At 50.6% G+C, this 226,241-nt stretch overlaps 11 protein-coding genes across 29 annotated transcripts; 5 read left to right on the forward strand and 6 right to left on the reverse strand.

Moving 5' to 3' along the window:
* Positions 1-20,247: 20,247 nt before the first annotated feature.
* TADA1 (transcriptional adaptor 1) lies at positions 20,248-42,076 on the reverse strand. Of its 4 annotated transcripts, none has more exons than XR_007507109.1 (9): positions 41,910-42,076; positions 41,578-41,669; positions 40,364-40,429; positions 34,145-34,242; positions 30,956-31,165; positions 29,749-29,900; positions 28,565-28,727; positions 27,313-27,564; positions 20,248-21,798 (listed from the first exon to the last, which is right to left on the reverse strand). XR_007507109.1 is itself a non-coding variant. In XM_049809333.1 (8 exons), exons 2-8 carry the CDS (start codon positions 41,578-41,580, stop codon positions 27,412-27,414), a joined length of 840 nt encoding a protein of 279 aa, XP_049665290.1. In that variant the 5' UTR covers positions 41,581-41,669; positions 41,910-41,953; the 3' UTR covers positions 27,079-27,411. The 4 variants fall into 4 exon arrangements, 2 of the variants coding, with proteins under 2 accessions (XP_049665290.1, XP_049665289.1); XR_007507110.1 differs by lacking the exon at positions 20,248-21,798 and adding an exon at positions 21,819-22,951; XM_049809333.1 differs by lacking the exon at positions 20,248-21,798 and having other exon boundaries at positions 27,079-27,564; positions 30,956-31,160; positions 41,910-41,953.
* A 29-nt stretch (positions 42,077-42,105) lies between these two features.
* PRDX6 (peroxiredoxin 6) lies at positions 42,106-52,093 on the forward strand. The gene is made up of 5 exons (XM_049809341.1): positions 42,106-42,257; positions 44,243-44,399; positions 49,068-49,214; positions 49,817-49,963; positions 51,410-52,093. The coding sequence occupies exons 1-5, from the start codon at positions 42,166-42,168 to the stop codon at positions 51,539-51,541; spliced, it is 675 nt and encodes a 224-aa protein (XP_049665298.1). The 5' UTR covers positions 42,106-42,165; the 3' UTR covers positions 51,542-52,093.
* A 5,435-nt stretch (positions 52,094-57,528) lies between these two features.
* On the reverse strand, positions 57,529-60,308 carry FAM78B (family with sequence similarity 78 member B). Its single transcript, XM_049809412.1, has 2 exons — positions 59,976-60,308; positions 57,529-58,441 (listed from the first exon to the last, which is right to left on the reverse strand). The coding sequence occupies exons 1-2, from the start codon at positions 60,236-60,238 to the stop codon at positions 57,919-57,921; spliced, it is 786 nt and encodes a 261-aa protein (XP_049665369.1). The 5' UTR covers positions 60,239-60,308; the 3' UTR covers positions 57,529-57,918.
* A 343-nt stretch (positions 60,309-60,651) lies between these two features.
* On the forward strand, positions 60,652-64,154 carry PLPP6 (phospholipid phosphatase 6). Of its 2 annotated transcripts, none has more exons than XM_049809413.1 (3): positions 60,652-60,751; positions 60,936-61,358; positions 63,341-64,154. In XM_049809413.1, the coding sequence occupies exons 2-3, from the start codon at positions 60,953-60,955 to the stop codon at positions 63,709-63,711; spliced, it is 777 nt and encodes a 258-aa protein (XP_049665370.1). In that variant the 5' UTR covers positions 60,652-60,751; positions 60,936-60,952; the 3' UTR covers positions 63,712-64,154. The 2 variants fall into 2 exon arrangements, with proteins under 2 accessions (XP_049665370.1, XP_049665371.1); XM_049809414.1 differs by having other exon boundaries at positions 60,657-60,682.
* Positions 64,155-64,245: 91 nt separating this feature from the next.
* Positions 64,246-76,527, forward strand: LOC126042370 (flavin-containing monooxygenase 5-like). Of its 8 annotated transcripts, none has more exons than XM_049809398.1 (10): positions 64,246-66,430; positions 66,770-66,990; positions 67,204-67,392; positions 67,476-67,638; positions 67,882-68,024; positions 68,436-68,635; positions 69,010-69,359; positions 69,726-69,798; positions 70,045-70,114; positions 75,688-76,144. In XM_049809398.1, the coding sequence occupies exons 1-10, from the start codon at positions 66,139-66,141 to the stop codon at positions 75,973-75,975; spliced, it is 1,989 nt and encodes a 662-aa protein (XP_049665355.1). In that variant the 5' UTR covers positions 64,246-66,138; the 3' UTR covers positions 75,976-76,144. The 8 variants fall into 8 exon arrangements, with proteins under 8 accessions (XP_049665355.1, XP_049665357.1, XP_049665356.1 ...); XM_049809400.1 differs by having other exon boundaries at positions 66,833-66,990; XM_049809405.1 differs by having other exon boundaries at positions 66,331-66,430; positions 66,837-66,990.
* Positions 74,973-84,938, forward strand: PRKAB2 (protein kinase AMP-activated non-catalytic subunit beta 2). Of its 5 annotated transcripts, none has more exons than XM_049809411.1 (9): positions 76,636-76,681; positions 78,001-78,192; positions 79,467-79,644; positions 79,887-80,053; positions 80,950-81,043; positions 81,631-81,745; positions 82,978-83,111; positions 83,384-83,452; positions 83,945-84,938. In XM_049809411.1, the coding sequence occupies exons 3-9, from the start codon at positions 79,483-79,485 to the stop codon at positions 84,020-84,022; spliced, it is 819 nt and encodes a 272-aa protein (XP_049665368.1). In that variant the 5' UTR covers positions 76,636-76,681; positions 78,001-78,192; positions 79,467-79,482; the 3' UTR covers positions 84,023-84,938. The 5 variants fall into 5 exon arrangements, with proteins under 5 accessions (XP_049665366.1, XP_049665365.1, XP_049665364.1 ...); XM_049809406.1 differs by having other exon boundaries at positions 76,638-76,681; positions 81,631-81,751; positions 83,945-84,937; XM_049809409.1 differs by lacking the exons at positions 76,636-76,681; positions 78,001-78,192 and adding an exon at positions 74,973-75,052 and having other exon boundaries at positions 81,631-81,751.
* Positions 84,939-85,077: 139 nt separating this feature from the next.
* PDE4DIP (phosphodiesterase 4D interacting protein) lies at positions 85,078-120,145 on the reverse strand. Of its 3 annotated transcripts, XM_049809396.1 has the most exons (44): positions 120,023-120,145; positions 116,196-116,251; positions 115,809-115,987; positions 115,225-115,335; positions 114,664-114,740; positions 113,755-113,878; positions 113,524-113,678; positions 113,126-113,243; positions 107,141-107,260; positions 105,302-105,421; positions 104,966-105,058; positions 104,637-104,852; positions 103,930-104,088; positions 103,482-103,595; positions 103,112-103,249; positions 102,596-102,775; positions 102,127-102,321; positions 101,071-101,214; positions 99,933-100,011; positions 99,298-99,386; positions 98,998-99,114; positions 98,393-98,530; positions 97,942-98,054; positions 97,054-97,181; positions 92,888-92,979; positions 92,605-92,765; positions 92,188-92,503; positions 91,927-92,095; positions 91,675-91,791; positions 91,116-91,590; positions 90,647-90,882; positions 90,375-90,426; positions 89,867-90,084; positions 89,275-89,478; positions 88,491-88,712; positions 88,182-88,313; positions 87,946-88,065; positions 87,676-87,853; positions 87,467-87,591; positions 87,132-87,233; positions 86,378-86,949; positions 86,164-86,302; positions 86,009-86,055; positions 85,078-85,727 (listed from the first exon to the last, which is right to left on the reverse strand). In XM_049809396.1, exons 1-44 carry the CDS (start codon positions 120,040-120,042, stop codon positions 85,695-85,697), a joined length of 6,693 nt encoding a protein of 2,230 aa, XP_049665353.1. In that variant the 5' UTR covers positions 120,043-120,145; the 3' UTR covers positions 85,078-85,694. The 3 variants fall into 3 exon arrangements, with proteins under 3 accessions (XP_049665353.1, XP_049665351.1, XP_049665354.1); XM_049809394.1 differs by lacking the exons at positions 89,275-89,478; positions 113,126-113,243; positions 113,524-113,678; ... (4 more) ...; positions 116,196-116,251; positions 120,023-120,145 and adding an exon at positions 110,839-112,248; XM_049809397.1 differs by lacking the exons at positions 85,078-85,727; positions 86,009-86,055; positions 86,164-86,302; ... (23 more) ...; positions 116,196-116,251; positions 120,023-120,145 and adding an exon at positions 110,839-112,248 and having other exon boundaries at positions 96,663-97,181.
* A 3,103-nt stretch (positions 120,146-123,248) lies between these two features.
* On the forward strand, positions 123,249-127,037 carry PHGDH (phosphoglycerate dehydrogenase). Its single transcript, XM_049808996.1, has 12 exons — positions 123,249-123,483; positions 123,750-123,901; positions 124,079-124,144; positions 124,226-124,280; positions 124,368-124,466; positions 124,570-124,702; positions 124,782-124,930; positions 125,143-125,295; positions 125,424-125,556; positions 125,902-126,029; positions 126,223-126,451; positions 126,734-127,037. The coding sequence occupies exons 1-12, from the start codon at positions 123,346-123,348 to the stop codon at positions 126,886-126,888; spliced, it is 1,590 nt and encodes a 529-aa protein (XP_049664953.1). The 5' UTR covers positions 123,249-123,345; the 3' UTR covers positions 126,889-127,037.
* A 507-nt stretch (positions 127,038-127,544) lies between these two features.
* On the reverse strand, positions 127,545-130,952 carry HMGCS2 (3-hydroxy-3-methylglutaryl-CoA synthase 2). Its single transcript, XM_049807802.1, has 9 exons — positions 130,834-130,952; positions 130,141-130,580; positions 129,740-129,865; positions 129,301-129,465; positions 129,062-129,230; positions 128,806-128,976; positions 128,192-128,298; positions 127,971-128,096; positions 127,545-127,878 (listed from the first exon to the last, which is right to left on the reverse strand). The coding sequence occupies exons 1-9, from the start codon at positions 130,944-130,946 to the stop codon at positions 127,772-127,774; spliced, it is 1,524 nt and encodes a 507-aa protein (XP_049663759.1). The 5' UTR covers positions 130,947-130,952; the 3' UTR covers positions 127,545-127,771.
* Positions 130,953-132,108: 1,156 nt separating this feature from the next.
* Positions 132,109-133,039, reverse strand: REG4 (regenerating family member 4). The gene is made up of 5 exons (XM_049807540.1): positions 132,970-133,039; positions 132,753-132,850; positions 132,535-132,672; positions 132,352-132,457; positions 132,109-132,182 (listed from the first exon to the last, which is right to left on the reverse strand). Exons 1-5 carry the CDS (start codon positions 133,031-133,033, stop codon positions 132,109-132,111), a joined length of 480 nt encoding a protein of 159 aa, XP_049663497.1. The 5' UTR covers positions 133,034-133,039.
* Positions 133,040-136,589: 3,550 nt separating this feature from the next.
* Positions 136,590-225,128, reverse strand: NOTCH2 (notch receptor 2). 2 transcript variants are annotated; one of them, XM_049807832.1, is made up of 33 exons: positions 224,987-225,128; positions 214,827-214,908; positions 204,588-204,847; positions 203,566-203,901; positions 195,983-196,105; positions 180,934-181,167; positions 179,940-180,095; positions 178,630-178,818; positions 177,353-177,466; positions 176,062-176,175; positions 172,506-172,739; positions 171,878-171,988; positions 170,018-170,210; positions 168,311-168,456; positions 167,668-167,787; positions 167,405-167,557; positions 164,371-164,599; positions 161,731-161,932; positions 159,011-159,164; positions 157,848-158,032; positions 156,881-157,013; positions 154,558-154,803; positions 152,489-152,601; positions 151,376-151,905; positions 150,236-150,583; positions 149,851-149,993; positions 148,784-148,994; positions 148,067-148,163; positions 147,399-147,567; positions 142,331-142,632; positions 141,832-141,979; positions 141,223-141,320; positions 136,590-140,325 (listed from the first exon to the last, which is right to left on the reverse strand). In XM_049807832.1, exons 1-33 carry the CDS (start codon positions 225,066-225,068, stop codon positions 138,982-138,984), a joined length of 7,299 nt encoding a protein of 2,432 aa, XP_049663789.1. In that variant the 5' UTR covers positions 225,069-225,128; the 3' UTR covers positions 136,590-138,981. The 2 variants fall into 2 exon arrangements, 1 of the variants encoding a protein (XP_049663789.1); XR_007506984.1 differs by lacking the exons at positions 136,590-140,325; positions 141,223-141,320; positions 141,832-141,979; ... (17 more) ...; positions 170,018-170,210; positions 171,878-171,988 and adding an exon at positions 173,666-173,977 and having other exon boundaries at positions 172,626-172,739.
* Between the last annotated feature and the right edge of the window lie 1,113 nt (positions 225,129-226,241).

Raw genomic sequence — 226,241 nt, forward strand, 5'->3', positions numbered from 1 at the left:
GTTTTCACCAGTGGCCACTCGCCAGGGCATGCTGGAGCCCCCAGCTGAACTCCAGCCCGATGAGAGGCCCTGGGAACAACCCTAACCCTCCTTCCTCATCCAGAAATACGACTGGAGCCACAGCAAGGAGAGTTTGTGCTGCCTCTGAGCAGTTCCCTCTGACCTAGAGCGTGAGTTTGGAGGCAGGACTTTGATGCCTAGTGGTCACACAGCGCCTGGGAGCCCGGGTGGCCCCACACCAAGCTCAGCATCAGCTGTGACCAGGCTCAGGCTTGGCCAAGCACTGTAGAGGAGTGAAGTGATGCCTTGGGTTGCTGCGGAGGCCTGCTGAGGCTGGGGGATGTAGGGAAGGAGATTGTTTGCTCTCGTGGATCTGCAATATCTTGCCATGTCTAGGTGCTTGCTTAAAAGGTCCCCAGAAAAACATTCAGCCCTGGTGTCCATCCATAAGGGGCTTGGTGGTGTGTGGGAGCCCACGGAGACTCTGGAGACGAGGAAAGCTCAAATGTGGCTTCAGAGCAGCTTCCTGGTGGTGAACAAATCCAGCTCTGGGTCCTTCCCCCATGGGCAGGGGCTCCTGCATTCCTACCTGTAATGAGAGCCGCCAGCGAGTGACTGCAGAGGCAGCCAGCTGCAGGTCTTGCACAGCCTGCCAACGAACTTGTCAGTGTTTCAGTGGGGAATCACAGAACGAGAGTGCGCGATCATCACGCCACAGCTGCCTTCCTGGAAGAGCAGGCAGTGCTGTGTATCAGAGCAGCTCTGTTGAGCGCAGACAGCCTGGGCTGTTCAGCCCTGCACGCTTCCTCCCTTGCTCCCTCCAGGAAGGGAAAGTTGGTTTTGCCATTTGCTGCTTAGTTTCTGCAAAAATACCAGGACACTGAGCTAAGATGTTCCAAACTCATGTGATCCCAGAATTCTTACATTTTGAGTACATGCCTTTGAACCAGACACAAGCTCTCACCCATCTCCATCTCCTCCCTCTCCGACTCTGGATCTTGTGCTGGTTTTGTTTCTAAAACCCTAAAAAAAAATGTGGGTGGAAGTTGTGCATATGTATTTCTGAAATTGCTTCGTCATTTCTGTACTCCCCCAGTGCAAGTGTTGCTCAGCCTGGATTAACAACACTGGTAGCACTGAGGATCGAAAGCTACATTTCAAGTAATGTATCTGGCATTGTGTCCGAAACAGGAAAGAGGACAGCTCATTCAGAGGCATCATAAACACCTATGCACAGACCGTCTTTCGCAGTTTTAATTGCCTTCAGCTTGTCCTCCTGCCTTGCATATGAAAACCCAAGTGCACGCAAATTCATTGGCTTTAGACATGTGCTGTCTAAATTGGCTTTAGACATGTGCTGCTTTCCCTCCTAGAGGAAACCTTCCTGGCCTTCGGAACCCCGCCGCATCACAGGCTTGCTGCACACACCCAGCAGTTGCCAGAATTTGCTGCATTGATCAAAATTATTTTGGTCCCTCTTCCACAGGGACCCTAAAGCTGGAGTCCCTTGAGGCTTTTCTCAGCCCTTTGCAGTCATCCTGCCATTCTAGTGACGGGGCAAGCAGGCAGGCTGAGGTGGCTCTGTGAGCCTGTTGGCGCTCTGCAGCAGACCCTGATTACTTGGTCATCTCAGTATTTTTCCAAAAATGCCTCTTGGTGGCACATGCAGCAACATTATTCCAACAAGGGCTGAAGGAAACCAGAGTTAGTTGGCAGTATGTCTTGATGGTTTGTTTTGGGTTTTTTTTTTGACAACAGTATCTCTTACTTTAGGCTGTCATTTCTGGGCTTTCCCAGACTGGGGAGCCGAGTGTTTTAAAACCTTGGCTAAAGAGTGTCAGTCAAAGTCCAGGCTAAGTCCTGCAGTGTCATTGCTGTACCAGCTCGGACCCCCATCCTGCTGGTGCCCCTGTGCCACGAAGCTGCTGCGCTCCAGTTGGCAGGATGGGTCAAAGAGCATTCTCACCAGGGACAACAGCCGCTGGCCCACAGGGAGCACCCCGTGTGTGGGAGTCACAGGGCAGGGCCTCTTGCCTGAGGCCTGGCAGCCCTTGCTGGCACCCTCCTTGATTTAGTTCCCATTTCCTGGGAAAGTGTCCTCACCACCCCAAAAGGAGGAATTGGGGAATTATATAGGCGAGTTTAACTTTGCTTCTCAGAAAAACGGTAGAACAACTGATTGAACTGTTTGTAAACATCTAGAAGGAAAAAGGAAATGAGTAGCAACCAGTATGGGTTTCCAAGAATAAAACCTAACGTCTTGCAGGGCAAGGAAGCCTCTTGGGCAAAGGAGTAGTTGTGGGTATTCACTGTGCCTTCAGTAACAGCTTTGACTCTCTATTTCGTAGTATTCATGAAGCATGGTCTGTACAAAACCACTGCTCAGCAGAAGCAGAGCTAGTTAAGTGATTGTTGATGGTTTGTTGTCAAAATGGAAGGACATACCTTGTCCTCCTGGGGCCTGCCCTTCTGCAATGTACCCTTCACCTTGGGGATCCTCTGGACCCTCTGACCAGCCAAGAAGGAATGAGGACACTAAGGTGTGACTTCACAGGCTCCCCGCCACGGCTTTTGCCAGCGCTTTGGAATGCACAATGGGGACAGATGTTGCTTGCCCTGGTGGTGCCTTTGGTGGCCAATGCAGTAGAGCTTCTCCTGGGAGCTGGGGTTCGTGGCTGGCCCCTCACACCAGGGCATTACTTGGACAGGCAAACCCAGGCAGTAACACCGCACACCGCTGCTGCCCAAGATGGCTGCCGCTATCGGCAATGGGAGCTGGAGGGCAGCTGCGAGGGTCTGCGTACCCTCTCTCCACAACCACCACAGGCAATGTTGGAGCACAAGCGCCATGCTCACGGGCGAGATCTGGCCTCTCGGCTCTTGCCGGTAGTCTTTGCCTGTAATTTAAAGGTTTGGCCTCCATTTGGAATAAATTACTAGGAGAGCAGTGCTGTTGCTCTCATGGCTGCAGTCAAGTAATAAAACTTACACCTGGTATTGGGCTGTCTTCTTGTGTGTGGTTGCTTATTTTCCACATAGGCTGTCTTTGCCTCCAGAATAACTAGTCACACGGTTTGATTTAGTAAAACAGTGGGTAATAGCAAAGGAAGCCTTGCAGTTATGTAGGAGGGGGAAAAAAGCAAAGTGTTACAAAGGCAAGATTTTCATCCAGGTCCTGCTGCTCAGTGTGTGCTCCAGCTATTGCCATTTAATGTTTCTATCCATTCCAGAAATAAAATATTTGTAACTAAGCCAGATTTATTTATCACAGCTAATGAGCTGTGGACTCCTGCTCGCTCCAGTGTCTCTGAACCATGTGGACTATTTCTCACCCTTGATTTTAATTCCATGTGGCTTTTTCTTGCTCCTTGCTTACAGGCACTCTTTGGCTGATGTGCGCGTCGGATTTCTGCCAGCAGAGGCATAGAGCCAGTAGGAAGGAGTAACGTTAGTCAGGCTACTTTTGGCAGTGTAAAATATGGAAGGAAATTGTGAAAACGCTGTGAAATCACAAATAAAAATATTGACATTTACGTGGAGCCAGGATTTTGTGGGGCGATCCCAAAAGAGGAGTGTCAGCACCAAGTAAACCCCGCTGTGCCTCATCCCACAGTTGCTGCGCTGTGATTTTTCTGAGCAAGCTGCTTTATGGGAGCAGTGGGGTGAGTGGCAGATGTGTTCCCCGGGGCACACCTCCAGCAGCTGCTGGTTCCTCACTGCTGCGCACAGAGTCATTTTCCCTGGCTGTCACCATCCTCGGGCCAAGAGAAGCCTTTTTTCCAGGAGGGCCCAATGCTGCGCTCCAGCTGCCCTGGGCATGGCAAAGCCAGGCAGGATTAGGAACTGCCCCTCTGATAGTGGTGGCAGCTTTTCTTGGTGTGTAGGGACTGCGGCATGCCCAGCGCCCTGGGACAAGCTAGGTGGCATCTGTAAGCAGGTACAGCGACTGGCAAAGAGCTGCATGTTTAATGGCAGGTTTTAACAGCAGTGTCATGTTGTTCAGCACAGACCCCGATGGACAGCAGTTTTAGACCTCCGAGCAAGCTGAAGTTGGCATTCCCTCATCTGGCAGCCACTGCATTTCACACCAGAGTTGTTAGGTTTCTAAAGGTCAGCTGCTGCCCGCTTTTTGACGTAACAGATTTTCCATTGTTGGTGGTGACCTTTGCCCTCAGCGTTATCTCTTTTCAGTGAGCCCCTGTGGACTGTGCTGTTCTGTTCCTCAGAGCAGACTTCATTTACCACGGTATCAGCTGAGTGGGTAGGGGCTAAGCGTTTGCTGTGACACATTTAAAATGTCAAGGTGAACTTAGTCATACCAATCTCCCTTCCTTTTCCTCAGTAGCTGCTTCAGTCAGAAATCCTACCATACCATACTATCACAGCGTAAGATATCAGGACAGAAAATCAAATACATCTTTTGCCATCTTTCTGGTAAAGAAGAATAACAATCTATGAAAAAATTGAAATAATTCTACAGCTGACATTCAGAAATGCAGCTTATCTTGCAGAGCTCCCTGGCTCAGCCAGCTCCATTCCCAGTCACTCCTGTGGCATTAGAAACCCCCGGGAGGGACATGAAGCCAGTGATACTCCACATACACCTCCGCCGTGCATTAAGGAAGTGGTTTCTCTTGCCTATCTGGCACTGTCATCATTGACCTGTCTCCTTCCCCTCACAACCCCCGTGGGAGTTTTTTGGCCAACAAAGATGCTCCCAAAATCATCTCTCCTGAAAATGAGATTTTTATTGCAGCTCTTGATTATTCCTGTGGTTCTCCAGCCTGATCACTTTTTTTTTTAAACATGATGATAGGAATTGGGAGCAGGGTTTCGGGGAAGATTTGCAGGCAGAGATACTACCTCTTATTAGCTCCCTTAAATAGCTGCAGTGGAGCATGAGCAGATGGTCAGTGGGCAAACAGAGTCTGCAGTAAGAAGGGGAGGCATTAGAGCTGCTGACCTTTCTAGGACAGAGACAGGATAGAGATTGCAACAGCTCTGTCTACAAACCCCAGCCTCTACCATGTGTCCCTCTATCTTGGGGTGACTTGTGCTTTTTAAATCAGTGGTGATGGTCTTACATTTACTTCCAACTGTTGCATTAAAGAAGTGGAGAAGGGTTAGACATCATTCCTGCCGCAGCCAAGCCCAGCAAGAAAGACCCACATGCAGCACCATTTCCTACTTGATGAGTGAATTCATCCCTTTGCAGGTGTTTTATTGGGATGACATGCTCATCCTTTTCTAATCAGGATGATGCATGCAATACTGCTTCCCCTGCCTCTCACATCAGCTTCATCAGCAAAAATTTATCCATTAGTTATAGAGCTCCAGAGACTGAATGAAGATCTGTTGTCCACAAAAGCACATTGACCAGCATGATGCTTCATAGCATCTCCCTCATAGACAATATGAACTCTTTTGTTTTCTTGTTTTCTGAATATTGTTTTCTTATTTTTTAACAGCTATCAGGTTAAACTTCTGGCTAGATTGTTTCCTTCACTGTTTCTTAAACACTTCTTAAAGAGCTCTTTAACTTTCCATTCACAGTCATTTAGTTATTGTTTTTTCCACCTGGTCAGTTTTGCTCATAATTTCCCCTAATTTCTATTAGCCCTTTTGAAACATCTAGTAGCTGTATTACTGGCTGGGGCTGCCCTCTGTTTGCTCATACTGACTATAATCAGATTGTGGTCACTACTCCTTAAGCTCTGACCATTTCTTCAACAATTAAATCATATTTACTCACTGTAAAAGCACCAAATATAGCACTTGCATCTAGCTTAACAGTTTCTATATCAGGAAATATCCATCTGAAACCTTTGGAAACTCTCCTGGCACTCACCCTGGTCACGCACGAGCCCCGATAGAGATTTTCCCCACAGCATCACTGTTTCCTTCTTTGGACCCTGCTTGAGGGAGGTTGCTGGGACCCAGTGGCAATCTCTGCTTTAACGTGACAGACAGAAACAACCTGCTCTCAGTTTTCTCTTTTTATTCGTTATTCCTTTTGTTTGCAAAAGACTGAATTGTCTAGATGCAGCTTGAATGAATGATTGAAAAGTTCTTATTACAACAGGGTTTCCGTAGGTTTAAACTTTTACCTTTGGGTGAGATGAGAAAAGGCCCATATCTCCAAAATACAAGCAGTCCTTGGCCTGTTCTCCCAGGGTGCCCCAGCAGATAGCCCTTGAGGCTTTCAGGCTCATCTAATGCTGATTGCACTGTCTTTGTGACATAAGACAGTAACACAGCAGGGGCAGGAAATGTTTCCCAGCTGCTGTATAATTCTCCTACAACTAAAAGAAGCGGCCAGGCCCTGTTTACCCAAGGGCTGCACATCGTAGCAGGCAGGAGGCCATGTGCACTTGCAGGAGCAGCCAGCCCACGGGTGCCGTGGATGGGGGCACTCACAGCCATCACGTCGCGTATTTCGGTATGCGCAGGGGCTCTACAGATGAGTGCGTCCAGCCCCTCCACCGCGCCAGTTCAGAGGGCTGCGAGGCAGTATCGAGAGCCTCAAATGACTAACCCCGGCCGGAGGTTTTCTCTGTATTACACACAGCAGCACTCATGCTCCGTCAGGCTTTAAAGAGCGGGACAGCACAATGGCTGTGGATGCAGCCAGAGCCCCCAGAGACTCTGGCTCCCTGCCCTTCCCATGCAGCCATCACACTGCCAGCCCTGAGGGCCGCAGGCAGAAGTACAAGGGGTGCAGCGGTATGAAACCCAGGGGGCTGAGCAGTCAGCCCCTCAACACCAATATTTGCAGTTGACCTGTTTGTTTTCTTTTTCATCTACCACTTTCACTAGTCCCTAAATGAAATATAAACAGCCCTGCCTAGTTTCTCCCATAGACATGAACACGACTGGGCTTCAGGGGCATGTTCGGGGCTCCCTTGCCTGCAGCCAGCACCCCCCGGCCACCCTGGGGGGGGGGCTTGGGAGGGGACACTTCTCTGAAGGCAGGCAAGCAGGTATGGGTTCATATCAATGTCCCGCTGGAGAAGCCTGGTTTGTGTTAGGGTTTGCCAAATCTGGCAGCCCAACAGAGGTAAGGCTGCCGCAGCTCCGACTCCCTGGGTCCAGGCAGCAGCAAGGCTGAGTGTGCGTGCACACAGTACATACATACATACATATACACAGTCAGCCATGCAGATCAGCACAGGCAGAAAATGCATAGTCCTCGCACAAACAGCACCAGTGGCCTCATCCTGTTTCCCTCCCTGGCTAATCAGGATGAAAGCCCATTAGCAGAAAATATATACCTATATACACACAATATAGATTCCTTCAGCTGCTGGTCTCAGACATGCAGTGTCTCCAGTCTACCCTCCAGAGTCCTGAGCCTTTTATCCTAGTTTCCAGCTGGCCTGGCTTCCTGTTTGCTGGCGATCGCACACACCAACATACCCACCCTCACCACCATCTCTCTGGCTGCTGCCATCCCAGCACACTGGCTGCTGGGCCCCATGATGCCTCTGCCATCACTGGCACTCTGACATCCATAGACACTCGTGCACACCCAGCAGAGACCCTCACCAGGAAAACAGCTAAAGAGAGTTTAATAAGCAGACAGGACACACCACAGCAATCACAGCAGGCACAGGGCATGGCCAGACATCCAAGCAGTCCCTTTTGTCCCCTTTTCCCTCTGTTTTCCCACACTGGTTCCTCCCCAAACTGCTTTGATCTCTCCCTTTTCCCCGTTTGCTCCTTCTCCTAAACATCCCACAATAAATCCTGTACAGCCTCAGAAGGCTCTTCCCAGCGTCCCACAGTAAGCCCCACATACCTTTGGGCAATCACCCTCTTCGCTGGGCAGATGGGGAGAGTTTCCCAGTTCCTCACCAAGGCAGATGGAGTAACCCACAGGGTGTATGACTACCTGCCACCCCCAAGCAGCAGCATCTCCCCCTCATCAGTGCCACCAGAGCTCACATGTTATACAGATACTTGGAGCTTTTAGTTTTCTTTCAGACACCTACAACCCTCCGGACAGGCTCCTGCGCTGCTAAATATTTTCACTGCAAGACTGCAAAAACAGTAAGGTATAGCTCATGCATTTGGTGACATCTTTTTCTTGTTAAATCATCTCTTCCTCATCCAGTGTTTAAGGATTCTTTGCTTTTATAGTGTATGCAGTTTTTTTAGAACCTTAAAAGACTGATTTATTTTTTTTCAGTACATATCCAACAGATAACTCAGATCTGAGCAAGGAAGAAAGTTTATTCCCCTGAGACTACTTTTCCCTGCCAACATGCTCAGCTCACTTCAAGATGATAGGGGAAAGAGCCCAGATTACCTTGGTTTTTTACAGCATTTCTTCTTCTTTTGCGGAGTCTGTCCTGGGCATGGTGGGAGCTGTGGTGGCCGATCCACCAGCTCACATGGAAATACACAGCAGCATCGCAGCATGGCTGCTGGGACTCACCTGCAGCACCTCAACAGGTAAAGTCTCACTGTCCCAGCTCTGCCTTAGGCAAACCCCCAGGTAGAGAGGCCCCCAGCCCCGCTCCCTTTATAGCTGGAGACAGCCTCAGCTGGCCCCAGGGATGTTCCCCTGATGCATAACAAGCTGAGCCTGTCTCCAGCCTCTGCAGCCCTGCCCTGCAGGTCCAGCTCTTAATGCTGTTTTCCAGCCCACAACATGCCAAACCCGAGTCCCACTCTCCCATGTGCGGAGGTTTTTTCTTTTTGATCCTCTTCTCTGCAAAAAAAGGTCTGCACACAAATAAAAGACTTTTCAGGGAAAAAAAAAAAAGGTCTGCCAAATAAAGCCTGCCTCTGCCTTTCTGTCCCAATTCTGAGTAACCTTTAGTGCCAACAATAATAATAAATCTGTATTTTTCCCAAGGAAAGGCTTTCTGTGCCACAGCCTGCCTGGGGATGCAGAGAGGGTCACAGCTAGTGGCAGCACTGCCTGCTTCCCACTGCTCTGGGTTCAGCAGCCCTGGGAGGAGGGTCAAACGCATGTCCTCACCCCACGGGGCTCCCCAGGTCTGCCTGGGATGGGTCCCATGGAGGGGCAATGATCAGACAAGACACACCAACTCAAGCAAGAAAAGCACTTGGAAGCAGTGAACACATCTGAACGTGCTTAATGTGTCTGAACTGGCATTTAGCACCCAGCCAGGTCCCTTCAGGAGCTTACCCAGAGCCCGTCTCTTTTCCCCACCACCCAACCTGTGCCTTCAGCTTGTCCCATCTCTCCCACATATCAGCTGGGAGAGAGGCACCAGCAACGTCCCTTGCTCTGGCCAGAGGAAAAGAAATCAGCTTTTCCCTTTGGACTGCAGCATGGAGAAAAGGGCCGGGCTGGCATGACATGGGCCCTGCCTTGGGGCACTCACCTCTTGTCCCTGCTCCCCCTGCCTACGTGGGGCAGGGACCGACCCTCGGGAGAAGCACCTTTTTCTCCCCGGGCAGTGTCAGTGGCAACCACAGCGCAGGATGTCTCTCACTCACCATCTCCCCGTGACTCAACTAGGTCAACTGAAGGCAGGCAGCAAGCGAGCAGGGAGGCAGCCGTGGTGCAAGTGGGGTTTTCTCTTCTCTTCTCTTAATGCCACAGGCTCTCATCAATTTGGGACATTTTCCAGCCCCAATTTGAAGACAGAAGCGATGGGAAATCTGTCCACACTTAGGTCCACTCTTGCACATACCCTTGACAGCTCCCCACAGGCACCGAAACCCACATGAGCCCCAATGGGGGCAAGCCCACCAGCTTGCCAGGCTGGGGTGCTTGGCCAGGCAGGCTGGGACAGAGGGGAAGCTGGGCCACTGCCTCCAAGCTGGTGCCCCATCCTGCTTTGATGGTGGAGCATGGAGGTACCCATAAGAGACCTAGCTGTGAGGTACTATCAAATCTCAAATGGTTTGTGGTGTACTTTGCCAGGTTTCATGCCCACTTTCCCATCTTTCGGGCAAAGGTTCTTCCTGTCATTTTTCTACTTCCTCTGCTAATTTCTCTGTGGTTGTGTTACTTCTGGCAGGCTTAGCGCTATAATTGTGCAAATGGATAAGTAATATTTCTGGTTACGACTCATCAATTGCACCATTACCGTCTACAAAATTAGTGTAGATCTGGGTAAAGATGCTGGCTAGTGCTGGAAAATAAAGCCCCTATGGCTTTACATGGCACCCACACTTGTCTCAGAGTTGTGATGCACTAGCCCTGCCTGGTGGGCCCCCCTCTCCTGCAGTGACACTGGAGTGAAGGGGGGACTTTCTAAAGCCACTGTCCCTATGGCATTTCAACAGGCCAGCAGGAGCATTTGAAGAGATGCCTTTTGATCCACTTCACTTTCCATCATTTGCTTGATATGGGTTTGTTGCAGTTTAACTGCAAAGAAATCAGCATTTTTTCTGGAAAAAGATTTCTGGTATTTGGTGGCTGAAGAAAAAAAAAAAAAAAATCCCAGAGAAGTTCAGCTGATAACGTGGTGGAGTCATCTGCGTAGTGCTAGGAGCGAGTGCAGTCATGTCTCTCCACCTAGCGATATCATCAATACTGCTATGACTTGTGTAGAATATAGGATGGAAAAAACAAAAGTGCTCGAGTCAGCTGGAAATTTTCAGGTGGAGTGTGTGTCTGCAGGCAGTGCCACTGCCCACCAGGAGCCCACCATGACCGGCAGCCCCAGCTGCACAACGGCCCCCGTCTGAGAGCCACACTCATGTGCAAGAACTCCCCCAGCAGCCAGAGAGAGCCCCAGCCCCGACACAGTGACCCTGGCATCGAGAAAGCAGAGGTGGAGGGGCTGCTCCAGCCTCTGAAATGGAGATGGCTGGTTCTCCTTCAGCCGTGTGGCCTGCTGAAATGGGGGCTGGGGATTTGTGGGGCTGGCTGAGAGGCAGATGCAGGGCAGGAGCTTTGTCAACCTCCGGCTAACTCCAGTTGCAGGTAGCTAAATGAACACTCCTCTGCAGAGCTCCCTGTACTTTCTCACTGAAATTATTGACCCAGGCTGACTTAGACACATAGTTGGAGTCTGGGAGCCCCTACGCCTGATGTCCCAAGCCTGGGGCAGCGTTGGTCCCCTAATGCAGACACCCCAGAGCTAGTGAGTGCCAGCCGGTCCCTGTCATCTCGGCACAGGGTCCCTCAAGCTGAGCAGGGTTGTTTGATGCTGGGCATTGTGGACCGGTGGCTCTTCTTCACCCCACACAGAGCCCTGTGTAGGCTTTTAATAATACAGTATGTCTGTACTCAGACATGGGGTAAAAATGCACTACTTAAGACTGTGATTGTCCCAGGGTTAAAGCAATCCGACACTTGCATCCCCAAGACTTCTGTAACTCTTCTAAGATGAATAACCAACTCTTTAAAGATGAATAACCAAAACCCCAGCTATCAGAGGCTGACAGGCTCCTAGGGGGGAGTGTTGCTCTCAGTGCTGGACACCAGGTCCTTGAGAGGAGCACTGCCTGCAGAGCAGAGACACAGCCTTGTCCCCGGGATTCCATCCTCCATCCCACCCTCGCTGTAGGAGCTACTCGAGGGTAGCTTCACAGCCTGGCTAGAAACTCCAGCACTGCTCTGAGGCTGCAGGAAGGAGCCAAGCAGCTGAGACAGTTGTGTGTCTGTGCCTCAGAGGATCAGAGAGCCGAGAGCACCCGAGCTGCAGCTCTCTGGCACCATGGGCAACTGGTGTGCCACAAATCGCAAATTACTTGGGCAGATCTGCAGGGAATGACAGTCCCTCTGTCTCTGTGCTGGGTTTGTCAAGAGCTGTAGGGAGGAGAACAAGCTGGTTTCCTCGATGGGCAGTTTTGCCACGCTGATAGGAAGCAGGGAGGAATTTCTCTGGAGTCATCACCCGGTGTCATGGTTTAACCCCAGCCAGAAACTAACCACCATGCAGCAGCTTACTCACTCCCCCCTACCCAGTGGGATGGGGGAGAGCATTGGAAAAAAAAAAAAAGTCAGACTTGTGGGTTGAGATAAGAACAGTTTAATAGAACAGAAAGGAAGAAACTAATAATAATAATAATAAAAATATTACAATTACAATAATAATAATAAAAGGGTTGGAATATACAAGTGATGCACAATGCAGTTGCTCATCACCTGCCAACCGATGCCCATTTAGTATGCAAGCGGCAATCCGTCCCAGCCCCACTGCCCCCAGTGTCCCATGTCCCATGGTATGGAATACCCCTTTGGCTACTTTGGGTCAGCTGCCCTGGCTGTGTGCCCTCCCAAATTCTTGTGCCCCTCCAGCTTTCTTGCTGGCTGGGCACGAGAAGCTGAAGAATACTTGACTTGGTCTAAACATTGCTTAGCAACAACTGAAAACATCAGTGTGTTATCAACATTCTTCTCATACTGAACCCAAAACATAACACTATACCAGCTACTGGGAAGACAATTAACTCTATCCCAGCTGAAACCAGGACACCCAGCAATGCCCCTAAAAGCAAAACAGAGATCACTGTGACAGGGGAAACCACTGGAGTGAGCCCTGCAAGCTGTGTCCTGTCTGTCTCACCACAAGCTGGCAGTGCGGCAGTGTCAAGCCTCCTCCAACCCACCACCTGGCTTCCCCTCTCCTCCCCACCAGTACAGATTTTCAGGCGTCTTTTAAACCTCTTTCAAACTGACGCCTTCTGGGCTCAAAAAAATCTCTTGGCAATCTGCTGGCTGTCAGCTAATCCCGCGGATGATAAATTTAAGCAAACTTAATCACTGCTAAATGCTGCAAAGTATCACCCATCGTTGGGAAACCTTGGCCACGGGAAGGCTGGATTGCTTGCTGGGCTGCCTCCCTGCCTGCAGCTTTCCCCTGGCTCAAAATCAGCGCCACTGCAAACTGCTAAATATTGGGATCCTGTTCCCAGCTTAACTCGCTTTCTGGTGACTGCCTCGTCAACGAGGTGTGATTTGCTCCAAGAGGCCATGTGGGAGGAATGGAGGGAATAAAGTTAATAAATCAGTTTTCAGACTACTGGGAGCAGGGAAGCTAATGGATGGAAGCTACCATTTGGGAAGCCAGCTCACTTATAGTAGATCTCTGCAGTGAGTAATGATTTAAGCCCCTAAGCGAGCAGCATTTTACTGCTCTTTGATGCTTATGTATGCTATCACTCGGCGTTAGGCCACATGGCCCAGTTGGTGCCGACTCCAGGAGAAATAAGTTTGCATTTCTCAAGTTTCCTGTGGGTTCCTGCAACATTAATTCCTTTGAGTTACTGGATCTGAAGTTTCTCTCAGTCTTATGCTCTCATTTACAGCATGCAAGTTGTCCAAAAGAGGATAAACCACAGGAAATGCACGCGCAGAGAGGCTGCGGTGGGATGGCAACTGCCCTGTCATGCATCTGCCTGGTGAGATCTGCTACGGACCATATTCATGGAGGTCAGGACAGTGAGGATGCTCCGAGTGCAGCCTGGGGTAGATACTGCTTCCCACGCACTCCCCATGTTACTGGAAGCAGTGGCATGTTCCCATATTAGCGGTGACTATTTGCATGTGGTGCAAAGCCCTAACCAGCAGCGAGGGGCTGGGGACCACACTGTACTGTTGTGCTGAAATTGTGCCTCTCATCAGGCATTTACACGGGTTTCTTTTCTTTTCCTATTTGACAAAATCCTCCCCACCATAAAGTTCATCTTGCCATTGCAGCTGCCTTTGGGAGTCAAGAAAATGATCCATTAAGAGCCTTTATATTGTTTTTTAAAAAAAGAAAATTGTCTTCAACCATATCAGCTGCAGGGCACAGCATGTGCCTCAGGGCACGCAGTGGTCACAGGATGTGAGGTGGGGGCACGGGCTGGAGCTGGTCTCGCCATCATCCTCCCTCCTCAGCAGCGTGCTGCCCAGAGTAGTGCCAGCCCAGGGCTCCAGCCTCCTGGCTGGGTGCAGGGCACTTGGAGAAGCTTTCAGCTGCGTGTAGCATCCCCTTTTCAGCCCATTCCCCCTCGAGCATCCTCGCTGTCACTTCCAGCTCTCTGCCCACACACAGTTGCAGTGAGGTCCTGGTGAGCTGCATTTAACCTTGTGCTCCAGAGATGGGCCGCAAGAGTGGGCCAGAAGGAATCCCCCCATTATCGTGCTGGTATTTGCGTCATGGTTTCATCAGGCTTTGGAGGAGTGTTTCCTACTGCATGTGGCTGCCCAAGGGCTGCGTGGGCACCCATTGGGGGCTGGGAGCGTGGCCTCAGCCAGGCTGGCATGGGGCTGCAGTGATGGATCTCCTGTGCTCCGCTGTTCTCTGACTCACCAAGATGAGTCTGAACCAAAGTACTCACAAAAACTCTATAGGAGGAAGCACACAAAGATCGAGATCTTTACACCACTGAGTCCTCTCGGTTTTTCATGGACACATAATTCACTGGGCCCAACCCACAACAAGGGGGAAAAGCAGCAACCTCGTGCTGAATGAGACCCCCAGACCCCCTCTCCAGGCAAGCTCTTAGCCGGGGGGTGGTGGGACTGGGACATGCCAACGACATGCATCAGCCTTTGTGCTCGAAAAGCGGTGCGCTTCAGTCTGGTAATCCCAGGAAGGAATTAGACTTCAGATTATGTGCTTTAAATAGAAAACTCACTTCTGAAGTGAGCAGAAAACCACAGATAAGAATGGTGCAAAGATGTGGCTAAACTAACAAGGAATTCCCCCAACAGAGCGAGCCGTGGCAGCAGCCCCAGCCCTCCCCAATCTCCCTGCTATGCCCCAGCCTCAGCCAGCCCCACGCAGCCACCACAGATTAGCTGAGGCACCAGGGGCTTTCTGAAAACCTCCCGCAGCAGTGCACCATGGGCTGGTCCCACGCCTGGCCCATGGCACCACAGCCATTTGTTTGCACAGAGGCAGTGATGGTCCCGCAGCGCCCACCCAGTAAGCCACGCACAATGGGGAGCAGACACTGGTCCCTGGCTCCCAGCCATACGCCGGCATCTACAGGGGCTGAGAGGAGATGGAACGTGGTGTCGGCATCCTGTCAACTGCTTCTTGGCAGTCATGCTCAGCCTGTATAGTCCAGTATTTCCCCAGCTGTTCAGTGAAGGCAACAGGGCAGCTGCTGCGTGGTGCTCCCTCCCTTTCCCTTTGTGGCCAGCTGTGGTGTGTGCTTGGCTCGGACTGGGTTCCCTGCCGCTTCCCTGGCCCCTGCAGCTCTGGATTTGGTAGCGATGACAAATGGGGCTGCTATGGCCCTCCCCAGGCTTTTTTGGGTTGATGCAGCTGCGAAGCACTGCCCAGCTGCTGGGAGCCCCAGGGACCGCAGCTGCGAGCAAGGGCAGCATTGACCCAGCCGAGGCCTGTGGCTCTGGTAACCCACCTGCTCCACAGGGACAGGCTGAGCCCCATCTCCCAACGGGGCAACGCAGCAAAAGGGGGCTTTTGGACCTCCCCATCTGTGCCACAGGACGATGGCCACTGCTCCCCAGCCCCCCAGCTCTTTGTGAGCCCCCCCAAGAGGCATGGAGACTGGCCACAGCCTTTTCCTGCATGGCTGCAGTTCTTCCTGCTCACCTGGCCCCTTCCCGGCCATGCTATAACACTCAATTTCTCCAGACTTTAAACAAGCCAGAGAACTGCCACTGTAGTAGGCAGGCAGGCAGCACCATTACCCTGGCCTGAGGGAGCAAACGTGCCTCATACATGCATCAGACATGCCTCAGACATGCCCCAGACATGCCTCCACGGTCTGTTCTTTAAAATAAATCCTTAGTGCTTCTCTCCCTCCCCAGTTTCGATTTGAAAAGCAGCTACAGCTCCTCTCGCCTGCGACACTGACAGGAAACACGACCCATGGTCAGGGCATGCTCGTGCCACAGGGCACCAGGCTCACAAGCACGGGGCATGCGGTGCCCTTGCTGCCTGGCCATGCGGCGAGCCTGGCCCCGTGGCACAGACAATCACACAAGGGGAGCACAAGACTGAGGACAGGTTTCTGCAGGGACTGGAAATTTTCTTGCAAAAATCTGCGATTGCCAGAGTCATCCCCACCGCTTCAGCTCAGCCTCTGGCTAGGGACCACTTTTTTGCCTATGGTTGCCATTTTCAGAAAACATTAATGAATAAACCAGCAAAAGCCCAAAACAGAAGCCATGACTAATGGTCTTGGAGCTTCCCCCAGGTTTAATACCAGAATACCAATACAGGAATGGAAATGACACCAGGCAGCGAGTAAGCAGTCGCTGGGAGCACGAAGCTGCTCTTCCATCACCTGGACAATGTAGTATTTTGGCAGTCAGGCCCATGCTTTTATTTTTTTTACATATTCCCTTTTACTAGTAGCAAAAGCAATAGCCATTAAGTGCCTGGGGAGCATTAGTGTTAGGGGCACCAGGAGGGTACAGTGTGCCCTTGCTGTGATGCCAGCAAAGGTACCCATGGGAGCCATGCTCTGCCTGCTTCTCTCCTGGTCTCCAGCAATGCCTCAGGACCATGGAGGACATGCTTCCACAGTGCTGGGCCCATGCTTGACCTGACAACCCCTGCCCCCATGGTGGGGCCAAAGCCATGGGGTAGACCACAAGCACCTCTGAGCTGCTACAAGAAACTTCAGAAAGGAGAACCATCGGCTTATTCCCACAGCACATGCAAAAGCATAGCTGTGGTTAGGCACCAGCTCTGAGGTATTGCTCATTTGCATCGTGCACTTACCTCAGCCGCTTTGATGTCGCACATGAGGTTATGGTGCCCGGGGTGCCTGGAGCTCCCGTTTACCCCAGGAGGACATGTATGCCCACACTACTCTCTGGTGAACACAACTACCACCATCCAGGCAGCCTGGCTGGCTGCAGGCTCATCCCTGCTCTTGCTCTGTCCCCGCCATGGCCAGCTGAGCCAGCAGCAGCGTGGCACCCAGGAGACCTGCCCCGCTCGCACGTCACCACCTTCCAAGGAAGGAGCAAGGGCTTGCCAGGGTGAATGAGGGAGGACACAGGCCAGGAGGGTGCCTACACCTCCTTAGGAGACTGCTCTTGCCTTTGTGTCATTTCTGCAAGATGGGGCACGTCACTGTGTGCTACATGGTCAGTGCCACCACTCAGCAGCCCCTATACCATCAAAGCTGGCAAAGCTCAGAGTTCGCCCAGCGCAATGGCGAGGTGAGCTCAGGCTGCTTAAACCTGGCGGCACACAGGGTGAAGAAGCAGCCACCAGCTGAGGGACTCCTTGGGTGACCGCAGCACATAAGGGCAAGACAGGTGTAGGGGGGTGATGCCAGTGATGCTGATACCTCTCTGAGGTGAGAGAGACAGAGCTGACCTCGATGGGCCCCAAACAGGCCCCAGACTGGGGGTTTGTCCCTTGGCGTCACTGCAGATGCCATTAGGTATAAGCCAGCCCCACTGGCTGCTTAAAGGTGTGATCTCCAGATGGCTGTGGCTGCTCTGTATTAATGATGCTCTTCAGCCTTTGCTTGCTTGCTTCCTTGGGTTTTTTTTGGTTGCAGATACAGAAGTTTAGTTTTAATGGGATCAGCTGTGTGCAGGGGCCAGCACCTCCAATGCTCAAGCATTGTGGTGGAGGAAGCCAGTTTAGATGACCCAGAATATAGACTTGTTCTCTACAATGCCAAAGCCACAAATATATCCACTACTCGCACACTTGGGAACTGGTAATAGGTGACTGGGGTGAGCTGTAACACCCACCACGCAGCAGGGAATAGCCAGGCTGAGGAACAGGCTGCAAAAAGCAGCGCCTTCACAGTGGCAGCTCCCGGCATGAGCACGGTGGCCATTTGTCACCAACAGCCAGCGATTGTGGCTGGGCTGTGCTCAGGTGGTTATGTATCTGTGTGTGCACACTACTGGGTGTTTGTCTCTTTTGTTCTTTTTCCACCCGTGGGCGTCCTGAAGACTCAAATAATGCAAATCACCCCCGTCACTGTCCAAGTGGGGCAAGGGGAGCTGGAGCCCACAAAACCTCAGGGAGCACGCGAGGCCAGAGGGTGCAGCTGCCCCAACAGGCACCGACATGTCCCTCTGGCACCGGCTGCACCCGCTGCATGAGGATGGCCCAAGGGATCTCATCCAAAAGCTCATCTGAAAAAAACACCACCACCTAAATCAAGCCCTGCATGTTGTTTTTTACCAGAAAGTTCCAGGAAAAGGCAGGAGAGCTGTTCTGAGGCCAGGGGGGAGGTGTGTGAAGCCTTGGCAGTGGTGATGGGCTTCCTGGCTGTCCTGGTTTCAGCTGGGATAGAGTTAACTGCCTTCCTAGTAGCTGATAGGGAGCTATGTTTTGAGTTCAGTATGTGAAGAATGTTGATAACACTGATGGTTTCAGTTGTTGCTAAGTAGTGTTTAGTCTAAAGTCAAGGATTTTTCAGCTTCTCATGCCCAGCCAGCGAGAAAGCTGGAGGGGCATAATAAGTTGGGACAGGATACAGCCAGGGCACCTGACCCGAACTGGCCAACAGGGTATTCCATACCATGGGACATCACATCTAGTATATAAACTGGGAAGTGGGGGCAGGGCATCACCGCTCGGGGGCTAGCTGGGTGTCAGCCGGTGGGTGGTGAGCAATTGCACTGCGCATCATTTGTACACTCCAATCATTTTATTAGTGTTATTATTATCATTATTAGTTTCTTCTTTTCTGTTCTATTAAACTGTTCTTATCTCAACCCACGGGTTTTGCTTCTTTTCCCAATTTTCTCCCCCATCCCACTGGGGGGGGGCTGGGGGGACACGACTCTGTGAGCGGCTGCGTGGTGCTTAGTTGCTGGCTGGGGCTAAACCACGACACTGGCCATCCCCATATCCTTCAGGGGGAAGGGGCTCATGGTGCCAGGAAACCACAGGAGCTGCTGCACAACCACACACTGCTCCCTGCACCCAGCTGGCTGAACAAAGGGTGTCCCCAAAGCCTCTTGGGATTTGGAGACTGGGTTCTACCATTCCTTCCTGTTGGATTCCCAAATTGGCTTTTTTCTCATTTTAAAAAAAAAAGGGGGGGAATATTCCCACCCTCCTGTTGTCTCCCCTTCTGCCCTGCCTCTGAAGCTCTCCATGTTTTTCTCTTGGGAACAAGGATGCTGAAGACTACGGCATTGCACTGACTGTTTTGGAAACAGGATGCCTGTGCTCGGGTACAGTGCAAGCTCTGCTTGACTGCGTCAGCATCGCTGGCTTTTGCAGCCTGCAGGAGTGAAACTGAGAAAGCTGAAGTGGAGGGATAACACAGCCAGCGTACGAACAGCCCCAGGACGTACGGCTCAGCCGTGCACGGGGGTGTAGGGACAAGCGGTGGTACCCCCTTGCCATTCAAATGGGGGTCGGCAAAGGGAACTGTACCTTAGCAAGGCAGACAGCGAGGCGGGTACCGGCTGCCCCACGCGGGGCCTCGTACCCCAGCCATGCTGGCAAGGGTCCACAGCCACAGGCAGATATGAGGCAGGGGCAGCTGGCAAGCAGCAGCCAGCCAGCACAGACACAGCAGCAGGAGCACAGGGAGCAATGCCACGTGCAGCCAGCCCACGCTGCGGTATGCCACAAAGGGCCCTGCTGCCCTGGAGCAAGGACAGGGCTGTTTGCCTCGATGCCAACATGATTTATGACTCACTGCACCAGCATGTACAAGTTGGTTTTGGGCAGGAGAGTAAATACTTGATTTTTTTGCCCCAAGGGCTTTTTTCCCCCTTTTTTCAGCACCAAGAGTTTTCAATATCAAAAGTTTTCTGAACTGCAGCTGCTGACCCCCAGGATGACTCCCAGGGCTGTGTGCAGTGCCTGTTGCAGCTCCAGAAGGGTCGCCAAGCTCTGCTCCATGTCCCTGGCTTAGGGACAGACACACACCTTGCCTCCCTCCTCTCACGATGGATGGTCCTTGCAGACCAAGGGCCACCACACCGTGTGATGTCTGCTGCCTGTGATGGGAGTCCAGGCCCCGCTCTTGCACTTCCCTTGCTCAAAGGCATGAGGAAAAGCCAGGGAGTCCAGCTGAGACCTTTTGCAGGGCAGGAGGGATTCATACAGATGACCCTCCAACACATCAGAAAGGAGAAAAACCTGCTAACACCCCTGAAGCACCAAACCTCTGGTGCAAGCCATCAGCCACCTCCAAAACAGCAGGGCTATATCTCCACTGAGCACTCCCAGGGCACAGAAGCAAAGCCGATAGGCAGCCTTGCTCTTGCTTCCCCTCTTCCTATCTCTATGGAGCACAGTAGAGAGTGGATGAGGACAGAGGACAAGCTGGTAGATAAGCATTATTCTGAAGCCATTTATTATGGAGTTAATAAATAACTATTTATTAGAGAGTTAAAAACCAGATTTGACAACTTGGAACAATCTTCGGGTGAATATTTTGGAGAGGTTGGGGGCAGAGGCAAAAATAAAGTAGGCTGAGCTGCCTTGTGATTTCTTTCTGGTGGGAAAATAGTGCTTTAGTGAGAAATGAAAGTTTCAGTGGAAAAACGTCTGAAATCTTTGCTTTTCCCTAAAGCATCATAGAGTATCTGCTACCATCAGCATTTCATATAGTCTAATAACAAAATATTAATATCTGAAAATCAAGCCTACAGTTCACAGAAGGGCTTTGTGCGAACCTCCTACAGGACACAGACAAGCACCTGCTGATGGCTCTGCCAAACCCTCTCTGGAGTATCTGCTTCCAACATAGAAATAAAACCACCTGGGGAGACTGTTCCCTGCAGTGTCTTTACCACTGTAGTCCAACCCACACTGAGACAGAAAGACCTAAAGAAGGCTTGTCTGTAATTACCTGTGGCAGGATAACAACCTCAAGAACTGCTGGGGATGACTGCTCAGTCCCGGCCAGCCTCCAGGGATGGGAGAGCAAGCTGGCCAGCTGGGCATGTGGAAGGAGGAGTAAGGAAGGAAAAGAGAAACAGGCCTTTGCCCACATGCAGTACTGCCAGGGCTTGGACAGGAGCACTGCCTCCGCACTCCAAAACAAGGTCTAAAACCTTCAAAGGGTTTAAAGAGGTTACAGGCTGCTCCATGGCAAGGCCAGCAGCCCTTCCTGTGAGACAAAAGCAACCCAGCTCCTCTTTCTTCTTATCGAAGTGGAGTTTCAGAAGTGGCTGTCATTGCACAGAAGCAGATATCTGATTCTGGGAGCTTTTAAATTTAACAAAGACATAACAAAACCTACCACCGGGAAACTGGTTTCAGATATTCAAATGGAAACAATACTTTTTAATGATAACCAACAACACACCCCCAGCGAGGCAGTCACTAAGCCGGTGCCTGCCATCTTTCTGAGGGAGCTCTCTTCAGAGACAATTCCTCCAGGGCTTACCCAGGCATCAGATCCAGATGGAGCAGAGCAAGCTGCCAAGCACCCTCCCAGCTGGGCACCCAAGCCCTGCTCCCAGGCACAGCTCCCCAGCAGCTGGCCCCCCAAGGCGAGGGTAAGTGCTGGACACGTGGCAAAGGGTCTGCTCACAGGATGTGTGATGGGAACGGCTCTGCTAGGCACACCTGAGCTGGCAAGGGGGCCACAAAGACTCACTGCAGTGGCAGTTTCTTTTCCGTACACTGTACCCATTGCAGGGACGTCAAGGGTCCAAGCACAGCCCCGGGTGCTGCTTGTACACTCAAATGCAGAAACTTCTTGTCCTCACTTAAATGGCCCTCAGGCAGAACAAGAGCCCAAGTCCAGGCCTCCAATACTGCACCCGAGCATCCTCAGACTGAGGATGCTCCGCAGTCATAAAACCCCCATTGGCCAGATGTTATCTGGAGACAAACTCATTTCCTGGCAAGAAATGAATCAAAAAGGCTACAAAAAGCTTCACTTGGATGCAATTCTTGGTGAAAAATTATTCTTACACAAGTCTTCTGTCCAGTTACCTCTGCCTTTTGTGATCTAGGAAAAAAAAAAAAATCACCTAATCAGGACCTTGGACCATAATCATACTCAGGGCTGGAAGCGGGTTACAGCAGCAGCTCGGTGGTCACCAGCAGCCTGTGCTTGACCCAGAAGAAATCCGCACCATGTCCCTGTCATTGCTGCACAACCCCAGAGCTGGGTCTGCATGGGGATGCCCAGGACACTTAACAGGACTCCTCAGAAGATGCAACGTCTTGGAGGCAGCTGAGGTGCCCTGATCTCAGTGTGAACTATGGTCTCTATACACCTGAGGAAGGCACACAGTAGTGTTTGTGCCCTGACTTTGCACACTTTGTTAGCTGTTTGCTGCTGGACAAACAAGCCCGAGGAGTGCCAAGCCTCCAACAGTCCCTTCAGCCTGCAGTGTCTAGAGCACACAGAGCTGTGCTTGCCTCAAGGTTTGGCAAATACTGACCTCAAGGACACAAAGGGTGCACTTGCCTGACGCTGCCTGGTTTCCCTGCCTGCCCCAGGCTACAGCCACAGCTACACATAAAGATCTTTTCTGCAGTAACTGCAAGGCAGCCTGGTGAATTCGTCCTCTCCTCCTGCCAAACCAGATCACACCAGTAACCACGCTGGTGAAGAAAGGCAACGCCACAAGGAAACCTTTCGGCTCCGAGAAATTATTTACTACTTAGGAGCCTGTTGAAGTCACACTGCCAAAGCCCTCCTCTAGCAGCACGAGCTGTGCCTCTCGCTGGGAGAAGAGCTTGCTGGCATCATGCTACTGCTGCAGCACTGCTGCAAACCCTTCTGCACATGACTTCAGGCCAGCAAGACACATCCATTATCACCTACAAGTCCCTGACAGGGAACAGCCACTACCACCCCTCTCTGCAGCTGCATTCTCAGAACTGGGGAGGCAGCCCCTCTTCTGTGGAGACTTTCTTCTTTGATGACATCAGACTGCAGCAATAGGTCACACACTTCCTTCCACCCCAGGAGCACAGAAGGAGGTCTCCTTTCTTGGTATTGTTTTCGCTTGGCTGGACAGCAGATCATTTTTGCAAACCCAGTTTGGGGCTCTTGGGCATTCACGGTTAAGGACAGAAATGCAGTGCATGTGGTTTCTGCTTAAATGCAAGCAGTCTCATTTCCTCATTTTCCTCTCTTTGCCAGAAGTTTCCTAGAGGTCGAGTAGGAAGAAGGTGGTACAAAGTCACTAGTTTAGATTTTCCTCTATTGAGAAACCAGAATCTGTATTTTTAGGCACTGCTGGCACACAGTTTCTGGACCTCAAACAGAGGGCCCACTCTTTGCATCACATCCAATCCCAGCTTCCTACAACAGGGGGATTTTCTGCTAGGAAGGAAGAACTGGGACAACAACCAAAAAAGTCCACCTCAGCTGCAGAAGAGTGGGAAGGCTGGGAAGGGATATATGAGCAGCTAAGCTAAGAGAAAGGCAGTGCAGTCCATGTTTGATAGCAAGTGCTATGCTCCAGGATTCTGCTATGAACCAGCAATGAGAAAAATCTTTCCTGGTCACCAGTCTTGGCAGCAAGGGTTTGGCTATTTAGGGGTGTTGAGGAGGGCTACATTCACACCTCTATGATCCTTGGCACCCAGCTGTAAAGGCTTGGTCAGACTTAAGCCAGGTCTGACAGCTGGAACTGTCTGAAAAGTAAAAATAAGAGATTTTCTTTCTGCATCCAACACTCCCAGAGGCATTGACCACATCCTGAGATCAGATGGCCATCTTCACCCAAACTCAGCCCATGAAGTAAGCCTGGTGAAGCTCTCAAGCACTTTTTTCCCCTCTCCATGTGGTGGCTAATGGTTTTCCACTGCAAACCTAGAAATGGAAGCTAGAAGCACTAGAAGCTCCTGAGGGGCAACTTTCAGTACATTGCATAGTTCCTACTGGATTAAGAACATAAGATGCAATTCTCACTACTACGGATGTGACAGATGATCTCTCATTCCTTGCCTACTCTCTCCATACAATACTCTGGGGTGAATATGACAAGTTCTAGGCCTAAGCTGCTGCAAGAGGCACAGGACTGTGGAAAAAGCCTTCGGTGGTGAAGATTGCTAAACAGCACAACAGGTTGCCTAAGAAAACTCTGAAAGCTTCCATTGTAAGTTTTTCAGGCTAACATCTGTCAAGGAAGTTTTGGTCAAGCTCAGCTTGCCATAGACCTGACAGGTTCTTGGTGGATCTTGGGGCAGAAAACAGACCCTTCCAAACTAATTTCAGTGCTACTTTGAGCTGCTGCTTTGAAATTCAGTAATCTTACTCATTTTAGAGGGCTGATTATTGTAGTGAAGACAGACATATGTCATGTCACAGTGAAAACCACCAGCCTAACAGTGATAGGTATCAGTACCATAACCCTGCTTTCAGGGCAGGTCTCCAAGAGCACTGGTCAGCAATTCAGAGTCCAGCTGGCTGCTGGTTACTAGTGGCATTCAATACTGGGACCAACACATAGGAGCCTATACTGGGGCTTCTTAGGTTTTAATATCTTTGCTACCGACCTGGATGATAGGATGGAGCATAAGGGCAAGTCTGGAGATGACACCAAACTGGGAGGAGTGGTTCATACACCAAAGGGCTGAGCTGCTATTCAGAGGAACCTAGACAGGTTGGAGAAACAGGCTGAGAGGAACCTCAAGAAGTTCAATGGCAAATGTACAGCCCTGCCACTGGGATAGAGTAACCCCCTGCAGCAGAACAGGCTGGAGACAACAGGCAAGAAAGTAGCTTCACAGGAAGAGACCTGGAAGCGTGGGTGGACAAGCAACCCAGCAGTCAGGAGTACACCCATGCGGCAAAGGCCAAATGCTAGCAGGAGTACAGCCAGCAGGGCAAGGGGAGGGATCCTGCTCAGCACTCGTGAGACCATCCGGAGAGCTGGTTCCAGTTTGGGTTCCCCAGCACAAGGACAGTGACATACCAGAGCAAGTTCAGTGGAGGCCATCTTGATAATAATTTGGTATAAGGAGAAGCTGAGCAAGCTGCGTTTGTTCAGCCTGGAGAGAAGGCAAAAGGCAGATCTTACTGTTATCTGCTACTCTCTGATGGGGAACTACAGACACTCAGGAAAAGCTGAAAGGCAGCAGGCACAGGCACGACATGAGAAATTCTGACAGGATGCAAGGAAAACCTTCACTGTCAGCATGGTCACACACTGGAATAGAAGACGCCACCACTTCTCTGGTCTCATCTCTGGAGACAGACAACCTGCTCTAACTTTGAACTTAGCCCTTCTTTCAGCACAGGGTTGACAAAGCAGCCTTCGGACATCCCTTCCAGCTAAATTACCCCAGAAGAGACCTCAGACTGTGGGAAAGTGCATTGAGAACATGTGCCTTTCAGTTTTCCGATCTGTGAAATGGGGCTGACAGGATTTCCTTATTCAAGACTTTGTTGTCTAGCAGGTGTCCCAAATAACCCACTTTTTTCAGTGTGGAATAGATGACTCAGCTCTTCAGAATATGAGGCTCTGTCTGCAGAGCCTTCCCCCCAGCACATGCAAACAGAAGAGAGAGGCACTTCTTGTGCCATACTTAGTATTTTGTTTCAGAACTCACTTGTGATGCTGTCAGAGGCTGCGTGCTTTCTTCAGATCTGAAATCGTCAGAGCTGCCCCAAAGTTTCTAGCAAACAAACTTAATGCTTTCATTTTACACCAGAAGCATAACAATTGTCTGGGAAATCCCCCTCCCACACCCCAGAGTCCGTACTTTGGGTGACTTGATGATCTTACCACACAGTTACTCAGGTTCAATGCTGCTTTTAAAAATTGTCATGTAAAAGCCACTGGGGTCAACTTTAAAGCTAAGGCTTGCTCTGAACAGCTATGTATGCTTAAATACAGGAAAAATGGCAGTTGAGAGAAAGGGACCAAAAGAAATCTTGCATCTCCTCTCTCCCATTTCCCTCTTAACCACACACTGCCATACCCGAAGAGACATGACCTACCAAGTACAACTGCTCTCATCCTGCCAGGCCCTGCTGTAATTCTCTGCCGTTGCCTTTCCCAGCTTCTTCACAATCTTAAAATGGTCTTCTCATGACGTGAGCCACTGATATCTGCATGGGCACTGCCTCTTGCTATGCCTAACTCCACAACACATGCCACAAGGGCACACAGGACAGCCAGGAACACAGTGACAGCTGCACAGCCCCTTGCTACAACACTGATCCAATATGAACAGTCATGGGGGTCAAGAAAGGAAGTTATATAAAAAAAAAAATAACCAGGAGGAAACATCAGGGACCTGCATCCTCTTCAGTCCTGGGGGTGCAGTAGAGACGGAAACTGCACAGGAAAGGGGAAAGATGACAGCTCTTCTACCCAAATACTTCCCAAACAGAGGAAAACTAAAATGGAGGGGAACCATGAGCTTCCCCTTTCATATTGCCTCAGAGGAAGCTGTTTCAATTCCACTATCTGGAGGTACAATAAGCCAAGTCATCCTTCAGCAGGTACCTCCATAGGTGTGGTTAAAACCAGGTAATATAGTAATTAAGACACTTTAATAGAATTCTTGTGTTATAATAAGCCTGTTCCCTTCAGCATCTGAGGAGCACACAGGTGACTCGGGAAGACAGTAGAGTACCTGAAACACAGCAGGTGGAATTTCCCCTTTTACAGTGATCTGCACGCCTCCCCATGTGGAAAGGGGTGTGGCTGCATATTTTTTTTACAGTGAAGTAATACGAGACATCTTGTTCAAGCTGCAAATCCAAGGAGTCTGCAACACTAAAACAGTTGATTAGTATCTGTATTCAGGAGTTGCTGTCCCACCTCAAGTGATGGTCAAGCTGCCTGCTGGGATGGCTAAATCATTAGCTGTACTGACAGGCACAGAGGTTGCCTCTTGTCGTTGGTCCAACAACTCCTAGAACATCTGATCGTTACTACTACAAGACAGAGGTGAGTCAAGGACTAGGCTGATATGAAAACATTACTCACAACCCTGATTTTATTGCGCATTTTGGTAACTGGTGAGGCATTCCTATGACAGTGCACACCTTCATGTTTTGTGATGCAAAACAGTTCAAAAGACAGGCTAGAAAGGACTTTTCCCTTTTTACCTTGTTTTCTCAGAGTTTCTAAACAGAAGTTCCCCTGGTAGAAGAGGAACAATGTCAGCTTACAGAATTGCTTGTCTTCACTTCACAAGAGCCCACCCTGTTTCCAGTTAAAAGAATGGAAAAGGAACCCATCAACTGCAACAGAAGTTGGACAAGGCCCTTGGAGACTGAGCTCAGAAGGGAAACTACCGGAGGGGAGGGCGAGGAGACAGATTCCTCATGCTCACAAAAGAAAACACAAATACACCTTATTTAAAACCAGCGCTTTCCACCCTCACGTTTATTTTTCCTAAAAAACAGTCTTTGCAAACAAATCTTGTTTCTCGTTTCCAATTCAGTGGGATTGCTGCAAGCACTCCATGGCACATGACTCTGGGGAAGCAGAGAAAGCGTACCACAACTCAGTCATATTTCCATAGGAAAAGTTGACTCATAACTTACGTCATCCTTGAAATGCTGACAGGTTTGCAAGAAGCATCTGAATGTCAAGTCCAAGGAATAGCACCGTAGCCACCTGAGGCCTGACACGGCTGCCTAGCTCTAGCAGAGTAGAAGGCCCTCCTTTGCTGCCAGGCGCTGGCGATGGATTTTATCCTGCTGTAGCTCCTCGTGGTTTGGATGCCAAAGTTTCATGACAATTCTCTCAATATTTAGAGCATAGACAGTGTGCGCAGGAATAACTTCTTTGTGCACCTGGAAATACACGTTAGAAAACAAGTTTAATGCTTTCATACACATTTCCCCATATTGCCCATGGAAGAACCTCCCTCTACTACAGGATGATCAGAGCACCAGCCCTGCAGAGCAGGGATGCAGGCTGTCACATATGAGGAGAGCTGCAACTTGCCAGCACTGCCACAGCAGCCAGCACAGAACAACTGCCTGTTCTGCCATTTTGTAAGGAAATGGCACGGTAAGGAAATTGTAATTTTGCTCTTGCAATGCCATCAAAATCTTACAAACAAGCCTATCTGACTAAACACATGAGATGAATGCTTGCTTACAGCTCTTACAATGAATGGTCTGCCCCTGCAGCCTTGAGACAAAATCTCAAGGCCCGTTCACAATAGCAGTGATCAAGAGGCAATTTCTCACAGCTAATTTTAGACATTCTAAGTAGCCTGAACATCCCCAGAGCTGCCAGAGAGGGACGGAACCACAGGCATAGATCTCGACAGGAAGATTCATCCAGCCTACCTGAGACACCTCCCCAGGGTTAGGGTGATCCTAGCTAACCCACCGCAGCAGCCTGCATGCCAGGACCAAGTATTCCTCCAAGTACCCAGGTGGAACATGAGGAGTAAGAAGGGACATGCGAGGCAAGTAATTTTGCTGCATCACTGTCAAAATCTCAGTCTAGCTCAAGTTCCAATATAATTGCTGCAGCCTTGCTAGAGAGGAAGAGTTACACAGCCTTCTTACATAGCAAGAAGAGACAGGGATTTCCTCACCAACTCTCTGACCAAGGGGAGCAGAACAGGCATTAAATGACGAGCTGACCATATGTTAACCATTACCTAACAGTGGGAGCAAGTCAAAGCCAAAGAATTGTATATCTGAGAAGGAAAGAAGGAAACAGACTGTAGGAGGAGAAATCAAATCCCCCGCCATGCATGTAACCAAATCTGAGACTGGTAGCTGGTACTCAGGGCAGTGCTGCCTGTGACACAACAGTGTAACATGAACAGCTTACCTGTAATGCCTCAAAAAGGTCATACATGTTCACTGGCGGGAGGGACGCTGGCAAGGTGTCTCCAGAGCATGCTAGGAGTAGAGCTGCCTGCTGCTCAGCATCATCAGGCGGGGGCTGGGGAGTTAGACTCTGACCGGCAGAAGGTGTCGCACAGTTTGGAGGGCTATAGACAACAGAGCAGGCAGTAAAACCTTCCAGTCAAGAAAACAGCACCAGCTTTGGAAGTCACAGAGCAGGGGCTTAGCCCCAGAGTTTGCTTTTCTGTGTCAGCTGACTTATCCCTTCTGTGCATAATATTATTTCAGCTGTAATTAAAATATCTTTAAAATTCCAGTTTAATAAAAATAGTGCAAAGTGATCCTCAGCATGCTTCAAACCTGCTTAACTGATCTCGATTGGGCAACTTGTGTTATTTACAGCTGACAGTTTCTACCCAGCACAAAAATTAGGGCACCCACAACATTAAATTGAAAGACATTAGCCGTTAGGCAGAGTTGTTTGGAGTGGATTGCGTTTGTAGTATTTGTAGTGCTACAACCAAATCTCAGAACACCCACGACCTCCTGTCAACTTCTAGAAGCTGCCTTAGACAAACACAACTGCCTTCTCATACGCACATACTACCAGAGGCACAGCACAAGCTGTTTGACATTAAGACTTCGGAGAACAAGATGACCCTGAAGCTCTGCTAGCTGTAAAGGCATGCCAAGGAACCATAAATACATTTGGATGCAGGAAATGACAGGATGGCAGTGTCCTGCAGGTCCTCACTGACATTTCACTCCTGTGGCACAACAGCGGTGTCCCCACAAAAGAAGGGCTCTTCTGCCTTTCAGGCAGTTTCCCTGAGAGCAGCAAAATTCCCATGTCACTCCCTACAGCTTCCAAAAAACAATAATTACTGAGGACATTCAGAGGGCCAGGGGTAACCTTCATGAATTGATGGACAAGCACAGGCAAGGAAGAGAGACTTAACACTGTCATGAACTCCACTGCTGAGAAATCCCCATATTCTCCCTCTCTGTTTAGCCATACACTCCTCCGTATTGATACCTTCTTAGTGTGTGAAAGCTAAACACCATTATTAACAGATTCTACTAAGTAAAAAGAGAAACTGAACCATGGAGTGACTTCGGGACTAGCAAATTGCATTTGAAATGAGCAGTGTGCTGAGAGCTCCTTACCACTCAATTAAATTGTTGTAAGCCACAACACTGTTCTTCAGATATGGCTGCGGGTTAACATTGCTTCCAAAGGCATACTTGAAATGGCCATCTCTCAGACGATAGGCTTTCCGCCTGGATATCACAGATGTCAGAATATCCTTAAGATGGTTCTGCAATGAAAAACAGTCTTATTACACATGCCGATTTATTCACTCTACCAAGCCACGGCTGTGAGAAGTGCCTCACCTATTGGCAAGACAGAAGTAGTGCTGCTACAACCACAAGGACCTAAAGACGAAGGGAACTAAGATCTGGACAAGTTACAGTATGTGAAAACATACTGTATCTGATACAGTTGGATACAGAGAACATGGCACTGTGCAAGTACTTTTACGCATTAGCCTGTGAACTGTACTTTAATATGTGATGCGCTGCTTCAGATATCAGAAGAGGTTTCTTAAATGCTAGGAAGCTCCCAACCTCTGATCCCTTTGATAAAGAATTAAGAGATTTCATAACTGGCACTAGATGGTACACCTGTACTGAAATACTGGCCCTAAAACTACAGTGAAAAGCCACTCACTCCTCTTTTTCAGACTGTTCAGTTGCCTGGAAATTGCTGGAGAAGCAACTGCCTGAAAAAACAAGCAGACAACTGCTTCTTAATTTGGCCTCACCCCCAGATGGGGAGTTCAGGTTGGCCACCACATTCTCATTCCAAAAAGCCATCCACACATCAAGGCTGCAAGTCATGGCTGTATCATTCCTGGGATATGTCAGGTAATGCACCACTGATGGCCAAAACCAGCACCAGCATGCACTTCACCTGCAGGTATTACCTGATTCTGTCACCTCACTCCCATGCCAGATACTTGCGCCTATAATGGATTATTTTTCATGGAACTGTTTAAACTGGAGTTCCCGTTCTGTCCCTGCTTTTAAGTGACAAGAACAGCATTTTCCAAAACAGCTACTTAAGCATACCTGGAGTTCTTCATATGCAAGGACTTCAAAATTAACACTTGCAAGCAGAAATCCAAGACTTTACATCTATAACGCCACCAATCTGGAAGCCCTTTGGTTCTCATCTTATTCCTCCCAAGGCAAACGGGCAATTAGAGAAGCAGGTTTTCTCTCCCCACTGAGGGACGCTACCCCATACTGCACACAGAGCCTTTTGTTGCTGCTATAATGAGACGACCACTGCTGCCCAGCCCAGTCTCACCTCCACAGCATAAACAACTGCGGTCACTGCCTCCTCTGTGACATTGTCTAGGCCGTGCTCATACGCAGTTACAATCATCCTTCCTTCTAACTGGCCACGTGTAGGAAGCATCATGGTGTGAGAACACAGCTTCAAGTCATCATCCTCCTGAGGATCCTTTGCCACAAATTGCTGGGCTCCAGAGAGCGGATTCTGAGGCTGGAACCTGTGCTGTTATGAACACATTAGAGCATCAGCTGATAAATACTCGGTCAGACCCTTTGGTTCATCAAGCCAAACATCCCTTCTCCAGTCAGAAAGCAAACACCTATAAAAACATATCACAGTAGGACAAGCAGAGTGATATTCCTCCCCAGGATACTCTCCCAACCCCCAACAATTTGTGACTGAAGAAATTTCTGAGCCAGTGTTGGTGTCCTTTCATTAAACAGCCCATGAACTTGTCCAGTAGCACCCTGAACCACCTAAACCTTGGGTCTCCACAACATCCTGCAGCAAGAAACAACACACCACATGAAGAGTCACCTCCTCTGGTTTACTCTGTACTTCCCACCTGCTAGATTCATTTGATTCTCCTGTACGTCTCAAGTGTGGTCAGTCATTGTCCCTTTTATCTCTGTTCACGCTATCTGGGCCAGTGATGATTTTATGGACTTTCACATCTCTCATTCACCTCCTTCTACACTGAAGAGTCCTTGTCTATTTAGTCATTTCTTGTACAGAAGGGTGTATTTTTTAGTTACTAACTGTACTGTTTCCATCAAGATTAAAAAACATGATCCTAAGCTTGTGTGATGAAGTGCTTCTTACATTTCTTTAAAGCTTCAAATGCAACAACTTAGCCAAATTCCTGTTCTCAATTTCATACTGTAGTCTCCCCCATGCACTTTCAATACTCAAAGCAGAGCTGTGTTACTGAGCAGCCACTGATTCTGAGATAGATTATGGCTATTTTTCAGAACTGACTCAGTTATTTAGAAAAAAAAAAAACAAAAACATCACAGAACAGGAATTCATACCAGAAGGTGGCAACCCCCGTTTCCCAGACCACGGTTATTCCGGCACAATTCCCTTGCTGTGCTGGTGTCTCAAGCTCTAAGGGCTTGTGGTGGCTCCCGGAAAGCCTCAGTCCCCAGGTAAAGGGGGAGGAAAAAGCAGACAGGAATGAGTGATCCTTGAGCCCAGACATGTGCTTGGCCCAGCCCCAACCCACAAAGGAACAACATGACCCTGGTTCATCGAGTGCTCCCACAACTCCTGGACAGTCCCTTAACTCTCCAAGCCACAAATCCAGTGGCTCTGGAATGAAGATTGCTGCAAGGCTTTTATGGGGCATCAAGACAAACACATACTTTAAATGTAAACAATGAATATACAGCAAAGTGGATTTCTCACATCTTCGTTTCAGGAGAGGAAGGGGGGCTGCTTCGTTCAAAGGACAGTGTGGCATTTAACTCAGAGTGAAAAACCAATCCACCCACCAATGATGTGAAAACAGTTTTCCCTCCCCATAATTCTGAAGACTTATGTTTTCATTACAGGAAAGCTGGAAAAGACAACCTTCAAAATGTAAGCAACTCAAGAGGAATGTGGTTTGGGACAGCAGAAGCCAATTGGAATGAATCTGTGGTCATTCACAACTGTTACTCTGACCAGTGAGAGAAACATCAGGAAATATCAAGGCACTTCAAGTTCACACTACTCGGGAATTCCACAAATAATAGACAAGCTCGTTAATCATAACATACACTTCATACAGTACTTACTATCAAGCATTCCAGGAACACATGTATAAACACACACTAGAAATGTGGCGTAACACAGGGGTATCTGAATAAACCAAATTCCAAGACTTCCACTACATCAGAACTTCCTTCTCAAACTCTCCTCTACTTGCTACTGAAAAGTTATGGTTAAGTTTGAAAACAAAAAGATAACACAGACTGCCAGCAGAATTCGGGTTGCTGTGAACACTGCGAAGTATTTCAGCAGTTTCTAAATACAATGAGCCTTCAGCTGGACTTGCATCCCTTTGAAACACTGCTCTCTGAAGCACACACACAGTGCCTAATTATAGTCCCTAGGAGCGCGGTATGCTCTTCGGCTGAGCAAAGCTAACCTTTCACAGAGTAAGAGCAGGAGGTTTCACAGCCCCACCTTTCTCCCCTATCCCCAGCCCCTTCTTCCTTTGTGCTGGCTTTGGCATTCATCCAACCACAAAGAAAGCTGATCCAGCTGAATAAACCAGCAAGAAAAACTTGGGGTTTGGGGTCTTTTGTGATTGGTTAGTTTTCTGACTTGTCAGAGAACTGAACTGGATCACAGTGTGCTCAGACACCTGATAAATCTGGCTCAGTAAGAGACAGACACTCTCCCTTTCAACAAACTGTTACTTCAGTTTGAACAGTCTTATCAAACTCCATCCCTGGAAGACAGTGCCCCACCCCAATCCTCTTTCACACCAGGCCCCCTCCACACTGGTCTGGTGGCACAGAAACAACTGTAGAACAGATGCATGACAGTACCAGATCCACATACAGAGCCTTCGCTGTGAAGCGAACCGGATCTTGTGCATTTCTCTGCCACCTATGAGAAGACAGCATCTTTGCAAAGCGTGTTCAATTCTGAAACAACTTGACCCTCTAGAACATTCCAGCCAAGGAACATCTTACTTCTAACACTTCGGACTGCAGTCATGTGGAGGGGTTCATACAATCACGGAATTCTGCCTGACTGCCTGAATAAATAGGCAATCACTTTTGCTTCAAGAATGCAGCAGATGTGTGAAGTGAACAAGGTATTACAGAGAACTTGAAAGGTGAATGAGACTATGAAAGACCTGTCCAAGCGTTACTGCAGTGACCACAGAGCTAAAGGTACTCCTCGATGGTCCCAGGAACACAAGCTTTTGCAACTTTGACATTTAGGTGTTCTTCCATGTGTTCTCTGATGTCTAACAAAGCCAGGTCACACCGTAGCCTTTCTCCCAAGAGGCTTCCATGAGACAGGCAGCATCCACTAACCCTCAGCTCTTGCCCCAGTGCAGAATTCAAAACAAATATGATGTACATCATTGCATGTGTGGAACTTCCATCATCCCTGGTAGTAACAAAAACTACATGCTGTGCAGAGCTCTTCACCCCCAACAGAACATCAGAGAGCCATGACTATTTGACTGTGGAGACTTACATCAAACTTTTGTCGAACTGAAGAAATCTTTTTCTTTCCTTTGGGTTTTCCAGGTTTAGTTGCAGAGCCACCTGGCCACGGCAGAGATCCAGCACCTTCTACAAATTGAAAAGAAAAAAAACCACTTGATAGGTGTTGCTGATTTAGGGCCAGGATGAAACTGTCCACACAGAAAAACGCTTAACATTTGGCCTCCTGCTAAGCTTTAACCCAAAAATCAACAGCCACGGCCCAGAGGAAGGAATTCTCAGGGGAGAATGCTTTTGGCAGCCCTTCCCTTCGTCAGACCCCTGCTAGCTTGACTTACTTATGACCCATTACTTAAGTAGAACTTTCCGTCCACACACCACACAAAAACCCATGGCCGAAGGAGAGAGATAAGCACAGCCTCCAAGAAAAGCAACACGGAAGGAACAAGTCATTTGTTCCATCAGGAAGATGACAGCAGCTTGCCTGGAGGGGGATTCTCCTCCCACCAACTCCTGGATCAGATCAGACATTAACCAGCAGGATCAAGCAGTCTGACTCATTACATCTGCCTTTACAGTTCCTCATCAGCTTTAGCAAGCGTTGTCTCAGACCCTTGTTAAACATCATGACTGATTGTTCTCCTCACACTGAGGGGAAAGGCAAGGGGGGAAAAACTGCAAAGCTCCACTGAGCCCAGGAGCAGGACAACACCAACATGAGTAGTGAGTTTGTGACTGACCAGAACTGGCGAGCAGCTAAAAAAGAGATTACTGTGTAGTACCAAGAAATAATTACATTTGGCCACATCACCTTGAGGAGACTGCTCAGAAGTCCACTGTATGCTGTTTTGACAGCTACACCTACAGTAGGCCAAACCACATCCTGATAATCACACAGCTCTTGGCAAGGACAGCCTAGCAGATTTCCTGCCAACGGGTTTACAGGATCCTAATTCCTTTAGGCACACTAGGGCTTAAGATAACATTGCATTGGATGCATATGCACTTGCTGACAGTGAACAAGAAGTGCAACCCAAAGACTGGACAGCCCTCACACAGCTACAGAAGCAGCCTCTGCTTTGTGTCACCAGTATCCTCCTTCCTTGGTTTGGCACAGCAAACGAGTTGTACTACAGCCCTGTTTACAGGGAACGAGGCTGGCTGTAAATCCTTGGCTATGTGGAACTTGCCACACTCATAGCTGGAGCATGAGCGCAGTGTCCTCTGCCATGAAAAAAAAACTTCTAAAACATGACTTTATGGATCAAGCTAAACCAGAGGATTCAGGTGAAGTTTTTGAACGGTCAGCTGCTGAGAAGGGGTTAGAAACAACCTACATTCACACAGAAAGATGGCATATTCTCCTTATAAAAAAAGTTTACCAAAAGGTTTAGCTACATCCTGTTAGTGAGGCAAAAAAACAATAGTCTACAACAACCCCTGTTACCAAAATCCACTGGTCAATTATAGGAAATTAAGAGATAATAAAGCCTCTCCAGAAAATCATAAAGCTGGTGTCGCTACTCATCACTACAATATTGCAGTAGAGGCCCTAACAAGGGGGTGTGGGAAAGAACCATGAACAATCGTCTCAAGGACAACTCTTGCCCTTCATCGAGATCTCCAGACTTACATCTTAGATGTATCAAAATAATGCTACTTCTCCCACAAGATGTTTTGCTTTTTACAGACGAGTCCTTTCCTCCTCCTTTCTTCCATAGCAGGTCAGACCCCTTCTAGGCAGGAGGGGGATTAGGTGTGTTAAGGACAGACACAGAAATCACCTGGCCCATTTCAAACCTTTCAATAAAAGCACATCTCTCTAGTTTAGAATGTCACCCCACTCGAGGCCCTTCCTCCTTGTCAAAAGTGTCATACAGCTCCTTCGCAGCTTCCTTACAAACATATCCGTAGTTAACTGTGTGACCAGCTGGTGGAGACAGAGAAAGCGGAACAGATGGAGACAGAAATAGCAAACACTACCCTTTTATCCAACAATGTATTCAAGATGAATAGGTTATAGCACATGCTAAATTTTTAAAATGCCTTATTTTAAAATATAAGATAGTAACTTTTAAAGTAAATGGCAACTAAATTTGGAGGCTTTGACAGCAGATCTGAAAGATGCAACTTAATTGAATCTCAACCTGCACATTTAACAAACTTAGCCAGACTTGGCTTAGAACAAGGAAAAGATGAGACACTATCTCCTATTCCCCATTATAACGAGCCCAGAGCAGAATTTTTTTGGCTCCTTTTCTAGGTTTTCATATTAACAAGCCTGACTTGCACTACATGAAGAAAGCAAAATTTCCCTCTTGTATTCTAAGAAAACCAATACTTGCCTTCCTGGCCACAAATGACAAGGCTGGGTTGGCTCAGACATGAAACTTCAGAGACGTTAGCAGCTTTTATTTAATCTTGCTAGTAAGAGAATTAGATGTTAACAAGCCACAGCAATGGCTGCTGATAGGCCTTCAAAGATGAGGAACAGATAAGAATGTTTTTCTAAGAGCTGCCACATCTCTGCAGTGCTGGCACCAGCCAGTCCAGACAGTGTGTCAGGTTTTCCTGACGTGCTGCACCAGCACTGCACAGGAGGAAAGGACAAAGATACAAAGAAAGTCACGACAGAGAAAAGCAGCCAGGCACAGGAAACATGCATGTTCTCACCCTCATTTATTTGATCTTCAGTTGTTTTGGTTGGGTTTTTTTTAAATCTTCTTGCAGGGACAAGGGTTTAGTCAAATATATTCTGAAGACCCTCCTCTGTCAACAACTGACACTTCCATTTTCTTCCTTTTCCTCCCTTCCCAGCTCGCTGGAGAGAAGTGGAACACAAGCAACCTGAGCCCATCTCACAGCTGGCAGCCCTTCAAGCAAAGTCTGTGGGCAACCCTGATATAACAAAAAGCTCCTGCTATCCCAGCAAGAGTTCTAATTCGCTGAACCATCTCTTAGTTAGCTCCAGATTACTAGTAAATAAATTAAATCCTTACAGCACTAACTCAAGTGCTTGCAATTGTCTCAGTTTTGTTGTTAACATTTAGCTAAGGAGGGAAGTAACAGTTCAAGTGAGAAATGTATTAAGTCAAGAAACCTTGCTACCTTGACTGCTTGCAATTGTCCAACAAACAAGATAAGCTTAGCAAGCAAGTTCATGCAAGGTTAAGAAAGGCTTTAAACTGGAGTTTCTTTTGATGGAATTTTTGGGGGAAGAAAAACCAACCCCAGATGCAAAAATTCAGAAAAGCACTTCTGAAAATATTGGTAAAAAGAGAATACCAAGAGAAAGCCATTTTCTTGTAATGGGAAGCGTGCCACAGTGCTCAGGCCGGCACAGCCAACCTAAAATCACCATTAAGGCACTCTAGTATTTTGGGTAGCATGTTTCTGGGAGGTTCCTCTCTTCAGGCACTTTCACAACTTCCCAGCTACATTACAGCTGGGTGCCACTCGAGTATTTATGCGTGTCTTTACAAACATGGCTACCAGAAGGAACATCATCACCCATTTTTAAAAAGGGCAGAGAATTCAGATTTAGGATTACTCAGGATCCTGCTGTACCCTCAGTGGGAGCTCAGCAGGAATTAAAGCAACTGGTCATTCTTCACATTGGAACAGATATGAACTTCCCTCCCTCTCCACCACCAAGGCCTAAACATCCTGTGCCACACAGGCTGTTGAACCAGAATTTGAAGTTTGTGTGACCAACAGCCTGAGCAGATGAGAGGGGGAAATGGAAAGCCTTCTCACAAAGGGCCACATTCACCCTGTCTTCCCCTATAAGCCCAGGTGGAACCACTACTACCAGGGGCAGCAAAATTTGAGTCAGATGGGTTTGTTTGCATGGTTCAACAAATGTTATAATCACCCCTTAAAAATACCTTCCCCAAGGTCTCCTATTCCAAATCCCACAATATGAAGTACACTTTTAATACTGACCACACCTTGTGGGTTTTTAATACAAAATAGCATTTTAAAGATGGTTCTTTACCCCTTGTCTCTCTCACACAAAGGTGGAAAGTACATGCATGTACGCCCATGTGATGGCGTGACAAGTGCATGAAGCACACTTCTTTAAAGTTACTTGTTTCCATGAATCATGAAGTAAACACCTTCTACCCAGAAGACAGTGGTGGAGACAGAAGCCTGTTAGCTTTCCATTCTTACATGGGGAAAAAAGAAGAAAAAAAAAAAGAAAAAAACAACAGAAAACTAGCAGGTGTCAGACTGGCATCTGGGAAGAGAAAAAGAAATCTAGACATACAATCTAGTATTCCACCTTCCTGGACTTGCATGTACAATCCGCTATGCAAGTGGCATGGCAGTACTGGTAGTAAAATGCATGTGTAATACATCTACCAGTCAGTGGCCCAGAAAGACGTATCTCCTTACAGATTAGCTCCAAAATCATTGGGAGACTCTGCACTGATCTGAGGCGAGCAAAACAGACTCTAGAAGGGACTAGCAGTATGTACTGTTAGCTGCTAGAGCACTAAACCATGTCTTTAAGAACACACACACACAATTAAACTGATTTTTTTCAAGCTGGCATATGCAGATCTGTGGACATAGAGCCAACAAAAGCCTGCCTGAAAGCACTGAAGGTGACCAGCTGGTCAGCAAGCACTCTGTTACATGCTGTCACAGATCTGCTGAAGCACTACAAAGAAGGGTTCTTCAAAGGCTCTTAAAGAGAATAAGCTTCAATGGGACAAGAGGAAAAGTCCTTACAAGGACTTGAAATTAAAAAAGGTCAGGCAGGAAATAACGGGCATATGGAAAGCAGCTGTGGAGCACCACACTGCTTTGTGTTGGGGCTCATACTTTTAATACATTCCTAGACAGCCTTGAAAAAAGGGGGTACTGGGGAGCTGGTAGAGTTTGCTGACAAATCTGAGCTATTCAAGCTGGGAAGATGAAGCCTGACTGGACGGCTGCAGAAGAGCTGCACAATACTAAGTGACTGGATAAAGAGAAAAATGAAATTCAAGACAGTTAAGCACAGAGTGGTGCACATGGGAATAAACTCCAACTTTAGTCACACAGCAATGGGCTCTAACCTGACTACTGCTGCACAGAAGCAAGACCTCTGAGCTATGATCTCTGCTCCAACACGCACATCAGCTCAGTGCTGAGCTCAGAGAATGCAGGTACTCTCTCCCTCCCCCTCCTAATTTAGACTCTGCTACTTCAGGTAATACTCACAGAGGTATCTGTTCTTGTGCTCTTTTTATAATCCAGCTGTAAGTACTCCAAGTCAAAAGCAAGGAGCAGCAAGATTTAGACATAAGTCTTCCAAATTACATGAGTGTAGACCACTAAAGAGGACAAGTCTGGGACTCAAAAGGTATTTGTAAAGTTCAAGAGCAAACAAAGCAAGCTCAGAGGTGGGGGAGGTTAGCATTTAATTAGCGCAGCTGGTATAGTTAAGGACCTGCTACGACACAAAAAGCTATGGTTATCCATAAATTTTGCACCTTTTCCTTCCTCTAACTACATCAGGTACCCTAATAACAGGTATTCTCTCCTTGCAAAAAACTCATCTTTCCGGTCTCAGCCCTTCAGGGCAGTAACAGTTTTCTTTCCCTTACTACACAGCAGTTTCGTGTCTTGAATTGCAGCTCAGTTCTCCTTCCTATCAGATCTCTGGATTGAGAGTTGTTCTGAAGACCAAATAAAACATACCTCGCAACCCTGACGACAGCCTTTCTAAATGCTTACAAAGTCAAAAGGTTAACTATCTGCAGAAGGTTGGGTTAATTGGCCATAGCTCAATCAAGACTCACATAAGCATTCCCAGTAAGCATCTTTCTATGATATACATACTCGATTTCAAGATCGGTCAGGAATATCCAGCTCCTCAAAATTATATCCCCAGCAGAGAGAAGAACAAAGAGTATCACCAAGTTCAGGAGAGGCACAGCAGTAAGCAAAGCAGATCAAAGACAAAGCAGCATCTGCCTTTACACTTCAGCTCACAGCACACACCCAGTCCAGAAATCAAACCAGCTTATCATACACAGCAATCCAGCGTTAGCTTCTAACCAAGCACATGCAGCTTGTTGATAAAGGCATCTCTGCTGAAATCAGCTGAATCGCTACTTTGCTACCCTTTTGCCTGTGTGGCAAAAAGAACATGAATATTAAGGCCCAGAAAATTGGAGTGTTTTGTACAAAACCCACCAAACACACACACAGCAAAGCGTTACTACCCAAGTTTTTCATGAAGCTTCTCAGGACTTACCTGGTGCAGAAACCAAGATCTGGCATCGAGTAAGAATAGCCAGGAGGAAATCGTTGTGAGAGTGGACTGCATGAAGACAGACAGTTCATTAGCAACATGTCATGCCCAGCAGCACCCCCTCAAAGCAATCTTAAAGTAGCTCACTATGCCTTTCCACAGTTGTGTTTTCCCCACGTGCTTAGCTACATACAAACTTTCAATTTAAGTTTTTTTGAGAGTTTTCTTCTACTGGACCCAGAATCTGCTACTACCACACTAACAAAAAGGATACTACACCTGGCATGAAAACAAGTTAGGTCACTTCTCAGCATGCCACACACACAAACCCAGCCCTACAGCACACAATGTGAAACATCTGGTGTATTAGGCCAGTCCAAGGAGGATCAGTTGTCCCTCCTGCTATGCAGACTTCTGGTAGCAGGGCTTTTGGTTTTTCTAGAAAAGGACCAGTAAGACCCAGCCCCAGGAAGGTGAAGTTAACTCAAATAGGTTCTAGATAAAATGCAACTTCCTCACAGAAGGGTTACAGGAACACGGAGTGAGTAATTACACATTAGAAAGAGCAAAGACAAACTTCATAAGCAGGGTCTGAGGGTTACAGGATGCCCTTTGGCCTTTGAGTCCAAGCACCAACAAACTCCGTGCCCTTCCCTGCAGGGATCACAAATGTGGAAGTCGGGAACCTCCACAAAGCTCCCAGCAATGCTCGCCAATGTTTGCAGACCCATGCAGAGGTGAGACAAAGGAATCTCACCCTTCAGCGCTCCAGCCTGCCACCCCCAAAGGCCAGGAAGGGGATCTGCCGGCTGCACAATCACCTAGGTGAATTCGGGGGTCCTTCCCCCACTTCAGCCACACCACCAGTTCAGTCCCAACCAAAGGGAGAGCGCGATACAGATAGGACTGGGTCTCTACGGTGACATAAAAAATGGTTTTTTGGTTGCTGGGACAGCATATTTTACCTTTTTAGCGTATTTATACAGAGCCAAATCGTCTGTCAGTGCCGGAGCCACAACGGTACTTCCCCCTGCAGGCCAGGGCACCTCCCACCTTTTTAACTCTACTGCTACCGGAGCCCCGGCCATTCTTACTTCCCACACTGCAATTTCCCTGTTCGGGAAGCAACATGCAGCAGGGAGGAGCTCCCCCCAGGCCTGGCTGGGGCAAGCGAGCACTAGAACCGGCAGGAAAACAAACACAGGATGGTTTTTTACCATTGTCTTGCGTGAGAAGCCTACGTGCTTCCAGGTCAAACTCCTCCTTACTGATCTTTTGCTTGAACCAGAGCTTCAAGTTGGCCCAGTACCTAGGGAAGAGCGGGGAAGTGCAGACACCAAACGAAAAGCGTTGTTCCTAAACCCACTGCTTTCTCCCACCAGCGCAGAGGGGCCCGGGGCCAGGCCAGCGCTGAGGCTGCCTCACAGACACGACCCTTTGAAGGCCGGGAGGAGAGGAACGGGCCGCGCAGCAACCAGGCCCGGCCCGGCCCGGCGGGACACCCTCACCGCTGCTCGGCCTCGGCCACCCCCCCCCCCGTCGCACTCACTGCTTCACATTCTCGCCCAGCGCCTCGCTCAGGCTCTTCTTGGCCGCCTCCAGCTCGCTCACGTACGTCGCCATCACCGCTCCCTGTCAGAGAGACAACCGACACCCCCCACCCCCCCCCCCCCAAAGCCGCAAAGCGCGGCGGCAGCCGTAAAGCACGACGGGCCTCACCGCCGGAGGAAGGAGGGGGGGGGGGCGGTGGCCTCACGCATGCGCAGAGCCGGCGGCGGTCCTGGTAGCGAACGGGAGCGGGAGCCATGCCGGGTCTGCTGCTGGGCGACGAGGCGCCCAACTTTGAAGCGGAGACCACGCAGGGCCGCATCCGCTTCCACGACTTCCTGGGAGACTCGTGAGCACCGTAGGGGGGAGCCGGGGCGGGGGGAAGGGGCCGCTCACCGGGCAGCAGCGGTCCCCGAGGCCGGTTGTCCTCCCGCCGGGCCGGGCCGGGCCGGGCCGGGCCGCCGAGGGCGAAGGCTCTCCTTCCAGACGAGCACGGCGGTGAATTGCGTGTGGGAACCTTGTGGGCCGTGTCACTCCCACGGCGTGAGGAGGCAGAGTCGGGCCAGTCCGTGCCAGGGGCTTGTTCCAAAAATTGCTTTTTTTCTCCCCCCCCCCCCCCCCCCCTCCACTTCGAGGCGCAGCGGCAACCCCCCGGGGACACACACTGCTGTTTTCCAGGGGAGTGCGGTGGCGAGGTGGCCGCAGGTCCCTGCGAGCGGGCAGAGCCCCTCTCCTTATCCCCTCCCGGGGACAAGAGGGTGAGCCGAGCTGGCTGCGGGTCAGCCGAGCCGTGGAGGGGAGGGAAGAAGTGCTCTGGAAAGGGCAAAGCCAGGCTTGCCAGAGTCCAGGCCGGTCGCAGAGATCAGCCCGTGTGTCACGTACGTCCCTCGTGGGTGAGCCCAGGCGTGCAAAGGTGTGTAAGGGAGCGGTGGCAAAGGGGTCTGGTCCTGTTTGAGCCTGATGTGTTTTCCCCGAAAGCCCATCGCTCCGTTTCTGGTGCAAGCGGGAGGGTGCTGGCACAGCATGTTTGGGACTCGGCAGTGTTTGGCAGGCTTGAATCGGTGTTTGAGTCCACTTCTGTCAGCATTGTGAGCTTGGGCAAATGGGGAAAAAAGGATCCCTCTTAGTGAGAAAATAAGCTGCAGGGCTTCTTAAAACTGGCTGTTCCAGCCTGGTCACCCACATGGCAGCTTTCTTGGCCAGCTTCTACTCCGTGGTTTGCTGCCTTTTTATTCAAGTAGTATACTTATTGTATAAAGAGGCTTGTTAGCACCAATGGCTAGGTAGCAGCCCCATAACTTCATGGTGAGCCGTGGCAATCACGCGGCTCTGGCAGAGCTGCAGGGTGCCTCACTTGATCCCTCCAGCTCTGTTCCCAGATCTCTAAGACAGGACTTTCCCCAGCTGCTGTGGCATGTGGCTGTATTTACTGAGTGCTGGGGGCCAGGTGAAGAGTGGTGCAGCAAGACCGGTGAGCGTTGAGCTGAGAAAGGGTGCAACAAGTCCCTGGCAGGGAATTTTAAGGCTGTGCATTAGCTTCTGGAAACTCCTGAGAGCTGGGAGCCATTTTGCCATAAGCCCGTCTTGCTGCTGGGCTGCCTTTCTCTCTGCACCAGTTGCCTTACCTGTAAAGTGGGTTGACTAGTATTTGCCTGCTCTAAAGACTGCAGGATCCACTGATGGGAAGCGGTGGGCAAAAGCGAGGTGGCAGTATTGTTATAACTGTAGCCATAATGTGATGTTAACTTCTGGCCTCCCCTGGTAGTTGATTAATTCTTATTTTTTCATTATGTTTGGCAGCTCATGGCAGTGGTTGGGTTAAGGTTTGGTCCTATCCCATTCTTTTAAGTTGCATGATATACATGGGTGTTTCTCCTCAACGGTAGTTGATGAGGTGATGGCAGGATAGCGAATAGCCTTGTAAATCAGTAACGATCTCTGCAATAACATGGCTGGCAGGTTGACGTCTACATCCCCTCGCACCTGTGGTCTCTGGGGTACAGAGTGTACATGTGGCTCCCCCAAACTTCCTCACGTAGCATGGTGTCTACCTCCAGATCAAGAACCGTGGGCTATTCCAGCATCCCCTCTGGGATCCTGGAGGGAGAGGGGGAGTGAGGTGCAGGGAGTTTCTCAGAGCATGATGAACAGGGCTCGTCTTGTGAAGGCTTCTAGCGATAGCAAAGGAAGAGTTCCCAGGACAGGATTTCCACTTAGAGAGATGTGCCATTCCCACACTAGTCTCCATGCAGTGCAGTCTGTACAAGTTTTTGTCTGAAGTACAAACCGGAACGACATCTCACCCTAACGCCATCTCCTGCCCTCTTCTTTCAGATGGGGCATTCTCTTCTCCCACCCACGGGACTTCACACCCGTCTGCACCACAGAGCTTGGCCGGGCAGCAAAGCTGGCGCCTGAGTTCAGCAAGCGCAATGTGAAGATGATCGCGCTCTCCATTGACAGTGTCCAAGACCACCTCTCCTGGAGCAAGGTACGAGGCATGTGGAGGCGCAGGGGGAGCTTGCACTGCTGCCTTGCTCTGAAGGCCAGAGGAAAAGCCCAGACAGAACAGAGCATACACTTGGAGCTACATATCTCGAATCCCAAAGTGTGTAGGATAGGAGGTGCTAAAATTCAGAGCAGGAACAGGAAGGTCTGCTTCATCTTCATGGAGTGCTCCACAAAGTCCAGGGCACTCTATGCACTGACACTTTGACACAAGGAAAACAGTATTACTGCTCTCCTACCAACACCTGAAAGGGTAAAACGTGAAGGTGGTGCTAAAAGCTCAGAGGAAGGCAGTCTATCCACAGACGCTCAAAAAGTCCAGTAATAAAACAGGAAAGGAAAGGAGGCATTGAAGGGAACAGGCAGTCTTCAAAGGGTGCGATTCACGCCCAGGCAGGAAAAAGAGAGCAAACATATTAAACGTAAAACCACAAACAGGAGAATATTCAATATAAAACCATCATGAGGGAGTATAAAAAAAGATCAGAACAAAACAGCTTGCTGAACTAATATAAAAGGAACTAATGAAAAAGTTCAAATGCAGTCTCAGCAATGGTGTGCTGCCAGGGAGTGTGACTCCAGGGCTCATAGGTGGTAGGGGTGTAAAAGGAGCATTTCAGACAGATAGGGCCAGAGTGTAAAAATCCCTGGGCGAACATTCTTTGCTGGGCCTCTTTCTTTGCTGTTAAAATGAGGAATGTTCTCATGCATTTTCCAGGGGTGAGACATGCATGCATTAAGAAGTAGTAAAAGTGAGAAATTTCCACACTCAAACATTGTTTCATGGCTGACTGGCTTTAGAAATTACCTAATTGCCTTATTGCTTAAATTGACCTCTGTACCTGCCATGCACGGCCGATGTCCCACCAAGCCTCAGAAGGGCCTGGGAAAAACAGTATACAGATCCCACACCAGTAAATGTCATTTCTGTGCTGGTCAAACTGGCAGAAACTACCAGTCAAATTAGCAGATAACATCCCATTAAATATAACAGAAAGTCTGGGTTGTGCTTTTGTAAGGCAGTCTCATCTCCTGGTTGGCCAAAGCCCTCTAAATAACTATAGGGTATTGCTGACTTGTACAAAGTCCTTGAATTTCCAAGAAGCTTTTCAACAAAATCAGCTCTGTGAAGGGCAGGCTCTTTTCTGCAGGGAGACAGGAGGAAGCAATAACTTGTGTCAAGGGAGGGAAGCAGTGAGCTCCCTCGAGGGTCTGCAGGGATGTGTGGGGTTCAGCATACTCAGGTGATCTGGAAAAGAGGTAAACAACAAGCTGACTTTGCTGATGCTGTGGGATTATTCAGCGCAACCTCTCATAAAACCAGAAGCTGCAGAACAGCCTCTCAATGCTGACGGATGGGAGGCAGAGTAGCACTTTTGGAAAACCTTCCAGAACAAATGTGGAGAAAGGCAGAGGATAGCAGTCAAAACTGCAGTGAGCTTTCTGTCAGGCTGGAAGAGGACTCAGAGACAATGGTTTGGAAATGTCAGCTCAGCATCTGTCAAAAAACCCCACAAAACTGTGAAAGTCCTCCAGAGCAAAAGATCCAACTGGTGAGAACAAATCCATAGCAGACTGGAGTCTTTCATGCATCCTGTGTTTGAAATCTGCCCATCTCACACACTACAGGGGAACAAGAAGAGGTGCAGAGGAGGAGAGAGGTTTGCTTCAGTGCAGAGCAACTGGGGTTCTTCAGCCTGGGAATGGGAGGATGTGTCAGGCTGTGACACCATGAGTGGTATGGGGAGCATGGAGGAGCAATGAACACAGCATGCATGCATTGTGGAGGACATAAGAGAGGACAGGGATGCGATTGCTTGGCTCTTAGACCTTGCCTATACATGTGATCCTTTTCCTTTGTCCTTGGCAAAGCAGAGAAGAACTTCAGATAACGCAGAGAGCTAAAGAGCTGAATTGGGAAGGCAAGTGTTAGGGCCTGCCGCAAGTCTGAGACCGGGGCACCAAAGGTTCTCTTGCCCAGCCATGGGGGAAAAAAAGAGCTTAAACAGAGATACCAAGCCTTGGTAGAAGCTGCCTGTCTGGATAAAAGCAGTCTTCATTAAATGCTAGATTGAGATCTAGAAACTGCAGGTTCCCTTCACTAGATCTTAACTTGGAGAGAATTCCTAGAAGTGAGCAAAACTTTGGGCAGACCTCTCTCTGTAATGTTCTTTTACATACCTATGCTTTCTCTTTGGATGAAGCTCCTAGCAGTAGTGAGAGGATGAAGCTGTTTTTACCTGAAGCACAGCCTGTGAGGAAGCAAGTGGGCAGGAGGAATGGCTGAAATCCTGCATGAAACAACAAAGAACCTTCTGCTTGCTTTGCTGCCAAATTTCAGTGGGCAGATGGGGCCTGGAAAGGTGGGACCAGGTAGGACCAGAGTATAGCCAATAATTCTCATGTCACTTTGCTCAGCTCTGCTTTCCCAGCCAAAGATGTCACTGCTGTTCTTAGCCATCCCTAGCCAAGACCCAGAGGCTTGCTCCAGGACCCAGAGGAAGCCTGTAGCTCAGCCAGGGATTGATCTCGCTCTCCTACTTCCCAGTCTGTGCACTGCTTCTCCAAGGGTTGGATGAATGCATAAGCTCCTTAAGCAGGGATGACTGGGATGTGCTGTGCATGTCAGAGGAGGTTTCAATGCTCTCTTTGGCCACTGATGCCTTTGCCTTGGTGAGTCAGGGGTGAATAAATCACTCCAGTGATGTCTGGTTTCAGCTTGGGCTCTGGAAAGAGAAATAGTTCATAGGGAAGTGAGTGAGTCTTGGGTATCTTATTGCAAAATAGGGTGGGGCTTGTGAGGCTGTTTTGTACAGAGGACCCCAGGTCATGAAGTTGCATGCATTTTGGAACGAGTTACAGTCCACAGGATTTGGATATTGCGTCTCAGAAGCTCTCTTCATCCTCCAGCCCCCACTCTGAAGAGTGGTGGGGGAGTGTGTCACTGTCTGACCTTCATCTGCAGCCTCCTGTGACTCTGTGGGGCATTCAGAAGCATTTTGGTTGGGCTGGCCTCCTCAGCTCTGCTTTCCTTCTCTCTCTGCTTTGACAAGGCAGGTCTGCAGGGGAATAGAACCAATTCCTTCCTACCAAGGCAGGCCTGACCACAACGCAGCCAGATAAACAGCCCCTTTTTTTGCAGTGTAGTGCTGACTCAGAAAGCCCTGGGGAGAAAACAAGCAAAGAGAAAAGCTGGAAAGGAAACATCTTGCCACGTGTGCACCACTTGACCTGTTTGCAGCATCCTGAGCAGCCGGGGCAGGGTTACAGCCCCAGTCACCACTGTCAGCCTAGGAGGGCTGAGGAGTGGCGCAGGGCCTGCCTGCTCTTGCTGCCTCTGTCATGCTCTAAGCAGCAGTGGGTAGTGCCAAGGGGCAGCATTTCCAACCCTGCCCTCCCCGAGTTCCTTCTGAGCAGGACACAGCCTGTTCCCCCACATTCAAAGCCCAGGGAAGGCAGAGAGACTTTTACATTCAGATTATCAGCTCAGCTGATAACATACCACAGTGGTATGCGGGAGGCTTGTGTCAGCGCTGGAGGCAGTTTTGTCCCCTTGTAGCATAAGGAGGGTGGAAGGAACAGGCAGCTTTGTTCTGGGGCAGAAACCTTGGATTAAACTTGCTTTAAAGCTGGCAGCTGTTCTCTTTGTGCTGCCTTGAGCTGGCTCCTCCCAACCCTGCTGTGGCTCAGCATGACCCATACAGGTGGTACCGCAAACAGCAAGGATAACTTGAATGCTTTGACCAAGTCCAGACCAGATTTGGAGACACCCAAAATACAGTTTCACCATGAAGCAGGTCAAGTTTGGACTAGCACAGGGAGCAACCTCATAAACTGTGGTCACAAGGGAGAGCCTGCATAGCTGTGGACAGGGATGGTTTTCTCTTCTTTTCCAACTATGGTTCAGAAAGGAGCGTGCAGTGTCCCAGCACCTGCACTCAGACTTTCACTCTGTTTTAAAGACCCTTTAGTTAAGTAAGCTAGGAGTGATGTGCAGAATGGAGCTGGTCCCTCGCACAAGACCTGTGAAGTGTTGACACTTGACCTTTATTAGCTGTAGAGTTGCTGGTTTGCTCTGCCACTAGAGAAACTTCTCCTTAAGAGCACAGTCCAGTTCAGGAGTGACACCAATACATCTGTCAGTAGTGCTAGATCACTTACTGTGAGCGGGTTAGAAGAGGGACACCTCCCTTTTCAGGGAAGGGCAGGTAGATCTCCCTGTGTCACTAGCATGAGCAGGACTTCCCTGTTTCTCCGTACCCACTGCCTGGGCAAAGCAGCTGGTCCACAGACAATTCCAGAGGTGAACGACAGAGTGTAAGCATAGACAGCCTAACAACTAACCTCCAAGAACAAAGCAGAGTCTGGCCTGGCATGCAGGTTTCTCATTTGTCACCTGGTTTCTGGAAGCAGAGGAATTTCATGGAGGGCCATGAGCCCCTGGCTGTGCTGCCCCAGCCTGAGGCCTTGGGGCCAAGCAAGTCACAAGCTCCTGTAGGGCAGCTGCTGAACATGTTTCTGCATGGCCCCTCTGCAGGAGCTTGCCCCATACATGTAAAGCCTGCACAGAGGTCTCCCTGCCTGGCCTCTGTCTCCCATGGTGGTACCCACAACAGGGAGCATGAGCATGCTGATGGTTTTATCTCTGCAGGACATCAACGCATACAATGGGGAACAACCCGAGGAGAAACTCCCCTTCCCCATCATTGCTGATGCGAACCGGGAGCTTGCTGTCAAGCTGGGCATGCTGGACCCAGATGAGCGGGACAAGGATGGCATGCCCCTGACGGCTCGTGTGGTGAGTAGCTGGCCCTGGAGCACTGCTGCATGGTAGCCTTCGCGGCAGTAGGCATTGCCTGCCATCCTGCCCTGTGTCCATGGGGCTGGGCTTGAAAATGGGGGCAGCTTACCTGAATGGACATGACCATCTTCAGGAGCTAGGTTGACTTCCTTGGGCTAGATTCATGGGTTGTAGTGCAGGAAGAGGCTGGTGCAGCACTGGCCTTTTGGCAACAGCTTCATCTTGCTATTGCTGCCAGCTCATCCTGGTTGTGCCCATCCTAACACAGAGGGGACAAAAGTGTGTGATCTGCTGGACTTCCCCTCTGTCCTCCTGTGCCTGCATTAGAAGGGCACAGGTCAAAGGGAGGAAACATTTCAAGTAGCAAAACAAGCTGGCATTGGAAACAGGAGCTCCTGGAGCAAACACCATGTTCCCTGTGCTTCGGCATCACTTGTTGCTGTAGGAAATCCCCACCATGGCATCTCCCCTGTCCAGACACCTGCAATCAAGCAAGCCACCCCCCATGAAAGGGAGGAGCAGCAGGACTGAGCAGATCCAGCAGAGCAGTTGGACAAACACCTTCTGCCCAGCCCCTGACTTTGTCTCCCTGTGCTCAGGTGTTTGTTTTTGGCCCGGATAAGAAGCTGAAACTCTCCATCCTGTACCCAGCCACCACTGGGAGAAACTTTGATGAGATCCTGAGAGTGGTGGACTCCCTGCAGCTGACGGCATACAAGAAGGTCGCTACCCCTGTGGACTGGAAGGTGAGGAAGGGAGCAAAGCTCACAGCCAGGCACTGAAAACGTGCATTGAAGCGTCAAACAGCCTCCCTTCAAGGGATACCCACAGGTTGGGGAAAGCTGCTGAGGTCCTGGGATATGAGTTGGATCTCAGCCCAGGCCCCAGGGCTGTTGCTGTCTGGAGTCAGCCATAGGAACCTCCTTTCCCTGCCCTCAGTCCCTGGTGCCGGCAAATGCTGGCCTTGGCCCTTCTGACTATCAGTACTTGAGCTTTGGGTCAGGGCAGGTCCTGCCCTTGTTGTCTATGATAAGGAAGGGCATTACCAAGTGTCAGTGTACCAAATTCCACCCAAAGCCAGCAAAGCAGCAAGCATGGGGCACCACTGCCTGGGCCAGCTCCCTGCTTGCCTGCCTTTGAGCCAGGAAGGGCCAGTATGGGCATGGCCCCACTTTGCCCAGTACATACACAGCTGAGTCCTATCCTTGTGGAAAATTACTAGTTGAAGTTGCTTAGTTGTAGCCATCCCTGTTTGGTAGCATTATTTAAAACTCCCCAAAACAGTTTGGGCAGCCAAGATAAAGCAAGAACAAGCAGCACAGTCTGGCTGCTTTAGCTAGCCAGCGTTTCCTCAGCCCAGCAGAGCTGCTTAGCTCCTGGACCTGTCCTGCCACTGGCTTTGACAGCTGTTCCTGGGGAAGCCTGCCTGTCTGGAGCCAGAGGACACACTCCTGCTGTTAGAGGGTGTCCTGGAGAAGTCCTACTGTGTTATGAGACAGGACCAGCCTCCCAGAGCATTGTCCCAAACACCCACCTGCTCCATCTGGGCAGGAAAGCCCTGTAGGCACAAGCCTCAGAGGTTGAGTAACTCAGGCTATCGGCACCCCTCAACACCAGTGTGCGTGTGGTGAGTGTACAACAAACTGCACCTTCACTTCCTGGGGCAAAGCAGAGCGTGGAGGCAGCCTTGCGTCTGAAGACTCCTGTCTCCTGCAGCATAAGCTCCCAGCAGTGTGGGGCCAGCTCACCCACCAGCTCATCTCCCAGAGGGAAGCACACCTTTCCCTGGGGGCTTAGCACGCCAAAGGGGGATTGGCGTCCCCTGTCCAGAGGTGCCTGAGCAATAGGAATGGATGAGCACACTCGAGCAAGCTGTGCTCCCTCCTGCATTGTAGAGATGCCCAAATTCCCCTCTCGTTACACTCTGTTCCCATGGGAGTGCTGTGGGGAAGTTGGGCTGTGGGATCCCGTTGGCAGGGCTGGCAGATGGCACAGCTCTCCCTTTCGACATCACCCACGCCTCCTGGTGTAGCTCCCAGTCAGTCCTCACTGCCGGCTCCAGGCAGAGCTGCAGTGGACATGCCTGGGGTGCTGGGGCTGAGCGTTCACAGGGAAGCAGTGTCACCTGCCAGCAGGGACGTGCCACCTGCATGCAAGCCCGCCAGCTCTCACAGTTCTCCTCTGCTCCCCAGCCTGGTGACAGCGTCATGGTCGTGCCTACCTTACCTGACGAGGAAGCCAAGAAGCTTTTTCCCAAAGGAGTCTTCACGAAGGACCTCCCGTCGGGCAAGAAGTACCTGCGTTACACCCCGCAGCCAGAGTGAAGGGGTCTGCCCATCCATCCCGCCGGGCTGCAGGTCGTTCCACATCAGGAGCCTTCCCTGTGCCCAGCTCTGGCCTCCCTGGCAGCATGTGATCAGCAGCCTCGTACTGTCACCCTGATGGTGCATCACAATACTAAACCAATCCGCCCCATCCCTTTCATCCCCCACTTCCCCTCAAAACTAAAACCCTGGGTGTTTTCTTGCCTTGAATCAGCCACACAAGGAAGCGGTTGCACTGTGGAGTCTCTCCTGTTCGGCTCTTCCTAGAGGCACAGTGAGAGGTGTGGTGTCAGCAGCCAGGCCTGGGAGGGGTGTTTTGGTGGGCTCACATGCCTCCCATCAGGGAGCTTCAGGGGCTCCAAACTGCTGTGTGCCTTTGGAGCAGCTGTGGAGCAGCCGTCACTAACGCATTAACACCTTCGGTCTCGTGTGTGGGGAGGAGCTGCAGAGCCAAATCTCTCACTTCTTAACTGCTTTCTCATCTCTTGCTGGAAGTTGTTTTCAGGATTTATGGAAGAGGGAATAGAGCAAATAAACTGATCTTCAGTACTACTTGTAGTATCCCTCGTCTGCCTCTACTGGCGTCCACGGCACCCTGAACGATTTACTTTGTTCCCTGTGGCTGTGCAGCTGGGATGTATGCCCATGCTCCTGGGTGGGTGGCAGTGGCACAGACTGACCCTGTTCTTGCTCTGTAAATAAAGCACTTTGGAAACATAGGGCACATAGTCTCAAGACGGGGCAGTTCTGCTGCCCCTGCTTTGCAGCAGAGCCTCAATGGTGGGAAGGAGGCCATGTCTGCTCAGGGAACATCCCTCAGCCTGGCCTGCCATTAGCTGCAGCGTTGGGAGTCCTACCCTGCTTCCCAGGGCACAAGCGGGCATGATACAAGCGATGCAAACTCCCCCCTGCTCCTCTGCACCTACATCTTGGGGATCTGTCAGGAGATGAGCGATGCTTTAATATAACACTAGGAAAGAAACCCGCTTACTGAATAGCTCACAGGCTGCCTGCCAGCATCTCTCGGTGCCCAGCACAATCAGCAACACTCAAAACGAGCAGCTGTTAAAGAAATTGGCTGCCTCAGCACAAATGCACCCCACAGCAAGCAGGGACTAGTAGGGTTGATGTTCATGGTAGGCAATGCACTGGATGCAATGAGCTACCCTCCAGCATCCTGCAGGGCCTAAGCCTAGAGCAGCACCCACACTCACCTGGGATGTGGCCCATCGGTCCTCAGACAACATCCAGAGCCACTGGCTTCTCCCAGCACCCATCGTTGTCCTCCTTCACCCCAGTGTGCAGGCCAGGACTCCCTGCTGAGGATATCCTTCCCCAAATATGGCTGCATTTCAGAGACCTCCCTCTTTTGTTATTAAAAAAAATGTATATATTAATATTTAATTGCCTCCAGGAACTATACAGTGAATATTTGTATTTTTCCCCAAATGACTTTTAAATGAACCTTCGTTATGAAATTCTGCATTATCCCCATGTATTATTTTTACTATAAGAAAAACCCTGGTCTCTGGGTTGACTCTTGTTCCCTTCTTTCACTCTACAAGAAGTGGGAGGGAGATCTGCAGTTTCAAAGGGGAACCATCCCTTTTCTGTGTAGTTCTTTCAGCCTTATCAAGGTTGGCAGCTTCCCTAGTTCCCCACAGCTGGGCTGCATGAACTCCTGGGTTTCTTGCCAGTCCCTCAGCACAAAGCCCTGGCCTTGATCTGGTTTCCTAAGGGAAAAAAGGGCTGTCTGCCCCTCCACAAGCTTTCCAGCCAACTGCCCAATTTTCTGGAAGCTTGAGGACACAGCCCCACAGCAAGCTTTGTGCAAACAGGCTGCTCTGAGCATCCCCGAGGAAGGGGCACAGCAGGACAAGCACAACCTCTCCGGGACACCAGAGAAGCCGCTTGCAAGTCGGGACAAGGGGAAACGAGTCCCATTACCAGACCCGGGGCTTAAAGCCAGCAGGGGCAGCTGCTGGTCCTGCCGCTGAGCCAGGCAGGGGCTGACGGCCAAAAACCCATGAATTCCTGCTTGCTCCCCCACACCACCACGGCCCCAGAGGTGCAAGCCAGCCAGACGGACTCAAGCAAACACAGGGTTTGGTTCCAGTACAGCTCGAGTGGTTTTCTTTTAATCCCAGAGAAGTGAAATGCAACATCTGTTTCAGTTGGTAATAATATCCAGAGACAGAAGTCCAAGCCCCCTACTCAGTAAAGTCATTTGTGTTTAAGGCACTCTGCAAAACCAGCTTTCCTCTTCTCCTTCCGATTTTCCCCACGTGGCAGCAGAATACCTGGTTTGGTCTTTTCTCCATAGCGACACCCACACGTCCTGGCTCTTCTCACCATCTCCGGAAATTGGCAACAGCAAATCCAGCAGGAGTGGAACGGAGAAATGCCAGGAGGCCGGGTCAATAAATACGGACGGGGAGAAATGCCAGGAGGCCGGGTCAATAAATACGGACGGGCACAGGAGGGAGCACAGCGCCTGGGGAGGGGGCACAGGGGCCTTTGAGCTTCTGCAGGAAGGGGACAGGCACCGGGTGTCCTCCCTGCAGGCACCAACATTATTCCCCTTCCTTTCTACCCCCCAGCTCCAAAAGGGGATGGGAGCGCAGGGGCCCACAAGAACCCTTCCCAGCGGCGCTCCCAAACGTGGCAGCACCCCAAAATGCAGGGGGCTGGGCAGGGGGGGACCCAGCTGCCCCCACCGTGCAGCAGAAATGACACCCCCCCCAACTTCCAGCCATCAATAAATACCAATAAATAACTTAAACCTTAAATAAATAAATAAATAAATAAATAGATATATAAATAGATAGATAAATAAATAAGTGACCCGAAGACAAGGACGGAGGGGATGGGGCACCCCGAGACTCAGGGCAAGGGGAGTGTGTGGGTGGGCATTTCTGTGACCTGCCCCTCCCTGAGATAGCGGGGTGCTGGTGCAAAAGGGGGGCACAAGGAAGGGGTCCCATGGGGCGGTTGGACAACCGAGCCCCGGGGTCCGGGTGCTCGTCCCTGGCGTGGGCTCTGCAGCTGGTGCGCCCACTCAGGGTCCTCATCAGTACGGCTGCAGGCCATGGGGACGTGAGCCAAACCCAGACTTGCACGCAGGAGCTCTCACCCACCGCCCCCCTCCCTCCCTCCCTCCCTCCCTCCCCTTTGCTTCAGCATCATGAGCCCTGCACCCAGGCTCCACCGGTCAGTGCTACTGGCAGACACTCACCCAGCACCTCCACCCAAGTGTGAATACGCACCTTTTGTGAACATGCAAAATGCCTGCAAATTTTTGCAAACATTGTTAGCAAAGTATTTTTTTGCAAACAATTTTTGCAAACTTTTTTTTTTTTTCTTCTTTTTTTAACCGGGAAATGCCCACGAAGACAACCCACGCATCAAACAGAGTCAAGTGAATCAAATACAGCTGTCGGAGAGGGATCAGGCGCAGAAGCCCAGCAGAAGCCCGAAGAGATGAACATGGGCATGGCCCGGGGGCTCAGCCAGAGCCTGCCTGCAGGCTGGGGCAGCCCTGGAGCTCAGGCACACAGCTACGGCCAGTCACTGAGCCCAACACCAGCACCAGACAGCACCGAGCACCTCCCCAGAGACGTTGCAGACACGCATGGACAGAAACAGCGGCCACTGCTGTCTCAGTGTCGCAGCAGACGATGTGCCAAGGCTCTGGCTGGCCAGCAAATCCCAAAAGACGGCAATGAATTCAACAGCATCCCTGCACCAACATCTCCACTCTCCCAGCCAGTTAGCACTGCGGCAGTGCCACAGCAGCTCCCTGGGCTGACAGCCGGCATGCAGCCCCCGAGTGCAGCCCCAGCCCTTCCCTGTAGGTTTTGGGGAGCTGGCTCGCGCAGCCTCTCTGGATGCAGCATCCTCTCCCAGCAGGGAGCCCATCTTGGGACTCCCTGTTTGTTGGGGAACCCCTTCCTCTGGCCTGTTAGCTCTGATGCTGCCAGAGACATTTCTGTCCCACTGGGTCCAAAGTATATATCTGCCTAATTTCACACTGAAAGGTACTTACCCCTCCTCCTCCCCCAAAAGTTAAGAAAAATTGCATTTGAAGTTTCTAAACCCTCTCCACACATGCTTTTTGAGAAACGAAATATTGGTGACAGCAAAAGCTGCTGTCAATCCCATACCAGGACAAAACCATGGGCAGAGTCTCACAAGAGCAGGACATCTTCCCATGCCAGCAAGCTCCCAGTAGTTTTGTTCCAGAAAACACAGCAAACCAAAGTTCAGAGCCCCCTCTACCTCCAAACCTTTCTCACTGCAAGGCTGTAGCCCCTGGCAAAACCCAGACATAGGCACGGAAAGCAGCAGGTTCCCACCCCAGCGTGAGGCCGAGCGGGAGGAGCAGGACCACCGGCCCCGGCACAGGGAAGTGTGCGTCAAGGCGTCAAAATGCAACACTCCCAAAGGAAAAGAGATAAATAAAGAATCGAATCAGCAGCAAACACTACTGAGAATAGTAAGTAGCACGGGGATTTCACAGGGATTTTTGGTCTAAGATGCCTAGGGAGCCCCTTCGCCAGCAGGGACTGGGGTGCGCATCCCACCCTGGAAAAGCACAAGCCATGGCTGAAGCTTTGCAGGAGCTCAGCCACGCTCTGCGGAGCGATGCCGTGGGGATGTGCCAGCACACCTTGGGGAGCAAAGCAGCACCAGGATAGGTGTCCTGACGGCCAGGCTCAGGGCAGCGCTGCTAATACCGCAGGAGAGGCTTTGCACAGAAATGCCAAATATGGCAACCCTCCCCAGGCTCTTCTGGTAGAGGAACAGAAGATGGGACCCTCCCAGCAGGAATTACCCACATCCCCAGGGCAGCGCAAACCTCCCGTGGTGCGAAGGCAGGGGTGTGAGCCAGAGGAGCCACAGGGCTCATGCCAGGGCAGCAGACAGAGCAGAGAAAGCAGCGAAAACCGTAACTGTGTGCCCAGGAGTGATGGGACACCTGGGGCATTGGCAGCATGGCCATGGCTTATGCCCCGGCTGCATCTTGAGGGCGAGACAAGTGGGAACTGCAGGTCGCAGCCCACAGCACCACACCGCCCCGCAGACCAGATGATGCCAGCCATCCAGGCAGCGAGGGGGCAAGGAGAAAGGCAAGTAAAGCCCCCTGTTATCCTCCAAGCACCTGCAGCAGCAGGAGGCAACGCCCAGGCAGCATGCTTTCCTCCTCCTTCCCAGGCAAACCCCGGTCTGCCCTGCACAGCCTCTGCTCACATCCCTGCCTCCAACCCACAGAGAGGAGACCTCCTTCCCTGCAGAGCCTGAGGAGTTACCGCAAGGCACGCCATCCCCTCCACCAGCATCCCTGCCAGTAGCCACCCTGCTCCATGGGTGGCTGAGGAGGAGGAGGGTCTCTACATGAACCAGCATTTCTGTGGAAAACAAGCAAGCACCCAACTTCTTGCAAGAAACTTGGGTCTGCAGGGGAAGCGTGCGAGTCCTGGGGTACCTCCAAGCTGGTTTGGGTACCCACACACACAGTCAGCGAGCACCTGGGCTGGGTGAACGGGAACCGCTCCCAATTTCTCGCTCGCTGAGAATCGGTTTTGCTTCCATAAAAGAAGGGTCAGAGGGATTTGGGGGCAGGGGGAGATTGAGGAACTGCAAAGATTTAGTGCACCTTAAAACGAAAGGACATCTAACCTGCCCTTAGATCTCACTCCAAGACAGAAAAGAGCTATGGCATCTCCTACACTCACAACTACTCCAAACACACCCAGACGCATGCAAAACGTGTCCCGCTTCCCCTCGGCTGTGAAAAACCCCTCCTGGGCAGTGGCACTGGCCAGCACCGGGCTCTGGCTCAGCACCCTGGCACTGCCAGCTCCCACCCCATTCCCGGGCCCTCCCGCCCAGTCCCAGCAGGCAGGGCGAGGGGTCGATTATCAATCCAAAATGCATAGGTATAGACACCACGGGGACACCCATGCCCCAGTGGGAAGGGTCACCGCAGGAGCCCTCCACATCCAGCAGGCACGGTCTCCACTTCTACCTCCAGTTGGGTGGAAAGCAGCATTTGCCACAGGCACGGTTCGATCACACTCACGCTCCTTGCATTGCCCTGCAAGGAAAGACGAGTCGTTTAGGTCAGACAGCCTCTTTGCCAGCCACAAGCCCCTAGAAGTACTCGATTCCGCTTCCTGGGAAATCCTCCATCTCAGCGATCCCTCTTCTGCGCCCCTCTGCCAGCCGGACTCTCTTTCTGACTAAGGAGGAGCCACGTTTCCAACCACAGCTACAAAGGCAGGAGAAGCCAAGAGGTCTGCTTTGGCTCAGAAACCCCGTTCATTTGCAGCAGGCTGACAGCACCTAGGTCCTCACACGCGCGCCCCGGCGCCACTTTACTTGGGAGGTATCACGACTATAGGCTGGCCTCGCTTGGGTCTCCACATGAGGACTTGGGCATCGTTGGCATTGGGTTTCACTAGTGCGTTTGGTGGGATGGGCTCCATCCTGCTGAGGATCCGGGGCTGCTCCTGCTGAGTCCTTCCCACCAGCCGTGCCCGCTGCCCCAGGAGCTGCATGGGATCAACCTCAATGTCCACTCGCATCCTCCACTTTATAGTCTGCAGGATGATCTTTTCCTTGGTGGTGGTGTTCATGGCCACCAGCCACGTGGTAAAGCTCTGGTCCCTTTTAATCCTGGTCAGCAGCGGCACGTTACTGTTGCTCACAGGGACAGCCCATGTCACACTGGGGTAGAAATTGTCATTCATGCTCACCGAGAACCTGGAGATCTTGTTAGTGGGCCCAACCAGGGTCACAGTTTCTGTGGTGTTTCCATACCAGGGGTAGCTCACGCCATCTGAATCGCTGATGGCTTTTACTCTTCCTTCTCGCAGGTCGGGCAGCTCCCAGCTTGACCTAGTGAACAGGAAGAGAAAGGCCAGGTTAGCAGGGAAATGGCAGCGACAGTGCCCAGTGAGAGACGGGGAGGCAAGCAGCATGGGGACCCTCGCCCAGCCTGCAGCAAGCTCTCAAGGACCTCCTTCGAGAACAAATTTGGCTTCGGTTCCTTCGCCGAGTCCCTCACGGCCAGCTGAAGCCTTTGCTCTGCCAGCACAACACTATTTTAATTAACCTGCCATCAAACCAAGTGGGCCAAAACTCATTGCTGAGTCTCTCTGGGGTCACTCTCTCCTTAATCAGCTCCCGCACTGGAGAACAGCCTTCCCCATCCACCGGCTGCAGCACCACGACCACAGCATTGGCCAAGCCTGTCAGCAGCCCCCTCCTGCGATAAAAGTCTGTGATTTTTATGCCTCTAAATACACACGCCTGCACAGAGGCACGTACAATAATTAAATACCACAATTACGCCTGCCACTGGTGCGATGAAATCCCTGCAATATGGCTGGCGGGGGGGGGGGGGGGGGGGGGGGGGGAATTCCAGCCCAAATGTTGGCTGCCGACCACGTTAGCAACACCGCGCGGCTACAGCAAGGGAGACAATCGCCACGTGGCAATTACAAGCAGGGAGCTTCGGTGAAGCCTGCCACCGAGTCCGAGCTCTGGCTTCAGATGCATCTGGGCTCTGGAGCTGCCTGCGAGTGACAGGGGGACACACGGCCGCCATCCCCCTGACAAGCGACGGCCTCCGCTTGCTCCAACGTCCCCCAGCGCTCCAGTGCCACGTGCAGGCGAACCTGTCGTGACGCAAGGATGCGGGCAGGCAGGATGAGGACCCGCTGCTCCCCTGCCCTGCCTGCCGTCCCGTGCCGGCACCACAGGGCACCGGCGGCAGGAGCCCGCCGGTGAGCTGCGGGACAGACCCCTCTGGCCATCTCCAGCCCAACTCACGCATCACCCCTTTCAAACGGGGGCAGACGACACAGCGCCACGGTCAACAGCTTTGCCCCTCGGCATCCCTCCCCGCGTCACCCGCGCCCTCGGCCTTGGCAAAAGCTGGTCTCCAGCAGCCATTTCTGCCGAGCGCTGCAAAGCTTCCCCCTTTTAACGCAAGGCCGAGGGGGCAAATCCCCCACAGCAGCGCCGGCGCTCGCAACCCAGAGGCAGGAGAAACGCTACGAACGGCGGCCGCAAAGCCCTCGAACGAGGGAGCTTCGGGCCAGCCGGCCGGAGCGGGAGCCGGGCTGTGGGACGAGAGGAGCGGCCGCTGCCCGGGCCTCGGGTCTGAAGGGGCCGGTGCCGGTGCTGGGAGCGGGAAGGTTGCAGGCACGGGGTGGGGGTGCGACGCCCGGTGCCGGGGAGCTCAGCGCCCGCGCCGGCTCCTGGGGTGCCGGTGACGTACCCGGTGCCCGCCGCACGGCCTCCGTTCCCACCCCACCCCCCCCCCGCCCCGGTTCGTTGCGGTGCCGGGTGCCGTCCCCCCCCACCCCCCCCCCCCCCAGCCCGGTGCGGGTGGCGGGGTGCCGGTGTCGGCGGCGCCGGTGCTCACACGCCGAGGTCGCTGTAGGTGTTGTAGAACTCCATGTGGTTGCAGGCCTGGATCCAGCCCACCACCCAGGTGTGCCGCCGGGCGATGGGCGGCATGAGGACGCGGGCCGAGGCGCGGAAGTAGGGCGTGCGGTACCGCAGCACCACCGGCGAGCTCTCCTCGATGGCGGTGGCCGCCGGCTCGATGGTGGCCGACACGTCCGACACCACGATCTGCTCCCGACGCACCCGCGCCTTGCAGGCCACGCTCTGCAGGCACCCCATCGCCGCCGACGACGAGCCGTCGTCACCCGCCGCCGCCTCCGCCGAGCCGCGGGGCCGGGGGGGCGGCCCGTCCCCCCGCCGCCGCCCGCCCGCCGAGCATCGCCGCCCGCGCACCGGCGCCCGCACCGGCGCCGGCAGGGCGAAGGCGCCGCCGCCGCCGCCGCGCCTCTTGCGGCCCTCGCCGGCTGCCGTACGCCGGCCGGGGCGGGCACGTGCGCGGCGGGGGAGGGGGGGGGGGGGGGGCGGGAGGAGGGAGGAGGGGCGTGCCCACGGATCCCCGCCCCGGGGCGTGGCGGGAGGGAGGAGGGAAGGGGAGGGACCTCCCCGCCGCCAGGGGGCGCCGCAGCCCCGCCCCGGGGGGGGGGGCGTCGTGGCTCCATGGCAACCGGCTGCGTCACGGGGGGCGGCGGAAGAGGAAGCGGGGCCGCGCCGGGACCGCTCCTGGTACCGGGGAAGCAGGGCGGGACCCGGGCACCGGAGAGACACCGGGAAGGGGGGAGCTGGGCCCCGGAGGTGCGGTGGCGGGACGCGCGGGGACAGGCCCGGGGCTTGCAGGCAGCGGGGCCCGTAGGAGGTTGCGGGGAGGGGGAGAAGCAGGCCCTGGCAGGGGGGCGGCACGGGGCCTCCAGGGCGGCTCGCCCGGGTCCCCTTGCCAGAGCAGGCCCGGCAGCCGGTGACCAGCCCCGACCTCTCCCAGGCCAGCCTCCTCTCGCCATGCCGAGCCCGCGGAGCAGCCGCGAGCGACGCACCGGCAGCGGCAGCAGCCGCCTGGAGTTCCTGTCCCTCGTCAGCCAGCGCAGCCCCGGCGCCCCGGACAGCCCGTCGCGCCGCAAGGAGCCGGGCAGCTCCGCCGCGGCCCCGCTGCCCGAGGAGGACTGCATGAAGCTGAACCCCTCCTTCCTGGGCATCGCCCTCAGCTCCCTGCTCGCCATCGACCTCTGGGCCTCCAAGCGCCTGGGTGTCTGCGCTGGAGAGGGCTCGGCCTGGGGCAGCGCACGTCCCCTCATGAAGGTCATCGAGATTTCGGGGCACGGCGTCCCCTGGCTGCTCGGCACCTTCTACGGGCTCTGCCAGAGCGACAGCTCCGCGGCCAGGGAGGTGCTGCTCAACCTGCTCTTCGGTGAGGCTGGGGGCTCACCAAAAGGCTCTACGGGCAGGGGCTGGCCTGAGCCGAGGGGGGAGGATGGGACCTGAAGGACGGGGCAGAGCCGAGTAAACCTCAGCCTCCTACGGCCCCAAGGGAGCCAGCTGATTTTGAGTAACTGGTGCAGGCTCATCTGGAGTGCCTGGTACCAGAGCAAGTAACCCTGCGGCGGGAGGGCGTGGGGGCGGGGGTATGGATCATCTGTCACAGCTCCAACCACACAGCGTGAAACTCCTGACCGCTAAATTGCTCCCGCACTTGCACAAAGCTTTCAGGGAGCTTCTCTTTTAGTCCTTTAGCTTATCAGAACAGCGCATTCCAGGTTCAGCTGCCTAGTGTTGAGACACCAGCCCATTCCCTGAAAAAGCTGCTCTGGCACACAGACACCTGCACCCTTGGGCTCCGTGCAGTCAGTACCTGCACAGATTGATCTGTATAAGCCAGTGAGGAAACTTGGTTTAAAGCACACATTTTAATCTTGCGTGATGTAATATTCCCCCCGCCCCCAGCATCCTGTCCTATTAGGCATACTTAGATTCTTCATTATTGCTCATTTAGAAACTGTAGTAGCTCCAGAGCAACAGACTCCAGCAACAGGTTCCTAGTTCTTAGTCTTCTATTAAGTTGCAGATAATTGGTATCTCACACTTATCACTTGAATTGAAATTTGCTTGGCAGGAAACACATGGTTCACATGGGTTTGTGCATCTTTTTCATCTGACAGCACATAGTTAAATTAGAGTCCCAGAGCAGAGCTGTGGGACGGGACCTGGAGGCCTCCAGTCTAACCTTTGCTCTGAGGAGGTCTCTCACAGCATGAGGGCTTTGTCTGGCCCTCAATGCTCTGGGCCAGAGTCACCCCCCTGTCTGGAGCCCTGTCCCAGGGTTGCAGCAGCCATGTGGAAAAGGAGTGTTCCCTGACGTCCAAGCTGAATCTCCCAAACCATACGTTAAAAGAGATAAACCAAGTGAACTAGGTTTGCCTGTGGGAGAAAAAAAAAAAATATTTGTTCTTAAATGATTAACCAAAGGGAATGAACTGAAGTGACTGAAAGATTTGGTGTCCAGAAACGAGCCTTAGGACAAGCAGAAGTCAGATTCTCACAAGACTTTCTTGGAGGAAGTAGCCCTGGCTGTGAGCACTGTGCTAGCCAAGCTAGTGGGGATGGAGAAGGCACCCTCTGCCCTACATGAGAAGCTGCTCTTGCCAAATACTGGCTGAACACTTCTCTCGGGTGCTTTGCCTCTGACTTCTACTGCAACAGCCTTTAGCTCTCTGGGGACAAGCCACCGTTATTTAAATCATGCTTTATTAAAAAATATTTTTATTATTTGAAAACAAAAGTGTGGTTAACTTTCTGGCGTTAATTCCCCCAGCAGCAGGGAGAAGCCAGGCTGCAGGAGCCCTGGCACCACACAAGCTCAGAGCCCCGCACACTGAGCTACGGCCGGGTGGTTGAAGTGGGCTGATCATTCACCCAGGTCAGTTTGACCCTCAGCCAAGAGGGTAGGCAAAGCAATGCTGAGTCAGCAAGAGCTGTCAGGAAGGGGGTTGTGGGGAATATTAACCCCTCTGTTGCCTTCAGATTAAGAGTCAGTTTGAGCCCTGAGTCATGGTGAGATCAGATTTTACGCAGAAAGAAAAGCCCTTGGGTGCAAGCCAGGCAGAGCCCTGTTGTTGGCTCTGGTGGGCAGAAGGTCTGGTGTTGCATGAGGGCTGTGTGCAGCAAGAGCAGAGACTGAAGATGTGCTCATGCTGGAGAAGGCCAAGTGCTGGATGAGTGCCGTGCTCTCCCTACCTGGGTATTGTAGCCATGGGATACAAACCTTGGCAGGTTTTTGTAGCCAACTACTTTCTTCTTAGCTAATGGCTTTGCTTTGATTCTTGCCTTGTTTTCAGAGGCAGGGGGAACCACACAAAAAACAAACCTTGCTCACTCATTGTTACTGTCTCCTAGCATTGCTGCTGGATCTTGTGCTGGTAGCAGTGGTGAAAGGGCTTGTCAAGCGGCCACGGCCCACCCACAACAAGATGGACATGTTCGTCACCATCTCGGTGGACAAGTACTCCTTTCCGTCAGGCCACGCCACCAGAGCTGCCCTGGTCTGCCGCTTCATTCTGCGCCACCTCGTGCTCGCCGTCCCGCTCCGGGTCCTCGTGGTGCTCTGGGCTCTCATCGTCAGCATTTCAAGGGTCATGCTGGGCAGGCACAACATGACAGATGTGCTCTTTGGTTTGCTGCTGGGTTACGCGCTGTACAGCGTGGTGGAGCACTGCTGGCTGTCCCCTCTCAGCGCACCTGCCCTCTTTGCGCTCTGGAGCCATTGATGGCTGGGTCTCTCCCAAAGGAGGAGGGCGTGCACCTGGTTTTCTAAGCACGCACAGGGAAGGGGATACTGGGACTTGAACTCACATCCTAGACCCCATCCATCTATCCAGCCAAGACTTCAACACTAGCGGTCTTGGGCTCCTGGGCCCACACTTAGACATTTGGTGCTCTCTTGCCCTCCCAATGGGCTGTCAGGCAGGGTGTGCACTGGCCAAGCAGCTGCACTCTCTGTTCTTCCATGAAAAAAACAGTCCTTGCAGAGCCTGGGGAGGGCTCTGCACATTCATCTGGCAGCTGACTGCTGATACTGTGAATCTGCATGCTCTTGCTGGGTACCTGCTGTATTAGTGGTGTATGTGGTAGCTGTGGCTCTGCAGATATTTCTCTGCAATTGCCCACGTATCTGTACGCTGTAAATACACTGATCGTGTTGCTGTCGTGAGCACGCCCTGCAAAGCCTGCTCCATAACAACTGCCTGGAGGGGACTCGCTGGGGTCTGTCCTCAGGTTTATAAAGAGCTCTGCCTTCCTAAACAAAGCATCTCTTCCCTATTGCTCTCAATTCAGTTACTGAGGCCAGACTTTAAGCAATGAGGACACAGGCACCTGGCTCCCGGTGCCATGGGGAAAGGATGGTGCAACCGAGGGTTTGGTCCATCCATACCATCTCAAAGACAGCGGGTAATGGGAAGCAGGTCCCAGCAGCAGCCTGCTCCTGAAACCCTTGTGCAGAGCTTCATATCTCCTTTTCTGCTCCACAGGATTTTCAGTCTCCTGGGGGATACAGTGCATTCAGAGCAATTCGTGTTTGTCGGCATGTTACCAGTGCTGCTGACAGCATACTGCAGAGCAAGCCCCTTCCCCATAGCCCAGCAGCCAGCATTTCACCCTCACCCAGGCTGCTGGGCAGCCCCAGGAGCTGAGCCTTACCTGTACCTCCTGCCGCAAAAGGCCCTGGCTGTGGCAACCACCACCACAGCTCCCTGTGCTCCAGGCAGGCTGGCTCTCCTACCCTGGTACCCTGTCTTTCCATAGAGGACTACTTGTCCTTGGCAGGAGGGGGCCATAAGGAGCCTCTGTAACAGGCTGAGAAGCACCAACTAACCACCCTCTCACCTCTGCTGTGTTTCTCCCCACCTCTGCCAGCAAGACTTTTGGTCTCCTCTTATGCTTGTCATTGGTTCTCCAAGCACAGGTGCCAGCCTGCTGATAGGAAGGAGGAGACTGGTGCTTCGCTCGGTTTGTCTCACGGCACCTCTGCCCACTGCAGAAGCCCTGAGCAGATGTCTCTGCACGCGCTGCATACCACACTCTACATCCTGGGTACTTGCCAGGCATGGGGGACCATGGCTTTCCCACAGACATCAACAAGCTGGTCTTGACTGAAATGCCCATGGCTTGACCCTGGTGCACTTCCACAGTCCCCTGTGCCTGATGGCGCAGTTCAGCCAGGCCGTGAGCCCAAACACAGTGGGGTAAAGTCCAGGGCTGTGCAGCCTCTTGTAGCTGCCAAGAGAGAAGGGCAAATTCGAAGGCAAGGTGCACAGAGGTTTCATAGCACGGCGGCAGGGTTGAGAGCTGGGAGAAGTCCACTGTACCTGTTGCCCTTGGGCAGTCCCTGCAAAGCTTGCAAAAGAGCCAGAAGCCAGCTGAGAGCAGAGCAGGGAGGGTAGCACTGCCAGTGCTGCCTCCTCACCGTCCCAGTGCCGATCCCCGTGTCTGGTAAGAGATGCTTTTGATGCTTTTCAACAGGCAGGCACAGAGTGTGGGTTGGCAGCTTGGTGCCTCTGCTCCAGGCAGAGATCAGCCCTTGCCAACAGCGAGGGACAAAAAGAGCATTATTACACTTACTGTAAACATACTATGAGTTTTAGAAGATTAAAACCATTCCAGCTGCAGAGCTTGGCCCCTCCGCAGCCCTGAGCCTTGCTCAGCTCTGGGACGAAGCTCCCCAGACATGGAGGAGTAAATTTTTCCTGCAGTCCCCAGGGGCTGTCTGGCTGCAAGTGTGCTGGGAGCCAGCAGCGTGCTCCCAAGCCACCTGGTCTGTGCCTCCTGCTGCCAGGGAGAGCCTTTTCCTAACCGGTCCCATCACCTTGGCACCAGCGATACCCTGGCAGCGCAGTACTCCTCGCGCCGGGATCCCACTGGCCCCGGAACTCTGACAGCCCAGGAACGAGCTGTGGCTATGGGGATGCTGTGCCAACATGCCCAGCCCAGGGGCACAGGGGACACGGGTGCCAGGCGCCACCAGAGCAGCCGGAGCTGTGTGTGTCTGTGGGTACCAGCATAAACAGGGTTGGGCTGATCCTGATAGTCGCAGAGGTAAAAGTTCACAGCAGCATTTGTTTACCCAGCATGCACACCACAGGGACTGGCTTCGTCTCTGCCCCTCCTGCGAGCCCATGTCCCTATAGTGTCCCTACATGGGGGTGCCCAGCAAGGCGCCTGGGACGGCTCCTTACCCCACCGTCCGAGGCTGTGGCGAGAGCCGCTGCCGGAAAAGCCAAGCAGGCAGCCGGGAGCCAGCTGGGTGCTGGCTTCCTCTCCCCGGCTGCGTGGGAGGAGTGACGGAGGGGGAGGCTCCGCTCACCACTGCTGCGCACCATAAAGCCAGGCCATCGTTCGGCGTCACGGGTCGGGGCAACCCAACAGAGACCCTCGCGTGGCTCCCCGCCATCCGCCGGCCTTCCCTGGCTGCCGCTCCCATGGCCGCAGGTCGGTTGAGACGCGACAGGGCTCTCCCTGGGGGGAAGGGAGAGGGCAAAGGGCAGGCGGAGGGGCCGTCACCCACCTGGGAGGGAGCCATCCGTCCCCGCGGCAGGGCACGGCACTCCCACACGCATCCATCGCTGGGACTTGGTGTAGGCAGGGAGATTTTGTGGCTCCCTGGCACTGGGTAGCATTTCTCCCCATGGCACCCAGAGGCAACACCATGATGGTATAAAACCCCAGAACTGGCCAGGTCCCTGCTGGGGTGGGGATAGCAGTTGCCTCGCAGCCCCAGACAAACTTTTTGGGGGCTGCCTCTCGACTTGGAACCTCTTTGGTGCACAGGGCCAAAATTTGGCACAGCTGCACCCCTCGCTTCTCAGCCCCACTCTCCGGCACTGTCCCCAGGCAGAGACCCGGTGGTGGAGGGCAGCATGGCGAAGAAGGTGGCCATCATCGGAGGGGGCAGCAGCGGATTGTGCGCCATCAAAGCCTGCCTGCAAGAGGGGCTGGAGCCCATCTGCTTCGAGAGGACCGGGGACATCGGCGGGCTCTGGAGGTTTGAGGTAAAGGCTGACAGCCACACGTCTGCCTGGGGTTCAGCACTGTGGCAGCCAGGGATCAGTAGCGGCTGGTGGGGCGGCACACAGCCAGCCACAGCAGGGTCCTGGGGGCAAGGCTGAGGGCAGGGGGGCCAAGCAAAGGGCCACCACACCAGCCCCGGCCACCCCTCCCCATCACTGCCCCGGCCAGCACCGAGCCATGCCCTGCTCCCGCAGGAGCATCCCGAGGAGGGCCGCGCCAGCATCTACCGCTCCGTCATCATCAACACCTCCAAGGAGATGATGTGCTTCAGCGACTTCCCCATCCCCGAGGACTTCCCCAACTACATGCACAACTCCAAGATCATGGAGTACTTCCGAATGTACGCCCAGCACTTTGACCTGCTCCGCCACATCCGCTTCAGGGTGAGAGCCGGGGGGAGCCGGGGGGGGCGGCGGCGGGGCTGGGAGGCACGGGGTGCCTGACGCCTGCCGCCCCCCACACCCAGACCAGCGTGTGCCGCGTGTCCAAGCGCCCCGACTTCGCCGCCACGGGCCAGTGGGATGTGGTGACTGAAAGCGAGGGGAAGCAGGAGGCGGCCGTCTTCGACGGTGTGCTGGTGTGCACCGGGCACCACACCGAGGCACACCTCCCGCTGAGCACCTTCCCAGGTACCGCCCCACACCCCAGCACAAGGAGAGACCCCAGAAAGCTCAGCCGTGGCAGTCCCTATTCTCCCTGCTGCTCTTCCTCCCAGCCCCAGCATTTCCCTGCCTTGCTTCAGCTCCAGGAGCGCTCCCACACTCCCCAGGAGTGGTCTGGCAGGGCCAGGGAGCGTCCCCACTTCAGTTTTTGAGGAGGTGACCCTCCAGACCAACGCCAGAAAGCCAAGCATCCCTCCTCCCTGCCCACAGGAATCGAGAAGTTCAAGGGCTGCTACCTCCACAGCCGAGACTACAAGGACGCTCGGGATTTCACAGACAAGAGGGTCGTTGTCATTGGTATCGGGAATTCAGGGTCGGACCTGGCCGTGGAGATCAGCCAAACGGCCAAGCAGGTAAGCAGCAGGAGTGGGGTCCCTGTGGGCAGGGCAGCCCCCCATGGGACACTGCTGGCTCCACGAGGACACCAGGACCAAGGCACTGGCACAGCCACTGCTCTGTCCTGCACTCAGCTGTATTTGGCAGAGCTGGCACCTGCCAATCCCAGCCACCAGACAGTGGTGACAGTCAAGACTCAATCCCGTACAGATACCCATCCCCGAGCCCCACGCTGGGGCTGCCCCTGTGGCTCTTCCCTACCCCTTTCTGCTAGTTGCTGACCACCTGCTCTCTCTGCCCTCGGGGTCTTTGCCTAGCACTTGGGCAGCACGAAGAGCAGCAATCCTGGGGCAAGGACATGTCCCTCCCAGGGCAGCCCCCCAGGACTGTCACAGTGTTCATGAGGCAATGCTTACTTCCCTGCCCAGGTCTTCCTCAGCACCCGCCGGGGAGCGTGGATCCTCAACCGCGTTGGAGATCAGGGCTACCCCATAGACATCGTCTTCACCACCCGCATGAAGACATTCCTGAAGAAGCTGCTGAGCGTGTCCATGGTGAGCAGCTTCATGGAGAAGCAGCTGAACATGAGATTCGACCACTCGCACTACGGACTGAAGCCAAAGCACAGGTGCCAGCAAACACTCCCTCTGCCCAGGAGGGACCCTCTGCCTCCCCCCCGTGTCCAGCCCCACTCAGCCGTTTCCATGCTCCCTCTGCCTGGGCTAGGACCAAGGCACTAGCCCTGGAAACCTGGTTAATAGCTGTGTTGTGCTCAGGCAATGCTCAAGGGAGCCACTGCTGCTCCTTCCAGGGACCCTTGGTGGCACCATTGCAGTGGCAGCTGCCGAGCATCCCTGGGGGACCAGATCCACTGTGATGAGCATCCCTGGGGCTGAGCACCCCTGGAGACAAGCATCCCCAGAGCAGGGAGCAGTGGCTGGAGCAGAACATGGAGCAGGGACACCCCACCCCAGCACCCTGATGGCTCCTTGTGCCTTCCAGGGTCTTCGACCAGCACCCGACCATCAACGACGACCTGCCCAACCGCATCATTTCAGGCAGGGTGCTGGTGAAGCCAAACGTCCAGGAGTTCACGGAGATGTCTGCCATCTTCGAGGATGGCACCAGGGAAGACATCGACGCCGTGGTCTTCGCCACAGGATACAGCTTCTCCTTCCCCTTCCTCGAAGGCTGCGTGAAGGTGGTAGAGAACCAGATCCCCCTCTACAAATTCATGTTCCCCCCTGACCTGGAGAAGCCGACGCTGGCTTTCATCGGCCTCATCCAGCCTCTGGGTGCCATCATGCCCATCTCTGAGCTCCAGTGTCGCTGGGCCACCCGTGTCTTCAAGGGTAAGTGAGGCAAAGCTCCCCTATGGCTGCAGCCCAAGCCTGCACCCCAAGACCCAGGGCAAATGGTGCCCAGCCATGTTCGGGAGGCAGCATCTGGCTGTGCCATCCTGGCCACGGGCAATGGCATGGCCACCTTGCAGCTGTCGTGGTGAACCAAGCTTTTGCCCCAGTGGCACAGGGACATCTGTGCCATGAGCCCCACAGGCTGCTCCTTCCCATCCTGAGGGGCTTGGACATGCCTCTGGTGCCAGAACACCTGCCACGGTGGTGCTGGTGGGGGTACAGCACCCAGGCAAGGGCAGCACCGCAATGGCCACTGTCAACAGCAGGGTGCAGCACCCCCATGCTGTGGCTCATCCTCCCTAGGGCTGAACAAGCTGCCCCAACGGCACGACATGGAGGCTGACATCAAGCAGAAGAGAGAAGCGATGGCAAAGCAGTAAGACCCTGCCTGGGAACAGGGAGGGGGCTGGTTTGGGCACGGCTACTTGTGGGCACCCGTCCTGTCCGGTGGCTGCGTCCTGGCACATTTGGCCATGCCAACAGATGGCAGAGATGTGCTCGGCCACGCTACCCCCATCCTGCTGATCCTACCTGATGGCAGTCCATCCAATACCACCTTGCTGGTGTATGGGGGCATCTGCCGGCTCTGCCACCAGCACCCACCTGCCCTCCCTGCCCACAGGTACGTGAGGAGCCGGCGGCACACCATCCAAGTGGATTACATCCCCTACATGGACGAACTCGCCTGCCAGGTGGGGGTCAAGCCCAACCTGCTTGCCCTCTTCCTCACCGACCCCAAGCTGGCGCTGGAGGTGGCCTTCGGGCCCTGCACACCGTACCAGTACCGCCTGCAGGGCCCGGGCAAGTGGGCAGGCGCCAGGGAGGCCATCCTCACCCAGCAGCAGCGTATCATCAAGCCCCTGCAGACACGGCCTGTGGAGGAGCAAGCATCAGGACCTGCCATGCCCTTCTTCTTCAAGCTGGTTGGGGCTATGGCCATCCTCGCCATCATTTTTGCTTACTTGTAGGTGCCCTACAAGTGCGAGAAGGGAGGCTTTGTGATGTGCCAGGGAGCTGGCCAGCCACCCCATGCCCTGCAGCAGCTTGTGCATCCCAGTGCTGGCAGGAGCCCTCCTCCTGCCCTGCACAGCCCCACTGTGGCCACACTGCAAGCTCTGGGTGCGTGGAGCCTCCCTGGCTGCTGAAATAATGCCTCAGTGCCTGTTCTGCAACTCTTTCCAGGGAGCTGCTGCCAGGGACGGACAAGGAAACCTGCCCACATGCAGGATAAACTCCAGTCACCCCTCAGGCAGCGCTTTAGATGCAGCAGGGACGTACCAGCTTTCCTGTCGCCTATAATCCATGTGAGCCACCACTGGCACGCTCACATGAGAGCTAAGTAGCAAAGGCACAGCAGAATTCCTAACTGGATAAAAGCATGTTAAACAGAGCCAGGCGTCCGTCCCATCACTGACACTACCACGTCGCCCTGCAAGCTGGGGACACACACATGGGTTTGAGTTGGCCTCATGCCAGCGGCGCAGCTCCAGCTCCGCAGCAGCACAGGCTGTGTGCACACACTTGCATGCACATGCATGCACATGTGCGTATCCACAGCAAAATGGCCTCGCCCAGGGCGTGTACCGCTGGAGCGAGTCATGGTGGTCACAGCGGCACAGCACAGTGCCACCCTCATCACCTGCACGCAGACCCTCCAGAGGATGGCTGGGTGGGTAGGGGACCTGGAGCGGTGACAGGGGGTCCAGGCCATCACAAGCCAGGTCTGGCACAGCTGCCAGCCACCAGTGCCCTGAGCATCCCCCCGGTTTTGTTTTCCACACCATGACCTGTCAAAATCTGGAGCACAGCAACATCTCATCCCCTGTGCCCAGGATGTCCCAGGGCTGCGTCAGCATCGTTAAGCACTTACAGAACTTAAAAAGCCCCTTGGAGAGGGCAGGCGTGGGCAGGAGGTGTGGCAAGGCAGCAGGGAGAACCTGTAGATCATGTCTGGAAGAAACGCATCTTGTGACACCCCACCTGACCTCAGTCACCCATGGGAAGCATGGGGACTGCCATCCCCAACCGAGCAGCACCACACATCCCCCCGGTGTGACCTGCCAGGCTCTGCACCCCTCCGAGCGTGTTTTGCCCCAGGCTGAAGCTTCGCCTGCATCCCTGCCACCACTGCACTGCAGGACATGGCTGCCCGGAGAGTAGCCATCATCGGTGCCGGTGCCTCTGGCCTGTGCGCCCTGAAATGCTGCCTGGATGAGGGGCTGGTACCCACCTGCTTCGAGAGGAGTGGGGACATCGGGGGGCTCTGGCGCTTTGAGGTAAGCCCTGTGCCATGCCAGCCTGCCCTGCAGCAGCAGGACAGATGGGATTGGGATCGGTTGTTGGCAGCTGATGAAGTACTGTTCCCCTGCTTTGCATGCATGCAGCAGGCAGGTTTCCAAGGAAAACCAAAAGAAAGATAAACTGCTACGGCAGCGGGAGGTGCCCGTGGTGCCAGCTGGTGTGCTGGCCACATGGGACCGGTCTTCTTCCCAGCAGCAGCAGGATCGACCCTCCCCAAGGACCTTACCCCAGGGCTTGCTCCCTCAGCTCAGCCTTCCTCCTTCCCATCTCTCCCTTCTTGGTCTCATCCATCCCTTCCCCTGCTGTTTTGCTCTTGGTCCTCTCCAGCCCTTTCCTACTCATCCTGGTCCCATCTGACCCCACTGGCTGTCCCACTCCCTGTCCTGCCCAGCCCATCCCTAGAAGTCCTCGTTGCTTTTCCCCCTGCTTCTGTGCCGCTTGCCCACACAGAGGCACCAAGTGCTGCCTCCTCTGTGCCTTGACCCTCCCTGCTATGGGGGAAGCCCCAGAGCTCATTTCTGCCCCCACCTAATGAGGCTGCTGACTTTTCCCCCGGGGACCGGCCGACAAGAAGAAAGCCTTTCCACCACGCCCTGATACGCATGTGGGAGAGCCGAGCAGGGGACACACCACACCATGCCAGCGTGGGGTTTGGGGTGACTTGGTTACAGTCCACTGGTTCTGCCTATGGTGGGTCAGAAATGGGGCTGCTGGAGCAGAGCCAGGGCAGCAGCACCCAGCTGCCGGGGCAGAGACCCAGCAAGCAAGAACGGCCACGCAGCTGGAAGTGCAGGAGCCAGCTCAGCAACCGGTGAGACAGGATGTGGCAACCGGGGCAACGGCTCCACAGGCAGCTTTGGAAACATGCCGCATCATAGGGGCCAGGGGTGGGAGTGGGGAAACTGAGGCACAAGACCCCTGCTATAACTCGCTGGCACCCCTGCATGGCCCCCACCAACCCAGAGCTTCCTCTTCCATTTTGTGGGGTGGGCAGTCGCACCCGTGGGAGGGTGCTGGGAGCAGGGACAGGTGCTACAACCAACTGTGGCTTAATCCTGCACCCACAGGCATGGCAAGGCGCCAGGCAGGGCAGGCAGGCAGCCCTGGGGTCCCCGGCCAGCACTGAGCCATGCCCTGCTCCCGCAGGAGCATCCCGACGAGGGCCGCGCCAGCATCTACCGCTCCGTCATCATCAACACCTCCAAGGAGATGATGTGCTTCAGCGACTTCCCCATCCCCGAGGACTTCCCCAACTACATGCACAACTCCAAGATCATGGAGTACTTCCGAATGTACGCCCAGCACTTTGACCTGCTCCGCCACATCCGCTTCAGGGTGAGAGCCGGGGGGAGCCGGGGGGGGCGGCGGCGGGGCTGGGAGGCACGGGGTGCCTGACGCCTGCCGCCCCCCACACCCAGACCAGCGTGTGCCGCGTGTCCAAGCGCCCCGACTTCGCCGCCACGGGCCAGTGGGATGTGGTGACTGAAAGCGAGGGGAAGCAGGAGGCGGCCGTCTTCGACGGTGTGCTGGTGTGCACCGGGCACCACACCGAGGCACACCTCCCGCTGAGCACCTTCCCAGGTACCACCCCATGGGCTACTCGCCCGGTCCCTGACACCCCTGGGACCACCCTCCTTGCTGGCTTAGCCCCCACCCCGCTCTGGCTGCTGCCAAAAATCCCTCCACAGGTTAATGCACCAAATGGGATTGCACAAGCATGTTGCTATCCCACCCATCTTGATGGTCTGTCCTTGGAGGCTCTTGCCATGCCATCAGCACCTGACCAAAGTGCACTGCTGGCAGGTGTCACTGCTGCCAGCTCACCTCTCCCACCAGAGACAGGCTCCCCAAGCTGCTGGCCACACACCCGCTGGGCTCTCCAGCTCCCCGGCAAGGCTTCAGGTCAGCACTCTTTCGGTGGGGAACAGGCTGGAGCACGCTGTCACCAGGGTCTGGCAGGATGGCACAGACCCTGGCTGCTCCTCTGTCCCCAGCACCTGGCACCAAGCAGGAACTGCAGAAGGATTTTGGTATGGGAGCATGGAGGTATCCAATCCAAGCCCTGCTCCAAGCCAGGCCAGCCCCAAAGCCAGAGCAGGATGCTCAGGGCCACACTGAGCATCTCCCAGGCTGGAGATGCCACCACCTCTCTGGGCACCATCCCAGTGCTCCATTGCTCCTGTTGGTCATGCTGGTCTCAGCATGTCCCCAAAACACACCAGCAGTCCAAGCAGGGAGACAGCCACCCCCTGACCCACATCCCTGCCCAGCACAGCTTCCCTCTTTCTTCCAGGGCTGGAAAAGTTTGAAGGCTGGTACCTGCACAGCCGGGACTACAAGAGCCCGCAGTCCTTTTCAGGGAAGCAGGTGGTTGTGGTTGGCACCGGGAATTCAGGCATCGACATTGCGGTGGAGCTGAGCCACACAGCCAAGCAGGTGTGCTGGGAGAGCTGCCAGGGCTGGGGTGCTTATTATTTGGACCCCAGAGGGCAGCAAGCAACCCCCCTCCATCCCCTGTGGGCTCCCCTCACTCCAGCACCCAGCCATGAGCACCCCATCCCCTCTCAATGGGGGTGGCTGTTGTGGTCCCAGCAGCTGTGCTGGCATCCCTGTCCAAGGAGGACAGCGGGGGCCCAGCCTGGTCCCAATGATGCTGCCATGGCACCACCTCTCCTCTCCTTCCTCCCAGGTCTTCCTCAGCACCAAGCGTGGGACCTGGGTGCTGCAACGGGTGGCGGATGGCGGGTACCCCTTTGACCTCTCCTACCTCAGCCGCTTCATGCAGCTCCTCCACAGCCTGCTGCCTCAAAATGCCAGCAATTTTTTCCTGGAGAGGAAGTCGAATGCCCGCTTTGACCACGCACTCTATGGCCTTCAGCCCCGGCACCGGTGAGCACCCTGGCAGGACCACAGGTACATGCCCCTGTGCTGCCCATCCCACAGCCCAAGCCCCACACGAGGTCTGTCTGTGCCTTCCAGGATCCTTGACCAGCACCCGACCATCAACGACGACCTGCCCAACTGCATCATTTCAGGCAGGGTGCTGGTGAAGCCAAACGTCCAGGAGTTCACAGAGACGTCTGCCATCTTCGAGGATGGCACCAGGGAAGACATCGACGCCGTGGTCTTCGCCACAGGATACAGCTTCTCCTTCCCCTTCCTCGAAGGCTGCGTGAAGGTGGTAGAGAACCAGATCCCCCTCTACAAATTCATGTTCCCCCCTGACCTGGAGAAGCCGACGCTGGCTTTCATCGGCCTCATCCAGCCTCTGGGTGCCATCATGCCCATCTCTGAGCTCCAGTGTCGCTGGGCCACCCGTGTCTTCAAGGGTAAGTGAGGCAGTTTGAGGGGATGCAGCTGGGCTCCCCCAGCCAGGGCAAGCCTGAGTTATTCAGCTGGTGGCATACCCTCGTATGCTGTCTCTCCCCACTCACCTTTTTATCCTTTTTGCTTCTCCATGGGGACAAAAACCAGTGCTGCATTTTGCAACGAGCCTTGCACTCATCTTCTCTTGCGGGGGCCACTAACAGACCCCATTGCCTGCAAACCACCTTCTCCCTTTCCTTTCCTGCCATTACTTTCTTTGCCCATGCCTCCCTCTTTGCTCCTGATGTGGTGGCACATCCCCGAAGCCCCAAAGGCTTTCACGTGCAAGCAGAGGCCAGGCTGGGCTGCAGAGCCAGCCAGACCATGGCAGGAACACAGCCCCCCCTCCAGCTACAGCCTCGTCTTCCCCAGGGCTGCAGAACCTGCCGCCATCCGCTGACATGCTGGCTGACATTGCACAAACCAAGGAGAAAATGGCCAAGCGGTAAGGACCCTGTGCAGGCATTGCCCCAGCTACTGTTACCCCAGCACCCATGTGACAAACCCACCTGCCCTCCCTGCCCACAGGTACGTGAGGAGCCGGCGGCACACCATCCAAGTGGATTACATCCCCTACATGGATGAGCTCGCCTGCCAGGTGGGGGTCAAGCCCAACCTGCTCGCCCTCTTCCTCACCGACCCCAAGCTGGCGCTGGAGGTGGCCTTCGGGCCCTGCACACCGTACCAGTACCGCCTGAGGGGCCCAGGCGAGTGGGTGGGTGCCCGGGAGGCCATCCTCACCCAGCAGCAACGTGTGGTCAGGCCTCTGCAAACCAGAGCCAGGGACTGTCCTACCCGCTCCAGCACCATGCCCCACATCTTCAAGGTCTTCTTCAGCATCGGCTTGATTGTGGCCACCCTTGTCTATGTCTCGCTCCCTCGTTAACCTAAAATGAAGGAGGCCGCGGGTCCTCCTGGCAACCTTCTTCCTTTCTTATGGGCTTGGGTGCTTCTGTCGTCTCTTGCTAGGTCTGCCGCCACGTCAGGAGACACGGAGGGAGTCCCCCATGCCGAGGGGACCAGGGACCACACTGCGTGGGCTGTCTCGGTCTCCAGTGTCCATCCCGAGGCGTCTGTCCTGCCCACGCAGGGCCTGGCCGGCCCACGGGCAGCACCCTGGCCACTTGCACCCTACAGCCGGCCTGCTCACCGCCTAGCCAGCCAGCTCACCTCACCTCACCTCACGGCCCACCCCACAGCCAGCCTGCCTGCCCACCCCGCATCCTGGCAGCCCACCCCCGCGGCCATCCCTGACCCCTTCCCCTCCACCCCCGGGCCTCAGCCCTCGCCCTGCCCTCAACCGACATGGCCGCCCGCCGGCTGCGGCGCGGATGAAGCCGCGCGGCCCTCAGCCGGCGTGTCCGCACCCCAGGCCGGCCGCCCTTAACAACAATGGGCGAAGCCGCCCCCCAAAAACATGGCGGCTGCCCGGCAGCGGGGAAGCGGGTCCGCGGGGAAGGAGGGAGGGGGGGAGGGGGGGCGCGGCCATAGAGCGGCGTGCGGGGGCGGGCCAGAGCGCCCCGCAGAGGCTGGCGGTGGCGGGTGTCGCCATTTTGGACGGAGGCGGAGAGCGGGGCGGCGGCGGCGGCCAGGTGGGGCCGCGGTCGGGGCCGGGGGGTGACGGCGGGGTGTCACGGCTGGCCGGGCCGCGGGTGGCAGCTGGCCGGGCGTTGCTTAGCCGGGCGCTGCTGCGGGAGACGGTGGGTGAGGCTTGGCTGGGCGTCCGCACGGGTGACAGCGTCCCCACGCGTGACAGTGCGGTGGGTAACGGTGGCCTGGACCCCCCGCCCCCCCCCCCCCCCCCCATTTGTGGCTGACCGCAGCCGTGCCCTGCAGCCGGCTCGGAGCCCCTCAGGAGGGCCCTGTCCCTTGCCGCTGCGCCCGCTTCTCCTCAGGGCCGTGGGAGATGCCGTTTCACCGTGACCCGGCAGGGAAGGGGAGCGGGCGGCCGTGGGCCGAGCCTGCCGTGACAGCCCTGCCACCGCCGTTGCTTCGCAGAGTCCTGCTTGGCACGAGTCCGGGGGAGGGAGGCTTTCCTCTCCCCGGCTTCCCACCTCATGCCCTTAACCATAGGGCAACCCTCAGGGTTGAGCTCTGGTTCCCCCCTCCGAAAGAGGGGGAGTCCGGGTGAATCCGGCTTCCCTGGGTAACTCCAGCACTAGGAGGTGTCAGCCAAGCAGGCTGCGGGCAGCTGAGGGTGCTGAGACAGAGCCCCCCATCTCTCCAAAATAAACCCTCTCAAGCCGGCTGCTGGTGGTTCCCAGTGCGGGTCACTGGCCGGGTGGGAGAGGCAGCAAGCATGGCACATTTCAGGGGGACCTGGTGTATTTTGCTTGTCATTTTGCAGAAGCAAAGTGGGGAGGTGGGGCTGGTTGAAACCGAAGGGGCCTTGTGATCCGGCAGGCAGGCACCCACCTTGCTGCAGACTGCAGCTGGCAGCGGCTCGCTGCCAAACGGGGAGCGGGCGTGCTGAGACGCTGCGAAAGTTTGCTTGGGTTTGGTATGGGCAGCGTTTCCATCAGCGACTTGGATGTACTTGTGTCACAACATCAGAGCATGCCATGCTACAAGGGCTTGTCTGAAGACAGGAGGGTTTGAGCTGTAGAAGTTAATTTGGTAAAGCCAAGTACCTCAGGCTATACTCAAAGAGCTGACATGCCAGCACAGCAGGGTGCCTGTGGGCCCGATGCAGGAGGTGGAATGGTCTTGTCTGTGCCGGAAAGGAGCTGCTGCTTGGAAGAAACCTCAGGAGGCATTGGGAGAGCGTGACCTGTGAGGGATAGCCAGAGGGACTGGATTCCTTTTAGAGAAGAGAAAGGGAAGCTCTCACATCTGTTAACACCTGCACGTATCTCTCAGGTCTGTCTTGGTACAAGAGGATGTTCAGCCCTTCCTACCTTCCTCCCTGTAGATGAGAAGTAAGGGAGCCTTAGCGGAGATACGGGGGAAGAAGCTCCTCAACAGCAGGTCTAGAAGCTCCTCAACAGCAGGTCTAGAAGCTCCTCAACAGCAGGTCTAGTGGCACAGGGGCAGGAGCCTCCTCCAGGGCAGAGGGGGAAGATGTCAGAGCAAGTGGTGCAGCTCATCTGACCGGGATCTTCAGGTACACTTGATCCTCACTGAGAGGGGGTGGGGGTATGGGTTAGCTGTCCTCTCGAGCTGCCTTTTAGGCCTCAGGATTTAAGAAATACTTCAGTAATTGCTCCGTAATGTTCTAAAGCCTGGCTTTGGCTGGCAGCCTTGCCTGGCACCCTTCGTATAACTTGATCTTCTAAACAAATCTCCAAATGTCACAACTAAGCGCATGAAGCAAGGCTGGCTGTCCTCTTGCCTGGCCCTGCAGAGCCCGTGATCAGCACAGTAAGCTGAAAGCTGCAAAATAAGCCTGGAAAGGGGGCAAGAACCCCAATCTCATCTCAGCTGCTGGAAACTGGGTGAGGCCTAAAGAGTCCCATGTAGCTTGTGGTGGCTTTGTTTGTCCCAAGAGGTGTGTCGTTTGTTCATGGCTTGGCGCCATATGGCCAGCTCTTCTGTTTTGCCTTCTCTGCACTGGGTGAGATCGGGGATGACAGCCCGTCTCCAGCTGCAGAGTGGCGCTGAGGCAGCTGGGATTGCCCTTCCCTCATCGTGTGCCTCCGGATGGCCAGGCAAATGCCGGAATGCTCAGGGTGGTGCTGCTTGTTAGGGTCACAACAAGCTGTGCTGCAGCTGACATGGTGGCTTGCTTGGTGAATCATCAGTGAATGCTGTCGAGAGCTGAGCTTTTTGCAGACACCACGACATTAGCCCCACACCTTGGCCAAGCTCCAGCCTGGGCGATTCCACTCGGACACTTTAAATGTTCCCTGTCGCCTTTGCCAGGCACAAGGCTCCTCTCTTCTGCCCACGAGCTCTTGGAGACTTGTTGGGAGCTGTTAAACAGCTGCTACTTTCACTCTCCGGCTGTTTTCTTGCTGGATGTAGGGGATTTGTCTGAAGAGCCTGACGGTGGGACTGTGAAGGAGTCTCTGTTAATGCCAAGCAATTGATTTGCCAGTAAAGGTTGGCTTTATTTTTCCCATTGGCCCCTCTACTATGCTGGTTGCTGAGGGCTTTTGTGGGACACAGCGTAACTAGTATTGGTTTTGGAGTGTAACAATTACCAGCTTAACTAGAGTGATGGTTCATAAGGATATGGCTATAATTAGGTCAAGCTGTCTTGTTTGTTAAATTCCCATTCAGCTCCCAAACTTGGCAGTGGGAATGAACTTTGGGCCCTTTTTTAGGATTGCTGTCAGTCTCCTCTGGCAAAGAGCAGTGGGAAACGGTGCCTTTGCTCCTCTCCTCACTGCCGGAGCCCGTGGGCGCAGGCACACTGCTGTCCTTTCTCTCTCACAGGGGCTACTGAGCTGTCATGGGGAACACCACCAGCGAGCGAGTGTCTGGGGAGCGCCATGGCTCCAAGTCCCACCGCTCGGATGGCTCCGGTGCCCCCGCCGCCACCAAGGAGCACCCACATAAGATCATGGTGGGCAGCACCGACGACCCCAGTGTTTTCAGCTCCCATGACTCCAAGGTAGGGGCTAACCACTACCTTCCCTGTCCTACCCTCTGGGGCCCTTGTTGGGGCTTCAGCTACCTGGCTGTGCAGGGCTGTGCTCCCAGCCATGTGAGGGGTCTGTGGAGAGCTGGGAGGCTGAAGGAGCTCTGTAATGCTCTTGTCTGGGATGTGCAGGTGGGCTGGTAGAGGCCAGAAGGAAGTGAACGTGGTTCCGGTTGTCTCTGTGTCTTAGTCAGGCTCTGGTTTTCTTTGCTCAGATTCCTGGGGACAAGGAGTTTGTGTCGTGGCAGCCAGATCTGGAGGAGTCAGTGAAACCATCCCAACAGGCTCGTCCCACTGTCATCCGCTGGGCTGATGGAGGCAAAGAGGTCTTCATCTCCGGATCTTTCAACAACTGGAGCACCAAGATCCCACTCATCAAGAGGTAGCCGGTCCCTCAGGTCACTCTGTGTTCTCCTCTGCTCCATCGCAGGGAGTGTTTTCCCTTCTCTGTGCTGGTTGCTGTTCCCTTTGCTCACCTGGCTTTTCTCAGTTTACCCAAGCTGGAGGGTCTGAGCACAAATACATAGTCAGCTTCTTCCCTGGGTGGTGCTGCGGTGGCGGTGGGAAGTTGTGAAACAGAGGGACAGGACAGGATGGGCCACTTTGCTTGCCCAGCTGGATGTCATGCAGCAGCTAGTCCTGGCAGCAGAGCCTTGCCCAGGTATGCGGCAATCTCCTGGAAGTTATCAGCTCTTCCCTTGGCTGTGGCCTTACCCCATGCCTAGTTGTGTTGTTGCCAGCGGGGTTTTGTTTGTCCCTCACATGCCTTCCTGCCCTAATGATGTTCTCACTGTTCTGCAATACATCTGTGATTTCCATGGCAACACTGTGTAGGACTCTGGGCTTAATCCCAGCAAATCATCTGGAATGGGTTTATCTCAATTGCAGGCTTCACAAACAGAGCTGCTACGCTTGCTGCCCCCGTCCCGCAGCGCCAGCACAGGGTTAGATGCTTTGCCCATGCGTCCTCCCCAGTGTGTCTTGCACAGGGTGTCTGTCACGTTGATTTTCTTTGGGCATGCAGGGCTGGACTGCCTCCTGTGCTTCTTGCAGCCAGACTCCTAGGGATTTGAGCCACACTAGCACTCTGAACGCTCGTGCCTGTTGTGTCTGTGCCTCATATCACTGACGATGAGCAAGCCTAACCCTGCATGAAGGTGTTGGGGTAGATGGGCTGGGCAGTGCATGAAAAAGTGCTCTTTTCTGGGACCCCATGGAAAAGCAGCATTCAGAGCATTAACAGGGTAATGCTGTTGTATGTCTGTTCTCTCTGCACAGCCACAACGACTTTGTTGCTATCCTGGACCTCCCAGAAGGAGAGCACCAGTACAAATTTTTTGTGGATGGCCAGTGGGTCCATGACCCATCTGAGGTAACACTCAAAGCATTATCCCTGCAGATCTTATCTTCTTCAGGGGACTAGACATAATGTAACTGCAGTAGAGGGGGAACAGGAAGAGCAGAGGGTATCTGCCAAAACGAAAGGGGCACCTCCATCCTTTTGAGTCCTTTCACAGGCTGGTTCCTCTGGGCTTAGACGTGCTGTAGGGGGGAGTGTTGGGGAGGTGCTGGTGGGGAGGGAAACACCAGGAGGCCATTAAGTCCCATTGAGAATTGGCTACATGGGACAATGGTCCACGGGATCAGCACTCACTTGCAGGTTCTCCTCCAAACTGAATCACAGAGTAGCAGCATGGGAAGGAGAGGACACTTACTCATCAGCATGTAGCAGGATGGAGGATGTAAATACAAGGTGGTGTAGGGGCCTGAGAGTAAAGGGTAATCCTCCCAGGGTAAACAGCAGAGATCTGCAAGCATAGAGCAGAGCTAGACACTGGCCACCTGTGCTCTCGGGTAATGGCGCAACAAAGACAGCTTGGGCCGGGAGGATCTAGGAAGCATTGAGTGTGCTTCGACTGGAGGTGAACATAGGAAGACTCTTACCTCAGTTCTTTCCAGCCTGTGGTCACCAGTCAGATGGGGACGATTAACAACCTGATTCACGTCAAGAAGTCTGACTTTGAGGTGTTCGATGCTTTGAAGGTGGATTCCCTGGAGAGCTCAGAAACCTCAGGTCGGGGTGAGTTTTTGTGGCATTACAGCTTTGCATGTGCTATTTTCCCCCTCCTCTGCTCTGAGACTTGCTGCTCTGGGGGCGAACAGGCCCCCTGAGCAGAGGTGTGGGCCTGCACCCGAGGAAGGGTAGTGTTCAGCAGTATGTCCTCAGCAGCCCACAGCTGAGGCCTTGTCTCTATGGAGGGGCTGTGCTGGTGTAAGTTGTTTTGTGCCAGCACCGTCCCAGAACAGGGTCAGTGCCTGTGTGCGGCTGAGGCAGCCATTTCGGACTGGTGAACGCCAGGAACATCAGCCCTTTCTGCTCAACTGTGAGTAAGTCATCGGATCTGGGGTACAAGCTAGGCAAGAGCAGGATCCAGGTTATTTTCAGCAGCCACTCTTGGTTTTCATGCCAAGGTAATCTGTACTAGTGCTAGCATATCGGAAACCTCCCTCTCTACTTGTCTTACAGCAGCAGCTTAGGTTACCATGCAGACACCAACAGTGCTGGCTTGGTGTGTCATGCTGGCAGGTAGCTCAGTCGTGTTTTAGTCCAGGATGCTCTGAGTGTGGCCTGCCATCCCTGGTACAAACTCCCTCTCAGATATAGCTCAGCTCCACATCCCTGCCCAACCTGGGCAGGAGATACTTCATTGGAAAGAAGCCAGCAAGCAGCAGCAGTTCCAGGGGGGTGGAGCCCTCCTGGGTGCTGGTTGTTCCAAAATAATCAGGTCAGATGTGGCCAGGAGATACAGCCAGTCCAGCTTCCAGTGACCACAAGCTCCTGTGGTCCCTTACATGGGTTGAGCAGCTGCTTAGTCTAGACTTCCCATTTGGCCTTTCCAGGACCTGCTTGTCAGGCAGTTCTGCAGCACCGAGAGCATGCAGGCATGCTGCGCCTCTGCTGCAAAGGGTACAGCTCTGGGGCAAGCTGGCTGCTTGCTACAGGGAGAGGAACCCAGCTGTGCTGTGAGCTGTGTGCAGGGGTCTTGGGGTGGATACCACAGGGTGCTTGTGTTGTCAGTGCACGTACCAGCTTACAGCCCTGCTTGGAAATGCCCAGGGCTCACCTGGCTGCTTACTCTGCTGTGAAAAGGCTGAGCTGTTGCTATAGGATACATGGCCATGGCTTGTGGAAGATGTTTGTGCCTGAAAGACCCTGCTGGGTCCTTCTCAGCTTCTTGGGAGCTGCCCTGTGCTTGCCAGTCCTGCTTCAGCCATTTCATGTCTCCTCCTTTCTCTTCTCTTTAGACTTATCAAGCTCACCACCTGGACCTTATGGCCAAGAGATGTACGTATACCGGCCTGAGGAGCGCTTCAAATCCCCACCCATCCTCCCTCCTCACCTCCTCCAGGTCATCTTGAACAAGGACACCAATATCTCGGTGGGTACCAGCATACTGGTGGCACACAGAGAGCCACACTGGGGGTGGAAGGGGAGCCCTGTCTGCAGGGAGCCCGAGAAAAGCATCACCTTTCCCATTAACCATGCTGATTTGGCCCCTTGCTCTGCCTGGTGCTTAGCTGAGCTCTGTTCCTATTCAGAATAGCCAGAGACGCCAGCAGCTCAGATTGTCTGAGGTGGCAGCTCCCTGTGATGGCTGGGGCTGGGGGGTCGGGGCTCTGCTGTTCCCCTGTGACACTCCTCTTCTCCTAGTGTGACCCAGCACTGCTGCCTGAACCCAACCACGTCATGCTCAATCACCTCTATGCACTCTCCATCAAGGTAAGGGCAGGTCCCGCAAGGCTGCTGGGTGAGGGAAGGGGAGCTGCTGTGGCTCCCGGGAGCTGGCAGCACCTGCAGGGAGCAGAACCTGGACAGCTGGGGGATGGAGGTGGTGGTGCAGGGATCGGAGGACCCATGCGAAGACAGCTCGGCTGCTCAGTGAAGCGTGGCACGTGCAGGGGCGTAGGTTGCAGGTTCCTTACAATTCCCTTCAGCTGCCTCCCTGCAGCGTGGTGGAGTTGAGCAGGAGCCATGGGCTCTCCTGCTGTGTACCAGACCCTTCCCTTGCTCTGCCCTGGCTCCCTGTCATGGGTGTTAGACGTGTCTCGCTGGCTCGGGCTGAGACTCGGGACAGCAGGGATGGACTGGGGCTGCTCCCTGAGCCCGCAGAGCCCTCTTCCTGACACCTGCCTTGGGGGGTGCTCCACTCCCGGGTTGGCGCAGCCAGGCTGTGCTGAGCTCTCCCACCTGCTGACGCTGTGCCTCTCGCAGGATGGCGTGATGGTGCTCAGTGCCACGCACCGCTACAAGAAGAAGTACGTCACCACGCTGCTGTACAAGCCCATCTGAGCCGGGGCCTTTCCCGCCCCCCACGCAGGACACGAAACGCCGCTTTGTCTGCACACACTGGGTCACAGGACTGTGTGAGAACTGGCCGCTGGCTCCAGCCTCGAACCTGGCAGGGACACAGGCCCCTGGCTCCAGCCTCGAACCTGGCAGGGACACAGGCCCCTGGCTCCAGCCTCAAACCTGGCAGGGACACAGGCCCCAGCGACGAGCCCAGGGCCACTGGGGCCTGTGACACTGTCCCATCCTACTGGTGTGGTTTGATTTAACCCCTGGTTTCCGCCCACCTACAGCTCCCCTTGGCTTCTGTGAGTCTCTGGGGCCACTTTGCTGCTCACCAGAATAGCCTTTCCTCATGCCCACCGTGGAAAGGGCTTCACCCTCCCCATCTTCTCCAGCCTGCAAGGGCCCCAAGGTGGTCCTGGCACTGGCCCCAGCCCAGGCCTCCAGGAACATGTCCTACCTGCTGAAGGTTGCTGTGCTGTCCTCATGATGAGCCTCCAAGGCCACCTTGACCCCTAGGAGCCCTGGGATACCCCAGCCTGCCACCTGCCCCCTGTCCCACAGCCCTGGCTGTGGGGCTGCCCCCCTCCTTGTGCTCCCCAGCTTTGAGGAGGGCTCTTGGCTCTGTCTGCAGCCCCAGCCCTGCCAGGTTCAGCGTCGAGCCAGTGGGAGGGAGGGTATAGCCGGACACAGCCACGCTTACCTGCCGCCGGGACAGCACTGTCAAGCACTGAATGCCCCGTCCCCAACATCTAGTGCTTCTGCGGGACAGGGCTGACTTCGTCACAGGCAGAGGAGCACCCACGCATGCCCATGCTGGAGGGGCCCTGGGGAGAGTGGAGCACGGCAGGTACCCCAGGACCCTGGCTACACCGTCTGCTGCCGGAGCAGTGCCACATGACAGGATTTTCTCTATTTATTACAGTATTTATTGTTCTCGGTGCTGCTGGCCTGGTGTTAGCAGGGGGCTCTGGAGTGGGGAGGGAAGGGAGCGCCCAGTGGGGTGCAGAAGTGCTCTTGGGGTGCTGGAGTGGGGCTCAGAGCCAGCCCCTTGGGGCCAGCTGGTGCCTGTTGGCACCTGTGCTGTGGGTAGCTCACGGAGGGAGGGTGCACTGCTGCAGAGACGGGCATGCTAGAAACGCCAAAACCCAAAGGAAACCTTTATTGGGGACTTTCCAGCCACTGAACAGAACATGGCATTTCTTACATCTTCCTCCCGCGCCAGGGCCCCGACATGCCCGGGGAGCCCCTGAAACGCAGCTCCGATACCTCTATCTATATACATATACATACATCCACGAGCAGGGATGGGTACGCAGCAGGCTTACAAATAGGACCAAGTCCTGGGGCAGGAGGTGCCCAGTGCGGAGGGCTGTGACGCCCCATACTAAGCACTGCAGGCGGAAGGGGAGCAAGCGCTGAAGCATGGGGCAGGCAAAGCCCAAGCCAGCAGCTGCTGCTGCGATGCCAAGCAAAGGTGGGCAGAGGGCACACGACCACCACAGAAGCACAAACCCACTAACCGTGCAGTACTGGGCCCCCCAGATCCTTGTCCCCCACCCCAGCCCTCAGCAGTAGCAGGGACAGGGTCCGCTCCAGCCCTCCGGCGTGGCACGGCTTGGCAGCCAGCGGTTCCATGGCCGGGGGCATCGCTCCCTGTCCTGCCTGGGGCTCAGGTGACGGGCAGGGCCTGCTGGGCCTTCACCTGGCGAGAGAGCAGGTGTGGCGTTGAGGGGGGAGCATTGCCATGGTGGGCCTGCATTAGGGTGCTGCTGCGCTCTGGGCACAGCCAAGGAAAACGGGTCCCTGTGTCACACACACACACACACACTGCACCCAGTTGGCCCCTCAGCACCTCCCCGTCAGCCACCACTCTGCCAGCAGAGGATGGGGTGTCTGCCATTTGTGCCCATCCCCAGGGCATCAGGGCTCACCAGGGCAGGGGCACCCACCCCTATCCCACACTGGCTGCCAGGACAAACTCACCTCCAGGTTCGTCCTGGCCTTGCGCAGCACGTTATGGGTCCTGGTCACTGTGAAGGGGAGAGAGATGGGCTCTGTGTGGTCCCTGTGCCGTGGAGCCACCCCAGACACAGGGGGACCAGGCCACCCTGCAGCAGGACACCACCCAGGCCACGTACGCTGGCTCACGATGAACTGCTCCATGCTGTCCTTGAGCTGGGTTGTGCTGCGCAGCCGCTCGGCTGTGCTCTGCAGAGCATCCTCCCTCTCGGAGAGCTGGGCCCGCAGCGCCGCGATCTCGCCTTGTAGCACCTGCTCCTGGGATGAGACAAGCCTGATGAGCAGCAAGCATCCAAGCCCCACTGCCCCGCTAGCCCCCAGCCCCATGCTTACCTTGCCCTGGTGCTGAGCAGGACCGACAGGCAGCACGGCGCTCCAGAAGGCGGTAAGGAGAGACGCGCACTCCTCCAGGACACGGTGCAGGGTGCTGGCGCTGCCCCAGAGGTGCCCTGCACCCATCCACCCCAAGGCCTGCGGGAGAAGGGTGCAGGAGCAGGTGCTGCCGGGGCAGCTGCATCCCGCAGCACTCAGGGACTCGCCGTGTCCAGCCCGACACAGTAGGGCAGTGCCGGCATCAGTCCCCGGGCAGAAGGCTACTGGCCACTTGCCAGCCCTGCAAGCCTCGGGGCCAATATTGGGCTCAGGAGCTGCTTTATGCGTGGTCTGCAGAGGGTCTGGCCCCCAGCGGCTGCCAGCCCCATCCTGCCCACGCTTTACCTCCTTTCCTGGGAGCGGGCAGTTGGGTAGCCCAAGTGCCGGGTGCGTGAGACACATCAGCTCGCGGGCCAGTGCCTTCCCCTCCAGGATGTGCTGCTCCAGGGCCTGGTAGGTGTCCAGGCGGCCAACGACGTGAGCCCCCGTCGGTCCCTCACTCTTCCTGACCAGTGGGTCTGCCCCACGTGGCTCTGTGGAATAAGCAGGGCTAGGTGAGGACCACTGCCTGCTTCCCCTGTGGCCCTCCCCATCCCATCCTGGGGACTTGGCTCTGCCCTGGCCTCTCCATCCTTGCTCAGAAAGGGTGCTGCCCCAAGTTTTTCAGGTCTCAGCAACTCCTGAGGTGCATGTCTGTGCAGGCTCTGGTACCCACCGTCCATCTGCCGGGCCACTGACGTGTCAGCGGGTAGTGGGGAGAAGAAAGGAGCTGCTGAACTTGTGCCAACATCCCGCACCGGAGGAGATGGGAAGCAGCCTGGAACAAGAAGCGTCTGAGACCCTGAAAATGGCTGTGGCTCTGTGCCTGGTGCTGCTGGGGTCCTGCCCTCCCTCTCTGCCTGCCAGCAGGGCCACCATGTCCCTCCTGCTGCCACAACAGGAGAGGTGTTTGGGACCGCCCAAGGGTTGCAGAGGGGCCAGTTAACCCAAGACCAGGAGCTGGGCAGGGGGCCTGGGGCTAGTGGCAGGGGCTGGGCATGGGTCTTGTACCTGCACGGCTCTCAGCAGAGGGGCCAGGGAGGCTCTCATAGACGTGCAGCTCCGTGCGCAGGGTCTGCAGGAGCAGGCGGTGCTCCTCACACTGCTGCTGCAGGAGAGTCACTGTGTGTTGCAGCCTGCAGAAAGGTGACGTATGGGTCTGGGGCCAGCCATACCGCCCACCCCTGCTAGCCCCAAGGCCACAATGCCCCAGACCTTACCTGTTGTTGTCCTCCTGCAGAGAGCGCCGCTCGTCCCGGAGCTGCCGGACACTGTCTTGGTGCTCAGCAAGTTCCTCTGCCAGCCTCCGCTGCTCCCCACACCTCTGGCCCAGCTCTGCTTCAGCCTCCCGTGCTCGGGAGCAGGCAGCCAGGAGCGCCTCCTGCACCCGCGCCAGCTCTGGGGACAGAGAGCATGGAGGTGTCACTGCCACCCCATTCAGCCAGTGCCTTCTGGGATTCAGACTGGGGATGCTGGTGGCCCAGCACTACCTTGGGAGAGGTGGTCACGCTGGAGCCGCAGGGTCCGGTTGTCCTCGCGCAGAGCCTGGTTCTCCCCACTCAGCTGCAGCCCTGGCTCTGGTGTCTGGGCATAGACATCGCTGGGCAATCCTGCAAAGGGGGCCTGGTGCTGAGTCTCTCTCCCCAACATCCTGCCGTGCATGGGGCAAGTGCCCTCCCCATGCAATAGCTCCCCCAGCAGCCCCGGCCCCAGTGCAGCACCATACCACTGGCCTTGCTGGTGGAGGCCAGGCGGCGTTCGAGCTGCTCCCGGAGCCGGTCATTGGTGCAGATGGACTCCTCGAGGCGCTGGCGCAGGCTGCGGATCTCCACCAAGTGTTCCTCCAGCAGGTCTGCCCCTGCCACCACCAAGGAGACAGCTCAGGGCAGGGATGGCTGTGCCACCTGCCTCATGCCATCCCCACTATCCTGTGCCGTACCAGAGCCATATCCCACAGCCATTCTGGTGCTAGGTCTCCTCCGTGTTCCCCCACACCCAGCCAGGATGGCCCCATGCTCTCCAGCATGGATCTTACCTGTCAGCTTCTGGCCAGAGGGGTACCCTGATGGCAAGGCCCCGTAGAGTGGCTGGCTGGGAGGGGGTACGTCCCAGAGGGCACGGGTCTCGCTGGCCCTGGGGACCTCAGCCAGGCTCTGCAGCGCGCTGTGTCGGCAGAGTGATGCTGGGGCTTTGCTGCCCTCTCCGAAGGGGCCCAGTGGGGCTGTGGGCTTTGCTGATGCCATGGGCAGCGTCACACCTGCACGCACAGAGCAAAGCAGTGAGGAGAAGGAGGGCGATGAGCAGGGAGGAAGAACGGGCGTAACACATTCTCACCATGTACTTTTTGCCCCCTTCTCGTTCTGCCCAGCAGTGCAGCCCAATGTTCCCCCATGGTGATCCCCCATCACTGACCTTCTGCCCCAGTCAAACCCATTCCCCCTGGAGCAGAGGCTCTCCCAGGGCTTGCTGATTATGTGACACAAGTTGGAGGGTCTCAGCCCCACTCCTACACAACAACTAACCAAACCAGCCCTTTCTCAGAGGCCCTGGGATGTGCAAGCGCCCACGCTAAGAACTAGTGCTGACTCAGGCTGTGTCCATCACACCCACCAGGTCCTCCCTACGTGAAAGCCACATGTCCCTATTGTCCCCCAGCCAAAGTGATGGGACCCAACCTCGAAGCAGTAGCCCCAGGAAGCAGGAGAAGGGCAGGGCAGGACAGGCGGATCAGAGAGGGTGGGGGGCCATGCGGCACGGCACGGCACAGCACGGCACGCAGGGCAGGCAGGACCAACCCCATGCTGGAGGCAAGTGCTCACTTTCTCCCAGCTGCCTCCGGAGCACCTGCAGTTCCTGCTGTGCCTCAGCCAAGGAGCAGACGGGGGTCCCGCAGCAGCCCAGGAGTGGGGGAGCTGGGGGAGCCGCAGGAGGGGTGGGCCGAGCGGGCAGGAAGGGGGGCAGCCCGGGAGGCAGTGCAGGCAGGGGGGCACTAACAGGCTTGGACAAGGAGTCAAAGTGAAGGCCTAGAGACAGGAGAGAGATGGAGAGAGATATTAGCGTGGCTCTGGCTCAGCCTGGCAGGGACCCCTCCTCCCCAGGGGCACTGGGGACCCTGGCATGCCCCGAGCAGCTGAGTCCCCATGTCCCAGCTGCGGGCTGGGATAGCCCACGTGAGGCCAGTCAGGTCCCAGCCTTGCAGGGCTGTGGTACCATGGCAGGGTTCCCTGAGAGGCTCCCCTGCAGCCCCAGGTGCTGTGTGCTCAGCCCCCCAAGGCTGGCATTGGGGCATGATGACACACAGGCAGCCCCTGCCCAGGCCTGATGGGCACCTACTGCTGCAGGGACACACACACTACAGAGGGACTGCACGTCCCCAGCCCACGGTCATGGCCCCCAGGCACCCCGTGGTACCTGCGAGTCGGGCGGGCTCCTCACGGCACTGGCTGCACTCGCTGGCCGCATCCCCATCAGAGCAGGGCTCCAGCCCCTCGGACAAAAAGGAGGAGCTGGTGGCAGAGCGGGATGACTCGGAGGGCAGGTGGCTGCTGCCTGGGGACTCACAGCGCTCCTGCAGCTTCGCCTCCAAGCTCTCAATCACCTTCTCCTTCTCCTGGAGTTCCCGGCTGAGCCTTGCAGAGGTGGCACGTCACCAGGGCTGGCAGGGCAGGATGACCCCCATCCTACAGCCCTTCCCCGCTCCAGCATGACACCCCACATGCTGCATCCCACCCATGCTGAAAGGCTGCCCCAGGACACCCCCAAGCCTGGGGCTCCCCATCCCCAGAGCACAGGCAGCCCCAGGACGTCCACCTGGAGCAGAGACCCCAAGGGCACCCCGGAGCCCCACTCCAAGAACAGTGATAGCCCTGCGGGTGCCCACACAGAGCAGGTCCCCCAAGCCCTCCCAGGGAACAGGTACCTCAGTGCCAGGAGTTCATGGCTGGTTTTATCCTCCCCATCTTGTCGATCTCCTGGAAAACCAAGCCAAAGAGGAGCCAATCAGTGTCTCCGTGCCCCAGGCTGCCTGTTCTCAAACAGAGGCATAGCAGAGCAGGACAGTACAGCCCAGCTCAAAGAGCATAGCCCACATGACACAAGATGTCCAAATGGCCCCAGCCCATCAAAGCATCCCTTCTTAGCCCACTGTGCCCCACGATGTCCAGTCGCAGTACCCCTGCCAAAGGTACTTACTGGTGCCCAACTTGTCACTGAGCCTCTCGGCCAGCTGCCTGCCCTGGGCCAGCTGCTCCCGGAATCCCTGGCCCATGTAGTAGTCGATGTCGGTACCGCGGAGGAGGTCCTCAAAGGACCGCAGAGCATCACGCAGGTGCTGGGCCAGGCTGCGGCTCACGCCGCGGCCCTCCCGCAGCGTCTGCCGCAGGTGGGAGAGCTCCCGAGCCTGCGCTTGGATCAGCGAGTCGTACTTCCTAGGAGGGATCAGCAAGTGGGGGGTCCACAGGGCTGCCGGACCCCCCAGAGAGCACAACAGGGACAGAGTACCATGAGTCTGGGCACTGTCCACTGCTGGGGCTCTGCCCCACCGTGCAAACGTCCCAGGAGCCCAGCTACAGTAAAAGCATGCAGAAAGAAGCCACCACCCTTGGGCAACCCCTGGAGACCTCTGTAGACCCCTGTCTGGTCCCAATGCCCACGGCCATACCCTGGCCAAGTGGCAGATTGCAACTCCTTGGGCAAAACGCCTCCAGGTTTGGTTGTGGGCAGCTGTGCCTCGAGGAGGGTGACACGGTGCACCAGGTGCTGCAGGTCGCGGTGTGCCTGCAGGGCAGGCGGGCAGAGGGTGCTGTGGCCGTCCGACTGCCAGCCCTCATCCTCATCGGTGAGGCTGTGGGCTGGGGAGGTCAGGGCCGTGGGACCCGGCGGGGGCCGCTCGGTGCCTGAAGTGTAGCCACTGGTGACAGAGATGGAGCGGGCACGGCGCTGCAGGCTCTGGATCACCTTGTTGGCATTGAGCAGTTGTGCTTTGAGGTCCTGGATGTGCTGGTGCAGGGCCCCCACATCTGCTGGAGCCATGGCTTTCTGGGCAGCCTTGCCCGCCTTGGGCATCCCCGGCCGGCACGGCGACCCTGGCTCCTCGCCGAGGCTGGGCTCGCTGAATACATCTGGCTCCTCACACTCTGCAGAGGGGACAGGGCATGATGTCACTTCTCCATGCCAGGTGAGCAAGGCACAGGAATCCCTGGAGCCGTAGCTCTCCTTACCAGGGCTGGTGGTCTCATCTCGGTCAGCCTCAGTCTCACTTCGCCCACACGTCTCATAGCCCAGGTCCTGGAAGTCCACCTGCACTTGCTTGCTGAGCTGCTGGGTGTGGGGTTCACCTGCTGGGCAGCACCGTCAGCTCAGGGTCCCCCTCCAGGCAGGATTCACCACCCCTGCCCCAAGTACAGCACAGTGCACAGGGCACACCAGGCTTGGCGCAGACTCCCCCCATCCCGCCTGGGGTTTTAACTCACGGAGCAGGACGTGGTACTTCTCCAGCTGCTCGGCTTGTGCCCGCACCATGGCCTCCGAGGCGGCAAGCTTGTCCTGCAGCTCCTGGCACTGCCTTTGACCCTGTGCCACCTGGGAGCGCAGCTCTGCACCCAGCCCCGGCCAGCCACTGCCAGGTGCTGTGCCCTCCACCTGCCAGAGGTAATATGGGGTGTGAGCTCCCCATTTCCATCCCCATCTCTATCTGCACCCCTATCCCGGTCCCCTGTGCCCAGGGCACTTACGTGGCTCCTATCTCCTCCGCCCGGGGTACCAGGGCAGGGTCTCTTGGGCATGTCATCCTGGGATCGTGCCTCTAGTGCTGGGCGTTTGGTGGGCACAGGTCCCCTCTCTGCCAGGACCCCCTGGCTATCCCCACTGCTGCCGGCCGGGCGGTCTCCGAGGGTGTTGCGGCTCTTCCGCTGCAGCCTTCGGGGCTCAGGTGCCAGGGGGCTGCCCAGCCCAGCCTCCTCCTGCTCCCCACTCTCCAGCAGCGATGTGGCTTCACCCATCCGCTCCTTCAGCTCCGCATTCTCCAGGCACAGGCTCAGCATTGCCTTCCTGGGGGCACAAGGCACTGTGAAGGGCAGGCAACGGCTGGGATGCAGGGTATCCCCTCAAGCCACTGCCACTCGCTGGCTCCAGCATCCCAGGGCTCTTGCCTGATGTGGGAGACAGAGGAGAAGCCGGCTTCCTCCAGCTGCGCCTTCAGCTCCCGCAGCTCCTCTTCTGCCCGCAGTTCCCGCTTTGGCACAGCAGGTGCTGTGCTTTCCATCGGGGTCCTTTCAGTGCCCCTGCTTTCCTTAGGGGCCCGGAGGCTGCTCTAGAGGGACAAAGACAGAGGGTGACAGGGGACATTTCTGAAGGCACCAAGACACAGTCTGGCAGCTGCGCAGTGCCCAATTCTGCTGCTGCTATTGCCAGTACCATGCTGCCCTGACTCACGTGCTGGGTTGCCACACCATGGGCTGCCTCCTCCTTGATGCTGTCGGTGAAGTTGGTGCTGGCATCATCAGCATCTGTGCCTGTGGCCTGACCTAGGGGACAGCACAGCACAACAAGGCGCTCAAAGCAGTGGCAATGGCAGCACTGCCTCTGTCCCCTCCTTCCTGGTAATGCCCATGGCCACTGTGGGCAGCCCTGGGGCAGGTGCCTACTCTCATACATACCTGGTGCTGGGGAACTCCCAGCAGGACTGAGGTCTCCCCACTGTCCCTATGCCCTGCCACCCTCTCTCTGCATGCTGGAGCTCCAACCCAGCACCCTGTGCTGGCCCTGCACCCAGGAACAGGACAGCCCCAGCTGCCTGCAGCCCCAGGGACGGCACCTGCCCCATCCACATCTCTGCCTTCACATCACCTTGCGCTTTCTGCCCCAACGCACATGCATAGGTGCCACCCACCCTGCAGCCACTTCACAAGCCACAGCCAGCAGCAGCAGCACGTGCTCAGTCAGGGACCCCTGCCAGCACTGCCCCAATCTGGCAGGAGTGTGGGGGTGTACCGCACGCGATCACCTACCTGGGCAAGGGCAGCTCATGGAGGACACTAACAGCCACCCTGCCCGCATCGCCGAAGCCCTGCTGTCACGCATGGTACTGGGCTCTTTGCGAGCCCTATGCTGGCCTTGCAGAGCTGCAGCAGAGCTAAAGGGACACTTGCATCCCATACCACAGCGTGTGGGGGGCTTGGGCCCAACCTGCCCCACAGAGCTAAGCTGGGAGCACGTTTTTCTGCTTGCACACAGCTCTGCTCCTGGCTCCTTGGTGCAGAACCCCGGGCGAGGGCTTGCACCCCTCGTCTGGGCAGCTTTCCTCCCACCCAGCTGCAGGGCCCTGCCTGCTCTGCTTAGGCTCAGACTGCCTAGGCTGGGAAAGAGGTGTAGCCCCAAATCCCTCTTCTCCCCAGGAAAGGGGAGCTTAGACAGGGCCCAAGACCATCCCCTGGGCCAGGTTGTGCAGCTGCCTGTACCCCACAGGAGATGCAGCTGCTTTGCCTGTGGCCAAACGCATCACCATCAGGTCTGGAGCTCCCAGGCAAGGCTGAACATGGAGTACGAGAACACAGAGAAATCCTGGCAGGAGAGAGGCCAAACATCGGTGGCGAAGGAGAAGCCAGCAGGGAAGCATATGGCTCCTGGGAGGGAAAGCCAAGGACCAGCCGGGAGCATACCTTGCAGCAGGGCAGGCGGTTGCACAGCACAATGTGCACGTAGATGGTGGCACACTCAGGAGACCCACTCATGATAAGCAACAGCCAGGAGGTTGCAAAAGTCAGGGCCACCTCACTGCTGAGCCTGGGGAGATGTTACCCTGCATGATGGAGCCTTTTTGCTGAAGCAGCCATGCCCCAGGCAGCAAGGACAGCCATCATGGAGAAGCACTGTTCCCAGAGCAAAACACTTAAGAGGCAGTTGGAAGTGGCAGCAGCACCCCAGTGAAAAAGCAGCTTCCATGGGTGGTATTCAGCATAGCCAAAGCACAGCCCCTAGGGACACAATCTGACAGGTGACAAACTGTCTAGGGCTACAGCTCAATCCTTGCAGGGCCCCGAAGGGTAAGGGGACGTGGACCCTCAGCTGCAGGCTTTGCTGGGGAGCTGAGTGGCATGTGCACGTGGGTCTCAAGCTGGGTGACCATGGCTGAGAGGCCAGGGCAGGGTGGCTCACAGCCAGCACACATCTTCTAGGGACATGGGAGAATCACCTCTTGTGCCAGGACACAGCACCCCACTTCTCACCATCACCCACAGCTCTGCACAGCTCCCAGCGCTCCAGGACTGGGGCAGAAAAAGGGAACACACATCTCAAGGAAAAATACAAAAACAGGAAGAGGATGAAGTTGGTGCTGGAGGAGCAGAGAAGTGTGCACATAGGGCAGACTGTGCCCAGGCTGGTGCTCACCAAGTGGTTGAACCATCCATCACAGCAGGAGCACGCCAGGGTACAAATTTGAAGGGACAGGGCTGCTCAGCTCTCTGTGTATTACTGGCAAAGGAGACAAGAGATGCAACCCCAGCACTATTTTTCACAGACTTCTCTTTCACACCTAGCCTGAAGGCAAAAAGTATTAGTTGCATAGCTTGAAAATTGCACATGGTCCACAGGAACAGGACACCCAGGTGCATTGGTTCCGCTGGAAGTCTTCACGCTGCTAGGAACAAGGGAAAGGAAGCAAGGTCCCCAGGGAAATTGAGAAAAGGAGAGACCTCCAGAAAGAGCTACAAGACAGCACAAAGCACTGCACAGTTTGACAGAGGGTGCTCTCAGGCATGGGATCTCAGCCTGGTCCTCCCATGGGACAGAGGAGTGCACAGCCAAGGATACCAGGGATGAAAGGAGGCCCTAAAGAACAGAGCAGAAAAGTTAGGACACCTCACCCTATGGGGCACTTTACAGCAGTGATGCTAGCCAGGGACAGATCTGCAGCAAACACACACACAAGAAGAGATGGGAGCTGTCAGAGCACCAGCCAAGACTTCCCTCACACCATGCCAATGAGGCTGTGCTGGGTCCTGGGCTCCATGGTACCCAAGGGACCAGGGAGGCAGTTGGGCATCAGAGCCAGGATGGAGAAGGGAAGGTGGAAAAATAAGGACAGGGACACAAAGGCTCCTACAAAGTGAAAGGCAGAAGGAGAAAGAGAAGATGGTGCTACACAGAGAAGTGAGAGGAAGGGAATGAGATGAAATACAAGAAAGGAAAAGCTAACCCAGTACCAGAGCGGCCCAGCAGCCACCAGCTGCAACCCTTCAAGCCACATGAAAACTGCTGAACTCAGCAGACAGCTAGGTGCAGACCCAGAGGAGCAGTGCTGACCTGCTGCGTGCGAAGGGAGAGCTGTGCTGCCTCCTATCCCCACCTGAGGCAGGGAAGAGAAGACCTCAGCACGGGTGCAAGGCCTGGGCTAGGTGGTGCCATGTGAAGCAGTCACAAGATGTGCAGCAGAGCAGTCTCAGGTCCATGTGGCGCAGCCCAGCAAGACAGAGCTCTTCTGCTCCACTCGCTCCTAGTTCAGCTTCCCCAGCAAGCAGAAACAGATGCTCAGAGGTACAAAATTTGCTCCTGCCACCTTGGGAAGTGATTGAGTATGAGACAGCTGATCCATGGCCCACTGCACATGAGAAGTGCTGGTCATCGGAAAGCTGCTGCTATTGTTTTTCAGCTCTCACACCAGCCTCAACGCTCACAGAGGAGGTAAAAGATGCCCTAGAAAATGTATGCAGTGGTGCCAAGTGGGATTGTCCCCAGCAAAGCAGAAATAGGGCCCTGCCCATTGCCCAAGGGGCACGTGGAGCCTGTGAGATGTGCACATACAAATGAGGGAGCAGACCCAGCCCAGACCCTGGGAGCAGGGACAGGTCTCAGTCACCCCAAACCATCTATCAAAAAAACAGTAGGAAGCTCTCCCTTGAAGGCACTTGCAGGCTAGGCTGAGACAACTTACAATTAGGAAAAAAAAAAAGTCAGTAAAGCCATCAATACTGGAGTAGGATTTGCTTTAAGCATAAAATGAATCATTGGTTCTACACTCAAGACTTCTGTAAGAGCCCCAGGCAAGTGCCACCAGGTCTTGCGGCCCTTCTCAAATTCTCTGGCTCTGGAACCCAGTTTTCCATATACACCTTCTCCTTTTGGGCCAGCCACCATCAACCCAAGAGGGGGATGTCACTGGGTGAGAAAAAGGGTGAGGGAATACAAAAACTCACACTCATGCACTTGGGAGATGATAGAGAACATTTGGTGTTTCCTTCAGAGAAAGGGAATCTTTATTTGGCCCATGGGGGTGGGAGGATAAGGGAGATAAAGGGAAATCAACTAAAATGGAATGATTTGAATGTGCAAATACATCAGTGGCCACCAGGGTGGGTCAGACAGGAACATACACGAGACACAGGTGGATTGCACTGATTGCCGTTTCCGAAGCAGCTCAAAAATAAAACAAAAAAGCCCTGCACCAGTTCTATCGTACCACTGCTAAGTACCAAAGCAACCCTCCCAGAGTCAGTGAGACAGGCTCGCTTGGTTAGTGAACCGTTTCCGTGGCAGGCGGGCGAGCGCCAGTGCTCAGAAGGCATGCTGGGGTAGGACTCTCACACGCTCCTGTTCCCCACCTCCTATGGCGCCCTGTGTCTCCAGCCTGCTCAAACACTCCAAGCTTCTTCCAAGAGCTTCTTCCAGCTGTCCCCGTAGCTCCTGGACCCCCTCCAGCTCCACCTGCAGAGTGTGGTCTCTCGCAGCGCTAAGCGGACACACCGCACAAAAGGGAAGAGGGTTAGACAGGCTGCAGCAAGCACACACTGAATTGGCCCCTCCATCCAGGACTGCCACTTATTCCAGGCGCAGGACCTGGGTGCTCCCCAGGCAGCTTGGCCACCTCTTGCCTCACCTCTAAACCTTCCCAGAGCACAGCCATCCCCCAAAAAGGCTCCAGCCCAGTAGGGGACTCCTAGTCACAGCTGTTCTTCAGTACTTACCCCAAGCACTCCACTTATGTGCTCTCTTGCTATCAGGTAGCTCAAATATCCCAGAGGCTGCAGCCCCATGAAGGGTAGGGGATTAGTGCAGAGGACAGAGAATGCAGGCCATACTGTGTTGCAGGATGACTGCCTGGATAAGCACCTAGACAGATCCTTATCAACCCAACAGCTGTTTGGGAATCTGACAGCAGCCTCTGAAAGGTGGCCAAGTGTGGGTGGGAAACTAAGCTGGGAAGGGATAAGCCAGGGAACAGAGATGGAAAACCCAGGGCCTGAATGAGAGGTGGCAATGGGAGCAGTTGACATAGCATTTAAAGCTGGCCATTGCAGCCTCTTCAAGGGACGAAGGCAGCCTAAAATTTGGACTCCCAAAGCCGCATTTGTCCGATTCTTTGACCAGACTCTCTCCTTTCCACTGAGGCCTCTCAAACTTACAGAACAATCACTGCTTCAGGAATTGCCCCACTGGACCACCCACACTTGCAGAGCAGGGCAGCACAGAGCCAAGGCAGCCTTGCTTACCTGTCTGGGTGCGTGTGAAACTTTACCAGGCTGCCATAGAGCTGCCTCTCTGCCTGGAGAGCCTCATTTAACCGATTCCTTTCAGCCACCAGTCCTTCCAGCATCAGCAACAACTGGTTGGAGAGAAGAGACAAGACACAACACTTAAAAAAAGAGACAGAAATCAAAGGAGGCATCTGGCTGCTTCAAAGAAACAGGTGCTTCCCCTTCCTCTCTTGCTTGTGTCCAAGTGATGAGGTTGATCAGTGTCATCCCTGGACTCTCAAAAGACTCTGCCCTTGAGACAAGTGCTGAAGGGAACCAATTCTTTCCTCTGTATTCCCCCATCATACACAGCCAGCTTCCAAGAACAAGCACATCTCGGCATATCCAAAGGCTGAAAACAAAGCCTCATAATGGAGCCCCAGCAGAAATATAAACACGTGCAAGCTTGCCCCACATGGCACACTACCTGCTGCCTTCTGTTTCCAGTAGCCTCCTGTCCTCGTGACTCTGCTATGGCCACTTTCTCCCGAAGCACCAGAACTTCCTGCGTCAACCTTTCCATGGCTGGAATTTCTTCAGGATCCACCAGCTGCATCTGCAGATCCTGAAAACCAACAGCAGCAGAGCTCAATGAAGAAGGGATCAGTAACAAGGACAGCTGGACCTTCGTAATCCTCTCTGGAATGCAACTGCCAAAAGTTTCCAGTGTTTGGAAAGACCCAGGCCCCTAAGAAAGAAATGCCAAAGCACCCAGAGTGTATTAGGCACAGACAACAGCCTGGAGCAAGAACTGAGAAGGTACGCAATACACTCTGTTCAAAGGACTCTCAAAGAAGGGTGTTTGGTACACATGGAGCAAAAAGCCAGATAACACCACTCTGAGGGTTTGAGGCCTTTGCCTTCTGGCCAAAGTAACACAGAGGGCTGTAGGCAAACCAGTAGCAATACCATCCATGGACAGCCAGCCACATTACTCTGAGGATGGCGGGGGCTGGGGGGGGGGGGGCGGGGGGAGAGACTCCTCTGCAGCCTTCCCCCACAGAACTGACCCAGCACAGTGTGTTATCTCACCTTGATGAGGTCCTCTTTGATCTGGATAGTCCTGGTCAAGGACTCTATATCCGAGGCCTGCACTTGCAGCTCTTCCTCCTGCGCGGCCACAACAGACTGGAGAGCAGTGAGCTCCCGCTAGGGAAGGAAGAGAAGTCCGTGAGAGACTTTAGAAAGCCAACACCCCACTGCAAGCTGCTGCCCCGTTTCTCTCACTGGGGGTACCCTCACAATATAGGGGGTCCAAAACCTTCAGTGAGGGGCAGCCCAACGGTCTCCTGTAAGCAAGGGAGATCAGCACAGGTTCCATCACAAGCTCACCCTGCTTTCCCTTTCCTTCTTTGCCATTAGCTCCAGCTCCTCTTTGGCATTAACAAGATCCTTCTCCAGTTCTGCTGCTGACGTCATAACTGCAAAGACAGCTTGGTTACTGCAGGGATACCGTGTGTTAGTTCTGACCCCAGAATCAGACAGAATCCCTCTTTGGCAGGACTGGTCCACAATGTTTGCACTTCTCATCACACTGCCTCTTTAGAAAACACTCTTCTTCTCTGCTTGATCCTTAAACAGCAGCACAAAGCAACAGCAACATCCCAAGCCTGCTGTCCCACCCCTGGCAAAGTTCAGGTGTCCTGGCCACAAGGCAAAACCCAAACCAGTTGCGCTTGTCTCAGCCCAGCCTGGATCATAGTCATAAACCCTTAACTGGACAGGGTCAGCTCTTGCATAGAAGCACCTCACCTCAAACCTGACACCAGCCTTTCTTTTTTCCCCATACTCCCATCCTCAGACATCCCTGAACCACCACCCAAAGGGAAGGCACAGCTTTATTTCAAAATACTCAATTTTGCTCAAAGCTCTTTACTCTCTCACAGTTTCATGTAATCACGTTTCTCCCACAGCAAAAAGCCCTGGTCATGTTTGGGGAACCTGAAGGAACCCGTCACCACACTCACCTCCCTCTGTCCTGCAGCTGCTGTCCCCCTGTGGGGGTCTGGCAATGGCTGTAGCTCCACAAGTTCTTTGCAGTATTTCCTGAAAACATAAAAGCCTCCATGTTTGCACCTTTATGAGGAACCTAGCACTTGCAGCTTCCCCAGAGCTCCAGGATGGCAGCAAAGCTGCTGGCTGCTTTGTTGATGCCTCTGATATGTGAGAAACCAATGAAGGGGATCTAGCCAGGCAGCAGGGACAAGTGAATTGCACCCAGTCTAGAAGCTGTATGTGTGAGCAACAGGGCACTGGCCTTGTTTTATTTGGGACTGGGAGGTTGCTGGCAGTGAGCGTCTTCATAGTAAGGATTAAACAGGTTTCACTCAACTGCAGCAAACCCATCTTTCAATTGAGACTCTACAAAGACCTACATCTTCATCCAAAGATGTGGCCCAGAGGGACCATGCAGGAAGGAAAACACAGAGCTTGGCCCATATACCTGTCCCTGGAAGTCTCTAGAGTTCACTTTGATCCTGGGAATAGAAACGAGCAACCTGTTTACAGCTGCTTAAAAACATTCAACATGTCAGCTCACCAACAAACCATTAACAGCTGCTCAAGTAGGAGCTTGGCATATGTAGCCTTGGAGTTGTGCTCAGCCTCAAAGGGGTTTTTAGCAAAGCTGCTTTAAAAATACCAACTCCAATTGTGGAAGAGACAGCAAACAGCCAGCAGGCTCTGCCAAGAATTAGTGGGACCTAAAATTAGCTCCCTTGTCCCCTCCAGAATGTGACAATGTCAGGGAGGGGATTACAATACAGCGAGGCAGCCCAGCCCAAGGAAGGACTGGGTCAACGCTGGAAGGTCAGAGGGCAGATTTCTTTCATACTCTCACGTGCCCCAAGGACTCAAATACTGCCTGATCAAAATGAAAGGAGACACTGAGTGACAAAGGCTGGTGGAATCAAGATCAGAACATCCAGGCAGCATTTCTGCTCCTCAGTTTCTTCTCTTCCTCCTATAGGAAGTCTCTTACCTAATCCCACTTTCATTTCTATCATTCTCTGTGGTGCTCCACTCTCTCCCATTTCCTTCTGCGGCAATCAGTTCCCTCTGGAGCACCGAGGCCACAGGCAGTGAAACACAGTGCATGATTCTTACTTGTATGGGCTGTTTGTCCTGCTTCAACAGCCTGGTACCAGACGACTGGGTCCCGACAGGCTCCTTCCCCAACACATGCTGGCGTAGGATTTGTAACTCGCAGCTCCTTTCAGCCAAAGCATGTGCCATCTTCTCAGCAGCTGCCTGATTGAGCGGGAAAAATAGGGGAAAGCAGGTCTGTGACCAGGGGTCCCTGGCCCTCACCTTCCTTAGAGACTAAGGGAAACCACCTCAGTATTCATCTGTCACTTGAGACTAGAAGCACTTTGCAAACCAGCCTGGGAGCTACTGCTCCTGGCCACTCACAGTGACTCCACTGCAGCCCTCCCATCTCTACTTGCCAGACAACTGCAGCAAGGCTTGGCCTCTCTACCTAGAGAGGAACAAGCTCCTCAGTTTCTCTTACCCCATTCAGGAGGGGAGAAAGACAGATGACAGACAACAAGGAGGAGATAGTGCCTGGCCTTTTAGTCCCCTTTTTATGAAAGGAAACTCAATGCGAAGTATCTTGGGTAACGCCGAGCTGCACCCAATGAGCAGGAGTAGGCAGAGTAGGAACTGTAGCTCTTTAAGGGGCATTTACATGCCCAGGACCACGCACTAGTTTGACTAACGTGTAAGTTAAGAGGCAATGAGCAGAGCTTCCTCAGGCTTCTGTGCTACAGAAGAAAACACCCATCTTCCTTTCTGGTCTGCTAACACCCATGTGAAGCAGCAACCCTCCCACAGCCCTTCTGCTGCCCCAAGCCCAGGAGCACAGATACCTAGGAGGATCTGCACCTCCCTTCCTACCACACAGACAAACCCTGCCCAGTCCACTTGATGACAGGGATCTAACACGTGAACACTGCTGCAAGAGCTGCTGCTTTGTAACTGCTCCAATGTGATGGGATGAGACCAAGCTAGAAACAGCTCATGGCATCTCATGTGGTTCTTCGACACTCAACAGCTCCACCACACTATGCCAACAGCAGCCAGAGAGCAGCTTCTATTTGCTTAATGCAAGGCAGAGCCATCCACCCCAGCCTGCCCACTGCAGCACTGCACACAACTCACTCTGCTCTGCTGCTCCTTGGTGCTCACAGCCTGCAGCAGCTCCCGGATTTCAGCATCATGCTCTATGGTCTGACGGTTCCTGTCACTGAGGAGATCCTGCAGCATTTTCTCCTTGTGCTGGAGACGCAAGCACAGCTCCTCTGCTACCTCACTCTGTCCTGGGCCCAGCTTGCACAGCAGAGTTGCTGTAAGCTCCTGAACAAGGGGGAGGAAGGGAGAGATGGAGACATTGCTACCATCAAACTGCAAGCTATTCAAGGACGAACAGCCGTTCAGCCTGGGTGTAGCTGAGAGCAGCGTCTCAGCAAGCACAGGTGTTTACAGGTACCAAAAGCAGCTAGCTTCCAAAGCACTGGGCACAGGTTCGAGCACCCTCCTCAGAGGCAGGCAGCCAGGAGGCTCTGGTTTGGGACCACCCTCTCTGCAGACAAACTGGCTGAAGGCTCAGGAAGCCAAGCTAAGGTCTTACCTCCACTTCCTTGTTCCTGTCATGCAGGCAGGTCTGCAGCTGCTGGATGATCCCCTCCTGCTCCTTCTGCCTGCTGCAGGATTTGGCCTCAATCTCCTCCTTGAGCCAGCGGAGGTTTTGGCAGGTTGCTGAGACCTGCTCTAGTTCCAGGGTTTTGGCTTTCAGGAGGCTCTCCAGGCTCTGGGGACCACAACAGAAGCAGCTCAAACAGGGACAGAGACTTTATCCTGAATTAAGCAGAACTGGAAATAACAGTGTCTCCTACTAATGGAGTCACATAGATTCACTCACCCCTGTCCTCTCCAGACACCACACTCACATCTACACCCAGCCCAGAAACACAAGCGACCCAGGAACATACCCTGCACACAGGGCCAGAGGAAGGCCAACACCCTGCAGCTGCTCCCCAGCAACAACCAGAGCATTTACAGGAAGGTTTGTCTAGCACCACACCACAGCCAGGCTGGACTCCACACACCCAGGCTGGACTCCACACACCCAGGTACAAGGACTCACATGAATGGTAGTCTCGTTGCTGGACAGGACATTGCGCAGTCTCTCCAGGTCACTTCCACGCTCCCTTATTGAGAGATGGAGCTGTTGCAGCTCTTGCTCCTTCTTCTCCAGTGCACAGAACTTCTCATCTACTGCTCGCTAGGGTGAGAGGAGGTGATCGTTCAGAATGGGGTAGTAGGGCTCTGCAGCCCACCACTCACTGTGTGGGGCACCTCAGCTCTCCCTTTCAGAGGACTCCTCTGGAAGGCTGAGCCCTGAAGAGCATGTAGAAGACATGGTTGCCCCGGGGTCAGCCTGGGGCTGCATCGCTGATTGTAACCCAAAGGCTGAGCCTCAGGGAATACTGAGACATCACCAACACTGTGCTCACCTCCAGAGCAGCATCCCTGTCACTGACTCGCTGCTGCAGTTTCTCCAACATGGCATTCAGGGCTGCAGGGCTCTTGTCCAGGCTTTGCTGGCATTGCAGAAACTCCCTTGATTCCTAGGGGTAACACACACACACTCATAGTCAATCCAGAAACCCCCCAGAGAGCAACACAGGAGAATCAGGGCTAACTATCTCCACCCCCCACATTAAAGGACAGTAGAGTCCCAGCACCTGGGGCTGGTTGACCAGCACCTGCCATTGCTATGGGCTGACATACTCAGATACCTGTGCTTTCTTCTTCATCTTGGAAGCCCAGAAGCATCTCTCTCCACCCCTTCTTCAACAGGCATGTGTGAAAGCTACAGACTGGCTTTTGCATCGCCAAATACCAAAGGAGGAGCAAGGGCCCTGGCTAATTATGCTCAACTTGAATCTTTATGCATCTCACCTGCAGAAGCTGTTCCTTGCGAGCCAGAAGCTGACTCAAACGCTGAACTCTCTGCTCCTGGGCCTGCAGCTCACGGCATTTCTCCCACTCCACAGTCTGGAGCTGCTGAGCCTTGTCCTGCAGCTCTGTCTGCAGCTGCTGTACTACAGCACGCAGCTCCTGTGAGGGAAAAGCACATACCTTGGCAGTCAGTCCTCACCAGACCTGTGAACAGCAGGCCAATCTGAAGAAGCCAAGAGCAACAAGGGCTGTGGGAACAGCCAAAAATGCTCTGTAATACTACAGCTGTCCCATCTTAAAACACACTTCCGCAGTGAAGAAGTCTGAATTTATTTCATTATCCGGGGTATCCATCCATCTAAACTCCTTGCTCTGGCCACAGGCAGAGCTTTACAGTCAATCACAGCGAACCTGTGCAGCAGTGGACATTAACTTCATAACACTGTAAAATGAGATGGGACATTTGCACCAGCCAAAGACATACAAGTGACAACACACCCACTATCAAGTGTCTTTGCTGATTCTAAATCCTCAGATATGAAGCTAAGAAGGCTGGAGAATTCTCCCTGCCACATGTGACAAGGGATTAGCCACGTATGCCCAGACTGGTATAGGCAGAAATGATGGATGAGAGTGGAGTACTGACTACATCAGTGCTTCTTAAGTTGTGTAAACCCAGAGACTTGCAGGCTAAGTGCTTGTCATACCTGGTTGTGTTTCCAGGTTGCCTCTTTCTGCTGCTCCTCCTCATGCACCATGGTCTCTAGGAGCTGGGTTGCTTTCCTGGCTTCAGCCAGTTGATGCTCTTTCTGACGCTGAGCTCTTTTCAGCTTCCGCACCTCCAGCTTGGTGCAGAAAAGTGTGTTCTGAAGATCTAGCAGTGACACTTGCTGCTCCTGGGATGAGAGTGGGCTCTCTGACATCTAACAAGAGTGAAAAGCAGAGAAACTCAGAGATTCACTTCACAAGATGGATTTAAAAATCAAGATCCCTGCAGAACAAAACCTGATGTATTTGAGGCTTTCCAGGGACATACCTGCAACTGCCCCAGATGGCTTCTGTGTAACATGTCCCGCAGCTTGGCTATGGTCTCATTCTGCCCCTCAATGATATGGTACAGCTCTTGTGTCTATGAATCAAAGGATAGGAAGCCCAGTCATTGGCAAAACAAGCACAAACTCTCCCGTCCCAAGCCTCCAGCATGGATTATGACACGTCAGCATTGCACAAAAGTAAGAGCTTTGCAAGAAATAATTTAATGAGATCCAGGATGCCTAGCAATGGCTTAAGCGTTCCTTTTCAGTCACTGGCTACAGGGCTAGCATACTTTCCTCTTTTGGTGAGCACCACCCTGTCCACCCAAAACTATTACCTTACTCTCTTTGCTCTTCAGGGCCTCATTCAGACTCTGGATTGTACAAACTTGCTTCTGCGACGTTTCTTGGATAGATTTTAATTCCAAATTCAATTCATTCAGCTTTTCCTGTAACAACTGAAGACAGAAATATGTTGTTTTTTTCAATCCTGCCTAATGCTCTACAAAAACACCCTTAGGACTCCCTCCACTCCTTACTCAAGTCCATACAGCCCAGGTGTTCACCAGATCAAGATCAACGTGGCTCCCTCTAGAGTCTGTAAATACTGTTTGAGCTGGGTGGAGACCGATGAGTAAACACAAAGCCTTCAAGTCCCTCCACAGGACTGTTCCAGTGCTTCTGGCCCCTCCAATGCAGCCCCCACGCACAGGGCGGAGGTTCCAGGCTTGGGTTCACATATCATACTGCCTCCCACATACTCCAGGAGAGTCTTGCTCGGACTGCCCAGCAGCCTTCCCAGTTTCTATCATTTGTTTCTGTTCCCTTAAGAGGAAAGGGGCTGCTTCAGCCCCAAAACCTCCCAAGAGATCTGGAAAAAAAAAATCAAAATGGAGAAGCTACACATTCTAAAAACTGTCCCCTTTGCATCTGAGGTCCTCCAGAGCATTGCAGCTGCCCCTTTAACAATCTTCCAGCCACTTCTCTAACTGTCTCCTTTGACCACCCAGGCACTCTTGCAGCAACTGCTGGTCTAGGTAATTCTACATTTGATCAGATCAATGGCTTATTTAGCCTCAAATTCTGGCTTCAGCACAAAAGAGTCTAGCCAGTGCCAGCATGCCAACAGCATGGCTGCAAAGCAAAGGGGAATGTCTCACTAGTCTCTGTTGCTGGTTTACAACCCGAGAAACTTTTGCCATTCACATCTTCACCCTAAAGAGGCTACCATCTCAAACAGTTTAGGACAGTTTTCTGCTTTCACCACAACATTCGTGATGCAGCACACGTACATTTAAGCAACTGCTTGTTAGCATTTTAAACATGCTGCCTCTTGGCATTCTTAGTCTTGGATGATACGCATATTCCTTGGAACTTACTCAAGCCTCAATTTCTTAAGGAGCGGGTGCTGCCACATGATTTCCTCTTGTTGTTCATTAGTTTACACACCTGTCATGTTTTCTCTTCTCCAAGACACACTCCCCCTGACCTGTTTAAACACTTCCAACTCCATTTCCTGGACCTTGGGCCTCTCTTTCCCTGTCAACCTTTGTGGTCCAGGCAGCTCCAACAGCTTACAGCTGTCCCCACATTTAAATAAAGATCCCATCCCAATGTTTCTTCCCATTTAACCCCTCTGTTTTCCCAGTGGGTATAATTTACCTTAGAGTTCAAGAGCATAACTAAGAACATCTACACCTCACAACACATGTTAAATTTGATCTGCCTCAAGACAACTCAGATGCATGTTTCTTTCCTAAGAAAGCCTTTAAATTGAAATGAAAACAGGACCCCCTCTGTGCTGATCTCCCTTACTGCTTGAAAAAAAGAAGGCAGCTGTCTCAAAAGGCACTCAGCCCATGCAAATCCAAGAGACAGGGAAATAGCTCTGTGCATCTCTCACCAGCTCCCAGAAGGCTCACCAGGCAAGCGGGAAGTTCTTCCAAAATAATGGTTTGCAAAAATTAACATGGAAAATTTACACAGCCCAGCTGCAGAAAAAAGTAAATGCTTTTAACTCAAGCTGGCAGACAAAAGCACTGAGAACCATGCATCGGCGCACACTCTTGCTGGAACAGAGGTGTAGATGCCTGCCTCTGGCCAGGCTAGGAGGCATCCTCCAATACTAATTACATCAGACTCACTAGGCACCGAACTTGCTGTTCATGAAGAAATACCTTGTTGGCAGCTTCGAACTGCTGGATTTTGCCCTGCAGCTCTGCAGCACACAGATCGGAGACGTGCTCCCCTGCTGCAGGGTCACCTGGAGCCAGCTGCTGACGTTCATCCTGCAAATTCTGAAAAAAAGTGAGATATGGCTCAAGTCTTACACTGGCTACTTCTATTCAGCTGTCAGCCCTCACAGACCTTGCAGCATGGGCTTGAACATGGCCCACTGTGCTTTTCTGTCTCCAAAACATCATGCTGCCCATGTCTCCCTTCACCTGGGGGGCAGGCTGGCACCTGGCAGCTCTCTGCCCAACATGCCAGAAGCACCCTGCTGCCCCAAGGCTCTGGTTGGGCTCCCTGTCTCTCCTCACTCCGGTACCGTGAGCCCAGCAGCTTGCCTGGCTCTAACCACTGCCTGCAGGCTGATGATGGATCTGATTCCCACACCCGAGCCACATCCCTGAAACCTGTCCTCCTTCCCATGTGCCCTGCTAGCAGCTTCAGAAAGCTTCAAAACCAGCACCAAACCAACCCCCTTTTTCCCACATTCTGCCATGCGTCTCTGTCTTAAGCCCACAACCTTCAACCCTTCCCACCAGCTACCCTCCTGCCATGACCTAGTAGTCACCCCCTGCTCTGAACCCCTCCACTTGTGATTCTCTGGGCTCTCCTTTCATGCTCCAGTACCCACACCATGTGTGATTTCCTGCAGCTCCACAAACCATACCAAATTTAGTGCCACAGCTGAGATTTTTTTCATGACATACACCCATTTATTGAGAATGGAAACAGCCTGCTTTCTGATGCGTGGCCTGCCAGACCCTGCTGGCTGAGCACACACCAATCCCTTGTCATCCCTTCTTACTATTTTGCTACCTCCTGCCTAGGGAGTTGTTAACTCCTTAGAGCAGCATTCAAACCCAGCCATGCACCCCAGCCCTCACAGGACTCGTTGAGTATTCCTGAATATTATCAGTGATACGAGATTGATTGTACTGGTGTCTTGTTTTAAATGGGAGCCCTGGCAAGTGCAGGGTTGCAGTGCAGAGGCTACAAGAACACAGCAGAGCTCTTCAGAGCACACAGGAGCACCAGCTCCAGGCAGCACAGGGAGAACAACCACCAACTCTGACTAGCCCTGTCAGACTGAATCCTCATCTTCAGCAGCCACAGAAACACTGTCTCTGGGAAAGACAGGCAGCACAGGGGAGCTCCCCCAGACCTGTACATTGCCTCTCACATATAGAAGCAATGCTTCCCTTTACCCTGATGTTTTGTTAAGATTTTAGTGAAAACTTAAACAGTCACAGCAAGTAATTTCAAATTTGCCCAGCCAGAAGACTTCAGATCAGACAGGGAGAGTGGCTGGAATCTGTCACACAGCACCTATTTTGAAATAACACTGACGAAAATGGGGAGGAAAATACACCTTTCCTCACAATTTGCACATTCCAAAGAAAAATAAGCAGAAAGCCCGCAACAAGCTAAGAGCAGGGAGGGGAAAGGCAGAGCCACCTCCAGAGTCCAAAGTTCCAAAGCCCAAGCTGCCTCCCTCATGCTTCCCTGCAGCCACGTCAGGAACAGGGCTCCCCAGTGGTTTCTCCTACATCAATATTTTACTGACAATCTCTCCTCAGTACAGCTCCAGCAACGTCAGCACACGCTAACCTAGACAGAACACTTCTTTAAAAAGTAAGAATAATAATCATGGCATTATCTAAGCCTGCCAAGCTCACATCTGCCCAGAACAGTGGGTAAAAGACCAGCTGTCAGCAGGGCAATGCTTCCCTTGCTGCCAGCACAGCACTGCAGGCAGCTGCAAGAGTGTGTCTGATGAAGGCTTAGTTTGGTGGCATTTTCCTGGGGCTGCAGTGATGAAGGGGAAAAATTGTTGGTTCAAGAAAACACCCAAGATGACAGCACCTACAAGGTCACGTATCCCGACACCAGATTGCTCTTGGTCATTGCAGCCTACAGCAGTAAATTTAAAGAACTGCAGTTTCCCAAAAGCAATAAGGGAGCTGTGGTCCTATATATCCTATACATTCCTTTCACATTACCACAAAGGCATTTATGCATATGAATTGCTAGACAGCAGTTCCTGACTTAGAGTGTTGCTTGTACAAAGAGAAAGAAAAATCATTTATAAAAGAACTATTTAGTCTACTAGCTGCATCTGACTTCTCATTTTTGCCAATAAAGCCATCCAAAGGATTAAAGTCCTTTCCCCCTTCTGCCAGGACCTGCACCAAAGACCACAACTGCTGCTGCCATGGCCAGGAACAGGCAGTAAAAAATCCTGCAGCATGAATTCCTGGCAGGGACTATCAGATGGCAGAGGCTGGAGGTTGGAAAAACCCCTCAAACACAGCTCCCAGACAAGGATGGTGATGCATGACACAAAGCCAAGCCGTAAACACGCCATGTCGATTGCACCATGTTCTGTTAACAGAAAGCCTATTTTTATGCTGTAAATGGATCCCTAGCAGTGAAAATTAGTAGCAAGCAACACAGACTACAGGAGCAGCATCAACGCCCTGCTTCACATCTGCAGTCACTGGCTGCCAGCACGATGCCTTTGTGCACCAGATGAAAATTAGTTCTGCTACATCCCTCCCTAGCACCATTTCTTGAGCAGGCTTCTATGGGAAAAGCACATAGCTCTGGGAAACGCCCAAGCAGACGGGACAGCAAGCAGTGCTGGCTGAATAGGAAGCGTAATTCAGCACAGCCACAGTTGCCATAGTGATAAACAAGCATTTTTCTAATCCCCCAGGCTACCTAGAGCATTAGACAACACTAAGGCTGCTAATGGAAATGCAATTAGGCTGACATGGATATTCCTGAATTGAAGCTGACTGAGGCCTTCTATTCATTAAGGAAAGAGGTAAAGGAGTTACAAGTTCAGCTTTTTGACTGCATACTAATGAAGATTTCTTTAAAGCCAGCAAACCAGAGGCAATCTGGAGCTACACGAGGACTACCGTAGAGGCAGATAACAGCACCAGGAAGTCCTGTGAAAGCAGGAGCTTTCATCACCACCGCTCAGCAGCACCTGCCACTAATTGATGAATCTTTTCAAAGGATCAGAAAATAAACCAATTATCTAGAATACCAACCCTAAAGTCATCCTCTGGCACAAATCCACCTGCAAGGAAAACACCTTTTCCTCAGGGCACGCGCCACAGATCCCTGCACAGATCTGCACGTTAGGCAGGTTGGACACCTGATCCGCAGAGGCAGCGCTCTGGAGGCAGGCGTTCCTGACACTGAACTATTACCCAGGCACAAAGAAAACAGATTTGCTGGAAAACACATGCCCGGAAGCTTAAAACACTCCCTTTGGTTGTAGGTAAAAGTCACACTGACTTGTTAAAGAGAAAGTTGAAGTGAAACTGGTGTTTTCTCAGCAGAAAAATGACAAAGCATGCAAAGAGCTTAGACCTATCTAGCAGGCTGCACTGACAAGGATAGCTGATGGAGGAGGGGAAGGTTAATTTCTCAGAACACAAGGAGGAAACAGACGACAGGAGCATGACAGAGGAGAGAGGCGGCACACCTAAAAAGGACCAAGCTGCCTATTCTTAGCCCTGGGTTCAGTGACACGTGGCTATCTGTATTATCTCAGCACAGAAGAATCCCTAGCGGGCTCAGTGTCGGGCCACAGGGACGCTGCTCAATTGAATGGCGGCACAATGACCTCTACCTGTACCCGCAGCGGCATATAATCCTCACAGAGGTCATCCCACAGCTCCTGCAGTTCAGAAATCTCCAGGGGAAGACCCAAAGGAGCTCTGGAAAAGGATTTTCTGTCTGCATTCAGGAAGGCAGAACCAGCACACGCTAAGCCAGCAGAAGCGCTGCCATCTGCCAAGTCACGGCTGAGCTTGGGAGGGGGCAAGCTGGACTTCACAGGAATAGGTAGCCTGCTGCCTCGCGGGCTCTGAAGGGGTTTGTAGTCCAAAGCCTTGATCAAACTGAGGGCCAGCTCCAGCCTGTTGCCGCTCAGCGAAGAGTTTGGGGTCATGCGGTCATCTGAGAAATCGTCACATTTCCCATTCCCTTTCACCCCCTTATCTGCATCTTCATCCTTCTGCTGTGGAGGGCTTGCCTCCACAGTCGTGTCCAGGGACTCAACAGAGGATGCAGGTGTGCCTTCCTCCATGCTCTCCCCATCCACAGGCACTCTGGCGCTGGCAGACTCCGCCACATCACACACGGATGACTCCTCGTTGCCCACGCTGGCCGACCACCGGCTGGACAGCCCGCAGGAGATGCTTCTGGCCACCTTTCGTGGCACTTTGCAAATCGCTTCATAGTCAGCATCGGCCACCCGCAGCGCGGCACAGCCACGGCAGCGCCGCGGGCGGTTACTTGCTCCCTCTGAAGAATGGCAGCTGTGTGGCTCCAAGCTGTGCTCTTCTTGATCCGTCCAATATTCATACCCAGAATAAGCAAAGTCCTCCTGAAGGAGGGCAGCATACCGTACATCAGGCAGGTTAGAAAGGTCCACAGTCCCATCCCCAGCTCTGTCATCTGTGCTAGAGTCTTCGTTGTTCCTGCGGTACATACTTGCAATGCAGAACTTGAGGCGGTCTTTCTCCAGCAGCAGTTTCTGCAGGCGCTCGATGGAGAGGGCTTCGATACGCGCAATGACAGTGTCGAACCTGTAGATGCGGTCCAGCATGAAGGCACACTTGCTGCAAGCAAACTCGGATTTGCCATCCCGGCACAGCTCCCTGCCCAGGACGTGGGAGAGCAGCACCTGGAGGTTCAGCTTGGCTGCCGTGTGGAAGATCCATCGCCGCTGGTTGCCGCACAGCTCCCGGGCACAAATCCGGCAGGTTTCCTTCATCCTCCCTCCTGACCAGCACCCAAACCTACTTCTGGGGGCTCTCAAGGGACCTTTCTGAGGCCTCTCCCACCCACTCTGCGCATCTCCCAGCGTACAGCTCCCTCAAGCCCTGAGCCCACCGGCACTTCTCACCCCACCAATCCCCCCTTTTTAGGGCGGTCACAAGCCGGAACTCCTGGTGCCACAGAAACATCCCACTCTACAACATCTTCACACTTCAGCCCAGCCACAGAAGGGCTGCCCCGTCTCCGGGCTGCCCCCCCCCAGTCCCCCCTCTCCTGCCTGCTCCCCGCTTCTCACAACTCCCCCCCCCCCTCCTCACTGCCCACCTTCCCCGGGGCTGCCCCTCACCCCGGGCTGCCCCCCTCCCTCACAGGCCCCACCACTCCTCCTCCCCCCGCCGCCGCCGAGGATGCTCCTGCCACGGCGGCGCCCGGCTTGTGGCTCAGATTTCAAGATGGCGGCAGGCGACAGCCCCCCCACGCATGCGCGGCAGCCGCGGCGCCTGCCGGGATTTGTAGTCGCCACGCCCGGGCGCTACGCATGCGCAGTGGGCACACGTGGGGCCGGCAGGGCGCAGTGCCGGGGCCGGAGACAGCGACAGCGACGGTGACAGTGCAGGGCCAGTGCCCGGCCCCAGTGCCGGAGGGGCATGTCCCCGCATCACAAGGCCACCGAGCACCCATGTAGCAGTACCTGCGCGGCACCCCGTGCCACCCAGCGGGCACACACCGGCGTCCCCCGGCTGGACCACGCGCTGGTGGCCCATGGCTGCTGGGGACAGCACTGTGCCACCCAGACGGAACACGGCCGGAGCCGTGCGGCTGCCAGGAACACGCTGCTCTGATCCCTCGCAGCCCCGAAATCCTGCCTGGCAGCACGCCGGGCGTATTTTAAGACCCGGGATTTAAATGGCAGACGGGCGCAGAAGGACTGCGCAGGCTCCCTTGACACCCCCTGTCCCGTTCCCCCCCCAGCACCACGGCACAGCTGTGCAAACGCTTGGGCTGGACGTGGCACGGCCCTGGCCACAGCCCCACAAGGGGACAGGGATGACAACTGCCAGCCGAGCCCTGGGCGGCTGCGCTCCTCCCTGGGGTGTCGGGCTGAGGTCCCCCCCCTGCAATTGCCCACCCACCTGGTCCCCCACGGCCAGGGGCTCCTCCAGGCGCTGCTGCAGGTCACGCTTCTCGGCTGACAGCGTTTCCACGAGCCGGTTGCTGGCGGCCAGCTCTTGGGTCAGCTCCTCGATCCTCCTGAGAGGGAGGGAAGGGCAGGGGATGCTTAGGCACTGGGATGGTCCCAGGATGGCACTGAGGACAGCTGCTGGGGGGCAATCTCTGGGGCAAAGCAGAGCAGTCTCAGGGATGCTCCCCCTTCCCCACAGCCCAGCTCTCTCTCCTTGGGGTGACCCCTCCACCCGCCTGGATGCCCGCAGCCTCCCGGCCCTGCACAGCACCAGCCCCTTGGTAGTCCCCAAGGATCAGCACAGGGCACAGGCTGGCAGCATAGAGGGGACAGGTCCTGGGCACCCACCTCTGGGCCATGGTACCGCAGCCATCATCGCTCCTGTCCTCCTCCTTTGTTCTTGCAGCTTCCTTCAGCTTCCCTGCCAGCTCCCGGCACCGCTCCGCCTCAGCTTTGGCCAGCGCCGTGGCCTGCTCGGCCTCACTCCGTGCCAGCCTGGCCTCCTGCATGGCAGCAGGGTGAGCCCCCAGGCACCGACTCCCAGCCCCCCCCCCCGGACCCCACCACCCCTGGGCTCACCTCCTGCAGGAGCTGGATCTTGTTCTCCAGGAGCTCATAGACGTGCTCCGACTCCCGCTGCCGTTCCTCATACTGCTGCCGGAGTGCTGCCTGGCTGCGGGTTGTCTGGTTCTCCGCAGCCACCCTGCCAAGCATAGCACGGCACGGCATGGCATAGCATGGCATGGCACAGTGCAGTATGGCACAGCACAAAGTGGCATAGCATGGTATGGTATGGCATGGCATCTCACATGACATAGCATGGCACTGCACAGCATGGCACAGCACACTACGCCATGGCATGGCACAGCACGGCATGGCTCGGCAGGGTGCGGCGTGGCATGGCATGGCACGACATGGCATGGCCTCCCTTTGCAAAAGCCCCCACCCCAAACCAGCTGGACTGGGTGAGCCATGCCACCCTGGGTACCCCCAGCCCAGCTCCCCCCATGCCATGGGTGCTGTTTCTGCAGGACCCCCGGGTAGGGCATACTATAACCTCCCAGCGCTGCTGCCCTGGGGACAGGGCTTCTCTGGTGGCACCAGGTCATGCTCAGGCTCTGAACCACCAAAGCAGTCCCCTCACGCTTCTAGAACCAGGGGGTCCCCTGGCTGCCATGCCCCAGGCCCCCCTGCCCAGCGGTGCCCTGCTGCGGGACACCCACGCCATGGCCTCCAGGCACGGCGCTGCCCTCCCCTGCCAAACAGGTGCTGCCCTTTATTTTTGGCTGGCGCCGGGGCTGTAAGAGGAGCCCTGTGGGTGCCCAGCCCCATTGCAAACACCTCCAGACCTACTGCAGCCCCTCCGCTGCCTGCTGCGGGCAGGGCGCAGGCAGACAACCTTGGTACCCCTTGCCCACGCAAACACCACAGACGGCGTGTGGGTGCTGTGTCCGCCCCAGGGTGAGGGGCTTGGCCGGCCCCACTCACCATGTGTTGTCCAGGGCTTGTTGCTTCTCCTGCAGCTCCCGCTTCAGGCTCTCCACCTCTACTTTCAGCTCAATATTCTGTGGGGAGGGAGGGAGGTGGGTAGGATGCCCCCATTCCTGCCCAGACCCCCCAGTGCCACTTCCCACGGGAATGCATCAGAGGTGGCATGGGGGTCCCCCACCACACAGCAAGGCTTCGGGTGCTCATGGCACTGAGTGGCACGGGTGGTATTTTAGCCTGTTGGTGCTGGGATAGGGTGTACTCGGTGCTGGGATAGGGTGTACTCGCTCCATCTGTCTGCACCCAAACTGGCACCGCCACTCACCCTGGGCACCCCACCAGGTTGGGGAAACCCTCCCCAATCCTCTCCCCGCTCCTGTCAAAGGCAGCAAGGGGCAAACTCCTGCACAGCAGCTCCCCCAGCCCCAGCGCCGTGCCCGATGCCCTCCCCGGCATCCCCACCGGCTGCGCTCCCCTGGCCCCATCCCCTCCTGGCAAAGAGAGGGCACTGGGAGGGAAACCCCCCTCAGGCACCCATCCCTGTCCCCCATGGGCGCTCACCCGCCGGTAGACATCGTCCCGGCTGCCCTCGCCCTTCTGCTGGACGCGCTCCTCCAGAAAGTAGATGCGCAGCTTGAGGCTGAAATTCTCCTTCTTGAGGTCGTTGAGGTGCTGGGAGAGCGTGCGGTACCCATTAGCCATGGCCGGTGCTCCATGGGGGGGGCATCCCGGCACCCCTCACATGGCGCCACCGGGGACACGGCCCAGGGTCCCTGCCCGCCCGCAGCTCCCGCTGCCGGCCCTGTCGCGGCCCCTTTCCTTTTTTTTTCACCTCCCAGAGCTATTTGAGGAATCGCCGGAGCGGGGACGGCGGGGACGGGAGGGTGGTGAAACCCGAGCCCCCGCGGCCCCCGCGCGCCTCAGCCAGGAGGGCGGCGAGGGGGAGCGTGGCGCCCGGGGGGGGGCTGAGCCCCCTCTCCCCGTCCCACCGCCGCTTGCTCTGCGTCCCCCTCCCGCCCTCCGCACCCCACTGGTGCACCCAGGGGATCCGACATGTATCCTGCAAGTACCCAGTGGTGCTGGAGGGGGGGGGGGGGGGGGCTTGGCGGTGCCATGGCGGGGGTTCCGGCACCCCGGGGTCTCACCTGCTCGAAGTCCCGCAGGGTCTGCGTCTGGGCGAGGGGACCCATCTCCAGGTCCCGGAGGAGACATGTTTGCACCAAGGGACCAGGCTGGGGCTGAGCACCCGGGGGGCCATGGGACCCCCCCGGCTCAGCCGGCGCGGGGTCCTCGTCACCCTCACCCCACGGCCCATCTTGGGAAGCTGGGAGGGAGCGAGGGCGAGCGGCAGTCAGAAGAGCAAAGCGGTTGCTCCACACACCGCCTGCCTCCGAGATGTCACCGGGAAGGACGCCGGGACGCCTCAGGGCCGGCAAGCCGCTGGCCATCCCCTGGGCCAATGCATGCTGCCGGGGCGCTGGGCACGGGAACGGGGTGTACGGGGTACGGGGGGGGCTCTTGGGGTGTCTTACCCGCCATGCAGCTGGCTCCGGGGAGCACGGCTGGCCTGTCGCCGCTGCAGGGGTCTCTGCGGAGAGGAGTACACGGCCATGTCACGCATGGCATCGGGGGTCCAGCCCCCAGGGTCCCCCATGCACCACCCAGCTGCTGTGCCAGAGGAGCCAGGGAGGGCGGTGGGGGATTTTACGATGGGGGATTTTACCAAAGGCTCTGCGTGGCGGCGGCTGCTGCAATCTCTCCCACCCCGGGTGGGTTGCAAGCGGCTGGTGGGCACTGTGGGGGGGGCGGCAGAGGTGAGCTCCCAACATCAAGCGGTCACGCAAAAGCCTGCCCGGGGTGGGGGGCAAACTCCAGGCAAGGCAAAACCCTTGTGCCTCCGTGAGGGTGCATGGGGGGGTGGGTGTGCATGCCTGCGTGTGCATGCACAGGGGCACACGGGTGTCCGTGCACACGTTGGGGTGCACGCGTGTGTTCCCGCAGCCGGCAGGCATCTGCTCTGAGTGCAAAGACACAAGGCCCTGGGGGCTGTGCAGATGGCGCTGCCCCTTTAGGAGCACTTTAGCCCCATTAGCAGCCCTGGCAGGGCCACCTGAGCCCCCACAGCACACCCCCGCAGCCCCGGGGTGGGGGTCGGGGTGCTGGCAGTGAGCGGGGGCTGCCTAAGGTAGGGCTCGCCCCGGCCGCTCTCCGAGGGGGCCCCGTGCCATCACAGCTCGCCAGCTCCCCACCGCAGCCGCAATCAGGTTTATTTTCAGCTGAGAAGCATGAGTCATTTCATAATTTAAAAGAAAGAGAAAAAAAACAACAACCCACAAATAAAAAAAAAACCCACAGATTTTTTCCTTTAAAAAAAAAGAAGAATATTTATTTTCTAATGTCAGCATGACAGCTTTTTGGTGGGGTCCCATGAGCAGGGAGGTGGGCACTCACCCCCAGCACCACGGTGGGCACAGTGTCCTGCCCACATGCACAAGACTGAGTCCCAATGGCCAGGCAGGGCCAGCACGTTCCCATGGCACAGGCCATGGTAGGGGCCCTGGGGCCATGTCCCCAGAGCCAGGCACACCACACCAGCACCTTGCAGGCAGGGGACACAGCACTGCCAGCCTGGGAGGGAGCAGGGGGAGGCAGCCACAGGCTGCCACAGCCCCTGCAGCAACAACCCATCACAAGGGGAAACTGAGGCACGATGGCTTTAAACACACCAGTGCTGGCCAGGCACGGCCCTGCACCCTGCCAGGCACCATAACCAGCATGATTCCCAGAAGCACAGTACCAGAGGTGCGGTGCCCAGAGGCACCCAGAGGCACAATAACCAGAAGCATGATGCCTGAGGAGACCCAATACCCAGCAGCACAATATCCAAGGAGGCACGATCTCTGGAGGCATGACACCCCAAGACCACCAATACCCAGGGGTGCGATACCCAGAAACAAAACATCCAAGGAGCCATGATACCCAGATTCAAGATACACAAGGATGCACAACAGTCAAGGAAGCACAGTACCCAGCGGCACGATATCCCAAAGCATGATATCCCAGGAGGCAAAATACCTGAAGAAGCACAGTACCCAGTGAAATGGCATCCAAGGAGGCATGGCACCCGGCATAATACCGGGAGACAACAATCAAGGAGGCATGACAGCCAAACGCCTGATACCCGAGGAAACGCGATACTCAGAGACACAATACCCATGAAGACACAGTACAAGACCCGAGGAGGTACGGCACCTGGGGGTGTGACACCCAAGGAGGTGCAATACCAGAGGAAGCACAACACCGGACGAGATGCAACGCCTGGAGGGGTGATAGCCAGACAGGAGGGTGACCAACCCCTGCAGCTCCAGTGCCATGGGGGCTCCTTGGGGCCACCCTGAGGCAGGGCCAGCCCCACATCATGGCTGGCTACAGGCTCTGGCGTGAGTGAGCAGGGCACCCAGTTTCCTGCAGCCCAGCCAGCACCCCCCAACACCAGGACTGGGAGCCCTGTGCCGGGCCACGGGGATTCTGGGACCGGCAGGAGCCCCGGGCTCCACCATGGCCACAGCCGGCTGGGCTGGATGGGGGCTCCCCCCTTCTCCGACCGTGTGCCCAACACTGGGAATTTGTTTGCTGCGAAGGAGAGGCTGCCGTGGTGCTGCCGGGGCTGCAGGAGGACAAGAGCCCTTTCATGCTGGCCATGCCACCCCAGGGCATGGAGTAGAGCCGCCGGCACAGCGTGGAGCTGGAGGGGGGGGCACAGCCTCGCAGCCCCCACCCACCGGCCAGCACTTCTCACCCCGATTTATCTTCAAGCCCTGGCACGAGGGGTGCCACATGGCCCTGACTCAGAGCACCCGCTGACTCACAGCATCTCCGTGGCATTGCACCAGGGCCACCGCGGCCGCCTGCCGGCACCGGCACCCCAGGGTGCTGCCGGGGAGAGGGGAGAACGCGGGGGTGGCTTCCAGGGCCGTGGCATGTGGGCTGCGTGAGGGTGGCCGCTGCCCCACACGGGAGAGAATTCCCAAAGCACCCGACACTGCTTAGCGCACCAACGGCAACTCACCTCCTCCTGCTGCTGGATCACCTCCCACGGACAGACAGATGGACAGAGGGATGGATGGAGGGATGGAAAGCAGCCCCCGGCCCTGTGCTCAGCCACAGCCACTCCGGGTGCAGGCGACAGTCTCCAGGCTGGCAGAGGGGCCACGGCGAGGGCCGGGCAAGGCCAAGGCGAGCGTGGCAGCTCAGTGCCGGGGCCAGGATGCCGAGTGAGCGTGGCGCAGCCCGGCTCCCCGCTGACTCGTCGGCACAAATGTTTCAGCAAGGGCTGAGTGCTGCCACGGGGGATGTAGCGCGGGGGACAGCCGGCCACGACCGCAGCGGCCGCCTGCGCGCCTGGGCGTGTGTGCACAGCACACGGCACGGCCGCCCACCAACTGCCTGCACACGGGGCACGGCAACAAGGTCTCCATTGAGCGTGGCAGGACGGGGGGGAGCCGGGGGCTGGCGTTACCCACACTTCTGGCGATGACGGCTCCCAATGCTGCACCGCACGCGTGGCAGCCGGCACAGCTCCCGAGGGCCGGCAGCCCTGGCCAGGTGCCGGGACAAACGGTCTGGCCAGCGGCTCAGGGTGGAATTGGGGATGGGCAGAGCCAGGGCAAGAGCAGGGAGGATGCAAACAGCGCTGGGGAGATGGGGGAAGCCAAGCTCCCCATGCTGGCACCCTAAACCACAGCCCTTGCCCCGGGGCCATCCTCGGCCCAGCACCTCCCAGCAAACCCCACCTGCCCAGCGCCCCGAGGAGAGCCAGTGCTACAGCCCCACAGGACTCTACAGCTCCTGCCCTCTTGCTTGGCACAGCACACGCTGCCCTGGCACCCCCGGGTCCTCACGGCACGGGGCAGCGAACACCCGTGTGCCCCCAGTGCTGGACGAAGGGTCCCTGTTCCTTTCCTGGATGCCCAGCAGCGCTCCCGGCCTTGCCCAGCGTGGGGCCCAGCTGGGAGCAGGGTGTCCCACAGCCCCGCCACCAGCGCCAAGCTGCGGGACCCCAGTAGCAGGCAGGGGACACCCACCGCCCAAGGGGAAGGGTGCTTGGGACAGTCCGTGTCCGGCCCCACGCAGCCCCGAGGGAGAACACCCGCATCCCGGCCACGCCGATGCCGCTTGGTACCTGGGCCTCAACCTGCCGCGGCTTCACCACGGCCCAGCGTGGGCACACGCAGCCCCCCACGGGCGTCCCGGGGCACACGCAGCCCCCACGCGTGCCCGGGGCACACGGACGCCCCGACCCGCATCACTCACGGCCCCACGGACGGATGACACGCGCACCCACGGACGCGCTCCTCACCTCCGCCGCGGGCCTCGCATCCCGCCCCGCCGGGCACCGCCGCACCGGGCCGGGCAGCACCGGGCCGGGCACCGGGCGGCACCGGGCCGAGCCGGCGGGTCTCCGCAGGCGCCGCCGGGCCACCCCAGCGTGCGCCGGGGAGGCGGCTCTGCGGCACCGGCCGGCTCCGCCCGCCGCTGCATCCCCTCCTCCTCCTCCTCCTCCTCCTCCTTCTCCTCCTCCTCCTCCTCCTTCTCCTCCTCCTCCTCCCTGCCTCCCTCCTTCATCCATCCCTGCCTCCCTCCATCCTTTCTTCCCTCCCTCCCTCTGACGCTCCAGCCTTCCCTCCCCGCTCCCTCCCTCCGTCCTCTCCCTGCTCCCTCTCTCCATCCCCCCCCTTCGTCTCCCCAGTCCCCCCGCCCAGCAGCCAGCCTGTCCCGGCTGACACAGCCACTCCCCGCCCCAACCCTCCACTCCCCCCAGTCTCTCTGGGCTGAGCCCCGACCCTTCCCCACCCTTCGGTCCCCCAGGAACTATCCCCGATCCCTCCCTGCCCCCTCAATCCTTCCCCCAACCTGCCAGTCACCCCAGAAGACCCCCAATTAGCCAAGATCCCCCATGGCACCCCCAACCATTCATCCTGACAACCCAGTTACCCCCCAGTCCTCCTTGTCATCCCCTACCACCCTGGTCTTCCTTGGATAGCCTCCACCCCAACCTGACACCCCCAACCCCCTTTGTCACCCCCAGAGCCCCATGAGCCCCCCGGGTACACTTCCAGCCCCACAACACCCTCACCTGCTCTCTAATGTTCTGTGACTTCCCAGTCCTGCACTGGGACATCCCTAGCATCCTCCATCCCCCTTGAGCCCACCATCACCCTAACCTGCCCTTGAACACCCACCATCCCAACCTAACACCCTCAATCTCCCCCACCCTTGCCTCTCCTTTGCCACTCCCCAGCCCAACCCCAATAACCCCAGTTCTCTTTGACCCCACTAATTCCTTTCCTGCTTGATACCCCAGTTCCAGTGCTGCCCCTGCCCTCTCCCCCAGCCCCATCCACCCTGCAAGGACCCCCCCCCCCAACACTCCCCCATTGCCTGGCCCCATTGTCCTCCATCCTACACCCACAGACCCTCGGCCAGCTGTCCCCTGGGGCTCCCCCACCTGCCACCAAGCAGAGCCCATCCAGGACCCTGGTGGTAATGGGGTCAGCGGTGGGGTGCCATCTCCCTGTAACCCCCACACTCCATCCCCATCACAGCCCAGGTCCCCCGGGCACCCACACCACTGGCCCTGCCAGCTTTGGGGTCCCCTCCAGCCTGAGGGGCCCTTCCTCTGGACACAGGCAGGGACCGGGTTCAAGTCTGTCCGGCTGCCTCTCTTGGAGGGCCAGGAGTGGGGGGACATGCCTGCCGGCACCTCCACCCCACCAGCACCCCTCACGTCCCAGCAGCCCCCCGGCGAGGGATGGGGTGCTGGGGTGCCGTGGGGCTGTGCCTCCAGTGCCATTCCCCAGGAGAGGGCACCAGCAGGCTGGGAAAAGCCAGCACATACCACGCCGTGGCTCGGCCACGTGTGGCCTCCACACAAGTGGGCCACAGGTGTGGGAGAGGGGCCACGGAGAAGTACGGAGGTGCTGGGCAAACCCCAACGGTACCGGCACAGGGAGCAGGGTGCTGGGATGCCGGGTTGGCGGGCACCGTGAGCAAGGTCTTAATGGTCAATGGAGGCCAGGGCCGGCGGCAGGGCTGTGCCAGGGGCTGCGGGGCCGTGTCCCAGCCACGGCAAGTCCCGCAGCGTGGGTGCCCCTGGCCCATGCCATACGTGAGGCTGTGGAGAGGGAACCCTGTCCCGGTCCCTGGGTCACACGGCCCCACCGAGGGGCAGTTTTGGGACCCCGCTGCAGATTTCACCAGCCGCTGCCCTTGACCGTGTCTCTCACCCTGTGTTGGTTGCACTGGACTTTCCTCGCTCTGGCGTCACGGTTGTTCCCTGGCTGCGGCTGCAGTGTACGCAGGGTATAGGTAGTGCCAGGGTGTACGTCGCACCGGGGGGTGGGCAGTACCGGGGTGTACGTAGTGTTGGGCTCTCCCACTTCGGTCGGCCGTGCTGCCTGCGGTGAGGGCATCCATCCCGGCCACCTCCCGGCTGCTGGGGCAGATCTGTTAATTGGGCTCTGCTGGGTTTAAGAGCCTCTGGGGCCACCCCAGGTTTCACACAGGGCAGTTTGGTCCAGCCCTGCTGCTTGGGGAACGCACAACCTGGGGAAGGGCTCAATCCCGTCAGGACCCTGTTTGGGAGCACCGTGTCCCTGCTGCCCACCCCCAGCGCATAGAAAGTGGTGGGCACGGAAGGGCCGGATCCTGGCTCCCTGATGGGCAGGACCTGAGGCCTGTCTGGTCCAGCTGTGCTGTGAGGTTTTGTCCCCACGAGCGAGGGGATGCCCTCCATCCCTTGCCATCCACCATGCCGGGCTGTGCCCAGCCCTGTGGGGTCCCCACACGGTCCCCTCTCGAGGGCCAGCACTTTTCCTCGCGAGGTCACTGGACGCAGCCACGTGGGTCTTGCCCCACCGAGGGCGTTTGTTGGGCGGCTCCCGTGCACCCCACTTCATTGGGAGCCGGTGGCCAGGGCTGGACCCATGTCCCCGGCACCTTATCGGGGGCATTGCTCAACAGCGGGTGCAATGTTGGAGGCGGGCAGGGGCCGTGGCACTGCCTCACCTCTGGGCTGTGGGATCCGGGGAACCCCCACTCCAGGGCAAGCTGGGGGGGGGGGCATGGCCGGGCTCGCCATGGGCTGGGGGCCGGGCTGCTCCCTTACCAGCGGCACCCCCACCTTTGGGGGGAGCCACCCGCAGCACCGTGGCTGCCACCACCGCTCCCCTCCTGCCTCGCCGTGCTGCGATGTGCGGCGCAGGGAAACTGAGGCACGGCCGGGGTGCGCGGGGTGGGGACACGCTGCCCCCCGCTCTCCCTGGTTTCGTGGCTCCCCGACCCGGGGGCAGCGGGGTCCTGCCGGGGCACCCCCTCCCTTCGCTCTGGGGCTGCTGGGGGGCCCGGCACAACCCCGGCTCCCCCTCCCCTCCGCCTCCTCCCTCCCGGGGTCGGGGGGGGACGGACACGGGACCCGGGCGGGCTGGGGCGGGGAGGGGAAGGGAAAGAGGTGGGATTATGGAGGCGGGACCCAATGAGCCCGAAAAACGTGCCCCGCTCTCAGCCCTTTTAGCGCGGCGGAGGGGCGGCAGCAGCCTCCCGGCGGCGTGCGGAGAGAGCCGGCACCCCCGTCCCGTCCCGTCCCGGTCCCGTCCCGGTCCCGTCTCGGTCCCGTCTCCCGCCATGGCGCTGGGGAAGCTGCAGAAGGTGCTGATCAGCGACAGCCTGGACCCCTGCTGCCGGGAGATCCTGCAGGCCGGCGGTCTCCGGGTGCAGGAGAAACCCGGGCTGAGCAAGGAGGAGCTGCTGCGGGAGATCCGGGTGAGCGCGGCGCGGCCGGGCTGCACCCACGGGTGGGTGGGTGGGTGGGTGGGGGGGACGGCTGTCCCGGGTGGCAGCGGACCCTCTCCGCCTCGGCCAGCGGGGCCGGTTCCCGCCTCCCGTCTGATGCAAGAGCCCGACGGGTTTCGCACGGCGGATCCCAGCCCCCGGCAGCGGCTGTCCCCCACCCGGGACCACCCTGGGACCGCCAACCCCGTCCCCGGTCCCGGTCCCACACGCCGCATCTACCCCCCCCCCCCCCCAAGGACTGCGACGGGCTCATCGTCCGCTCGGCCACCAAAGTCACGGCCGATGTGCTGGCGGCGGCGGAGAGGCTGCAGGTGGTGGGCAGAGCGGGCACCGGCGTGGACAACGTGGACGTGGAGGCAGCCACCAGGAAGGGTGTCCTAGTCATGAAGTAAGAGCACGGGGACATCCCTGCCTGCGCTCCTGGGGAGACAGGGGAGGGGTCCGCAGGGTGCCCTCCCCACCCGTGGCACCCCATGGCACCACCCCGCGGGTCTCCATCCTCACGGGGTGCAGACCCCTGTCAGCCCGGGGGTGACACACCAGTGACACCGCTTTCCATCCCCAGCACACCCACTGGGAACAGCCTCAGCGCCGCCGAGCTCACCTGCGGGATGATCCTGTGCTTGGCCAGGTGAGCGCGGGGCAGAATGGGGGGACGGACGTGTGCCCCACGGCCCCCTGCTCCCGCGCTGACCGCAGCCTCCCTTTTCAGGCAGATCCCGCAGGCAGCTGCCTCCATGAAGGAGGGCAAGTGGGACCGTAAGAAGGTGGGAGATGGGCACAGCACCCCAGGCGGGATGGCGTGGTGGGTGTCCGTGTGGGCTCTGCTCGCTCATCTTTGCTTTTTGCCCTAGTACATGGGCATGGAGCTGAACGGGAAGACGCTGGGCGTGCTGGGACTGGGGCGCATCGGCAGGGAGGTGGCTACCCGTATGCAGGCTTTTGGCATGAAGGTAAGGAGCCGGGGCAGGGAGGAGCAATGGGGAGCACGGCCCCCCCCGGCCCAGCTACGAGCATCGTGCCAGGCGGCAGGACCGAGCGCCCGCTTTGCATCAGACCATAGGCTACGACCCCATCATCACCCCCGAAACCTCGGCCACCTTCGGCGTGGAGCAGCTGCCGCTGGAGCAGATCTGGCCCCGGTGCGACTTCATCACGGTGCACACACCGCTGCTGCCCTCCACCACAGGTACAGGGCAGGCATCAGCGTGAGGGGGTTTGGGGGGGGCCAAGGCAGCCCCTCACCGCTCACAGCCCTCCCTCCGCAGGGCTCCTGAACGACAGCACCTTCGCCAAATGCCGCCGCGGCGTGCAGGTAGTGAACTGCGCCCGTGGCGGCATCGTGGATGAGGGTGCGCTGCTGCGGGCGCTGCGGTCGGGGCAGTGCGGCGGGGCCGCCCTCGATGTCTTCACGCAGGTGAGTGGGGACGCCCCAAGCTCGGCTTTGGCTCAGCATTACCTTAACTCTGCCCGAGCCATGCCAGGGCAGCCTGACAAACCCTGCAGGACTGGGATCGGGCACAGCCCTGACCCAGCCTCCCTCCTTGCAAGGGAGGAGGGGGTAAATGCCCCCCTCGGGCTCCCAGGTGGGTGCTGGGGGCTGATGGTGGGACGGGACTGTGTTGGCAGGAGCCCCCGAAGGACCGCGACCTGGTGAACCACCCCAATGTCATCTGCTGCCCACACCTGGGTGCCAGCACGCAGGAGGCGCAGAGCCGCTGCGGCAAGGAGATCGCCATGCAGATCGTGAACATGGCCACGGGGAAGGGGCTGGCTGGCACAGTGAGTTCCCCTGCCAGGCACCCGACCTCTGTGCCTCAGTTTCCCTGTCTGTAAAGCATCGATGTGTTGGGAACAATCCTGTGCGCTCCCTGGTGGGTTCCCATCACACGTCCTGCTCTTCCTTGCAGGTCAACGGGCAGGCTCTCAGCAAGGCTTTCGCGCCCCAGACCAAGCCCTGGATCACCCTGGCCAGGGCCCTGGGCACGGTGCTGCGCACGGTGGGCAAGCAAGCGCAGGGCAGCGTGCAGGTCTGCACCCTAGGTGAGCCGGGCAGGCTGCGCCCCATGTCTGGGTGCAGGGACCCTGATGGGTGGGCAGTGCAGTGGGGTATGTGGGGTCCCACTGGGCTGGGTGGATGGGAGAAGGGATAGGAGGGCAGCCAGAAGAAGGGATGGACAGGAGAGTGGTTGATGGAGGGATGGGAGGATGGTGGGAGGACTGGGGCATGGGTGTATGGGTGGGTGCATGGATGGGTGGGAGGATGGGAGTAGGGGTGGGTATATGGATGGGTGGCTGGAAGGACCAGCCCCAGGCTGGCTGCTCCAGTGTGGGGTTGACCTTTCTGCTGCTGGCCCATCCACCCCCTGCCTCCTCCTTCCACCTCAGGGACACCCCTGCGGGAGGCCGAGAGCTATCTGACGCCCGCCGTGGCCGCGGGCATGCTGGCCGGAGGGGCGCAGAAGGACGTCACCCTGGTGAACGCCCTGCTGCTGGCCCAGGAGGCTGGGCTGAAGGTGCGTGGACACCTGGGGCTCCACGCATCAGCCTGGTGCACCCAGGCCCCATCCTTCCCGGGGTTGCCCTGTGGGGCTGCTAATGCAGCTCTGGGGCTGGGGGCCATTCCCTGGGGCGGCCTCCAAGGACATCCCTTCCTTCCCCGTGCGCTGCCACGCACCTGGGCACTGAGCGGCCTCATCTCTCTGGCAGGTCGCGACCACCCACGGCGATGTGGCCCCTGAGCCCGATGGCAGCACTGGTTTGCTGCAGGTGTCCCTGCAGGGCACCCCGCACCGGGCGGCAGGGACGGTGCAGGGCAGCACCCCGGTGCTGCGGGAGATCAATGGGGCCACCTTCAAGCAGCCAGCCCCACTGGCCGGCCCCATTCTCATCTACAGAGCTAAAGCCTCCGAGTCCAGCACGTTGCCTGCGCTCACCGGTGAGCTCCCCATCTCACCCCCGAGGTGGGGGGCAGCCTCGGGGAACCCTGCATCTGCCCCAGAGCTGAACCCCTGCTGCAGCAGGGAGGAAGCAGATGTTGCACGGAGAGACAAGGATGGGGGGACTTGAGCAGAGGGTTGGGGGCTTGGAGCAAAGGACATGGGGTGGGGGAAAGAAATGGCACTGTGGACCTTATGAGGGGTGTTGGGGTGGGCAGAGCCCTGCTACCTGCTGGGTGCTGGGGCAACCTGTGGCCCCTAACACCTTTCCTCTTCTCCAGGGCTGCTGGGGAAGGTGGGGGTCCAGCTCCAGTCCTACCACAGCTCCAGCACCGTGGCAGGGGAGCAGTGGAGCGTCGTAGGGCTCTCGGCCCCCCTGTCTGACCTTGGCGAGCTGAAGCCACGTGTCACGGAGGTCTTCCAGCTCCAGCTGTGAACCCTGACTGCCAGCAAGGACTCTCCCCATGGCCGCAGCACCTGGAGCCCCCCCCCCCCAGTCAGGGAAGCATTGCACCTGGCTGCCCCTGGCCCCCATGCTGGGCTTGGGGTGGCCCTGTGCTCAATAAAGGGTCCAGGAGAAAAGCGTGTGATGCCTTGTCTCTGCAGTCCTTTGTCCTCAACCCCAAAGCTCCTGCAGGCTCTCTCCCTCCTGCCCGCCCACCCCGGCCCCGTAGCTTGTTTGCTCAAGGGTGCAAAGGTCTTCCTGGTTGCTGTGGCCCCACCGAGGTCCCATCCGGCCACCGTCTTGTGCTGGGACATAGCCCAGAGAGCAGGCAGCGATCCAAGGGGGGCTGAGCCCTCCCGTGAGCCCCTGCGTCGCCTGCCCCCTCCTGCCTCCTGGGTGTCTCCATGGGGATGTTTCAATTTACGAATGTCATGGGGAAAATGGCACCTTACCACCCCCAAACTGGAGACTGGGCATTACCTGGCTCCCCCAAAACGTCAGGGCATGGGGAAAGGGGCGTACTGAGGCATGTCTACAACAGGGCAGATGACCACGTTGGGTACCCATGGGATAAATCCTGTAAGGGGCCACGATCTAGCCCTGCAGTGGTTGAAGGGACCACTAGTGACCAGGAGCCAGAGCCAGGCTGCTGCCACCTCTCATCTGTGCCTTTATTCCCCCACGCCGCCCAGGCGTTTGCAGAAAACGCCAGCCACTGTCTCCACCAGCTCCAGGGCCTGAGGTGCCCCTGGCCACTTCCCGGCCATCCGAGGTGAGGTTTGCCGCAGAGGCCAGCCCCGGATTTGGGGGTGAGCAGGGATGCCGGTGGGGAGGAGAGCATCCCCTTCTCCAGGGCTTACCACTCCGCTTCCCCCTAGACGGGCTTCCTGGCATATTCCCGACGGTACTTGGCATCCACCCGTGTCAGATACCAGGTACCAGGGAAGAGATCGGCTTGAGAGCCGTGGGGAGCGTGGTCGGCTGCAGGGAGAGGACGGTGATGCTCAGGGGGTCCGTGGGGTCCTGGTTGGGGATGGGGGGGAAGTGTGTCGCATCCCCTCGCTCCAACTCACCCAAGTGATGGGTTTCCTCCCGCTGCTTCATGATCTTGGCGAAGTCCTGCGGGGCCACGCGCTTGCGGGCATCCAGGCGAGCTGGCAGGTCAGCCAGGCTGGAGACCAGCTTGTCCAGGGGCGAGCCTGGAGATGGGCACCCGCCGGGTGAGACGGCACTGCTGGCAGCCCTGACCCCACACTGCTCTCCCTTCTCGGCCCCCCTCACCCGTAGGGCTCACCTGGGGCCGCATCCTGCGAGACACGGAGGGAGAACATGCTGGCGGCCAGCCCTGAGCCGTAGGAGAAGGCACCGATCCGGGAACCAGCCAGGTCCTGCGCTGAGGACCTGCAGCAAGGGGTTAGGGGGATTAGAGGAGATTTGGGGCTGGAGAGGGGTGGGATACTGTGGGGCCAGTGCAGGAGGCTGCCTCCTGCCCCGTTTGCAGGCAGGGGGGTCCTGGGACTCGAGGCTGCATGGCCCTGGAGTGTGGTGGTGCTGGGGAGCCCCAGGACGAGGCTTTTGTCCCCCCCAGTGCCTGGCTGTTCCCATGGCTCTTTTGCTGCGGGGTCAGCCATTCTGCCGAGCATGACAACGGGGTTTTCATCCTCCCAGTGCCAACAGAAGGGCTTTATGTGCCAGCCCAGCTCCAGTGAGCTGGTATGAAAAGGCTGGCAGGGAGATGGCGTGGAGCGGGATGCATCAACGCCGGGGGTTATGTGCGATGAAAGTGTCAGGTCTCTGCTGGGGGCAAGGGATGAGTGCTGGCACCTGCCCCCACAGCTAGCCAGGCCAGGGGCTGCCCTCCCTGAAATGACCTCCTCCCCACCCGAGCCAGCTTTTTTGGGGACTCACTGCGCCAGGAGGGAGGCCAGGCAGCCATACATGGAAGGTGTGTACATGTTGCCATTGCGGGAGGAGAGGAGCAGGGAGGGCTTGGTCTTCTGGTTGAAGATGTCCTGGCTGGCCGCCTGGAATGCCTTCTCCACCTCCTTGCTGGTGTAGGTGTCCTCCAGCTTCACGCCGCTGCCCAGAGAGAGGCCGGCTCGAACCCCACATGGGCACATCCCCGGCTGGGCTAGGGGATGGGGGACACGGTGTGGGGACCCACCGAAAGGGCTGCAGCCCCTTGTAGAGGCCGGTGGCAGTGTCAGGGTTGGGGGTGGCTAAGAAATCATTCAGCAGCAGCCGCCCCACAGACTTCTGCACCAGCTTGCAGAAGGGCGTGTGGAAGATGATGAACTTGAAGTCATCGAGGGTGAAGGGCCGCTGGATGCCAGCTGGAAGGCAACGTGGGGCCGTCAGCATCCAGTGGGATGGCACGGGCACCCCAGGGGTGCCGCCGCTTACCCTGCTGCCACTGGCTCTCCGCCTTCCGGCGGTACACGGCGTAGCAGCGGTCCAGCGCCCGCAGGTAGCACTGGATAGAGAGCTGCCCGTCCACCACTGGGTACTCGGAGGCCAGATCTGGCTTGTAGAAGTCATAGGCGTGCTCCATGTGAGTTCCCCGCAGGCCTGGGGAAACAGGGAGAGCCAGCTGTTGGGGAGCGTCGGGGGGTCCCAGCCGGATGGCAAGCACCCATCCGCCAGCCTCCCTGGGTCGCTCTGTGGTGCCCAGAGGGATGTGGCCAACCAGGATCCTGGGGTCCTCAGCACCGGGCAGCCACCAGGGCTGGCAGAGCCGGTACTGCTGGAGCTGAGCAGCTCTGTCTGGGGCTGGGACATGGATGTACGGTACCCAGAGACAGCACCCATCAGCTCACCATCCCCAGCGTCTCATGACACTGACCTCTCTCCAGCACCAGCGGGGCATTGGGTCCCACCAGCATGGCGATGGCACCGGCACCTCCTGTGGGCCGCGCATTCCCCGTGGCATAGACAGCGATGTCCCCACATACCACCACAGCGTAGCGACCTGGGGGAGAACAGGGGGGCCAGCGGGGCCATCAGCAGGTGGGATCCTCCATCCCATGGCCCTCATGTACTCCCATCCCCATGCTGCCACGTGTCATGGCCAAGGTGGGCAAGAAACAGGGGTCATGGAGAGTTTGGAGGGGCAGCAGCTCCCTTTGAGGCTTGCCAGAACATCTTTGGGCTTCAGGCCACCTCTTGCCTCCTTCTCCCATCCCATGGAACCCACCCAACATCCAGCTGCCCCATCCTCACAGCACAATCCCTGTCTGCACCCACCATCCCAGGCGCTGGATTCCACCCAGGCGGCCGCGTTGAAGAGCGAGGCCGTGCCCCCGTAGCAGGCATTGGTGGTGTCGATGCCCTCCACGTCAGTGTTGCCCGAGTCGTGGAAAAGCTGCATGAGGACGGTCTTGACGGCCTTAGACTTGTCGATGACGGTCTCGGTGCCCACCTCCAGGCGGCCGATGGCATCCCAGGAGAGCCGCCCACGCTCCACCAGCCGCTGCACCACCGTCAGGCACAGGGAGTTGATGTCCTCGTGGGCGGCGCAGAAGCCCATCTGCTGCTGGCCCAAACCCCGTGTGTACTTGCCAGCCTCTACGCCATCGTACCGCTCCAGCTCCTCCTGCTCCACATACTGGGCGGGGAAGTACACTTCCAGCGCCAGGATGCCCACATCCTTGGGCCAGGTGCCTGTCCCGGCGGCGCTGGAGAGGCTGCGGGGCAGAGGGAGCGGCGACAGTCCTGCGGTGGCCCCGAGCTTTGGGGACAGGCGGTGGCCCTGGGGAGATGCCACCAGCAAGTACCCCAGGCCGTGAGCATCCCAAATCCCTGCTGGTTCCCTGTGCCCAGCAGTGCTGGGGGGAGGAGGGAGAGCATCCCCTTCCCCAGCAAGGTTTAAGAGCACTGCCAGCTCCCCGACCCCCCCTGGTTATGCCTCCACCCCACCCAACCCGCGTGGATGCTCACCATGCCCTCTGCACGGCCATGGGGTGCTGGGCCCCCCTGGGTGCCCACTCTGGCCCTGGTGGTGCCCGCCTTGCCCCCCAGCAGCGTGCGGCGCGGCCGACCAAGCGCAGCATCTTCACCCCAGCCACTGCACGAACAGAGGGACAGACGGCAGGACGGACCTTGCGTGGTGCTTTTATAAACTGCACGGGTGGCATGGCACAGCCCTCCTGGCCCTTATCAGCATGCCGGACCCCGGCGCTCAAAGGTCACTTAGCGCCAGCCAACGCGACAGGGACAGCAGAGTAAGCGCTGGCTTTGGAGGAGGAACTTGCAAGACGTCTCTGTCTTGTGCTCCAAAGCCTGGGAACGCGCTTGGCTGGAGCTGGGGCTGAGCAACGGAACGGGCTCTTCCGCAGCCCCGGCTCCCCGTGCTGTGCGGCGGTGGCAGCTCCGGTGCCCGTGGCTCACCGGCACGGCTGCGGTCACTGTGCGGTGTGTGAGGTGCTGTGTGGCCTCTCTGACTGGCCCTGTGGTCCCAGGGAGGGAGCAGAGGGTGGCTGGGGCTTTGGTGCCGGCACCATCCGTGCCGTCCGGGATGCGGTCCACCTCTGTCACGTGCTGTGGCTCCAAGAAGGAAAAAACCCATGAGCTGGGTGGGGGCAGAGCCATCTTCAAAACAGCCGAGCAAACAACCACGTGATGCCTGTGGCAATACTGTGGTGACACAAGAAGGGACCTTTGGTCCCGGTGCTGCTGTCAACATGGCCATGGGGCAGCATCGCACCCCTGGGACGCCTGTGAAGCTGTCTGCACTGGGGGGGGGAGGGGGGGGGAGGGGGGGCACCCATCCTCACGCCTGCACACGCATGACAGCTCCCATCCCCACCCACATCTGCACCCCAGGTCTCCTCCATGCCTGCACCGTGGGGACACTCCTGTCCACCCCACCTGCACCCCAGGGACACCTGTCCCATTTGGCACCAGAGGGCTGGGGATGAGCAAACACGAGCGGCCGGCCGGGAGAGCCACCAGCCCCACGGCTCCCGGGGACTCACCCCCAAACAGCTCCACCAGTACTGGCAGCGCTGAAGCCCCCAGAAGCTGCGAAGCTCGGGGAGCCACGGCAGCACCTGCCTCTCCCTCACCTAGACCGGCTCAGGGCTTTGCACCAGCACCAAGCTCACACAACACTTGCGTGCTTCTTTTTTTATAGATGTATTTTTAGGAGTTGGAGGGAGAGGAGCGGAGGTGGTGAGGGAGGAACATCGCCCCGGGGTCACCCAGGGGCTGCGCTCAGAGCAAGGCGGTGAACTTGCAGATGTAGTGATGCTGCTGGGTGCAGTTGGTGCTGGACCACAGGGTGAAGCCTGCCGGAGAGATGGGCCAGGGGTTGGCGGGGGCCACGGCGAGGACAGGGGCACTAGCTCTGCTTGCCACAGCCCCCTGCAGGGATGGGACCCCGAGGAGGAGGAGGAGGAGGGGGAGATACCGGCGAAGACTGAGCGCTGGAGGTGGACGCAGGGTCTGGGCACTCACCGCTGAGGTGGCTCAGCATGCCGCAGGTCCCCCCATGGGCACTGTTCCCAGCCAGCCCGCTGGTGATGCTGTACTTGTCCCCACTTGCCCACTGCCAGGCCTGGCTCTGTGGAGGGAGGGGGCGGGTCAAAGACATGGCCCCGCTGCCCCCCCACCACCACCCCCTGCCACGCTCTGCCTCACCTCCTGCCTGTAGCGGAGGCCGAGCCAGACGGGCTTCACGCGCTGGTAGTAGGAGATGATTCTCTGCAGGGTGGCCACCTCCCGGGGCTCCTCCACCCAGGCCAGGTGGGCACCAGGGTGTTTGCTCTGGCACTGCCTCTGTGGGGAGAGCCGTCAGTGCCGGGGCACCCCTGGGAGATGGGGGGTGCCTGACCGCCTGCGTACCCCGGTGGGCTTACCTCGGCCTCATCCCAGCTCTGGGGCTGACGGAAGTACCCGAAGCAGCTGAGCTTGTAGTAGGACCAGCCCTTGGGGCAGTAGCTTACGTACCGGGACCCTGTGAAGGGAGAGCGTGGGGAGAGATGGGGGACAGCCGGTGTCGCTGGCCAGAGAGGAGCGTGGCTCCTTCCTAACCCCGCTGCGAATGCGGCTGCCCCCCCAAGTCGTGGGACTCACCGGCTGGCTGCAGGAGCCCCACGCAGCCCAGCAGCAGGAGGACGAGTCTGGCCGCTGCCGCCATCCTCCTTGCTCCTGGAAGTGTCCCCTGTAAGAGCTCGGGGGCTCACACCAGGTCCCTCAGGGACAGGGGGTGCTGCTTGTGCCCAGAGGCTGCAAACCCGCCCTGCTGTGGACCGAATCTGGCCCCTTTCAGCTGTCTGGAGCAGCTGGCAGCCCCGGGGGCCATGCCTCCCTCTCCCCTCCCTGGCACAGGTCACGGCTTCGTGCCCACATCCCATCCTCCAGGCACGGCCTGGGGTCCCCAGCCCACAATAGTGCTGGGGTGTCCCGGCCCCACCAGTCCCAGCCTCTGTGGGAGGCATCTGGGTGAGCCAAGCTGCTCTGTGAGAATATGGGGAGAGCACTGCCGTGGGCACAGGCTGGGGGGACCCCAGCCCAGCCCTGGCATTGGGCAGCAGCAGCAATGGCACAGGCAGAGCCGGGGCCGGTAGGACTACGTGCACAGCATCGTTTTCGCTCCCCGAGCTCGTAGCGCTGCCAGACCCAGGCAGGGGAGGCAAATCGGCCACATCAGCACAGTTCCCCTTTATCTGGGCTAATCCCTGGGCACCAGGGCCGATTTGCAGACTCAGCTCGTCTTCCCCTCAAAGAAGCAGCGACAAAAGTCAACACGGCTGAAAAGTGCATCATTGCAGCCTGCCCCATCCAGCAAGGGCAGCGCTCAGCTCCCCTGGGAGCTGCCAGGGCTGGGACGGGCTCCTGTTCACCCACAAGCCACCTCGGAGCATCCCGAGGCCCCAGCCGCCCCATGAGGGTCTCCTTCCTCACCTGCTGTCCGGAGATTGGGAAGAATAATGGCTTCTGGTGGGTGGCCAGGAGAGGAGAGGAGAGGAGCTGCCCTTTATAGCCCAGTGCTCACCAGCATCAGTGTTTGCCCAGCTCAGGTGATTCCCACCATAAAAATCTTACTGCTGATTCCCCTCCATCCCCCCCACTTTGCTGGAAAGCTGCCCAGATCTCCGCTCTGTTTGCATTCAACATTTCTCCAGAAAGGGCAAGGAAGAACCTCTCCTAGTTGGTCAATAAACCCCTTGCAATTAGTGTTAATTACTAACGCAAACACAGAGATAACCTTGTGGCAGAGAGCAGCCTGGCACCAGGCAGGGATGCCCACTGGCCGAGCCCTGGCTGGACTGGGGGCTAGCAGGGGTGAGCCCCAGGGCAGGCTGCCTTGATCCCGGTCGGAGCATCCCTGCGGCGAGCGGCCAGGCTGTGGGTACCACCCATCAGCGTTGCCCGCATCCCCGGTCGAGGGATGGCACCCAGCCGGGTCCCACACCCTGCCCGGTTCCGCGAATGCGTCACCCACACACCGCCCTTGTTTGAACTACCTGGGGATGTTTGTCAGCAGGACGCAGGGATGTGGGAACAGCCTGCGGCCGGGGGCTGGCGGGCACCATCAGATAGAGGTGGGGGTGCCCGGCCCCCACGCAGTGACACAGGGCGTCGTCAAGTCTGTCCCCCTCCAGGAGGAAGGGGCAGGCCCTGCAGCAGCAGCTCCCCGCTGCCCCTGCCCCATGTGGGGTACACCTGCAGACCCGGCCCTGCGGAGGCTGCTGCTGGCACGGAGCTGCAGAGGTGGGCTGCCCCTGGGCCCAGCAGCCAGAGCCCTCCGTCATGGTCCTCGCTCCTCACCCCGGGGTGTCCTCTTGTGTTGGTGGCAGGCGGCTGAAGCTTGTCTACCCTACTGCTTCCGCCACGCTGCTCTGGAGCATCGCTTCGCTGACTCCTAACATACCAAAGCAGCTTTGAAAGCTCTTCCCGCCGCCTGTCCCGTAGCCTCCCACAAAGCTGCCAGCTCCTGCCCAGCACCCTGCCGCTGCCCGCTACAGCCAATGCCAGGCTCTCCTTCCCCCAGCCCTCTCCAAAACGCTTGGAGGAGACCATTGGGAGCTACCCAGGAGGCAGCTACCCCGCAGAGGATCCAGCCCCAGAGCTTAGTCCTGCTTCCCACGACATGGAGGGCTTGTAGCTGGCTGAAGCTGTTACTTCTGGCTGTCAGGCTCAAGCCACATCCCCCAGGGATCTCCCACAGCTCCTTTGTGGCAGCATTTACCAAAACACGCAGCCAGTGAGTGCTGCTACACCCACAGAGAGCAGCTCCACACCAGCGTGCAGAGGCAGGTCTGGCTTTTGCCCTGGGGAGGGAGGAGGAGCAGACCCTCCTCTGCCCACACAGCCGGGATACAGCTGCTGCTGCTTCCCGAGACCTCTAAAGGCTCAGCCAGCTTGCTAGGCACCCTCCGGGATCAAAGGGATAAGCCGTCTTGTGTCCAAACACAGCTGCTGCCTGCTATCGTTTCTCCTGAAACAACCAACCTCACAGAGGAGATCAGCCACTCTGACTAATGGGGAAACCCTTCAAACACAGCAAACCCCCAAAAGACAGGACTCCACCCTTGTTTATGAAAAACCATGAAAATGTTCCCCAAAGGAGCCTGAGGCTGCTCCATTACTCCTCAGTTAGATAAGGGATGCCCCAGCTCCCTGCCTGGCTGGTTCAATTAGGCTTATTTGGATGCAACACAAGTTTTCACAAGCCCCTCGTCATCCCGGGCAGGGGAAAAGGCATGTGCCATCCCCGAGGAAAGGCAGTTTCAAGTCTTAGCCTGAGCACCAGCAAACTTGACGCAGCTGTGCCAGAGACACAGCAGAGTTCGCTAAACTTTGGCACAGAAGTGCAACCTGTGGTAGAACGTGGATGAAAACCTCCCGGAGGTTTGTATTTGCCAAGCTGGCTCCACTAGAAGATAAAGGAGCTGCGCTGTTTGAATATTAAACCCTTAAAATACCCCCAGCAGCTTTATCCCTGCTAGGTATCGTAATTCAGCTACTGGCTCCATCCAAGTCTGCACTGAGAGCTGGAAACCGGCCAGGTGAGCACTAGTGGAGCCCAAGGCTTCAGTGGCACCTCCCTGCTCAAAATACAGCAAGGCAGCCATTGTCAGTTTGTTCTCCGATTGTTCAAGTCAAGCTTTTCAAGTCTGAAACCAGCATGGAAGAGCTGCGATTCCCTGTTTCAGAGGCTGCAGAATTGCACATCTTCATGCATCAGCTGCCAAGCCAAAGCCAGGGAGGCAGCCTCAGCTCCGTGGATTAGGGTCCTCCTCCCACCTGGAAGAACAGTGGTGAACAGCCCAGGGAAGCAAGCAGGACCTGAAAGGGCAAGTGAATCCACGGCTCCACTAATCACCGCCTGACCCATGCTTGCTCACAACCTTTCTAAAAGCCGCACAAAAGCCCCAGCCCTTCTCTGGCTCTCAGACTCCCAGGCAAGCAAGAGCTCTTATTCAAGGCATCTCAAAAAGGCCCGAGGTAGCAACACTTCATTATTTGCAGTGAAACATGTACCTGGACAGACCTCCAGGAGCATTGCTGAGCCACAGCACAGAGCACCCTTGATCCCCAGAAGCTCTCTCCTGACACGGACTGTGGAGGTCCTAACGAGTCCTCCCTTGCCAGGGGTCTGAACCGCTATTGAACACTGATGAGTCGTTTATAATCCAGTGGCTGTGCCGCGATAGCCAGGAAGACAAATGAAAACAGCAGCACACAGACACTGGGCACATACTCTTTATTCTGGGGATAAAAATTGCTTATACATTTTGCAGCAACTATTTTCATAAAAGACTTTTATAAAAAATGTAAAAATAAGCAAATATTTTCCATTATTAATATAGGAAAATGCTGCTGTGTGAATGGTTACTCTACAACTTATGAGATAAAATACCACCTTAAGGAGATATTATCTTTACAAGTAGTTAAAAAAAAAAAAGGCAGGCAGAGGGCCATCGTATTAACAGGCCAGGCACGAAACTGGCTTCATTCCATAGAAAACACTCATCTTGTAAAAGGTAGCCACATATATAAAAAGGCACTTGGTTATTTGGGGCTAACGAGGAAAAGCCCTTTGTTTCTTTAGCATCAATGTAGCAACACTTCATTATTTGCAGTGAAACATGTACCTGGACAGACCTCCAGGAGCTTGCAGGCTCCTGCCTGGAGATCTCAGTCAGTTGCAGCTAAACTTCACAGGACACACTGCAGCGAGCGTGCTGGGGAACGCTGTGTGCGTCATAAAAAGCAGTAACTTCAGAATTAAAAACTTCAGCCCGAAACGACAGCCCCGGGAACCAGCTCCTCCTGAGGCTCTGCCTTCATGTACCATTGAGTCGCACCGAAAGAAAAAGCTTTTACGCTTGATTAGAATGGAAAGAAACATCAGAAAAAATACTGTACATGGTAGGATGCTGAGTGGCCGCTGCTCAGAGGGGAGCGGCCTTCTCTGTCCTTTGGCAGCAGCCAACAGCCCCGATCTCTTTGGAACACGTGTCTGTAGGGTTCCCCCGAAGAGGTAGGAGCAAACCATCCCCAGAAACATTCACTTTGGCTGCTGGCTGGTTCAGAGCCCTTCAGGGAGGCATTACTCTTGCGGACAAAGCAGAAAGAGCAGCTGTTTGTCTAAGGTCAGTGACAGCTGGCTTCCGTAACTCCAAAAGTATCGGGGGAGCTGCAGTACAAATGGCACTACCGTCCCACAGAGCACGTGGGGCACCTCAGCTGGGAAATCGCGGTGCAGGCTGAAGTTGAGAGCAGAGAACAGCCCCAAACCTGTTAATCAAACTGCATTAGGCAACCGTTTCTGAGCTATTTGGTCTGCCGCTTAAGCCCAGCTCCTGGCTTCAGGCACGCTGCTGCTGCTGGAAGCCTGCTCGGGAGTCAGTGCTGCAGCCTCCTTGCTGGGAGGGGAAGACAAGGCAGCCCTGTCCCAGGGCTGGAGCAAAAGGGACACTTTTCAAAGGGCTGGACGCCGTTCCTGATGGAGAAGGATGCACACTGCAAACATGTAACAACGTCCTTGACACTTTTGATAATACCATAAAGAGGCAGCATATGGTATATGGAGGACAGGACACACAGCCACCCTTGGATTGAGGGGAGGGGAGTACCGTGCAAGAACGCTGGGAGCTTGTGTTACCAGGTTTTGAAATACTCATGCTCATCCCAAGAGCTTCCCAAAAGGCCTGTATGGGTTGTAGGGCACCTCTTCCGGCATGGGAGCCCGTGAAGGCGGTCACGGACACACCTGGCAGGATGGGAGCACGGGGAGGGTAGTGTGTCAAAATGGTCAGGCGTGCCTCAGGGAAGACATACAACACAGGAGAGATGCGCCTACAGGCCACCACAGGGGGAAGACCAGGTCAGACCAGCGTTTTCTGGAGGGGTGGGGAAAATAACAAACCCAAAACCTAAGAGAAGGCTATATGTATATATAATCTCATAATACCTGGGGGGCAGGCAGTGAGAACACTAAGGGGTGTTAGTGGGTCTGTATAAGACAAAGACTCCTGAAGAGGTAAAGGGTGAAGCTGCGTGACAGAAGGTGTCACTTGACCTGCAGGTGTTTTGGGAAGTCCAGCTCCCTTGCTGAGCAAGAGAGGCCGAGGGAAGGAGGGGTCTGGGAATGTGGGTGCAGCTCTGAGCTGTGTCAAGACAAGGCAACTTGAACTCGAGGAGAACTAGTAGAAGGTGCTTCAGAGAGAGGTTATGTGGGTAACAGGAGGAGTAACAAAATAAGGATACAAAGCTGGTTTTGGCTAAATTTCTGGAGAAACGACCATGAGAGGCATTAAGCTGAAGAGGTGTCTCCCCAGAGAAATGGTGGAACATATTTAAAAGCAGACTGGAGTCCAGTGCAGACAGCAATCACACCCAAGGTGCATGGGAGTTGGTCAGAAGTGACCCAGCTGGTCGTCTCCATCACCAGCTTCTACAGTTCTCTGTTTAGCATAAAAGCATACAAGCCTACAGCGACCACAGTCCCTCCAAGGAAAGAACAGCCTGGGCTCATTAAGACTCTTGGATACTAAAATGGTTCTTCATTTCCATCCTGGAAGACCTTCATGAGTTCTGGAGTCCACTTTAATTGGGCATCACCTTGGTCAGCCTTCAGGCATACACCTGCATGTTGTTCCGCTGCTGCTCTGTCATGTGAGCGGCTGCCGGCCCGCGCTGGTTGTTACTGGGACTGGTTGCCACATCAGACCAGTCAGAGGCTGAGTGCGGGGAAGAGCTTGACCACTGGTCTGGAGATTCGGGCGATGGAGTCAGGTACGGGTGCTCCCCTTGTAAGTGCCGGTTGTGGCTAGGAGTCCGTTCTGTGGCCGAGGAGTAGCAGCTGTGCTGTGAGGGAGGCGTGGGGTACTTCCCCATCGAGCTCTGGAACTGGTGGTAGGCTGGGAGGACCGTCTGAGCCACTTGCCCGTCCTGCTGAGGGATGGCAGCCATGGAGAATGAGGCGCTGGGCAGCTGAGCTAAATCCGGTAGCTGGTACATGGAGCTAAGAGGACCAGCCATGTTCTGAGCGCAGTTTGACTGGGCCTGCTGTGGCAGTGCTTGCTGGTTTATGCCACCCTTGGGAACCAGCTGGAAAGTCATGATAGGGGGCAGAGACTCCCTGGACACTCCCATGTGCTTTGTATCTGCTTGAACCAAACCGCTCTGCTGAGAAACACTGGGGTGTGAATGCATCACCTGCGGCACCATGCCAAACATCTCATTGTACTGGGACTCGTTCACCTCCATACGGTTCATCCACTCGGTGGAAACGTTGGCTGGCCGGAGCCTGCCAAGCCCACTGTTAGGAGGGGTGGTTCTGTGCTGCGAAAGCAGCTGGCTGACAGATGGGAGCACCGTGCTGGATCCACGTCCTAAGGGCTGCATCTCATGGAGGTTGGAGAAGGACATCGTGTGCGCGGCCTGCACCGACGGAGCAGTCAGCAGTGAGCTGGGCGACGAGTGTAACACCCCCGGCGACGGCATCACAGGAGATGATGTTGGCTCGGATGCAAAAGCATGGGGCGATTCTAGGGAATCAACTGGTGACAGGGTCACTGAGCTCTCTGAAAACTGCCCTTTGCTCTCACTGAGTGACTTCTTCCTTCTCCTCTTTGCATCTTTGGTGAGGTTCGTGGGCATGATGCCTTTGGCATTCGGTTTTCGTGACTTCTTGCTTAATGAAGCATGCTTCAGATTGAGGAAGGACCTATTCGGGCCACAGATGACCGGGGAGAGGGCAGAGTTCAGCATGGCACCAGGGTGCCCAGCGGGGCTGTGTGCCACATTGTACTCGTTGAGAAGCTGCACTATGTCGTGGTGCATCCGGTCCTGGGCCACATCTCGGGGCAGGCGGTCCATGTGGTCTGTGATGTCCCGATTGGCAAAATGGTCCAGCAAGATTTTTGCTGCTTCGAAACTGCCTTCCCGAGCAGCAAGGAAGAGTGGTGTCTCTTCCTGAAAACACAAAGAATAAGTATTTTAGCGTGTATTTTGCTGTGAGGTGACTGACTTACAGCTAACACTCCCTTAATGGTGTGGCAACACCTGGAAGCACTGTTTAATGCAGTGTTGCATTGTCTCCAAGAACGACCCACCCTGACAGGTGCCCATTGAAAAAGGTGGATTACAGGGGATGATTTCATACACGGCAGTGGAGCACACAGGCTAAACTATCCTACCAGGGGTGTGCTACTCTGCCATGGGTCCTTGGAGGTACTGTGAAAGCACCTGGTGCCTTTCTCCCATTGTCCCCTATGGGAGAAAGGTATAAAGGACTAAACCAGCCCAGTAAAAAACTGCAGCTTGTTGATAGCTCTAAAAATCCACTGAGCAATACATAATAATCCAAAAAATAAACCCCAGGCAGAGGAAAGAAATCAAGGACTAAGACACAGCAAAAACTAACAGTGAAGCACAGTGCAGACTGTCTCTCAGAGGGGCCTTTCCCCAATATCCACCCTTCACTGACATCCTTGGAAAAGTGACAGGATGTGACTGCTGCTGTGCTGCCAGATCTGTGTCTCTGCTGACTGGAATCCCACTGCTTGACACCAGCAGCACTTCACCCTGGTGCTCTCACACACCATTGACTGTGTACTGCATTCCTTTTCTGCCAGAAAAGCAGGACAGCATTGATGCCCAGGACTTGGCCAAACAAGGAAGAGAACTGCTCTCCTATATCGGAAATCCTACAAGACATCCAGCACTTGGGGAGAGTTCCAGTCACAGTCTGGGTTTGGAAGACCCTCACTGAGCACCCAGTTTAGAAAATCTGAACTTCATTCACTATCAACAGCAAAGAGATGCTTTGAGTTAGGAAGCACAGCCATGCTGAGCACACCCAAACTGTACCTTGTTATCCTGCATGTCTCTGTTGGCTCCATTTTTCAGCAGCACTAGTGTTGCTTCCACGTTGTTGACAGCAGCAGCCCAGTGAAGAGCGGATTTACCTGCAGGGAAACCCAACAACTTCAGTAACAAACCCAGGAGCTATTTTCTAAAGCACCAAGATGGACAGAGTACACTGAGGGAAGAAAGCAACTGCAGTGCAGCTCACAGCATGTGAACATGTCCTGAAGTCATGTTAACACTTTGGAAATCACCATGCTGTGGCATACCCCTATGTTACCAAGATGCAGTGGGACTTTTGGCACTTGCTCTGGGATGTTTTTACTTTTATTTTTTAAATAACCTATCCACAGAGTCATGTCTGCAGTCCAGAAAATCCCAGCATATCCAACCCCATATTTCTTCTGCTTCTCTTCCAGGACTGTCTAGCCAAGCCACCGTGCAGCAGCCTGCAGTTTACTACTGATGGGAGGTCTTCTGCGGGGGAGCCTATTGTCTGATTTAGCTACAGAATTTATGAGCAGCCCATGCTCCGGGAGAGCAGAAGCCCACCCCTCCTTGCTTGCACCATGACAAATATTTGCCTGGGCCAGTATGTTGTGTTCACATTACCGTGGTCATCTACGGCGTTCACATCTGCCTGGCAATTAATTAGCTCGGCCACCATTCCTTCCACAGCCAGACGTGCAGCCAGAATCAATGGGGTCGTTCCATCATTCATCCGAGCATCCAAGTCTGTCACTCTGTTTCGGATCAGGATCTGGACAACAAGGGAAGCCAAATTTTCTTCAATACTGCTACAGACCAAAACTGAGGATTTGGCAGAAACTGAAGAGAAACTTTATAATGAAAAAGCAGCCTGAGCACTGAAATGCAAGGACCCAGATAATAGGTGACAGAGGCAAAATAAATACACGCCAGATGATTCACGCATGCTGAGTTCTTCAAGCTATTAATACCTGAGGAAACTGGATGTAAAATACAGTTTCACCTGGCCATCCCACTGTGGAAGGTATGAGAGCAAGGCTGTGAGTGGACAGAGCGCAGCTTGGGCAGGCTCATATAATTACAGAGCACAGCTACTCTAAAAGGGGTTCTCCAATTGCTGTACCTGGAAGACACCCTGGGCATCAGCAGCTACAGCTGCATGCAGGGGAGTCCGTCCCATGTTGTCCCGTGCATTGGCATCTGCACCGGCATCCAACAAACGTTTCGCAGCATCTGCTCTTGAGTAACGGGCTGCTAAATGCAGTGCCATCTCCCCAGTGCGGTCTGTTTGGGCCTGCAGGTTGGCACCTTGATAGATCAAATCTGTTATTATATTCGCTGAGGAATCTTCTGCATCCTCATCATCCTCGCTGATATCAGAGCTGCCCACACGCAGAGATGCCAACATAAGTGGAGTACATCCATCTGCAACAGAAGAGATGATATCATAGTAACCTGATGGTTACAGCAAAGGAAAGGAAACCCTCTCACAATTCTCTCCCCTTGAGCACCTATAGCTACAGACAATCCCTCCAGACACTTTAACCTAGACCTGGGTTAAATACCGCCAGTCACTTTAACAGATACCCTGTTCTCTTATCTTAAACCCAACAGAGTTAGTGAGTTGTTTTCCTTCCAAGCAGGACTTTAATACCTGCGGCAACCCCAACAGAACTTAAGATACTTCTCAATTAAGTAAGATCATTACAAAACAAAAAAAAGTTTACTGCTAAAGTGGAAAAATTCCTCAAAATGTAAAGGCTAGCTAAATTCCTAGAGAGAAGCAAGGTCTATAAAAATCAAAGACTTCAGATAACTAAGTATAACTATTCTTGTGGATGTTCGAATCACATAACTGGGGAAAAGAAACAACTGACAGAGAAAAACTATTTGACAACTAGCCACTGACTGTTGGTAGCATTTTGCAGATATTAACCTGAAGTGAAATGCAGGCAAAAGCCTTCATATCTATTACACACCAAGGTCTTCATGAGAAGGACCCTGAAGTTGTGACAGTCAAGCACTGAAAGCTGAAAAATGCCCCAGGATGAGTGCCTGAACCAACCTCAACTTGCTTTTAGTAAAGTCCATGACCAGAGCCCTAAACAAACTGATCAAGCACACTCTGTACTTTCACAGAAGTACACCACATAGGAAGGGACCATGGAACAAGATCTAATCCAGTATTATTCACTGGTGCACCAGTAGCATCCTACACATGCACAATGCCTTGTTCCCCACGCACCCCTCCATTGCAGCATGGACTGCCCACAGATACAAATTACTGGAAGTCTCACACAGTCTGAGTGCTCTGGAAGATACTGGGCTCGTGTCTCTCCACAAGTCTCCAGTGATGGGGCATCCGCAAAGGCTAAATTCACTTTCATCCAGCCAGGATCCTTGCATTGTCACGGGAAGGGGAAAGGCTTCTCCAAACCTCTAATTTAACTTAGCTCCCTTGGACGAACTTCCCTCTCTGCTGATCAGAGAGGGCAGTCCAGGAAGACTAGCTCATGCTGCTGATTTTTCACCCTTATTAATACCCCCCTTGATGCAGTGTAATCAAGATTTAGAACATCTCCACGTATTTTCAGCTACCCATCAAATGCCAAGTGCTTCAGTTTCAGCAGACTCTGAACATTACAAGACATTCACTACCTAAAACCAAGGACTTCAACTGTAGATGCTAATGCTTGCTTACTAATTTTACCACTTTACTTCACACACATCATAGGCACCTAGAAAGTAAGAGGGACTAAGATGGCAGCAGGAGTGAGCCACTCTGTGCTAAGCACCCCACTGCAGCTCTGCAAAGGTGAACACAAATTTTGCTTCTCCAGTGTGGCTTGCTAGCAGAAATTCAAGACTACCTTTCAGCAACTGCCTGATTTATTCCACAGACAAGCAGTCAACCTTCCCAGAACCTACAGACAACAGCTTCCCTGCCTGCACAACTCTCGATCTACAGTGCACTATCTGCACTGAATGAAGTGTGTAAGCCCTGCAGAAAGCCATATGGCAGAATTAGGATTCTGTGCAGATAATCAAGGTGATGATCTCCTACTGAAAATAATATACAGAGCTCTAATGCTCTGCTCCCATTTCCCAACTTCTGATCACCTAGCTTTCCTGACTCTATTTTAGGGCATTTCCAAAACTTGCTAGAAATCTGTCGTACAGTGTCGAGCACTGGCAGAGATTGGGGCTGTGGCCTCCAGGTCTGCTCCCCAGGCAGGCTGGCGGCAGCAGCAGCATGCACGCTCCTCCTAGTGGCTCACAATCACAGGACACACAGGTTTACACTGAGCTACTTTCTCAGGATTTGTTGGACGGCAGCAAAGTGTTGACGTATGGGCCTGGGTTCAGTTCCAAGATCCAGTCCCGTCTACAGACCCTCTTGCCTGTTGTCCATGGCTATACCTCCTTTTATGCTTCTCCCTCCCACTGCTGGCTCTGCTTCCTTGTCCCAAATGAATACTTCTCAGTATTCAAGTCAGGCTGTGGTCTCCTCTGTACTGCCCTGACACAAAGAGCAGAGAGACGGAACACAGAAAGGAGTTTTCCTTTTCTCCAGCACCACAGCCCTGGGAAAACCACTCGCAGAAAAAGTCTTGCTTGCTCAATCACTGCAGCTGTCCTGGACAGATCATGTCTAGCTGCTCTTCAGGGACACGGCTATAGTATGCATTAAATACTTGGACAAATTAGCTGTCACCCTCCAAAATGTCTCTCAGGTATGTGCAGCTCTTTTCAGAGCTTTGTAAATTGGCCACACACGGGTAGTTTTATGAGGCTAGCAAAAAGCACATCCAGCTAGACCATCACAATTAAGTGCTTGATGGAATACTAGAAAAAAAAAAAGCCGTGGACACAATGCCTTTTTGCCTCCTTCTAGCTTGTTCTCTGAAATAGCTGGAAAAGAACCCAAAAGGATCCAGCTGGAGGCAGACACACAGCATGGAAAATTCCAGTCTGAACCACTGAAGTTTTAGTAACTGAAAAAGAGGGGCATATAATAGGGACAGTTCATCGGTTTTAATTATAGGTGGTGTTACCAGTTATGCCTATGATTGCATTACCCTGGTTACACACTCACAGTAACTCCAGTGAAAAGAATGTCCTCACCACTCTGGGGCACACAGAGAAAGAACAGCATAGGGAGACAAAGGTGCCGGCAGCATTTTATAAAACCTCTTCTGTTTGCTGTCTTTCAAGAAGACAGCCCCTGAGTAAATGTAAAACTCAGAGCGAGATGGTAAAGCCAGAAGTTCACTAGACAGGTACAACTGAAGGACTCATTCAGGCACAATATACTGAAAGCTAGGATGTAAAGAACCCACTGGCAAAGTCTCTAGGCAATACTTCTGTAGGAGGCTGGACCTCTTGGATACCCCTAAACTCAAGAGACCGCAGAAGGTGCTGGATTAAGAGACGGAACAACCCCTTGGTACACTGAAGCGTTTCAACTTGCCTCTCCTCTCTCTAGAAAACATCTCTACTGTTCTACCTGCCACCTGCACCTGTGGCTGGGATCTAACTCACCCAGATTCAGATGGCTCCAGCCCAGACACCTGCACCCAAGTCAGTCAGCCTCAGCGCCCTTTGTAATTAGGGGCAACGAAGCATTACTGGAGTGTGAGCCATCTAGTCTTCAGGAGACTTCTGCTTGAGACAGAGATGAACTGCCTCTCAGAAGTGTCTATTCCCTCTGCCTGCAAAGGAAGAGGAAGGTGGCTAGGGCAGATGAATAGCTACATTAACTGCAAGGAATATTACCCCTCCTTACTAACCCATTACTCCAACACTTCTCAGACTTTTAAAATTATTTCTTCTCCTGACAATAACTCAGCTGCTTGCTTCTGATGCCACAGAGGGGAATAGCTTACAGCGGCTTGCTGCAAGCTTCCCAGTTGCATCTGAATGGCAGGAAAGCAACTCACAGGTCAGTATTATTCCATTGCTACTGTTGGACAAAGCTTTGAGTGAACGTGAAAATAAGCAGTCTGAAGTCTTAAGAACGTTATTGCCTGCACTTGGAAAGCTTTTACCCTGCCACACAACTAGAACCTTCAATAGGGGAAATAAAGAAAAGCTTAAATTTGGCAGAAACTGATGGTTTATGTTCTCACACCCATTACACAGAAATCCCTACTTCCCTGTGCTTTGCATTTAGGAGAGCTAACGGGTCAATGAGCAGAAAAGACAATAGAAGAGAACAGAGAGAATGGGTCCAGTCATCATTAAATTGCATGGAAATATTCCCACAAAATCCAATAAAAAGCAATTGCAGCAGTATCATCAGAATCACCTCTCTGCATATGAACAAGAGCCATGCTTGCAGCTCTTCTGACCAGGATAAAGTTCTTGGTCAACTCTCTCCTCTCGGAACACAGGAATCAGTTATTACCAGGTAACCCACCCAGTCCCTTACCAGGTTACACAGCCTTAGTGCTACACTTATAAAAAGCAGCATTCTTACTGCATCTAGTCATTTGAGACTGAAAGAGAGCGAGCCTGTGTGCACATGTGAGCGTTAAGGAAGTCTCCTTCAAAGTTCACAGCTGTGTTACAAATTCAATGAGTTGATCACCCTAAGCTGAGGATATAAACCAGTGAATAAAAAAAAAATAATTAACAAGTTTGCTTGCTGCTCTGTTCCAGCACAGGTGTCTCACAAACTGCTAATCAGGGTATACTGTCTGCCAGAAGTCACCTTATTCAGGAACAGGCCATCCTTGCTTCCGCCCCAGATAACAGACACCTAAGGTATAAACCCTGCTAAGTTGGTCCTTAGTGAAGTCTGGCAAAAATCTCTGCAGTGATCCAGCCGGAGAAGCTGGGTGTTATTTCCAGCACAACTATGCATTCCGAATTTCTGCCACAATGGCATTCTGACAATATCTTTTAGTCATGCATTGTTATAAAGGAGATCCTATAGCTGTAGTTCCTACAGGTGCTTGCTAAGTGAACTCTTCTCCTGGTTACACGATATTCCATGTGCTACAGACCATGATCCAATCTCTCCAGCTTTCTTTTCTGGAGCACACGTGAGCTTTTCTTGAGTACCATAAAATTTCTGCTGGTGTTCCTGTATGCTCCATATAATTTTTAAACGCTAGCAGTCCCAGTCATTGAAGACAGGGGAGGTCGGTGGCTGGCTGGCAGAACACATGGACACTTAGAGTACTGACCTGGCCCTCTGACATTGACATCCAGAACATCCACTTCTTGATCTGCTTGAGGTGGTGTAAGGGCTAGCGACGTGCTCCCACAGACGTCTGCTGCCTCCAAGTGCTGCTGTGTCCACTGGCGCTGATCTATCTGCTCATCACCTTCTGGGAGCAAGGCTTGATCCTCAGCCTGAACACAGGAAACAAGCAGTTGCTTCAAAATGCTTATCAAGTGGCCAAAGACACTGGAAGTTCTTGGGGTTTTCTCAGTTTTGTTAGGGTTTGGTGGTTTTTTTATTGGGCTTTTTTGGTGGTTTTTTTTTTTTTCATTTGTTTTAAGTTAATGACAGTCTCCGTTTACCACTGCTTGGCATTCTCAGCTTTCACACTCCCACCATATGTTATGAGGCCCGAACTGCAAGACATTACACTACCATTAACCTTCTCTTCCCTTTTGATACAGCAGGGCCTGGATAGGGAGGGGACACCAGGACAGAAGTTACCTGGTTTCTCTTCTGGCCTGTGGTGGCAGTGTTAACCTGAGGATTTGCTCCTCAGGTATCATTAGTTATATATTACAAATCCCTAAGCAAAGGGAGGCTTTGAGCAAGGGGCATACTCTGGAAGTTAATGCAGTTGTTTTCCTCACTAGCAGTTTCAGGCAATATTCAACTCTTGGAGGTCCTTACCTTTGCTCTCTTTGGCTGAGGTCCACCATCACCTGCCCAGTGTTCAGTTGGTCCAGAATCTGCCAGGTTACCCTCTGGTATCTGGACTGACAGATTTCTAACAAACAAGGAGAACACATCACTTTTCAGGCTGACCAGGTGGTACTACTGCTACTTACACTAGCCTGCAGAGACCAAGGATGGAATGCTTGCAAGTTTGGTAGCTTGCAAACAGAGGGACCAAGAAATTAGAAATCTCAGGCAGCCAATGCATTAAATGCATTTAGAACTGCAAACATGGTTAATTCGATGGAAAGCCAAAACTGCATAAATGGGATTCTTCTTTTGAAACTTTCCATTATTTCTGAGTCGTGTCTTTAACGCATTGAGATAGATGTATTAAAAGTTCGCTGCCACCTATCATTCTAAAAATGTCTTACCTGTTCCAGGAGGAAATTATGCAAACAGTACCCAACTGCTGAACCAAACAGTGTCAGAAAACCAAACATAACCAGGAGATCAGATTCCTTACTAGCATTTTATAGATTACAGTTAATTAAAGTTCTTCTGTCCCAAACAGATGTATTAAAATTTAGAGAAATAGCCTAAGAAAGTTCTAGCTTAACAGGCAGCTTTCTCTATAGACTTATGTGCCTTTAGTGAAAGATTTATACACCGCATTCTCAAAATCCTCTAAGAGGCTAATAAACACAGTCAGTGGCCTAAATGCAAACTTACTTGAGTCCAACAGCATCTTCCCCAACTGGCTCTCTGCGCTTATGATTACTAGGATCTCTGCGCAGAATAAAGCCCTCTGGGAGCCACAGTGACCCATGTTTGCGCTTACGCTTTGCCATCATCACACCCAAGAGAAGGATTAAGAGGATGATCAAAGCTGCCACGGCAAGTAGGTAAAGCAACTGGGTCTTCGGTGGTAACAAGGGTTCACCTAAAAATTCCAGTTAAAATACAATGAGATTAACAAAGTAGAGACAACAATCTTAAATCTACATACTTTCTTTTCTCACTCAGTCTTCCCCACAGAGACTGTATTGTCTCTATACTGTGATGCATTTAGAGCAAAGTCTTGAGGAAGTTTAGGCTCTGCTGCAACTGTTGTAAAAATACATCCTGTCTTTCTGGCTTCCCTTGATCTTGTTTCTCAAAATATTTTTTAGAGTATATGACTGCTGAACTGAAGATCCTGCTCATTCCTCAAGAGTCCTGCTGGCTGAAGACAGCCACCCTGAATCAGTGTAGAGAGAGCTGATGTACATAAAGATATGAGCATGAGCCAACTAGGAATAGTGGTATTGCCAATCTAGTACAAGGTTGCAGCCGAGCCTCAGACTGAGGGAGAGGGGAGCAGAAGGGAGAGGGATTACGTATGGCCAGAGGAGAAAACATCGAGTAGGCTGAGGAATACCCACCACATTTTCAAATGGCACTTTTTTCATTGAATCCATGGCTTAGAGCACATGAATGGTTTTTAGTGCAGACAAGATCACTGCAGTGTGTGGTGCACTGCTGCAGCACATGACAGACTACTGTTTCTACAGGTATTAAAATGACTAGGCTCCAAACTTAAATGCCCTGCCTTACTAACCAGATGTCCCCTCAGAGCAGAATAAGCATATTGCATATACATACTTCCATAACTGGGGATGAAAAAGTTAGCTCCCAGAAACCATACCGACCAGTGAGACATATTAAGATGATGATCAATAATCTGAGCATGAATTTTAAAAGTCCAAGTTTGCTGACTGCCTTTCTCCACAAGCAATTTTCCCTTTACAATTACTTACTTTGGACAGACACGAAAGGATAGGGCAACATGCCCTTGATGGCCTGAGCAGCTAAGAGAGCTGCAGCAGCTTCCGTGTTCTGAAAGCACTGCTCCGAATCCTCTGCACACTGACGGTTGTCAATCTCCAGGAACACCCTTGTGCTGCAGAGACAGAATAAGAGGGCACAGAAGTCAGCAACAGAAACTTTTGCCAAAGCACTAGGTTAAAATGCAGCCTTTTCAGTTAATCCTTCCACCCCAACACTGCATTTGGCAGTTGCAATAGCTTTACATTTCCCCATAAAAAAAGACTACAGCCCTAGAAGGTCCAGAATGCCCCAGACACCTACAAGCAAGAGCTACCAGCATTACAAGGCCAGAGGAACACAAAGGCATCCACTCACCCAATGACCTCTTGCTCTAGTTCTCTGTGCTTGCGAATGACCACAGGTGATCGCCGACTCCGTGCTGCCGATTTCTCCCCATAGTATGGGAATACCATGGGGTTTCCCTGAGAGTCCAGCTTGATTCTCAGATTGGTGTGCAGGAGAGTTCCCAAAGTGCGCAAGAAGCTGCGAACATCATCCAGAAGCTCGTCAGGGGGCATCAACACCACAATGATTAGGGTCCCTTCTGCCAGCTTCTCGGCTTTGTCACCAGCACAGTCCAGACCGTCCCAGCCACACTCCTCACTATTACAGCCCTGGTCACAGCGGCCATCTGCGTAGTGATCTGCACAATACTTGTCATACCTAGAACAGTGAAAGGGTTACAGGCAGCATATAGGACATACACATTCTGTACAGTATACCTGCAGTCTAGGGGCCAAGGCCTTACATTCTTCACAATCATCTGAGGTAAAATAACACTCATATTCAGGATATAAGGAGAAGAAATATAACCCCAGGATAAGCTTGCAATCTGGCAGGGTGGAAGTAGGAAGCACAGAACACCCCAAGAACACCTGGTTCAATTCTGGTACCAGTGGAAGAGAACTGAACTGCTTATTCTGTTTACTAAGACAAAGCTATAACACCTCCTGCCTCACCAAGGGAGAATCATTACAGCAAAGCTGTAGCATTTATCACAAATAACTGAAGAGAAAGAAGTGCCATGACAAACAAGCTGGAAAACACATTTAGAGGTAGCAAATACAACTGGGATAAAAATACAGGTATTGCTGGTATGGAGTGAAATTCAGGATAGGAGGCAGTACTATTAAAATCTAGTACAAGGTGAAATACCTCCTATTGACATTTCCACAGAAAGCAGTGTACATCCATCAAGCAGGTTAACACATTACCATTGCTCAGGCTACCAACTTAGTTCATAGCATACAAATTCCAGAACTTCTTTCCAAAAATAAGACGAGAATTATACAAAGCAGCAGAAACTCCTTGATGTCAAACTCTCAGCAAGAGCAAGGACCGGCAGCAGAAACAACGGAAGAGATGGGAGCAGCAGGCATGAAGCATAACAACTACTGAAAGCGCTAGGAGATGTATTAGTGACACAGAGAAACCATTCTCAGAATCAAGCCTTACTTGCATGTTTTGCTATTTTGCTGACATTCAAAGTTGTCAAACAGGCACTCGGGTGTGTTGCAGAACTCATCACACTGTCCATTGAAAAGCATCCAGCAGCGCAGTGAAGAGGAGCAGTTGGCCCAAGGATCTTCCATTGTCAGGGAGCAGTCGCCTCCATCCCACTGGCAGGCATGAGTGTTACAGTCTTCATCACAATAGCCATCTTTTGCTTTTTCCACACACTGGGAATCCAAACATCCTTGGGGCTCTGGGCTGAAAGTTACGGGCTGTTCACACTGGCTGCCTTGGGTGTGAACAGGGCACTGACAATAATAGTAAGGAGGCTGAGAATGAGGGTGGCAGCTTCCACCATTCTGGCAGGGGGCACTGGCACAACCCGTGTTTGTCTGGCATTCCTCTCCCACAGACAGCTTGGGGCAATAGCACCGTGGACCAGAAGATGTCTGGATGCACTGCTCCCCCTTCTTGCATTTCACTTGTCCACAAGTACTGTGGCTGCTGAACTCACATTTTGCTCCAGAATAACCCTATGGGGGTGGGAAGAAAAAAAAAAAAAAAGAGGCAAAATAATCAGGCTCACAAACCTATTCTTCAACGCTCCAAAGGCTGGAGGCAGACCAGCCATGTGCAAACCCTTTGTCCCCCATAATTCCTCTAGCCTCACTGCAAGAGCCATGATTTTCTGGATCTAGCCTCAGGGGCAAAGGAACTTATAGGAACTTATAAGGCTCCATTACATTTTGAAATGGACTTAGAAGAGCCACGAACAAGGCAAATCTTGCAGTAAGCACAGAGAACACAGGATTGCAAAAAAATTGCTGAAATTTAATGCCAGGTTTAAGACAGAAAAGCCAGCTATCCTGCCTCAAGAGCAGAATTTTTTGGGTAATGACAGGCAGCATCACTCTCCTAGAGCACCTGGAAGCCCTGGGTTTCCCAGCTAAGTAGATAAACTAGAGGATGTGGGTAAAGAATGTCCAACAACACAGCTTTGCAAGCAGTACAGAAAAGGTAACCTTCACCTACTGTGGACCAGTGAAACTGATGAAACTGTAGCTAGAGAACTCTACAGCTGAGGCAGGCAATTCAGTTTCAGGATACGGTGCTTACCGGAGGACACTGGCAGATGAACCCATCTGGCATATTGCTGGCAACCGCACAGGTACCTCCATTCTGACAAGGCTTCCGGGGACACACATCTATTACACTCTCACAGTGACGACCTGAGATGTAGACACACAGGGAGAAGAGAGCAGAGAAAAGTGTGGGTGTGCACATCACAAAGCAAAATACTCCAATGAATAGCCAATGAGCCAAACACTCCAGTGAGACCATCCCCTCAGAACTGGTAGGGTACATGTCTTCCAATAACACATGCTCTCTAAGTCGCTGTAGGGGAAGGCACAACCCTAGAATCCACAAGGGAGTATTTGGAGAGAGCCCACCTTGTCTGCTTCATCAAGAATATGTGTGACCCAGCCCAAAGACAGAATTTGCTCCCGTCACCCCCAAGTCATCCAGGCACAGAGGCTGAAGGTGCTGTACCACATCAATTTGGTGGTTCCTAAGACTTCTTTACTTTTTGGGAGATGCTCAATGAGTCCAAAGGCAAATCACACTCTAACCATGAATGAACAACCCTCAGGACCAGATGCAATATGAGTGAACAGGACAAGCAAGCAGTCTGTCCTCAGACTGATCAGCTAGGCAGAGGTTTTACTGCACTGACTAGCATTTGCAGGAGCTCCCAGAGTCAAACTTGGACACCAGACTTTAAAAAGAGGAGGATGACCTAAGCATGACTTGGACCCCCTAGGAAAACGTTAATAGAAGTCTCCACACATGTGCAGCCAAGACTGACTGCTCGCAGACAGGGCAGGATACCCCACAGAGTCCTGGCATCCTATCAGTCATGAACCACAGCAAAGCCACCCCATCCCCTCCCAGGCAGAAGGGTCAATGTGGAATGTGCAGAAGACGAACAGCTAGAGGAAGAAGCATGCACCCCTCTGTGCCTAACATTTCCAGACAGATTTCATGTCTCAGACACGGCAGCTCTCCCTGCTCCTCCTAGGGTGCAGCAGTTCTGCACTCCCCACACTGCAAGTTTCAGCAACCCTTCCATGAGAGCCAGAAGTAACACAAGGCATAAAAGCAAGCTTAACAGATGGGCTTAAATATAAACCTGTCTGATGACCTGCACCAGTGTCCCACTAGCTAGCCTAGCTCCACTTCTTCCCTCATATGTTGCTCTTTTAGGAACTTCTTTTGTCAGTCTAGGTAATGCATTCAAAAGCTACTACATGAATTCTTCAAATGTATGTCTGTGTGATTTCTTTGCATCTGACAATCACAAATTTAGTGAAAAATCACAGCATCTTTAGCTTTCAAGGGAAAAAAAGAGCAAAAACTTCTGGTAAAGCACGCAGGGAAGGTCACTGGCAAGCAGGGAAAGTGAAAGGTTTTAATGGAGGAAAACTGAATATGTAAGAAGTTAAACTGACATGGAAACTGGTAAGCTGAAAGTTAAGACACATCTGGAGACTATCAGCCCAGACTTATGCCCAGTGGGAGGCAGAAAGCAGAATAGCAGAAATACTAACAAAGAAGAGATCTAGAGAGACACATAAGTTTGCGCAGTGTGAAATTCTTGCAAAGTTGTGATTCAAACTTGGATTGTGAAAGGATCACATCACTAAGCTAAGAGTGTACAGTCTGTCTATACACAGAATATTCCATCCTGACCACATCACCAATATAAGAAAGAAAGGGAGCAAGGAGTAGAAAAGGAAGCCAAAAGCTAATTATGGCTACCATGACACTGATTTATAGAGAAAATTCATATGCTGCTTTGCAAAAGGAAAAGCCATGGAGAAGCTGACATGTGAATACTTACACTTCCAGTATTAGAAATATGAAATTATGAAGGAGAAGTACCACAGAAGAAAAATCCTGGCAGCCAAGTGTCTCAAGAGATTCCTTTGTCTGAGACAGCTCTGGAAGCCAAATTTCTTAGAAGATTTAAAAGAAGGACTGGTTTAAAAACTAAGACATAGTGTAGGGAAACAATCAGCTATTGTAAAGGGAAGTGACTAGATAACATGACTGCCAGAAAGGGAAAGAATGACCATTTTTCAAGATATTACTCTGAAGTCGGAAGTATGTTTATGACTACTCACCAGTAAAAGCACTACGACAGACACATGTATAATCATTTATCAGCTGAACACAGTCCAGACTTCCACGAGGGTTACAAGGATTAGAGAGGCATTCATTGATATCTCCCTCGCATCGCTCGCCTGCAAAGCCTGGGAGACAAATACAGCTGTAGCCCCCGATCTGGTCAATGCACTGCCCTCCATTAAAGCAGCGGGGTACTCCTGAGTCTGAAATACAGTCATCGACATTCTCCTCACAGAAACGGCCTGTCAAGACAGTAAAAAGCAACAATTTGAGGGTACGGTGTCATGGCCTCATTTCCTACTGCTCATCAAGTTTTAAGACCGTGTCTCACACAGTCCCAGATATAAACAGGTAAAGATCCCAGCTTAATGCAATCCATACTGTGTGCAGACAGCCTCCGATCAGACCTAGGGAGCATGTGTTTTAGATCCAGGCCGTTCTCAATGGTAGGTCATATTGGTATTTAGCAGCTTTCATGCTTGACTTAATTTAAGGGCATAATTAAAAACACAAACCCAACACAAAACCAAAAAAGATGCACTCAATTTAGCCCTGTGACTGAACATAGCCAGAGAGCCCTGTGCTGCCCTTGCAAGGCTGCAAGCTTCCCACCATTCATTTAACTTGGCGGTAACCCTGAAACTTGGCAAAGTGCATTTGTAGCAACATCATTAAAATAAGCTACAACAAACCAACAGAAAAGCAACTGTGATAAGACACAGATTCCTGGCCAGCATGCCATTCCTGCAGTTTGACTTCTGGGGACCTACAGTAAATTCTCAACACTGGCTAGGGATGGCAGTTTCTCCCTCTCCCTACAGGGCTCCCTTTCAAGAGACAATGTCTGGTGCTGGTTCTGCCCTCACCACACAGTATAACGAATAAAAGGCGACAGAGAGGGCAAGTTGAGCAAGGAGTTTTGTCCCTTAATACAGTTGATTCATCCAGAGCAAGTAAAGCCATTCACCTAAACATGGAAGATGCTTACACTGGCATCAGTAAAGTATTCGTTTCAAACTGGGCCAGGGACAAAAGCTAAGTCTTGATATTTTAAGTAATTATATGAATCTTTTCTAATCCTTTCATTTACAAAAAACCCCATCCACAAAGTAATTAATCTCAACAAATAAAGACTGAAAAATTAAAAGCAATACATTCAGAACCTCTCAAAGGAGGATGGGTGCTTTAGTACAACACAGAAATTCTGGCAGTGCAGAAACTGGTACATAAATACACACTTGGATGTAGAGACTGAGAAGCAACTTTTTTTTTTTTTTTTTAAATTGAAGGACCAAATTAAGAACAATACATGAAGAATTGCTACTGCAATGATTTACAATGAAATAAACACTTATCCAGACTGGGGAGATGTGCTGACAGCCACACTAAAGTGAATGAACTGGTAATATGCATGGGCAGGAGGCAAATATATTAGATTATTTTATAATTTTACTTAAATTTACTTTATGAACCAAGAATTTAGTTCTGACACACATCTGGAGATTTTGCCTACGTTGAGATGACACCCTTTAGAAAGAAAAAGTAAGTTCAGAGAAATGTAAAATCTTTAACTGTCTTGAGAAATAAACTTAAAAAAAAAAGTCAAGTGAGAATGCATTCACTGATGGGTTAAAATGTGCAAACCTGAGTATTTTGAATGGTAGAAGTCAGGGCCATCAGGTCAGATATAACAGGGAAAAAGGAAGGTTAGGTTTCAAGAAACATGACATTAAACAGGCTGTGAAAACATACTTACTGAAAACTACCATTATGTAAGTGTGAATATTTTTTTAAAAAAATAGCTTTCAATAAAAGTGTTCAAATTTGCTGAAATAGTTTAAGCTAGCCTAGAGACACTGAACTTCTTTTCCACAAAAGACTCCAGGACAGAGGAACAATGCAGGGCCAAAATTTAAACAAGGACACTGGAAATTATGCAAGAACTAAGCAAGTTTTCTGTATATTTCATAGCATCTTAGCCAAAAAGAAACCTTGGATTTACTACATCAAAGCAGATAGGATTGGGAGAGACCTTAACGGTAATCTAGTCCATTCCCATTGCCAAAGATGGATCATACATTCCCAAAGGACAATGTCATGACCTATTCCTTTAAGAGAAAAAAAAGGAATAAGAGAAGAAAAAAAAAAAAAGGAGCATTTATTTGTAAAGAGAAAATATGTATCTCAAGGGATTCAGCACGCTTTGGGAACATTCTTCAAAGAAAATAATGCATTCCCTTTAGACTCTGCATCATGAAACCAGTAGTCAGAAAGGAAAATTCACTCTTGTAACATTCACTTAATTGCTGAGCTTCATACCCCGGGTTCCTGGTGGACAGGAGCACTTGAAATGATTGACGAGGTCTATACATGTTCCTCCATTCTGGCAGGGCTGAAACTGGCACTCATCCACTTCATATTCGCAGTTGACACCCTGGTATCCAGGCACACACTGCCAGTATAAAGATAAGTGTGAATAATCTTCTTCTAACAGATACATTAGTAGACATCTCAGAAAGGCTAACACAGACAAAGCAAGCCCTCAATGGGACAGATTATGACTGCCTTTGTAGCTATACAACTGCAAGTGATTTCAAGGGCTGCACAGCCAGCCAGCTTAAGCACACAATTTGACCATGTGACTACTCAACAGCACACTGCATGTTTGAATTTGAGTGACTTTATTCCTGCAAAATATAGTGATCAAATCCTGACACCCTTTACCACCGAGACTGGCTTAGTAGTTTTGACTTAAGGTTTACATAAAACTCCTTTCCTTCTGGGCACAAGCTTCCAAGGTGTTCCGCCATTCTGAAAAGCATAGGAAGGTTGATATACCATAATCTCATGGTCTACACTGCTCTCTGCATCAGCTGTAGGAAACAGAAAGCAGTGGACGGCATCTCCCACCCTGAGAGCCAAGGCATAATTTGCCCATCCAATAGGGAGAATACAATATTCCTTTAAGGCATCCTATGTATATTTTAATATAAACCACACCTCAGGCAAAAAAATCTTTCAAGATAAGAACTCCATCTCCAAAGAGGCAAGGAGTTCAAATGCCCATCAACCACACCTCCTTACACCTCTAATTCAGTCTTAAAAGCCTCTCAGGAGCACTGCTGCTGCCACAGCAAAATTAAAAATTCTTACCAGGTGCAGGTTGCTTTTATCCCTTCTTTGAAGCTATTCTACCACTTGCAAGTGTTTCTGATTTCTTTTGATTCCTTTGCATTACAATGCTTTAAATATTTACACCTCTTCCTACTAAACCACTGTGCATTACCTCGCACTGGTATCCACCCAAGTGATCCCGGCAGGTAGCACCGTTCTGGCAGGGGCTGGAGTCACACTCATCCAGCTGCACCTCGCAGTAACTGCCAGTGTAACCCACCTGGCACTGACAGTGGTGCGTGTTTCCAACATTGAGGCAATGACCAGAGTGCTGGCACAACTGGTCCACTGTGACTCCTGAAACAAAGTAAAGTAAGTAAACACGTAAAACGCACTTGCCACCAGTGTTGGTAGTGCAGTCAGGAATGAATATGGCTAGACCCAAGGAATTGGAAAGTTGGAACTCAAAAACTGAAGAGTTACTTTTTAAATTACAGTCGGCCAGAACCACAACTAGCTTCCAAATGAAGTCACTGCTCTGTCCCCTTTGGATCATCAGCATAAACACTGGCATGAAGTATTTGTATACCACTGGCTGGTAAATACACATCAGAAGTACTACTGTTGCAGTGCAAAGGTTCAATGTTTGTACTTAGAATGTCTGCAAAAGGTATGGGAGCTTGACACTCTTCTCCTTTGACATTGAATCTGCTTGTTTGGATTTCCTGGACTGAAAATGGCATGACAGTGTCCATCAGCCTGGGCTACAAGCCACCTTCCAGGAAGAAATTAATTTAAAAACCAAATATTTTATGTGTACATCATCTGAGGCAGGAAATTACTACTTTGGAGGGCCATGGTATTACTTATATAGCTAAATAGTTCACTTAGTAGCCAGTATTCTCTGTAAAAACAACTTACAAATATCATGAGTTACAAAATGCCTTTCTTGTACAAGGATATGTCTTAAACGTGGCCTGCCTGGGATTTAGCAGAAAGGCATAAACAGCTGGTGTATTTTCCAAAAAGGCAAGTCCATGTAAAACAGTATTACTGAAACTCTGAGACTTCATAAAATACTTAATTCTTCTTTTCTAATATTTTTATGGCAGAAGCTAGCTTCCTATGTCAGGAGAATCAAGAAAGCCTTGACTCCCAAATACAACCTTGCAGAGAGTTTTTTAGCTTAGAAGTGATCATGATTGACCACCTAGAGGCAAAGCTCTCTGGGATTTCCACTATATGCTGTGTTCACAGGCATATGGGGAAAGGAGTCGCAGATTAATGATGCATGGGGAAATGTTTTCAGTTAAAGCACAGAGGATGATTATTTACCCCTTTGTAAAGCTGCCACTTGACACGAGACATTGGGCACATCACAGTAAGCACCAGCCCAGCCAGATGGACAGACACATCGAGTCTGGGCTCCACTCTGAACACACGTGCCTTTATTCTTACAGGGAGCCTTGCTGCATAGATCCACAAGTGCCTGGAGAGAAAAAAACCACAACATGGTATATGGCAAGCACAGTAGGAAACACTATTTGGAGTACAAGTTCAACAAGCAAAGAAAGGAAGCTCTGCAAAACTGGTTCCATGTGCCACTGAAAAGGACAGTACTTCCCAAGTCTAAGTCAGGTGTTTCACTGACAGTCTCAAGAGCTCCTATGCCTAGGAAAGCGCAAATGTAGAGAGAAGTAAACCCCAGATAGCAGCACCATTTCAAGAGTAAGCTGATCCTCATGCCTTGCTATGCAGAGGGATCTTTGGCTGGCTGGGTCTGAGCAAATTCAGTTTTATCTCAGACTAGGCTTCTAGTCCCACATTAGTAGGAGGCTTCCAGCTATCAACAGTAACAGGTGTACCTTCTTCTCCCAAACTCCCCCCAATCTCCACTGCTTTTTGAGGATGACAGATGCGTCTCACATTTTGATCTTTGCTTTTCCTTTTTGTCATTAGCTCACTATACCTGCTTTTGGCCCCATTTGCTCTGGTATGGTCTCACCGAGTTCTCCTGTCTTCTGAGATTCAACTGAAACCCCACAACTGTTTTACGAACTGAAGATGGGCCCAAGTATACTGCTTTAATTGATTCCTTATATAAAAAAACAGTTTCTAAACAAAGAGACTAAAACTGAGTAAATCATCATATGAAAGTGGAGTGAGGACCAAAAATAACTGTGTGACCTAATATAAACCAGCCACTAACCATCATTTCCTTTTTGAGCACTTAGTCTTCAAAGTAATAGAGCCATTTGATTGATTTCAAACTGACTTGAGGGAAGGATGAGGTTTTTAAAGCGAGTAGTACTGAATTTTGGCTGTAAAATGCAATTTCAATTGCAGAAAGTTCTGCTTTTCAGATGCAAACTGTGTCCTCACAAAGATTAAAGTAGAAAAATCTGTGCTTTCACAGGCAACCAAAAAGTGTCTTGGAATTAAGTTTTATCACATGTAGTTGAGCGTGAAGAAGAAAAACACTGAGCCTCTTGCTTCTGCATTTGTAATGAGTAGCTGACTATTTTACATGCAAATTCTATAACTTATGAATCATTGTCTGATTTTGTGCTGCTTATTTAGCTTTGCTAATTAGGTCAAGCCAGTTTACCACTAAGACAAGAACTACAGTGTAGCTGTAATCTATAAATCTCTACAATACAGCTTTGAATAGCACTTATAAATTTAGAAAGGTCTGATTCCATGTAAAAAATGAGTAATACATTATGATCAAGCTTCTCTGAACATAAAGCAGACTTTCTGAGAATCCACAACATTTAATTTAGGGACAGGAACATTAATCCTTTTCTCAAGTAAAAACAAAGCAAACATAACAGAAGAGGAACTACTGAACTTCACACTACTGTACGATCATTCTCAATGCTAATTCTCCCGATGAGGTTTAAGTGGTGTGCCCAGAATGCATAATAAGGGTAGCAGAGGGGTTGCTTTTTTATATCACTTCATTACTTTGCATTCACTTCCTCCATTAGCAATACCTAGAAGCAGACCTGACAATTTAATGTCTAGCAACATACTTCTGGAAAAGCACCTCCCCCGCTGCCACTAAAATATTCTTCTAACACCCACTGCTTTACAAAGACACATTGGCATGAAAGACAATTGCAAAATTCTTACAAAACTGTAGTGTTTTCCAGTAGTTTAAGAAATTCACAGATTTATTTTTTTTAAAAATGGCAGCACTCAGACTGCTTATGAAGGAAGCCAAATAAGTATTTACTGTTCCAAAGCTATAAACAGTCTCAAATCATTCTTGCTGTTTTGATAAGCATAGAATAAAAAGGAAAAACTGATTTGAAAAGTTAAATCAGCATTCTGTTTCCACTGTGATATGCCAAGTTTTAAGTTTTTAATAGGTACTAGTCAGTCGTTTACAGTATGGGTTTGCAGCTCCTACACTCAACTGTGGAAAACTGTAAGTTGCCTGAACTTAAGTCTGCAAGTAAGACTACAGCTTTTTATTGAGGTTGTGAACAGGACAATCATGTTGGTTACTGCCTGAAAAAATTTTCTGACTTCTTATGGAAAAAAATCTACAATCAACCCAGAATAACTAAACCTCCCTGTAAACAAATAAACCAGTTAAATCAAGGTCCTGCTGATCAAACTGATATTCTGCTTTTTGTTTTGTGTGTGTTTGGCATTCTTTTAATGCAGGACTCTGCCTTCAATCAGGACAATTTTATGCTTCAAATGAAATGCAGCCATTTTCAAAGTTAACAGCTGTTTTTCATTTAAGAAGAAAACTAATCTAGAAGGTTCCAATGACACCTGTCCTCATAAATAATGAGCATTTTTCTCCTCCTTGCAAATAGACACTTTAGATTTCCAGAGTTGTGAACAGGGGCACCTGCTCTGTCAGACAGAGGCACTGGACTTATTCTTCCCACGGCTAATGAGCCAGCCACCTCTTACCAGAACTGAAGGAACAAGAGCTCTGCCATGTTTGGTACCCCACATCTAACCCAGTCACTTCTGCTGTTGGACAGTTCAAACAACAGTGCCCCATGAAAAACGGGCTAGAAAATGTCACTCACCTGACAGTTCTTGCCAGTATAACCTAAAGGACATATACATCGATATGTGCCTAGGCTGTCCACGCAAGAGCCTTTGTTCAAGCAAGGATGTGAATCACACTCATTAATTTCTGTGAGGCAGAAGGGTCCTGTAAACCCCACTGGACACTGGCAAGTAAAGGAATTGATCCCATCCACACAAGTCCCTCCATTGAAACAGGAGCTGCAAGAGAGTGTCAACAAAGGCAAGCTGAGACAAAATGCAATTAACTCACAGCCAAAACAGCACATAAACATTACTGTAATGAGACAGAAAACCAGGTTACAGGATCTTCTGACCACTGGTAAGTTCCTGCTAAAGAAGCATAAATCGGATAACAGCAATTCAAGGGAACTCCAGCTCACCCTCCAGCTCAGTCTTTTACCTTGGCAGGGAAACAAAGTAAAGCAGGGTTTCAATGAATCATAAGTGATGGAGGTAACTTATTTAATGAAATTTTCCCAGCTTCAATGTGACCACAAACAGTACTGTACCAGGTAGGCGTGTGGCTTGCTCAATCTGATAAATTTTATACAAATTTTATTACAAATTACAATTGTATCACAAATTATGAGAAACAAAACAATTTGCCTTTTTTTGAAGCTTCAAAGGAGTCACAGGTATGTTTTCTCAAGGAAAAAGTTCATGTAACATGCAAAACACAAGCATGTTCTTCACTGAAATCATGTGAAAGTATTGGTATTGCTAAATCCCTTCCCTCTCTTCTCACGAGAAACTTAAGTCCTTGATTTATAAAACTACTCATACATGCCCCAGCAGAATTCAGATCAAAGGAATTATTCCCCCCCCCTGCCCCAATCTTCCGATTGTAAGAAATTCTGCCAGATTAGGTGTCCTATGGAGAAGTGACTGGGAAAGTTAGAAGTGATGCTTCATGCAAAATTGCCTGCCAGTAAACTCCTGCTCCTCTGAAAACAACCCTAGATCAGACTCAAGATAATCAGTTTGATAAAGTACACAAAATGAATTCATGCTTGTTAACTGTTTTGTGCACTGTCAAAGAGTACTTCCATGACAGAAGCCACTTGAACTTCCAGTGCAAGTTTTAAGTATCTAAATTCTGACTGTGATTACAGCAGACATGTCAACAGTAACCTGTTTATCAGAGATGTTCCTGTGCCTTGTGGGCTGAATTCTGTTTTACAGGGAGCAGAAACTGCTGTTTACATTCATGGCAAAACAAGGAAGAGAAGACAGAGAAACTGCCAATGACTTGGCACGTTGCACTGAAATCAGGTACCCATCTCCAAAAGAAAATGCCACTCTCTCATAGGCAGCTTCTCACACAAGACACAGAAGAATTATTTGAACTGAATTCAAATTAGCCAACCATCATGGTGCTCTTAAGTATAGCTCAGTAAATTTTGGTTGGGAACATGTGACTGGTTTAGCTTGGCAGAGCATTGAAAACTGCTACATCCTTCATACCTGCAAGACTGGTTTCTGTCCTAACTGATAACGAAAACAAAACCAGGATGAACCTCAAGGAAGAACCAGGCATTCTGCTAAAGCAGCCAACATAATTCACTTGATTAAACAACTGTTGGGCCAATTAAACACACCCTCAACAGTGACACAATCCTGTTCTTAAGCAAAAGATGTTAAAATTCTTCCTCCCCCACAAATGCAATTTTATAAAAGATAAGAAAGATTTTTTCTTTGTGTGCAGAACACACATGAGAATACCAAGAACTTCGCATTTAGGCACCTTATTTGTTTCTGGTAACTAGATCAGAAAAGACTGGGGTTTAATTTTTTTTTTTTTTTTTTTTTTTTTAACTATTTCAAGCTTTACTAGAAATTACTTCCATTTGAGAATCTGAAGTTACTTACATCAATCCTAACAAAGCTTAAAATAAATATGCAGGCAAATGATGGATACACAGGGTTAACTCTCAAAGAGCATTTAAAACTACCAAGTGAACCATTTATGTAAGCACCAGCTGTTGAGCATTTTAACTCAGTTCCACACCTCCCCCTTAGAACTACCTCAGGTTTTATCTCAGCACTGCTAAACCACATCCAATTTGTGAGCATTAAAAGATCTCTGATGATCAAACCTTTCCAGCAATGAATTTGTGGATTTAGTGTTCCTCCTGGTTGCTTCTTCATATTATTTGCAGTCAATAATTCAACTCGGGGCTAATTTAATTTTCCTGCCTTTCTGAGGGTTGGCTATCGCTTCCATTTTTGCAGCTTTTGTATTTCTCAACACATTAACTGTTCATAACCAATCAATTATTTCCCCTCCCCTATATGATAAAGGTCTTATAAAAATAGAAATTATTTATGTTTTAATAAGCTAGCATGTGTTACTGTCTTAACGTTTGTTAAACACTATCACATTCCTTCTGTAATGGAACTAAGCTTCTAACTAGTTGTGCAGAGTGAAGGCCAACTTCGACAGGCAACTGCCTTTCAGCTGATATCCTGCACAAGGTAAGCAAGTTTTCCTTGCATGAATCACAAGTATGTCTCAGGGACAAAGGCAGGAAAACAGATCCACATCGTTAAAAACTGCTTCTGGGAAGGACTGACTTCAAGCCATGAGCACACATTGTGTGGCTCCTTAGTGCAGCAGCACAGTGAAGATAGCTCACCTCTCAGTGCATTCATCGATGTTGTTCTCGCAGTTCGTTCCCTCGAACCCAGGCTGACACTTGCACGTGTAGCTGTTGACGTAGTGGGTGCACGTGCCTCCATTCCTGCATGGTTCACTCAGACATTCATTGGTATCTGTTTGACATTTATCTCCATGAAATCCAGGTAGGCAGATGCATGAGAAAGAGTTTATCCCATCCACACATGAAGCTCCATTTTGGCAGGGATCTAAGACAGAAGCATTACAGTAAGTGTTAAAATGGATAACACTCAAAGGCCAGGCCTACCATAGTAGCTTTTAGGAAAAAAAGTATCACATAGCCCAGAGTGTGACAGACTACTGACAAGTTTTTCTGAGCCACTTTATGGAAGAGATAATCACAAAGCATTATCAATAATGAATTCACAAGAAGGTGTGGATCAAGACCAAGCTTCAAGGTCTAAAGGTTCCTCTGCTGGGATTTGTTCAACCAAAACCAACAAAACCAGACCCAGTCTCTTGGTTTAAAATTCAAACTCTGCTTTTTTTGACAAACGCCTACTGATAAAGACAATACAAACAGCACAGCAACTGTTTCTTCTTCCTTACCAAGTCTTATTCATAAAAGAACTTGACCCGTTCTCTCTTTTCCAGATACTGCTCAACACAGGAGAGAACTCGCGTGCTTAATTTTAAGCATGAAAGCAATCCAGTCAAATCAAATGTGTATGTTTATATTAGTATATATATGAGCACTTAAGCATTACTGAGCACTTAGCATTTTTCCCAGTATTAAAGGCTGATTGGGGAAAGGCTGGCAGAAAAGCTGACAAATTCATACACCACCTCCTCACCTCTGCATTTCTTGATATTTTCTTTATCCCTACCATGGTCTTGCTACTTGTGTGTCACCATTTTTTGGTCTAAGCCACCCCCTACTAATGTATTCCTTCTGCTTCCACAAGTACCAATCTGCCTGAAAGATCTCTGCCATTCAGTAGTTTCTTCCTGCTTTGCTCCTTCCACTAGTGGATTTAAGACCCGCATTCCTCTGTCGGATACTGCCTCTGAAGCCAGATTCCTTTTCCACTCTGCATTCCCTAGACCAAAAGCCTACCTATATGAAGGCAGGGTGGGAAATTGGGAGAGGGGAGGAAAAGGGTAGACAGGAAGGGGGATGAAAAAAAGGTCATGGAGCAGGCTTTTTTGGTCTATGACTACCTTTAAGTACTACTAAAATACAAACTTTAAAATTTAACACCAAAAATTTGCAGTTCAACATAAATACAAGATCATTCTGTTCACTGGAAAATTAAGAAAACAGATGTGAAAGGTAATTAAAGCTCATTTATCGACTGAGAAGTATGCTCACATGATAAAAATTTGTGTTAAGAGACACACCTGCATCCATTTAAAGGTCATCTGACTACTGCAGAGAAAAAGCACATTCAAAGTGAGACCCCTGGCAGCTGTAAAATGTTGTGTCTGTGGCAGCCAGCCATTTATGACTGAAGCCAAAAGCTGCGCATTAATTTTCTGTGCTGCACATTTACTGACAGAAAAAGGAGACTTGAGTATCAACTTTTCAATAAGTTCTTGTTGTTGGAGGGTTTGTTTGCTTCATAGATTAAAGACATTTGGCTCAAACCGTGGAAGGTTTTTGTTATGCTAAATGAAATCAGCTGCAGCAGTAATTGGAAATTCTTCAACCTCATGGGTGTGCTGCCTAACAGACAACATGGCATGAATCTCACAGCTCTCAGAAGACTTAGGAGTAGAGAGAGATCTCCCAGCTGTTCAAGAGAGAAAGATGAGTGCTTTAAAAACATTTTTTCTTTTCAGACACCCACATAAAAACTAACAGGACAAGCAATGATTTTGTTGGCTTCAGTAAGCAAAGCTCTGAGTCAATGCACCAATGTGACTTTTTTTGTACTGTACCTGTTTGCTCAGAAAGAGGCAATCAAAAGCTCAGGCTAAGCCAGATGTCTTAGAAGTTCTTTCAGCATTGCTGCTGTGGGGTCTCCCACAGTAACTTTTGCTAATAGACTTGTTTGGATCCTTCTCTACAGCAGCCACAACTTTATATTTTTTTCAATGTAAAACACAACTCTCAAAATTCATACCTAAAACCTTTAAGACTTAGGTATGTTTTTAAGCTATTCTAATAAAAAAAAATTGAAGTTTGTTGTTTTGTTTGGGGTTTTTGTTTTGTTGTTGTTTTTTTTTTTAAAGAGCCAGCCAATTAAAAAATTACAACATTGTGAACTCCTCCAAGGTTTGATAAAGCACTTTCCAAATAGTAATAGATGAACTCTTAAACACATGACGCTTCTCAGGAGACTCTGATTTTTATCTGATGATGATAAAGAACATGCCCAGGGTGAAAAATAAGTTACTATGTATTTAGTTTCCCTTGTAAATAGCAGTTTCAAGGGCATGAAAGTAACATTTGCTTTCTTGTAATTTAAACAATTTCAGTACTCATCAGTATATGTGCTGTCCTCCTGCAACTGATAACTATTCCAGAACAGAGTGCCTTCCTGCTACCTAATTTGCTTTCAAATATGGATTAACTGGAATAGCAACAGGACCCACTCCTTCCAGAATATTCATGTCAGACAGAGACACTTCAGGAAAGACTGCTATATCCCAGATTCCCACCACACCTCAATCAAGCTTAATGTTGAAATACAGGTAAGGCCTGCAGTGTTACTTTAACTTGTTGTATTAAAATTTCAGGCAAATATAATTCTTCATTCAACAGTGCTCCTTGTTCAATTATGTAAACTCTAAGGACCTTTTCAAGTTAGGAATCTGGGAACAACTCCTGCTATCAGTTAAAACACGGTAGTCCATTACTAGCAGCTGAATGTGATGGCTTTGACTGCTTCAAACTTGCAAGTCTTACAAAGCTGAGGTCTGGGTTTTTTTCTTTTTGGTAAGGGATTATAAAAGAACTTCCAGTGTCTGTCAAATAGCAGTCATCAATAGTACAGCAAAATTATTTCTAGGAAAAAATGGAAAACACAGAACAATCTGCCCATACTCACTTGAAAGACAGTCATCAATGTTACTGTCACAGTCTCCTCCAGTGAAGCCTGGCCGACATTCACACAGGTAACTGCCTTGAATATTATGGCACAGAGCATGATTTTTGCAGGGCTTTGAGAGACACTCATCAATATCCACTGTACATCTCTCCCCTGAAACACAGAGAGTCCAGAAGTAAGACCCCTCATAAGGCAACGGTCAAAAGGCTCAATGCCAATACTGCTCAGCATTGAAAGTACAGTATATTCCCCAGCCACATTACCTTCCCAGCCAGGGGCACATTGGCAGGTGTAACCTTCAGAGTCAGGAGATTCTTGGCAAATTCCCGAGTTCTCACAAGGATCAGGAGAACAAGGAGCAACCACTACCTGGCAGTTCACACCTGGAGAGCAGAAGGGGAAAAACCAGGACAGTGTGCTGCTAAGAGCTTGGTGCTGCTCGGAAGAATGAATAAAGAGATTGTAACTTGCGTGATTATCCTACACAGCAGTGGACAGCATTTCTGTATTTGAAAAATCTCAGCAGAAGAAAAACAAGATCAGAGCACTCCTCATGGGCTCAGTGGGTACAAGCAGAAAGCAGCCATAGTAATTCTGAGTTTAATGCCCCTTCAATTCTCAGTACATTTATATATCTCAGTCTAACTTTCTTACAAAGAAAATTAAGCTCAGCTACCACCAAAACATTTCTTAATGAGTCCAAACAAGGCTTAGATATGGTCTTACTAAGTATTCTACTGCTGTATCATGTCTACATGAGCTGACTGTAATTTAACTTCATACAAGCATCGCATTTCCCTCTGGATTCCTATTTCCATGAAGTTTACTGAAAAGATTAAAATGGCACTAAGGGAGCAATGAAGTTGAAAGGAAAAAGAGAACAGAAACTTCTCTCTGAATTTTCACCTTTGAATCCTTTCCTACAGGTACATCTATATCCATTCAACAGATCTTCACAAGTTCCTCCGTTCTGGCATGGGTTTGATTTACATTCATTCCCTTCTGTTGAACAGTAATCTCCTATCCAGCCTGGGTCGCAGACACACTTGTACCTTTAAAGGCAAAACCAGCAGTAATTTTAGAACATTCTGAAATAACTCCTCTACCAGTTTCTCCTGCAGATTAGTTTTGGAGAGAAAACCAAAAGACCTCTTTTTAGGAGAGCCCTAAGTTACATTTAGATTGCTTACCCCAGCTGTATAGTTCTGAAGATACTGAAAATAAACCCTCCCTTAAAACCACACTTCCCTCCATCACAGTTTTCACAAAGCACTCAGTCAACCAGCAATGTGTTTCTGCTTTGATAAGACCATCTCAACATATTCAAAGACAGAAAAAAAAGATTAAAAAAAGTGGAGGGGAACAATAGGTTCCAAAGATAACTAGACTGATTTAATACAAAGTAGTGGTTACAAATGAAAACAGCTGGCTGGGAGCAGGAGCAATCTTCTCCATCATGTTTCAAAATATGAAGTAAAGCAGCACTCCACCCATATGACGTAGAGCCAAGGACTCAGTGAACCACCCTGGACTCAAGCCATGCAACACACACACTGGCCTCCTTCCCTGCCATGCAAACAAGACTTATTTTATCTGGCACCGAGCGTAAGGTATACATGGGCATAAATATGAATGCAGGTGACAGATGATGGACAAGATGAACCAAAACATTTGTTTTCCAAGCTTACATGGAGGCTGAATTAGCAATAAAGGCAGCCTTCCTGCCAGCTCCAAGGAAAGTGCTGAATCCTGCCCGATAAAGCTACCCGCCGTGGCAAATCACTTCCTTGCGCAACTGCTGACAACACTTTCCAGGACGCAGCACACATCTTGGAGGCAATGTTATTCCACGTACAGTTGGGAAGTTTAACAAACACAAGCCCTACCTCCCCAAACTTGTTGACTCCATAGGCCCTGCATTCCCAGACTTATCATTACCAAAAAGAGGTCTGATTCAGAGCTCCTGAAATCAGCATTTGGTCTTTCTGGATGGGAAGATTCAGAAGCAACTACTGCCATCAGAATAGCCGGAAAGAGCTTTCCTTTTTTCTCTCAGGCATGCAACAATGTGACTAAAGCTGAAGAAATCTCAGCCTTGGCCAAACTGTTCTAAGTCAATTATCGCTCTATCTCCAAGTGTCAAAAGTTGTCTGCCTGTTCCTTAATACACAGTATTTGGGTAGCAAGAACAGCACTAGCCAAGTCTCCACACTCAACATTTTAGAGTTTGATGGAATAGATAGATAGCTGCTGCTCCCCAAAGATTCAATTTGGAACAATCTCTTTATTTTAATTGCATTCACTCGACTTACTTGAATTGCCAAACCCTCCCTCTAGACGGTGGCAGTCCACCATGTGCTACACGTCCATGCAAAGACAGCAAAGAATACAATGCAGGACAGAAAAACCTATGTTGAAACAGCACAGACTGCAGCTGGTGACTAAAGGTCTACACCTTACTGTAATTATGTCATGGGCAGCACGTAAGTCTGGATCCTAATCTGAGAAATCAGAGAAAAATCAGAAACCTCAAGTCAAGATGGAACGCTGGGCAAAGCAAGGAGGAAAGTATAGAAGGTAGCAGGTAAGTTTAATGTGACAATAAGTACTTACCCACTAGCAATATGTGTGCAGTTGCCATGTACACAGGGATTACTAAGACACCCATCTGCCTGTGACTGACAGTGAGGATGATGGTAACCTTCAGGACATACACACCGAAAGCCATTGACTTCATTTATACATGTTCCACCATTATGACAGGGGCTGGATGTGCATTCATCAATGTCCACATTACAACGTGGGCCTAGAAGAAAAAGCAATACTTATTGAGTAGTATTTCTTATAAGAACATTTGCTTTGTATGTCTGTGAGAACATACATTGAGGCACAACTCAGTAAAGCCAATGCAGCAGGACAGAGCTTGCATGCCTCTGTGCTTTAACTGAAGTCAAGAGAAGCATTTTTAAAAGATGCAGCACCTTTCTGTGCCTGGAAAACACACTCAACAAGTATTTACAAACCACTCAAGAATCTCAACAGAATTCCACTACAAATCACTGGTTAATATTGATTAGGAAGGCAAAAATCACTCAACTATATCATGCTTGGAACAAACCTCTTGAGCTCCACTTGTCATAGCCCTGCTCTTCTGCTTTGAAAGTACCTACCCTTTGAACAACCAGTACTGCCATAATGTCTGCAGTAAATATAATTCTGGTTGTTTATTGCACAAAAGATTCTCTAAAAACCACCATTTCCTGTTTTTGCCTGCCTCTGATTACGACTGCAAGATCCTTGAAGTAGTGACCATACGATCTTGTGAGGCTGGAAAGCTAAACAAAGTGAACATTGCAGTAAGTTGAAAGCATTTTTAACATAAGGCAAGGACGAAGTAACGAGACCCCAGGCAAGCCATCTCTTTAAATACTGGAATATGCAAATTTATCATATTACTGAATTATTTTAACAGCATAACAGTAAGAAGTCCAGTAGGATAACAAATATGGTATGCCAGCAACAAAGAAGACTGAAAGGCAAAAGTTATCAGGATCATGCCTCTTACTGTTCTGGGGACTAAAGTACCACCATGCCAGAGCCAAAGGAAGGAAGGAGCATCAGAAATTTAGAAAGACGCCAAGACAAAAGCACAAAACACATGAAACCTCTTAGTGCTATTTCTAATGCATTTCAGATCAATTCTAATTAGAATCATTCAGTAATAAACAGTAACAAACATGATGAGAAAACTGTTATAAACAGTACCACACTGTCTTACAACAATTATTTTACGAGCGTATTACCCTACATGGCTCAAAACATATTAAGTCCGTTATAAACAGTGTTGAGATCTGCTTTAGTCATCAGAAATAGTCCTGATATAGATCTACAGCTCTAAGCATGGGTCCAAAAGTGCCTAAGAGCTTATTTTTTCAGCCCTACTTTTACTGTATTAGTTAAGTCTTTATAATTTAAAAAGAAAACAGAACAGACCACACTATGAAAGAGAAGTACTGAAAAAAGCAGGTTATTCAGTTGGAGACTTAAGAGTGGAGAGCAGCTCATTAGAACACTGAGTTAATGCTTTGCTTTCACAGAAAGGGAAACACTGTTCATGGTCAAAGCACCAGGTACTGTCTAATCAAACACCTATCTATATTGTCCACAATCTCTCTGTCCCTGGACAGAAGCTGTAAATAATAAACCAAAGTCACATGGGGTTTTTTGTCATAAAACCAAGAACCATGAATTGGACGTAATTACCTAAAAAGAATGGCATTTCACAGCACAGATTAGGCCATCTTTCTGCTTGGTAGAACTTGCTGTAATGCAAGACGCTGAGATTCAAAGATTAGAAGGATTTACCAAGATACTAACTGAATCCCTTGCAGTCAGTATGCAAAGAACAGCTCCCTTAGCTACCCAGATAACTATTTTCAAAACACCTCAAAGCTATTGGGTAGCTGACTTTACCTGTAAATCCAGGTTTGCAAGCACAATTGTAGCGATTAATGCCATCAATACAGTCCCCGTGAATGCATGGGTTACTTGCACAGTCATCGAAGTTATTTTCACAGTTCACTCCTGGAAAAAATAGTTAGAAGAATAAGGAGGCCAAATCTTGCAAAGAAGACAAAAAAACCTATTTCCCAGAAATAGCTAAATTAAGAACCCCACCTGCTTCAAAGTTACACACGCACTGGGGCAACTGAAACAGGCGATGATGCAGCAGCACTGCAATACCAAGGAATATCACCCGAGTCACTGGGTGCTGACTGAGTATGACCCTGAACTTGTACTGAATGTTTCAACAAAAGAATAAACCATTTTGAACACCATGCCTATTTTTTTTCCTGCATGCTCGAATTTTGGGAGTAAAGAGGAGGTAAATTCTTCCAAGACCAGCTGCAGTACCAGTGAGGGTTAGGCAATCTACACAAACACACCAAAATTCAGTAAATAAAAGTAACATGAAAATGATACTCTCATACCACAAATTTATCTCTGTATGCAAATTTAGCACACACCAGAGCACATGTAGGAAATAATAAAATACTCAAATTCTGTTAGAATCCAATCCTTCCACTTGTGCTTTGTGTACCTGAAGTGCCCAGCAAACAGTTGCATTGGTAGCTATTCACCAAATCAATGCAGCGCCCTTGATGGAGGCAAGGATTGCTGTGGCATTCGTCTATCTGCTCGCTGCATATGGCACCCATGTAGCCAGGATTGCATATACATGTGTATGAATCAATTCCATCTTGACATTCTCCATGGTGGCAAGGATCAGGATCACAGTTGTTGATATTCTCCTCACACAGAAGGCCAGTAAAACCTAAGGAAAAATGATGAACAGGAGTAATTAAGAAGTTAACTGGTATGATGCTACAGTGAATATAATACAAATATAGAAAGAATCGTATTAAGAATCAGCAAAGTGGCGGACAGCACAAAGGGTAACTGGGCACCTGAACTGCTGCCCATTTTCCAGCCCTGGAAAACAACACTCCTCCACTGCTCACAGCATTACAGAACAACATCTTGCATGGAGAATCCCAGCATTGGAAGTGGTTACCTTCAGTTTATTCAGAACAGTAGCAATGAGAGGAAACATGTAAACCTCCATGAGAAATATTTACTCACATCAGTATAAACTATCTGAAGGCACTCTCCTGTCATTACTTCCTCTACACAATACTAAGGGGATTGACTTTTTCAGTGTGAGGAATTACTACAAAGATGCTGCAGAAACCTTCCCAAGTGAACTCCCTTGGCTCACATCAAAGCTTCTGCAGCTCTGCTTTTTCAAAAGTTTCTTGCCCCTCTCATTGGGAGGAAACCTTTCAGTAACTCCAGTCAAGCACCAACTGCAAATTTATGAAAGACTGCATGCAACCTCTTCAGTTAGGAGCAATGAAACAAGCAGCAATTTGGCCTGTTTCATTCTGCTTCAGCTGGGAAACATCCTGAGCAAGAGAGGGACAGAATCTATTCACCAGAAGGGCTAAAACAATGGTTCAGGAAGGTCAGAGCAGCAACCAATTCCCTCAAGAGCCCTGTTTTCCATGATGGAGCTGAATTACATGAAACAGGGACAATTTAAAATAAATGGTTTTCAGAGATGAGGTTTTGGAGCAACAGTTCAAACTGCCTTCCAGCAGCTGGAGATTAGGAAGGTAGAACTTCAAATTTCAAACACCAACTGGAGACTGATACAAACCAGGCTGCAGGGAATTTCAACAGCTGAAGAGTGATTCTCACCTGAGTATTATAAGTGGATAACAGGCTCCCCATTTTTCATACAGGTTTGTGGTTATTTCTCTGGTCAAACATACCAGGTGACGGCTAACATTTCCAAGTTCTGCGAACGTATGCATGGATGAATGGGTGTGGAAGTAGGTGGGGAGAGGGAAGGGAAGCTAGTTAGAGAGATGGATATAAAAAGATGTTAGGGAAGGAAGAAAAACAAACCAGTAAGAGGACGAACAGTGGCAAAAAAAAAAACGAGGACAGAGGCAAAGAAAAGAGGAAAGACCTAAGACAACTTAAGAAAAGAAAAGCTATGATCTACCGCTGGGAAGGAGAAGTGGAATAATGCCAGAGGGAAAGAAAAGACAAAAAGCAAGCAGTAAATAGAGCTATCTGTACAGCATTTGGCCAAACATTTTGCAGTTTTCAATCACTTCGGCAGCTGGTGATTACCATTCAGGGAACACATATCACTCAAAATAGGAGATTAATAGAGCAAGAACATACCCAAACATTATTTTCCAATAACTGACCTGTCCCAATGATGAATTCCATATTTCAGTCTTATAGAAGGCTGTCAATATTAAATATAATACTTAGCATACATTAATTCAAAAAATTAGTACCTTGCACTGAACCACATGAAGATCAGGTATCTTTATCAATCTCTTAACTGAACATACCTTACTGAGATATGATTTCCCTCTTTACAGACGAGAGTTAGACTAGAAAAAACCCACTTGAATATAGAACATAAAAATGCCTCAGACAGGATGGAAAAAAGCCCTAGCACAGAGTCTCTCTTCCATTTTCAGCCAAAGTACTAACCAAGGATTTTACCAAGAGCTGCTGCTTCAGTAACATATATTTGGTTGCCTTCAGCCTGTTCCTTGAAAATGCTGCATACATCATGTGCCTTCATGGAAGCAGTAGTCTTCCCTCCTCATCTGGGAAACCTAGGATTTCTGTACTTTGGTGGTTCCAGCAGTTTCGTACCCAAATTCAGAATACGCTTTTCAAGGTGCAGCTCTCCACACTATCCTCCACTACATAACCCAAAACCCTCCTAGGCCCAATAAGCTCTGCAGTCTCAGTGAATGAAAGCAACCAGACCACACACCAGCTTAAGAAAGACTTTCTAAGATAGTTTCTAAGTTTGGAGAAGGTTTGAGCTGCTGCTTCTTTTTGCAAGTGTGAGCTTATTCTGTCACATGCTGTAATCAAAAGGAAAATTCTGTAAATAATTATTCCTCTCCTGATTAGAACTACTGCATTCCCCTACTTCCAACAAATTCATTGTTTCTTCAAGCGCTTTTGGGAAGGGGGACAGGGTGTGTGTGAAAAGACTGGGGAAGAATTTTTAGGCTAATCTCTGCTATATTCTGTCCACTGTAGAATAAATTAGAGAAGTCGAATTTGCCTTAACAATTTGATTACTGGAATGATTCAAAATGAGAAAAATTATACATAAGTCTAGCCAACCTAACAACACATTTCTGGGACAAAGGTAGCTCCAGGAATTGTTCAGCCTCTTCCCTAGTGGAAGAGCTAAAGCCAATGCATTCCACGCCTGAATCTGCACCACAAACAATGCATCAGGCACCATTAACTGAAAGCAACCAAAAGTCTTTCCTTACTGAGAATTAGAGTGTAACTGCTCTGAACTCTCTTATTTGACCAGATGTAAAAATTAAGATAAAATATATCTACATCACTCTTAGAGGTCTGAAGATAAGAAAAGCCCATAATTAAACCTGATGTTTCTAAATGTGTAATTAACCAAGCAGTAAAGGAATTCAGCACATTCAAAAAAAAAACCAAACCACCTCAGTTCCATCCACAGCTCTGTCAAAATTTCTGTACGATGCTTGACAAATCATTTTAACTACATTCTGGCAGGCAGCTACTGTGTGGTGGGCACAATTTTTACTGCATTTCAATCTTCCAGTTTTGACATAAAATAGCCTGATGCAACAGAAATCAGAATTCACAGTAGTACTGCTCTGTTCATCTCTTGTTCTTCAACTGTATACTATCTAATCTGGCTTGGAAGAAACAACGGTAAGCCACAGATAAAGGGCTTCACACTGCTGTTTTTCCACTCATGGATTCCATAGTCAATATGAAAGAAGCTGTCACCCTCTGGGAAGCAAGAGATGAGGCTGAAAGAGGGATGCCAGAACTCGCATTAACTGTGAACTTACTGCTGTCACAAGTGAAAGGCTTTCTGTACTTAAATACTACTTCTCTGCCTCAAAGGAGTAGACAAAGCTTCACAACAAACAAGCAGCATTTCAGAGGAAGAAAGAAAGAAAGAAAGAAAGAACACTGACCCTTCTTTGACCACCCCTTTATGTATTTAGGTTACATGCGATCTCCAGTCCAGGGGCTCTGAACACAAGACTAACCTGTGGCGCACTGGCACTCATAGCCATTGGGATGGTCAATACATTTGGCTCCATTGAGACATGGAGTGCTGGAGCAGTCATCTATATCAATCTGACACACGGCACCGCTGAATCCTGAAAGGCAGAAAGAAGATGAAAATCCAGAAGTAATTTGAAGTAGTTAATCTAAACAGCTGCACTGTCAGGAATTATTTATTAGCAAATCCTTAAAACCACCCAAATATAAGCTCAGTAAATCTAAACTCAATTGCATCACTAAGCACACACACCACACCCTGGGTGGACTGGTTCCTCATCCAAACCACCAGCCAAAACACAGTTTCTACCCTCCAGGTCAAAGGACCCTCAGCTTGAAAACTGAGATGGCCAAGTCAAACAGAAATAAAGCTGATGGAGCACAAGTGGTGTCCACTACTGGACAGTATGCCTGTCTATAAAACCGAGAGGCCACCAATAAAAACTTTCAAGCAATCAAAGCACGTAATTTAAAATGAAACAATAATACATACATCACTAGAGCCTTCAGACTAGAATTACTACAGCAGTGTGGAATGTGGTACAATACAGCACTGTATCTTTCAATACACTTATTGAAATAGTTAATGAACTATCAACAGGTTATGTCAGATTATGCAGATCCCTAGGCACTTCAATAAAAAAAATAAAAATTGCCAGGAATGTTTCTTGGAGGAAGGAACCAAAGGAGGAGCCAGAACTTCATTAGTCAATAAGAAGGGATGCAGAGCAGGCTTTTGTTAAGTATATTCTGAACTCAAAGCATCCTGTAGGCCATCACAAGTGACATCTACCCTTATAGCTAACATTGATCCCTCAGCTCAGCATTTATCCTTCTTTTCTAAAGAGAAGACCCAATCCACCTCCCTCCTCATACAAGCAACATAAACTACACTGATGCAAAAATGGCTTCTGCCTACAAACCTCAGAAAAAGACAAAAAGCATGCAGAGGCTCTGATTTTTAAAATGTATTTATAATTACTCATCTATATCTCACTATCCCACAATAACAGAAGTTCATGCTGCCAACTACCATTTAAGATGAGACGTCCAACCATATATTTCTCAACACTCACTCAGTTACAGGCACAATACTATTGCAACCAATATATGTCTATTCTTATTAACCAGTGATTGCAATTCACTCATTCATACAGATGCTGCACTAAGACAACAGAAACTCACAAGAAACATACCACCCGCAATCTCTCACTGGTTATCTATGCAGTTCTTGGTAAGGTGAAGCAGAAAAAGCTTCCAGAAATAAATACTTACCAGGAGGACAGACACAGAGGAAGCGGTTGACTTTATCAAGACACTCTCCGTTGTTCACACAGGGATTACTTAGACACTCATCAATATCTTCCTCACAGTGAACACCTTTAAAACCTGTTTAAAAAAAATAAAAATAAGAAAGAAGAGGTGACTGAAGGCCTTAGAAAGTGCCCTTGAAAGTATAACTGCCTCTTATACCAGCCCTGAAAGTCTAAGCCTAGTTTCATTGCAAGTTTGCAGTTTGGACAGAACCTACAAGGTAAGAATATACACCAGAGGTTAAAAAGGGATGTTGAATGTGTATTTTCACCATTGATGAACGTGCTCACTTAATCAGCAGTAACAGGAGAAGTTTGTGCTGAATTCACATCTAAAGTTTTCTTCCACTTGATAAGAAGGGGTTATGTTTTAACACTTTGGAAAATACCAATAAATTTGGGTATGCACCAATATAAGGTAAAAGGTAAAGAAACAAACACAGATGATAATTTTAGCTCAAGGCTTTTTAGCTAATGACAGGGTAAAAGAAAAACATTAAGAAGGGTGAAATACTTGGGACTAGAGTTCCAGCTTTCAAAACAGATTAGATATTAATAAAAACTCATTCTAGTTTTCATCGTATCATTTCATCACCTGCAGGGGTCACAATTCTTTCATTATACTTTATAAGACTGTGCAACTAGTAACTTGCACCCTTTTCTTTTTTTACCACTTTCTATCAGAAAGAAAAATAGCAGACTATATAGGTCATTGGTATGGTGGACATATAAATTTTACAAACACGATTTCAATCAAGTAACTTTTTTACAGTTATCTCCTCAGGTCAATAGAAGCTTGCATCATTTGAGGTATTTTAAGCAGATAAAAAACCCAACCACTATTATCCAGAATACAGATCTCAAAACACAGTCACTCTTTCCAAGTTTGCACCTGCTTTACTTTCACAAATGTAAGTTTCTGCACATGCACTTTACCAGGCATAGTAACAAATAATGTTCACATATACTCCAGCTCAGAATGCTAACTTTCTTTGCTGATGTACAGGTTGGTTTCCTTCTCAGTCCTCTAATTGCTTTCTCCACCCACCCCACACCCCAGCAAATGCCAAGTCCTCCTGGCTGGTGCCACCACAGCAGGCTCTCTCTCACCATTTCATTTAGCCTCACCCCTTTGCAATTTTGTGTTCCACCTCAGCAGAGCTGGCAACCCTCCCTGTGCTCTGCCTCCTGACTTTTTCCTTTGCTGGAAGCCCCATCTTTGTCAGAAACTCCCCTCACCTGGCATACAGAGACACGTGAATCCTCCAATTTTATCCAGGCAGGTGGCATCGTTTTGGCACGGATTTGAATGGCATTCATTGATGTCCATTTCACAGCGAGGTCCTGTGTAGCCCTTCAAACACTCACAGTGGAAAGAGCCTTCTGTGTTTACGCATTTCCCAGCATGTTCACATGGATTGCTGTTTGCTGCAAGAAAAATATATACGCGTGTGTGTCAAAACCTCTCCTCATAGCAGGAAAGCCACAGCATTCTTTATTAGTCATGGTCTTTTCCAGTGGTCATTCATTTCTGGCAAGTAATACCAGGGAAAGACTGTTCATCGTTCTGGGGAAAGGCTACTGTGATTGAAGAAAACATGTAGCAGTTACTTGCCTGTCAGAGGCAAAAAGAAAGATTGCTGTCATTACCAATGGACCAAAGGAGCAACTGTGGTCCGTATTACTAATGACAGTTCTTAAGAGGAGAGTATCAACTAGCAGGGATTAGCAAATTAACAATGCTTTCAAGGAAGGCCTTATCTCTAAATCATCTTTTACATTTACTTCGCTCCTGAGGCTGACAAGATGCCGCCACAGCCACAAAACAACCAAACTAGCCCTTCATGTGTTTTCAAAAAGGAACAGCGCTCTTGTTCAAGGCAGGCTGAGGAATGAAATTCAAAGAAGTGCTTCTTTCCAATACTTCATGAGTGCTGGTTAGGTATTACCTTCATGCATCACATGCTAGAACCATGAACTTGCACTCACAAAATTATAAGCAAGTCTGTGAGAGTCCAGCTAATCCCCAAAACACAACAGCATGATATCAGAGAACTACAGCTTTAAAAGCCCATTTGGTCACCAGTCTCAGAAGGCACTCAAAAGATCCAGCCATATTCTGGCTGTCAAACAGCCTTGATATATTTCTACCAAGGCAGGAGCTGCAACAACTCCCACACGAACTGTGGTACTTTCTTTGTACGCTACAGTTCTAAGGGTCAGCTTAATTATCACATCCGTTTGCGTGCACTCCTCACACAATGCTAAAGCCTTCTTGCACAATGAAGAATGGTTAAGCATCTCGCTGCTTTTCATATTCCAGAGGCTAACAGTTCAAACATGGACAGCTACTCTGACTCAGCCCTTTACCCCAAGTCTCACACAAGATTTAAAACTCATCTGAAGACACTGAAATGGAAGGGGGAGAACAGCAAAGGAGTCGCACTTTTGTTGAGAAGCTATGACGAAATGTGTATTCTTGCCCCTCTGTTAGTTTGCAAAGCTAACAACCCAACTCCTTGTTCATGTACTCGCAAATAGAAACTCACCCATTGCACATTCGTCCACATCCTCAGTGCAGTCTGCTCCCTTATGGCCTTGAGGACAGGTGCAGATATAGTGTCCATTCACAGGATTGGTATCACACAGAGCACCCTTCTGGCATGGATTGCTAACACATGCATCATCCAAGTGGCAGAGAAGACCTAGAGAAGCAACCGAGAGTTTATTCAAAAAACTGAGATATAGCAGTTGGACTGTATGTTACACAATCAAATCCTCTGTCCTGATGTTTCAAACAGAGAATCCCACAGCCAGAAGCTTGAGCAATAATATCTTACAGGCTTCAACCTATAGACTACCACAGGGATTTCACCACACACTTATAAAACGTTATATTTAAATATTGATTCTGTGACATCAGAGGTGTCTCTAGAACTTCTGGAGCAGTACAATGGCTTACCATTACCAAAATCTCCTCCTTGGAGCAGTTAACTGACTGTTCTCTAACCAGCATGATGATATCCCTAACAGCTGAAAACACAGGTCCACATGAAGCTCACGTTCTCAATTCAGATATGCTGATCATTTGTATTTCTGGGTAGTAGTTAGAAGACCTTTGTATTTTTACCTACCCTACAACAGCAAATTTTCCACTATACCAGTAAGGGCATCCTCACTCACGCAAAAATATCTGAATTTGCCTTCTAGACTTTTAACTACAATTATCATAAGTGGCACAGAGCAAGTCACCCTCATGCATAACTTCTCAGGCAAATACAGGTCCTGGTAAGCGCTAGAAAAAGAACTGCTTTCCTTGCAATCTAAACTACAAGTTTGCCTTCCAGCCTAATACACATAACTTCTTTGTCCTGAGCTACAGAGGTTAAAAGGTCTTTGCTCGTGAACAGCACACGTTTCCTTTTGTTCTTCCTGGTTTGGTCACAAAGTGTGTGAAATTAACACACCACTTCAAGCAAATGCATAAACTTAAGGAAATATCTTCTATTAAGTGCCAGACCTATACAAGTTTTCTGTCCTTACCTGCCTTTCCTTCTGGACAAATGCATGAAAAAGAAGCCACTCGATCAATGCAAGTAGATCCATTAGCACAGGAAGCAGTGAAGCAATCATCAATGTTCTTACTGCAGTCGTCCCCACTCCAACCATTGACACAGACACAGGCATAGCCACCATTGTGGTTGGTGCAGGTACCTCCATTCTGACAAGCGTTGGGCTGGAGCTGACATTCATCAACATCTTCAGTGCAAAACTGGCCTGATGCACAGAAAGGAACACGTTTAACAAAAGTTCAGACACTCGGACACAAGAGGACTCTTGCACAGAAAACATAACCCAGGGAAACGCTATAGTCCAACTTGATTGCCACTTATTATTTCTAGGACATTCAAGCCTGAGAACTTCCAACAACACTGTCATCAAATTAGGCAAAAGACAACTGGCATCCATACATGACCCCAATGCAGGAGCTGAACTGCAAATAACTTGGAAAGGTACAGTATGAGAGCCAGCAGGCAGCCTGCAGTATATGAAGATACACCTGTGAGGACGTGAGAAGCAGAAAGAATAAAGGTCTGCCTGCAGAGCAGCCAGAGGAACTAAGAAGAGAGATGATGGCCTCACAAGAAAATCTTAGCCAAAGACATGTCAGCAGGCCAGCAGCAAAGTAATTCTTGTCAGTAGAACTTAATTCTTTCCTATATAATTATGCAATGAATATTACTTGATGAGGAAGAATAGAATTATTGAGACTCCTCTACCTAAAATACTCATTTTCCTACCCCCAGGTATTTCCACAGATAACCACAAATAGTTGAGGTGGTTTTGGTTGTAAATAAATGTACACTGTATTGGGGAGTTTTAAGGAAAAGGATCACTAGACCACCAAGTATGAAATCAGTTTCACAGGATACTGAATTTCACAGTAACATCTCTAGGAAGATCTACAATTCGCATTTACTAAAGTATTTATTTACCCAAATCCATCTTGCTTTGACATCAAGATCTGGAGAACCTACCACTTGCATCAATATTTTGTTTCAACACTTATTCATCTTCCTGAATAAAGTTGCATGGTTTACTTTTAAGCTGAAATTGTTTAGCTTAAGCTTCAAGTCATTCATTCTTATTTGGAGTTTCTTCAACAGATAAAACCTAAAAGCTAGTTTCTCCCAGGCTGGCATACGGGTGCACATGTGCAACCAGAGTACTGGTCACACTCCACAATCTTCTTTTTGATGAACTATTTCTCCCCTTTCCATTAAGAACTCTCTAGCACTGAAAGCAAGCTTTTTTTTTTTTTTTTTTTTTTTTTTTTTTTTTTTTTACACTTCCTTGTAACTTGCTTTTACCACCCTTCCTAAAATGTTGGTACAATGTACATAGCACCAAAAGACTGCCCTTTATCAGAGAACAAGATTAGATTTATTTGATGTGACCTCCCCTGCCCCGCCTCCAGCTGACACCATCAACTCTCTCACTAGCTTGCAGCAGCCTTCCATTATTTGAGTCAAGACTCTTAAGTAACTGTGCTGCTACTACCAAGATCCTCCCCCCCATTTATCCTCTCCAGCTACTGTATCAGCTACAGACTTATATTTACCTGGAACTCCCCCCCGTATTCTAAGAAGAAATACAAGAGCAGGCCACAGATCTTCCCTGCCAATTTGACTGGGCTCCAGTTTATTCAGGTTTGCCAATTTAAAAATACTTAATAGATAGTGCTTAACAGTCACCTTGTTTACTAATGGCCCAGAAATTTTGATGCAAATGCACACACACCCCCTCTTCCAATACACAGAGCTGAAACATTTATTGTTGGCAAGAACGTAAAAAAGTTCAGTCTTAACCCTCCATCTACTATACTCAAATCATGATTCCTTTGATTTTAAAAGTACTTAAACCTTAGCCTTCGGTCTTGTGAGCTCTGGATATTTTTCCCTTAGTGGCAAAGATATAAAGTTATTTAAAAAAAAGTCGCTTTGTTCTGTGCATGTGTTCCTTCCATTAGCAGGATTACTTCAAAATATGGATTTTATCACTTGAAAAAAACGTAATAAAATTTTAACAGTAACAATAATTACAATAGAGTTTCCAGAATTAATCTTCACTTCCCAGTTTACTTAGTAAAACAGTTGTGGGGAAATCTAACGCTTCATATTGTTATCTGCAAAACATAGCGCTCTACATTATGAAAAAACAAAACCATACATTTGTCATAATAGAAGTTGTTTGTTCATTAGCTTTTGATATTAGCTTATCAGTAACCAAACTGAAAAAAGTCAGTTATCTCAGACTGATTCTTAGTAGTCATGCATATCTTGCAACTCAACACAATTGACTTCCTTTAAAAAAAAATCAAAATGTTATTTGCTTATTATAAAAGTGATTTTCCTTCTTTTCTTGGAGGGGGCCCAACTCAGATCAAAGAATGTACTCTCTGACACACACTCATCTGTAGCACGATCATTTTGCAGAAACGTTCTTGCAGCATTTACATCCTCCTTTTGAGTGCAACCAATTTAAATTGGTATCACTAAAGCCTGAGGAGTTTTCAGGGCTGAAGTTGCCACACCACTCCAGAGTGCTATGCCTCTCTCAAAATCACTTGCCTTGTGACTGGCTGAATAGAACTCCTGAAATACAACTTTTTGTGGTTTTTGTTTTGTGGGTTGGTTTGTTTTGTTTGTTTGGTTTTTTTTTGGGGGGGGGGGGGCAGTTTATGGTGGGGTTTTGTTTTTGTTGTTTAAGCAAAGATGGGCAAACTACTCCCTCATATAAACTCTCTGGGTTTGTTTTTAATTTCTTATTTCAAGTGTCACCAGTACCATCAACACTTGTTTGAGCTCCTTAAACTTGATCTCCACTTCGCTTCCCAGATTTCCAATACACCTTTTGCAGCTACCATATCACAATCATGTTTGTGTTTAATTATGAATATGAATCAAACAGAGCTCCATCTTAATGCAGCTTGTTTTAAAACCAAAGGAAATTCACCTCAATGTATGAGGGGCATAAACGAGCCATTAACTATTGCATTGCACTATTGAGTATTTTAATGAAAAAAACTTGTTCTTTACTGAAGTTAACTGAAATCCAGATTCAACTTCTAGACAAAAATATACAAATCAAAAGCACCTTAAGGCAAGCAGAGCATATCAATCTAACTACATTAATAAGTACTCAGTCTCATCACCATTGGGCAATATAAGCATAATAGTTTTTGAAAGATTTTAGGACCATGTTTTAAAATACTACAAATCCCAGACTGAAGTCCAAGGCACTCGCATTTCTTAACTGGACTTGGTAAACTGGCAAAAATGCAAAGCAATTTCAAGTTCACTGACAACATTTGAGACCTTATTACTGAAGTGGGGCTTGAGTGGCTTGGAAATGAATTCTGTAGCCGAAAGTCTTCAAAAGAGAAAAATACAGTTTTTTTTAGGTGGGATGGTTTGGTGGGGTTTGGGTTTTTTAGATAGCCTATGGTTGCTTATATGGTGTTTCTGAATCTTTAGGTATTAACAACAGGGGATTAACAGCCAATATTGTAATTCTTCAACACAGGTTTTTTTGTTTGGGTTTTTCAGGGGTGGGAGGGTTGGTTTTTTTTGTTTGGTCCTGTCCCATGTCCCCCCCCTGCCAAAACCAGCACACACATTTGTAAATGGCTTTCACAACTGCCCTCCCTCAAGGCAGTATCATGACTTAATTCTTAGCAGAACTGTAGGATGGCCCCAACCTCTCATTCTCCCAAAAGGGTTGATTTGCCCTCAGTAGAGACTTCAACTCCTTGTGCAAATGAAAGAAATAGATTAATATTTTGGGCAGGTGCTACAAAGAAAAGATTTGATACTTCTGTTGTTAGCAACCTAGATCTTCAATGTAGCGTCTGTCCTGGGAGCTTCCTGAATTATTTTTTCATGGCAGAAACAGAAGTATCTTTTGGTGTCAGACATAAACCAGGATTCAATTCTAAGACTTCTCAGTGAATACTCTGCACAGGATTTCTCTCCACCAGGTTAGTTAGGTAGATTTAAATCAAATGAGACAAAACATCTCTGAAACAGTTTACTTAAGGGATGCTGCTTTGACTCAACTGTAACTGAACAAAGTAGATTTAGTTGTAGCCATGTACTTGGTAAGCTTGATTCTTCCTAACACTCTTAACAAGCAGAAAACAAGTCTCTCATTCACAAAACTGAAATTCAACTTCCAAGTACAAACTCTGTTATGAATTGTACAGCGTAATACACATCTTCATAACCCTAGTGTTTCTGAATGCCACAACCACTTCAGCTATGTGTTAACCCATTTAGCTGCAAGTTTCTGTAGGTATTTCTTGTTTTGTGCTCTTGCTAGTTTCAATTACATTTCTGAGAGAAACACAGTAAATAGAGTGAACAAGTGAAGGCAAGCACAAATACACTAACTGTACACTATTTTAATGGAAATGTAGAAACATACATACAAAAGACAACAAGAAAGGAAACACAAATTACTCCAAGAAGCTAATAAAAGCGTAACCTGACCTTGATATTTGCAGAGCCTGGGAAATCAGCAAAATGCCGACTCAGGTTCTAAGTGACCTTGTACAAAGTAAACAGCTAGTCCATGTGGTATTTCAAAATTGAAAACTGGAAGTAGAAAAAGGGAACAGCCTTCAACTCTTAGCACTTTTTGCCCACTACGAAACCGAGTTACTTCCTGCATATTTCCCCTCAGAAAAGCCATACGGAGTAAGACAGACATGTTTGCTGCTTTGATTGCGACCATTTTCAGACCAGCAGGAGAAACTGGACAGGAACTCTGGGAGCTTCTCTTTAGGCAGACACAGGATGCAGTGGTTCAAGGCCCCTCAAGCAGTTGTAGCAGATTTCATTGATGAGAAAGAGCCAGCCCCTTCTCCTAGAAGTCTTATGTTAAAAAGAAAATAAAGCCTGATTTATAAAGGTAAGGCAGATGGCACATAAAATGAGTACAATCCTACACTGAAAGAAGTAGAGCATTAGCTTTAGCAAGCAAGAAACCAAAACAGTCACCCTGGAAAGCAGTAACATACCGAAAGGTGATCCTACTGAACCATGCAGGCTTTGCATTAACCCCAATTCCAACTGCACTGATCCTGCAGCTGAATGTAGGACCTTCAGTCAGTTCAATCAGAGGTCTTCATCTTTGGCAGAGCAGACTTTCCATAAAAAAGAAAGTTTTCTTGGCCTCTTAACAGCTCTCCAGCAGGAAAGTACGCAGCTGGAGTAACAGAGGCTAAAGCTCCTGAGAGGAAGTCTCACAGGCAGTTTAGGCACTAAAAACATTTAGCAGGACAAGGATGCAAATACCTTCCCGTGCCTTGAAAAAAATCAGTTCCTCGAAAACTGAGCTGGGAGGAGACAGCAATGTGCATTTCTCTCAAAATCACAACCATGACAGCACTGGAAGACTGAACTGGAAATGACAGCATCTTAAAAGTTTAGGGATACTGGAAGGGAAATATAATCCAGTGAGAATTGCAAACTGGTCCTCAAGGTCCTAAGAGACTCACTGGAAGAGGAACATCAGGTTTCAAGAAGCTCTTACGCCCCCATCCACTCAGCACCTCACCAGAAGTCTGTCACTTAATCTTAAACTAGTGCTCCAGTACACAGGGAAGAGCTCACTAGCTCTCTCAATAGGACTATCTGGGAAGCTATAAACCAGAACTACAGAAACTCTGAAAGAGTAATTTAATTCACAAAGGATTCCAAAGATTGTTATACGGTTTTTCGAGTATGATCAGTGTAGCTAAAGAAAGCATGGCTCATTAGAACTGTTTACATTTTTTTCTCCAAGTTTCAAAGGACTATTAAGTGAGAAGGTGAACAGCATCTTATCAAGACTCAAGAACAGGCTAAGAGATAAGAAACAGTATTTGTATAAATGACCAAATCTAATTGTGGCAGAAGGTTAGCAATGCCACACTGCAAGGGACCATACAGTTTCTTCCCCTCTCTAATCACCCATGTGTTCATTCAGGATGCCAAGTGGCAGACCACATTTAGCTGGGGAAGGACATTTCTCTGCCCAGTTCCTTCTTGTAACACAAGTAAAATATCTGCATTGACATCATAACCCAATGCATGTTGGTCAGTCAGTTCAAAGCTCAGTTTCCTCAAGCGGCTGTGCGAGTCTCCTCAGCAAATGAAAAGTAAAGGAAAAACCGCATGGAACCACAGGGCCTTCTAGTAACATGGTGTTTATGAAAAATACTTTAGCTCCCATGTTCTTTAATTGTGTATTTGTAAAAACATTCAATCAGTCTTTAACCCACAGAATTATCCAGACTCCTTGAAAAAAAATAAGTTACAATTAATGAATACATATAGACACAGGAGCATTTAATTAATGGCCTGGAAGGAGATGAACAGTAGGCAGTGGTATCTTTTACAAAATAACCTTTATATTATCCAGGAAGAAGCCAAGTAATTTCAAACAAATTTAACCAAGCAAGGTTGCTGCACAGTGCAACAGCAGGCAAGGCTTAATGCACCAACGCCAAGTAAAATACAAAGGCAAGCAGACTTGTTGCAGAAGGTTTAGGTTAGGCACTCCTTGAGGAAACACTTCAACTTCCCTGGAAGAGTTCAGTGGGGACCTCTGCTCAATCACAGCTTTAATCAACAAAATAAACATCACAGACAAGACATTTGACTACAAGGAAGAATAACAAATGCAAACAGTTGTTGTGTAATAGCAATAGCATAGCCCCAGTCTGGAATACATTTTGCAGTATTAAAGCCACCACCTCTGAATAAAGACGCTGAAAAGGGGTAGAGTTCAGAGTCCGACAGACCAATGGAGAGAAGGATTTCGTAAGAGACTTACAAAGCAACTGTTACCCACAAAGGGAGAAAGACAGATGATAAAAAGTATAATACAACAGTCATCGCAGGGAAGATACAGCACACGGCAAAGTATACAAAAGAAAATATTTGATCACTTATATAATTGCTTTATCGACACAAAGTATCTCAAAGCAAAGAACTTCAGGCTTTTCTGAAAGAGGCAACATCTTTATACAGACATGAACATCCAGAGCAATAAACAGGTAATACTGAGAGAAAGGGATCTCAAGTGTAATGTCCAGATGACATCCAAATTCCAGACCCTCCAACAAAGCCATCTCCACAGCTCCCTGCAGGCAATCTGATGAACAGGCCTGCTGCTTTCAGCTCCAAGGATGGCTTCAGGCACACACAGAATTCACTGGACTACATTGTCTACATCTGCAAAAAGTACCCCCAGCTGCATGTGTCTTTAGTAAAGGTCTTCCCTGTTTAAATATTACAGTAGTATCCCCTGAAAAAAAGGGACTGAAGCCAAATATTTTTCCCCTGACAGGAGTCTTCTAAAGAAGTGAGAGGCATCACAGCTCTCAGAAGTGTTTCTTCCCCAGGATGTCACAGCATCTTTCTTCCATTTGAAATACAGAACTACACAGCAGCAAAGCAGTAGCAGCCATTCCCAAACCTCAGGTGTTGGGGTCTTGGTTTTGTTTTCAATAGCTCTACTGTATCTTGGGCAATGTCAAATGCCATCCAAGATATCATAGAATTTAAGAGCTTAATATAGAATTTGAACAATTGAAGATGAATCTACAATTGTAGTAAGCAGAATAAACATCTGTGTTTATTTTAGGCTAGTATGGTGGAGAAAGAGTTTAATTTCATAACCACACTGGGAAGCATGTAGTGGAACTAATGGGCTTTTACAAGGGATTTTACAACCCCCAAATACAAAACTCTGGGCTTTAAGAGACTTATGCACACTCTGATCCATTAAATACTGCCCTAAATCACTCCCCACAGACTACTGGGTAGAGAGTGCAGTCCTGACTGAGCTCTTTAGAGGCAGTAATACAAGTGAAGAGAACAAAATTCATTAAAAATTATTAGTGATGCATAAGAACAGACTGGTTTAATATGGTGGTAGTAAGTGAAATGACTGGGGACAGCAGTAGGATAGAGAAGTAACCAAAAGGAAATGCACATCACCAAGCTACTCTCCATTGTGCCCTTCTCTTTACCTGCTCTAGAAAATCCAGTGAATCAGGGAAATACCTAACAAGTGAAAAGATCTGCAAGGCAAAAATATAACAGTTGGAGCCAAACCTTACAATAAAAGCTTCATATTCTCAAGCTATCTCAGCAACGCATCTTCAGTAATTATCCAAAGACAAATCACCTCATTTGAAGTACAAGGGAAGGGACAGAAACTGCCAGAAACAAGTCAGCTGCAGATAAAACAACTATTACCTATTAGCCTGGTCTCACAGCACACATCCACCAACCCAGCCTCACCAGAGTGGTCTAGCCTATTTTGTCTTAATGCCAAAGTCATGCAAGACGTACTGAAAACGTGAAGACAGCTCCACAAGAGATTATCTGGCACATTGGATCAAAAGAGTATTTCACAGCCTGGAAAGTCACCAAAGGCACAAGGGAAGAGGCAGCAGCGTGGTCTAAATTGGATGCTGTCATTCTGTCATCAGATCAGTTCAGTTGTTAACACCTCAGGTGTTTTATTACTGCTACCTCCTAACCAAGGCTTGCTGTTGGGAAATGGAAAGCAGCATGAAACAAACGGGAGGTTGTAGTACATGTTCCAGAATCCATACTGGATAAGGTACTGACTAATGGTGTAACTTTTAATGCCTCTGAAATCAATCTGCTCTGCACAACACTGGAATCAAGTACCACAAGAGAAACAACATCCAGGATAAAGTTTTTTTATGTCCAATGCTTCAAATCATTTGTACACTCAAACTTAAAGCTGTCAGCTCCGGAGGCTGCCACGTGCTCCCTGCTCCCTTTGTATCTGCCTATTCAAACATGAAAGAAGAAAAAGAATCGTAATCCCTCCTGGCCTCTTTCAGAGACCTGTCTCTTGGAGATACTACTGTAGTGACAAGCAAATCACCAGCCAACTTGCCAAGTTTGGCATAGGCAGATCTCAGCCAGCACCAAAGAGGCTACTATGCTTCTTTAATAAAGCCTGGAAAGGCACCAGGAAGTGTACCATTGCTATACCACTGGGAAAGATGACCATACTTCTCACAGGAGTCTGAACAATCCTCCCTGTGCTAATACAAAGGTAAAGACTGCTCTTTGCACATTATGTATGCACATGCCAACCACAATCAGAAAAGAGTGTAAACCCAACAGCACCCTCCGTCAGGTAATAATCAATACTCTATAGAAAATAGCAAGAACGCGTATTCCATCATTTAGGATACTGGCACGTTCAGCATTTATGATCTAGGTCATCTAGTGTCAGAGTTAGTTCATTTACATTTCAAGCCTCTAGGTATTCCAGCAAGGCAGTGTTTTTCTGAACACTAAGTTAACACGACTTGTTACTGTATACTTTGCGATACAGAAGCTGAGGAAAGTGGTATTTGGCAAAGAAAGTTTTAAAAAACAAAATACCAGAGCATACGATCTTACATAAAAATGTTAAACATTAGCCTTTTGATGTTTATCCTCCCTTCTTAGCAAAGAAAAGTCACGTCTGCCCAGAGTTTAAGGCTGGGATTTTCAAAGAAAACCAAGGTAGGGAGCAAATATTACTCTAATTAAATAGGAATCGAACCCTTAAGTCCCCCCTTTGAAAATTCCTGCCTAAAGCTCTGCAGAAAAAGTAACCCTTGTGTTAGTGTTTAAGAGCATATGACCAAGCTAACAGCTATTTTAATTAAAAAGCACAGCCCTGCTGCCTGAAGAGCTTTTCTGCTCAAGACAAACATTTGCTTCTTAAGCTAGCTCCCAATGCTGGAGTTATTTGGTGGAGTCAGCTGTTAGCTCACTGTGCTTCCCTTGAGACAAAGGTCGCCTAGATTTTAAAATATACAGTTCACTGGAGCCCCCTTTTCAGGGGAAAACAAAGCCTAAATAAATACAACTGCCATGGGAGTCTCGCCTTGCCAGCTACAGGGATAGACGTAATGAAAGGAGGCAAGCAGGCCAAGCCTGCAACTGAAGTACTATAACACAGGTCTTCCAAAACCCACTTGAGTGTGGACATAGTGTGTCCCCCAACCCAGAGACTCATCCCACAACTCCTGATGCAGCACTTCAGGAGCAAACTGTGCAAAGGACTTAACTCAATGGAGGATACAAATCTTAATCTCTGCTGTGCACCATCCTTGAAAGGCGATTTGGGCCAAACACAGATTATGATGATCCTCTGAAACATGGCAGACTTTCCACAGTGAAGTAGGAGTCCTTCTCAGCCAAGAAAAACAAAAGCACGTACAGCATTTTATATCGTTAATCACTTCAGTACCCAAATTCTCAAGTCATCTTTCGTGAAGCAAAGCTGCATACATTAGATCAACAGAGTAAACAGGTGCATTTTAAACAAAGGCTTGTTTCTTTATATCAATTGTAGTCTGGAACAACTGAGGAGCCTTTCAATTCTCAGATGGTTTCACCATGTCCTGTGGAAGGACACGCTAACCTTCCACATGACTTTACAGCCCTGGACTGCCATCACTTCCTCTGCATCCACTCACCCATGAGACCGCTCTGTGAATTTTAATTCCTGATCCCAGACAAAAAAAAAAAAAAAAAAAAAAAGGCAGCTGCACAGAATTTTTTACTAGATTAGTGAGTTTAAGTGGCACACTCCAACAAATACCAGAGTGAGCTCAGGGGAAAGGGAAGAGTGGCTGGGAACAGGGAGAAAAGGCAAAGACACCTTCCTCCTCAGACCACAGTGAGCCAGCCCATCAGTCTGGTTTAACTGCTGCAAAACAGCAGCATAAAGCAGAGTCTTCACATGGCACAGACATCAGCTGGGAGTTTTTGGCTAATTTTGACTCAAATCACACTTAATACACACCAAATTCTCTGGCCTGCCACACACAGAGGAAGGAACTTCAGTCTTGTACAAAAGCATCCTGATCTATTTCCAGGAAAAGGTAAGTTTCATTATACATCTGCAACATCGCGCCTTGAAAGGACCCAACAAACACTGGTTCTGGCCAAGGATTTAGCCTGGGACAAGATAAAATCATCCTTAAACAAACAAAAAAATCAGTTCACATTCAGCAACAGGAAAGATATAGGGCAGTTTCACCAAAACACATCCAAGATTGTCTTGCCAGCTACAAATTTATGAGGTTGACAATCACTATAACCATATGAAATACGAGAACTTTGAAGGTGACAAAAACATTAGCGACAGCAGGAATTTCTCATTATTGTTTCTGAAAGGCAAGATTTTATTTTTCCAGAAAAAGCAGCAAAATGAGAAAGAGAAGGCATGCACTTCAACAAAAAAAGGAGCAATGAGCTCTGTTTGAGGAGTTGGAAATTAGACCAAAAGCAAACAGCCTCTCAAAAGCTGGATTCCAGTAGCAAGCAGAAAAAATATTAAAAAAATGCATAGTTATGTCCAGCCTACCACCTGTCAGGGAATTACAAGAGGCAGATGGTTACCAAAAGGAATTGGGACAGATTCTGTTTCAGTAAAGGTTGTTTCAATATTACTTTACACAAAACTATTCTTCATCAGATGCAGTACAGCTTCTTGATTCTTCTAGCAAGAAATGGGATTGATTTCTCTATGCCATGAAGCACAAACTATATTAACAAACATGCTAGATTATCATCCACAGCACAAAGATTAAATAAAGACTAAAACTGCAAACAGACCAATTTAAACTTCTCCACGATTACTTGACAAGTCAGTATTTGAAAGAAGAGACTGCAGAACTTTTATGAAGACAGCACATCTACACTGTTAAGTATTTTTAGAAAATTTAACAGCCTTTTGATTTTGGCTGACATTTACTTACAAACATGCATCTTTGTGCCCCCCCCCCCCCCTTTTTTTTTTTTAAAAGCAGCACAGTGTCCTCTAACCTTAAGGTCTCATTGGAAGCTTTTCATTTCCTGAAGCGCTCACTCAGTTTGACACTATTGGGCTATAAGAGTTTATCAGGAGAGACACAGACTCCAAGAGTTGTTTGCTCAGCTCTCCCCTCTTCACTTACCTTAGAGATGATTTACAATGTTATAAACCATGTTTGTGCAAAGGATGGACCTGCACTTACACAACTTTTCCTTATTGCCGAGTAACTCATCTTTTATTGTAGTTTACTCCCGTCGGCATCATTTGCAGTTTAATCTTGAAAAAAATCATCCCTCTCCAAACTACTCTAGCAGTCCTCCATCTACCTTCCCTATCTTGTGCCCTGCCTCAGTGTCACCCCTCATGTTTCCAAGCTGGACATGTACTGTTCGCCTGCACCTTCTTGGTCTCTAATTGAAGATGCAGGAAAGGGATTGAAGTCCATTCAGAGAAACAAACTTCTTTTAAGAAAATGCTACCAAGATGACAGAGCAGAATCACTGCTGGGATCACATGCAGGACCACATTAGAACAAGAGATATTCAGGTGACTTGCAAGATGTTTGTCCACTCGTAGCACACGGCTGCATTCACTGTGGAGCTGGACAGGATTTTGGGGTGTCATGGGACATCACTTGCACACACATTTCTTGGGCAAAAGGAATATTACAGACAATACGTGAATATTTAAAGGCCAGCTGGCCAAGAGCATTTCACTGCACAGGCTTTCAAGCAAAGCAACATAGCAAAGACCCCAAACACAGGCCTCCATTGCCATCATGAGCCTGCATCCTCCACAGGCGCTCAGATCAGCAGTTACACTGCAGACAAATGGCTATTGCTAAGGCATCCTGTGGATGCACAGAGCTACTGCCCTACATGTGTCAAACATATGCCAATACAAACATGCATAGCTACTTCTGAAGTGACTCATGTTTTAGTTTGAACACTGAAACTGGCACTGTTCATTTCAGACAAGACCAGTCAGTTACCCAAAGGCTCTAATGTCCATTGTTCAAACAGCCAAGCTACTGTTTCCTAAACGGTGAGACCACTTTTAGTTCCAAACTGACCTGACCTTGACATGTAGAAAGTCAATGGCCTTGAGAAGCCATCATCTAAAACCACTGCTACGCTGGTAACCTTAACTTCACCATAAACAAAGGAAATTCTCAGAAAACCCATTCCATTAACGTGTTTTAGAAAGCCCTGGGAATATAAGGCTTGGGGAGTTCCTCTCTCTTTCCAGGGTTTCACCGAAGGGAAGCATCCTTCCTTCATGCACACAAGGTTTCCTAGAGAGACTGTCCACACAGAAGAAAGATGGTACAAGACTAGGCCACAACACAGGTCTAAATTTTTTCCAATGCTAGTAAGTCAAAGCCCATAAGAGGTTCAGAGAGGGAACCACCACAACTACATTGCAAAGAACTTCAGTGGTTAATCAGAGAGACAATCTACCACAAAACCAAAGAGAATCACAGCCTATTACCACCAAGGTCTGTTCCAGGTAAGATGCAGAAGCCATCCTTAGTTGACAGCAGCTATCCACCCAAATCCTGTAAGCCAAGCTAAATTTACAATGCCTCTACAAAGCAAAATAATCCCTTGTAGATTATATACTCACACCGTACACACATGATCCATCGTATCCTCTGTGTTTCAGGAATAAGCCTGAGATTAATTTACAACTGAGACACACTAGAAGCCATAACAAGGTTTATAATTTCTGTGGCATGGAGCAAGATTTTAGGGGTCACTGAAGGGTTGTTGGCTCCACACCCAAGCTCTCTTCATGTTTTCCTTTGCAGGTTTCACTTTCCACAGGCTTTAAGGACATATAGACAGAGAAGCAGTATAGAAGCAAGGGCACTTGCTCATTAAGGGGAAGACTCATTTTCTCCTATTAACACCTAGTTTCAAAGAGCTATGCAAGCAGTGGTTCATTTCACTCTTTATGTGGTTTTAACTTCATTTAAGACTATATAATTTTTTAAAGTTAATGAGGGTTCTAACTGCAAAGGAGGCTGCCAGTAAAATGACAACCGGTTTATAATGAGAATGATGGTTTCTGAGGAAAAAAGAACAACATGAAACGTCTGGTCTCTACCAGTCAAACTCCTTGCAGTGCATTTGTCTCAACTACCAATCACTACAAACGTTCTGGTTTCAAACATAATATTTTCTAGATAGAGAAAAATGTGCTAAAGGTTCTTCAGAACCTGAGGAGCTAGTTCAAGCTTAGTTCCAAAAAAGTATCCTAATTTACTCTATGAAAGAAAAAAATGCAAATTGAGTCCATAACTCAATTTCCCAGGTTTAGGGCTGGTTTTTTATCTATGATTTTGAAAGAAAGGCAAAACTATAGTCAACTGAAAAAGTGTGCCAGCTAAGAATGACTAGTATGACTCAAAAAAACCCACCCCAAAACCGGAGGTATTTGTTTATTTTTGAGGTATGGAGCCATTTTGTGACTAAATATGACACTGAATTTCCTGTAAGCTGCTTCCTTACATCATGCATAACACTTTCTTGAAATTCACACTTTTTCCCCCTGCAGACTCAGAGTAAAGCACACTCATTTATGAAGCAAAAGTAGCTTTGCTAGTCAGAGAACTCCAGATAAAAATCAGTCACAGCAGGAAAATACAGTCGCAAAAACATAAGCTTCCCATACAGTTCTCTTCCCTCCCTTTCTCCCACTTATGCCTCTTTTCAGATTTGCCCTGTTCCTCAGCAGCATTACTATTATCTACTTGGATCATTATCCCAGGTTAAAAATACCCCCCAAATGTACCAGCAAAGCATTGCTATATGCACATACCTGTAATAATACCAAAGCCAAATTTTGTACTTTTGGAAAACAAGTATCCTCTTACAAAGTAATCCATTCAAGCACAAGTGCAGCTCTGATAGTTGCACTACGTTGTGGCTCAAGAAGCACAGTACCTGTCTGCCAAACCCACGTGCACAAAAGCCTGTAACACTGCCTCGTGCAATGAGAAACTACCCTCCATTGTGGTGGCTTTGATGCAAACTATTTTCTTTTAAGGGTTGCACTGACATCTGCTCCCCAGACTGCAGAACAAGGCGCAGATGCAAGCTGCATTCAGCCATATGCAACTCCAGTTGTACATTGGGTGAAGGCCAGAAGTCCTGCATTTGTTTTCTGTAGTACATACCTGTCCATTGTGGTGGGCAGCGGCAATTGTACGTGTTCACACCATCCACGCATATACCCCCGTTTTGGCAGTTGTGATTTGGGCAGTCGTCAACGTTGTGCCCACAGATGCTTCCCTCGAAACCTGGACAAAGCAGAAACACAGCAGACTGAAATGGGCTTCCAGCCTCTTTTGAAGATAATTCACCCTTCATGCAGATTCCCCCCTTTTTTTCCTTAAACACTCACCCTGTTAACCTAATCCTGATGAACCTCAGTGTAGCACACTGACCAGAGACTTCATTGAATGCCTTTGCTGATAGCATGCAGGTCAGATTACACAGTTAAACACTACTACTGCGGATAGATGGCCAAATAAGTTTTCACAACCAAAAAGACAAGGGTATTTTTTCTTTAAGTGACTGTCATTCAAAGCAAACAAAGTGAAGACCAAGACATTTATTTTACTACGAGGTAAACCTGTCACTGCCCACCAAGCAGCAGTTAAGAGCATCAGCCAGGACAAGTTTTTCCCATGGCAAAAAAGTGCCTGGCGTTCACTTCATGAATACCTCAGTGTAGTTCACATGCCTTGGCTATGCCAAAGAAAGACCTTCCATGCTTTGAAAATAAGATTCCAAATTCCTGATTTGGCCCTTTTCAGTGTTAGACAAGTCAGTCAATCAACAAATCAGTCACCACCCAAGCAATGCTTATACACTAAGTCCTGACTGAAAAGCAGAAGAAACCAGACACCCTTCCTCAATGAAAATCAAGGCTACACTAGCCACACTGGCAAACTATCCTTGCCACATCTCCCTCTCCTTTCAAATAAGGAGAAGTGGGCACATTAGGGAAGGGAGTCATCAATAATTCATCTTCCCCTCAATTTCCCCTGCTGATTTATTTCATGCTTCATTAAATAAACCTGCCATTTCTGCTGGATGAGTGTGCTATTTATCAAAGCACAAGTGGATGCATGCTAATGTGGATGAAGTGATTCCAGAACACACACGTTAATTTAAAACATAAGCTCTGCCTCTTCACTGCTTTGGAATGTAATATTAACATGACACAGTCCTCTCATCCAAATTATGCTTTAACCCTTCTACTTTTGATGCCCTGTTCCAGATGCTTCCATAACATCTGTGTCAAGTCACATAGACCCTCTAAGCAACATCTGGTCCAACACAGATCGTGCTGTGTGGCAGATGAGACTGAAACTGTAAAGCTCTGACACAGCTTCTCCAGACTACTGCTGCTCCCAAGAGACTTGAGATGACTTGTATGCATTCCCACCTCTTGAAATTCTCCAATACTACAGGTAAGAGTCAGAAGCAAAGAGAAGTGCTGTTGCCACACTGTATCAAGTGCATTAGCATCTATCAGCAAGGAAGAATAGACTCAAAAAAACCCCACCCAACAAATCCCAAGAAAACCAAAAATCTGCAAAAAATATTACCCTCTCCCTTCAAAGCCCTTCCCAGCCTCACCCAAGATCCTGCAAAGTTCATGGTGGTCGGAAAGATTAAAACAAAGAAAAAAATATAACTTGGTTAGTCTGAACCCTAATCACAGCAGTGCCTTCCTGGCAAAAGATGCTGAGGAACAACTACCAAGGAATACAATTAGTATCAGATCACTATGTTTAAAACTGTGTAAAGCTACCATGCATGACCAAAGGCTCAGCTGTAAAACACAGGAGTGTCCTATCAGCTTGCTTTTCAGCTTGAGGAGAATCATCCCATTGACCACAGACTGCACTCATGCCAGCAACATGATCAGCATAGAAATACACCCAGAACCACAAACGTGAAAGGTTTAAGTTCTTATCCTTTCAGCTCAGACAATATGAAGGCCCACCCTACTTTCTAGTAAACAAATTCCTGACAGCGGGCATTTATTTAAAACTATCTCACTGTACTGCACACAAATTTAAAGTGGCCCAATGATTTTGAGTAATAATAAAGCATGGAAGTCACCCCAATACTAAAACCTTACCAAGCCATTGTACATTTTCACATTTTAACCAGCTATACTACCATCTAAGAGCTGGTCCTCAAGCATCCCATGCAAATGTAGAAAACCATTAATCCCACACTAAAAGCTGCAGGATACCACTAGTGACAGTAGAATAGAAACACAAAAGAGCTTACAAAAAAAACCCAAACCCAACAATGTAGTAAAAGGTTCAAGAGAAATGAAAGACAGCCAAGTGTGCTTAGTCAAAAGATAGCTCCAAGGAAAAGGGAATCAAGAAAGGTTGAAATGGTGAAGATGACACTATTTTGAGTGCACAGCTGAAGAAAACACAAGTTTCCTTTTTGGAAACTTCCCAACTCCCAAATTCTCTTTAAATTTGTCTTACTCTGAAGAACAACTTTGGCTTAGCTTCAGAACATCTAAAAGCTGTAAAGGCATGACTTTTGTGTCCTCTTCAACTTACACCACAATATTGCGATCTGCTTAATTTATAAATAAAACTGCCTTAGTGAAGTTTAGCTTTCATTCTTAAAATCAGTCCTTTAGAGTCAACGCACCTATGTTTGAGCACAAGCATGAAGTTGCTCCGAGACGTGAGCTTTTCAGCTGGGTCCCAGAATCTGATTCTGCAGTTACATAACCTGACTCTTTTCCAGAAAGCCAAAGAGTTCAGTGTTTTGATGTATTTGGACACCTGACACTGTTTCCTGTTTCCCCCTGTGCTGGGACTCACATGTTGTCCTTTGCCTTCTCCCTCCAGAGAACAGTTTGCAATACATATCCTGACTTTTGCTCTCTATCTCCAAGCACATCAAACTAAGGAATGAGAACCTCAAGGGGAAAAGTGTTCCCACTGCTAACAGCATATTGTTCCTCCTCCAGTACACAGACGGATACAAGCAGATAACTTTACTCCTATGTCATCTGAAATCTCTACCCCATTCCAGAGCACCATATCCAATTCCCTCCAAATCTTAATCCTTAGCCTTATTTCAACCTATAAATTACAGCTCAGACTTTCTGCAGGACCAATTAGTTACTGGGACAAGAAATTATACCTGAATGAAAATGACATATTATTGCCAGATTTAGGGCCTGCTGACAAGAAATTAGTGCTAAAACTGACCTGCATCATTTTAACACAGAAGTAAGGTTCTGCATACCAGGTACCCAACAGCAGTTGCAGCTCGACAGTTCAGCTTCTTGAAATAAATGTGAGGTGGGCTGCTCCAGAGAAGAGAGCCAGCTCACCCAGAGCAGAGAGGCACGCATGCCATCTGGTACCCCAAGACTGCCACCATGCAGAGCCTCACACCCCAGAGGAAGCAGCTCATCTCTAAATCCCAGCAAGCAGGGTCTTCCCCACCACGGGAAATTCAGTGTGTCTGTTAGACCCCGTTCATGATGCTCACTGCATGGGGCAGCGTGACACTCCGCTAGGAACCGGCATGAGGTTACTTCCTCTTCCCAGGAAGTGTTCCAGCTCTCATAAACAGCCTGCTCCAGCCTGACAGATCGTTTCCTGAACAAGCCCTTGGAATTCCCTAAGGCCCTTATCTTAGTTAATGGGTAATTATTTTGATGGATAACAATGAATAATCACTTTCCCAGCTAAGAACTTCCTCTATTGACTTGTTTAACATTCCATTAAAGGTTAGTTGCCAAATGAACTCCTTTTTTGTCAAATATTTATAACTACAAGCTCATTCTTATATTTAAAGGAGTTGCTAATGCTTCAGGTTAAGCCTCTTTCACAGAAGCTTTGGGGGTTTTTTTACTATAACTATCCGTTATGATTTACCTAACATGCTCACTTGTTTACAATCCCTTTATCTAAATCAAAGCCCAGAGAAAAAATGATTACACTAGATGGATAGAAAATAAGTTACCTTTCATACAGATATAATACTGACAGTATATATAACTCTTCACTTAAACTTGCCACCAAATGCTGACCTCTTCTAACACATGACTTCATTAATTACCTAGTGCAGGATTTGTTTGTGTAAATCCACAAGTGAAGTGGCAACCTGAGAATTTAAAATAGCAGCTTGACTACACCGTGGATAAACAGTACTTCCACCACTGCAGAAAAAACTGCTGTGACATGTAACGCCAGGTTGTAGGCTTTTTCTGTATTTTCAAGCTCTCATTCTCATGTATCTATATTTACAAAAAAAGAAATTTACTCAAAAGCAAAGAAGAAAACATCTACAGGAAACAAGAACTTATTTTGGGGGCCAGTCCAGGAGTAACCTAATTATGCTTAAATTGCTGCTTGGGCACAATCAGTTTCTTCAAAGCAGTTTCACAGGTCACAAGATGCAAAATCGTTTCAAAAACCATTCCAGCAGTTCAAGAGGTAACTGCCTCCTGTCCCTACTGCCATAACGCTGAGCTACAGTAACATCTTAAGGCAGTCCAGAAAGAAGGGTTAGAGCAATTCCATTTATAGTCACAGTATTGTCGGCATTGCTCCAATTCAGAGAAGGAGGCTAAATAAGAATTTCTAGTCCATACTCTTGGCACTCTCTTCCAGAGGAGCAGGCCTTGTTCACATCTCCCCTGGGCGTGACAGACCACCATTTCTCTTCTCTCTCTCTGTTGACCTTTCCTTTCCAGACAGAACCTTTTCCAACACTTCAGAAATTTCATGCTGCATGCTTGACTGTAAGGGGGAAGAAATGGCTGGGTGCCCTGCCTTTATTCAAGAGTTTAATGTAAGCATTTTGGCCTCTCCAACCTCTCTTTGCTGTTTTTCAAATGACTAGGTTTTTTTTAAAATAAAAAAAAATCCAGCTAGCAAAACAACATGGCCAACTTAAATACAGGAAATACAGAAGTGAAGGCTCTCAAAGCCACATCAACTCACCCCCACTATACACGTTGTGTAACAAGTCCAAAAAAGCAGCTAATAATCCAAAACGTGTGTGAGCAGTGTGGGTGTATAGCTGTTACTATAGTAATCTCATTTTCATTTCCTGACCATAGTTTAGCCAGCCCACATGCTTGTCTGAGGGAAAAACGTGCTCCTACCCAGCCTTGTGCCCCTGTAAGAGTCACGGAAATCAAACTGTCTTATCAGCTTTACAGCATCAAGTCCTTCAAACTTCAGCTCTTCTTCCCCCCACCACACCACTTCTGCATGAGATCTTAAGACTCCTTAAACTGGCTAAACAGATCTAACTTTAATAAAACTCTGAATTTCTGATCAAGCCTGTTAATCTAGAGATACTTACTTTGCAATTTCATTTTAAAAAGATGCAAAGCAGAGAAGAATAAACCCCCTGAAAGCAACTGTTACTTCATAGAATGGTTTGGGTTGGAAGGGACCTTAAAGATCATCTATTTCCAATCCCCCTGCCACAGGCAGGGATACCTTCCACTAGACCAGGTTGCTCAAAGCCCCATCCAGCCTGGCCTTGAACACTTCCAGGGATGGGGCAGCCACTATTTCTCTGGCCAACCTCTTCCAGTGCCTCACCACACTCACAGTAAAGAACTTCCTTTCATCTAATCTAAATCTAACTTCTTTCAGTTTAAAGCCATTACCCCTTGTCCTATCACTACGTGCCCTTGCAAAAAGCCCCTCTCCAGCTTTCCTGTAGGTGCCCTTTAGGTACTAGAAGGCTGCTCTAAGGTCTCCCCAGAGCCTTCTCTTCTCCAGGCTGAACAACCCCAACTCTCACAGCCTGTCCTCACAGGAGAGGTGTTCCAGCCACTCTCTGATCATCTTCATGGCCCTCTTCTGGACTTGCTCCAACAGGTCCATGTCCTTCTTATGCTGGGGGCCCCAGAGCTGAACACAGTACTGCAGGTGGGGTCTCATGAGAGTGGAATAGAGGGGGAGAATCCCCTCCCTCGACCTGTAGCCACACTTCTTTTGATGCAGCCCAGAATGCGATTGGCTTTCTGGGCAGCAAGCGCACATTACTGGCTCATACTTAGTTTTTTCATCCACTGATATCCCCAAGTCCTTCTCTGCAGGGCTGCTCTCAATCAACTCATTGCACAGTCTGTATCTGTGCTTGGGATTGCCCCGACCCACATGCAGGACTTTGCAGCTGGCCTTGTTGAACTTCATGAGGTTCACACAGGCCCACCTCTCGAGCCTGTTGAGCTCCCTCTGGATGGCATCCCTTCCCTCCAGCATGTCAACTGCACCACACAGGTTGGTGTTGTCAGCAAACTTGCTGAGGGTGCACTCAATCCCACTAGCCATGTCATAGACAATGTTAAACAGTTAAGATAACAGCATTTTCAAAGACCCTTGTATGTTCAAGCACTGAAATCAGGACAGTTTCTTCGAGTATAGTTAGAAATGGTTGCTTTCACACAAAAATAAAGATGATACATCCTTCTGTTTTAAGATAGACTTTCCTAAATTCTTCAAAGTCACATGCTTGCTCAGACAAACCAGAAAGTTGTTGTACAGGCACTAAGGCTAGCAATGTACATTTAAGGTCATTTGAGCCAACAGTTCAAGATAAAGGTCTCCAAAGAGAGAACATTTTTTCACAAGTTCTAAATGCTCTTTCCACACATACCCATGACTCCAGACGATCCTCCTGAGAACAGTCACTCTACATTCATCTTAAACAGTATATGGCAGCTACACCTTTCACATAAATAACAACAGAGAAATGCTTAAGGGTAGAAAGTTTACTTTTCTAGATTACCACACACCAAGTGTTCATGTGCCAAACTGCAATACACTTAAGTAGGAAGTCTAGTCAAAAGCATTTCCAAACAATCTGTTTCCCATGGAGTTGAATTACTCAGTAAAAAAATATCAGCCTAAAAAAAAACCAACACCCTCATACACAAAGACAACTAGTACTGCTCTGTGGTCAGTAAGACAAGTGGAGGGGTAGAAGCAGGACAGGATGAGACCACCAGGGTCACAACCAGGTGACAGATGATCATTTTAGAGATGGATGCCTTGGTGATTGGAGCCCAGCTTGACACACAAAACCAATACAGCCCATGATCCTGAGTAAGCACATCACCCCTGCTGTGGTTGAACTCAGGGCAGCGAACAGCATCAGGAAACAAGCAAGCATAATTTATCTGGAGGTATTACAAGACAAAAAGGGTGTGGTAAGTTGGAAATGGTATCTTCTAAGATTTGGAGGAGCTAGAGGAGAAAAAGGAAGGTAATAGAAACCAGTATGTTTTAAGAGTAAGGACTGAGAAGGAAAAAGACAGATGTTTGTCTTCACTCAAGCACTGAAGTTAACTGTGGCCTTTACTGAAACAATCCCATGTATTTGTTGGGGTTTATGTTCATGGAATTTGGCATTCCAAACGGGCATTAGGAGATACCACCTTAATCTTGAAACTACCTTGTAGTTCTTACCTATTTGATTCTCTGCCTCCAACTGGGTTCCAAAGATATCTCATTTCTAGCCTTCTTCCCTTTTCTTCCCTTCCATGTTATGAAATACAAACACTCAGAAATTAACGTCCTAGCAGAGCTTCCTGCCTTGCTGAGATTTCTCCCTTCAACCTTACATTACATGAGCATCACACAGAAACTCCAAGAGAAGTTTTCAGAAAAACACAGACAGGAACGCAGTGACAAGACTACAAAACCAGACGCTTTGAAGAAGCACCATTTACCTGGCAGACAGTTGCACTCAAAGGTGAAATCACTTGTTTGATGACAAGTTCCTCCATTCATACATGGTGATGGGGAACACGGCACATATATGCTCTCACAGCGATGCCCTGTATAGCCTGGCTTGCACTGGCATCGGTATGAACCAGGCAAATTGACACAGGTCCCACCATGTTGACAAAGGCCTGGTGTGGCACATTCATTCACATCTATCTCGCACTTATGGCCAGTGTAGCCAGCCAGACAGATGCAGGAGAACTTATTTCCAGATACAGTACATGTGCTTCCATTGGCACAAGGTTGAGATGTACAGGCATCAATCCACTGGCAATCCTTTCCTGTAGGATCAGACAGAGCACTATATTAATAAGAAGTTATTTCTATGGAAAATATTATTTCCTTCATGCTACCTCAAAATGACTGGTGTACTAAATCTCAAAATTATTACAGGAAAATTTATGTCTGCATTTTACAGTATTATATCTGAAACAAAAATCAATTTGCTGGTTACAGTACAAAGTCATTTTATTCACAGGGTAGCAGCAAAATATAGAATATTGTGATTTATAAAAATAACCCATGACCTGAAATTATACTACACACTGACAGTCACTCTTCTTCTGTGTTCCCTTCAAGAATGGAGTGGGTTTCCATGCTTACCCGCAGGCACCCAATTATAGTTTTCCCATAGAAAGGTTTTGCTGGCCAAATTTACTTCATTTTTTCTAGAAGGTAGACTCTGAACTCAAAAGTGCAACAGCCACTCCAGAGTAGCTCTTGCAGTCAGTTTTCCCACATGGACAACACCACAAGATCTGAATGTCTTTCTGCTTACGTGTAAAGGGTAAAGAGTTTGATTTCCTACTCCATGACCAAAAAAAGCAAAGGGGAGTCATTTAGACTTCTTCTCATTTCCTGTGCTGGAGCTAGTAAATTTGAGAGCATATTCTGATTGCCCCAGAACATTCCAGGATGAAGTAATTCACAAAGGAGGGAGTCTGGAGGTACAAACACAGAACCCCACCTGTGTAACCTGGAGGACAGACACACTCATATGTTTCCTGGCTGTGGGGATGACAAGTTCCTCCATTCCGGCAGGGCTGGGACATGTAGCAGAGGTGCGATTCAGAGTATTGACAATCCTCTCCTGTGAACCCTGGAGCACATTTGCAGGTAGCCTTTCCTATCAGAGACGTAGTTTCACAAGTTCCCCCGTTCTTACAGGTATTGCTTTCGCAGGGGTTTCTGTACTGACAGTAGTCTCCAAGAAAGCCTTCTCGACACCTGCAACAGAGAAGAAGTCACATGCATTACACATTCACCTGAAGCCTTGCTGTCCTGGGAAGATACCAGGAATGAAGTCCCACGACCACTTATGAATTTGTCATAATTAATGGTAACACTAATCTAAATGCTAATGTCATAGATGTAACGGGTCCTTCCTCTGGGATTGTCCCAAATGACACCACTGAAAACTTAAGTTCAAATTGTGAAATCGCTCATTACAAAATAAATAAATACTGCATACAATCAGAGTTACATCAAATGCAGGACCTTATTGTCGCACTTCCCTTCTGAACTGCAGTAAAAGCCTAAGTGTTAAAGAACTGCTGAGTAACTATTAATTCCTTGCACCCAATCCCATTCTAGTAAGCACCCTTTTTTTAGAAGAAAATCAAGCAGTTTCAATAATAGGTATTAACACCAGGTATTATCCATCTTCCAAAATATTTATAAAACCTTATACAAATGCAGCATCTGAGGGCCTGAAAATCTGTAGCAGATCTTTCTCCACAACACTCCCGTGAGACAGGAATATACTGTTATCCTCATGTTGATAAGTCCATCTGGGACTGTGACATGCTGAAGCCTGCACTCAGCTAGCAACACAAGCACTAAAGTCAGGTCTCCCACGCCCCTGACTAGCACCCTAACGACAAGGTCATTGTTCCTCTGTCTCCCACAGAAAAATGAGTACACACACACACTATCTACAACTAGGGTAGTATTTTATACACACACACTATCTACAACTAGGGTAATATTTTATACAAAGATCTGTGATTGCAGAATAATTGCAGTTATTTCTCTCTAACCTAAACTTATGTCAATACAGTCTGACTACCCTTGTCAGCTGTAATCCATCTTTTAACTGGCCTTTGTACTACAAATTTTCCATTTAACTTCCAGCAATACAGGACCCAGGCAAGCAAGCCTGCAAACCCCACTTTTGTGTCACCCACAGTTCCACTTGCTTCTTTCAGGTAGCAGAAAGCTGCAAAAGTATATGCTGGATAAAAATAACACCTAACATACAGAACAGGACTGCCCACTTGAAGTTTTTCTATAGTGCACAGCTGCATGCTTTAACTGGTAAGTAACCCAAAATACACACAGCTCAAGAAAACATGTATTTCACTGCAAAAATTTCAGAGGTGAACATTAGATAGGTTTTGCTCCGGAACAGGGTAGGTGCAATTATTAAATCAATGAGCTACTCAAATCCAAAGAGAGGAGATTCCAACTGCAAGAAATACAGTCTCTAGTTTGCCTGCAGATAAGAATGTAACAGTAAAGAGACTGCCTTTTCCTTATGCACTTGAAAGTGTATGGTGGATTGAAAAAACAAAAAACCAAACCAAACAAACCAACAAACCCTAACTGGATAGGCCTTAAAATTCAGTTTAAAAATCAAAGAACAGTCATGAAGCTGTGTTTTACACAGAATACTACAGGAATCTTCCTTTGTTCCTATGCTACTCAACACTTCCATCAATGAATAACAACAGAAAACATCAATGCTGGTCAAACACATAAGTAAGAGACAAGACAAGTTCTTGATAGAGAGTAGTAACACAAACTGCTAACAAGGCAGTCAGCACGCAAAGCGCACTTTAAGCACTGAGAAGTCATACATCTAGAAACAAAACGCATACATCATCCTCACCAAAACAGGAGACTGATCTGGGAAAGACAGACTTGCTCTGGAGGTTCCTAACAGTCAGCTGAACGTGAATTCCTAGCATGACAGTTTCGCCAGGAGTCCTTCAGATGTACAAACAGCATATATCAAGTAGGAGTAAATGAGATTATGCTACACCTGATACTTGCATGGCACAACCATTACCAGACCATTACATCAGTTCTGCTGTCTGCTCTTTAAGAAGGAAGAGCTGAAATTAATTCAAAGCAGCCAACAGTAATGATTAATAGAAAACTCTTGACACAATTAATAGCTCAGGTGGCTCAGTCTATTTATCAAAGGGAAAAGGGAAGGAGACAGTTAAAAGCTCCAAGTACCCACAAAGAAGCTCAGATTTAACAGTAATTCCCAATCTAGAAGGTACAGGGATAACAAAACTGAGCAGTTAGAAGTTCAAGGTAGATAAATTCTAATTAGAGATAGGGCAATATCTTTATCTTCAGACAGACTTATACACAGTATCTCAGCAGTGGAGAGAAACAACTAGAACAACGCATTTAAGGTTGCAGTGGAATTTCTCCATCACTCATGCTTGTTTAAAAGAACACCAGGATTGGCTGTTTCAGAAAGAGTATGCACGCTAGTTCAAACACTGCTATTCAGAGAGGTTATTATTCGAGTTACGCAAGGGGTCATTACTAGATGACCACAACTGTTTTTTCTCATGTTAAAATTTATTAACTAGCTTTCGCTATATGTCTGAAGCAGGAAAGTCATATAATAGATGTGCATAATCACAATTTACCATTCCCCACACCCAAATTAGGCTCCTTTCACCATACCTTAATACTTTCAACTTTGTACCCAAGAACAGACATGAAAGAAGAGTTTTTGCAGGGCAAGGCAGGATTAATAAAGCTACAGAAAGCAAATCCTGAGACAACACCATTTGCAGAATATCCTCTGCCTCTTGTGCCATCCTCGGTATAACAACTGAAGGCTGTCAGTCAGCATGAGCTGCTGCCACATCACCCAAGAGGCAATCTTCTGGTATTCTGGGCCTAAACCAGTTCTATAGGCTTCCTTTAACATCCCAAATCCCTCCTTGATACGGGTTAGAAATCAGTCCAAACGCCAGCAGGCTACAGCACAGCTGTGTAGGAGCTCGATCATATAGAAATCTGGCACCCAGCAAAGACGGCTTGTGCCAGAAGCTGGAGGACTGCTCGACTCCCACGGCATTCAAGCCTGCACACGGTGCACTGGCTAGCTCTGCTCAGAGACTGTCTGGATAACTACAATTAAATCATGTTTCTGGACATCTCTATGCAGCTGATGAATGTGTAAAGTCAAATTGAACTTCAGTCCCAGAAGGCTTACAAGCTTTCGTTACAGGGATCTCTTCTGGTTTCACCACCGCCAGGGATGGGGAGTTCGCATAGCTCAGCCGCCTTCAGTGTCAGCAGTACACCAAGCTCCTCAGACTAACAGAAGCAGGCGCAGAACATGCACTTGTAGTTCTCTTTAGAGAACTCGGACAAACAAGAGGTCCTCCAACACCAGCCACCACTCCAAATACAAAATAAACCAAAACACACCTAAAAGATAAGTCCCAAGGTGCTTTTTCATTCAAAGGCTGTAAAACAAACTAGAAAGTCTAGAGGAACATTTCACATTTTGTCCACAAGCAAATAAACCACCAAAATACACCTTCTCTCCCACTCCCCCCCCAAACACTCAGGGATACTGGAAGGTACATTTAACTGTTGCCCCTAGGTAACAGGGAGGAGGGAGCTTAACAATGACTAAAAGTATTGCTGTTATGATTTAAAAGGAAAGCTGAGACCTGTGCTCTAAGACAACACTCACAACCATCACCCACAAATGGCCCAGAATTTTGTACACAAATGTTCTGGTACAAAGTTGAAGAATGCTCCAAGACCAGGCTTGTTCTGGTATCTTCTGAGGCTAATCAGAAAAACATGAGGGAGCACTCCAGCAGGGAACAGCAAAAGCTCTTTTAACTTTAGCTCTTTATATTTGGAAGGACAAAGCCTTACAGAATATGCCAGAGGGAACGTGCCTGCCTGTGGAAAGATGGTAAGTCAGGTATACACAGCCCTTGTACCACCATTTTGTTCTCCTCCTGGAGAAGTGCTTGGTCACACAGTTATGCAATTTTCCCCTCCAGCAATTCCATGCAATCCTTTTTGAATGTTAAAGAACAAAAAAACCTACAGTCCAGATTTTCAACCATGTCTCCTGTCATCAACATTTCTAGGCACAAATACTAGTAATTTAGTTCTAAATGTTGGTGTAGACAAAACTGCAAATATTTGCCCCTGATTCATGTTGGGCACCACATTGTTTCTCTAAAAATAGAGGCAAACACTGAAAAAGCAAGGTCTAAGTCCAGACTTCTTTAAAGGATATGATTATCCTCAACAGCAACTCCAGCTTCCCACCACCCCTGCTCTGCTCTCATCCCAAACTACTCTTTCAAGTTCTCTTTAGGAGAGAAGAAAAAAGAAGAAAAAAGCCACTTGTCTACAGAGCAGCTTAAAATTGTAGCAGCTTGTGTCAGCTCCAAATGACATGCTCAGAACAGGAAACCAAATCTTTTCCAAATAAAAGCCACTGTTCTCCTCAGTTTTCCATCTAACACTCAGAAACAGAAACAGGAAGATAAAGTTTGTTCTGGCACTTTCTGGAAGCACATGAGGTCTCTTAACCTACTTCAACAGGAATTTAATCTTTTAAGAACAAATTTCACATACAACTTAATTCAAATCATGATTTCTGAAAGCTAGAGAGTTTGAAATGGGAAAATGTCCTGTGGGCTGCATCAGCTATGCAGCTGCTTCTAATTAAAGCTTCTCCTTTACTCTCTCTGGGCTACTTTCCAGCACAAATACTTTAGTCAGAGCTCAGCCCTTCTTTTTTTTTCCCCTCCTCCTTTTCAGCTCCAGCCTGTGTTTGCCTTAGCTCAGGCTCTCATGGAGCTAAACAAGAGACATAAAAACAAGATGAAGGTATTTATCCAAATTTGAAGTATCCACAAATCCACAGAGCTGCATTCACTCTAACAACCTAATTCTACAAAGTGAAAGTCGAAAACTCACAAAAGCTGCATTTTTGGCTCTTAGGCCACAAAACTACATTGACGTTACCTCCCAATACTTAGTTCTCTCTTGCTTTCAAAAGACTTCTGGAAAATATGTCTGGCCTGTTGGAAAAAACTCCTCATCTGCCATACTATATTTGCTTGGGCACATTCATAGGACAGTCTCTTCAAATGCACCTTATAGACTGTTTTAACCAGTCTTCCAGATGTTTGATTTTCATGGGAGTTTCCTATTCAGGCCCAGTGATATCATCTGGAGATGCACAGAAGGAAGCAGATGGTTTTAATTTAAAACGCAAAGGGAAGAATTTCCTAATCATCTTGCTTCTCCCCCCTTCAACCCAACACTCCCTTCCCTTTGACTGGAAGATGCTTCAACGGGGGGGGGGGGGGGGGTAGAGAAAAAAATAGTCTGATGACTAACATGAGAAGGGTCTCAGCTATTCTGCTACAGATTTTAGCCAGACTTCCCTCTGGCTCCCAGGTTCAGACTCCCACACCTACACCTCCTCTCAGGAGGGAGAACAGGATTCTCTGGTTAGCTTTACAAACGCTCCTTCCCATGTCTCAAGGCTCTCATTTATGCGTCATACTTTGAATGCAAACTATGGGATGGCCTCTCTGTTGTGCATTTAAAGCAGTACACAGCTATTGTTTCTAGTCCACGGCAAGCACTTCCACAGTGTACCACTCCACAGATACCAAGGAGTAACAGCAACCGAAGCCTGAACAGGCAAGGTTAATTCAGCATTTTCTGACCATCAAAGCTCTGAACAGCTTTTAGTCTGCACAGATAAATCACAATAGAAAATTTTGGTTGAGTGACTCAAATTACCACTCTGTTCCCAGATTTAAAGCTGAAAGTGCGTGTACTCTCCCCTTTTTCCTCTGGCCTGATCTCTAGGGTCTCCTTTAACTTTTGAAAGGAGACAGAAGGAAACAGGAAAGGGCAGCCCATTCTCAGAAAGGGACAACTTTTCAGCTTTTGCATTTAGCCTCCTCTGGAAAACTCTCAGACCTCATCCTGGTACAAGGTCTCCTATGGGTATTCCCCATTCACTGGTCTAAGAGTGATTAGTCTCTCGAGATAGATCCTGAGAAGATATCTGCTGCAGCCTCAGAAGCAGTTCTGCAGTCTAGGATCTTGCCTTAAGCCCCAGAAGTCCTCTTAAATCCAAGTTAAAATTCATTTATGAAGATCCAGCTGGAAAGAAAGGTAGGTCAAAAACCTGGCAAGGGGTTGGAGTTACTGGGCATTAGATTTGGGATAAAAGCCCCTTACTGCCATGCTGTTGCTGCTTTGAGTTTAGCACACTTTGAGGTCCTCCTGTTGCAACCTTGCAGATAAGAGGAAAAAACTGTATCATGCACTGTAAAAGTGTGCACAAACTTCTGCACACAGTAAGAAAAACACTGCTCACTGATGAAGCACAGAAGCACACAAAGCTGCACAGATCCTGACAGCTTTGGGCATGAAAGGATGTGCTGAAGGAGACTGTCCTTTTGGCATCAGCTAACTTCAGCAGTCTTCACTTTTGACCAAGCACAGCAAACAAGCCATGGTTGCCATTGTACTTTTTTCCTATTTTTTTAATTTTTTTATTTTTTTTTTTACCATCCAGACCCAACAAAAGACACTAGAGTTAAAGCAGTACTTTGGTTCACACAGAGGTACTGATATCCCTTCTGGGCACACAATGTGCAACAGTTCTAAGGTCAAAAAATCCACTCTTAAAAACCTACAAAGCACGAGAAGTAGCAAGGCCCAGTTTCTTCCCTAAACCTTGGAGCACCCCTACCCCAACTCCCTTCCTTCTCACTTCTGCTTCTCTCCCTGGCACAGTCTTGCTTCTGCTCCCTGTCACTGGGGCACAGGGAAGGGAAGTTGGGAGAGGCCACAGCTGCCAAACATGGGGAAACCAGTTAAGATACTCTCCACTTCAGGGCCCTGCCCCACTCCAAGCACAGAGGGACTGCCCAATCCTGCATCCACCTGCAGCAGAGCAGACTCTCGCACTCAGAAAACAGCAGGCAGCATTGCCAAAAATCTCTGCTCTACTTGCCCTTGAAACAGTTCCCTGTACCCACGTCTTCTCAGCCTGCTTGCAACTACAGAAATACTGTAAGTTAGAAGTACTATCCCTCAGACGCTTCCTTCTACTTTCCCAGTCATCTAGCAGCACGGGAGATGAGAAAGGGCAACAAGCAACTGTTATCCTGCTTCTCAGCTGGGTATGAGAGTATGCAAGAAGGCTCCCTCATGTTTAACACCTCAGCGTGGAAAAGGCTGCCTGGAGATGCTTTGGGGCGAGGAGGGGGGGAATGACACCCTACAACAACAAAACCCCCACTACAGTGCAACACAGAGCCAAACACCAAACTGAAACTGCCTTTTATCAAAGCAGGACCCAGAAAGCTTGGGATGACAGGTCCCCTTCATACCGCTACTGCAGATATGGCCATATTCCTTGGAATAAGGTCTGCGTCCTCACGACATTAGTCACTGAATGGGTGTAGAAAGGTCTCTCAAACAAAAATTCTGACCTTGGAAGACGCAAACACAGGAATGTGTAATTTTCTAAATATAAAATCAAGGTCAAAGAAGGTCAGTAATTCTATCAAACAGTGCCACAAGATGACAGCCATGGGCCAGCAGCGTCACCAGGGGAACGGAGCTACTTAAAGGGCACTTGCAAGAGCAATCTGATAAAGATCCAACTCCGATTTCCTTGCAAGGGTCACAGGCACTGTTCCCATAACAGAAGCCAGATGCACCAGAACAAAGGTTTCTTAGCAGAAAATTAGCTTTCTTTTTTAATGGAGTAGATGCTACAGGATTTTCTGACAAAGAAAACTGTTTCAGCAGTCAGCTGCCACTTACTACTTTGCCAAATATCGAGACTAGATGTTTTGCTTATCAGTGCTTACATTACTCATGTCTTATTCATCACATAAGATTAACTCTGATGCAGGTTCTCCCTCAGCTGTTCACTTGTTTCTTACAGACAGCAGGATTGACTAGATGGACTGACCACAGGCTAGAACAAACACCTTGGCCAAGAGGAGGTACAGAAAGAGGAAGAGAGCCTATTATAATAAACTTATTGCCCAGCAGAGGAAGTACTGCAGAAAACTTGAAAAAAGTGGAAGGGGTGGAGATTTAGCTAATCAGTGAGTGATCCTGCAGAACTAGAAGCCAAGCCACTTACTTTAGTAATAAGTTCAGTTTCCTGAACAAAACATTTCTACTCTTACAGCCATCAAAAATTCAGAAAGTCATTTAGGTTACTATACCAGATAGAAAAGTTCCCCTATTCAGAGTTCCTCATAGTGCAGGAAAGAAAAAAAAAAGTTAAAACCAAAACAGGATGCTAAGAATCAGCCTGCTAAAGGTAGAGTCTCCACAATCGATGGGTTTTTTTGCTATTTTTTCCTTCCTTTCTGGGAAAAAAAAAAAAAAAAAGAGTTCTTGAGCCAGAATTAGAAAACAAACACATACGAATCTCTGTACACAGGCCCCTATTAGCCTTTCCAATTACTCTGGCACCTGCAAAGGGACTGAGTTGTTACTTGTAGGAGGCATTGGCTTAAGACCTGCAAGAAGACTTTGCACAAAAAGGAAGAAGGCAACATTAGAATTATAAATAACTCTGTGTGCTAAAAAAACGTAAGTGTGGTCAAAGCTGCGACTGTGATAAGGGAAATGTGTCAAGATCTGGACTACAGTACAAATACTGAACCAATGTTAATCAGATGAACCAACTAATTTCCCCCTTCCCCCCCTCCAGTCTAATACATAGAAGGAACATGCAGGTTGGAGAAAACATCCTTAGGGAAGTACAAGCGGCACCAACATCAATACCAGTCTTGTTTATTACCTTCATCATGACCCACATACTTTGGCTCCAGACTGACATGCTTAAGTATGCATCAGAAGGACCTACTAATGTCACACAATTTCTTGTTTCAGTCTTAAAATACAGGTAAAAAGCAGGAAAAGTTCCAGCTTTCTTTTCAGAAGGGCAGCTCGTTTCTGTTGACAGCAACATAAATCCATGGAAAGGAAAAGACTAGGAAGTAGTAGTAGTTAAAAATGTGAAGAAAACAACAGGGAATAACAAATGACATATTTGCCTTTCTATGGCCTTTCTGCACACCAGGTATTGATTTGAAACTGAGAAGAACCTCAAATTAGATTATGATTTCCCCTTTGTGTGCCACAGGTGCAATTTAAGTATATTGAGCTTTATGTACCACATTAATAGAAAGAACTAAAGGTTGTGGCTAGGGAAGATGGATGTGTAGAAAAGGGTGGAGCAGAGCTGTGTGCGTTAGCCAAGCTAAACCAACAAGACAAAACTGAATAACATTTAAAGAATGTTAGCATTAAGAAAAGACAGATTTAGCATGTTAGAAAATGGCACAACTTGCACTGGTGAAGTAAACAAGGTCTAGAAAAATAATCTATTTACTCCAGATGTAGTAAATTAACCCTGCCAGACAAGGAGGATTTAATCTTTTTGCAAAATATCACTTCATTTTAAAAAAATCTAAATACTGCAGATTTAAAGGTGAACTGCATTTAAATAGATGTGGTATCATTCTCCAGACACCACCTACTCCACCAAAGCTCCTGCTGATCAGCTTCCATGCAGCAGAGTGAAGGCGCCATTGAATGCAGGTGTGAACATTTACCAAAATCAATTACATGATAAAGACAAACGTGGGTGTGTGTTTGGGATTTTGTTAGTTTGTTTTTACAACTCCCACACATTACTTACTCTCCAGCACGTGGAAGGGAACTGGCACACTTCAGAGTGCAGAATAGTTCTGAAAAACCTCAAAAATATTCAAATGGGGGCTGAAGCTCTATAAAGTAAGGCAAGCTGTAAGATGGAGAGCAAGTTCCAACTTAACTTGTGGGTCTGCAGGCAAGGTACAGAGTTTACTTCTATGATCACTTTGGCCTTGCTTCCTACACTAATGCAAAGAAACCAAACTGACAATATCCAAACCCAGAAATCTGAACAAGAATTCAGGATTTCTTATGTTACAAAAAGCTAGCACATAAGAACCAACACATTATGAAAAAACACCAACACCAACACCAAATGCACCCAATAAGAAAATCTTAACAATTCACATTTCCTTTCTGGCTTGGACCCTGAAAGAAAGAAGACTGGCAATTAAATTGATGAGAAATGAAACCAACTTACTTGCAATATCCTGTACCATTTTGATACGGAATGCACTTTCCCTCATTAACACACGGCTTGGAATCATCCATACATTGCAAAGCTGAAAGAAAAGAAAACGACAGTCAAATCAGTAGCCATGCATGTCCAGCCAAAGCTTCATTAGCATCTTTTGAGGAATGAAAATTTTATAGTAGAAAATTTTATATTACTGGAACAAAACCAAAGACACTATCACATAGTTTCATTTAATCTCTGGCAGCATCAAAGAAGCCAGACTGAAAGAAGAATCAAATACAGATTTGTTCATCAGGCAACTAAATGTTTCCAGAATTTCTTTTAGGTAGATTTTCAAAGCAAAGGATGCAGTAATTTCAGCAAGCTACAAAGACATTTGCGTTAGCACTTGCGTATTTTGGGTTAAGTGTCACCAATTACTACTTTCTGATCAAAATTCTGGACTGAAATTCTCTGAAACAAGAGGCAACTACTCCTAAGCCTTTGTCCACAATATTTTGCCTCAAATTCTTTCCTTCTTTTCTACTGTCTCTAGGAACGCTTGGCACTGAAATAGGGACATCTGTCCCTCATAAGCTCACCTGCTGTACATTTCTAGCAATCCAGAATTTGCTGCAACATCATTACTGTTGTGGCACTCTGATTTCAGTCCGGATTGTGTTTGGGAATAAGTGAAAATATCAGAAATGTTAAAAGACTTTCAGGAAAGAATTTGGTATTTCTAAGGAGGAGATACTCTGTAGCTCAAACTTGACATTTTCAGTATTGTTTTTAAAAAGTCATTAGGCATGATACAGTTCAGGGCTGGTCAACTAGAAGTCTACTAGAAGCTGTAGTGAGGCCTGTTCTGATGGAAGCAGCATATCAGCTCCAGCTCTGACAAGCACTCTTCTCTTCACAGGGATCTGAAGCAGCATGCCGTGGCTATTTCTGAAGTGACCAGAAGGGTGAGAGCTATGGAAAACCTGCAGGAGCAGAAGGCGCTCTAGAACCACAAAAATTGAACCAGTCCACCTAGACCACAGCCTGCCATTTGAACGGCACTGAACTAGTGGATAAAGTTCTTGGAACCAGATGATCTGGGTCCTATCCTAAACTTACCCACATACTGAGAAGTCACAAGCTCTTCCCAGCCTCCAGTTCCATCTCCTGGCCCCCAAACACACCCAATTCCATGCCTTTACGTACCCTATTTCAACAACCTTACTGCATTTGGGAAAACATTTAACCAATCTTAGTTGAAGGCACCTAGAGGCATCAATAAAGTCCAACCACCAAACTCCCCACTTGTGTACCAGCTGCTGTAAGGCAGATTGCCTTTTTTTTTTTTTGAGGACGGTTTTTCTTTCCTCAAGAGGTATTAAATTTTCAATACACATTCAGCAACAGACATCAGGGAAAACTGGTGCAAAAGACCACCAAAGTTTATATGCTGGTGACTAAGGAATGGGGCTCAGAAACAGAAGAGTTAATGCATCAGTCCCACTAAGCTCTCCCTGCAACCAGCTCAAATTCAGTCCAGCAATTAGACGACTTGGAACAGACTCCAGTTTCTGCTATCCAGGGCTTGAAGTGTTATTTCTCAATAACCCTGGAGCACGTAAACAGGGAGCACATAAACAGGCCACATGTAGTACAACGTACTATAGGAGTGTTTCATACTTGCAATCCCTATAGAGAATAGAGTTTAATTTAACTCAGTTACCCAGGAAAATTATAAATATTTCTCACAATATGAGTATGCCTATTTCTGTTAACATGATTTCTGAAAAAGAGGCACTTGGATGGTGCTGCTTCTGCAGAGCTCTCAGGAAATGAACAAAATTCCACTCTGAGCCCCTCTCAGATAACCCCTGAGGTCAGGGTTACTAAGCCACAGAAATATTAACACAGATTTGCATGGCATTCCCCCCCACAGCGGGCAAAAACACTTACAGTGATTTGCACCTGTCTGAATTTTTATCCCATTTAACAGCAACATTCACAAGACTTCAACTCCAAACTTCATCTGCTTCTGTCTAATACTACAGCAGCTTGTTTTCACAGCAAAGATTAGCTCCAGTTAGCATAGTTCAGCTATGCTGTGTTCAGGAGAAATGGCAAAAGGACCTGTTATGATTCGGACTTCTCTTACCACCTATGCTACTCCAACAAAATAGAAGGAGGTTAAAATGAGCCTTACCGCATTTCAAAGAACTGGGAGGGGAAGCAGACTTGGTATTCTCATCTCACTACCTCGAATTTTCATTCTTTTCACACCAATCAAGCCAGTGAAGCAAATACTCAGAGGATTATTTCTTTTGTGCCCATGCTTTCAAACACAATTTTGTAATCTCTTCGAGTACCCGCATCCCCAGTGAGAACTGAGCAGCCAGTTGATTTTGTAACCCACATAGTAAAAGCTTAACTAGCCAAAAACACCTCCCAGCACAACTGCATGGAGGGAAACATGAGGGCGACTGCTTTCAGGGTCACAGTAAGGATCTGAATCAGTGATTCCTGTTTAGCTTGCTAGGCCAAATACAGACACAGGAGAGAGGCTTTAGCAAAGTAATGATTAATTTTCTCCTGTTTTTTGACAAATTATTCCTGCCTTGAACTGCTGTTTAGCAGGTCATTAAACTACTACTAGTCCTTAGAGTTCTTTAACAGAGACACATAGTGAATAGGGCAATACAAGCAGCTAAATATGCATTTTGTATATAGTAATTTAGAAGTGAAAGAAGCTAAGGAAACAAAACCAGAAAGATTCTTTTGTACATTTTCAGCTGAAGACTAAAATAGGCTTAATAGAAATAATTGAAATGCAACTAAAGCTGAAGTCAATGTAAATGTAACCATATTCTATATTAAAATTAGTATTAAAAAGTAACATGACCACTTCTCTTTAAAAAAGAAATCACAAGGGAAATTGAAGACTACAGTTCTCACAGTAAAATTAGCATTTCTGTGCACAAAGCACTGTCTTCCTGTATTTCATGATATCTTTAACAATTTCACAATGCATGCAAAACCAAGGCATTTCAACATGACTTACTTCAAAAGCTACTTTTCTGCTACTCTACCATGTTGTGCTCAAGAGTTAATAGTATCAGAAACTTTACCTTCTAACTCAGGCAGCATAAAAAGTATGTTTCACTACATCCATTATGTTAACTGGAAATACTTTGGTGTGTACAGCATAAGAGAAGACAGCCTTGTCTTGAAAAGATAAAGCCACTTTTCTAGAAGCCACATATAGATAGCATCAGCATGCTGTCAATGCTTTGAGTCTAACAGGCTGCTTTTGACAGTTCTCTTCAATGTTTAAAAAAACAGCAATGGTGAATTATTTGTTAGTTTTCTGGACTTGCTCTAGGTTGCCAAAACCACCAAGACTTTAAGAAGCTGGGTTAGCCCAGACCAAGCACAAGCAGTGATGTTTCAAGTCCTTGCACTCTCGTGTGGTGGAGGGCTCGCTCCAGTATGCCAGCAGGTCTTCAAGGGGAAATGCCATGGCTTTTTAATGTATTGAACTGCCTCATGATTTTTATCAGTCCTTTTGGGCATATTACAGGAACATCGGGAAGGCACGCCACCATTATCGAAAGACTGGCTTCTTATGAAGTAGGCAGGCCACCACTTTGTGAAAGAAGTACCCTATCTCTAGCATGCATCATAGCCAAGTTTGGAGGACTTCTCGGATGAGGGCTCTAAGCGCATATAAGATGAATGTTAGCTATACTACCCAGCCCAGAGTCCGTACAAACTCTTGCACATGCATGCATTTAGACACAAATTCTAACCTGACCTTTAACTAGCCTACCAGGTCTATTTTCCAAGGCCAGAGGGAAAAACAGGTAGCCGCTGCTGTAAAGTGAGCACAAGCAGAAAGCGTTACTCACAGAAACACTATAGGAATGCTGCAATTCTCAACAACTGAATCCACCAAAGCTCACAATTAACTGGAGTACAGTTTCACCCAGGTTTAATCTTTTTTGCAAAAGAGACAGTTAAAGCAAATCTAGGAGGAAAAGTCATGTTTCTGCCTCATTGTTCTTCAGGATGCCAAGATGATCTAGAAGTTGTGATTTGCTTTCTGTACTTCATCTGCCCACTCTAAATTCAGATTCTTTCTAGGCTAGAAAATTAAAAGAAATAGGGAAGGATTAAGATCAGAAAATGTAAGTGTCAAGAGTTCAGCTTTTAAGAGAAAAGACTGCTATAGGGAAACAGCCATAACCAGAGAAAAATCTAAAAGGGCTTTGTTGTAAATACTCAAAGGAAAGCAATGCCAATAAACTCCTCAGCCACAAGTTCAGAAAAAGTCAAGCAGAAATAAAAATGCAAAATACCAAAACAATTAATGCTGTGAGGAAGAGACGTTATAAAGCTGGTTTCCTGTAGCTTTGTGGTTGATTATCCTGCATCTAAGAAGGTGCAGGCTCCAACCAAAGGTTTTACTGCAAGTAAGGGGAGAGCAATATTCTGGTAGAGAACACAGCTGAGCTGGTGGTACAGCCTTCTCCTTGGGAAGACACTATATGGGTCTCTCCTCTTTCTGTCTATAAATTTACCATTAAATTCATAGAAATTCCATATCATTTAAGAAACCTAGACTTCTGTCATAATTGGTGGAAACTTGTCCATAGGTTCAAAAGCTCTCTTGTGGGAGAGAGTAGAAAACAACTGACTTGAACATAGAAAAAAAGTCAGGCTAAAAAGACTAGAAAAAAAACTAAAGGACAAAATAGGTTTCAATAACCTTTACGCAGTCAGTGGATTTTATGTCTCGATTGACATTCTTGAGAAACAGCCTGTCATTTCAACTGTGTTACCCATTATATATAAAGAGAATGGAGGAAAAAGGATTCAAAACCCCCAAGCAGAAACAACACAGGACACATGGGGAATGCAAGCTCAGGCTGCTTGCCAGAGGTGGATCAGCTCTGAAGAGGACGACCATCATCATGGTCAGGAAACACCAGCTACACTACAAATCAAGGGGTCTCAAATTCCAAGGAAGCAAAACCAGCTTCTGATTCCCTTCAGGAAAAAGAGTGTGAAAAAAGAAGCTAAGAGAAAATGCTGAAACACGAGGTGTAATTCTGGAGGAAGATCAGCAGGTCCCCAATGTGCAGAAAGGAACAAAATCCTTCCACAACAGCACCTCACACCACACAAACAGCTGCTGAAAAAGCTGGTAAGTGATAAGAAGCACTGCACATATGGAGAGAATACCCAAAGATAACCAAATTTTGGAGGAAAACCACAAAGGAGTGATAACTAATTATGCTATTCACTAACCTCAACAGATTACAGTTCCAGTGATATCACATAGCAGGGAAGAACCCACTAGTAAATAAGTGCTAGCTGAAAATATGAAAATAGCTTTTTCTGGTTGTTTTTTTTTTTTTATCTTAAGAACAGATTGCCTCGTGGCAGCCACATAGAGAGGGAAGAAGCAAACTAGTAAAAATCCTCACTGTGAAAAAGTGATAAAGCCTTATATTCAGCTCAGATTTAGAAAATTTTTAAGATTTGGGGAATTTAAACAAGCTGACCAGCTTGCACTTCACAGACAGTGGGTAGTACTTAAGGACAAAGCTTGTAGACAAGGCATAGAAATAGTCTGTAAAGTAAAAATGCTTTAATCAGATTATTAAGACATCCCCACTGTTTTTACACACAAAAGCCTGAAATCAATTGGATAATGCAAGACTCATCAACTGAGAAGCTAAGCAGAGCTCAGAGTAGCGTGAAGGCACTCAGCCAATATCCTGTACCTTTGGGGAGAGAAAACACCAATATCTAAGCTGGTTTTCTTCACTAGCTTCTCTAGATAAGTGTAAAAAAATAAATTGCAAAAAAAATATTTCAGTGGATTTCAGAAGAACAAGCCTGTCAGAAGAAGAAATTTTGCTTTAGAAGTTCATCAGGTTTTGAGTTCGAGAGTGCTAACAGCAAATCTGACTACGTTAAGCTCTCACACACACAAAACTTATGTCCTGCCATCATCTGTTTCAAATCTCTCCTAAAATCAAACAATCTCCAAACATCTAGGAACGGGGCAAAAACTACTAATTGGCCCTCCTAAAAGCAGAGCTGGGAACTGTTGTGCAAATTCACAGGTAGAGTTGAAGTCTTTCTGTTGTTGGGGGTCTTAGGCCTAGGAAGCTGCAGAAGGACTGTTATTTCTATCAGATGCAGCTACAGTTTATGTGACACTGTTCCTGTTGAAAAACTACTGATAAAAGCTCAAGTTATAATACATACTGAATTCAGGATGAACTTGTAATAGAGTTCGAAAGTCTGTCAGTGACCGTATTCTCCATTTCCTTACACAGCTACTGTTCCCTGCCTTCCCCTATTTTCAATTTTCCAAACAAAGCCAGAACGCCTAAAATCCAGAACAACAACATAGAGCATTTAGTTAAAAAAAAAAAGTTTTCAACAAAAAAATGTAAGGAAGGCAATTAAAGAGCTGAAGAGGTATTGGTGTTTCCATGGCAATCTGGCAGACAGGAGCCATGCTTGCGTCTTCTCCAAAGTCTCAGTCATTCTCCAGCACTAAATCTTTATTAATTTGAACGTTAAGCATGCTTGCCTGTGTAGAAATGCTAGCCCGCTGCTTGTGCCGAGCGGCGCTTCCACAGCCATCCAGGGTGATGTCAGAGAAACGAGATGAAGACTTGCTGCATGGAACAAACAGCAGACGCCCGTGCCATTTTGAGATACAAAGCTCTTTTTTCATCCTTGTAGCAGTCTAAAAAAAGGACATATGCCCTAGGAACAGACTATTTTCTAAACAGAACAAACGATTATTTCTGCGGCTCTCAGATGACCATGTTTAGGACGATATAAGCACTGTTTCTTCTAGATGGGCACTAACAGCCTTGACTTCTGTTGGCAAGATGATTTCAGAGTGAATTCATAGAAACTAAGAATATAACTACAAAAGGACTTTTTAACGCAGATGCTTAGGGAAGCTCTTTTTTTCCCCAACATGGGTGACATTTCCCTAACATGTCCCAAAGGAGGGGTGAGACCTAATAATCACTGTATCACTCCTCCACTTAACAGTCATTAGCCAAGAGTACAAACTTAAAGGAAACAACATTACATCTGGAGTTAGAAATTGCAACTGTTTGAGTTTGCTGTTCAGTAAGATTCCCAAGTCCAGAAGAAGCAGGCTGTGAAAGACCTGCTGCTGCTTTTTTACCTACTCCTTGTCCTGGGTTCAAACCCCAGCCACCGGTCCCCTCTCACTGCACAGATACCATTTGTGAAAATGGGAAAAGCTGAACAGGACCAGAGCATATCAAAGAGAATTACCCACTTATGGCAACAGCAGCAAGACACCCAAAAAAAGGAAGGGAGGGAAATAGCTGTGGAAGCTGACAAAAACCCAACCCACCCACTGCAGGAGATTCGAATGCCAAATGCCACCAGAGGCGTGAGTCCTCTTTTCCCAAGGATTCAAATCCTGAGAACATCAGCAAGAGGATCTTCACGTATTTCTAATCTGAGCAATGCCCTGCAGGAAGTGATGTGCTTTAGCCAGATTCTCATCATGCTCCCTTTTGAAAGTCTAAATCAGCATCTCTGATAAGAACAAATTTGATAGACAGTAACACCTTCAAAAGATCAAGTAAAACTTGCTCTTCCATAAGCAAATTCACATCAAGCAGACCGGCATTGTCAGCATTATATGAAGTCCTCAAAAATTTCACTGTTTGAATACTAAAGATCTCAAACTGCCATCCACATCAACGCGCTACCTTTGTGCTGCTCTAGATTAGAAACGTTTTGCAACCTGTTAGAAATATGGGCTGATAGTCAACAGCAACCTGGTGAAACTGGGCTTAGCAAAACCCAAGTGTTAATAATGACAGTGGGTAACTAGGGTGGGCTTTGCTAGTGAGGATTCCTGTTTCACCCATTGCTGTCTGATCATCAGAAGAGGAGCAAATCGTTCACAGCAATTATCAGAAGAGTATCCTCACCAAACACGCAGGTGTTGCTGCCCCACCCCAGCTTACTGCAACTTCAACTGCAGCCTTTTGCAAAACTAAACAATGCTCAACTGGAAAAGCAAGTTGCTACACCATTGGGCTTGCATGATGAGGCAGAGTTGAGTAGTCCAAACCATAGCGCTTAGTGCATCCAGGAGCCTCCTATTTATTGACCAAGAGGGCTGACATCAGATACCTGCCCTCTCTTGCACAAGAGCATCAAGACAGTTGAACATGCACCTGAAAATACCCTTTCGGTGACTTCATCTTTCCCTTTCCCATTAATTCAAGCCACAGCTCCCACTCCCAAGAACCAGATGCAGGTCAATATCTCATGAACAACAAGAGTAATTTTCAGTCTAGATTTGTCATCTCTGACAACCAGCCTTTGTTTTGCACTGGGAAGAGATTTCAGCCACAAAGCCAAAAACTTCTGCAGCATGGGAGGACCTCGACCGGTCCGGTCGGTATCCATACCCAGTCAAGTGACAACAAGTGATACTACTGCTACGTCTCCTCTCAGCCCCTGTCAGAGAAGGAACCAGTAGGGCTAGCAATAAGCTGATGAGCTGCTGATATGAAGGTACAGTTTAACGAAGTGGACATGACATTTAGTCTTTGCAAAATAGTATTCTGCCATCTTACTGGACTGCGTAAGCCATTTCCAGAAATAACAGTCCTACTCTGCACCACACCTCTACCCTACCAAGAAAACATATTTCTGAATTTATAAGACACCTACTCTTGAAAGATCCTATATTTTTCCAGTCCTTTTTGAGCAAACCTGGCCAAAGCACATTCAGAAAATGGCTTTTTTTGACTCCAACCATCTTCTTGCAAGGTATTAGTAAAACTAAGTAAGTCAGATTTCAGAGGGGGTTACTGGAAGAAAAAAAATAAATAACAAAACATTTCTCCGGGGAGACAAATAATGACCATTTCAAAGTCAAAACAGATTGATTAACCCAACTACTCTGTATCCAAGACAGCAGTAGTGGTCAAAACTCTGCAGACAACAGTTTCTACTCCTAACCAGACTAAAGAATAAAACTGCTGAAATTATCGGTGTCTCGCTCAGTCATGCACTAAACAGCTTCCACTACCACTTTCTCCCATCGCTGCACTCTTCACAAGTCATCCGAAGAGCGATACGGCCTCTCAGGAGCAAAAAGGAAGAAAGAATGAGAAGTCATGTAAGTAATCAATGACTGCTGGTCCTCGACAGCTTTAACGTGCTGTAAAGCTGCACATGCTTTTACTCTACAAGCAGGACTGCTGCTGGGAGAGGCACGAAATCCATCAGAACTCAACAGTTAAGGCTATGGACCACGTTCTCCAGCCCGGCTGTAAAACATATTGCAAATGCCAACATGCAATGGGGAACGCTGATGAAAAGCAGGAGTTTCTTCAGATGCGCACACATGGCTCCATCACGCCTGGACTGATTAACAATGAAAGGAGGAGGATATGTAGAAATTCTTTCTGTGTGTGTAGATATGTCCTCGACAAAGAGACCAGGACAAACACAACGCATAGGTATTTCAAGCGATGGAAAGCAGTAAACCATTTTCTCCCGTGTTTTGAAACAAAAAAAAAAAACCTCAAGCACTCGAGCCATTTTTTGCAATAACACATATATCACTGCCGTGCACTGCCAGTAAAGGACGGCTTCCATTTCAGTTTTCCGTTACGTGTAAGCCCCCACGGGCGAGCCCTGCGCCCCCACGGGAGAGCCCTGCTTCGCGGGCAGGACCCGCACCACCGCCCGGCGGGGCGGCTCGGCTCCGGGGAGCCCGCCTTGGGGGGATGGGGGGTGAGGGGGGGGCCGCTCCACACAGGGAGAGAGGCGGCGGCCCCCGCGGGGCCACTCCCCACGCTGTGACACCCCACGCACGGCCGTCGCGGCTCCCCCCTCCTCCCTCCCCACCCCAGGTCCCCTTCCCCGGCCGGCCCGAGGGAGGAAGGGGACACGGACGCCGGCCCGGCAGCGTTTGAAGCGGCGCCGAGAGAGGAGCCCGGTCCTCCCGCCGCAACGCCCGGCCGGGCAAGGGGCGGCTCCGGGCAGCCCCTCAGCCTCCCGACGAGCAGCCGCCCGCGCGCCGCCTCAGCCCCACAGGCCCCCCCACAGCCCCTCGTCGCCGCCGCCGCCGCCCCCACCCCGTCACTCACCGGCCGCGGGCTCGGCGCGGCTGAGCACGGCCAGCACCAGGCCGAGGAGGGCGGCGAGCGCTGGCCCCGCTCCGCGGGCCATGGCCACGGCCGCTCCCGCCGCCGCCACCGGCACGGCGCGAAGCGAAGCGGAGGGATCTACCCCGCCGTCGCCGCCGATGGCGCCTGCGGCCGCCCCGCGCGGAGGGACACGGTACACAGACGCTCCGCCCCCGCTTCCTCCGCCGCGCCGCCCGCCACGCCCCGCCCGACCGCCGCCAGGGGGCGCTCGCCCGCGGACCGGCGGGGCGGGGCGGGGCCGGGCCGGGCCGGGCCGGGCCGGGGGGGGCGGGGCGTGGGTGCGTGGGGCCGGACTGTGGGTGCGACGGGCCGAGGGGCAAGGGGGGGCTGCCTGGGCCGGGGAGCCGGGTCGTGGGGCTGGATGGCGGGGTGGGGGTGGAGGGCAAGGGCAGCAGGACGCAGTGGTCGTGCCCCTGTGGGTGGGTGCCCACGGGGGAGGACGACGGGGTCCCCTCCGCTTGAGGTGCTGGCCGAGGCGCCGTCCTGCCCGTTGCGCGGACGTGGGGTGCAGGCAGCCCCCGGGCAGGGGCGACGGAGCGTCGCCCGAGGGCAGGCGCCGATGGGAAGGGAAACCCGAAAACGGCGTCGGCCGCCGGAGGTTCACCCCGGTGGGAAGGGGGGGAGGGGGGGGGGTCTCTGGAGCCGGCGGAGGGGCTCCCCGCCCCACGGCTCATCCCCGCGGCTGCTCGTGGTGCAAAACCCCGGGAGGAGGCCCGCGGTTCCCACGGAAAGAGGTCTCGGGAGGGCAGCGGCTGAATTCAACCTCCGGATCCCTCGCAGTCCTCGGCCATCATCTAAAGCGTTAAAAATCCTTCTGCGCCGGCTCCTGCTCCCCGCGGACTGAGAGCCCTTTGTGTGCGGTGCTGACACGGCAGACTGGCCCGTGAAGGCAGGATTGTGCCGCGTTCGGGGGAGAGAGGGGGCAATGAATAAAGCTCACTGTTTTCCCCAGATCCAGGAGCTCCTCCCCAAGAGTGGAGCTGGATGGTCAGTGCCCTACCGCCACGATGATTTTTCCAGGTATGCCGATGCGATCTGGGCGACGAATCCCCCACCGCCCCGCACAGCTGCCGGAGCTTCCCATTGCCGCTCCGACGGCCGCTCGTGGGCAGACGATGGTGCCTCGCAGCCACGATGGCCGTCCCGTGGGGCTGCTCCAGGCACGCCTCCCTCCCTGCGGATCATCACCTGAGAT

The sequence above is a fragment of the Accipiter gentilis genome, chromosome 8 (genome assembly GCF_929443795.1).
Source record: "Accipiter gentilis chromosome 8, bAccGen1.1, whole genome shotgun sequence".
In the NCBI taxonomy this organism is placed as follows: Eukaryota; Metazoa; Chordata; class Aves; order Accipitriformes; family Accipitridae; genus Astur; species Astur gentilis.

Bases quoted from the DNA above. Each gene is read 5' to 3' on its own strand.
- PRDX6 (XM_049809341.1), top strand. From the start codon at position 42,166: ATGCCGGGTCTGCTGCTGGGCGACGAGGCGCCCAACTTTGAAGCGGAG. The intron at 44,400-49,067 runs GTACGAGGCATG...TTATCTCTGCAG, and splicing joins ACCACCTCTCCTGGAGCAAG to GACATCAACGCATACAATGG. The intron at 49,964-51,409 runs GTGAGGAAGGGA...TCTGCTCCCCAG, and splicing joins CTACCCCTGTGGACTGGAAG to CCTGGTGACAGCGTCATGGT.
- HMGCS2 (XM_049807802.1), bottom strand. From the start codon at position 130,946: ATGCTGCGCTTGGTCGGCCGCGCCGCACGCTGCTGGGGGGCAAGGCGG. The intron at 129,466-129,739 runs GTCAGTGTCATG...CTGTTTCCCCAG, and splicing joins CCCGCTGGTGCTGGAGAGAG to GCCTGCGGGGAACTCACATG. The intron at 128,299-128,805 runs GTGAGTCCCCAA...CCCTTGCTGCAG, and splicing joins CTGGCCTCCCTCCTGGCGCA to GTCCTCAGCGCAGGACCTGG.
- REG4 (XM_049807540.1), bottom strand. From the start codon at position 133,033: ATGGCGGCAGCGGCCAGACTCGTCCTCCTGCTGCTGGGCTGCGTGGGG. The intron at 132,673-132,752 runs GTAAGCCCACCG...CTCTCCCCACAG, and splicing joins AGAGCTGGGATGAGGCCGAG to AGGCAGTGCCAGAGCAAACA. The intron at 132,458-132,534 runs GTGAGGCAGAGC...CTCCCTCCACAG, and splicing joins GCCTCCGCTACAGGCAGGAG to AGCCAGGCCTGGCAGTGGGC.
- PHGDH (XM_049808996.1), top strand. From the start codon at position 123,346: ATGGCGCTGGGGAAGCTGCAGAAGGTGCTGATCAGCGACAGCCTGGAC. The intron at 123,484-123,749 runs GTGAGCGCGGCG...CCCCCCCCCAAG, and splicing joins AGCTGCTGCGGGAGATCCGG to GACTGCGACGGGCTCATCGT. The intron at 126,030-126,222 runs GTGCGTGGACAC...TCTCTCTGGCAG, and splicing joins CCCAGGAGGCTGGGCTGAAG to GTCGCGACCACCCACGGCGA.
- NOTCH2 (XM_049807832.1), bottom strand. From the start codon at position 225,068: ATGGCCCGCGGAGCGGGGCCAGCGCTCGCCGCCCTCCTCGGCCTGGTG. The intron at 196,106-203,565 runs GTAAATGGTGCT...TGCTTTGTCCAG, and splicing joins TGAGTGCAACTGTCTGCCAG to GTTTCGAGGGAAGCATCTGT. The intron at 172,740-176,061 runs GTTAGTCTTGTG...ATTTTTCCTTAG, and splicing joins TGAGTGCCAGTGCGCCACAG to GTTTTACTGGCCTTCTGTGT.
- FAM78B (XM_049809412.1), bottom strand. From the start codon at position 60,238: ATGGGGTGCCTGCAGAGCGTGGCCTGCAAGGCGCGGGTGCGTCGGGAG. The intron at 58,442-59,975 runs GTGAGCACCGGC...CCTGTTCACTAG, and splicing joins ACCTACAGCGACCTCGGCGT to GTCAAGCTGGGAGCTGCCCG.
- TADA1 (XM_049809332.1), bottom strand. From the start codon at position 41,983: ATGGCGACGTACGTGAGCGAGCTGGAGGCGGCCAAGAAGAGCCTGAGC. The intron at 40,430-41,577 runs GTAAAAAACCAT...GTCTTCATGCAG, and splicing joins GCTTCTCACGCAAGACAATG to TCCACTCTCACAACGATTTC. The intron at 29,901-30,955 runs GTGAGACTGGGC...TTTTCATTGCAG, and splicing joins CAGTTGTTTATGCTGTGGAG to AACCATCTTAAGGATATTCT.
- PLPP6 (XM_049809413.1), top strand. From the start codon at position 60,953: ATGCCGAGCCCGCGGAGCAGCCGCGAGCGACGCACCGGCAGCGGCAGC. The intron at 61,359-63,340 runs GTGAGGCTGGGG...ACTGTCTCCTAG, and splicing joins GCTGCTCAACCTGCTCTTCG to CATTGCTGCTGGATCTTGTG.
- PRKAB2 (XM_049809409.1), top strand. From the start codon at position 79,483: ATGGGGAACACCACCAGCGAGCGAGTGTCTGGGGAGCGCCATGGCTCC. The intron at 80,054-80,949 runs GTAGCCGGTCCC...CTCTCTGCACAG, and splicing joins AAGATCCCACTCATCAAGAG to CCACAACGACTTTGTTGCTA. The intron at 83,112-83,383 runs GTGGGTACCAGC...CTCTTCTCCTAG, and splicing joins ACAAGGACACCAATATCTCG to TGTGACCCAGCACTGCTGCC.
- PDE4DIP (XM_049809394.1), bottom strand. From the start codon at position 111,987: ATGAAGGAAACCTGCCGGATTTGTGCCCGGGAGCTGTGCGGCAACCAG. The intron at 102,776-103,111 runs GTGAGTCCTTGT...TGTGGTCCCCAG, and splicing joins GCAACGAGACTACCATTCAT to AGCCTGGAGAGCCTCCTGAA. The intron at 86,950-87,131 runs GTGGGTACCAGA...CTTATTCCACAG, and splicing joins AGTGGCCCGGCAGATGGACG to AGCCACGTGGGGCAGACCCA.
- LOC126042370 (XM_049809398.1), top strand. From the start codon at position 66,139: ATGGGGGTGCCCAGCAAGGCGCCTGGGACGGCTCCTTACCCCACCGTC. The intron at 66,431-66,769 runs GTCGGTTGAGAC...TTTGGTGCACAG, and splicing joins TGCCGCTCCCATGGCCGCAG to GGCCAAAATTTGGCACAGCT. The intron at 69,799-70,044 runs GTAAGACCCTGC...CCCTGCCCACAG, and splicing joins AGAGAAGCGATGGCAAAGCA to GTACGTGAGGAGCCGGCGGC.